The sequence below is a fragment of the Osmerus mordax genome, chromosome 22 (genome assembly GCF_038355195.1).
Source record: "Osmerus mordax isolate fOsmMor3 chromosome 22, fOsmMor3.pri, whole genome shotgun sequence".
NCBI classification, from domain to species: Eukaryota; Metazoa; Chordata; class Actinopteri; order Osmeriformes; family Osmeridae; genus Osmerus; species Osmerus mordax.
In genome coordinates this window covers 5,436,913-5,651,422 of record NC_090071.1, presented here as the reverse complement: position 1 = coordinate 5,651,422, position 214,510 = coordinate 5,436,913, and the positions used below count along the sequence as shown (strand labels likewise).

Genomic DNA, 214,510 nt, shown 5'->3' with positions numbered 1-214,510 from the left:
AGTTATCAAGAGTCTCCTCTGACAACACCAGTGGTTAAGGAAAAACACAATGTGAAACTGCCATATGTGTTGTATACATGGGCCTATAAAAAAACACAGTGTATGTACACAATACATACATGTATTTATACATACGTATGCACATAGTTATACAGGTAGTTGAGTAAAAAATATTTGCTAATTGCCCCCCTTGTAAAGTGGCTACCTTGTTTTAACCAATAAATTGTTTATTTCTAAAATAGGTGTATAGATTTATGGCTATGATTTAAGAGCCTTTCGTTTTGAACAGCTGTGCAAAAACATTTGATTTACGAGCTATTGGAAACAATTTATCAAAGGCCATTGAAAATAAAGTCAATGCAGAAGGCTACAATTTATGAAATAAAATGTGGTATTTTCATTCAGTCATTTGTTCCACATTCAGTAATTGTGTGCTTGACATTGTTGAATTGGTGTTGCCAGGGGGCATGGTTGACAAACTCAGTATTTACTCTACTTAGCCTCTCACAAGACCATATTTTCTCTATAATTCCAGTGGTTAGGATTTCATTGTCACAAACAAAAGGACACCCAGCAGTCCAAACTCCTGAATGGAGAGAGCTTTGTGTAATCCTTTTGTGGACTAAATAGCTAAACAGTCTAGCCAGGATGCAGTAAAGAGTTGGCATTTGAACATATTTCTGCACCAGACATCAATGTTGAGGTGTGGTAAGAGGTATGAATTAGCCAAACAGTGGTAGGTCAGTGTGTCTGTGTCTATGGGCGTTTTCACAGCTGTCAAAACAAGTTTTACAACGGCGCTACACAAACACTATTAGTTAATGGGCTCCACCCTCCAGTGCCACAGGCAAAGATGTGAATTTACATAGAAAGGAAAAAAGATAATATGATTTATCAAGGTGTACGGGCACAGTACAATCTGTTTGGGCCCATATTTGAACCATTTCATCTTCATCAATTAGAACAAGTATTGACTGACATGTTTTCTGTGAGCTAGAACAGTTGTGCACTTTCTTTCTTAAAAGGAGACGTAGGCAGTGCCACGATTGGAGGCAGCGTTCAATTTTGGCTCATCAAACTAATTCATTTCTGAAACCCATCTTATCACCGTTTCACAGACTCTGGAACACATGACCTCATTGAGATATCGTTTGCAGCCCCTTGGGGGGGGGTCCATGGCTGCACTCCCCACACGCTCCCTGTGACATTCTCTTCAAATCCCGAAAACAAAAGAGGCACAAAGAAGAAAAATACACTCCGATTTCATCAGATCAGTTGGCAACCAGAATAATCAATACTAACACAACTTTGCCATTTCCTCTTTTCTCCCCTCCAGGGAAACTGAAATAATTACCGTTATCCATTCTTGTGTTTTTCTCATAGGAATTCAGGTTTCCTTTCATGTTAAGATTCTCCACCATCCTTCTACACTCTAAACATTACCTGTTTACGTAACTTCACTTGATGAACTCAATAAAAGAAAATAGATGATATGCTTAAATAAGGCTGAAGTACATCTGAATAAGGCAAGGAGAAAGACACAGGTGCTTTAAGACATCAAGATGTCACACCAGTGACTTTGTCCTTTCAATGATCAATCATGTCAGTTAAATAAACAACCCGGTCTTTTGAGCAAGTGTGTGTGTGTGTGTGTGTGTGTGTGTGTGTGTGTGTGTGTGTGTGTGTGTGTGTGTGTGTGTGTGTGTGTGTGTGTGTGTGTGTGTGTGTGTGTGTGAGTATGTGTGTGAGTGATTAGTCATGCAAACTCAGAAGCCCAGTGGACACATCAGTCTTTGTCGGTCCTGATTATGCATTTAAACTTGCCCCTAAAGTGTCAAGTTTGTAAACATGACAGTAAACACCAATGTTGCCAGACATTGATTGATCAGGAGGTCATGTCAATACTTAGAGGCAGCACCTCTAAAAAGAACTGGCAGCCAATCCTCTTCTCTTCACCTGGGAGAGTTATATTGTTGAACTATGTATAGTTGACAGTTTTAATGTTATATCAGCATCATTATATTTTATTCAATGAAAGCATGGCCCTTACCATTTAAAGCTTTTGTTATGAAGTCTCATTGTTTAAGGCCTCCACACAGACGGAAGGTTTTCTCCATGAAACCAGTCACAGTATGGCGACAACACAGGTCCCACTGATCGTCTGTTCCACCACAACATCCTGTCCCCCCACATCAACAACAGAGACTCCTGTTGCAGCAGGTCAGCAGTTTAGAGTTTAGCACTTAGTCTGGGTGAATAACATCAACCTGGCCTGGTCTGGCCTGGCACACCACAGGCACCTCCAGTCACTCTGGATATCCCTTACTATCTTATGGAGGGAAGGGATTTGTTCATTGTTAAATCTGTAGGTTTCTGAAGTGAAAAACAGGTCACAGTTGAAAGAGTAGGTTGCCCTATTTATTGTTAGATATGTACTCCTGTGCTCCTTGTGCATCATTTGCAAAAAGTACGGTAGGAGTAAAGAAAGTGTAAAGTGTTAACGCATCACTTCTGTTCAAAAATTCTACTGAGAGAATTTCATTAGCTATCTAAACAAGTTACCAGATAAACTGCTTTGGCCACCTCACAAGATGAGAAATTCAGTGAGCTGTGACAATTAAATTTAGCTATCATGTCATCATCCCAGTAGGTGTCTGCTATTATTTCTGAAGGTGAAAAATCTAATTGAGAGAAAAAATACTTTATCATTTCTGAGCACATTCAAAAAACCAGCTGCTGAAAGTATAGGAATGAACTATGTGCAGCATCAACTAAATAATCAGCTTCCCACATAAAATACACTTTGAATATGAAACTGAGACAAGATTATATTAGTTATGCTCTTTAATTCCAATACAATTAAAAGCTAAATATCAGAAGATCGAAAGACTATCAAAAGATGTTCTGAAACGAATGGATGTTCTCTATGTAGACAAAACTAAACCTAAAGTCAACATTCCTTAAAATATCAAATTCCTTGCAAGTCAGTTGTCATACTTGCTGAAGCATCTATAATAAACTCTCTGTCCAAGACTTTAAAAAAGGACCTGAGCAAAATCCTCACAATCCTTTCTTCACTCTATGCTTGGGTGTGGAAAGCTGCATTAGAAGAGAAAGTGAGTCCCTCTGTGGAGCGAGGATGAACATGAGCCCGCGGCTATGGAGGGCTCACAGGAAGCCTTCTCCATCAGTGACACTCAGAGTGCTGCATGACAGCCATGACACTGATGAAACATCCCAGTGGTTACACACACCCACGCACACACACACACACACACACATACACACCCACAGGTGTGCACACACACATTCCGTGTGCTACAAACCCCTGAGATGTGCCACAGAACATCTACTCAAAAAGCCTAACTCTACTCTCAGGAGCACAAGACTCGTTTCTCAGTCGGCTGTTTTGAAACACAGCATTTCAGCCGGTTCCTCTGCAGGATCATCAGAGACCAACCACTAGAACTCAAGACTTTCCAATCAAGTCAGTGTTGAATCCCAGCTCCGCGATGCTAAGGGGAGCTGAGGGAAGCAGTTCCACTGGCATGCCCAGAGGCCTATTTCTGACAGGACTCTCCCAGAAAAGATGCACTGCGATTAAAGTGACAGATTGGCCTGGGCTTTGAAACGATAACCTCCACATCACTCAGGTCCTGATGGTGGCACCGCCCTGGAAAAAGACAACAATGTTACGCAGTGCTCCTTTTTCAATAGCGTTTTACTCATTTGAAAATGTATTTTGTGGAAATCCAATTGGCAGTAGAAATAGCATTTTCCTTCCACTGTTCTGATACCCCGGTGTAAAGAAAAACATTGAAAGTAAATTTAGGATAATGCATTGTATAATTGAACTGCGCACCCAATGGATAAATGCCTTCTATTCCCTGGGAGTCAAGCATTAAATAAATAGACTTTTATTTGACTTGAATGCCTTTGAAAAGTTTCACTGCATATGGTTTGCATCACTGGAGTATTTAGGAAACCAATATAAAATAATTGAAGCAATCCTAGCTTGAATCATATCTGCTTGTCATTCATTGTATCTCCAGAGAGTTTACATTGCACAGAAAAAGCTCTAAAACACATTACAGCCACAAGACAGTTTGAAAGCATTGGCATAATTAGTCGTATTGCATTGCATCTAACAGAAATGCAAATTATAACTGAGGCTATGGTGGTGTCCTGTGTCTACAAAATACTGATAACCCTTCAAAAGGTAGGCCCATGTGTAATAATATTGGTCAGAACACTGGGGTCTATGTCAGTAATGTGGGTCAAATCACAGATCTGCGATGGCACCACATAATTGCCATTCTCTTAATAACGTCCCTGTATTTTTAGCACATCGCACTGGATTTTTAGTTTACCCTTTTCTCTTCTATCCTGTGGGGATCTCTGGATTGATAGGGATTTTGTTATTAAAACACACTTTCATGTGCGACTTTAGCCTCGGTTATCCAAAGAAACAAAACTCTCCAACTACACTTGTACTTCAATTATCGAAACCACTGAGTGTTTCACAAGTGAGCTCTAATGCTGTTCCACTAAGGGGAGTTCAGCAAGAGGTGGTTATCAAGCTCATTAGAGTGTCTCTCTGTGCAGGCTCTTTGTGTTGTGACAGACAGAGAAGGTTTGCTCCGTGTCCTTGTGGAAAAAGCCAGTTCAGCTACTCACTGTGAGCTCCCCTCTCGCTGCCTAGCAACAACTCTACCACCACTATAGGGCACTAAGAGACAGACAAATGTAGGAATTATATTATCCCCCTCTCTCTGTCTCTCTCTGTCTTTCTCTCTTTCTCTCTCTCCTAGGCTGTAACCTTTACTTTCATACTTTTAGACGTATAGATTGGACAAGGACTGTTCAGAAAACTGCTGCATCATTCTCAGTCTGCTTCTCTGAGCTCAGCAGAGTTCCTGAGACACAGAGCCGCTTGGACCCAAAGTAAGGAACTCATGACTTAATCCGGATTTGCTTCCCCTCCCTTCCAAGAGGGTGTCAGAAGAAAAACAACTATGACAACTCTTCAGGCATCGCGGCATAGCTGCACGCGTGAGATAGCCTGCTTTGCAAACCACAATCTATTTCCTGTGAAGTCAACAATAGGCTGACAGGCTGAGTCAGGCACGTCAAGCTTGATGACATCAAATGTTGGGAAGGACCTTGAGTCACATAATTGATTTCGGGAACTTTACACTGAACTCAAATGTGAGGATCTTGTAGTTTCTGCTTTCTCTACTTCACTGGCAAGCAAAATGACACGGCATATTTTGGTTTCCATGTCCGGTTGGCATGTTTCCAAGCATGGGTGAATATATCTGTGCTGGGACGGATTTGACACACAGACTGACACCATCATTAATTCCTGACAGGTTACCAAGACGATGCTCAGTGTACCAATGGGAGTGAATGAGTAAGAATCAAAGGGCTACTGACAGAATGCTGCAGATCAAGTAAACACCCCCTCCCATTCCTCCTGGCCATTTTATCTCCAGGTCTTCAACTGCAAAGTGTCTGAGTGATGGCCAGACCACCAGAACAGTGCTGTGTATTCGTTTGAGTATCATGTTGACAGTGTGTGTGTGGGTGTGTGTATGTGTGTGTGTCAGTCTACATTCCTCTATCCTCCAGGCCTCAACCATGCCATCTGCCTGCATTGCTAAAACCAGGCACTGAAGTGTTGTTCTGTTGATGAAAATTACGACCAGCGGTCACTACTCTGGCATAGCCTACTGTACCATACTGTAAACCTGCCTCTGCATGACAACATAGAACAATATCTTTAAGAACATGACAAACATATTCATGATGATACGCAATGTTTGACAAACCTCTCACGACAGTGGTTGTCCCTGGATGAAAAGTTCCCACTACCGAATGACAACAGAACCAGAAGCAGTTTGAATGACCTCATCAAGTGCGCAAGCTCACTTAAAGGCACTGATACGTCCTGTTGTAAAAGGGAATGTTTTTGTAACGTTTGTCCATAAACCTCGGGACTCATCCACGGCGGAGACAGCCCCAGATATGTCATCCCCCTGACACGCTTAAGTTAGGAACTTGGAAATGAAAGGCAGCAGATTCAGGCCCTGATGGCTAAACATTTGCTGCCACAGTGTCCTTCCGTAGTGCGGCCTGTCACATTGTGTGAACATGAAGGCTGGGGTCTTCTCCTCCTCCCTCAGACAGGGTCGGGGATGCGCTCCGGAAGCCGACAAAAAGTCACAGCAGCCGGGGAATGTGTTGGGACTGCGTTAGAAACGAGGGCAACGGTGTGAGAATTGCAGCCAACCTCTCACGACAGAGGCTTGTGTTTCCATGTCCGTGTGTGTGTGTGTGTGTGTGTGTGGGAGTGTGTGTGTGCGCATGCCCCCACATAGTTTGAGATTGTGAGTCACCCTAGTCTAGAATATACGGTTTACATGGTATAATGTTCAGTTCATTGCTAGGTTGGCGAAATTCTAAAAAGTTCTACATAGCCACATCCCCGAGCAACAACATGAGGTGCTCGTCAGCCAGATAGACTGGAGCTAAGCTGTCCAACACCTTGGTTCAAACTGCTCCTGTGACATTGCAGAGCTGAATGTGCTTCATAAGCCCCTAATAGATTAGGGATCCACTCCGCTATCCTCTGGCTTTTAATTTACTGAGCCCGTCAACCAAACAGCACGTAGGAAGTGTCTGGAATGCTGGGAAGAGGATAATACGTACAAGTGTCAGACCTGCTCCGTGATCAAAGCAACAAGGCTGACAGGGAACACTAAACTGTCCAAATACGGAGAGCAGAAGTTTCACCGGTTACGCAACACGGCGCGTGTCACATTATCCGTGAAGACACAACAGGATCCTTCTAGAATGTTCATAACATCCCAACTTTACGTTCCAGGATCATTCTGTTTCCTAAAGGAACATCAGGGAAAACAGTCCACAAGAGCTCCAGTGGTTTTTAATTAGTAGAGAGCTCTGTGTACCTCAGGAAGTAGTCACAAGAGACCTTGTCTTCCCTCTCTCACAGTTACATTAATCAGCATGGCTATTTAGGACTCCTCTGAAATAATTGACAGTAAGTATAGACATTAATTTGTCAACTGCTCTCACTTCATTTCAGTGCAAAATGTCGAAATTACTGTAGGTCAAAATACATTTTTAGCTTTTTAGGTGAAAACAAGGGCCCAAAAGCATTCACTTTGAAATATTATGAGCTTTGGGGGAAAAATGGGAATAACTTCTTCAGCAACAAGACCGTATGAGCCAGAATGCATGTCAGCACATCCTGTATTTCAACATCTGTGAGCTGGTGGGGCGTGAAATGGGAAGGCATGTTTATTTTGACTCAGATCCCACAAGAGACGGGGTAGGATGCCAAGGCTGAGCACAGTGTACACAGACAACACACTCTGAAAGGATGTGCTAACTCATTAAAAAATGGACTCCTTTATGGAGGAGCCTTCCATGTACTGCGGCGTTGTCAGAAAAGTATGGTACGGCAGCAACGTGAGTTCTCCTATAAACCCACCTAGCATCACTGGGGCGGAATCTTCACATGGAAATATAGTCACCACAAGGACCATTAAACCCAGAGCTGGGACAACCACAGTAGAGAGAAAACCTAAACACAGTGAGACATGTGGTTGGTGGGGGTGGGAGGGCATATCCAACTTTGTCCACCTAAGACCTGATCTCAGTCCTGTCGACAGCAGTGGATCCCTCAGCCTGCTGCTAGAAATGCAGAATGCTAATAAACAAATGGTAGACTGAGGTGAGGTGCCACGATGAAGGACCTGGATGAAGGACATCCAGAGGTATGCTGTGCATGGCCCTGCGGTTCCTGTGGCTGTAGGGACAGCTGGAGGATGTCAAGAGGCCCTCCCGGATCACAACAACAGCAGAGCAGGGGAGACCTCCCAAAGAGAAACAATGTCTCTCCTCACCCTGTGTCCGCATTGTACTAAAATTAGACAGGGAACAGCTGGGATTCAACACAAAGTAGCCTTTCTGACACTGTCTTACATTTTGCCAACTGATACAGTTTTGCTGATGAAACAAAACATTTGTGTGATTCTCCCTCTCTAAGCTAGTAATGGATTTATTTTACAGAAACCATTGAGGAACATGAAAGTGCCAACAGGTTAAAGTTTCTCCGGGGTCCCTGGTAGATGGTTGGTTTAATCTGCTCCACTGCTTCCGCTCTGTGAAACATCAGGAAGCTCAGGCAAGTTCACTTCCTGACCTCACCGAGACAGCAGAAGGAAGGGAGCAGCAGTGTGACATTTCCTCCTGCAATACAGATGAGATAACAGGCACACAGTCGCAGAGCATCCTACCCTGAATGAATAGAGATGGTCCCAACCCTGATTTGGTTTTCAGATAAGTGCAATCCTGCTGCCTCTGTTGACAACTCAGGGCTAAATATAAAACCGTGTTTAAACTTTGGAAGCAGAGCTGAGTACACTATCTGCATGGCACCAGTGCACATTCTTGTGTACGTTTCTGCTTGAAGCGTAACTTGTCTTGATCCGTTGCGCAATTCCCTTGTCACTGGATGCAACGGGGATGAATACGACATTGTGATGTACAGGATGTGTGCAGATGCCATCTGGACAAAGTCATGCTCAGAGAGATCATCAAGTCACATCATCTCATCAAAAGGGAATCCTCGTGAAATAATGTCCTCATGAAAAGATCGATAGGAACTGATAGGAGTGATCGTGGCTCTCCAAATGCTCACCTGACCAGAGGGACAGGCGACGGAGAGATGCTAACCATCCCTGTTGTTTATATTGGGGAGATGGTGTGGTTTACTTTGTTTCCTTTTCTAAAACACAGGGTAGTATATCTCTGGGGAGGGGATGCTTTGATGTAATCAGATTTGTGGTCCCTGATCACCATTTGCATACTTTACCTCAGTCTGGCAGTGTTGTGACAAACATAACACTGTTAGAAAAGGAGAAAAATATCAAATAAACTCAATTTGCACTCCGGCTCAAGGCGGCTCCATTCAAACCCCCCCAAAAAAAGAAGGAAAAAGGAAAACGTTCTCTAACGAATCAGTGCAGAAATATTTGCGAAACCCTGCCAGAGTCTGAGACAAGTCTTCCTTTATATCCAGGCTGGGGAGGCATTTCTGCAGCAGAGGATGTCATCACTACTGTGGACTTGGTTAGTCTTTGTTGTTCTCCCCAGTGAAGTGCATCTCTAAAACAAGGCTTCAGCCCTGCGCTACAAAGGCTACAACAACTGAGAACAGCACCCTCTGTTCTGTGTCCTTCACAATCCATGACTTGGCATTAATCTCAACACAGCGACACGCATTGATCCAGAAAGAGGGAATGTATGCTGTCCCCGAGGTCCGAGCCTGTGCCCACCATGTAAATGCCCAGTGCGGATCGATACATATGGCTAACATTGAAGACCCCTCAGCCTCAAGTCTGTCTTTGATCCATTATTAATACTGCTGAGGTGCTTTTAAGTCATCCCAGGGATGCCCTACTTGGGTAATTAGTGCCTAGAGAGGGCTGGTTTTGTGCACACTGCTCATTTTCCAGGAGATCACAGAGGTGGCGGAATAACAGATTGTGTAAACATGCAACACACTGGTACCTCACGGGTAGTTTGAGCTCCTTTTCAACATGCTCTCGACCCCTTCAGGTCCATGCCTGGTAAAGGCTTCCAGGACAGGGTGTTCCAGAGGTGGTTGGTGGGAGACAAGTAGGACAAGAATCTCTCCCTACTTGGTGGGTGTTTAGAGGTCCAGGAATTACACAAGAGATGTATGAGGGACACTCAGGCCAGGGAGTGTGGGGAGGGGTTCCTGTGTACACCGAATCACACGTCCCCCACCCCACCCCCCCTCTTTACCATGAAATGAGAGGTTAGTCAATACTTAGATGGAGACAGAGAGATAGAGGGAAGGATGGATGGACAGAAGGGGAGTTGGGTCACTGGAAATCCAGATGTTACTTAAAGGCAGGAATGTGGCCTGGTTTTTCTGGGTGTAACCCCTGGGTTCATCAGGTTTGGTCACATGGTAGTGGGGTGGGATCCTCCATGACTGTTTTAAACCTCAAGGAGGAGGAGAGGGGATAGGCTTGCCTCCAGCGGTGACATCAAGCCCCAGACATCTCCTGGTGAACAGCTCCCTGGGGCTGCTCTGGGGTTCTCAACGGTTCTCTACATCTCCAGCTCTGGAGATGTTCAAAAGCAGGTTGTTTTCCAAGAACTCAACCTTGATGGACGTGTTCTTGAGTGCAGAAAAACTACCCTTTCTTTGTGGTGACCTCAGTCTCTACTGCAAATTTATCACCAAACAAAAGTATCTTAAACAACACAACTATAACACCAAGACATGGAGTAGAAGAGTTCTGTGTATTTTGAAGCATGATAAACGAACCAAGGAATGAGCCCTCTCGACACCTTAACAGGGAGTCAGACTACACTGAGCCCTGCAAGGTGACAGCACAGGAGAGTGACAGGCAACATGACGCTTGGTACATTGCTACTGCAACATTTTTAGTAGATAAAAAACAAATACAGCCATTCGAAACATGGATAAAAAAATAATGAAGGAAATGTTTCGCCAAAATAACTCTGAATGTACCCTATGGATCGTTCTTTAAAATAGCTGCCAAAAACTCTGTTCAATCATCATCTGTTTGACCTTTTGGCGACCTCTAGGGAAAGATTATGCATGGAACTGAGGGCAAGGCCACTTTATATAATGAGGGGATGGGAATGACAGAGGTAATAGATTGTTTGGTTGTAGCACATATTGATCAGGATACATCTCAAAGGATGGAGGCAGAGGGGCGAGGCTTAAGCTGACCTTTGTGAGGCTGTGGTCTTCTAGACCATTGTGTTGCCCATTCTCTCATTGCATCTGAGTGGCATTTATGGACTTGGATGAAATGTGATTGATCAGAGGTACGATTGGAGAGTTCAAAAGCATTTTCCTGAATTCCGAGGCCTCCTCCCACTGAGACTGTGAACCCCCCAAAAAAATAAAAGAACCGGGGCCAGCCCGTTTCTAATTCAATTTCACTTGGCTTTCTTTCCTCCTGCCCCACCCATACCCTTAACAGGATTTAATTGGTCTTGGCTGTCGAAGACCCTAGAGAGACAAAATGGCTGCCGTTCCAGATTCCTGAATGGAAACATAGTTTTACAACGCCTCAACATTGAGGTGGAGCTCCTGAAATACGAGACAGGCAGAGCTGGAAGCTGGAAAAAAGCAGCATTGAAGATTGTGCCCTTCTCAGTAGTTCTGGCAGCGACTGTCAGGAACTGCAGATGTAGGTAGAGATGACACGGCAATAAAATAGTTGAATGCACCAGACGCATTGAGACAAACATGTCAAACTGTAAGACCAATTGGTATTTCATCACGAAACGAAAGCGCTATCAAAACATTTCATAGCTATCTACAAGACTCGCACATTGTCTGCCACACTGCTTGCAGTTAATGGATTGTGTGGGATCCAGTGAGCTGCAGAGAGGTGATAAGCCCAACAAAGCCTTCTGAACAGGACAGAAACAGCCTTAATCTCACCATATTTCGCTCCCACCCTGTGCCTCAGTTCTTGGCAGTGTGTCCAGTACTGGGCCTTTACTTCTAGCAGGGTGGAAAAGATCTTATCTCCTAAAAATGTGTGTGTATGGACAGAAAGAATATGAGGAGTAAAACATGAAAGAAAGCGAGAAACAGACCGACAAATGGACTCTCTAACTGCTCTGCAGACACACTGGATGCTTATGTGGCTGTTAGGAGAACGCAGCCCACCACTGTGCCTCATCATGACTGGAGTGTTCCTGGAGGACTCTTCACTTCCTGCCCTTACGAAGCCATTTCCCCCCCCCCCCCCCCCCCCCGCTCCCCTCTCAGTGGGACACCTGAGGGAGGGGTGCCCTCAAGGCTATGGTGCCAGAGCAAGAACCTGATTGCCTTTGTCTGACACACACAAAGACAAACAATAGCAGACCACCAGATGTAGCACAGCAACTTCAAAGCTTTATAGAATGGTACACACAGGCTGCCCACTATCTGGATTTGACTGGATCTGTGAATGTGTGTGCAGATTCATCACATGCAGAATATTCCCACATCATGATATAATGTAACTTGATGTTATCACAAATGTAATATCTTGGACTCCTGTTCAAATGAAAATGAAGAGCTTCCAATGGGGTTTGTTGTCTCCCTCAGGATACACAGCAGGACTATGGCATCCTCTAAAGTGTACATAACTAGCAATTATTCTATTCCTCAGTAAAAGGATGTAAATGTCAACACGCTCTCTCAACACGACATACTCTACTATTCATGAAAGGTCAGGCACAGTGACCCCAAACAGCTCTTTCAAACTGGTACCATTTTCTAAAGAGTCCATTACCACCGATAGCGCCTATTCATTAAATGTAAGAGGAAGATTTGGACATTACAGATGGCAGATAATTGTTCGAGATTGACATACAATCAGCTGTCCGGCAACAGATAATTACCCTTCTGTGCTCCGCGTCGGCTCCATGGGAGAATTGGAGATGTCGGCTCTCTCCGTGTCAATCCTGGTGCTGCGGCCTCAGCTCTGCATAATGTCTTTCTTTTGCCCTGGATCTAAGCCCCATAATAGGAGGCTTTCACCCTCTCGACCAAGGCCTTGAGAGCCGGGGGGGGGGGGGGCGTCTTTGTCCTTGAAATACATGTGAATAAATTACAGCTCACCCTCGCTGAGAGGAGTAACGGTGGGGGTGTGTGTGTGTGTGTGTGGGGGTGGGGGTTAATATACTCACAGATGTAGTATAGAGCTGATAAGACTGTTTGTTGAACTGTAAGAGGGGGTCTGTGGCACAGTGGGGAGGTGGTGGGGGGAGGAGCTGGTGTGGGGGGGGGGGGGGGAGCTTTGCATTTGGTTCTATGGGCATACCCCAGGACCCGTCCAGGGTTCATCCATGCAATTAAGGAGGCAGGTGTGAATACTGAGCTCCCCTTTTACTGATAAGAAAACACTCTCTCCGGGTGGTGGCGGTCACACGCACACACACACACACACACCATCACACACACTGGTGGTTAATAAGGATCTGTAGCTGTGCTTTTTTAGCAGGGGGTCCCTCCTCTCCTGGAGATAACAAACAAATAAATAAACATGGAGGATGGGTGGAACTTAGATTAGGGGTAGTGCCTCAGCTGGAGAGAGAAGTTGGGGCAGGGCTGAATCTTGGTTTGGGTATGGACTTCTTCAGGGTCTGAAGTCTATGTCCAGGTGGAAGAGAGCGTTTACACAGACAGTGAGGTGTCAAGTTCCAATGTATTGACAATTAAACGGGCTGTTGGGGGAGAGGCTGAGGAGAGGCTGAGGAGAGGCTGAGGGAGAGGCTGAGGGAGAGGCTGAGGAGAGGCTGAGGGAGAGACTGAGGAGAGGCTGAGGGAGAGGCTGAGGAGAGGCTGAGGGAGAGGCTGAGGAGAGGCTGAGGGAGAGGCTGAGGAGAGGGTGAGGGAGAGACTGAGGAGAGGCTGAGGGAGAGGCTGAGGAGCAGATAGGAGCAGTGAGGGGGCGGGCGGAGCAGAGTAGTGCAGAGCGACAGCGTCCAGCGTTCTTTGAAATATCCACCTTTTTGGTGCTTCAACCAAATAATGAACCCCATATAAATAGACATGGTCTACATTTTTGTTGCTGTATCTAACTGTCCTAGTGCTATATTAATGCTATTAGTATAATTTTAATCATGTTAAAGTAGCTCTGTCACCTCACAGCTATAAGGTCTTGGGTTTGGGGGTTGTTTGGTTTGAAACCAGGTCTGGAGAAGCAGACTGCTTTAGACTGGATGCCAAGACAGGCGTTCAGGCAGCCAGTCACCATTTGGACCCCTGTCAAGCAGGCCAAGCCTGGGACCAGATGGTCAGGAGAATAGTGGCCTTGGAGGTCTAAGGGGCTCTGGCCAGCCTGAGGACCCAGCATATGGTAAGACAAGACAGGGCGAGGGAAGGGAGCGGGACAGTGAAAGCTGTGGAGCCTGGTGGGAATGTTCACACAGAAACAGCAGCAGCAGCAGCAGCAGAAAAGCCTTGGCTCCCTCTCTGCACATCGAGGCAGGGGGTTGGCAGCAGGGGATGGATCCAGCTGTGAAAACCAATGCACCCCTCTCCCTTTCACCTCAGACAACATATCTTTTCAAATATCACTTACTCACCCCTCATTACCACATTCAGGGTTGGCAAAGTTAGTTCTTTTTTAATGAACTGCAGCAAATCTTTTTGCAATGAGTCATTAGATATTCTGTTATGTCCAACCGTATCTCATGGTAAAACAAATTCAGTATGAAACACAATTGAATGTGTTTCTTTTATGCTGCATAGTTGATGCAGTTGGGAATACTCTCATATTGTACAAAACCCGAGGAGCCGAGAATGTTTTGTCTTTAAGTCTCACAAAAAAAGGGGGGGAGGGGGCATCCATTTCTTTCCAACTCTTTTCACAGCACTTATTTTCAGCAGGAGAGCAAGAACCCAAGCTTTTCTGTAAAACGGCCATTGTTTCAGTCCTCCCCTGTCTCTATTCCACAGCTGTGCATGACTGATTCTCTCAAGCGAGAGGTTTTTGGGAACAATGCCCCACCGGCAGAGACTATTGATCCAGCCTGCGCTGCCGGTCTGTGGGCCGCCTCAGCTGCTGAGGATGGTGGGCAGACCAGCCCGGCCCTTACACACACACACACACACACACACACACACACATGCACACATGCACAAACAAAGCAGCAGGAGATTCAGCCTTGAACCGAAAAAACAATGCCAGCAATATTTCTAATTTCCATAGATCACAAGACTTGTAATACCTCTGGGTAGAGGTGATATATAATGGTGGTTTTAGAAGTTTTTGTATTGCTTCTGTGTTGTTCATTGTCCATTAATGATCCTCAATGTTTTTTTAAAGTTTAAGGAAGTGTTCTGTAGTCCCAATGGTAGAACTTGCCTACATCATTTAATCTAGCTCTTACTATAAAGTCACTAAAACACAAAGAAAAAACTCCCCTCTGATTTCGGATATTAAAAACATTCATCAAACACCTACGCTTCCAATTTACTCGTTTCCAAAAGGTTTTAAATGACTCTCTGTGCACTTTGAGCACAGACAAGTACATGCTCAAAGTGTTATGTGCATCGGTATTGGCAGCAGTTGGCAGCACTCAATGCAAAATTGAGAAAAGTGAATTGAGGAGTGGATATTGCTTTTTGATTTACTATACTGCTGTGATTCCTGGTCTGGCTTGTCTAGACTAGCAGGCTACACACAGAGAAACCTGTTCAATTTGTGAGCTGACTAAGAAAAACATTTCAAGGCTGACTACTGCAAACAAACAGATTCGACCACCTCAAAACTCTATCCTAACGGTTCACTCTTCTTTGAACAAACTTTTAGGTTATTTCCCTGCTCACCTGGCTGATCCACAGATCATCGTCACACGACAGGGCATGAAACCAGGTGTCATCTTAGGGCTCCTATTCAGCAGAACGGTGATAGGCGTCCCTGGTCTCTTTTCTCATCGTCTCATCTCATCGTTTCATTTTTGGTGTTTTTCACAACCAAGGGTTTTCAGTTCAGTTTTTTTAACACGGCTAAATGGGAAATGAACAAGCGTCGCAAATATGATGGGATGAGACGTTGGACGTTCCCGGCTCGCCCTGGGCCGCGGCGTGATGAGTGTGAGAGCTGCGCAGGTTCAGACACTTGCCCCGAGACACATTCAACCCTGATGAACCCACTCTCACAAATGATTCATTCCATCTATTATATGAAAAGCACTGGGTAGAGGTAGAGAAGTGCTCATAAGTGCCGGAATTGGAAAAACCTCTGAAACATTGGACTGTACCTAGTGCATAGACCTACATCTATGAAGATGAGGCGTGGACCTCACAGCTAGACGGAGATTAGAAATCCAGCAGAGACATGTCAGAACGGACTATTTCTGACATGCCACCCTCTGTCCCTTTCTAAACGATGAGCGCTGACAGAGACAGGCATTTCTGTTCCTTGGTGTCTGTCTAGCCTCATGCAGGCTGAGAAAGCATGGGAGAACAATGAAGGTGCCTGAGCTCCCCTCCTTCTGTTCAACAGGTGCTGAAGTGAGACTTTGATTCCACTGCAGGCAGACTCAGACTCAGTTGGATCTAAACAGAGCTTCCACCCCCCCTGACCCCTGACCCCTGACATACTGTATGCGTCTGCTGCATATCCAGTGTGAGATGTACTGAAATCAATTTGTATTCAAAGCTAGAAGCTGTGTGGCCGATTCTCACACTTTTATGTTCTTTATCTGCCATTGTGTAAAGGCATCAATGTTACTGCAAAAATAAAATAGGAAAATACAAGGCAATGTGATGTGACATATAGTGTGACTGCTTTAATGTGTTATTGATTCTTATCAATGTGCCTTAAAGACTTAACTATGTGGTGATATGAATTCATTCAAGGGTGAAATGGAATCTTCCATAGAAGTCCTTGATGCTCTGACAAAACTGACAATACATTTTCCGCATGCGGTTGTCTTATTGTTTGGATTTAGAGAAAGAGAACAGAACAGAAAGAACAGATAACACTGTCAGTCGTCTGCATACTTTGTAGTGAACATCTCACCATGGGAATGGGTGGCAATTGATCTTGAAAACTGGGTAACCCCATATGCATACATATGTTTGCACATGGGAGTATGAAGTCATTTACGTCAATGCCAGGCAACCACAACCACCCCTGCCGGCTCTCTCTGCAGACCACACTGTGTGCAGGTGTCCCAGTTCCAGCTGCATCATGGGAAACACCCCTGGGAAAGTCTGTGACGACAGGACAGCTGTCATCAATCTCATCTCTAATTTCTTCCATCTTATGTAACATCGCAGTATAGAAAGGGACATTGTTTGATACAAAGGGCCTTGCAGAGACTAATTCAATTTATGGGCAGCTGCGACATATTATTGAATATTTGTAAAAGGCTAGAAGACAGGTGTCCAGTTCTGTAGGTTGCTTGTCACCGGGTCACTTCTGTCGAGACACAATTGAGTGTTTTTAAATTTCACTTTATGCATTGCTTTATTTTCTAAGACCGTTCAAGCGTAGATATGCACCTGTACATCTATTACCTGCCATACATTTATCCTGTCCTCTCTGGCAGCGTTATATTAGGCTTCTCACTCAGGTGCATCCTGGGGCATCATCACTTACGTCTGCCAAGCACTCCTGTGACAGTCTAATACGTGCCATTCACAGTGACATCATCTAGGAATTACTCATACCTCTCTAAACATGCTTTTCCGACTGATTGATGTATTCTTCAGAGACACAATCATGCTGCTTGGTGACTGATGGCTTCTAAAAATGTGTTGTTTGCATGTTCAAGACTAATAGCCCCCACTTTGACCTCAGCACCCCATGCACACAAATCTTCTCTAAGACATAGATCTTTTGAAACAACATTTGGTTTTATTCCTTGAATGCATTGATAGACAAGATGTTTTGTCTAATTTGTTTACTCTGACAGGCTTGTATAATGTCATGATCTCAAAATCATTTCACAATCGAAGAAATACAACAAGCTTCACAAGAGCCTTCTGAAATGATGCATGTCTTTGTTATTTCCAATTTGGGTGAATTGATGTGTAAACTTGACATTGTATTGAAAGTGAGGGCCTTGTATAATATAAAAAGTCACTGGTCGAGAAATTGACAAAATAATTGGTTTCATTTGGGATTTATTCAAAAGGGGAAATATACAATTCAATAAATATTGTGGCAACATCAATGTGACGAACATACAAAGTGGACTTCAACATTCAAGACAAAGGTGATGAACTACACATGAAACACTTCCTTATAAACAGTATCTTGTAATTCAGATACATATGTTACTGTACTGTAACAGCTGTCAGCTATCTGATAACACTGCGCTTATAAAGATACTGATTCCAGAAAAGCACAGCCAGTTACTCTAGTACACCAGAAACAATGTAGCTTTTCCTGCAAAGCAAGATCCTTAAAAAAGTGCATCTCTACCTTGAACACAGAGAACAGGAGTAGGGTACTCATTAATAACAAACATGCTTGTTTTGTCCAGAGAAAAAATGCTTGCTATTTGATCTTTGATCGGGATTTCAAAACCAAAACTTTGGCAGTCCTTCAACCCAATGGAGGCTGTTTTCGATTCATTGTTCATTACTCTTATGTGGCACAGATTCAGACTATATGCCATACTTCAAGATCCGAGATCAGTAATGGTAGTCTAGCTTATTCAGAACTGTCTTTACTGAAACAAATGTCTGTCTTTAGTACACTACTGATTCTCCTATAGCTTGTGAGCATGACTGTATACCATGTCTCAAAACCTTGTCTATCTTTACCTTCATCCCACTTGTAGTCTGAAAGACCTTCAGGTATTAAAGAATCAGCTTTATATTGTTGTCAGAACACTGGAAAGAAAAGGACAAGAACACAATAGATTCACTCGCAACAACAGAGAGAAAGAGATGAGAAAGAACTTGATTTAAACACACACAGTGACGGGAATTCATTTCAATACCCTCTTGTTTAGCCAGGCCTGGGGTCCAGTGCAAGATGGAGTCTTGTCAGGTTTGGTCAGGGTGCAATCAGAATAGTCAAAAGTCACAGTTGATCTGGGAAGGGGTGGGGGGGGTTTAGGGGTGGGACCTCCCAGGAACTACACGTCAGGAACTCAACCTTTCCGAAATGACATCACTTCCCCTACACATTTCCCATGGAAAGCATTGACCCCCCCCTTCCTCTTCAACCAGCGGGTGGAAGTCATGTCACTTCCTGGCAGCTCGCTGACCGGGGCTGATACCGCTTCCTGTGTTGGGGGGGGGGTGACACGTAGTGAGGGTCAGGCGGGGGGAGGGACATGGCTATGTGTGAAGAGTCTGAAGTCTTGGTTTGTACTGTGTACTCCAGTGACAGTCCACTGACATTGTCTGATGCATATTAAAGCCCACTCCAGGACAGGCCAAGGCCTTAAAGTGCAGGAAGGAGCTACACCCACTAACATCCTGACGCCACGCACCATCCTCCCCACCTCCACTCCCTCTAATTGGGTGAGCCAGGTCACATGACTGAGCAACTCTTGGCTTTGTCCTTGCGCAGATCCGCTGCCACCGCAGCCAGGTCAGGCCTACCGGGCATGTGCGAGATCCTCTTGGCGGCTCGTGCTGATTTGTTGCGTTTGACGTTCTTGGTGTTTTTGTTGACGCAGGCCAAGGTGGCCACGTGGAGGATGTCCCTCACGCTGTTCTCTGACTGCTGGGCCGAGCACTCGATGTAGGGGGCCGAAATCTGCTTCGCCATGTTGGAACCCTGCAAATGTAAAACCATAGGAAATAAATAGGAGCAACGTGGATGCCAACTTCCCATAAATACAGTAAAGCACCTTTGATGGACAAACTGGAATCAATATGTTATCTACTTTTCCATTGTACACTTGCTGCAGAGTAACCTTATGTGGATGAGCTGTACCTGATCATATGACACCGGCGTCTGTCTGTGATTGGACAGCTCCACAAGGGTGTTGAGGTCTGTGCGCAGATCTGACTTGCATCCCACCAGCAGCATCTTGGTGTTGGGGCAAAATTCCTGGATCTCCCCTTTCCACTGTGGAGAACAAAGAACACCACTTAGATGGTTAGACGGTGGATAGACGGCTAGACAAACAGGCTAACTTGTCTGGACTGAGTCGAGCCCCGGATGTTGAGGACAAAGGTCAGCACCACCACCTCCCTCTCTCCTTTTAAGAGGATGTGTGGCTCTTTGAACGTGCAGAATCCACAGATAATCCTCGCGTTTCCTCCCCAGATACAATAAGCAGTCTGTGATCAACGGCATTAACTTCTGGATTTAATCTGCTGCTAATGCAGGTCCCCAGACGGGGGGAGTTCAGGGGAACACAGGCAGGTGATTGTTTCGACCAGCTAGGGCCGTGCATTCTTAGAAGCCTTCCCATGGTCCTTTGCGAGGCAGTGTCAAATCTGAGGGCACTAAAAGCTCTCGGGTCTTTCTCCCCAAAGTCCATGAGTGGTGTTAGGGCATCACGATTCCGGATGTTTTGAATGGGCAGGAACATGCCTCAGAACTCCACGTAGTGTTAGGACCACCCCACAGTATCTCGCTCAACAGTGAGCCTTTTAAAGGCCCCATGACCCAGACCCAGTCACAGTTGGGAGAATCTTTCTGGAGCAGGTCTAGAGAACAGGTCAGCTCATTGTCTGACGCATATTCGGGTCTGTGTGTTTTTTCCCCACACAGTTTAGAAGAGATGGGGGGTTTATGAAGGAAACAAACCTTTTTCAGTACACTGTCCAGGGTCCCTGGGCGACTTATGTCGAAGCAGATGAGGACAGCGTCTGAATCCGGGTAGGAGAGAGGCCTCACGTTGTCATAGTACGGTGACCCTGAAAGAACAACACAGACACAAAGGTCAATACATAGAAACAAAAGCTATTGTTGCCCAGATTCAATAGAAACGATGGAACAAAGGCATGTGACAGTGGAAATGTGCTTGAATAACCTGATATATTAATTGAGACCATTCAGTAGCTCTACATTTTTCCAGAAGCCTCTAGCCTTAGTCAGCAACACTTTACAGTACATATAGATGCCCTGCTTTGGGAGAGCATCTTTCAAGCAGTGGTATTAAATGACTACTCATGCTTCTTGAGAAGTCTTTCAACCACAGAGAATGATAATTGAAAAGAAAACAGCTTCATTTACACCCAGAAGGTTCAAGGACAAACAAGACTGTTGCTTCAAATGGTTAAAATGGTGAAACAGACAGGATAATTTAGGAATTTACAGTAAGACTTGACCTTTTACCATTTAAGCACCACAGACATAAACGTAATTCAAGATTTTCAAGGACACAATCCTCAGTCTGAGTGAACATGCTGACTGACTACAACAGGAACAGAAGGTAGGGGAGGGGGAACTTCACTTAGGAGAGTTGTATTTTGTCATGCAGCCATTCCAAACCCCTAACTGGGACCATGTGTGAGAGAACCGTCCCCTCCACCGCTGGAACAACTTCTGCGGACAGAGCATGGCGCTACATCAAGGTGAGCGGGGTCACGTGAACAGCTGTGGAAAGTCTAGGGGCGAGCCCACATGTGGCATAGCCCGCCTCAAAGAATTTGGGGAATTTTGTTTTGGTTTTTTTCATGTCTAAAGTGACCCCCCTTGGGAGGTCTTATCCACAATGTTCTGCAGAGTGAGACGGAGAGAGGGGGCAGAAATACATTAAAACATTCTATCCGTACCATGATCCCCCCACCCCAACACACACGCTCCACCCCCCCCCCCCCCCCCCCCCCCCCCGACCAGATTTTACTCTGACTCAGCGCAGGGTTCAATTGGGTGACGGGGGTGGATAGGGGAAACACTGTGTTTTTACGGGGCGAAGCCAGGGGGTGGGTGTCAGCTACGCTCGAGCCCCGAGCCCCAGCACAGGAAAGTGAGCTGCTCAACAGAGAGGAATGCAGAAAACAGCCACAAGTGTTGCTCTCGCATCGTCCCTGGCGGCCGCTCGCCACCACATCTAGACTTTCCCAAAGCCGTCCTCCCCTGGGTCGAAGGGGAGATTGGAGAAGATAAGAGCGGTTATTGGTCTTTGACTCTGTCATTACAGAAGAGATGAGAGGGTGGAGAAATCGCTTCTCCCAGAAAGAATTGACGAGCCTCTAACCGTTCATGCGACGTCCATTCACTGTCAAATACCAGAAGAGCCTCAAATGCTCAACAGACATGGCCGCGAGCAACAACTTCAAGGATTCCTATGTGGGCCCCTGTTCTAATCTGTCATCCAGCCATCACAGATCCTCTTTGAAACTCCAGAATGACAAACAGCACGCCACAAACAGATGTGTTTCTCACAGCGCATGGCTGTGAGTCTCTGCATGTTAATGGATGTCAGAGGACTCTCACTGGATGTTTCTTTCATGTATAAATGTCTGTGTGGTAAGTGTATTAGGTCTTAGGTATGTTTCTGTTTATCCCAGCAGTGGCTATCCCTTCTCTAAGGTCATAGCCTGCCTAGCATGCCTGCATAGCATGCCTGCCTAGCCTGCATAGTCCAACCTAGACTGTCTGCTCGCTTGCTTGTCTGCCTCGCCTCCACTGCCTGCCTGTCTGCTTGCATGCCTGCCTGACCCAGCAGAGGCAAGTGGCAAAACAGCTGAGGCTGTGTTGACCGTCACCTCATTAGCTTCCGTCTTTGTCTCCCTCTGGCCTTTGAACAAGGAGAGAAAGAAAGATGGTCAACACACCCTCTCTCTCTCTCTCTCTCTCTCTCTCTGTGTGACTATGTGACTCTCTGTGTCTCTCTGTGTCTCTCTGTGTCTCTCTGTGTCTCTCTGTGTTTTACTCTCTGTCTCACTCTCTCTCTATGTCTCTCTCTTTCTCTCTCCCTCATTTGCAAACCCTATTCACTCTCTCTTTCTTTCTTTTGCCTTCAAAGACACAGGCACACCCTGCCACTCACACACAAACACGCAGGCATACACACATACACACACAGAAAGGAACGGGCAGCTGTCGACATATGCTCCCAGGGGGACAGGCAAGGTGGTAGCCTAACCATAGGAGCCTCGGTCTGGTGATTTACGAGGTGGGGCGGGGGCAGGGGCAGGGGTGCTGAGTGGAGCCCAGTGGGGTCACCTGTGGCAGTGTAGACCACTGCAGAACAGGGAGTGTAGGGAGAGAGAGAGCACAGAGAGAAAATGAAAATGAAAAAGATCCAGAAATGATTACGGACTAGCCCCAGATACACCACTGACTGTATTAGAGGATTTCAAAGGTCACCGAGTGACAGGGGGATACAAGCCATGAGCAGCTCTGAGACAGCTGTACCATCATCACCTGTTCTGGATCCAGTGATGCCACCTCGCAAAACAGCGGGATACGTCCCTATAACCTTGCCCTCTGGCTACGCTTCTCGTGCTGTTAACTAATCTGAAATCTCATGGTTACAAAAATAATCTAATTCAATTTATTCCATTTCCGTTCGGTTTAACGAGGTAAAATCTTGACCGTAATGTGCACTTCTCTGAGGTTCGAGGTCTTCCCAGCTCCACGCGTACAATAGGCGCTTTGTAGGAAGGAAGTAGCAACCTTTCGTCAGAGGAATGCGCGACATGCGGCTTCAATTCGCTGAGCCCAGAAATGTGATCCCCATATAACAATGGCTGCTGACAGTGGACGTGGGGGCAGGGTTGGGGGGGGGGGGCATGCAGAGCCCGGCAGAACCAGAGCCCAGCTGTCCAGTGACAGGCCGGACAGTTAAGGTGCCTAACCGTCCCCAACACATACTGTGTCTGGGCCAGACACCTTAGTGCTGTGTGTATGTGCCTAAGCAGCGTACCACAGGCTTCCTCAGACACAATTGAAGCAGCATTTCAAAGACCAGGCATCCCCCCCCCCCCCCCCCCCCCCAGGGGCAGGAAGTGGAGTCAGCACCATGGGACAAATGGGAGTTAATAACTCGAGGGCATTACCTTAATGACCTCCATTTTGTTACAACCCGGCTCCCCCCCCCCCACCCTCTGCGACTGAGGTTTGTTAACAGCCTCTCAGACTGACAGAGAACAAAAGGCCATCCCAGTGGGGGGGGGGGGGGGGGGGTCAGGGCTTGAACTGCCCTCCCCTATTGCAGACAAAGGCAGAGGAACATATTGATTGGGGGGAGGGGGTCAGTTAGATAGGGATCCTTCAAAGGGCCAGTCAATCTACTGCTGCAGGCACCTCCATATCAATCAGAGGACCTGGGGAGGTAGTGGGGGTGGGGGGTCTGTAGCTGGGCTGGCTGAATTTCTCTCGCTCTTCTACCATTATCTTGACCCTGGGAGGATGTGGAGGAAGTCTCAGGAATGCCTCATGGCCTTCCACATCCCCCAGGCCTCTCTTCAGATGTGTCAAGAGACAGTCAGCTCCTGTCATGGGTTAGATCTATGGAGGACACACACTCCCGCAGAGAAAAGCATGCTGAGACTAACGTCACGGAACACAACACTGGACAGAGCATCCTTTCAGCGTTTCCATCCTCCAGCCTATAGGAATCCCAACACCGATTGATTCCTCACTCCAGCTCCCCCTCGACGTGGAAACCGTCAAGTCGTGGGGTCAGAGAGGCCATCGGTCAATCAAGGGTCCAGAGCAGCTGGTAGCCGTGCAGGTCCACCACCCTTCACACAGACACATCACGCATGGCTGCTAGCTTATTCACCAGCCAGGCAGTGATGGATGGACTTGTTGGTGAGTTGACACAGTCACACACAGCTCTGCCTAAGCAGTGCTCAGAGAGAGGCCCTGAAGACGGCAGCTGGACCAAGCTGGGCGCACAAAGAGCCCAGTTACCAATCCCAAGTTGACCTCGGTGTGATTGGCATCTCACATGCTCCACGAGCACTGGGGCATTTCAGCTATTCCAATTCCTTTGCTGAAACCAATGCAAAATATCTACAACACATGTCTATGTGTGTGTGCGTGTAAGTGTGTGTACAGTACTGTATCGCTCCTTTGTATTCCGACCAACAGCTCTTTTCCGGTACATTTCTCTCTCCTTATCTGCACCTCAATGTCTCGCTCTGTGTCCTCGCTACGCCTCTCTCCATCTCCAGCCAGAGAAAAAAATTGCCAAATAATGGAGAGAAACATGTGATAATGAGCAGACAGCTCAGGTGTGCTGCACACTTGTTATGCCTGGACGGAGGCGTTAGATAAAGCCAGCCGGCGGCTCTGAAATCCTCCTCGGTAAGAGACAGAGATCCCCGTGGGCCTCTAGTTCCGCTCCTCTCCTGTTCCCCAGCACACATGCTCGGTCTCTGGCCGGCTCACTAACCCCCACCGCCCCTCCTCTGAAATCACAGAGCCGTGCAGGAGAGAGACTCGGGAGACCCCTACAATACCAATCAGTTAGACCGTCTCACTTCAGGCCGGGCTACAGCAACACTCCCCCCCCCCCCCCCCCCCCTCTCTCTCCTCATGTGCACCCCCAACATCAGAGGCAGTATGCTGGGGACTGGGGGGTGGGGTGGGGATTCCACTCATGGGCCGGGAGAGACGGGCTAGAGCAGGTAATTACTTCCAGACTCCAGCATGGAGATCCCTGGAGGGTTTACACTCCAACACTGGAAAACAATCTCAGTGAGGAGCAGTTACAGCTGATCAACTTGTACCAGCTAGAACATTGTGGTCTGCAAAGCGAAAGGACTGCTGAATGAATGCGCTTATCTGGGAATAGCACATGGATTCACATGGAACTTCTCCCAGCATTGGTTACTGATTATTTAGTAATCTTGTAACCAAGATTAGTAATCTTGTCCCCCTCCCCATGAGGGGAGGGGGACAAGAAGAGTTTACTCAATGGAAAGCAAAGGCTTCACATTGGAACATACTGGGTTGGTTCATGACTAGAGCAATGTTGAGTAAAATATTCAGTATGTCTGTTTGACAAGCCCATCCCTGGCCTTCCTGAGATACAACATCATATTTATGTCAAATCACTTAAATAAACTTCATGCCAATAATATAGTTTTAAAGAAATTCTTCATTCAACAGATGTAGGTCTCTCTAAAGAGGATGGCCCCTAGTTTGCTAGCGCCCGCAACCAACAGGTCTGGACATGTCGGAATGCAGGCATGAATATCATTAGGGGGATACAAATATCTAATAGAATATACATATTTTACCTGAAGTGTCCCACAAACTGAGTTCAATTCTTTGCGTGTCTATTTCAAAACTGGCAGTGTAGTTTTCGAACACCGTTGGCACGTAGTTCTAGACATAAAAAGAGAAATAATTATCAATATCAACATAGATAATAGGCAGCACTCACATAATATGCTTAACATAAAACTACAACTAATAATAATAATAAACAGTCATGGAGATATTAAGCAAATAAACAACGATGGTATAAAAATGTGTTTGCTACATAAAGTGTAGGCTACATTAAAGTCATAACCATTCTCATAACCATAAAGGTCTAAGGATGGCATATTTGGTTTAATCCATAAAACCATGTGATGAACGCACCTCAGGGAAGCAATCCTTTGCAAAAACGTGAAGTAAGGCGGTCTTCCCACATTGGCTGTCCCCTACAACAACTATTTTGCATTTAACACTCTGACTAGGATCCATTCCGGATTTAAGAGATAACTTTTGACAAGGTCTTCTCTCCTTCATTGATTAAGTTTATGGTCAGTCCGCGAGAGCACTAACTTCTTGTAATGCAGATGGAAAATTCAGAAACGAAATATCCTTTCTGTGTGTGATCAACGGCAGTTCAGAAGCTACTGTGTACATCGGGAAAGGGACATTTGCCGGTATTTATACTCGACCGGTCCCTCCCACAAGCTCCCTCGTGCCCGGAGCGTAGGTGATTGAGGTTTATAGGAGGTTTAGCGGTTCAGTTGTGGTCTTATCCACAATGATGGCGCCCTCTTTTGGATTACATTACAACATTACTAATATAGTCTCAATAGTTTACATCGTTCAAAAGTCACCCATCTGTCTTTACACGTGATACATTCACTTAAATACGGATGGCAAATGTTATAGCTGGAAAAAACATGTTGTTTCAATAGAACACTCACAGTCCTTACAACGTGAAACCTTTTTAATGGGATGGAAGTATTTGCTTAACTATGAAATGCTCCTTCTCTTCTCTACTGCATTACCAGTCCTCTTAACTTATGGTCAGAAATGCTGATGAAGTCTTGGCTTGTGCTGACTACAGAGAGCCGAGCATTTCATCTCCTGAATGAAGGACTGAAAAAGCCCAGAGAATTGTTAGGAACAACCCCAGAATAGTGCTGCTCACACAACATCGCATCAAATACTATTATCTCACTGACTCCATAACAGAGCTAAAGAACAAATGAGAGATTATTAAGTTCAAGGGCATGCATCGGCTTCTCTGTGTTGGAAACCTGGAAAATGACATTATGCCTGGACGTCATAAAATTCCTATTGAAGCCTCTAACTTGCTGACACCTTAGCCAGAATCTAGTTAGGTGTAGTTAGATTAGGTACTTCCCCAGGACAGGGCCCCTCATGGTGACTGGGTGTTCCATCCTGCCCTCAGCCTAGCCTGGCATACAGAACCAGGGACTCACACACATTAACAGCCAATGACTTGACATGCAGCGTACAGTACAGCTACATTGTTTGTGGGCCGCAGTGTGTTGAGTATCATGGACGCTGATGAGAGCGTGTGGTCCTGAGGTTGTGGATGACTGTGCTGGGTCAGTGGGATGAGGACCCCGTGACCCAGCACACCCCTGGCACGCGCTGACTTTTGTCCTCCAGTCAACTCTGTCTGGGCGCATGCTGTCACAGAAGCACTGACATTTACCGCTGGCACAAAATGTGGCTCTCGTCCGTTTGGGAAGGGGTGGTGGGGGTTCTCTCGTTGTTAGTCATGGCAACTTGTGTTGTGTTTGTTTTGATTTCAGAGCACAACGGAGGGCCGGGAGGTTGAAGGAAAGAGAGTCATGGAATCCACATGGCTCATACTTGCTTTTGTGTACTGGTTTAATCGTGGAAGGGAAACATTTTTAAATGGTACATTTTGTGAATTTTGGTATATTGTTTATTCTAGCGTTGATAATACTGCCCACTCCCTGAGACAGACCCAGGTCAAGATCCACCCCCCCCCCACTCCCCCCCCTCCACCCAAATACCCACTTCCTCCCTGCACATGACGATTGCAGGGAGGAAGATTAACGCTGTTTACACATTAGTCAACAGGGATGTGCCTATTACCCCTCACTATCTAACTGGGTTCTCCAGGCATAAACACAAATTGTTACTGTACATTTGGAAAGAGCACCATAACCCAGTTTATAATATCGGAAAATGAACCAATGGGGGGAGCGACCAGATGCAGCAGGAGCATCTGTGTAATTACAGATGAAATTGGTTTTGCGTCGCTATTAGCATGTCCTCTGGTTGATCCGCATGATCAGGCAATAATCATATCTGTCTGTTATATTCAGAGAACAAAGGAATGCGTGTATGTATAAAGCCAGGCTTTTAATTCCCCAAATCCTCCTGAAAGGTCACTAAAACAATGCCAAGTTCTTGTCAAATTTGAGATGAGGCTCCGCTGGTAGCCACTCTCTACTACCAGGTCTCAAAAGAGTATAAGATGGCAGCATGCCTGGTAGAATTCTGTCAAGACAACAGTAATTACAATTCTCAGCGAATAGTGATAGATATGTAGTAATGACCTTTAGTGAGAAGTAAGGTCAAGGAGTGAAGTGACTATATAATGGGCAGGAGAATATTGGTTAAAACTGGTGATTGTCACCCAAATAGCATGATCATTCTTCTAACAGTTTCTAGAAAACGATACAACGCATGTCCTGCACATGTTCACAGCTGGAAATGAATGCCAGGACTCCGCTCTGCTCTCTGATCTTCTCCAGAGCGTCTGGGTTGGCTGCAGCGCACGGATGTGGGACAGGAAGACTCCGGTCGGACCCACCGCAGTGTGAGAGAGGCCCATAAGGGTCCCGGCGTTGCAGTGTCGGTGAGGATGATTTGCGAGGTGGAGATGAGCTTGACAGCAAACGGTTGGCCTCTGGTGGGTCCCAGCTCCTCCTCCTCTCATCCGAGGAGACGTGGTCCTGGCGTGCGTTAGCGCTCTGTCGTACCCTTCATGTCAGACCTGATTAACGCTCACCTCAGATCAGCTCAGAGCACTAGTTATCAACTGCATCAAACAGCTGGATGACACTGACTCCACATAACGCAGCAATACAACACAATACACTGGGATGACATGTTTCCCCTTGTCAAAAGGTCAAGATTTGACCATTGAAGATTGACTAGTATAGATTGATGAAAATACTAAGCCATATATCCGTCTCTGACAGAATAATATTCATGATGAAGGGAAAGTCAGACATGGGATGCATTTAATAGTATTAATTTAACACCGTCTATGTTCATTTTACACGTTGAGTGCTTCTATAATTCCACTTAGATTTGAGTTTCTTTCCCACTGTATTGGATGACATGTATAAAAGTATAAGCATAGGGTCTCCATTCATTAACGACTTACTTACCTAAATGTTTGATGTTTTGCAGTAAGGGTCTGCCTTCTGGTGAGAGAGTCAGGGTGAGGGGAGGACAGGCTGGGCTCTCTTGGTTCTGCACCACTGCTATCTGGAGCCGCTCCACGGCCCCTGCCGGCCAGGCTGGCCACCCTGGAAACCCACAGCAGATGAAGTGCGTGTGCCATGCTGGGGGGTGCACAGGATCATCCTTCCCTGCTCTGGGCAGAGGTCTGGAGAGAGGTGGTGGTGAGGGGAGGAGGGGGGCTTACCCTAGGTCTGCGTTCACACCAGCAGTATGGTGGGTTGGAAACGCCGCCTTTGATCCTCAGAAGTGTTCTCAGATCTCTGGGGGGCCGAGGGCGGTGTGTGGAGTGGAGGCGATCGTGGGGGAGGAGGATGGGTGTATTGCAGAGATGCTGCTCCACGATGCTGGTTACTGTGGAAACTGAGCAGGGGGGGACGGGGGGGGGGACGGGGGGGCTCTGGAATCGGTGGTCATGGTAAAGTAATGAGTGGTTGCCACGACGGAAACACAGTTATATTCAGATGGATGAGCACTGAGAGCACAGCACATCCCTGGGCGCTTCGATAAACGTAGACCTGAAAGCAGGCTTCTTCACCGTGTTATTCCTGACTATTCCAAACCTGACACAATCCTCACGTGCCAGACACCCTAAGACTTCAGCAGAGCAATCGATGTGCTGCTGTGTCTCCATAGAAACCAAAACGCATCCAATAAATACCGACACTGTAACCTTCCAGACGTCGCAGGAAAACGTACCAACAGTGGTAACAGATCGCCAGAGCTCAGGGGGCGCAGGGGAGGAGGTAGAGGAAATGTCCTTGGCCTCTTGTGCTGTCTCGCTCCCTCTCTCTGCCTAAAGGAGTCCCATAAAACAAATAATGCTGTGCAGATGCAAACGTTCTGCCCGACAGCCAGCAATATAATAGGAGCAGTATGGCAGGAATGCCTTTGATCCAGGCTTTTATTAAGAAAGCAGCCCCTTTGATGATTTTGCTGACATTTGACGGGGGAACTTTTAAGAGAGCCAGGGATCTAATCAAAACCAGTGTGTCCTTTCCCACCTTTTACTCAGACTTAGTCTTTTTTAACGTGTCCCAGGGGATCTGACAGATGTGCATCCATACTTGGAGAACTTGGATCTTCCAGGGTGAATCAACTGAAATATTCGATTATATCATTATATCAAAGCCACAATCGTTACATTTATGGAGCTCCTCCTATAATTGACTGTAAAAGGGATAATACTATAACACTCTCAAAACTTTGAGAGTTTCCTTCTCAAATGGCCAGAGACCTGGGTCTTCTGAAGTTGATTTTCCCTCCTCAGACTTCTCTCAGCGTGAAACACATCTCTATAAACGACCACCATTCATCATCAAGAGATTCATTGGAGATGCTGTCAGATGCTGCTGTTCGACGGTGGCTGAGGTAAATAGGCTCCTCCCGCCGCCATGGGACGTTTTCTAAGGCCCAGATATACTCCTGCCTACTCTCAGATCAATCATCTCCGCCGCGACGACCGTGAGGGATGATCCCGGTGGCCGGGTATATTTATGGCGTCTCCCCATTGTCTGCACGCTCACCTGGAGGTCAAGAGGGGCATGGGTCTGCTTGGACAGAAGATTGCTCATTGGGAGGTATACAGTGACCTTTGTGAAGACCTCCGAGGAACAATGTTGACAGCTCAATGAGCTAGCGCAGAATGCCCCCCCCCCCTTCTCCCCCATCCCTGATGCTCTGTCTTGCTAAATCAACCTATGTCTCTGTAGTGCAGCTTGAAATGTGTGTCAGGACAACAGAGTGAGTCAAGAATTGAAGCAAATACCACCCTCCCCACCCCACCCCCCGACACACACCCTCGCCAAAACAAAGTTATCTTGCTGTACAGTTTATTCCACTCTAAATAACACAAGAGAGGGTTTGGGGGTCTCTATCAGAAGTGAGTCATTATAATGAGGTCACAGCCTTTTTATATTGGCCTTATACTTCACACTCATCCGGTATCCTGACAGATAATTGGTAATAAAGCACTGCGCTCAACACAAGATGCAGTGCATCTAAACCCATTACTCGATCCTGTCAGATAAACAGCAGGTCAGTATTCCCAGCTGTGTTCGTCAATCTATGGGTTATTTCCATAATACCACTGGGAACGAATATAAACCAATATGGCTTCCAGGTCAGACAGGTGGAGAGAAGATCGTAAATATGGATAAAATATGATAAGATTGCCTGCCTGCATGATAATTGGAGGCATTTCTCAAATAGTTAAGTCATTGAAAGGAGATTGTTGAACATATTTTGATAATGAGTCGAATGTGTTAAATTGTAGACCTATTGATTATAGCACTTGAGGAGTCATAGTTCAATGAGTTACTTTTGTTTTCAGATATCATCTGCGTACAAACGCTTGTCCTTCGCACTGCAAAGATTTGCATCAACCACCTTAATGGAGGTAGAATCACTTCCAAATTACACTTGGGAACCACTCCTCAAAGCAAAAATGCTCATGGTTTATTGAATGAGAAAACAAGGATACAAGGATATCTAAATACACTATTATGGACTGGTACAATTGAATGTTTCCCCATATCATTCCAGGGTAAAATATCATCTGGGTTCACGTCCTACTCATCCACAACCTAACAACACCGTATCCTTCCTTTGTTGTCACATGTGGTACCCGCATGCATTAAATACAGTAGCCATAGGCTATGTACTCTGACAGGGTACTGCATTCCTCTTCCCCACATTTACGGTGAGCTATTTGCTACGCTCTGAGGAAAAGCTGCTCATTAAAGTGCTTCCTGGCTCAAGCTTGTTCCAGGGAGGAGACGTGTATCTCTTTCATGTTCGCTCTCTCGCTCGCGTTCACTTGCATTGCATTTGTTGCCTGGCCAACTGTGGTGATGGAACCTTCGGGGCACTCAAGAGAGTACCTGTTTGAGTGAGCGGCGAGGTTTGCGAACGGATGTTTGTGGAATAGAACAATGTCAAAGGGGAATGAAAAGCACACACTGCACTAGACAAACTCAACTGGAAACATCCCTTATATTTCTGCCAGAGTAAGAATCAGCTTCCTCTTTCCTTCTCTCCCTCTTCTCTCTGTGTCTTCATTTCCATGAGTAGGCCTACAACAGAGCAAGTGTAAGCCGGCTGGCATGTGATGTGACACGTTCAGAGGTGATTACTGAGTCACCAGCCTCATCACACCAGCAATGTGCATGAGAACATGGAAAGCTACCATGGAAGATGCACCCACGGACGAGGTCATTTAGACAGCAATACCACAGAACAGGAGACCCAGCCAGACAGAACGCTGTACAGGCTTTGGCCACAAATCACACTGAGCCTGTCAACACATATTAACCTGGCCAGTCTGTTTCTGGATAGGTTACATGGACACGTGTCGTTTATTGTTTAAAAGATTCCATCTGCATTCCACTGGAGCCTACAATCTTCCTAGGCCTCTTAAAATAGCTACGGGTTGTTTGCAACTGGAGGGTTTAAAGATAAGCAACTGACCAAATGCTTTTTTTTAACCAATCAGTAAGGGTTAGTAATGGGGTATGGCGACCCTATTGAGGGTAACACCACATGCATGGTTTGTACATTATTATCAACACATCACTTCATTAAGCGCATTCAGTCTTCTCTGACATTGGCTGCATATTTGTTTACGTTCCCGAAAGGACCAATTTCCTTTTAACAACCCCCATTCCTCAGTTAGAAAACAGCACCCCCAACACGTTTGACAACAAGGCCAAAGACAAACGTGCCCCCACCAACCCCTAACTGTCTATGGTCTGCTGGAGCCCATCTCCCTCATCCAGAGCACACTCCTATTCTAACCCCTCCATGCTCACCCTAAACCCCATCCCGCCTCAATTTCATTAAATGTTTCCTTTCGGGAGGAAATATCTTATTTTCTCCCCACCTTCCTGTGGGACGCTCCTCAGAATGGAGCCTGGTAATGGAGCTATCTGTCAGAGGTCCCCACTATCACTCACAGCTACCACCCTTCCACCACCCAGGGAAGGACATGCATCAACCGCTACCCCGCTCAGCCTAACCGTGTTGGGCAGGGGAGAAGGGGGCACAGGGGCTCTCCTGCCCCCCACGCTCCACACCTACTCGAGGCAGAGTCTGGTAATGGAACATAGATCTGTATGGAAGTGTCACCAGAAGCACGGACCTTCTATCAACATCAGGACTGGTGAATACAACACAAGCGTACGTGTGGCTCTTCGAACTGTACCCAACATAATGCATCAAGATGTTCAGAGGCTTTATGGGGTTGTTAAAACACTGAAATGTCAGATAAGACGTGTGTCTTCGCAAACGAAATGCAGATGAATAAAATGTGAGTGTGTGTGAAGTGTGTTATGTTCCTGCATTTCTAAGATAGATGGCTGTTGGTTCCTCACTAACGACACTGTACTTTCACCTGGTCCTTTTCAATGCAGCCAACGCACTTTGATGGATAAAACCTATTAGCTAGTGTGTAATTGAAAAGATAAAGGCACTTTGAGAGGGACAAGAGGAAATGGAACATGGAGAAAGGTAAATGTGGGCGTGTGGGATAGACCGAAAGAGAGAGACAGAAAGAGTGGAGGGGCTGGGGCTGAGAGCTTCCTGAAAGAGGTCCTGTCTTTGTTCTGCAGTTCGTACTTGAGAGAGTGAGTCCCATTGGCCTGGGCCAGTCTGATGGACCCCCGCTATTGGACCATCTCTGGGTTTCTATAGTAACATGCTGAGCCCCTTAACTGAGAGAGAGGCTGATGTAAAAGGATGTTTTACAGATGTACTGACAAATTATAATTAAAATGCTGTTCATCTAGCTTACAAACAAATAAATAGACATATTGAAGAACATTTTGCGTCATGAAGCTCGACAGCACCTCTCATTTACGATCGAACTTCTTTATACATTAGCAATATTAATTGACTGGTTGAAGTTGAGTTCGTGAGCTATTTAAAGTGTTATTGTTGCCATGAGAACAAAGCTGGGTGTTGTGAGTGTAGTTCCCCCAGGTGTCCTCTGGTCCCGCCTGGCCCAGCCTGCCTCCTCACCAGTCACTGGACTGAGGGCCCTGCAGCCATGGATGGCACCACCATATGCTACCCTGGTGGCAAAGAGGCTTATCAAGTGTTCTGAAGTCTACACACAAAAGATATATGAATAATAATGAACTCAGAAATACACAAGTCAAACTGTGTGAATGGTTAGACTTACTGGTGACACAGACACACAGACACTCTCTTTATGAAGCAGACTGGCAAGATGCCCATGTCCCTCAGTGTGCTCTAATCATTCTCCATCTGTCCCCAAATAGATTTACTCTGGGTGAAGACACCAAGAGGTTGGAGCAGGTTACAGGACAATAAAAACAGTCTCCTTCCATGTGCTTGCTTGGTAAAACCGTTCTATCCTTACTACCCAGTCTCTTCAACACAGAATCCAATGTTCAGGAAACTTGTTCTCACCACAATGCAATATGTAAACAAATGCGATTAATTACATGGATACCAAATCTAACAATTGACTGTACTGTACTGCTCAAAAGAGATGGGTCAGCATCTGTCAGGTCTATATTGAGGTATTAATCATGAGCTTATCTTTCCTAATTAAAGGCTGGCTTCATAGCCAGGAGGCGTGATTAAAGATTGGGTGCCAACAAATAATTAAGCAAGAAGACTGAATACATTGTATCAAGAACAAAGCTCCAGAAAGGGGTTTCTGCCACGGCAGCAGTGCATTTCAATGATTTAATTTGCCTGACAGCATGTACAAAATCAAGTGCAATATACTTAATTTTCCAAGTATATTTGAATAAACAAAACTATCTTCAGGATCAACTGGAAGATGTGTTTGCAGGAAAGAGAAAACTGAACACAAGAATAATACACAGTTCAACAGCACCCTCTAGTGTTTAATATAATTAAAGCATTAATGAGGCACATAAAGAGCCATGTTTGGGAGATAAAAGGGACAAAAATTGATGTTATGACACTTTCATGCAAAATAATCTCTGGACTGTTAGGGACCTTTTGAAAGCAAAACAGGTGCCCTAGTATAGTGTAGATCTATTGAAGGGAGCTGTATTCATACATGGTTCAGAATTACTTCCTCATAAAACAGATAACTAGCCGTAGATGGACCAACAACCTTGATGCATGAGTCCAGCGGCACGTACAAAATATCCTTGTAAATAACACTGGCCTCCTCACAGAGCTGCAGCAACCTCTGTCTCTCTCGCAGGTCATGTCTTGTGCAGTTGAGAACGTGGACTCTCAGTGTAGACTGTCGTATAGACACCAGTGCATTCAATTCTAATGTGGCTCCCTGCACACCGGAGCTGCCCGGGATGAGTCCTCTTAAGTGTACGGCCGTCAGGTCTGTTCCCTGCTCGAATCGAGCCGACACGTTGTGCTCTCTTAAACACCTGGCAAGCTCCTCTTGGTTGAACTTTTGAATGTACATGAGCATGCAGCTGTCCACCCAAACTGAGTCCTCCTCCAACTCCTCTTTATCCTCGTCATTACACCTGCTCTCAGACCGCTGTGGCTGAGAGCACCCTGCTATCGAGCTCAGAGTGTTATCTGGCCTCGGCAGTGCTCCCTGCTCCATCCGAGAAGGACAGCTGTTGGTTCTGAGTTTCCCGATTAAATCTTCCCTCAGGGCTTTGACAGCAGTGAAGGGGCCCTCCATGGTAACTCTGTTCTGTTGAAGAGTGCAGATTCTCACTGACCTGTGTGCTGACCGCAAGCTCTGAATCAATGCCTCCGGGCCACTGAAGCCTGAGAGGTTTACCTCAGTGCTGACATAGAAGAACACCTGTTGGAAGAGATTATGAGTATCATTATATGAATGGCAAGGTTAATTTGACTAAACACATGTTATAATACCAATACTTACATCTGTCGTGAATTTAAATACAGTGAGTGTGTAGTCTTTGGGGAACTCCTCATCTCTCATTGATTGTTCTTTTTTAATGACCCTCTCTGCATCTGTTAAAGATTCCGTTTAAGTGGGGCTCCATATTTCTTTGAAATGGCTGTATTGATAGTTTTTTAGTTTGTTATTTGACATACCGGTACCTGCAATATTGTCAAATGTAACGAATGCAACCCCTTTAGAGATTGTGGGATACAGTACATTCTGCACGTCTCCTCCATTACTTCTTAAACTCTGAAAATGGATCACCAACTTGTCGGCCATTCGATCGCTGGGCAATATGTCAGGCACTCCTGCCACCACAACAGTCCTGATCTCATCCACAACGTCCATGGCGTCCTTGCCGTTTACACCTACGACGTGTAAGCAAAACCGTGGAACAGAGTATTGCACAATCCTATATAAAGCAGTAGGGTTGAAACAAAAGGTCCGTTTACTATACATTTTTAATAGGATGCTTACCGTTACAATGACTTTGCAAGGTAGACGCAGACGAGGAGAAAACTGCTGCAGCATTTTTTGTGTTTTCTTTTAGTTTCAGTTTCGTCATGAACGTAGAAAAGTGGCGCTGGTGGACTGTGATTGAAATTCGATTCCGCCAGGGGGCGCCATCTGCTTGAAATGTTGATCGATGACAAGTCTCACCGTTGAAGAAATACAGATGCTAGTCTTGTGTCTGTCGTCATTGTACAGATTAAAAGGTGCTCAGGATAACGTTAACATTCAGGGATAATCATGCCTTTTAAGTGATACATGGTGTAAGACAGTAATCAGTAAAGCACTGTGTGAATCTTAAGTAGCTAGAGATTCCAACCTGCAAAAACTCAAACGTGAGACTCCCGGAACTTCCGGGATGTCTGCATGGAGGTCCACATCGGAAATGACAGATTTGAAAACACATTTGGTGTAAACATTTATTGGTTTCAAACAGAAATAAAAACAACTCGCACCAGCCAACACTGTACATCTCTCATGAATCCACACATAAATAAATCTGATGGGGGAGGGTGGACTTGCTGTGTAAATCAACGTGCACACATTTTTCCAGGGACCCTAATGATGCATAAACATTTCAATTCAAAATCGTAGGAATTGGGTGTTTCAACAAAACGGTGTGTAGTTCTGAGGACAGAATTGTCACAATGTGATGAATTATCATAATAATTCTGTTATGATATGCTGTATTTTATCCTAAAACCAAATCAAAAATCAAAAACACAATCAAACCAACGCCTTCTCCTCGTGCCAGTGCAAAGATAACATTCAAGGTGTAAAAAGGTGACTGAATAACTTAACTTAGCACAACTAGGATTCACCTTGGGAGTAGTCCACAATTTACAATTGGCATTGGATGTTTTCAGGCTTGTTGGAGACAGCAGAACCCAAGTTGTGAGAAGGCACAAAAAACAATGACTAAAACATTCTGTAGCTGACCGAGGGAGAGATTCTGATGTCGTGTTTCCACGGCACCCTTGTGGAAGGAGAAGGGCTGACCCAGCCACGTCCCACCTTGAGACCTAACACATACTTTTATTGAACGGTGCGTTGCTGATGGAAATGGAACATTTGTGTAACAAATTGAGTCAGAAACCAAGCCGGATCCGACCAGAAGTGAGGAGTACTTACCCGAAAGAGTGCGTGTTCGAGAATGAGCAGTTTTAGCAAAATTATAACCAAACCAAAAACAAAAGTTAGAAACATGCTAACCCCAATCCATTAATGTTCTCAAGCCAATTTGATATTGATTAATGTTTTTCTATCGTTTTTTTCTCTCAAACATTGGTACTGGCCGGTGCTTATTTTTTTTTACATGTTCATTCTCCAAAAGTAGGGGTCGGTACAAAAAACAACACATTCTCAAAGCTTCTAGAACCCGTGAAAACCTGTGACGCCAACGCTAGTGTCGTGAGAGGTGGGTGGTGGTGTTGGTGGGGTAGAGTGGAGGGTGGGATGATGCTGGCAGAAGCAGGAGGGGGGCATCAAGTGGCAGGAAAGGAGGGGGGGTGTTGAGGGGTGGGGAGGAGGGGGGGGTTTAGGCACAGGAGCCCCCTTCCTCCACCTCCCCACCCCCCGTTTGGCACGCTGCTACTGAGAGCTCGCCCTCTCCAGGTCGGCGGTCTCCTCGTGTTTCTTGCTAGTTCGGAGTTTGAAGGTGGTGAGGGGGCTGGCGTGGCGCAGCAGGGCGCTCTGCGCCGCGTGTCTGGAGGGGAACGTGGCCAGGATGGTGTAGGTGGAGGCCAGGTCGCTGCTCTCAGTGTCCCTGTCCCCGTTGGTGCCCGGCCCACGCCCAGGCCCCGGCTGACCCTCAGACAGCCACTTGATCATGGCCCCCCCTTTGCTCAGCTCCCCCAGGAGGCAGTGCGCCTCGTTGCGGCTCATTCCCTCCGGCAGGTCCGTCACCTCCAGGACTCGACCGTTTACTGAGCAGGGAGAGAGACGGGCATGTCTTCAACAGGACGGCAAAGAAGACACTGGGAATATTCATTGACAAACAATAACTTAAAAGTAGAAAACTGACAAGGGCTCATACAAAATTACAGAAAAGAATCTCATCCCTAGACAAAATCAGCACATTTTTGGTGCCTACTTTAGGTGCTGTGGTTTCATTTGCCAGGTGTGAAATCTGCCTTGTCTGAGAAATTATTCTGCTTACATTTACAAACACCCACCCCCTCACAGCACCTTCAGTGCACAGCAAGCACATTCTCCCAGTCCCCCCGACAAAAAAGGGAATAAATGGATGCTGTACCAATATCTCTGCCCCAACAAATGTAAGAATTGCAGCAAAATACAATATACCTTAAATCTCCCTATACATTTTAGTGGTAATTGTTCCAAGTCTGATTTGATATAGAGACAGTTCTGTTGGAGTAAGCAGAAGCTGGGAGTGAAACCATTACATCACTGTCAAGAGAGACCTTCTAGCCTAGAGTGAGATCCCTCTCTATTACCTGGTTCACCTACACTGAGATCTGTAGACAGAGATTTCCTGGTCGGCTTCCTCCCTCGGCCCCCATGCCGGACTCCCATGGGGCCCTGCGGGAGATAAGAGGGGTACTTCAGATTTGTTGACTGGGCTGTTTGGGGGGACATTGAGCAATAAGGGTCCATACAGGGGGTGGGAATATACTCAGTTCATGCGATGGAGGAAGCCAAGGCTAATGAGCGTCAATGTCCAAACAGATAAAAGCATTGCGTCATAGTGTGTGTCCTGGTTACCAACCTGGTGTCCGGGGAACATGTGTGTGCCGTGCAGCAGAGGGGGGCGGATGGAGGGGTTGTACTGGAGGGGCTGACCCAAAAGGGGGAACCTGGCATCACCTGGGCGCTCGGAGGAGACGTGACGAGACAAAGAACCAGTCACGCCACACTTCCTTCAAAGAACTTGAACCTTTACCTTAAGCGGGCTGGGAACGTGAACTACATGCACCCGTCAGGGGCGGTCCTCACCTTGTCCGGGGCCGAAATGTCTGGGGAAGTGATGCGTCATGATGGGGATGGGCGCCATGCTGGCACGAGGGTTCTTCATGGAGGTGAGGTGCGCCGAGGTGGGGGGCGGGGCCGGGGAGGAGGCGGGGCTGTTCTACACACATGCAGGAGAAGGAGGGTCAGGGGGGGGGGGGGCATGACCACCACCACGCTGACACGGGGTCAGCACTCTGTGGGGGGGAGGAGGCAGGTGTCAGGTACCTGGGAGTTGTCTGGGGGGGTGATCTCCATGGACCTCTGGCTGCGCTGGTGGTCCAGGCTGTAGTATTTGTTGTGTTTCCACTGGGGGGGGGAGTGGGCTCGCGGCTGGTGGTTGGGGGGGAGAGCCAGTTGCATCATCACCATCCCGCTGCCGTGTGGGGGCGGGTGCATACCTAGAAGCCAGGGGGGGAGGGGGGGAGATTATTCCCTCTGACTATATCCTACCCATGCACGTGTTCTCAGCCATTACACGGAGCTGTGAGTAATGACTTTCAAATTAAGTACTGTTTGCTTAAAGGCCTTGCTCAGATGAGGTGCTCGGCAGGGGTTATTGGACAAAACATTTACGCAGCGACCGTGTTGACTTAGGAATGATTAAGCTGCCTTGATACAGTTACAAGGACAATGAGTTTATCGGCAGCCATTATTTCTGAGCACCCCAAAAGTAGCCAATGAAACGCGTTTACTGGAAGCTGAAAGCGCCTGCCGACTTTCCCCCTCAGCTCATCACCGTCCAGCTGAAAAGGACGACCCTTTGGTAATTATAATATGAGGATAATAGAAGGTGGAAACGTGGGCAGGAGGCGCCATCTCAAGGGGAATAGAGAACAGTGCAGAACTGCTTTTAGGGGGCGGCTGGCTACACACACACTTCGCACTTGGCCAAAAACTAAAGCAAAAAAACATCTCTACCGAGAAAGTCGTTTTAAAATCCACAGGGATTTGAAGGTGACTGTGCGTGCTCTCACCTGAACACTGCTGTCCTGGGTGCTGCTGGGATCCGCACGGAGACGACGCCCGAGGAAACTGCATCTGCTCCGACCCTGGAGGGGGTAAGAAGCCCACCGTCGAACTGTGGAAACACACACACACAGTCATCTAGGCTGCCTAGGGATACAATGAGCCATTACCAGGCTTGCAGGCTGGTTGGGGTGCACCCCTGCAGCAGCCTGCCCCTCTACAGCGATGGATGAAAGGAGAAGCTGGTGGAAGCGACCTGGGACTGCAGCGACCTGGGACTGCAGATTGTTATATGAAGACAGGCTGCAGCCTACCAAGCACATAGGATATATATCATCTTGAAGGCTGCCCCACTAACAAAGGAGGTTTTTTGCTTGTGTGAAGGGGGGTGGGGGGGGGTGGGGGGGTGGGGAGTGTGACCCTCCCGCTTCTCTTCAGCCCCCTCCTCTCTGCAGCTCTAATCCCTCGGCCTGGTCTCTGATTGGTTCAGGGCCTGTGCCCTGTGCTTGCCGGAGGAGGAAATTAATTACATGTTTGTTTTCCCAGGACTGGCACTATTAATCAGAGATAATTACAGACCTTTCGACACTTGAAACTAATGCTGGAGATGAAGACGGGCTGGAGTTTCACAGTTGAACAGCGAACAGGGAGTTGAAGCTGTAGAGGTTCCTGGCCCGCAGAGCGATGCACACGCGCGCGCGCGCGCACACACACACACGCACGCACGCACACGCACACACAGTGGATGTTTTGTGCTTCGTACCTCACGGTGCCAGGCTGATTGGGTGGCATCATGCTGTAGTAGACCTGCATGCTGGTCATGGGCACGGGGCCCTGGCTGGAGTGGCTGGAGAGCACCATGGGCTGAGGGTACGCCTGCTGGGGCATGCTGGGGGATCCCTGGGGCATGGACACCTGCTGGGCACACCGCAACACCACACTTGGGATCTCTGACTTGAATTGTCACAACAAAACAAATAGTAACTAAGGTGGGTGGGAATTCACCCCTTTTTCAAATTTTGGGGGTTTGGGTTAATCAATCTCCGGAAGGGAAAAATATGCTCACATGACCATACTAAAGTGTGTGTGTGTGCGTGTGTGTTACCTGATAAGAAGGCATTGAAGGATACTGGACCATCATGCCTTGCATCTGGTTTCCCATAATGCTGTGCTGCTGCTGGCCTCCCACGAGATTGGGATTGGCTGCTTGTTGCAGCCCCATGACACTCTGGTAGGTCTGGGGCGGGTTTGGCATCACGGTCTGATAAGCTGAAGGAGAGAACGAGAGAGAGAGAAGCACACTTGCCGTGACCACTCGCTCTGTCGACAAACAAAGCACACAAAAGAAGGAGGCCAAACAAAGATACTATTGTCCACTATGAATATGCATGGAAGGACGGGATCAGAGGTCGCTGGGAATATGTTTATATCCGAGCAAAAATAGTCGGGCTTTGAAGTAAGTGAATGGATTGATGCAAGTCATGAGATGACTGAGGTTTCCACCGTGCTGAATGGCTAGAACTGGGATGTGGGAGGCTTGTGTGGCGCGCTGAGTAAATGTCAAGGTGAGGCAGGGGGTGGGGGCGAGGCAGGGGGCGGGGGTGGACCCCTCCTGAGACAGTCATCCTGACGAAGGAGAGACGTCCTTTTGGAAAGGTGGCGGAATCCTTCATGTCAATGAGGAGAAAGTGGGACGAGGCAATGAAGGGTGCCAGTGAGAGAGAGAGAGAAAGGCTACAGGGCTGGCTATTTTTACCATCAGCCATCCGCCTCCACTTGCAAACCATGCATGAAATGGCTATTATATCAACCTCACACCATCCTGACAGAGAGCAGTGAAGGAGGTTTTGGTTTTATAAAAGAAGCGTACATGAAGGAGACGCTGCATATTGGGACACCTCCGACTCCGCAGGACCACCGAGGCCAAAAGAGGAACCCTGGATGATGCCAAAGACACCTGAAGCAGAGGAGTGAGGGGCTGAAAAAGAGACCGGTTCACTGTGAGAATCATAGGCCTCTCAGACAGCGTCCCGGCCCCGGGTTCTGCCTCTCTGGTTCCGCCTCTCTGGTTCCACCTCGCCGGTTCCACCTCGCCGGTTCGGCTTTCGTTGCTTCCGTTCCTTTCATCTGGATTCAGATTCCCATCCCTGCAGCACCAGCCCAGCCCCGTGCCCAATTATGACCAATACATCTGAAGACTTTATTGCACAATTTGTTCACTCAATCCTCACACTTCCATTAAGTTGGTACACCTTTATTTGAAGCGTTCCATTTGATCACGGCCAGGTAGCCCACTGTTTTACCAAACTACATCCCCCGGCAGTGGCAAACTTGATGATGCAAGCCGGTGGAAACGGCTATTAGCTGCCGTGTGATTGGCTGGGGAATGGCGGCGGGAGAGCCCGCGTGCTGCAGAGAGTAAACAGCCTCATTTGTCCTCCCGCGCCTTGTCCTCGCTCCCCGGCCGGGGGAGGCTCCTGATTTGGGAGCGGACGGCTGATGGAACGGTTTGGCAGCCAGTAAAAAGATGTGAGCTGGCGCTAACTACCCTGTCCCCCGCGGTGCAGAGGGAAAAACTGAATACGGAATGAGAGCGGGGGCGAGTGCCTGGGAGAGAGCTCAGCTCATAAAGACAAACATGATTGGGGGGGGGGGGGGGGGGGGGTGAAACAGATGAGGTGGTAAAAGAGAGGGTGTACGAGAGAGAGAGAGAGATTAGCTGCTGTTCCGGCCACACCAGATTGATGAGGAGAGACAGTCTGAAGCTGGAGCTGTAAAATCATAAAAAGGACTGCCTGGTACCATATGGGCGAGTGAAAGTCGAGGCCGTGCTTGTGTGTGTGATTACCTGTTGGCTGGGGGGGCAGGGGCTGAGGCTGGCTCTGGGGGTTGTTGTAGTGCACTGGGGTGACAGGACGATAGTGCTGGTTGGAGTGCGAGTACTGAGCAGGGGCACAGTAACACGTAGTCATCTGACAGAGAGAGAGAGATAGAGGGTCAGTGCTGTTAAGACTGGACTGTACACGTCTCAAAACATAACTAGGGCAACACTAGACCAGGAGATGTTTGACCTACCTGCTGAACAGGCTGCTGGATATAGGTCTGCTGCTGCATGACTGGCTGGCTCATAGGATGGCCGGGGGTGGGGTAGGCCTGGGCCTGGCCGGGGGGGCCCAACATGAAGCCGGCCTGCTGTTGGGGTGCCTGGAGGACCACCTGGGTGGGGTACATGGCGGTGTGGGGGTCGGGGGCCTCGCCGGACGCCTGGCGCACCAGGCTCATGTGGCTGAACTGGGCCCCCAGCCCGTCCTGTTGCTGCACAAGGACACACACACACACGGTTCATGGCGGAAGCCAGGAAGACCAGGCTGCCAACTGGATCACCCCGAAAAAAAAACACGGGTTTCGATCATCTAAGAAAAGCCGTTCTGTCAGAAGCGTTTTTACTCGTGGATTATTTAGCCCTCAGCATCTGGTGGGATCAATTATTCAAAGCAGTTTCCACTACTTTAATTAGTCATAGAGGGATATCTTTGGTTTGAGAGAAAAAAAAAAAAATGAGGTCAGAAAAGAGGTCATCAGAAAGCATGATCCAAATGGGTGGTTGGTGGGGGGGGGGGGGGGACCTCCATATCGCTTCAAATGTAAACTTGGTGTACACGCACCAACTCGACACAGAAAACCCCTATAAGGGCTCATGTCTACATGTGGCAGTGTGTGTTTGTCTGCCAACTCCTTAGATAAAGGGTCACCACACAGCAGGACACTATGTTAGCATTCAACAAGGTGCTCGGGACGCCTAGGGACATGGATGGGGAGAGAGAAGAGAAGGAGGATAGGTACCACAGTGTATTGTTGGTTAGGGTTGACAGGCAGGTACTGAGGAGGAGGAGGGTAAGAGATGGTTGAGTACTGGAGAGGCTGAGCCGAGGGCTGGAAGGAGCGAGGCGGCTGGTGGAGGAACAGGACACAGGAACAGACAGACAGGAGAAGGAAGACTCGGTGAGAGAAGGCAGAGGTTAAAACGATGGGAGGGGTAAACGCCCGATCGACACACACACACGCACTCGCTCATCATTACCACACCATTGGAACAACCGTCACCATATTCACCCGATGAGTAATGTGCTAACGATGAATGCTCTACACATCGCCCTGCTGTAGGATACAATGGCCATGCTTCTGGGAGGAATGTGATGTCAGAGGCTACAGAAAAAGGCTGAAAGGCGTTTCTACTTCGAGGAAAGGCTACTATCGGCAAGTCCGGACAGGGACGGCAGAGGTGGGTTCATGCAGAAATGACTCGGTCGAAGAGGCAACAACGTGCGTGCATCGCGAGCACTTAGAGGCCTTGTCAGATAGCATCAGTGTTGGAACTGGCCCGCTCGCTTCCTTCCCTCCGTGCCGTCTCAGGCCAAAGGCAGCCCTAACTGACTGGTTGTGACTCGTACGCTTCTTCTACTGCGGTGGATCGCAGCGAGAGCGCCTCTGTCCTGGAAGGCCTTATTAAAAGCAGCCGGCCCTATTCCACCCTGCTGAGAGTCGTTGGGAAGAAACGGACTGTGTTGATGATGTCGGAGGCAGCGAAGCATCCAGAAGGCGGGTGGGGGGGGGGGTTGGGGGTGTGTGGGGTGTTGGGGGGCGAGCAGACGCCCACCAAACTGACCTGGGAGAGGAGGTGGTTGGCTGGAGGGTGGAGGGCAGCGGGGGCTGGAGGAGGGGGCTGGTGGGTCCTGGCCTGCTGGGAGCTGCTGCTGGAGGGGTTGTACACCACGGGGCTGCCATCTGGGTTCACAAAGGGCTGGCCTACACAACAGGACACACACTAGTTGAGATGGATCCAGAAATGCATCAATACATCCTGCTGAACAATCCTCATAATATTTCCCATTTCAAAAGGTTTACTAACATCACGCGATAAGCAAAGAGCTCAATATTTATGAACTCCAAACCTTTGAAAGTGGAGATGCTGAATGACTACACACAATGCTTCCTCATTACATGCTGTGGAACTAACCGGAATAAGCAGGCAGTAAGTACAAGATGAATGAGTAGTGTTAGTTTTATAATGCATACATCTGGGAAAAATACATAAATGGGATGAAATCGTATCCCCCCCCCCCACCAAAAAAAAAAAAAACAACAACAAAATAAACTGGTACATGTTGAACCAAATGCAAAACATGACACCATACAACCAAACACGCACAGCACCACACAGAGAGGCTGCCCTGGCCTCAAGTGGGACCAGCTCAGTGAGATGGGAGGAAGCCTGGTTACATGGTACCAACCTGTGTGTGGGTTGACCAGAATACTGCCAGGCGGTATCCCTGCAGCTTCCAGCGGAAGCAAATAGTAGCTAGCGTTAGCAGTGGCCGGCGCCGGGGCCTGGGCCCCCCTGCCCCCCTCGTACTGCCTGGGGCAACTACTGCCGGCGGTGGGGTAGGGGACGGGAGCGCCGGGGCCAGCTTGGGTTAGAGCTGGGGTAGGCGGGGGCAGTTGTGGACGAGAGAGCGAGCTTGTCGAGGAACCTACACTACCGGAAGATTCTGAACCTGTAAACAGGGAGCAACGAGAAGAGCTTTACCTACAGACACAAGAGGTTAGCATGCTTAGAAGGCTTCTACAGGGGGGGGGGGGCACATCCAGGCAGGGTGTGTGGGCAGGGACGGATATGGAAGCATGAACAGCAAGAATAGAATGGATTTGCTACACATCTTCCACAGACTTGCAGGCCTAGGAACATGCAGTTAGTGTGTTAATTATCCAAGTGTATGAGTGTGTCATAGATTTCCGTTCCTGCAGCGCACTGCTAAAGATGATTTCCTGGATCTCCCCTAAACTCTGCTCTGATGTCGGACATCAAACGTACCAGGAATGGGGAAATCAAACAACCAAAACCAATTAATTCAGACTTGTAATGACGATACAATCTATCGTCTTTAAAAGATGGATACAAAGAAGCTCGAGCACCGTTGTGTGCTGGTGCATGCAGGGTGCTTTTGAAGGGGCGTTTCAACCCTGAATGATGGGTTTCATGGAGAGATGAGCACATGACAGAACTAAGAGGCACAAGATGTCTTCCATTGCAGCACACACTCTGCTGTGCAAAGTGATGGTGCCTATCCTCGTCGTAAACAACTTCAAAACAACCCAAGCAACAATAAAAAAAGAAGCCGGGTGCAGTGCGCTGTGAAAATGGTATTGCACCCCCCCCCCCCCCCCCCCCCCCAAAAAAAAAACCACGATATAAAATCCTTCGCATGATAGTGAAGGCAGAAAGCAAAAGAATAAAAAACTAAAGTGGATTGAAAGCCGAGAGAAAATTGGTCTCCTGTCTGTCATCCATCTCCATTTTTACCAGGACGCTGCTCACAACCACACAGTGAGGAAACCATTTCAACCACCATCTCATCTGGGAGGAACCTCTGTAGTTCAGCGGAGCAAAAGTTAGCCCAGCGGCTCTAAGAACTAGTAAGGAAATGAGAGATGCAGTCTTTGTCAGAGAGAAACGTTTCTGTTGAAGGACGTACAGAACTGTTCTTTCTGTACTATTCTTTTTGAGAATTCTTCACTGTGGTGTCTTTACAAAGCATATTTGACAAGAGGGGCAGGATGGGGGGTGGGTTAGCGTGGATACGGCACACCATGTGTGCGTGACGGGCTTCTGCACTCACCTGTCTTGGAGAGGCGCCCGGTGCCGGTGCTCTTGCTGCTGGCCGTGCTGTCCCCGCGGATCAGAACCGAGATGCCGCTGAAGCTGCTGGCCTTGGTCATGGCCGGACGCAGGTTACGGTTGGAGCTGTCAGAGTCCGTGCTGCTCCAGGGCCGCGGGTCCGAGTACTTGGGCTCGTTCTCCGAGCTGCTCTGGCGGCTGTTGGCCGAGCGGCCGTCTCTCAGTCTGGGGGGGGAGGGAGGAGGAGGAGGGGGGGTTTGGTTAAATGGATCAACAGGATCCAGTGTCTTCTGAAGCGGTCTGGGCTCAGGTGCTGTGCTCTCTCTCTGTCTCTCTCTCTGTCTCTCTCTCTGTCTCTCTCTCTGTCTCTCTCTCTGTCTCTCTCTCTGTCTCTCTCTCTGTCTCTCTCTCTGTCTCTGTCTCTGTCTCTGTCTCTGTCTCTGTCTCTGTCTCTGTCTCTGTCTCTGTCTCTGTCTCTGTCTCTGTCTCTGTCTCTGTCTCTGTCTCTGTCTCTGTCTCTGTCTCTCTCTCTCTCTCCTCTCTCTCTCTCTCTCTCTCTCTCTCTCTCTCTCTCCTCTCTCTCTCTCTCTCTCTCTCTCTCTCTCTCTCTCTCTCTCTCTCTCTCCTGGGACGTATGTCTTCTGAAGCGGTCTGGGCTCAGGTGCTGTGCTCTCTCTCTGTCTCTCTCTCTCTCTCTCTCTCTCTCTCCTGGGACGTACCTGAAGATCTGCCGCCTCTGTTGCGTGCTGATGCAAGCCTCTTCTTCATGCATTCTGGGTGGACAGGGTAAAAAAAAAAAAGAAAGTAGAACAGGTTAGCTAGCTAGAGGGTTATGGGAATGTAACCATTCATTCATCAAAAACTATCCCCGTTGCAGTAGATGGAAACACATCACACATCTTGATCTGACTGAAACACTTACCGTCTGTCTAGATGAAAATGATCACCCTGAAGGAGAGAGGAAAAAAAAGAAGACAACTTGATTATGATGATGCTCACTTAACATACATCTTTTAATGGAAGATCATGACAGTACATGATAATTAGGTGTCATATCACTCTACCGTAAATCTTGATCAAGTACACAAAAATAATATACAGTATTCCTGGTATTCACAACTGGTTTTACTATTAGGTGGTACACCATTTTCCCCCAAATTCTCACATCTTGTGCAAATATCCTATCTCTGGCTCTTTGGTACTCCTCCTCTCTCTCCTCAATAGATTTGCTTCTCCTGTCGTCTTTCAGGCGCATTCGTATCTGCAAGGACATGCACAACTTAGCAGCTGTGGCTGCGGCACCAGATTGTCACGCTTTCACAAACATGTCACCGAGAGTGGCGGCGCAGAAAAACACCTACCATGCTGTCCTCCCGATCAAAGCTGGAGTTGTCTCTCTTCAGAATGTAGCGCTTCTGAAAGTCCTCGCTTTTGTCGTCTTTAATGTGTTCGGAGAATTTCTGATCCGGTCTGAAGGAGAGGATTTGTACTGTTGTTGTTTCGCGACATTCTTTTGACAAATAAAATGGTTTTCTGAACATTCAGCTATTTTTACATATTAAATATGTACTACTGTGTACTCCAGCTTGTTAGCCGTTTTCAATTCATAAAATCTAAAACCAATTACAAAAGGACTTACATTCTTGTATTGCTAGTTTTGTTAATGATGACCGATTTCCCTGTTGGATCCACATTGTGATCCATCCCAAAGTATGCAGCGACTCTGTGTAAGAGCATTCTGTGGTACGATGTCATGGGAGGAAACTTCCTCTTCTGGCTTCTGGAACAAACAGAAGGTTGGTCTATATGAGGCTCTGGTATGTAAACAAACGTCAACAGAATGAATTTTAATTTTACTAGATGTGTTTACATTTTTTCACTTACTCGTTGTTGTTGATAAAATCCAGAATGTCTTGTTCCAACTTCAACAGCATCATTCTGTCTCTGCAACATAAATGGTTAAAAAGGTATTAATTGACATTGCTCAATCTAAATAAAATTGCCATTAATCACAATGCAAGTCAAATAATTCAAGAGATTTTGCCATAATAGTCACGGAGTTCACATACCTAGGGTTGTTCTTCAATGTATTGACAAGGAACTCATGGAGGTCTATGCCAGTGGAGTCTGTATAGTCTTGACTGGAATCTAAAACATAAGGCAAAACTTATTTCAGAACTACAACAATGAGAGTGTGTGTGTGTTTGAACAGTGCTTTAACAAGATTTTTCCCTGAAAGCTTTTAGACGTTTCTTCTCTTGGGAACCCAGTTTATTAGCTAGCTCTAGGCGCTTCTGCGATGTCAGTCTGGTGGTCTCTCATAGCTACATGCTGTGTTTGCAAAGGATTATTTTGTCTGAAGTCAAGGTTGTTATTTCCCCTTACTTAAAGTCCAACTGTCCTTCCCCCCCACACACACACACGCGCACACCTCTTGACAGCATTTTCCGAGGCGTTTTCTCTGGCTTCTCAACCTTGTAGCAGCTCTTCTCCTTCTCTTCTTCATCCTTGGCAGACAGTTCCTCTTTTTCAAACGACTGTGAGATTTTAATATGAATTCTATCCTGGAGACAGAAGGGAGGGGGGGGGGGGTTAACGTTATTGTGCACGGTTAAAGAGGACTTCAGACAGTCATTAATAATAGACATTTTGGAAATTTGCATTTAATTCTCGGCAATCTCTCTCCCTTTCCCTCGGTGGGAAGTTAATTAAAAATTGGTTTCTAAAGTGTTCTACTCAGCAAACAAGGACACCCTGTATATGAGCACATCTCTAGTTAAGCTGGCTGGGTTATTACGGAAAATTTGTTTAAATGAGAATTTAGGAAAACCTCACACCGTCTGCTGTGATAAGCCTTTATACATAATCGCCTTGCCAATTAATGTAAGGATTAACCTTGTTGATTTGGCACTTAAAAAAAAATAATACTGTTTGGAGGATGATCAAATAATAGTCTTATTATTCTTATGACAATAACAATGTTTTTTTTTGTTGCTAAATTAAACAATTATTCTGTGAGATGTTCCCTTCATTTTTATATTGGCCTACTCCTCCATTTTATTCCTCTAATTTAGCATCTGTAAAATCTCCAAAACCTTGATTGACATCATTCAACTCCAGTAGACTTTTCCTTTCATTCTTGTCCATCTGCACCACAACAAAACCTTGAAACTGGTTTCCTGAGTGGCCAATGAAGGATTGATTCGACCCCTCTCTCCACCGCCTCATCTTTAACCCTGAATGTCACTCGCACAGCTGAAGATCTGATCTGCTTTACTGTTGTTAGAACAAAATGGCAGCTGAGTGGTCAGAGGAACACAGGTTGTTTCGATGCAGCACCTGGTGTTGGGAGTTAGAACTGAGCTTGTCGACATGAGGACTAGGCCTTACTGAGACAGGTGCAAGCTCACTTACTAGTCAAGGACATGGCGCTGATTAAAGAACTGTTTCCCTTCAACACCAACAAGGTTCTCAAGTATCTCTTTCATTGGATTTACCGTCACATCAAAAGAGATATTTGTATTTTATGAAATAGACCATAAAATATGCATTGAATACCGATTTTTTTTTGTTGAGGGTGAAGGGAAATTCGATTAGAGGCATAATACAAACATTTTGCTCGAAGAAATGCCATTTTCCTCTCTGAGAAACCTTGTCTCAAAGGAACAGGTGGAAACATCCTAGCTGAGGGAAATATCTGTGGAGCGGGTATTCAATTATACCAATCCACATACCCTCTGTCGCTGACATGTGAAAATTGTATTTCCCAGAGATGATTGATGTGAGTAATACCACACAGTAATACTATACACACACACTCACTCCCGCGGTGGTGGGGGAAACGGTAGTGGAAGGTGGTAAGGTTTAGTGGTGGCTGCATGGAGCCGTGGGCCAGAAGAGAACCAGCACTGTGACAGCAGCAACAGGAGCCAGAGGTAATGGGGGGGGGGTTGGTACAGTCGCTACTTGGTTTTGACAAGGCGTGTAGAGAGCCAGGGTTCCTGATCTCGCTACACTGCAGCGGTCCTGCGGCTGGTGTCCACGTACCATCTCCGCAACGAGATAGCGCTGGCGTCGCGCTGCAGCGCTGAGCGGAGGAACATTTGGCATTCGCACGGACGACATCACATAACTCCTATCTGCTTCCTCAGACCGCCCACGCTGATCGAGCTCGGCCGCTACATTAAACTGGCCCAGTACATAAAGATTAGATAAAGTTCCCCTGTGTACATACACTGCCTTGTTTACATTCAGACGTTTCCCTATGACACCAAATGTGAGCGAGGGGACTTCATATCCCATTTACCTGAGGTTCTGCAGGCAGTTGGGTAACGGGAGGAGGAGAAGACTCTTCACAAACAGCCAGGCTCCGCACTAACTTTAACTTTGTATTGGACTGGGGGAGGGCGAAGACGCATGGGAGTTAAAGGTATTCCTGATTTGACTGAGAAGCTTCCAACACACACACACACACACGCACACACAACGGTGACAAGTCCAAACACAAACCACGGGGTGGACACAGCAAGGCCGGGGAGCAGACACCGTGTGCATGAGACATGGGTACGTTTCCCCAGACCACATGGTCAGCGGGGTCGCGTGTCGTTCCATTCGGCGGCTCAACTCATTTGTTCTCTCTCGAATGTCATGACAACCATGCTGCCTACAAAGAGTGCAGTGTGTGGGGGGGGGGGGGGGGGGGATTGCCAAATAGATCAGTTATTTTAAGAGCAGGCAAAATCTAGGATCTCCTCGAAAATGATGAGGCTGATTCATCTTAGCTGACAGAAAATTGCAGAAAAAAAAAAAAAAGAAAAAAAAAAAAGAAGTGGGTGCAAAACCGGTCGGGCTCCAAGCAAAGACAAGCATCTCTACATGCGTCTCAACTGTACCTTTGACCTCTTCCCGGCCTGCCCAGGTGACAGAGCGGGCTGCTGCTGCTGGGAGGGCAGCAGAGGAAACAACAGACCGAAGAGAGGGAGAATACAGAAAGAAGATTTGAAAAGGTGTTCCTCCCCAGCACAGGAGGGAAAGGTTACATGAATACAGATTTTGTTTTTGGGATAGATGCATGTCAAACCATTACAACCCCCCCCCCCCCCAAATCAAAATGAGCCACCACAACTTTATATTCTTTCAGCAGTGCGAATCGAAGTGCATGAGCTATCAATGCACAGCAAAAAATACTAACGAAAGAAATACAGGAAATAATTGACAACTGCCTGCTTGGCCCACCCGCTGTGCCCCGTTTCCTTGTCGAGAGGAGCAGAGGAGTGTTCTGAGGTGAAGATCGGAGCGGGGAGAAGCCAAGCGGGAGTGAGACTGTGTGCGCGTGTGAGAGAGACAGCTCAGTGCCTCTGTGCTTCATGCACCAGCAGTCGTGTGTGCAGTCTGTGTGTATGTATGCATTCATGTGTGTGTGGGTGTGTGTGTGTGTGTGTGTGTGTGTGTGTGTGTGTGTAAACAGACGGTCTCTCAGTGGCAGCCTGAGAGAGGCTGGCAGGAGGGAGGAGGGGAGGTAGGGAGGGAGGGGAGGGGGCTGACAGGAGCTGTTGTCTGAACTAGAAGCAGCCGTTCTCCCCTGCTCTGTGTGTGCACACTCGAGGACTTGGTCCTGGCGACACCTGCTCCTGCCCTCTAAAAACCAAGCGAAGGACACATCCCTGCCGGGCCCCAGGGCCAGATAACAAGAATAGAAAATTGAAATTGAACGTTCACATTTAGTGGTCGTGTGACCGACGAGGGGTGCGGGGCGCAGGGGGGGGCAGACAGTAGGTAATATGTATCTGTGGGGGGAACGCGTGCACTTTGAGCGCACCACTAGACCAGCTAATTGAGCAACGCGGAGAGGGGCGGAGTGAACAATGTGAGGGAGATAAGAAAGCGCCGGAGTCAGCACAAGCGCGCCACGAGGCACCTGCCGCGCTCAGGGAAAGTGCCAGAGGCAGATGGCGGCAAAGTCACAGAGCCTCGCCTCCCCTCCTTCTCCTAACCCCCTCTCTCTCCTCTATCTCTGCCTCCCTGCTCTGCTCCCATTCCGTCTCTCAGGGTGACACACAGGAAGTTTGCAGATAAGCCAGGATTTGAGATCCAGATTATCTGGCTTCCTTCTGCCTGGCTCCAGCCACCAGGCCGGCCTGGCCTGGTTCCTATATATACCCTCCTGCGGCCTGCCTGCCTGTCGCATTATTATTACCTCTCCTCCCAGACACAGCCCCAGTTCCTCACGGCTAGACAATGATCTATTAAACATCAAAAAGATCCTTTATTTTCATCCCTAAAAAAGGATTTCAATGGCCGGTTTTCAGTGGGATTGATTCATATTCATTAGCAAATCAAAGCCCTTTGAGGTCAGACTTTCCTTTGTAAACAAAAAAATAACAAATCTGCCCTCATAACACTGACAAGACCCTCTCTTAATACCCACCAACTCAAAAAAATACAAATAATAATAATGGCACACTGAATGACGTCTGAGGGACCTAATGACTGCAGCCTGTGCTCTTGACTTGATATCAAGTGAAGGCCGCTGAACTTAAAAAGGTCTCATCATTACCTGCGCCTCCCTCTTGTTGTCGCGGTGGCTCTCGTCTCTGTCTGGCCCGTTGTGTTCCGGGCTCCCAGACGTGCTCACGCCGGCCTCGGGCGTGGCGTCCGTCTGCGCCGCCTCCGACACCCTCATGGTGTCCGTCTGGCCCTTTCCAGTAACAGTATCAGACATCCTCATCAGACACGCTTACTGGGAGTCGCCACCAAACGCTGGGAACCTGCAGGACACCACACACACACACACACAACACACTACTTTTCTCTGCTGGAGACACCGGAAAGGGCTGCAAAGTAGGGATGGCAAACACACTGAATTAAAAGGAAAAGATGGCCAGTTCAGAGAACCGGCAAGCAGGGAAAAGCTAAATATATATACACAGTGTATTGTTTTAATGTATCCATCATCAGGGAATAGGGTGACCTATCCATGTCAAAAGGGCTGGCGGGGGCGTCAGTTCTTGCTACTAATTATGCAGTGGGTTCTATGCAGTAGCATGGAGAAGGAGGGGGGGGGAGACATCTGGTACATGAGAGCTATGATTAATGTGTTAATTAGCGCACAGCCCATCTGATTCACTGGTTGACACTTGAGCACAGCGAGACACACACCAGGCAGAGAGCGAGAAAGAGAGATGGGAGAAAGAGATGGGAGAAAGAGAGAGAGAGAGAGAGAGAGAGAGAGAGAGAGAGAGAGAGAGGGGAGAAAGAGATGGGAGAAAGAAAGAGAGGGGAGAAAGAGAGAGGGGAGAAAGAGAGAGAGAGAGAGAGGGGAGAAAGAGATGGTGGTTGGCTTTCGCGGCGACAGACTGTCAAAGAACTCCAACCACCATTTTCAGCAGATTTATACTCCACCCCTCTCCACCGTCTAGCCGTGTGAATGCGTTTGTGTTGATTAACTCCTCATACATCCACCACCCCTCCCATATTCCAACCCCCATTACATCTATTTGGCTAATGAATGCCTGTTTCTGCGGGAATGATGTGCGAGCAGTCTGAAAGGCCGTACGCCGAGTGGAACTTGATCAAGATTAAATTGTCATCTGGGAGCGCAGACAGTGGGTGAGAAACCTTCCAATGTGTCAATGCCAGATCCTGATCTCCTTTCTGTTGGTCTGGGTAACTGACTTCCAGCTAAGCAGAGGAGCTATTCTGACACTCAAACACAGCACGCCCCGGGGTTCAAGTTGCTGACTTTGAATAGCTGTCGTTCTCGACGGCGGCGGCAGGGGGGGGGGGGGGGGGAGTTCAGGGCAGGGAGAGCCCCCACACGTACTTGGTGCTGCTGGGCCGTGGGTGAGGTGACGTCCCGCTGGTGCGAGGGCTGAACCCTGGGTCCCTTTCGAAGCTGTCCGCCGGGTTGTCACTTGTGCTGAGCCTGCCGCAAGCTCTGAGAAAGAGTCCCATGTCCCTATCGCCGGGCCTGAACAACGACCACGCTGCTGCTGCCCTCCAAGCTGCTCATTCCCCTCAGAGGCCTGTCACAGGGAGAGAGAGAGAGACACAGGCGGAGAGAAAGAGGGAGAGAGAGAGAGAAGGGGCAGGGTCAAAGGGCATGCTCTTTCAAGACCTGCTACTTCAGGATACAGGGTCATAGGTCTCTGACAGGCTGCCCCACATGGACTGGCAAAAGATCACAACTGTGTGTGTGTGTGTGTGTGTGTATAAATTCTGCATGAATAGAATCAAGAGATGGGATGTATGGGATGAAAGCGGTGAACTCTGCCAATGCCAGCCATGTAAAACGAAGCATTAAGCATTCTGCCTGCAGCAACAGATTTATAAAAAAGAATAAAAAGGAGACCAGCCAGCATTTTTCAATGAATACGCAATGATATCTGAAATACCAATTTGCGTAAGTCCTCTGCAGCCAGTAACACCCTACAGACCAGCCTTAGGAAAACAGACAGGGCACAGTGAGCTCCTCCATTCTTCATGGCTAGGCCACAGAGGAGCATATTTGCCCAGGCTGGCTCCCTCCCCTCTTCCCCCTCTAATCTCCATGCTGGCTCTGGAGGCCGGGCAGAGCGCCACGGCACAAGTACCTGGTGCCAGTCCTGGCTCCCGGTCCGACACACCGCCCTGGCGTGGAGCCGCATGCTAGAGAAAGGTCAAGTGGATTCCTGCTTTACTTTATAATCTCCCCCCCCCACCCACCCACCCCGAGGTCTGAGGTCAAGACTGACTATAGGACGCTCTCAGACTACTGCAGATTGGGCTCCAGTCGTTTCTCAATACTGACGCGACTACATTACATTTACATTTAGTCATTTAGCAGACGCTCTTATCCAGAGCGACTTACAGTAAGTACAGGGACATTCCCCCGAGGCAAGTAGGGTGAAGTGCCTTGCCCAAGGACACAACGTCAGTTGGCATGACCGGGAATCGAACTGGCAACCTTCGGATTACTAGCCCGATTCGCTCACCGCTCATCCACCTGACTCCCTGACTAGCGTAAACGGGTGGAACGGTGTGCCTGGTGAGCCTCCTGAAGGCTGCAGAAGACTGGCAGAGAGTTGCATACTGATGGCCTATCACGCTAAACACACAGTGGCAGTGTGTTGCGGTGACTGTGAGCCCGGCCCTGGGGTTCCAGGAGGGGAGCTTAACCCTCGTGCTGCCTTCGGGTCACATGACCCAAAGGTTCATAACGAACCATCGTTGTGTTAACCCAATTTTACCCAATACAAAAACAAATTAAAATAATTTTCTTTTAACCTTTGCAATGTGGGGGGTCTGAGACAGCCCAACGGTTAAAAGAAAATGCTTCACTTTGTTTTTGTATGCGGTAAAGTTGTTGCAGTACGACGGTGGGTCACAACGACTGATGGGTCAGAATGACCCGAAGAGAACACAAGGGTTAAGAGAGGACAGGAAGAGGCAGCAGGGTTCAGGAGATCACCAAGTGTCACTGTCAGCTCTGCGTCGGTGACACAGGGGAGAGGGAGTCAGTGACAGGGGCAGGTGGCCCTCGCGCATGTTAATGGCCCAGACGCACGCAAGCACGTCGACAAGCAAGCCGTTCCACCATAAGCACAAACGCACACCCTCGCATACATAAGCACCGATGTGCGGAGACGGTACGACGTTTACACACTAACCCCCCCCAAGGATAACCTTTAGTCTCCCTTCACTAAAACAGAATCTCATCTGTATTTCAGAGGAGTGCTGGGAGGATGAACCTTAAAGAGCTTCCCTCAGGCATTGTTCTCTGTCAGAAGCCCCTCTTCAAACTGCCTTTATCTACATTCCCATAGGTGGGTAAGTACTATGTACACACACACACACACAGACTTACGAGTCTCTCCATTTGCCTGGAATGAATTCTGAAAAATCTACAGTGGAGGTCAAGGAGGCCAGACGCAGAGCCAGCGGCGCTAATCATATACCTGCTGTAAATGGACCACTCTACAGCAATTATGTCTGTTGGAGTGAATATGGAATTTCTCCACCACCGTGAACGAGAGGCCGTTCATGCACCGGGCCAAGAACGAGCCCCCCCCCCTCTCCCTTCTTTGTTGACCTTTCCATCCTACGCCCCCACCACACAGCACGCCCGCTTTGCCGAGGGGCTGAGGAGAGCTGGTTGAAGAACCGTTCTGCAGAGCCACAGAACAAATAGATCTGCGGCGAGAGCGCGCGGGTTCCGAGCAGATCTGGAGTGACGGCGACAGACAGAGCCCAGCCTGCAGGGCGGGGGGACATCCAGAGGGGAACCGCACACACAGATGCTCCTCCTGTGTGTGTGTGTGGGATGGAGCTCAACACAACAGCCCCAGAACCGAGATAGAGCGATGCAGATATGCATTATGTTGGCTGAGCCTGCAGGGGGGTCATGAGCTCTGCTTGTATGCTGTCTCTTGCACGCACAAGCACACACACCACAAGTTGTGCTACACCAGCAAAGACTTAAACGTCATTATACAGGTTTAGGTTAATTAGTTAATGTATCACAAGAGGAATAGTATTAATGGGCTACCACAGCTCTGCCTATAAAAGCTGATTACATGACACAAAACATATCACACATGTACTGTACAGACTGACAGTTACAATCTGTATTGGCACAATACAATTTAGAATCCACCCCACTAAAATTACTATTATTAAATTACTATTATTAAGTATATCCACATATGATATGATTTCAACGTCCACACAAGGAACACATCAATGAGATATCCTCATTAATTTGTACCATTAGAATGATTCGTTTATTGTGAAAGTCAATGGTAGAGGCAAACAGACAGACATCAAGTGAGCTAGATTAACGCATCTGTGGTTTAGACTAATTACTGCTACTCGTAGGGACTTTAATAGCAGTCCTCAAGGAGTACGGTAATCAATATGATTGATTTCAATGTTACGCTTAACTGTCTTTATAATCCCTTATCTTTCAACAGGGTTTGGTAATCGCAAATGAGGAGCGGCTGTCGACAGAGATGATAATTGGACCTAAATCCCTTGAGCACAAACATTTCATTTCAACGACTATCGAACTAATTTCAGGTATAAACTATTATCGCCCAACAACCTATTGCAATGTACACCAAATCGAATTAACAGTAAAGCCACGAAAGAATTAATCGCTTGTCCCAGAATGCTATTTTTCAGGAAGGGGTCCAATTAGCCTAAAAAACTATAAAAGCGGGAAGTAGAGCACCGCTAGTTATGATCTACGGTGAGGTGCGATACATGCATAATAGCGATGCGTCAGTAGTCATTAAAACCATATAAACACACCTGCACAACAAACGTGAAGACGGAGAGAGCCGGGCCAGCTCCGGCGAAAAACAATGCAAGCTTCTTAATGGCTTTTCTATGCTAATGAGCGCACTTATGGAGAGACAGGCAGAAAAGCACTAGGAAGCGGAGCCGCAGCTTCAGTTCACTCACAGGCAACCTTGCGTTGCCTCATTAAAAACAGCCATTACTACCATGGCATGAGAAATATATTGCCTGTCAGATAACGTTTGGCTGTCCGGGGAAAAAACGAAAAAAAAAAAGCACTCCTTGTAGTAACACAGGTTATCCACGACTGTACAATGTCAGCTAAGAAAAAGATCACAAAATAAGACAGAAGTCAATGATGAAAATAGACAAAAGAGACAGGAGATAATGCAGTCTGTCTTTCTCTGTACACAGGTATAAGTATAAGTAATAGAACATGGAAATAGTATTTTACCAGAGGCATTACATTCTACCATTACCCCAGACAACCTCACCACTCCCTCACCTATAGCAGAGCGCCAATCTTGCCTTGCTGTTATACGGGACCTACCTGCCACACACTCGCCCTCATCATGTCCACTGGTTGAGGCGGGTTTAGTTTCCATAGTACAGGAGGCAGCATTTGCTGAAGGGGGGGAAGCCGCTTGGAGCCAGCTCCCAGGCAGCAGCCTCTCGCAGGCTTGCGTGTGAGCGTGTGTGAGCGTGTGTGGGTCGTGGGGGTCTACCTGCCAGAGCCCATCACCCAGCCACTCGGCCCCAGCCTCAGAGACAGTGCCAAATCAACAGCTGGCCTCTGTGATGTCAGCTCCAGCTCAGCCACTCACAGCAGCCTGCAGCACAGCACAGGCTAAATTGGGCTCTTCATTAACCATTCTGTTGCCCTGCCGTAGTGTGCGCTACTAGTGGAGAGGAGAGGAGGCGATGGGATGGGAGAAGAGAGGGAGGCAGAAGAAGAAAAGGGTGGATAGATAGAAAACGGGAGAATGAGGGGATGAATGAGAAGACAGGAGGAAAATGAGTGGAGAGGGACAGAAAGGGGAATGGAGAGATGGAAAATGCAGAGGGGACAGGGAAAAGAGAAAAATGACAGCATGTAGGGAAAACAGTGGAGTTTGGAGAGATGCCTTCATGTAGCCAGTTCTGATGGCCCAGGTGGGAACGCGATGGGAGGGGACAGCCACCGAGAACACAGGCTGTTCATGGTGCACCTTGCCATTGCAGTTGGCACACACCGTCTTTCGGCAAGACCGGACAACAACAACCGCAAATGTGCCATTCGATAGCACTAGTAAAGCCGCTCTGAATGAATCAGTAACAAAGCAAGTCTAAATGACCATGATACAGTAGTTTAATTAAGAGAAGCATAGGAAGAAAATATGCTCAATCAAGATAAGGTTGACAACTTCTGAGGATGAGTATAATCCAGACAAATGTTGACTGCTGTTCTGATTGTTTAATTCGGTTCACTCCCTGAGCCCTTAGAACAAAAGCTATGATAGACAAGCTGCTGGTGGTGGTGGTGGTGGTGGGGGGGGGGGGGGGGTCTCCTTGTCCCTTAGCAACAAGAGCAAGTCGCTGACAAGTGATCTGATCCAATTCTGTGGCATTCGTTATGCTCACATTATTGTTGCTGCGCATCCGATGAAAGACAAACAATATAAAGACTTTGCGATACAGAATAAGAGGAATAAACTATTTAAATGATAACCATTTAGGTGGGGAAAATAAAGAATGCCCATTCTCATGAAAAATGTTGATTTCCCCTGAAAACCGTTGAATTATTAAAGCCTTCACTTTAGAGAAATCAGACTACTGCAGCATCTCCAAGCTTATCAATACTTAATAACTCCTTAAATTCCAAATGTCCTACATCTGTCACTGGAAAAGGTGTGCTGTTACAGTAGTGGCCTACTGTGCACTAGCCTTCCTTTTCATTTCATAGTAGGATACCTGGTAGAACATCCATGCTCCCATATTGGAAGGCATGCTTGCGTGGTGCTGTCATGTTGAATACCTGATGTCTGTTTTAGCTGCAGAAGGGCATCAGCATCGTGTGCCACTTCCTTTTGAGCTGTAGAGCATTCCTAGTTAGGCAATCTGCACAAGACAGAACTTTCTTTTTTTGGGGGGTGGGGGGGGGGGGGAGCCGAGTAGCAAATCAGTGAGGAAACAACCGTCCCCTCCGAATACGCACACATACAGTAACTTGAGTTTTTTTTTCCTTCATATTTATACAAACTTTGAAAGAATAAATTACAAAGGCTATTCAATATTCTGAATTTACACGCCTAATTCCACCATAAATCAGGGGTTGTGTCAGTGCACTCCTAATTACAGACCCTCTGGCTCTGAAACCAAACTGTCAAGCCGTGCATCAACATTATTAATGGCAGGGTGAGACAACCAGGATTGATTGTTAAAAGCTACAGGGAACTCACACTCATCACAACAGTAGGCACAGTAATGTCAGTGAAACTGTTAGGTTAAGACAACATAGGCTCAGTCTAGAAAGCCTGGACTTAATCATCAAGCTTGTCCTTTCTTGATGGCTTTCACATTTCAGCAAAGCCCACGAACATGTTGATGATGACAGAGGTCACTGAGAGAATCTTATCGTCTGGCCACACAAAGCAACAGCCATGAATGGATTAGAAGAACATAGTGCTATGAAGGGACGTGCTACATTATGAAGGGACGTGCTACATTATATGTTGAGACAGCCCTCTAATGTTGCAAGAAAGCACTTCACTTGCTGAATGCAATTCATTATTAAAACTTTTCAACCGCAAAAAACAGGTATTTATTCAGACGATAGTTCTCGAACTTTTTCTAGCTTCTGTCAAACAGGTACTAGTACTTCTGATGAACAAGCACCCGTATAAAGAAGTGGACAGGCCAGCGTATACATACCATCTCCAGTATCGTAGACAATCAATGCTGACGTTTTACCGGCACTGTAGGACAGCTACCACAATCTGTTTGCAGCTAATGTAGCTAGCTAGCTAGTTAGATGGTAAAGCACTGTACAGTTGGCTGGTTAGGTAGTGTTACTTTTGTAACATATGCTGCAAGCTAGATCCCTAAAATGTTGTAAGGGCCTTGCAGGGTTGGTAATATGCTTCTTAGTACTGGAGAGAGCTTGTCATTGTGTACCAAGGCCTTTGGCAAACGATTGACAGTGACTCAAGTAGAAGCTAGCTAGCTTCTTGACAATATTACATAGCTAGTCTTGCAAGGTACCGGTAAGTCATTAAGTTAAGTTACAGTAGTTAGCTACCAACACCGTGGGCCATTTGCTATCCAACAGGAGTATGGTCAATGACAATGTGTTGTAAGAGTTCCTCGTTTAGCAGAAAGATATCATGGTCAGTTGTGTAAAGCCGAGGGCGGTGCGGCCAAGGATGTTTTTATGTACATAGAATTCAAACATCGACAACCCCACTGCACTGCCAGGAGACCCGGGCATCGTAAACGAATTACCATGTTAGCTATTACAGTGTTAGCTATTGCTAGCCTTCATTGCTATGCTACTAGCTAGCTAGCCTAATAAGCTTCGGAGATAATGCCATTTGCCAAGGTATTTACATTTCGTCCTAATCAATGACAATGACGCGGTACGATAAAAAAGCTAATGTTGCCTTACCAATCGCTTCAGAAGAATAGTGAACGTGGGTGGACAAGTATTGTAGCTACTTCTCACTGTAGAAATCGGCAACAAGCGTTAACAATCAACCTGACTGGGTAGCTTAGCTAGCTAGTAGTAGAAAGAGTGACAGCATATCCGGTGTTATGCCTAAAAGCGAATCCATGCCGCACTCACTCTCAGCATGTGTGCGCGCTCCCGCGTCCGGTCTGATATAATAATGTTTATGTTGCTAACGTAATCACGATTTACACTCGTCTGAGAATTACTTTTCAAGAAATGTGGCGTCACATTCATGTGCGTTGTAAGTTCGAAGTTGACTTGGTCCACGAGACACTCTAGCTAAAAAACAAAACAAACAAGAAACACACACTAGATGTCTGTCCATGCGTTGGTCCAGATCCCGCCTTGTACTACACATTCATTGGGTGAGTGAGATATGCATATCGAGACAGAGCACCATGAGCTAGCTAGCAACAAATTTTCGTAGCAAGTTTCAAAGGTTTTAGTAGTCGACTCGAGATCAAACATAAATCTGCCACTGATCACTTTACAACTAGTTTTCAATGCTTCATTTTGCAGCCAACAATCTCGGAATCTTCTGGTACGTTGTCTGCCCTATTAGTCTTTCTTGTATTGCCAGAGGTTTAGTGGCACGGCAGCAAGTAAAGTGGTAGATTAAAGTAATATTAGCATTGGTACTTCAGAATCTAACCCACTGACTTCATATGCCAGCTCAGCAGGAACTTTTACTTGTTAAATATATAGCCACCAGCCAGCATAGCTGCAGATTGACTTGTCGGTCCTTTATCGTTTCTCATTTTCAAGATAAAAAAGTATCTGTAACCAGAAAATGGAGAGTGATTCACCAACGGACCTCCAAAGATCACCCGATGACAGAGGATGTGCCAGCCACTTGTTGTCAGTGCTTCCTGAGAAGCTACAACAGAGACTGATGCCGTTCCAAAAGGAGGGAGTAGCATTTGCTTTATCAAGGGATGGAAGGTAATCAACTAATTGCTTCACAAAGGAAATTGCAACTCAATTCAAACTCTTGAGTCCCATCACAGCTTTTAAACTTTCTCCATTTGACTTAAGCCAGAAAAGAGATTTGTCGTTCTTTATCTTGGGCAGCAGAAATTGTCCAGACTTGTTAATTTCCTCAGCCTAGTCAATGTAAAAGCCTTTGGGGATGGGGAGGTCAGGGGAGTCAGCCTGACAGTGCTGGGATAAAGCATCTAATCGATGCAAGGGGCAGGGGGAGTGCTGTTCTACATGAATGGGCCAGCCAGTCAATTGGTTGCAGGCATCAATATGACAGTAAACACTGTCTATTCCTCCACCTGGCTCTCCCAGGAGACGTAATGGTGGTGATGCAAGCTGTTGGCAATCAGCAAAGCAGGTACAGTTTATGTAGTACCATCATCACTGTACTATACCACATACAGAGGTCCTTAAATGGATTCATGGATATCTATAAATATAAATGGAACAATTATATAAATTATCTGCTTAATTGTGTAAGGATTATATCAAGATCACTGAAACACAACACGGTGTGAGCCGTTAAGATGTGTGGAGTGCACAGTCCCTGAGGTGGAGTTTAATTGGCCTAACATGTTCGTTTTGGAGTATGGCAAGTGGAATATTTTATATTGTGTACAATAGAATGCTTGAGAAACCAAACTTGACTTGAATAGTTCAGAAATGATAATGATCATTGCTAATGGGATGCCTGTTGACTGCATTAATGACTTCTGCTAACATCAATAATGACGTGTGAATTAAGGTGACAATTTATTTGCAATATCACAGACTTTTTATTTACACCCCAGATTCACATTTGCATATATGATCATTGTAGTCTCAGTCTCGTTCCATTCAGCTATAATTGCATTTAAACATTTCAATCTGAATAAAATACCTTCCACATTTGGCTCGACCAAAGAGTTTTCATTCGCGGCTTGTTGATATGAGGCTAGCCATGCGGATGTCATAACAAATAGATAAACAGTTGAGCGTTGTGGTGTGCCGCCAATCTACTAATGTCCCAGTGACGATCAATACCAGGGTTGGTGCTGATGCTTTCATTTGGCCAAGATGGGTCATGCTCCACGCGCTCTCGACGCGCTCTCCAGATATGGAGAACCGCAGGGAAAGTTGTTTCTTTGCACGTCACGTGGAGTTCATGTTGAGGTTTTTGCAGATGGTTTAACAACTCTGATTGGAGCGCACGTGATTTAGTTTGACTGCCAGTATGTCTCACATAGTTTCATTACAACATGACTGGTTTTCATTCACCAGAATGCTCTACACTGTGCATGTAGAGCATGCACAGTGAGGGTTGGCTTTGAGGGTTGGCATTGAAAGACTTGGCCTACTCAGAACTCCTCACTTGTCATGTAAAGCTGTCCCAGTCTTTTTGGGTACTATTTTTTGTCAGACAATTATCAGGTAATTTTCACTTACAAACCACACAAAAGTCCCCCGCAGTAGTTTAAATTTATTGACAATCGATTACAAAATCCTGACACTGGTGTTTCCCTGTTAATGAAATTATCATAAACATTTGGCAAGGAAACAAAATGGTGCTTGCACACTTACTTCAGTCCCAGATAGTGGTGACAAGTCAGCAAAGTGTTTGCTGAGGCAGACCAAGCAGAAAGAAATCAACATCAGTTGCAGAGGAACATGAAAATGCCAATTCATCATCACGCAGCATTGAAATCGGAAACAACAAGAATGTCAAAAAACTTTTTGTATGCGGGCATAGGCTAATTGCCTTGTTCAATGATCCCACAGATTTGACCAGTAGCAAAGTGGTTGTTGTGTAGGCCTACTCCCACCAACACAATCAGCTGATTGTATTGGTGAGACTTGGATTTTATAGCAGGCAGCTTTCATCAAATAGCCCCACTAGAATGGCTGTAGTAAAGGTAAAGGTGAAGAATGAGACCTTATTCATCGTCGACAAGGCTGAAGCTGATTATCGTTTCTAGTGAGGTCATAGCTCCCACTGCCCCCTTTCTTTGACATGTTGGGCCGGTGGGCTTTGTCAAGATACCATAAAAAACAAATCCATATCCTTCTTTTTTTCATGCCGTTGTCAAGCAACAGAGGCTGAGCATTCTCGGTGATGGCAGCCGTCTGGCAGGAGTCAGGGTATTTAAAGAAGAATGATTAATGCGTGGAGAAATGGCAAGCACCTGCCCCAGTCTCTCCCATTGTGTGCGTATGCATTACGCTGACTGAGCCCCGTGTGCAGGCAATTAGAAAAGAACACCAGTGGCAAGGTGCACATTAATCATGCTCTTCAAGTGAAGGGGGAAACTGGGGCAGGTGTGGGCGGCCGTGCGAGTGGGTGTAGGAGAGTACAACTGCGGCTTCTTTCTGTGTCATGGACTATCAGTATCACACTGGCCGGTGCTACCTGGTTGCTGGAATCCTTTATGAATAGGAAGGTGTGGAATGGATAAAGGAGTTTTGAAAGGGGTGGGAAAGCCAGACAAAGCTTATAACGTTGTGAGGAGAAGATAATAAAACTGTCAACTGTGATCAGTAGATCGCCGCGCTAGGGACTGGCTAGGGAGAGCAAGACGCCTGTTTGATGTTTTGAATAGCCGTAGCTCAATAGTTATTTATTCATTTGGAAAATCGTCCGTCCTCTGTGATATTTTGGTTTGTTTGTTTGTAGAAGTGATGAACTGTCAACTGAATCAGCAAAGGGATTCCGTTATTTGGGCTGAATCCAATTGTTGACGGAAATATAGCTGTTTTTCACTTAGACTCTCCTGAATATGAAAGTGTGACATTAGAAGGCCTCACTGGGTCAAGCTTTAAATTGACTCAATGCAAACCAAACTCAGTTGTGAGTCAAGACGGCCTCATTAGTCAGAAGAGCTCATTGTTTGCAGATGCTGTGCCACTGTTATATTTCATGATTATTCTGTTTGTCTGTGGTTATAGTAGCATGGCCTGAGATCAGATATTTCTTGCAAGTGTGTGCTTACCAAACACTGTCATCATTTCTGAACCCTTCCTATTTCCTTTTATACTTTTCAGGTGCATGATAGCAGATGAGGTAAGCACACAACCAGCCAAGGGGGAAAAAACAAAACCCCCCCAAAAAACAACAACTCTAGGATGTATTCTGAATTTAATTTGTCAAACTCAAGCAGGGTTCCCAGTCATGTAATCATTTTTGACACCAGGTCCTTCCAGAACGTATTGCTTTCAGATCTCGTGAAGCAGACTTGGTGTCAAATGCAATCTGCCTGTGAGCCTGGCGTGTTTGGGGTTTTAGCGGTGGCGCTTCATTTGATCACCCAGATGGGTCTTGGGAAGACGGTCCAGGCCATCGCGGTCGCCTACTCCTACAGGCAGGAGTGGCCGCTCCTCATCGTGGTGCCCTCCTCCCTCAAGTACCCCTGGATCGAGGAGATGGAGCGCTGGATCCCGGAGCTCAACCCCGGAGACGTCAACCTGGTGGAGAGCAAGAGCGATACCACGTGGGTCACCTGCTACTGCTCACCGGGTCACACGGATATACGTTTGGCTTGACAGAGAAGCTCCTGGGTGACCTGTCTGTCTTTGTCCACTGTAGGGGCATCGGCAGCAGTAAGGTGACCGTGCTGGGTTACGGCCTGCTCACCACCGATGCTCGCTCCCTAGTAGAGGCGTTGACCAGGCAGAGGTTTGCCGTCGTGGTGGTGGATGAGTCCCACTACCTCAAGTCCAAGAACGCTGCTCGCAGCAAAATCCTGGTGCCGCTCATCCAGAGCGCCAAGCGCGCCATCCTGCTGACGGGCACCCCCGCCCTGGGGCGGCCGGAGGAGGTACGAAACAAATGCACCCCCGGCAACAGTACCTCAAACAAACGCACAAGCCTAACACTGGCATCCACGAACTCACAAAATTGGCCATGAAACTTATCGAAATGAACAAGTTAGAACCACTGAGCTCTGACAGCCTACATATTCTTCTTTTCTCATTTGAGGTTTTCCAGGTTTCTATTTCGACCGAACAAATATATTCTGCTGTTCGGTGCCAATGTTGAGCTGCATATCAGCAGCTTTGTTTTTCTAGGAGATTGTTATCCTACTCTTCCCAGAGGGTTGCATCGTTCTAAATGGGAATTTTCCTTAAACTGACCTCCATCCGCCTTGAGTATTTCACAGACACAGATCACTGTTTAACCTGTTTTCACCTTGGATCAGGAGCCTGGCGCTTTCACACTGTCTGGGATTTGTTGCTAGAAATGAGATGACTTTATTATAAAGCCACCGTAAACCCACCCGCAATATGCCTCTTCTATCTTTCATCCTCTCTCTCTCTCCCTCTCTCTCTCTCTCTCTCTCTCTGTCTCTCTCTCTGTCTCTCTTTCTCTGTCTCTCTCTCTGTCTCTCCATTTCTGTCTTGAGTTTCCAACAGTACTCGTATTCGTAAACCGCAGGCCTGTCTTTCTGCCCACTCGTCGCCAGGCCTTTCATCTCAAATGGAGGAGAACTAGATTCTCGGCGTGTGGAGCAGAGCCACGATTTGATTAGCACCTTCGCACAGTCTAGTTATTTCCGACGACTCGTGAAAAAAAAAAAAGAATGTATTTGAATAATTGCCCATTATTATCCCGGAGAGGTCGCTTTCCATTTAGTGCTTTCAACAGCCGCACTAAACACAGATGGCCCACTCTGGATTGGCACTGTAGTTTTTTTTAAATATCATTTTATTTCCAGACAGAAGATGCACAGCTAATGGTGTAGCGTTCGGAGCGCTGGTGATGAGCTAATGGATCTCCCGCTCTCCATCACAGGGCAAAAGGGCTTTGATACGATAACATAGAGCACACTGTCAGATCCTGGCCACTTTTACCATCCTCACACACACTGTACACACACACACACAGATAGGTTTACACTGTATCCTTTGTGCCGAAGGGGCCAGGGCTGGAAATTCTTCTCATCTAAGTTGGTTGTGATCAAATGTATCTCTACAGCTCTTCACACAGATTGACTCTCTGTATCCCAAGAGGTTTGGAACATGGAGTGACTATACCAAAAAATACTGTAACGCTCATTACAGGTAAAGAGCCCAGACGCGCACACTTGACACACACAAGCATGCCTCCGTTTCAAGAAAAAGCCAAATGAGACTTCCATATTGATGCGCTGCGAATCATTAAAGGGCTGATTTCAGTAAAGAAGCATTGTGTCTATGCCCGGGGGGGGGGGGTCGGGCGGGGGGTTGTGTGGGGGGGGACATCAGTGCAGAAGAGGCAGCGACAAAGGGGCCCCCGCGCCCGTTATCTGTCCCTCCCAGGTTCTTTGGCAACCGGAGACAATGGGACTGTCGGGGTGCGTCACACCTGGAGGAGCTGCATCAGCGTCTGAGCGAGATAATGATCCGCAGGCTCAAGACCCAGGTCCTCACCCAGCTCCCCCCCAAGATCCGCCAGCGCATCCCCTTTGACCTGCCCAAAGAAGCTGCCAAGGTATCCACCTCCCCATCTCTTTCTCCCCGTCTGTCTGTCTGTCTCTTTCGCTCTCCTACTCTTTCACCCTCTTTCTCGTTCTCTCGCGTGTATCTTTATAGTTCTCTTTCCAGCTCTATTTTTTTGGTTTCTTTTTCATGATCCCCCCCTTCTCTCTCTGTCGCTCTCCTTCTCTCTCTGTCGCTCTCCTTCTCTCTCTGTCTCTCTCCTTCTCTCTCTCCTTCTCTCTCTGTCGCTCTCCTTCTCTCTCCTTCTCTCTCTGTCTCTCTCCTTCTCTCTCCGCCTGTCTCTGTGTCTCTCCTTGTCTCTCCTTCTCTCTCTGTCTCTCTCCTTCTCTCTCCGCCTGTCTCTGTGTCTCTCCTTGTCTCTCCTTCTCTCTCTGTCTCTCTCCTTCTCTCTCTGTCTCTCTCCTTCTCTCTCTGTCTCTCTTTTTCTCTCTCTGTCTCTCTGAGGAGGAGGAGGAGGCTGCAGCCCAGAGACAGTGGGGGGGGCTAAATATAGCGCCCTATTATTACAGCCTCGCCTCTCTGTTGCCCAGCGATAGAACCCCAATTCACGCTAATTATCATTTTATCTCTCACGGCCATATGGTTTTTATTTCCTTCTTGCCCTTTTCGTTTCATCCCCCTGCCCTTTGTCGGGGAACCGTCCAGCTGTCTGGCAACTGTCACCGTAAATATTCATTCAGGAGCATGTGGATGCGTGTGCCATTTAACAGAATGAGCAGATTCTCAGTGAAAATCTTTTTACACCTGCCTATGTTTTTATTTATTTATATATTTATTGGCTTTTGTTTTGAGCTCTTATCCGTCACACATCGTGTGTGCGTGTGTGTGTGTGCGAGGGTAGCCTCCCTGTCCCCCCGTGCTGTGTGTAAATCTGCAGTAATGAGGGCTGCTGAGGCGGCAGGGCACCTCCTCTCACTCGCATCCTCGTTCTTTCTCATCTACCTTCTCTCTCTTTCTTTATCTCGCTTCCCTCCCTCCCGCCCTCCCTCTCTCTCTGTGTCTCTGTCAGCTGAAGGAATGCATGCCCAGCACATTCCCCTGCACTGTGCCAGCCTCCCAGCAGTACAAAGAGCTCTCACCTACTGGTGAGCGCCATAAATCACCCGCTGTCACAGACGCACACGCCCACACACACCCACACACAGCCCCTCATCTGCCTACATGCCCCTTAGGCTGATTAATTAGGGACTTTGCGTCATGTATTTTATTCAGTGTGAATGATGGAATTCACAGCATCCCTGCACCAGTGCGGCATCATTCAACTCTGGAGCTTTTTCCAGTGTTCTTTAAACCCGGACTCGACGTCTGAAACAATAGTTTTCCTTCTACATCACATCTGGCCGTTTTGTTTATCTGTCCTGGCCTATATGTCCTCCAGCTGGCTTATAAGTATTCTACGTCTGAAGTGCCCCTATGTTCTGCTATTGTTTCCCCTCCACTTTCTATCTTCCTTAAATACTCCTCTCGTTTCACCTTGAGAGGCAAACTAGCCGTCTTTGATTTATCGTAGCAGCCTGCCGCGTCCTCCATCTTCAACCCCGGGTTGTCACGGCGCCTGCTATAATTGGGCCAGCGCGTGACCCACCTAGGCAGCGCCGAGGCCTCCTGGTAGGAGCGGAGCGCCGTCTCGGGGAATTGTCTCTCCTCCTCCTCCTCTCTCCCAGCTGAGAGAGAAAAGTAGGGCAGCGTTCGTGGGCACCATTAATTGTTCCGCCCTTTTTATAGCTGAAACGGAGAAGAGGAGGAGGAGGAGAGGTAAAGAATGATCCGGTGCGTTGTGTGACTTCCAGGAGGCGTGCGCCAGCTTGGAGGAGTGGGAGAGGCTGATGAAGAACCTGGGGTCGGGGCCGTCGGCTCCCGACTCTGACGGCAGCCCCTTCACCCAGGTCATGGGCGTCATCACGCGCATGTACAAGCAGACCGCCGTCGCCAAGGTAATGCAGGGCACACAGGGTTTAAACCCCCCACACACACACACACACTGGCACACACACCAACACTGGACCCCTGACGGAAGCTGAGGCTGCTGGGAGGCAGAGAACCACATACTTTTACCACTACTTCAAATAGCGTGTGCGTGCGTGCGTGCGCGCGTGCGCGTGTGCGGGAGGACGAAGTGGACATGATGGTTGGTGTTTGAGCTCAACCCCGTTCAGCCAGGGATACAGGGTTGTCCCAGATGTGAGATCACGACCAATGGATCATATGGTCAACAATATACACAAGGTGTCTATTAGACTGTCCAAACAGGAAGGAATGTGTTCTGGGCTCCTGGGGAACATTGAATTGAAGTTGATTTAACTGAATTGAATTGAACACAAGACCTTGTCCCTGTATCTCTTTTCTTTCTAATTTTTGGCCTTCCTTCATGTTATTCACGAGACCGATCTTTGCCATGGTAACAGACCTCAACAGGCGCAATGCAGTGAAAGCACTCTCAAGGTAGGGATGCAATAACTGTGGCCTTTCAGTTTCCTCCTGAAGTCTTCTACGAGTCTCTTACAAGCCCCCCCACACACACACACTCAGACACACTCATACGCACCAACCAAAGCACAGACATTTTCCAAGCTGACTCCATGGTGTCATCGCCATGGCAACGTGAGAAGTCAGCGCTGACTTTTATGTGACTTTAGAGGAAGTTGAATGAAGGGAAAGGGGGGGGGGGGGGGGCACACAAGCCACATGCTGACTAGTGTGCCAAGCCCTGAGAGTTCATCATGCACAGTAGCTTCACAATAGTCCCCCTGCTGAACACAAATTCCATTTAGGAGGTTGGTCAATATAGACAGACACATAGCCAACACCCCCCTCAGATGCGGGGGGGGGGGGGGGGAGCATGGTGGAAGGTCTGAAGTTTTGACCACCTTTCCAATATAGTCCACACACACATAGCATCAGAGCCTGCATGATACGGAGGTGGTGCCCAGGGGTAACTTAAGGCAGAAGAGCGCTGGCTGAACGCAATCATGGAAGCTCCACCCCTCCAGCCCCAATGCCTGGATTTCATGCGGTTGGTGTTGTTTGCTGATTGGATTTTCGCTCAGCTTACCTTTTGGCCTCCCATGATTAAAGGTCCAGCCGTGTGTCTGTGTGTGTGATCCTGTCTCGTTTCCTCTCTCCCCCCCCGTCTATTTCTGCCTCCTCAAGAGACCTGTGGATGAATTCACACATCTATGTCAGTCGAAGGCGTAAACACCCCCTCCTGACTGGCTGCCGACCGGTTCGCGAACATGCCGAAGGTTGGGGGGGGGGGGGGGGGTATTTTTACCCCGGCAAACATCTGCTCCCAATTACCCAGGGGAGGGCACTTCTGATGCCGGACTTTAAAGAGAGCTAACGCCGCTTCAGAGCGGAGGAACTTTTGTGCCACTAATTAAACTCCACAGAGGCAGCATCTCGCAGTAGGCCAGGATAATGAGAACGCCACGGTCTGGCCTGACTTCATTACGGCCCCTACGAGCAGGGTAGTCATTACCGGGTGTGGCGGCTCTGTTCTCGCCGGGGCCCCGGTGGGACAGGTGCAAAGTTCAGGTGGTCAGGTGGACGCGTCTGCCCGGAGAGCGGGGCGGGAGCTGTCAGCCTCCCGCAGACACGCAGCAACGTCAGGCGAGCAAAGCCAGGCAGGCAGCGGAGAGGCCAAGGAGGCGGTGGTAATGGCAACCAGAGCAGTGAGCTCTGGGAAAATATCATCATGTCATTTTGGGTCAACTTTACCATGTGGGTATTTTTTCTTTCTAACAAACCTTTCTGGTAGGTTGTCATTGGAGATGGGGATGGTAACAATGTGTTTTTTTTAAACCAGTGTTCTCTGACTAACGGCATTGTGCGGGTGTAGGCCGGGGCGGTGAAGGACTACATCAAGATGCTGCTGGAGAGCGACCAGCTCAAGTTCCTGGTGTTCGCACACCACCTCACCATGCTGCAGGCCTGCACCGAGGCTGTCATCGAAGCCAAGGTACCCACACACACACACACACACACCACCTCACCATGCTGCAGGCCTGCACCGAGGCTGTCATCGAAGCCCAGGTACCCACACACACACACACACACACCACCTCACCATGCTGCAGGCCTGCACCGAGGCTGTCATCGAAGCCCAGGTACCCACACACACACACACACCACCTCACCATGCTGCAGGCCTGCACCGAGGCTGTCATCGAAGCCCAGGTACCCACACACACACACACACCACCTCACCATGCTGCAGGCCTGCACCGAGGCTGTCATCGAAGCCCAGGTACCCACACACACACCACCTCCCATCAGCACTCGCTGACGACGGCGGCCGGGCTCATTACCTGGAAGGTTAGGTGGGCCGTTGTCTTGCCTGCGGCGTGTACCCTTTGGGTGCGGGGGGGGGGGGGGGGGGGGGGGTGAAACTCCTGTCACTTGGGATGTCAAGGAGATGTTCAAGCAACACTTTCTCAGCAATTACTTGTGGCCGAGTGGCCATGGTAAGAGGGTGGCCGGCTGCATGAGTCGAGGCACTAGTTAGCATCTGTACCAGAACCAGCCTGTCAGATGTGTCCTGTCCCCAGTCACAGGTGGATGACGCGCTGAGTGTCCAGCACACAGTCATCACGACCGTAGACAACCTCTCCACCTTGAGAGTTACAGCTCGACAGTTTTCTTTTTTCTTTTCTTTTTTGAAACCAAACTTTTCTTTTTCTTTCCTCACGGTTTAGCCAGTTTCACAACTCATGAGCAAACGATTTTCTCAGCTCACAGCCAGGAATGTGTGAGGAAAGGGGAGGGGGTTTGGAGTGGTGGTGGGGGGGGGGGGAGAGAGGTGTCTGCTGGATGTGATGTATGCGATCCCACCTTCTAATGTGAACGCTCTCCCGCTCTCTGACTCATAATCACCAATTAACAGGAAGAGGGCTAAAAACAGGAGCGTCCACTGTGATGAACGCCAGGCTGCTGGAAAGGGGGTGGGGGGGGGGGGGGGGCGTGAGGATAGGTAGGGGGGGCGAGAGCAGAGAGGGGTGACTAAACGAGAGCTCATTAAAACACCATGAAATTAGTCACGTCAGTAGCACCAAACGCCATTCTTTCACGCTCACGCCTTTCCCATTGAAATCTATTTTAGGGTCTGGAAACGGGTGGAGGGGAATGTATTCCTGTCACCTTTCTTGGACAGTACTTTACTGTGGCTTTTGAAGTAGTCTAACCCATCACACACACTCTCCCCCCCCCCTCTTGTCGTCCCAGGCCGGTTACATCCGCATCGACGGCAGCGTCCCGTCCTCCGAGCGCATCCAGCTGGTTCATCGCTTCCAGAACGACCCCAGTACTCGCGTGGCAGTCCTCAGCATCCAGGCAGCCGGTCAGGTACACACACACACACACCCCTTTTGTTTATTTACCAGACAATGTTACTGTAGTGTAAGAGGGACATTGTGTGTGTGTGTGTGTGTTGTGTGGCCAGGGTCTGACGTTCACAGCGGCGTCCCACGTGGTGTTCGCTGAGCTGTACTGGAACCCGGGCCACGTGAAGCAGGCCGAGGACCGCGCTCACCGCATCGGCCAGACCGCCTCCGTGCACGTGCACTACCTCATCGCCAAGGGAACGTTCGACACGGTCATGTGGGGCATGCTGAACAGGAAGGTAAGTGCCGGCAGCGACGTGGCACATCTCCCAAAATACCAAGCTCTCTCCGCTACCCTCTCCCCCCCCTTCTGTCCGTCTGACCATCCAAGCCTTTCAGAATTCGTTAGCCGTTGTGGTCGTAGCTCCACTGAGGCTCGCGTGTTCCACAGGAAACGGTCACGGGCACCACCCTGAACGGCAGGAAGGAGTACCTGAATGCCGAGGTCGGGGACAAAGACAAGTGGGACTTCCTCAACTTCTCCAGTGCCTGGACACCCAGCAAGGCGCCCATGGGAGGAGACCCAGAGGTGGACAAAGATGGCGTCTTCTTCTCCCACGTGAGTCACCGGTGACGATGTCTGTACACGCCGTTGCCGCGGGGGATTGTTGTGAGCGCTGTTCCTGCGGTCCTTTTTTTTTTTAAGCGGAGATGTGTGTCCATGTTGTGTGTCCATGTTGTGTGTCCACCTGTAGTTTGAGAAAGACAAGCAGCACGACATCCGCACCTTCTTCTCTCCAAACGCGGCCAAGGAGAAGAAGAGGAAGAGGGCCTCGCTGGAGGGAGAGGGAGGCAGGCCTGCGCTCGCAGAGGAGGAGGGGGAGGCCTCGTGTCCAGCGCCCAGCACACCAGACGAGGAGACCCCGTCTCCAGCGCCCAGCAAACCAGCCGAGGACTTCTCCCCCCAGGTGAAGAGGCTGCGGACGCCTGGCCCCAGCCCCAGGTCTCGCTTGGAGGCCAAGAGGAGGTCCGGCGCTGGCCGATCCAGCCCCCAGTGCCCCCTGTTTGCCCCCCGCAGGCTCTCTGAGAGAGCCCCGCCCAGGCCGGAGGTGGCAGGGCAGGGGGAGAAGTGGAGCTGTGGGGCTTGTACTTACTGCAACAGCACTCTGCTGCCTTACTGTGAGATGTGCGAGTCCCCACGCCCCACCTCTGGTGAGTACAGTGCACACACACTCGCACACACACACTCGCACACACACACTCGCACACACACAATCAGGATAATGGCGTGCTTCATCGACAGGGTCGTTACTGCGCTTATCAACCTCTTTCTTGATAAGAAAAACCCCTTGCACCCGCAGTGAATAGATGAATCAGTTCTGCCAATTAATGCCAATTTTGTTCATCAACATAACTTGGTGTTGCCAGTACGTTTCCACCCGTTTGGGAGGCGTCTGGAGTCTGAAATAGATCACATTGGGGAATGTATCTGCAAGATGACAAGCCCGGCATCATTCTCACCTGTCACGGATAGTGCAGAGACCCTCTCTGCGTGCCAAGAGTCTCAAAGTTTCGGGGGAAACTTGATACATCCGCTCGAACCAGAAGTTTGGCGAGGAGCGCCCTGTCACTCTGTGATGCTACCTAATAAGAGAGAGCTGGGAGGCGAAGGGGAGGCGGGGAACAAAGGAGACTTCTATTCCTTTTCCCTCAAACGCGACAGGTTTCAGTCGGCCCCGTGTGACGGGGGAGGGGGGGGGGGAAGTGGTGTGGAGGAGGGGAGGGGAAAGGAGGGGGGGGGTGCAACACTTTAAAGTGCAACCTGTTGTTCCATCCATCAAGACACGACGCTGCGAATTCGCACACACACGAACACCCACCACCCCCTCCTCCGTTTTGCCTCTCAGAATAACCCTTCTGCTGCTGCCTGGTGCTTTGACTCCGCTGCCACTCCAGCCTGCCACTTTAGTACAGGCTGCTGTCATGCTCCTCCACCCCCCACCTGGCTGCTGCCTCAGCCCCGAGCACAGGCTCAGGTGCGGGGGACGAGGCAGCGCGTGGCTGGCCTCTCGCGGTTGGCTTCTCGCCAGCGCTCTGGACATGGCCTTGGATGTTGGAAGTCAAATGTTTCATTCCCAGGGTCTTTTCAACTCATTTATTTTTACAACTGGTTCAGTTGTCCGTTAGCAATATAGCAGTTTATCTTGAAACCCGCTGTCAGAATAAACACCTACTTTATCCTTACCATAGTTAAGTAGTCTCTGGGACCCTTTAGGAGAAAACACAAGTATACTCTGGTTCCTGCTGGGTTGGGATGATTAATAACATCTAATATGAACCAAAGGATAAAAAACAGTCCACTGCTCTCTCTGGTACATCGGTAGGGGAAAAGGTACCATAAGTACCATCTTAAATTGATGCAAAAATATATAAAATCTGTGTTTGAATATTTCCAGCAATCAGATGTGGACTAAAAGTAGGACATCCCTACCAATGGCAGCCTTAATGACCATGTTATCCATTACAGCAAGGCCTTTTTGATTGGCGAGTAGAGGAATGGGCATGATGTCGCTGTAGTGAGAGTGTGGGAAGAAGCACTTTCTTTGGCCTCATGGTTTAGTAGTAATTACTAGTTACATACATATTATATTGCTTTTTTATATTAGTATAACTACCTCCATTATCAAGATAAGAGCATATAAAAACCCTCTAACAATGTCATTATTAGACAATAAATCACCCCTACTCATAAAAAGGTACTAAAGGTACTTCCTTCTTGTGTAAAACGAGATCCGCACTAAATATGCACTTCCTGTTCTCATGTTCCTGCGAATAATGTGAAACTTGGGGCACATGCAATTGAACTCATTTCCAAGCGATATTTTTGAAAGGCGAGACATTATAGAATTGTCAAGATTATGTCTCACTCAGTAAGAAATCGAGCAGTCCCTTGTCCCCGCCGCTTGTTAGTGAAGCGACCACCGGGGAATCACAGGTGGGGGGGCCGGGACAATTCAGGTGACATTTGAGAAAATCTATAAGAGTCTGGCCTTTCAGAAGCAGACCTCCAAGTAGAAAGAGCAGTAATTAGCAGCATGTTTCAGTCTCTCACAAGTTCAGACTTCCTCACAAACTCAACAGAAAAGGCTCTCCAGGAAGTCGCATTGCTAGAAAAGATGGCTCCTTCTGTCTGTCGGGTTAGTGCTACACATGGTGGAATGTTCTGAACACTTCATTATCATATCAGCCAGATTCTCTTTCCACCTTATGTTTCTGGGTTGCAAATATTCATACATGGGGGTGTGTGTTGGTACCGTGTGTGCTGGGACCATATACATGATCAGAATTGGCTTTATATTCAACAAGTAAGTTTGCACAAACAAGGAATGAATCAACATTATGGCCCTCAACATAAAGCCTTTATCAGACTCCTGTTCCATGCTGTGTTTTGTCTCAGCTCCGTGTCCAGAGCCCGCTGCCTCCGCCGCAACAGAGCCCCTCAGCCCAGCAGCCCGGCCCAGAACCAGAGACCTCCCGGACCCGTGTGTCATCCCAGCCGCCAGCCAACCACAGCCCAACCCCGGCCCGCACCCCGGCCCGCACCCCGGCCCGCACCGTGGTCCAGCTTCTCTCACAGCACCTGAGCCACACACAGACACACCGCAATCAGAGGAGGACGAGAAGCCTGGAGGCAAACAATCACCAGGAGATTACCACTCACCACTCTGTGATCACACGGGAGGTAATCCACCTGTAATCCACACCACAGACCGCCCAAACCCCCACCACCCCTCCCACACTTCATATATAGGGAAATGATTTTGGATAACTTGTCCCCCCCACTGGTATAATACAGTAATACCATCATTCCAAATAAATGTGGGCATATCAGTATTCCATCTGCTGCCTCTGAAGGAAATGGGTTAGGGGTGCATCTTATTATTATTATTATTATCTGGCAGAGGATATTGCCTATCTCACTGCTTCACAGTAGACCTCTAGATTGAACACAGCTAGGGATTCTATTTGTTCTTTTGGCATTCTATCGCTTTTTCTCTCACGTGTTTTGATGCTTTTCATTATTTCACTACCATCTGTGTAGATACAAATCCCATTCTTTGCACAGCATATAAGCCTACGTATAGTTCCCGAGAGATTTTGCACCGGTCATTAAAAAATCGGTTTTCATCGTGTGAATAGTCTATCCAGAAACATATTGAAGTGTCCTGGTTATGGTGAATTATTGAATAGCCTACGAGGACATCTATTCAGTCCCGTTTTCACAACTAAGCGTCAAAGTTGCTTCACAAAGAAAAAAACCTCGCCAGCTTGTCAGCACATGAATTAACACCCTCCGCCATCGACGCGAAATCGGCACAGGGTACTTTCCATTCCTGAAGAACCTTTGCACATAGCGATCCATAAATATGGCTTCAGTCGCAAAAAGTAACACGCACACACACACAAAATCCAGTTTTAACACAAAGACGTCGTCTTCAGAGAGCTCCTAATGTCCTGCCTCTGCTTTTTACCATTGTGTACTTTTCCCCACAGCTGAATTGATGGAAGCTAATGGCCTTATGTGATTTCCGATGTCACACGGTGGTGGGCTATTTTCAGACGGCCATTCTTCAGTCTCCGGGGGCGACGGGTTAATGCGAAACACAGCAGCGGGCCAATAAAAGTGACCTATGCCATCCAGAACGGCGTCTAATGATTTCCTCTACCTGAGCGTGGCGTCTCCGAGGCGCGGTGTGGCCCTGTCCGCCGCTCTCACCACCTGATTGCCCTGAGATTAGTTTCCTTCGTGGCAGAGATGAGCAATCAGTCCTCCAGGCCCTGTCTCTCTCAGCCACGACACCCCCCCCCCCCCCCACCCCAAGCCACGTTTCTGGAACGATTGAATCATGTTGCAGCAGTGTTGCTTGTTACTTGGAATGCACAATTAGAGTTTTTAGGAAGAGGATCGGGGGGGGGGGGGGTGGACACACAGGCAAACAGACTCGGTCCAATTAGTGTCTCTGTTTTCTGCTGTGGAATGACAAGTACATTCCCACGGGTCCGCGAAGGGCAGCATTCATACTCTCTAAGTGACAGCCTAATAAGACTGCTTTGTAAGATAAATTACCCCCCGTCTTATAAATGTCCCACTTAATTCACCCGCATTCCACCACAGGTAACCAGCAAATGTGCTGATAAGCAGTATTGCCGGGGATCTGCAGAGATCCTGGAGCACACGCTCATGATAAACCCATGCTGGACGTGCCTCTCTCATTTACTAAAAGGCATTAGCAGGGCGTCAGAGGCCATCATCCCAAAGGCACCTTGCTGCGCCGCGAGTGTCTCATTCCCAGCAGGCTGACCTTTTCCTGCGGTCGCCTTGATTGGGGGGCCTCGGTCTAGACAGTAATGACCTGCCCTCTCTCTCGCGCTCTCTCTCTCTCGCTCTCGCTCTCTCGCCCGCAGCCCAGACAGACAGAGTGTGTGCGTCCAGCCTGACCGAGGGGGACGGCTCAGACGGTCTTCCTCTGTACCCCAACCTGAAGTTCTGTGCCAGCAAGAACACAGACAGGGTCTACCTCTACACCAAGGTACCATCTCTCATGCACACTGTCTGCACAAAGGCTTTGTCATCCTTGCACCCCCCCCCCCCCCCCCCCCCCCCCCCCCCCCAGCTCACACCTTACCACCACCATCTATCCCTGTCCAACACGCTCTCCGTCCCACTAAGCACCTCCCTCACACACGCGCCACACCCACACAATTCCGATGGGGAAATATCACTATGGTGTCACTAAAGATAGACATCAGTCGTCTTTTCACATAATACCCATCAAACCGAAGGAGGCGAGAGCCTGAATCCTGTCAAGTTCCAGTAAATCCGACACCACTCACACAGCCTATCACCAGGATTTATCTCTGCGGCTGAAACCCCAAAGAAATATTCGCTCACAGAATTCAACGTCACATGTCTTTTTTTCCCCCCGTCGAGCTGCTCGACATTGTTGTACCGTGAGATCCCAGCTTGTGTTATTCTTGTGTAAGCGTGTTGAGGTTGGGTAATCCGTGTATGCATTTGTGCTGCGATCAGTTTACATTCACCCCCGTGTATGTTGTGAAATCTGCTCAACGTGAACGAAACTCAACCGTCCGTCCCCCCACCTACTCCTGTCTTCCTACCCCCTCCCCAGGATGGCACTCCCCTCAACTGCAACTTCATCCCCCTGGACATCACCCTGGACAACTGGGAGGACCTGCCGCTGGCCTTCAGACGCAGAGAGAACAGCAGCCAGGTGGGCGGGGGGGGGGGGGGGGGTCTCTGGTAGTGTGTGGAGGGGGGGGGGGGGGGGGGGGAATGAAAGCAAACCACATTGCAGGGGGCTATACAATACAGATGGAACGAGGGCACGTCTAGCCACGCCGTTGTAACAATGTCAAGACGAAGCCGGTGGAAGTATACTACCGAAAGGGACTGCGGCAGATTGCCGCCGCACAACAGATGTCCGGTTTTACCGCTCGAAGGGGGGGGGGGGGGGGGGGGGGGGCTGTTTTATGGGTGTCGTTAAACGAGGAGGATCATCACCTTATCGCCGCCGCCGGCCTGGGTGTTGGGACTGAGCTAGCATCTGCTGCATTAGCAGGCAGCCATACCTGCTCAGTGGGAGCTGCCAGCGACGCTAATCACAGCCAGGGAGCGCAGAGAACAAAGCCCATACACCAGACCTGAAGCACATCCAGGCATGGAGGACCACATGCAGCCTGTTTCAAATAGTCGAGGCTACAGCAGGTCCTGCTCCAAGAAAGAGAGGCAGACATGCTACTTGTCCGCTGGCAGTGACAAGTGCTAGCAGCGTAAACAGCTGTGTGTGTGTGTGTACGCTTGTTTGTTGTGTGTCCAGGTGCTGAGGTTTGTGAGGGAATGGACGACTCTGACAGCCATGAAGCAGAGGCTGGTGCGTCGGAGCGGTCAGCTGTTTCACAGTCCCATCCTGGCCCTGGACGAGCTGGCCAGCACCCAGCGCAGACACAGCAGCACCAAGAGGTAGCCTCGCGGGCGTGTGTGTGTGTGTGTGTGTGGGGGAGAGAGAAAGGGGAGGAGAAAACACTTGCAAGTGAGTGTTTTTACAAAGGACTGTGTGTGTCTGTGTTTGTGTTTGTGTGTCAGCAATTAAAGAGACTTTTTTGTGTGGGCTCTGAGCTTGCCGATAGGGAGCGTTTAGTGGGAGGATCGGCGGGGGGGGGGGCAGCTATACCCAATCAAATACCTATCCTGAGACAGATTTGGCTGTCTAAACCCAATGAAGCAGTGAGTCTGGGGGAAATCAGCGAGGCTGATTTGACAGCTGTTAGATTTATACTTTAATCAGGGCCAATCATGACTGTCCTATTGACTCTCAGAAATAAACACTGCTCCACATTCAGGTGATGCGTATATAGAGTTACAGACTGATAATGCATGTGTACCAAGCACATTATGCCAGTGGTAAACCAGACTGAAACAGGATGGAGCTGATGGAGGCGTAGAGAAAGAGGGTCTTGATGACCACTGAATGGCCGAGTGGGAATCAACCGGCCTCTAGAATCCTTACTGCGGCTCGCACCCCCACCCCGACCCCCACCCCACCAACGGCTTTCATGTCATCCTGCTCGTTTCATCCGCCCAATGGCTTTGAAGCCAAGAAACTCATACCCCCCCCCCGATGCTACTTCCTCCTCCTCGCCCAGCACTCGCTCCTCTTTGATGTGTCTTCCTCCTCAGGTACCTGAGGCGGGAGGACGTGGCCGAGGCCTCCCTCAGCAAGGCCCAGCAGGAGGGCGGGAGCGTCCGTGTGATCGCCACCGAGAGCTTCTTCTCCAGGAGGAGATCTGCCCCCCAGCCTTCGGCCCCCGCCGGCTCCCAGCCTTCGCCCCCCGCCGGCTCCCAGCCTTCGCCCCCCGCCGGCTCCCAGCCTTCGCCCCCCGCCGGCCCCCAGCCTTCGGCCCCCGCCGGCCCCCAGCCTTCGGCCCCCGCCACCCCAGAGAAGTACGTTGTCTGGCTGGAGCTGCAGGGGTTTGCTTCTGCAGTACCTGACCAAGTCAGGTCTAACGTTGAAGAGAAAGATTTTAAGCTGATTGGATGACAACATTGCTATGGCAACCGCAGCAGTCTCTCTCTCGGCCTGTGAGCCTTGCTGAGGACCACAGGGGTGCCGAGGAGAGCGTGGTCCATCTGTCCCCAAACACACTGGCAGGACCCCACTGGAGCACTGTGGCAACCACCCAGACTGTGCAGCCCTCCTCTGCCAAGACACACACACACACGCACACACACCATATGCCCCACTGACAGCTTGGAAATGCAAATATACAGTACTAGATGTGACATTCTTGTGAACTGTATCACTTTACCCGTGGGCAATTGTAGTTTTATAAGCAGACTATGAGGTCAAGTCCTCAGAGTTGACCTGTACTTCCTCATCCACCCTTCACCTCTCTCTCTCTCTCCCTCCCCCCCCTCCCAGAGAGGGTGAGGCTCCAGCCCCTCCCACAGGGGACGCCTCAGAGCCGGGGTACCTGCAGGCGGTGGACAGCGCAGGGGTGCCCCTCTGCCTGTCCTGCCAGAAGGCCTGCCCCCCTGTTCCGGAGGGGGCCTCGGCCGACGCCCGCTTCTGCAGCCAGGCGTGCCAGGAGGAGTTCCAGCTGCGCTCCAGCCAGGCCTACATGAGGGCCCGGGTGCTGCAGACGGAGCAGGGGGTGTGTCAGCACTGCGGCCTGCAGGCCCACCAGCTGTACCTGAGGGTGCGGGACGCCCCTCCCTCCCACAGGAAGGAGATACTGGAGGGAACCTGGCTGGAGCAGCTGTCACTCAAACAGGTGGGTTCCCACTCACCACGTCCAGGCAGAAATCCCGTCTCCTCCCCCCCCCCCCCCCCCCCCGCACCCACTTTGCCCACTATAAATAGCTAACTCTATTAAGAGCACACGTAAGGAAGGTAGATTGGTCCTCACAGCCAACATTCCCAGGGATGTTTTGGGGGGGGGGGGGGGGGGGATACATAAATGTCAACGTCTCCCCCTCTCTCCCACGGTGGAGCCGCCTCATGCTCACAGGAGATAAACGATTAGGAGCAGCATAGGATGCTGTCTCTCCAGAGACAGGCAGCTATGCGGATATGGCAGCGCTTCACATCCAGGACAGTGTGTTTGTGAGGGGAAAGGGTAGTGTGTGTGTGTGGAGGAGGAGGAGGAGGTGTGTCCAAGCCCAGCCACACAGGTTCATCCAGGCTCAGGGTAAATGGATTGCCGGTGCCTCTCAGATCCCCGCATTGATTTTTCCCACAAGCTCAGCGCTGCCGAGAGCCTGTTTGATTTGGTTTGCCATTTTCCTGCAAAGCTCCCCCAGCAGCAACGGCTCGCAAATCAATGGGCGGATTTAGGCTAACTGGGCCTCGCACAGACCTGGCCATAGCCCCTTGGTAATAAATTCCATGGGCGGTGCGTTGGAGTGGGGCCGGGGTGGTTCATGAGGCGTCGAGGGGGGGGGGGCTATTGACCTGAGGGGATGCAGGGAGATAGCAACTCAGCTCATGAGCACTGCTTTTCCCTGCTTGCTTGAGTATCTCTCTCTTTCTCCCTGGGTTATGAGAGAAAGAGGGACACACACCAAGTATGGAGATTGATTTCTCCGGCTAAAATCTCCGGCTGAATCCCCAGGGGCTTTTCTTCCATCTTAACAGAAGAAGAAGAAAAAAATACAACTGATTGAAATGCCACCATTTTAGTCAGGCATGTGATTCCCTGCCCCATGTGCCCCCCTGCTGGTTTCTGCTACATTAGAGCCTTGTCAGTGCCTCTCCCAGGCCTGTACCTAACCCCCGTGCCAGCCAGGGGCTCTGCAGGAGCTGGGCTGCTTACCCGAGGAGGAGAGAACATTAAGCAACACCAATCAGAAGTCCTCTGTGTTTCAGTTGGTCGCATCATTAATTTTTTTGCAGGCGGGCTTAGTGGGCTTTTTGGAAACCTGCTGCATGGTTTCGAATGATGCCGTCATTGACTTGATCATCTTGATGTAGATATGTATAATGCCAAAGATGATATAACATATCACCATCCTTGAGATATTTATGTGTGTCCATCTGACCGTCTGTCTGTCTGTCTGTCTGTCTGTCTGTGTCTGTCTGTCTGTGTGTGTGTGTGTGTCTGTCCAGCTGAATGAGATGATCCGTAACCCAGTGGACGGCCACTTCTGGCAGGTGGACCACATCCGGCCGGTCTACAGTGGGGGGGGGCAGTGCTCCCTGGACAACCTCCAGACCCTCTGCACTGTCTGCCACAGATCTGTATGCTGCCCCGCCTCTTCACACTCACACACACATGCTCTCTCACTCTGCCCCATGTTATGTTACTTCTGGACAAGACAGCGTGTGACAGTTCCATACCTCTGGGGGTCTGCTTTGTGGTCTCTCAATTAGAGAACGTTTAGTCCAGCAAGAAAGCATGCAGCAATCTCCAACCTTGTATGCTATAGAGAAATGCATTCTGGACAGCATTTCTCAGCTGCACATTTGGCCCGGGCACTTAACGGATCAGTGGAAATACAAACTTTTCTGTTTGGTTTTTCAGAGGACTGCTCTGCAGGCCAAGGAGCGCAGCCAGATGAGGAGAAGCCTATCAGCCTCCAAGGTTGCCTCCGACATCAGCAGGTTCTTCATCAAGAAATGACACAGTGTCATCGGGAAGGCACCATCCCTTCTCCGGGCGTGTAGGCTTGTTTAGCCGCCGCTTCCCCGTGTCTTATGATCACGTTCAGGTGATTGATTGAGTTAGCACAAAGGCTGTTGCTTCAGGGACGCTGTCGAGTTTGTCGAAAGAGGTTTAACTAAACAATGCGGCATGCATCAAATGCAAATGCGCAGGGCTCCCTCCTCGCCCTCGAACCGTCAGCGGCGGGCCGGGCTTGATTTATGACGGGCCTATCTAGCTCAGAGGCTGAGCGGAGCTTGTTTCAAACGCCGGGGCTATTTTAAGGTTGCGCAGACTTGCTGGAAAAACGCATGAAAAAAAAAATATATATAACAATAAAAATAAAAAAAAAGCGTGATTCTTCGCATTTATGCGGAACCCACAAACAAGTGTTTTCTTTTTAAGCTTGAACAAATGTTGCTTTTTTTTTATGTGTGTTCGGTTACCAGGTATATGGAGGAATGTTGACTTAAATAAAATTGTAAAATGTTCACCCCATTCAGTGATTCACTGTTAGTTCCCTTTTCATGTGTGAGTCAGTCATCTCTTTACAGTGCAGACATTAGCGTTCTTGGCCTGACAATGCTAGGACCTGTGCTTGGTGAGAGAGAAAAAATGGAGAGACTCAACAGGAGAGGAAGATAGAAAATACATCGCCTGCGGTGAGAACAAAGACTTATTAATGTGCACCCTCTGCCAGTTCTATCCATCTTCCTGCAACCCCCTGTGTTCTTCTAAAAGGAGTTAACTCAATATAGAGGCTGGAGAGAGAGGAAGTGGTGGAAAGTTACTATGGAAACAGACCTTCACAATCAGCATTGCGGAGAGTATTGAATCCTTTTTACAGCCTCCGTTTAGAGAATGGACACACAGTAACTCCATTTACTCAACAACATCTCACTAGTTTCAGAATGCTGTCGGAACCGATCCATCAGTGTTAGTTGCCGGACCATTCCCATCAAATATCCAGATTCACACACACACACACACACACACCAGTGCAGTAGCCTACAGAAGCAGGACAGACCAACTCCAACCAGATGCTTACACTAGCACTATCTCCCATCCTTCAAGCCCACCTGAGCCTCCGAGGCCACAACCCCCAGACCCCCGCTCAAAAGGGGAGGGGCTGGCTGAGAGAGACCCTCCCCCCCCCACACACGGGTGCTCCAGGTCTCCACTTAATAAGGCTGTTGTCCCTCTGCCTGTCTGAACCCACAGGACCCTGGGAGTAATGAACATCTCACAGTGCACCTCCTGACACGGCCTCTCAGCCTCCTGTCAGCTGCCAGCTCCCTGCCCACACCTGCCATCGCCTAGCTGCCTTCACCCCCATCCCCCCCTCCTCCCTAAACACACACGCGCCTCGCTCCTTTATTACACACGAAGACTGGAGGACTTTAATAACACGGCAGGCAGAGCTGTATCGAGCGAAGTGGGGGCTGGGGGGGAGGGGGGAGGGAGAGAGATGCGCCTGAATCCCTCCCTGAGGCCCTGTTGAGTAAAGAGCAACCTGGAGCCGTGTCACGACGCTCCTGTTTGCTTTAGGCAAACTCCTAGCCTGCGGAAACAACAACAACAACAGTGTTAGTGGTGATAATGTGCAGAAGCATACTGAGAGGGCCGTAATCAGAGATGGGATCATATGTGTGTGTCTTTCATTGGGAAGGTACATGCATAGGGGAAGTGGCTTTATTCTCCTTTAGTCAACACGCAGCTTGTGGCAATGGCATATTACGTTGATATTGATGCTGTTGTTTGAGGGAGTATAATGGAGAAAAAATATTTTGACTCATTTTTATCGTCTGGAGAGACAGATGACATGATTTAATCACTCAGGCCCAGCGAGGCACATACAGTAAGTGGTTGACTGCAGGATACACATTATAATTACATTTTCACCCAAGTGTTTAGTGGAATGATATCGAGGACTATCAGTCAAAAGTGATCCAATTTATCTATTAAAAGAAAATTGTTGATGGGATTACTTTCACCCACCAAAAAATCAATTATTGTTCACTGTATACTTTGTCACTGAACCACACACCGTTTATTGTGTGTATCAAATTACACAATTATATAGGCTACATCTTTTTTTATTAATGTCATATGGAGGAATGATCGGATGTACAGCGGGACTTAAACGCTGTACCGAGCTAGAGGTGGCTTCTCTTGCATCCTAAATCTATTCAGAAGGCGCGCTATATCGTTCCCTAAAAATGCATTGCATGCAAGGGATTATTTCCGAAAACGCAATCAATTCCCACAGTGGGGTATCAAAGGAAAAGAAGATAAGGCTCTTAGCATAATTCAGACATTTCGCAATCTGTGTGGATTAATGTAGACCCTATATTGCTGGAGCAGCTCTGTCTCACCTGCTGTTCATTACAGTGCGCGGGGCACAATGGCCACTTGTGCCCGGAGTTAGAGTGCTAAGGCATAGTTTCGGGGTGGACTACATCCAAGAGTTTACAGTTGTGTGACAGTGTGACACTGTGACAGTGATTTACCATTAACGAGTTATGAATGGCACAATTGGGGCTGCCAGAATGTAGCGTAGAATGTGTTACTGCCAAATGCGTTGTGGTATCACTCAGCGAAGCCAGTGGTGAAAAGAGGAGCTTGTGGTCTTATCTGTTTCGTTCAACACCTTTCTTGAATATTTTATCTCGAGGCTCGAACCAAAAATTAAAAGTTACATATTATGAAAAATAAAACGATGCACGTTCCCCGTCTGTTGGTGCCATATAAAAGTCCAGGCAGGTGAGGACAAGTGAGGGACAGCGACAACATCATTACTGGGCTGTAGCAGGGTAGGCAGTCCCTTCCATCACCCCCGTGCGACAGGCAGACACCCTAGCACCATGACTGTCACTTCCCTAGTGAACATGCAGCCAATGACTTGCATCTAATGTGGCCCATGTCCGAACAACACAGCCTGTATGCTGCAATTCGTGCAGGCAGAAAACAGTCATCTTGATGAATCAGATGTGCCCCTCTCTCGGCTACATATTCTGTTCAAGCTGATCAAATATCCAGTGGTTTTCAATTGGAAGCTTATTCTGATTGTCAATTGTTTTGATGGGAAACGACTGGGAAACAGTGTCGGCCTTCTACATAGCCTATGGGTAGACATGCTGTATGCGGAGAAAATAGAAACCACAGTGAGAATCTTACCAAAATCTACAGTCTTTGAAGTGTCCTTTTACCCTGACGGAAGGGTTATTATTCTGACTGTAATGAAACAAAAAACCTCTCCTTAGCTTGAGGAACCATTGGCTGTGCTCTTTAGAGAATATAAATAGGATGTTCTTGGGGAACAACACTCCACCGTCTCTCAGACTAATTAAACCAGGAAAGGGTGAGACTGTAGGGTCTTCCGCCTCGTTATAAATGAGGAGGCGATGCCTTGAATTTCAAACGAACCACCCAGGCAGTAAGCACACCCCTGGCCAGCCAAGCGTGTCCACAGAGGCGTGTGATTGAGAATGTCTGGGTGGTACCGGAGCACATAAGTCAATGTTTGTTTTCGCTGGCGAATACTCGAAGGCGTGGGCGAAACGCCCTCCAGCATTCCATGGGCCTGCACCTGACAAGATATAAACGCTAGTATTCAGTAGGTAGCCTCGGCTATCCGTTCCGTCATGGTACACCAAAATAAAAAGCAGCCGTCTCCATGTCTATCTGAACCCTGTTCAACTCAAATAGGTCACTGATGTGCCATAATTAGTTCAAAAGTTTGGGTTGTGAATAATTGATGGTCAGGAAGGATATTTCAAAATTGCATGTTTTTTCTCTCACCTTTTGAATGTCAGCTAGTGCCATGTGGGCATGTAGTTTTGTAAAAAAATAAAAAATAAAGTTTGTGTCCAATTGCTGGTGTTTTTTCTTAATATAAAGTAGCTAGGCTAATGTTTATGGTGGAATTGAAGAATTAGTATTTTGGAATTTAAAATCTACACCAGAATACCGGAGGGTTCAGGACATGATAGATCCATCTTGGATCTCGTCTGATCTTGTGGATTTATCTCATGTTAACGCCTGCATCCTTCCGGGAGCTAGTGTCAGCAGGAATCCAGGACACCCCAATAACCGTAATTGGAGTTATGGCCACCAGAAGAGTCGTCAAACTTGGAGGGGGTAACTGCGATCTGGAAGTTCAAACAGAAAGGGAGCAGGCTATTAAGCAGGGTTTGGCTCCTTCATAGTGGGTCACAGACTTGGCTTCATTTTATATGTACGTACAGTTAAAGTCTCACCTAATTAACAATCCCTTAAATATTCAGTGAACTGCAGAGCACATGTGATATGGAGACCTTGGTTCTTAGATGTACAATGGTTGAAGCTTAATTTGATCAAAGTGGAAAGTGCTCTTCCATTTCCAGACATGATTTGCGCTCATTCTGGATACTTGGCACTCACGTTTTACATGCGAATAACTTATTTGGCCTATAGTAGTCTATATTTGATAGCAATAAATTGTAATCAATTAAATGCATGACATTTAAACAAATTGGACAAAACACAGTAATATTAAATTCAGTGTTTTAAGTAACAGTATATTATTTCTGTTAAGTATGCAATATTAAAGTATACCATAGTATAACTTTGCTCTTTGAGTACCCAGTTCTGCACTCAACTATTTAACGTCCTCAATTTTACTGACAAGACTCCATTGCTATCTCTCCAGAAAATAATGACCAGTTCTTCTTTGATAGCAACTAGTGACTGTCATGGAGACACTTGTGCCAGCTTATCCCTTGGCTGACTCACCTGCAGTTTCTGCTGAATGAACTGGGCCTCGAAAACAGCACCTGGCTAGTGCAGGAGAAGCTGGACATGGCCAGTTCTGAATGTTATACATGAGCACAGCATACAGACATGAGTAATTAATCAGAGCCTTTTTCATAGACAGATCTGCCTAGTCAACAGGGTTTAAAGACCCAACATTTTGTACCATCTGTCCTCCAATCAGTGATGGAATATCCCCACCTAGTGGAGATAAAGGAAATATGTTGTTCAGGAAGTTGTACATGGTTCACATTGACAACATCAGACAATCCTGTGTTGTGTAAAATTGGGTTTTACACTTTTATTAGGGCTCCCGGCACACAAATCAAGAATATTTTCATCAATACAGAAAGTCTGCTTTAGGCCCTCATAATACACTGAATGACAATGTTTGGACTGGGCCAACTGTTTATAACTCTGAACTACAGTCCTATATACAATCTTATACAGAGGTCTTTTCAGATGGTTAGACATTTACCATTTTGAATAGCAATTGACAACTTACAATCACAAGGCTTTTTGCAATTTTGCTGAGATCTCAAATGCACTTCACAGCAGATAGTTTTTTTTTAACGTAAACTTCATTTATAGCTCTAGAATGGTCTGCGTTTAAGCTTTGAGGCTGTCTCAACGAGCAGTTTCAGGACACCACCAGACAGTACATGGCCTCGACTAGCAGTGTGAGATCAGTCCGATTCTCATCATACAAACCTACAATTTGTGCCCTCCTCTTGTGGACAAAGACACAAGCTCCGGAGACAGAAGCTGGGCTTCGTCCGTAGCAACAATGGACAAACGTTACACATCTCCACAGATAAAAGGCAGGACACCCAAGGAGAGGAAGATTCTTTCTCATATCAAAAAGTTTCAAGACCTGAGTTTTTTTTTCTTTTCGTTCAAGGAATAAAACGGTAACCTAGACAAATGTACACAACATTAAACTGTCAACCATCACCTGCCTAGTTCTTCCCTTTTGTGATTGAAACATGCACGTCACTTAAAAACAACATAAAAAGATGGCTTGCATTAAAACGGAATTTAAATCCTCTTTTTCATCCACCCCCCCCCCCCCCCCCCACCCCCTATTGAGGATACTCAATAATTAACACAGGAAAGGACTGGGGATGATGCGGAATTGACATAACTTAAGTCATAAAATCATTTTTTTGTTCCTTACTCCACATTTCTTAAAATCATGAAAACCTAATTCTCAAATCTATCCGACACCGCCCTCCATGGACCCTGGTTCACAGGTTCATCCCTTGGGCACTTAGCAGAGAGTCCAGCATGTCGAAAGTGTCTTTGTAGTCAGTGTGTTGGCCGTTGGAGCCCAGCGTTCCGTTGGTTCCCTCGTGGCCGTGCCTCTCCACCGTCCTCTGGCTGCCCTCTGAGGAGTAGTGGGCGGAGCCCCCAGCACTCTTGGAGCTCCTGCTGCTCTTGGCAGAGTGGTGGTGGTGGTTGTGGGAGCTGTCCGGGTGGCCCCTTTTCCTGGAGGAGCTGGAACCAGAGTCGCTGCTGTGGCCCGTGGGGCCCCGGAAGGCCAGTGTGGCCCCGTCAGCCACCCCTCGCCCGTTGCTGCTCGTGGCGTAGGGGTGGGAGTGGCCGTGCTTGGGGTGACGGTGGCCCGAGTGGTCTTTGTGCTTGTCTCTGCCGTGTGTGGCCCCGCCCTGCTCCGAGGCGATGTGGGAGCGCTCCGACGACACCTTGATCCTCATCTTTAGCTCTTCGCTGCTGGCGCTTCCGTTCTCGGCAAAGGACGGAGGAGGACGGGGTTTTTTAGAACTGGCCTTGTCCCTCCGCTCGCCCGCCGGAGGGGCCTGCTGGGGCTGCGAGCGTTTCTTGTGGTGGTGGTGGTGATGGTGGTGGTGACCGGAGGGAGTGGGGGACAGGTACACTTCCCCCGGCTGCTCCTCGCGCCCGTTGTGCAGGGCCAGGTCAGCAGCGTGCTTCTCTCTGTACCTGTCTAGAGACATTTTCTGAGGACGGGGGAAAGGCGGGGGGTTGCTGGGCTGTGGGTGCTTCTCCCCACCGCTGCCCGCTTTGTGTTCGTGTTTACTTGGGGTGTACTTTGAATGGGTGACTAGTGAAGGAAAAGGAGGACCCTGGTCGAAGCCGCACGTATCGGAGGGGTCTCCGAGAGCTTGGTAGGAGCCGTAAGACGCCCCTGCTCCGTCCAGGGAGAGCATATCTCCAGAGTCCAACATGGAGGTGGAGGGGAAAAAAGAATTGCTGGTGACACCAGGAATGCTGTCCATGGAGGAGGTCCCCTGGAAGGCATTGTCCCCCGACTGGAAATCTGTCTTTGGCTTCTTAGCAGCTTGTGTGGCCTGAGGGAAGGGGTGAGTGTTGGTCAAGATCAGTTCAATGACATCTCACAAAACAACTGCTTAAATCACTGCTTTTCGGAAAAGATAATCGGTCATTTTCAATCAACGCGACAGCACTTACCCTCCAGTTTCGTATCCTTTTCAACCTACTGGGCGTCTTTTCTAGTATCTGCAGGAACTCGTGGGTCAGCTCTACACAGACAAAACACAACTCCATCACTGGACTGGCCCGGTATGTAAACTGCTGATTTGGGTGTCGCTATTTGAGACAATATCACTACTGGTGTGGAATAAAGATTGGGTATCTTGACTGATTTTCTACAGAAGACCTGAACCCAATTCTACAGGTTTGTCGATGAGAATTTGGCCCAAACTCACGTCTACACAACACACCCTAAAGACACGGTGCTGACCATGAGTGGAGCCAGAGTAACGTTGGGGAGAGACAGCCTGTATAGCGGCGGGACACACCATCCAGCAGCTACAGCCTGTATAGAGGCGGGACATACCATCCAGCAGCTGCAGCGTGACGCTGCGGTCCAGGTACTCCCACCAGTGCTTGCCATCGGTGGAGACGGGGATCTCCCAGTTGGACCACTTGCAGGCCAGGTGGATGCAGACGCAGGCGATGACTGTGGGCTTGTGCTGCAGGCAGAAGGTGGTGAGGTGCAGGCTGGGAGAGGAGACAAGAACACAAAGGAGACACACCGTCATTAACCAAAGGCTGGAGACTGAAGGGCAGGTGACATGATTATTATACACATCATGCATGAACATAGTACCGCAGTCATACGCAAGTCTTTCTCAACCAGAGACTTTAAGTGAGGGACGACTGTCACATAATTGTTTCTCGGAAAAGATGAATTATGTTCTTGACACATACACACCCTTACCTTATCAACTTTGATACTTTACTTTATGACAATTCTAGGTGGTCACTTGTTCTTTGAATGTACAATGTCTGAACATGGTCCCATTCTGTTAAATAATAGTTCCTGCTTTGTTGTCTATTTACCAATTTCAGTTCAGCCATTTTCAGATAAATGATTAATTAAATGGTCCTGAATTATTGGTCTTGATGACCAAGTCTGACTTGTTATACATTCATATAGCCATTTAGCAGAGTAACATGACTCCATTCACATTATAAAAGATCACAATTGTATTCAACTCATTGAAAAGTCATTTACACTGTCCAGACATTGTATATTGCAGCTGGAGATCAATTGCTACGAAATAGTCATCCTTGGCAGTGTAACTGCTGTTTCTAAAACAAAGTGGAAAATAATCAAAACTCCAAAGCTAAATAATATAACAAACTGACAATTAATAGAATTCACATGTTAACTCAAATATAAAAGTGTTTCTCAACCCTGTGTGTAATGATGCATCAGTTACAGGATAAAACAAATCTAATCAGTTGCAACTTTATATTTTGGATGCTAAAGAATAAACCATAACAGACAAGCCTTTACACCACATAAGATTGAGAAACACCACAGTTTTTGAGACTCAGGTGAAGAAATGCTCCAGCCCCCAAACTGGACTGCAAAGGTTGTGTAGCCATTTTATGTACATACAAAACTAGATGGTTTTTTTTTTTTTAAGTTTAGGGTTTCTTCCCATTTGACAGGTTTTTGACATTGTTGAGAAACCAGGTCATGGTCTGTGTCTTATTCCAATTGTCAGTAGTCAACTGTCACTAGATGGCATTTAACTTTTACAGTGTAGTTCTTGAAGGGGGACTAATTTCAGCCTATAACTTAATCAAACATAAATATATAAACAAAAATTAAATGAATATCCTTCATACTTACCAGGACAACTTCTAAGTTTACATCTTTGCAATCTTTAGTGGCAATCTATATTCAGGCTACCAATTGTGTTTTTTTGACATATGCACTCTGTACCAAGCAAACGTGAGGTAAACAGCACCACTACACTTCACATTGTGCATTCAACCCCTATGTGCCAACATTGAGCCCTTGTACAATACACCGCACTGCAACCTGGCCGGTACAACCCTGTGAGGGTTTCCCAGAAACCTGGCGCAAACAGGGCGTTGGACACAGGAAGGGGGACCCTGCAGTACAGGAAGCTATAGTGTGCCATCACAAGTGCAACAAGTGGGAACAGGATAACAACCTGTTGGTAGCCATGAAATAGGAAGTCTGTGCCAAATCCTTGCTTGCTGCAAGAAAGGAGGCAAAAGAAAGTTTAGGGTCAGCATCTTGCTGTGAAAGAGTGATGTCATGGAACAGCAATACAACATGGCTATGAAATGTAGTTGTTTTTTACAAGACAGATCATGAGAAGTGAAGAAAGAAGCCTCTACCTCGCACTAGCTGGGAACATCTCACAACATCAGTGTGAGGATGTTCAATTGTTATTTCAAAACCTGTAAAGATTGATTCCATATGAAAAAACAAGTATCCAGCAAATTTCACGTTGAATACAATAAACAATGTATTCATATCACTCTGTTACCACCGAATCATTGGTCGTGTAAAAGTAAGATGTTAAAACTACATAAACAAGATTTGTGCCCCCAAACATCATGATTCCAAAACTGACAGTTCCATAGAACTTACCCAGCGTTTGCAGTACTATCGTTTCTAGTAAGACCAGCTCTTGAGCTTGCTGATGGTATGCCTGAAGTTCAATAGATTATATATTTATAAACAGTTTCAACATTTCCATGACCAAGGTTGACTTGGGAACATTTTGTGTGAATCGGGAACAGATTGTGGATGCCAAAATGGCACAATTTCCACAAAACGGTGCCGCTAGAAGGAATGGAACTACAGTGGTCACTGAGCAAAATTCACAGTGAATGTCCCCCTCAGTCTCTATCAGGAATAATCTATAAGGAATAGATGGTTAAACCTAGATTTGCCCTTTACATTAACCATTAATTTTGTTTACAGTCTCTGTGGTTTGTGGTTAGGGTAACCATACTTTTAACTTTACTGATAATGAAGCACATATCCCACCCATAAAGATCACTTACATTACTCTTTGTATCTAGAGGGGGGTCTTGAGGGTTGACACAGGCGTGTGCAACTTTAATCACATGTTCAAGCTTCCTAGGTTGTTCCTCGACCTTGGCAGCCAAGAATAAAGTTGTTTGAGATATTATCTGTAGAGACATCAAATTGAAGATTAGACAGACTTTATTTAACAACAGTTTGGCGTGCACAATTAGAGGGTCATAATGAGGTCAAATGAGCAATCACTTACATTTCTGGGAAATTTGGCGAATGAGTGAATCATATAAAATCTGTGCATGTAAACAATTGCTGTATTGATAATTAGTTGAGACCTGTAAACATAAGTTAAGGAACGCATCAACTACAACTGCACAAATGACTTGTGCTCCAGGTAGCTAGTCAGAGCTAGCTAGCTAGCAACATACTAGTCAAAGTATCTACTGCAGTAAACCTTGCTTGATACGCACGGTTAAAATTGATATGATAGCTAGTAGCTAGCCAGATTGCGTAGACTACATATTTTAGAACGCTTCAATAATTTGACGTCGAATACCTCCCACTAACACTGAAACAACAACGATAGCACTAGATTCTTTATATTTCTAGTTAAATTATGCAGTTGTTCAGCAAAAGATGGCTGACTTATTATCTATTTATTGGCGCAACATCTTACTAAACGTGTGCATGTGAAACGCCCAAGAAACTAGCTAGCCTAGCTGCCGATGTACCCAACAACCAGCTAACGTAGCTAGCTAGCTTTACCTTGAAGATCAAAAATCAACGGTAGCGTGACTGGTAACATTGTATAAGCTAGTGCTAGCCTAGTCAATATTAGCTACAACCATCACATTGATATTGTGCAGATATAAATGTAACTATAGTATTAAAACAATAATTAGACGTGATGTGGGAATCGCCAGTTTGTCATGCAAGATACTGTACAGAACACCCAACAATGAACGTGCAGTCATCATTATCACGTCGGTTAAAAAGCTAGCTAGCTAGCCTTAGCCTCACAAAGACAAGGCCACATCCCAAGCAACACACACATTAGGCTCTGTCTATTTGCTGAAAACACACAGCGTGCTAGCTAAGGTACAATGATGATTTCAAAAGCTTCATCATAGTGGACTAGGACCACAATTGCATTTAACTGCTGATGTGTTTACACTTTTCAATGTGACTAAACGTCAAATAAACACATAAATCCGCCCTCTTAACAATTTATAATGGTTTTCTTAAGTAGAATATATATTGATTCTAGTGGTTCTCCAGGAAACTGAGCTCATTTCCTTGATGAAACGCTTTCCTTCGAATCAGAAAGGATACACATTAAGTCTCTGGCCCATATCTTGAATTAGGTTGGCGGCCTGCTGCCGATAGGAAAGTTCTCTATCGGATTCCACCCCGGTACGACGAGATGGTGTATCTTCGAGCTGCTCCCGGGAAAAGAGCCATTTCGAAGAAGGTCCCCGGTGCGCCGCCATTACGCTCCAACATCAGCCCCGGCGACGTTGGCGGACAAGGAGCGGAAACTTCACTCGCGCATGCGCAGCTCCAGCTCACACTGAAGCACATTATTTTCTTCTTCCGTATCGCTTCAGGATATCTAAAAATGTAACAGGCTGGTCTCCTCCAAGTGCTGTTCAAGTTTTTATTTGACTTATTCTCTGTAAAAAATTTAAATTTTCAAATGTAAAATTAAAAACAAAATTAATCTGGAAATTCTTAAAATGGACAAAGCACCTAATTTAATTTTATAACAGCATCCTCGTCAATCACATTGTACAGTAGCCTGTAGGCTATGATGAACTGTAGGGAAACTTTATACATTTGTTAGTGGAATGCACATTTATTTTTATACATGTATATGAATGTCTCCTTATACCTAACAAAAAGTTAAAATTCTTGACAAGTCCCAACTTGGAGGTTGTACCACAGCCATGAGGTTAGTTGCTCAAGTCTCTGTAGTATATCCAGTTGGTGAAGTTCCCAAGGCTACACCAGCAGGCTTTTCACCACCAGCTACCCTCTTGGGCCATTTCTGCTATACCACATTTTCCATAATTGATGTATTGAACCCAGTCCCGCAACCCACTAGTGCCTGTCACCCCACCTCCCTCAGCTCTCACGGATGAGTTTGGCCACAGAGAGGAAGGCTTGCATTAGCCCTAGGCCCTTCAAAGCGCTGCATGCCTGGATTTCCCACATTCGGTCCTTGTAGCTGGGAAGCTCCAGCAGGTTGGACACTTCCCGGATGGTCATAGAATTGGGAAGGTCCTTCTTGTTAGCCAGCACCATCAGAGGAACATCCTTCAGGTTCTCGTGTGCCAGGACTTTCTTCAGGGCATTCTGGGCCTCCCCCATACGTGCCCGGTCACTACTATCCACCACAAAAACCAGGGCCTTACAGTCGTCCAAGTAGTACCTTAGGTTAAGATAATGTCATAGTTAAAAGGTGATAGCAGTAGGAATGATAATATAGTTCATATGTAATAACTAGTGGAGTTGGTTATATGGTTAGCAAGCTGTGCAGTTAATTGGAGAAGATATGTTTAATGGTACAATGTTAGAATCATGTTTGTATGCTAGTATGATGTTTTACATCTACATTCTTAAGGTTGTGATGTATTGGCACATTGTGCATCTGAAAGAGTAATTAAACTGATTATACTTACATTTCTTGAAAGAAGTGTCAGTAGGTGTAACTCAATTTTAAAAGACACTACTGTAGAGCCTAACACTGATAAACAACTGACATATTTTATACACATGTAGTAACCAACCTCTTTCATTCCATCACTGTCATGTCCCCAACACAGAGAAACTAGAGCCATACCTCCAGTTGGATCTCATCTTCCTTTGGCCTCCCACGTCCCACACAATGAGAGATGTGTTCTTGTTCAGCTCCAGAGTCCCCACATTGAAGCCCACAGTGGGAGAAGTGTCCATGACCAGCCCTGTTTGGAGCCTGGAGAGGAGGGTGGACTTTCCAGAAGAATCCAGACCCAGTAGAACCACCTGAGGAGGTTTCTTGATATTTCTGGACAAAAGTTGACCCATAATGACACCTGACTAGCTAATCCAGCTGTTGATGGTCAAATAAAACAAGGTACTTTCTCTGTCAGCAGTCTTTCTGATTCAAAAAAAAAATTGGGGTCCTCAACGTAGGTATCAGGAGAAACCATCAGTTAAGACAGACTCCTCTACGATACAATCACCTGTCAGTATTAAAAAATAATTGAGCCAAACAGTATCAGAAATAATTGCAGGCGTGTGAACACGGACATGTGTCCACTCTCTCACTCTCACTTCCCTGTTTAAACATGAACTGCTCAGGAAGGAGTGTGTCCCCAGTGTTAGATCACATGACAAAACCAGTTTTTCCACATTTTAACGTGGACGGGTTCTTAGCCCTATTTGACTAAAATGAATACGTGTAGGTTGAACTTGGCAACCTGGACAGCAGAAAGAGAGGCTGCAAGGTAGAGGAAGAGATGGAGAGAGAATTGATCGCAAGAGTAGAGTGATGATCAGTCTGGTTGTATTTAGGGTCAGCTATCGTGAATGGTCCAAATATTTTTCTAAGGATTTTTCTATGAATAGCTGATGAGAATCAGGTGTGTGACTAATGTGATTGGCTGATGAGTATCAGGTGTGTGTTCATAAAATGGCAGATGGGAGTTGTGGTGGTTTTTTCCTATTGAGCTTTAGCTACTTGAACTTGATATAGTTTGTAGCCTGTTGTATAAGAGAGGCGTTCACGTAATTAATCACAGACATAATAGAAGCGTAAGTTAACATTAATGCCCTTGTTTCGATGTAGCACAATGGGCACAGCATGGCTGCAAAATGTTGCGAATGGAACGCTGTCTAGTCAATGATGACGTCAGTTATTTCCACATGAACGCAGAAGTCGGGAAACTGTTTTTGTTTTCTCATCGTTAATGCCTAAGTGAAAGGACTGTTTCTGGTAATTTACCCACGAATCAGATGCCAGTGAGGTATGCCAATGAACTGGATGTTAAATGTTTCTCTTTTGTCTCGCCCCCTCAGTTTTCTTGGTGATAAGATGATGGAGCGATGCTTTAGGTAGGCTACGGATAGACTGCTAGCTAGGTATCAGTTATTCTGTGTTGTAGCGCTAGTGTGTACTGCCTGGCTGTCAGCTACCAAGCTAGTTAGCTAACTCTAATTCTGAAAGCGTGGGTGGCTAACTATTCATTTTTATGTAGTAGGACATAATCAGCCTGCTGGCATGTTTGTGTATCTACTTGCTTTTTTGACAGTAGATCGTAGCTAGTTTGCTTATGTGCCGTAGCTTTGTGTCTTAAGTTAGTACAACAAGCTTGGCTCGATTGCTAGCATGCTCCACCCGTCAGGTTCTTACAGATTGCTTCTTTGGACGTTAGAATGATTTTGCTTAAAGCCAAGCTTTATAAACCAAACATAATCACAACGCCATAAATGAGAGAAAAGTTTAAAATATCGTTCAATTAAACCTTCGTTTCGTGTGTCTGTTTTGTCAGAACATTTTAATCCTTCATCTGCATGTCCGTGTAGCATGAGTCTGAAACGTCAAAACTGATCCTTTTTTTAATTTTGTGAGAAACTGCTTGTCTCTGGTGGTTGTCTTGCCATGTCAAGTGTAAGTGGGGATAGTTTCACTGGCCCTGCCAGTTCCAGTCCCTCCCCTCCTGCCACTGGCCCAGCTCCAGCCACGACTCCCTGTCCCACCCCTCCGCCCAGGCGGGCTAGGGTAAGGTACCAAGCCATGGTGGATGTCAGCAAGTGGCCTCTGTTCACCCTCCTCGGGCCCCAGGACATCTCCTCCATCCGACAGGCCTGTGTGTTCGGGACCTCAGCCAACGAGGCCATCTACATCACCCATGACGATGAGGTGAGACCGCAAATGTCCCTATTGTTTACCCTGTTCCCAAGTTGTGGATTGTTTACCCCTGTTCTCAAGTTCTGTGTTGTACCTTACACTCACTTTACATAGAATTAGATGTTTGGTCAATTCAAAACCCTTCACCTTCAGAGGACTAGTTCACACATGGGCTATGTGCCTGTGTTTCACTCCTGGCTTTAGGTGTATGTGTTTGGGATGAACTGCAGTAACTGCTTGGGCACAGGGGACAGCCTCAGCACCATTGTACCAAAGAAGTTGGATTTCCTGCGAGGGAAGAAGGTGGTCAGCTTGAGCTATGGCAGTGGACCCCATGTCTTACTTGCAACCGAAGGTATGCACACCTCACTGCACGGCTCAGAGCTAATGTTCTTCCGTTAAATGGAAGTCTCTTGGACTTTAAATGGAAAAATCTTCAATTTTTCTCCTCCAGTGAGTTTTGCTGGGAGTTTTTCCTTGTCTTCCTTGAGGGTTTATGTTGGTTGAGGGGCAGTTCTATGGGCGTATGTGAAGCCCTCTGTGACATGCTTGCGTGTAAAAAGGGCTATACAAATACATTTTGATTGATTAATGTTGCTACCTTCAGCCCTTTTTTAGCTTTGGCTAAAATTGAGAATGCTATATGGAGTTGCTGTACCCAGCAGCTCTTCAGAAGTCAGTTGGTTCCGTCTTACTGATTATTAATAAATACATGTAAAGTATATTGAGGAGAACTGTACCCTATCGTAATGTATCATGATGTTGTACCATTACTGCCCATATATCGTTGTTTTGTGTAAATATAACCATCTACTTTGCCGTTCCCTGAAGAGTATTGTTGTTACAGACGGAGACTTATTTGCCTGGGGGCACAACGGATACAGTCAGCTGGGTAACGGCACCACAAACCAAGGGGTGTCCCCCATCCTGGTGTCTGCCAACCTGCCGAACAAGAGGGTGAAGGAGGTGGTGTGTGGCTCGCACCACTCCATGGCACTTATGCACGATGGTGAGGTGAGGAAAGGCAGTGAAAGGGTTTCCTTCCTGACACATGGGTTCACAAGAAATTGGAAACAACTGACATGAACATGAGTTTCTATGAGGGCTCCTTATCATTCAAGAAGAGACACTATTTATGATTCCATTTGCCTCCTGTCCACCAGGCCAATAAATAAGCCCCAACTTGCTCACTGCCTCCACCCTGCCTATCTCTCCCAGACTAATCAGTTTATTTTAATCTCAAGGTCATTAGCTTTGGCCAGGCTGCCTGAGGTTCACCTGCGGTCAGCCAGTAAATAGTCTTTCAGCTAGTCAGCCAGCAAGACATATAGTGAGTCTGCTAATAGACAGTCAGACAAAGGGAAAGTGTTTTGCGTGAGTCTTACTGATTTTCCATGCTTCACATTGATCCATGTACTTAGAGTTTGTTCTGTTGTTTTGACATTGTGTGTATGTGCCAGGTGTTTGCTTGGGGCTACAATAACTGTGGCCAGGTGGGCTCTGGGTCCACGGCAAACCAGCCCACCCCACGCAAGGTGTCCGGCTGCCTGCAGGGCAAGGTGGTGACGGGCATCTCTTGCGGTCAGACCTCCTCCATGGCTGTGGTAGACAATGGAGAGGTGAGCAGAAAGATATCCAAGGTCCTAAAACGACCTAATTTAGCCTTTTTAAGTTGCAAACAGAGAGAACCAACTGCTCAAAGATTGAATAACACCTCTGTGTCAAACACAAGTCTTGTAGCACAACTCTCTGAGGTGTAACTGACAATCAGTATGTGATAGTGATGTCTCTGGTACCTCCTGCAGGTGTATGGCTGGGGTTATAACGGCAACGGACAGCTGGGGGTCGGTAACAATGGTAACCAGCTGACCCCCTGTCGCCTAGCAGGGCTGCAGAGCCTCTGTGTGCTCCAGGTAAGGGAGGGGGGAGACTACTGGCGCCCTGCTGGTCTGTTTCCCAGGGTGTCCAAGCAACACTGGGTCCCAGAACCACCTAGTTCCTAAAACCCCCTGGCCTTAAACCGTCCCATGTCCCTAATCCCTGTGTTATGTTCCAAACCTCCAGATAGCGTCTGGCTACGCTCACTCTCTGGCACTAACAGACGAGGGCTTGCTGTATGCCTGGGGGGCTAACACCTATGGCCAGCTGGGCACAGGGAACAAGAGTAACCAACTGAACCCTGTCCAGATAATGGCAGAGAAGGAGAGGTAAGGAACCGTGTGTGTGAGGGTCCAGGCTGTGGTGTATTACTGACAGGGCTCTCTGCATCCTCTTTAGGAGCTACCCTCCCTCCCCACCCAACCCAATTGTTGACTTGCATACACTGTACAAAATATCCAGTGAATGCAACCACAATCTTTAGGTCACTTCACCCAATTTCCAAGTAAATTTCTGTCACAATGGCAAAAACCTAGAATGGTTGGAGTAGAGGTCTGTGATTGCAGCCAGTGCTATTGTACAATATATAGTTTTGATAGAAAAAAAACTAGAATAGGTGAAAAACTACTGTTTTAGTAATCAGTGGATTACAAATGTTTTTGGTCGGGCAAAAACATGTTGGCCTAAAAGCATCTTCAATGTTGATTTCTTTTCTGCAACGCCATCTTGGCCTTGACAAGACTTGTGCTGAGTTGCGTTTCCCAATAACGATGAATCGTAGCAACAATCGAGCAAAAAACGAAACCATCGATATTTCTTACATGCGTATAATTTCCTTACAAGCATGCCCAAACATGCTCGTAAGGAGTAGGCTAATCTATGCGCTTTCAAGAGCTACGAATTTTCAAGAGACACTAGCTACGATGTCTTTGGGAACGGCCTGTAAAACTAAGATTCGTCCTACGATGGATTCTACGATCAACTTGGGCTTACGTCGCTTTCGGGAAACGCAGCCCTGGGCAGTGTGGCATTGCAGAGAGGCTTCCGTTTAGCAGCTTCCTGTTTGGAACGTCTCCACTTCTTCCCTTTGTGTCCCTTCTTATCTCAAATGGAGGTCATTCAGGGTACATCCTACAATCTTTCTTATCCTCCAGTTCTGCGAAACCTTTCCCCAGAAGAATCTGAACATGTAACATTTCAACATGATATCCTTTAGCTATGTATGTGGCATACCATGCTTATAACATAAATTATTTTATTAATAGAAATCTTGAACATAAATACAGATTTGTGGAAAGAACTTGAAGTGCCATGTGTAGAAACACATTTATATATCTCCTCCAGCTTTGTAACTGGCAGGTTATTTGTCAGTGTTCGGATCACGGCAGAGGGAGTTTAGTCGTGGACGAGGGTAGAAGATATATAACCTTGTAGGCGGGGTTACAGTATAGCAGCTTGGGTTTGTTTATGCTGCCCTGTAACGGGAAACGGGAGGGCTGGAAATAGCCTGGAGACATCTAGAGGACAGCCTTCAGTCTCCAGCAGGGATGACGCTCTGCAGAGTGAGACGCTGCAGCCCCGTGCGTAGCGCGAGTACTTCTTGATCCTAAAGGCTCAGGCGTGTGCTCCGTCCAACCCTCCCTCCCCTTCAACAGCAGGATCATCGAGATCGCAGCGTGCCACTCCACACACACGTCGGCCGCCAAGACGCAGAGCGGCCAGGTGTTCATGTGGGGCCAGTGCCGCGGCCAGTCCATCGTCCTGCCCCACCTCACACACTTCGGCACCACGGATGACGTGTTTGCCTGCTTCGCCACCCCCTCTGTTATGTGGAGGCTGCTGTCCATGGGTGAGTCAACATGGCCAGCTCTGGGCTTTCCTTTGTCTCTGCATATGGTTTCATTTTTTTGAGCAAGACAAAGGAGAGTGACTGATAGTGGCGAGGGGCCAGATTTGCCTGCTGTCTGTTTTTAGATAGTATCTTAGCACCTGAAAACACTAGACAGTTTATTACTTGTATCACGTATATCATTATTAGCAAAGCAAATGCACTTTACTAAAATAAACTAAAGGTTTTTTAAACTGAGTCCTTGTTGAGGTGGAGGCACTCAAACAAAGCGACCACACGCCAACCCCAGCTAAGGCATCATGTCATGTGATCTGTCCTAGAGCATGATGACTTCCTGACCGTGGCCCAGTCCCTGAGGAAAGAGTTCGACAGCCCCGAAACAGCCGACCTCAAGTTCAGCATTGACGGCAAATTCGTCCACGTCCACAAAGCTGTGCTCAAGATCAGGTGAGCCGATTGGCTGAGGGTCCTCTCGCCTTGCTGCAGTGACGTGATGGATGATTCACTGACTGTTTCATGTGTCCTCCTGTCTCTCCCGTGGTCAGGTGTGAACACTTCCGGTCCATGTTCCAGTCCCACTGGACGGAGGACATGCAGGAGGTGATCGAGATCGACCAGTTCTCCTACCCCGTCTATCGCTCCTTCCTCGAGTACCTCTACACCGACCAAGTGGACCTGCCCCCAGAGGACGCCATAGGTCAGTGCCATCCTGCATAGTTGCCCTGATATGTGTTCTTCTGAAAACGCACACTCGCTCACTTCCGCAGCATGCATGTGCGTCTCACAGGCCTGTTGGATCTGGCCACGTCCTACTGTGAGAATCGTCTCAAGAGGCTGTGCCAGCACATCATCAAGAGGGGCATCACCGTGGCCAACGCCTTCTCCTTGCTGTCAGCTGCCGTCCGCTACGATGCTGAGGTGAGACACACACACACGCACACACATTCATGAGATTGCTGGGAAAAAAAGCATTTAATTAGGCAACTTTACCCTAACGTGACGTTAAGGGATACACGTCTTGAATTTTTAAATGTAGATACAGCTGTTGTCCTCGTCTTTACAATACAGCGTCATGTCTTTTTGTCTTATTTGTTTTTACATTATTTGAAAGTAAACCAATGCGTCAGAGTGCTTTGGGCGACACGCGACACTTGAGACAGGTGTAGTAGGCCTTCTGGGGTTTGCCTTGAAGCTGGAACATTGCAACACGAGGCTGAATTCTCCTCAATTGCAAACCTGCATGATTTCGTCACAGAATTAACCAAATTTAGACCGCTTCCTAAATGGACTGCATGGAACCATATTTTTATTTCTCATCATTAGAAATCAACCTGGTCAAATCTGCAGTTGGTTAAGGAAACACATGCAACAATTTTAACCTTTCGTTTAACCATTCACACCCATGTACATCTGATCCAGCAGACTGTTTAAGTTTCACCTTTGACCCATTAGGACCTGGAAGAGTTCTGCTTCAAGTTCTGTGTGAACCACCTGACGGAAGTGACCCAGACGGCTGCCTTCTGGCAGATCGACGGCAACATGCTCAAGGAGTTCATCTGCCGCGCCAGCCGCTGTGGCGCCTTCAAGAACTGACCAGAGGCGCTGCCACCCTGCCCCAGGCTCAGGGTGGTCAACTGGGGCACCAGCTGGCACTGGCAACCCTCTCACATCATGGAAACCTCCAACCCAAGAAACGACCTGAACCTGCACTATTGTTATTTGTCATGTCAGTTCCAGCTGAACTGCCTCCTGGGATGAATGAGTGAATGCCACTGCCAGTTAAATGGCCAAAAAACCTGATGTTGGATGACGCTAGTCTCCTGTCTGCACCTGCTCCTCCACACAGACAGGTGGCGTTGTTCTTTGAGGGAAGACTTTACACCGAGTCTAAATCATTGCAAGTTTACAATCCTGCGTCATTGGGAATATGCATACTGTCCTCATAAGTTGGATGTCTGGTACATTTGTGTCCCACAATGCTTAGTACGCATCTTGCTTCCACTATACTGAGATAACAAGTTTATGCACTCATTTGATTGATTTTTATATTACTTTAGTACCCAGGTACTAATACCACTGCTTTAACAGGTCACATAAAAACAGGGAAGCTGTTATTTAACGTGTTATGTTACAATGTGTGAATGCTTGCGAGTTGGTTAAGTTGGTGTGTCATTGCATCTTTCTGGAGAATTAGAATGCCTTTGACAGTTTGATCAAAGAGAAAGGACAACATGACACAGACGTAGACTGCATGTACGCTGTGCGTTTGGGCTGGTGTGCATCTGCTCTTTTCTCAAAGGGATGATGGCATTCGATGATGGACCATTAACAACTTTAAAACGGTATTTGTTTTTAAAGAAAGAGTAAGCATCTTTATATATTATTGTTACATTCCTGAGTTTACTGAGATTTTTATTTGGCATGTTTTTATTGGTTTCTGTAGTGACCCAAATATTTGTTTTCCTTAGTAATTGTACAAGAGTAAATCACATGCTTTGTTACGTTATAGCAAATGTATAGCTGATGTACCGTTTTGTTACTTACATTTTTAGATGCAAATAGGAATTCTTGCTAAACATGAAAAGATTATTAAAATTTCTCATGTTTCCTTTGTGCGTCGATGTGTGATTGGCCTGTCAGTTCGAGGGGTTGGGCGTACCAACTGACAGTCTCCGCCTATTTACCTACGCCATAGCAAAATACTGTAGAAGCCAGGGCTAAAGACGGAACGCATACATCATTCTAGGATACATATGCAGGTCGGCGAATTTAGTCCTGTGACAAATTGAATGGCAAGAGCAAACAACGCGAATATAAACGAAGCTTTGCAGCAACATTGTGCCGTATTGTGTCATTGTAACGGAGGTCGCGATGTAAAAGAGGCCGGTACACAGACCGACAGTAAAGTACAAGGTGAGAATCCATCACTGAATCGAAACCTAGTGTAAAGTTAAGCCTCATGAATCATGGAATTCCACGTAGCCTAAACCAACTGACCATAAACAACAAGCATTAGCATTTAGCGCTCGGTTTGCTACCAAAAAACCCAGTAGTAATCTATGACGTTTGGTTTGTGTTTCAGGGCATGGCCCCAGATTGTCAAAAGGCAACCTTTTCACACTACTTAGTCTATGGATGGAACTGTTCCCCAGAGAAGAACTCGAACACCGAAATGATGACAATGAGTCGGTAAGCTGGACAGCTCACCACTGTAGAAAACTTCGGTACATCTGTCCTTGCCTTTCCTTCAATGTGTACCAATTTGAATGATCGATTCCCCTTACATAAAATCACGTTCAAATGACATGTTATGACAAGCTCCAGATAGCCTAGGGTTGATCACACTAGACCAAGTATTTTATTTTTCATAATGGATTAAATCGGATTTTTGGATTGCATTTAATTATCCCTTGAAAGTCCACTATGAATATTAGGATAAAAAAAAAATACAACAAAGATTTGGAAGGATGTAGTAACATTTTCTCCTGTGGGTCAGGTGCGAGGAACAGGCTTGGTGGTGGTCCGGGAGCACAGGGTGGTGGGTCTGCACTGCTCTGGAGCAGAGCTGCATGCAGGCCAGTTGGCTGTGATCCAACATGGACCTCGGTTGGCTTCCTGTGAGCTCTACTTCTCCAGGAGACCCTGTGCCACCTGCCTCAAGATGATCATCAATGGTAGGCCAGCCCAGCATCAACCAGTCTTCAAACCAAACGCTACATCCTTGGCACTGGTGTAGAGTGGCAATAGCTTCAATATAATCCTATATTTATTCCTTATCATATTGGACATTGACCTGTTCAATCAGATTTTAAACACAACAAAGGATTTAACATACGTGGCAATGACTCAACTCATTGCATCCATTAAATTAAATTGCTGATTGATTTTCTTGGCTAGCCGGGGTGAGCAGGATCTCCTTCTGGCCTGGTGACCCGGAGATGAGTCTGCTGGCAGGAGCTTGTGACCGGACGGACAGCGTTTCCCAGGAGGCTGTGCTGGATGTCGTGGCAGTTGAGAAGATGAAGGCCAACAGTCGTCCTCACATTGGTGTCATTCTGCAGCCCCTGGCCCCTGGCTTGCAGCAGTTTGTGAATGAGACCTCCAAGAAGTGTGACTTCATGGAGAGGGTGTCCAACGACACTCCCGATCTGGATGTAGAAGACCTCTTCAGGAGACAGTGGAGACAGAACTTGGGCAGGTTCTCCAGGTTCATACTTCCGGAACAGCAGCACAGAGACATTCTTACCAAGATGGGCCTAGAGAACTTCTGCATGGAACCATACTTCTCTAGCCTGCGGCAGAACATGAGGGAGCTTGTTGAGGTTCTTGCCTCAGTGTCTGCTAGTGTTCCACCTCTCCAGCATGGCTTCTACAAGATGGACAATGACAGGTGAAACATACCTTATTAACCCTTGCTGTTACTTAGGGTGATTCAAGTCTTTTTTTGTGGCCATACTTATGATCCTCCTGAGGTTTTTCTGACTGGTTTACTGTATGTCAAATGAGCAGTCCTAACGTAGCCATGTCTTCTCCCCACAGGAAGGAGCCACAGTGTGGTGATCTGCCTCAGGCCCTGCCAGTGTCCCAGGAGATCGCCCGGCACTGCATCATACAGGCCATGCTGCTGGCCTACAGAACAGGTCTGTGCTCTCCTACTCTGTTCATCCCTCTGTCCACCCCTCCCTCCCTTCCTAATAGATAGATAGATAGATACAAACTTTATTGCCACACAACAATGTTGGTGGTATTCTTTTGTGATAGGTACCTCAGTCCAGTGAGGAGGTGGGGATAGGAAACAAATAAAAATAGAAAAAGTCCAGGTCAGCTTTGGGAGTTCAGGAGTCTGATAGCAGAGGGGAAGAAGCTGTTGTTGAGGCGTGTCGTTCCAGCTCGCATAGATCTGTAGCGTCTTCCAGAAGGCAGAAGTTCAAAAAAGTAATGGCTTGGATGGGAGGATTCCACACATTTAGGCACTCTACCAGCGGTCAACATGGTACCATCCCCTGATACAGCAAAGATAAGGCTAGCCATACAACTCGTCCTGCAATCCCAAACAAAACGTTGCAACCAGTTCAGGTGGAGAAGAGAACCTTGTCTTAATACAAGTTCGATACGTTTACTGATTGCTAGGTGCTGTGTTGCCTAGAGGGACATCTGCTGACAATGCTGGTGGTTGGAAGACAATTTCCTAGTCTGACAGCTCTGGTGCCAGAGCATATTGGTGATGAGGATTTTGTTAATTAGCTGTTGTTGAGTATGCATAAACGTGTTCTTTTCTGCTCATATTCCAGAGGACCATAAGGTTGGGGTTGGGGCTGTGATTTGGGCAGAAGCTAAATCTGTAAGTACCCTTTTTGCTTTCTTATCTTATAGTCAACAAATTTGGTCTGTATAGCACACGTATCATTTTCATATTAATACCTCAGACTTGCAGACATACTGCTTCAACATCCAGTTCTTGAAATCCTCCTTCCTTGACTTTCAAGATTCTAGCTACACAGTAAGGAAGACGGATGAACCTTTTTGGCATTTACTGATGGTTGCGTTGTTGTGGTCCAGGGACGTTGTGATGGTACCGGGAGGCTGTACTTGGTGGGTTGTGGGTACAACGCCTACCCAGTGGGCTCAGAGTATGCAGAGTACCCTCAGATGGACAACAAGCAGCAGGACCGGCAGAGACGCAAGTACCGCTACATCGTCCATGCCGAGCAGAACGCCCTTACCTTCAGGTAGGGAGGGTCTTGGGTGTAGTCTCAATGTAGAGGAATTGGGTATTTTGGTATTTTATAATTACTCTATCGTATCAATTTTACATTTGCAGTATTAGGGCTTCTACAGGACTATATATTTTATAAACAATAATTCATAAATACTTTGAATATACAGTGTAGAACCCTCCTATCTTGCCATGCAGGAGTTCTGAGGTCAAAGATGAGGAGAACACCATGCTGTTTGTGACCAAGTGTCCATGTGACGAGTGTGTGCCCCTGATCCTGGGCGCGGGCATCAAACAGATCTACACCACGGACCTGGACAGCGGGAAGGACAAGGGGGACATCTCTTACCTTCGATTCAGCAGTCTCCCAGGAGTCCAAAAGTTCATTGTGAGTAGCCTATCTTCTGCCTCTTCTCTGCCTCTGCCCAAACAACAATGGTCGTGGACAGGATACGATGCGTCATGACCATAGCACTCAACTGTCTGGAGGAAGCCAAGACTTCTACTTACGACACAAATAAAAAACATCCCCTTCACTTTTTGCTTTGTCACAGTGGCAGAAGACCTCCCAAGATACCTGTGCCTCCGCACACGATGCTCATCATCTTGCAAGTGAGTTTCAATTAGTTTGTAAGGCCCCAGTTTGGGGCCTTATTAACAAAAGGCCCCAAACTGACACTGACACTGTCACTTTAACACATACAGCCCTACTGCACTCTCATATTTTTAGTTTTATTTTATATTGTATAGTTCTATCAGTATTTTGTTGTAAATTTTGCTACATTTTTCATATTGTATATTTAAGGATAGCACACACACTAAGATTTTAGGATTCAATATGTTTATTATGTTTACTGTATGCACCTGCCCACCAAATTAAATTCCTTGTTTGTGAACACTTTAAACACAATTCTGATTCTGATTCATGAGGCTGGTGTAAATGCCATGCCTGACCATACTGTTGCATTGTTTTGATCTTGCATGAATATGTTGTTTTGATTCCAGATGGATGCATGGGGAAGCATGACAGACAAGCGGAACAGGAGTCCCGGACTAGCAAGAGACATCGGCCGGACCACTTTAGCAACCTCCCACCTGTCTGAACAACATTCATAGTAGATGGAACACCCAGGGTGTGTACACTAATGGAGGAACCAACTGAATCACCTTCTGTAAGATCCCATCCCAGATGGGTATGCATTTTGAAGAGGGGAGAAAGAAAGACAGCTTTACATGGATCCAGTGGAAGGAGGGAGGTTAAGGTGATTCTATATTTTAAGCGGTACTTCCTTAAAGGGTACTATATACAGGGTCCCCGCGGGGTCTTAAAAAGTCTAAAATTCAGAACTTTAAATTTAAGGCCTTAAAATGTCTTAAAAACTGACAGATTTTCATCCGATGTCTTAAATTTAATTTAGTCAGGTCTAAAAAAAGGTTTTACCCTCGTTTATTTTCAGAAACGCTGGCCGCAAAAAGTTATTACAAAGTAGCAAAAAAGTATAGAGTCATAGCCTACAAAGCGGAACTCTGGAGTCCAGGGTTTGAATTATGGGGGGGGCTTGGGGGGGTTAACCCCCCAATTAGGACTTACCTGTAATCGTAAATATTACTTTACACCCTGGAGAAGAAGCTGACCCCCCCGATTATCATTACTAAACAATTCACACTCTGTTTCTAACCAAACTAAACTAAAGAGAATCTTCCTAAGATTAACAAGCGTTTGGCGGAGAGGAGAGAGAGACAATATTTATGAAACTGTGAGGTGAAGTCCCACATCTCACATAACCACAATGTAACTTTTAAGTTAAAATAAACAATTTAAAGTTTGGATTTGATGTTGTCAAATTTGATGTTGAGTGGAGATTGTTAAGACCCCTGATTTGAATATTTTTTTGGTAATTCGTTGTGTAAGTCTTACATTTCAATCTTTATGGTCTTAAAATGTATTAAAAACGTTTTAAATTTGACTTACTGAAACCTGCAGGAACCCTGTATATAGTAATATATATTATAATTTTTTAAACATAATTGAAAATATTTGTGTATGCTCAAGCAGTTAAATAAGCCTCCATTTTGCATCCCAGTCAGTGCATGCTACCTCGGAGGTATGATTTGTAAAATAAAACCTATTCTGGCAGTCTGTTCCACCTACTCCTGAATAAGTAAATGTTAGTTGAGAAGGTTGAAATAATAACCCATCTCATTTTACAGTGTTTCGCAATAAGCAATTAACCATTACTAAACATGACAAACACACTGAACAGTTTTCTGTTCTATCCGTTTTATTGGTGATGTCATACTGTAGCATCAAGGTGGAAAATACACATGGTTGGTTTTCAGATGAATCCCATTGTAGAGATGGGCAGAATGTCCAATTGTTTTTAATTTTACCAAACATTTTGTCCAGAAACAGAGGATAAGTGAAGAAGAGTTAGATGAATTTGGCTCAGGTGATGGTTCAGTTTGAGAATGCCTGAATCTGTTAAGTCTGGTTTTAAACATGTAGAATACTGTCACAGCTTAAGTCTTCTAGCGGCTTTGTTTTTTCACAAAGTAAACAAGTGCATTATGACACAAAAGTAACTATTTTTGTGCCTTGTGCCTTGTTCAACCTATCCACAATTTGGCAATATCAAGAACAACCAATAATTATTTTCCTACTTCATATTACACATTATCGATTGATTTGTTTTATATTTTTCTTCACCTTTTGCAACTAAATCACAAATTCTGGTCATACAGCGTGTGATAGTGAATTTGTTTCACCTCCATGTATTGTTTTGTGGTCCTTGGCTACATGTGATATATTTCTTCACAGCAAGATGGCACCACCTAGCCTGTTCATGGTCAACTCCTCATAACATCCTCTTAGATTTGGCCTCTCGGTGCAGCATAACTCAGATATAGTGAGTCAGAGGTTCATTGCTTAATCACACAAAATATGCTCAATCAGACCATATTTTCAAATTAAGAATTAAGCTCCCCTAGAAGGTGTTTAAAGTATACAAAAGAGAAAGGGAAAACACAAAACCAAAAAGGCACCTCTGAATGTTAGTCCCCAACTGTTAATGTGTTCCCACAGATCCGCTTCTAAACTCCTATCGAAATAATGACAAAAGCTCAAAGAAATCACTTATGTATAGAAAAAAAAACATCTCCCCATATCCTCCTCCTTCAACAGAGGTCTCCCGAAAAATGCCTTTGTGGATTATACTATGTCACTCACAAACAGGTAAAACCAGCATTCATTCACATGACAAAGGAAACAAACACTTTAATTAAAGTGAAAATAATCATAACCGAGCCCGTGGCGGAACCAAAAGAAACCCTAGCATTCAATAAAACGGAAAGTAGCCATCAGCCTCTCATGAAGAGAACCAATTATTAAAATAATTCTACGAGTTATATGAACTGTACCTTTCATATTAAAAATAAACATTATGCTTATTTTAGGTTCATAATTAGTCTTCTGGGTAAAAAAAAAACCGACCAATTTAGATGTTTTAATAACCAATTACCTGTTAGTGTAAATGCAAGGCATTCAGAGTAGAGCGAGGTCAAATAGGAGTTCCACACAAACAAAAATTGTATTAGCCTAGTTATGTACAAAACGGCACTAACATTTCTAGAATCTGTCACGTGTATTTAAACACTGCTCATAAAGTTGAATTTCCTCATAATTCCAAATGGTAAATTCCTTTCATTGTTCTGCAGCAACATTAGGAGTGTTTGTAGAAGGTGGGAGCGATCTAGCTAACTCATGCATAAAATGGTAAAGAAAGACTCCTTTTAGGACCCCTGGACTCCCCGTATCCCTCCGCCATTGGCCAAATCTCTTCAACCGTTGGTTCTCCCAAGAGCACAAAATTGTCTGCCTCAAACATTCCGTTGTGGCACTACTTCACGTGAATGATCAAAGTCGATGAAGAAAAAAATAAGTCAAAATTAATTGAATCAGCATTTAAGAACTATTCTTTGAAAGATAAAAGAACCAAGAAAAGACAAATGTCTTTTGAGATTTTAAATAGAATCATAATTATTACGGTTAATGCATTTTTTTTTCTATATTTTTTGTGAATAAAAAGTTAAGGTTTTAAGTATTGGGTCTGGGTTGAGGGGCAGTTAGGGGGCGTACTTTAAGAGGCCGGTTTCTTAAGGTCGCGGATTTGTTTGATTAGATAGGTCTTCTCGTCGTTGAACTGCTCGTCGTCCGTGCGGTCTTTTTGGAAGTTGCTAAGGAAGTCGATGAGTTTGGTCTGGTTCTTCAACAGGATGTCCACGATGGGCTGTGTCTTGTTCGGGTTGGCCACAAACACCTGATAGGGGAAATGCATGTGAGACAGCCTGCTATTTTTGAGACCGATCAATGTTTAAGAATCCCCCATTCCCAAAAGTATATTCTTGTCACGGAATGCTTAGCATGAAGCACATGACAGGATATGATGCAGCACATGGGGAAGGGGAGGTGGTACCTTGAAGACATGGAAGGCCTCAAACTGGATATTGGGGCTCTTGTCCCTCAGCAGGTTCATCATGAGCTTCAGGTTTTCTGGCTTGCTGATGTACCTGGTCATCACCGTGAAGTTGTGCCTGTCCAGCAGTAGCTCTCCCAACAACTGCAACACGAGCCACATGTTAAGGTTTTTCCAAGCGACGGATTTGAGTAGAACAACGAATACGCCATTGTAAAGCAGCTCAGACCTTTAACGACTGTCTCTTTGTCACATAGTTCTCAGAATGCAGGAGCTTCTCGTAGTCAGTGAAGATCTGCGACAACACAAAAGAGATGTTAGTAGCAGTGAGGTGAGGTGAGAATATTGATATGAGGTCTCTGCGGCTGGTCTGAAAATATATTTTTCAGTGGCCCAGTCTGCATGCCTGTGCATTACAGGCCCCTAGAGGCCTCTGAGGGCCATGAAAAGAAGGCCTTCTCTACAGTGACCTGAAAGCCGGGCCTAGTGTGGTCTGTTGTGAGGCCTGTGACCTGAACTGACTCAGACGTCCCTGCTCTTTCAACACTCTGCCCCTCCCCATGTCCTAACCCTGTGCTACAGCCAACAGACAAGCACGTGTTCTCCACCTCGAGGCTCCAAAAATAAATACGTAAAAAAACGGAGGGTTAAGTCGTAAATACCCACAGTCATGCCAGAAGACGGCCTGATGGCCTAAACTGTTCTTGTTTACTTTTTCCCGGCGGCACAAGTCTAGCTGATGTTGCAACTGCTGTAGCATGTTCTGAAGGAGGAAGGGTACCACTCACAGCATCATAGTTCTGTTCTAGATATTCCGCCACCAGGACTTTGTGTCTCGTCAACAGATCCTGCGAATGGAGGGCAGAACGTTAGACCCAGAAACAATAACTATTTTAAATGCAGCACTTTGCTATTCAATACCATTTTGGGCCTTGTGCTAAGTGCTAACAAAGACATCATTTGTGCTAACCTTTTAGGAATCATAATGTGGATGTGTGCGCGTTTGCCTGACCTTGAAGGTGGCAAAGGCGTCCGAGGCGATGTCGAAGGTGGACATCTCCACGTAGTTGAAGAAGTCGTGGAAGTGCTCCGAGTGGAGGACCACCTTGGCCAGGGGCTCGTGTCTGATGCACTCTCTCAGCATGATGCCACAGTTCAGCGCCACCTGGGCCGTCTCGTACCTGCCACACACACACACACACACGCGTTGCATTTGTGGAACTCCTGGGATGTGTGTGCCTGCGCGTGTGTGTGTGTGTGGGCCAGCTCACCCCTTCTGCAGCACAAACAGCACCTCCTGGTGGGAGCAGAAGTACTCCACGGTGGGGCTGCGCGTGCCGATCTGCCTCCGCAGGATGTTGTTGAAGATCTGACACACGTCCTTCTTTCCCTGCTCGCGCGCACACACACACACACACGCGCGCGCACACACAACGCGTTTACTACGACAGAACATCTCCAGAATGTTCCATCTCGGTGCGATGGCCTGGAAAGTCCTGCGCATGCATGTGCGTGTAGGTGTGTGTGTTTCACCTCAAAGTCGATGACTTGCAGGTTCTCCACCAGCGAGATGAGCAGCCCGCTGTTGTAGAGCTCTTGGGCCAGCTGGGCCACGGTCTCTGTGTGAGGCTCCTTGTCATTGGTCCCGTACAGGATCTCCTTCATGGCCACCAGACACTTAGACACCTCTTCAGACGCCTGGGAGAGAGGACACACACAAACACAAGGTTAAATGGTCCAGTGAAAAGGGCCTCGACAACAGTACATAATGTTTGTGTACAAACTCAAAACTGTGTTTGGTTGGCCTGGGTTAGAGCCAGGCTGAGAGAGAGAGGGAGAGAGAGAAGGAGAGAGTGTCTTTACAGTGGGGTGTAAACAGATGACCGGGCTGGCCTGCAGTGCTACTTTCACAGCCCCATGGCAGATAGAGGGGCACCAAAGCAACCAGAACTGACCGGACCCAATATCCAAGGCTGGAAGAGGCCCTAGACAACCTTGCTCCTGCTCGCTTACACACACACACACACACAGACTACCTTCTCTGTCTTCTTGTCCTGTTTGACCAGGATGGCAAGGTTCTCCTTCAAGGTCTTGACGATGTCTGCCGGACTCTTGTGGGATTTACCGAACAGCGGCATACTGGCAGTTCCACTCCTGAGTCTCTCCTAAAACACCACACAAAGACAAACAAACCCCACATTAGAGCACACTAACCACTCCTTCTAAAAGAATGCATAAGTAGGCTACAACACACCACACTTCTAACTGATCCTGCTCACAGTATGATATAGACGAAGGGATAGATACTGTAAAGCAGTATCTGGAGGTAGGGAGGGGGGGGGGATGGGGAGAGAGTTTCCTCCCTGGGACTCAGTGATTCATAAAAGAGCATTAGACCCGCATTCTCCTGAGTCAGACTGCCCTCTGCACACCTCACTGCATCCAGCGACGCACTGTCACCATGGCAACTCAACTACGGCACGGCAGCCAAACCGCAGCTCACACAGGTGTGTGTGAGAGAAAGACAGTGAGCGAGACAGAGGGAGGGGGAGAGTGTGTGTGTGTGTGTGGGGGGGGGGGGGGGGGGGAGAGACACTGTTAGAAAGAGACTGAATCAAAACGTTGTCGGTGGCAACTACAGAAGCAATGCTGGCAGGCACCAAAACCACAGCTATTGAGAATAGCACATTAGAACATTATCGTCGTGGAATGCTTGCTTGTTTGCTTGGCTGCTGGGCGGGGCCTAACCGACCGTGTACAACATAAAAAGAGGAGTTGAGGGAGGAGGGTGGTTAACACTTGTGACTGATAATCCTGGTCTGGGAGTGCAGGGCCAGGGTATTACCTCCCTCCTCCAGCTGACTGCTGCTGCTGCTGATGCCAGGAGCTTGTCACTTTGATCCAAGTCCACATCAGTGGCCTCAATAGAGGGCCCAACACTTAAGAACATAAACCTACACTGCTTCACAGGCTGGTCTCACACCCGTCCTGCCTGAGCAGCAGTTTGAGACATCAGCATTTCTTAGTTGCGGAACGCAAAAAAAAAAAACCCCGGCAACGTCTTCAGACCTGTTCCCCTCCAATGGCCCACCGACCGAAAGAACCTCCACACTCCTGTTCTACTCACCACACCGAGGGACCGCATTTCCCAGGAAGCAGTGGGATTAGCGTGAGCTGTAATGAAACTTTAATAAGCCACCCATCAGCCAGTCAAACGGTAAATGCTCTCTTGGTATGTGTCCGTCACAGAGGGGATCATCTCCTCATTTGGGCTTCAGTCACCAGGGGAAAGGAGAGACAAGGTACCTAGTGACATTGCTTCCAGGTTTTTCCATCACTGCTCTCAACCGTGGTTGTAAAGATACGTATTTCCTCCTCCTCCCCTTCCTCATCTGCTACCCGTCATGACATCACATATCAAATGATCTTATTGACTGGAGAGTTCCAAGACAACCTCTCATCTCCATTTGGAAAATGCTTGGATCATGCTCTTAGAAATGGAACCATGACCTCTAGATTTACACACCCTCAAACCCAGAACCTCTTTCATGGATCACAGCATGTACGTACAGCAGAGCAGAGCAGGGGATCTGAATGGCTACTGTCTGAGACTGGCCATCTACACACGCTCTGAAACGCTCTGCTGGGGCCAGGACTAAAGTGTCTGAAAGCAAACCTAGTTTACACCACACCAGCAAGCCTATGTGGTGAGGTGGTGAGGTGGTGGGGCATAGCGAGACACTAGGCCTGCCTGTGTGCCCTGTTAATATCCTGGAGTGAATCACATACACATCAGGGGCTGTAGAATGGAGTCATCTATTAAACATGAATAGGATAGTCTAAACTAAGAGAAAGAGATAGAGAGAGACAGATGGGGGTGGGGGGCAGAGAGAAAGATAGACACAGGAAGGAGAGAGAGAAGGTTCCAGACACAGTCACCAACATTATGTTCCATAAGCTTCCTCATCTAGTTAACATCACTCCAGCACTGCAAGCCCCAACAACACAGATGGCTCACTACTGATCACTGGACATAGGCTATAGAACACTAGCTGGCATGGAACACTGTGACTGTCACGAGGGTTAAACAAGTACAGATATCTCTTCATCTCTTGATGACACTTTACGTTTTTAACGTAACGTATCAATACACCTTCACACACGTCTCGGGTATGAATTGCTTACGTTTTGGTCAACCAAAGAAGCCACATTACCACATCACAAACAAGTGATTTTTGTTTTACATAAAACGTCCTATTAAAATTACAACAGCTTGTTTTGAATTTTGCAGTGGATATTACAAAAAAGAACAGCTGCCGAGACAGACAATACTAAACGAGGGCCTAACGATGGCCTGTTTGCCTGCTGTCAATTGACGTTGCCCCTGTGCACGACGCATACACAAGGAAGGCATCTATGGCATCGCTATAACAAAATCAAAACAAATACGAGCACAAAGGCTGACTTAACACAATCGATGCGTGACACATGCACACCCCCTTGTTTTCTGCTCGTTCGCTAATGAGCGAGGACTGTATTTTCATGGAAACGCGTCCGTTCCAGGACGAAGGCGTGTAATGTCAACATTAGTGATTTGACAAAGATAACGAGAGACATTTATGAATGCTAATACAGAGGCCTGTCTAAACTTCATTTGACACAATAGCTCGCAGAAACTGATCCGACACTATGTTTTTGTGTGCTACACCCTAGTTATGATAAACGTTTACGAAGCTGTGAAAGGAAATTGATAATGGCTACATAGTTAGCAAGCATATCAATTCGATTGAAGTTTGTAACAATGTCAAGGGCGACATCAGAATATTACGTTCGGCTAATTCTTGTGATAAAATAGCCTAGCTTTCGACGATGCACTATCAATGATGGGTACTTACAGTGCTACGTTATTAATAGTTTCTTTGCTCTCGAATATCTTGACTGCTGTCCCGATCCACAATGTTACCGAGCAGCTTTTTCTGGTCACGCCAGCGCGGTGTACGTCGCTGGGCAAAACGTCAGAGGAATGTGTGTATGTGCGGAATCTTTTAAGACGGCAGTGCAGAATTCCATTCGGTCTGAATCAAGATGAGGTGCAGTCCCGAACCAGAACTTCACAACAAACCATCCTATTGGAGCTTTCCTGTAGGTGACGTCAGGCCACATTTCCTGTCTTTCCTGGATTGTTGCATTTTTGCTTTCAACAGTATTAAACATTGCAAATGAAAAATGGCCGTTTTTGTCTTTCAGTATTATATTGGGTGTTGCTGTACAGTTCGGTTAACAATTAAAGGGAAACACGCTGTATACCTTTAAATCGAAAATACTTACACGAGAGAGAACACATGAAGACAATAAAATATGCCTTTTCGCTGTGACCATAAACCTCCATAGTCCTACAGTGTGCTGGCTGTGTGATTAAGTAAACTAATTTTCTCTGTTTTGAAACACGTAGGATAATAATGTTCTAGGTCAGCTGTAATAACAGCCATAATTCCTTGTGCATTTTAAATCCCTCCATATTTGCAGTAGTATTTAATGCCATTTGATGCCATGTTAAAACCATAAATGTATGCATGTTGCTAAAGTCTGTGGATGACGATAAGGCTAGTAAATATAGTGTTCCTTGGTTCTTACCTCAAAAAAGACTGTAGAACTATGCACTTCAGACCTTTGATCTTTCTATTTGCACTATTTAGAGTCCTATCAAATTTTGAATGCAGACAATTCTGACCTATGGTCAGGTCATGATCAGTCTTATCATACATGTACTATAGGTATAGTTTCAGTGTGAAAGTGTTAATAAGCAGTTCTGAGTTATTTAGCATTTTCGTGGAAAAGGAATAGTGATACTAACAATGAATGTGGTGTCCTATACAGATGCCACCTAGTAATACAACAGTTTCAGACAAATTATAAAAAATGTTTAAAACCTTTATTGAGTCTGGTGAGACACTTAAAATTGTGTGTCTTGTTAAAATTCAGACACATGACAGTTCAATTTTCACCAGGGAGTAGACAACGACATTGGAACCATGCCACAAAAGTCAATAAAATCTCTTTGATACACAATAAGACCGTGATCCACCAAAACATTAGAGTCTTCATAGCCAATATACATATATTCAAAGACAAATCTGAGGTATAAGGTGATATCTGTACAAATGTCATTTCATGATAAAATAAGTTAACCTTTACATATTGATCAATAATGCCATAGAGAGTCCACACTCTCTGGTTCAGTTTTCACAGTTGTTTCAGACCACATGAAACTACGACATTCTTTCATTTTTGTAGGAATCTGACCCCTCAGAGGTCTTGTGTGGGATCCATCTGCCTTGAGTCATTGTGAGAGGCAGGATATCCCTGAACTCAGGTTCCTGATTGAAATTGACCATGAAAGACCAACGACCAAAAATAAATCTTGTTCAGAAGAGAACTTGACCAAGAACAAAACAGACAGATATGTAATGTAACAGAGCTGTTCCCTAGTCAAGACCGCAGAGAAGGATTACAGCTCTAAAAGTACATTTCTCTCAGTTTGTCCTGCAACATAACCTTCTCAATGACAATCATACAGGAAGTGTATATCTCATGTCTGGACGCAGCCTGGTGCTGGGTGGAAGGCCATGGCTTCAGATCTGGGGCCAGAGTACAGGTGTCGTCATGCAAGTTCAAAAACCTTCCACACAACAATATTACTCTTCTGATTTGAGTTATACAATGTTATACGTCTTGAAATTTACATTGTAAAAATAATGTGCCCTGTTGGAACTGTACACTGACAGTAATGTGTTTATTTAATATAAGTTTTGTTTTATTTATTACTTGGTCTAGGACAGTAGTTTTTGTGTTATGCACCCATCTGCCTACTAAGAGGCACACATATTTAAAATGTCAATGGACATGTCTTCATGTTTATAGTAACCTTGGGGAAACAGTGACGTGAAATATAACATTATCTCCTGAAGGACTGAGGACATTCTGACAGACTTCTTACAACAAGAAGTCTTACAACACACAGGTTCTCCTGGAGAGACCAGGGGTCCATGACAGAGACTGAGGTGTGGTTTTCTGTGTCCGTACTGAGGAAGGGGGGGGGGGGGTTAAGTGCAATTTCCTGGTTCTTCCTCATCTCATCTCTTTGTTAGCACAAGTCTGTGTGTGTATGAGGGGAGGGGGGGGGGCAAGGCTGTTAGTGAGGTTGGTGACGCAGGACAGGTGAGATAAACAGGTGGGACGAAACTCCTGTCACACCACTGGGGGCTAGAGGGTAGATCACGTCTACCCCCTACACTGGCCCTAGTGATAGTCTAGTCACTGTTTCAACAAAAACAGCTTCTCACTCACCTGCTCCAACCAGGGCCAATCCCACTCCCAAACTCAGGGAACTGTGTACATAAACACCTTCCTCGATTCCTGAGAGCTGTGATGAGTGGAGAGCAGTTCGAAAGTAAACACCTCCTTTCACACTGAAGGAATGGTGAGCCAACTTAGAGCTGTCTGTTTGCTTAATTCCAAGCTGCCTCTGTTACTGTGTCAACACACTGTGTGTGTGAGTGTTTGTGGTAGAAAAGTGCACGTGTCATTCAAAGAGTTGACCACAAGGTGGTTCTGAAGCAGTGAAGAGGCATGTCCTCAGGGCTTGATGTCAGAGAAGCTTGTGTAGGTCCCCGTCTCACTGCAGCTGGAGGAAGTGCTGAGGTGGCCCGACACACTGCCCTCTGGATTATGACAGACAACAAACAGGAAAATCACGTCATTGTAATTAGCGAGGGTGAAAGAAAGAGAGCTAGAGAGGGAAGGAGGGATAGAGAAAACTAAATAGAAGAAGGAATGAATAGATAGAAATTAGGAAAGAAAGGCTTGAAGAAAAAAACAGAATTAGTAACTTTATCTCACACACACACACACACACACACACACACACACACACACACACACACACACACACACACACACACACACACACACACACACACACACACACACACACACACACACACACACACACACACACACACACACACACACACACACACACACAGTACCTGAGCTGCTGAGAGACTGTGAGGACTTGGACTCTGAGATGAAAGTGAGGAGGTTTGCTGCTGCTACCCAGCCTTCTTTGCTGCTCCGCAGATTCCTTACGAACCTGGGGAATTCAGTATCAACACACACCCCGTCACCTCCGTGGAACACAGACTTCAGAACTCATGCAACACACAAATGCTAACGAGGTGTCACTTTGATTCAAGTATGCGCTATATATATATATATATATATACCATATTTTTAAGGACGAGTACAAGTACCAATATCTTTTTTCTGGTACTCGCCGATACCGATACTTCAGATGTTTTATCAGGTTACTTGTATTATATGTACTGGGTTTCATACCTCCTCTTGATATTAATGCAGAACAAAGCATGCAGTTCGCAATGTGTGGGTTGATGTAATTAATTTTGAAGTATTTCCACACCCTCGAGGCTGACATTGTGTCTGCTGCTGCCGTCTCTGTGCACGGAACATTCTGTCAGTTACATCACATGAGGTATCGGTCTTTAATATTGGGGGGTATTTTTAGTATATGAGCTTGGTATCGGGCCCGATACCGATAGTGATGCGTCCCTAATATAAATAAATATATATGGTTTAATAATCGTTTTATGGAGAATGAGAGGGCAATGTACCATTGGCTGTCCTCTCCCTCTCTAATCAGTTGGACCATGTCCCCACTCTTGACGGACAGCTCCTGGGCCCCTCCCTTCTCGTAGTCCGCCACCACAGTGTATCTGCCAGGGGCCTGGGAAAACAGGTCAACGGTCACACACCTACTCAGATGACTCAGGCCTAGGCAGACGCTGACCAGATATAAAATAAAATACGGGAACATTATGGTACATACAATAGTGTTTTATGCAGAAGTTTGTTCCACTGTTTAACTGTATCTGATCCATACTAAGAAGGTAGAGAGGCGAATAAAAAGAAAACTGTAGATCCCCTGAAGCCCATATCATAATCTCCATGTTGACTCACCAGCTTCCTTCCTCCCTCGTCCTCAGCATCAGAGTTCAGGGGGTCCTCAGCGCTAGAGTACCCATCATGCTCTTCTGATGCGTCCACTGAGAGGGAAGCCTTGTTCCAGCCTGGTGAGGAGAGAGAGGGAGACAGAGAGAGGGAGACAGAGAGAGGGAGAGCGGGAAACATAAGGCTGAATGTTTAGAGAACTGAAGGAGTTTTATGAGTTCATTTGGGACTTTGTAGGTCATGTTGATACAATCATAAACAACATTGTATCGGATGTCACTTTTGTCATGCCCAAAAGGGAAGGCTCTAAAGATGAAGAGAAATGACACTCCAGGGTATGGAGGGCTGAAAGATGAGGAGTTATGATACCACACCCACACATCATCTGAATTGGTTCAGTCGTGTTGACCCATCAATCCCAACGTTTTGATTTTATGTAAAACCAAGGTGTATAATTGCAGCCACATAAGACATTGATTCATTTAATGTAGAAGAAGCTCAATAAAAAAAAAAAAATTGGAATGTGAGCACAGTTCACCAGAGCACTCGAGAAGATCAAGCTGATAGAAATACAGAACCAGAAAACCCCAATTGGAACCCTCCATAACATGGTCTGAGGAGCATGATCTGAGGGAGGAGGTTGTGACACCACGGTTTGTGTCCAGAGAGACCAGAGAGGTGGAAGGAGTCTGCTGGAGAAGGGGGTGGAGGAGCACAGCACACAGCCAGGACCAGAGCCCTACACAGAGATGCGACGATGAGACGGCGCTTTTCCATCGATCGACACATAACAGGTCGTGGCTTACAGATCGTTCTTAACTGCAGCTGTTTCCCCACCTCCATCCTCTGGAAAAAGACTTGGTTATTCTATCGGTTAAACTAGTTTGCGCCTTCGGTGCTTTCATCGTGGCATCTCGTTAAGGGGGCTGAGGTCCGTGGTTAGAGGCCTACCGTACCTCTCCTCTTGGACGGTAGCAGGCTAGAGGTGCTGAGCCACTTGACCCTGCTCAGAGACACATGAGGAGACTCTGAGGGAGGGATGGAGGGACGGAAGAACATGTCAGTCCCGTCCGGACAGACTGGCTGTCTGTCTGCCTGTCTGCACGAGCACTTGTCAACCAGCCAGTCATCCAGCCAGCCAGATTTTTGTTTCTCTTTGTTTAGTCTTCCAATTAATATAATTTTATTTAATGTAATGTATGTCATGTATTAATTTAGCGACAATTTTATCCAAAGCAATGTACAGAAGAGGACATTTAAATAAAAAGGACAAAACCTCCCCAGTCAACTTATAAACACACATACACCTATCAAGAAACAGTCAGTAAGGTGATGTTCATCCCCAAACCAGTCACCCAGTGGTCAGTGTACTAAGGATGGGGCTTGGTGATGGTGCTGGGATCTACACACTGGATGGGGGGGAGGGTGGCACCCACACAGCCCCACTGAATCAGACAAACCAAAGGTGCTTTTAACCATGGATCTGTCCACTAAACACAGTGAGGATGGACACAGTGTGGAGACAGCGAGGTGCTGAGTGTGGGGAGCATGCTAATGGGGGAGGGGGTCGGGGATGCTAGTCACACACGGTAGGAACGGCCCACAGCATGGTGGCTGTAGGCCCTCGAATGGGCTCCAATACCTTTAAAGCCAAAGGGAGTAGGATCACTCTTTCTCAGCTGGTGTTTGGTTTTGAGGTCAGGGCTCAGAGGAGATCCTGGCCACAGTCAGAGGAGAGGCAGAGAGAGGGAAGAGGAGGAGGAAGAAAAGGGTTTTAAGATAAAGTGTACGAAAAGAAAAGCAGCGGAGAGAAAGAAGAAAGAGAGCCTCTAACTAAAACAATGGAAATCCTTACTTTGAGAAAAGCGAAGAAATAAATGAAATATAGTATTACAGTGAATACATAGTCATCTCTGGGATGTGTTTTACAGTGAGGAAAGGGAGTAAATAATAATTTATAAATAAATGTTATACTGTTCCGTGCACTAAACTCTAATCTTCTACTGTAACAATCTCTAGTATATGACTATAACTACAGCTACAAGTCCAAATCCAGATTCAGATACAAACAACGAAGATCTAACCAACAGACTCTCGTCCAAAAAGAACCTTCTAGAACCTAGAACCTATTTCTAGAATGTGGCTTTACTCAGATGTTGTATCTGAAACCTGAAAGTACCTAAACTACAAGTCCCACAATGCCTTAGGCTCAGTACCTGGTGGACAGAGTGTGACCATGGGTAATGTTAGACTTTTACCACCAGGGGGAAGAATGTCTGAAAAGAAAAGCATAGAACGATTCACTTGAAATCCCTCACACGTCTAAATGTGTTGTTATCTTTCAAGGGACTGGGTAACAGGACTCAAATGTGTACAGTGAAGACTAGTACCATTTAGGGACTACTGGACTGTTACCTTTCTGGCTCTTTAGATTGCTGAAGCCCTGTAAGGTAAAACGTTTTTTAGCCACTGAGGCCCTGTCTGTGGTTGGACTGGTCACTGTGTCCTCTATAACCATGGGAGAGAGAGTGATAGAGAGAGATAGAGAGAGAGAGAGAGAGAGAGAGAGAGGGAGGGAGAGAGGGAGAGAGAGGGAGAGGGAGAGGGAGGGAGGGAGAGAGAAAGCATGACAAACAGAGCGAGAAGGATGAGGCAGTGGGAGCGATTGAGAGAAGAAACGAAATGCAGTGGGGGGAAAGAAAAAAGGAGAAGGTCAGATTAGTTTATTAAAAGAGCAGAAAGTAAAGTGAGAGAGACCCAGAGGAAGAATCAGGAAATCGATACTGCACGAATGTACCATCTGTGGCAGTAGAAAGAGGGAACAACATTAACTTGGGGTGTTTGACTTCCTCTCTGCTAACCACTCACCTTTCTGCTTGGGGGAGGAGTTTGAATCAGATGGTAGTGTGGGCTCTGCCTTTTTATCTTCCTGTTTCTTCACACCTTTCTGGCTACTTCTGAAAGGACTGCAAGAACACATAAACACACACACAGGAAAATGGTCCATTAAATGTGTATGTGTGTATGCATGGCATGCTCGTGTTTGTGTGTGTGAAGCTGACCTGAGAGAAACAGATGAGTTATTGTTGCTCGGGGATGTTGATTCTGAGCTTTTCAGTTGGCTTGCTTCTGAAAGACAGGGGTTGTTCACAGTTATCTAACAATCCTCATGCATACAGAGATAGTTTTTTTCTGTTGGTTTCGTAGCAATAAGCTATTTGTCATGTATCAACTTTGTAATGCCAGAGACAATGGTGTGTGTGTGAATATGGTTGTCTGTGTACCTCTGCAGGCCTTTAGCTGGCCAGTAAGAACCTTCCGAATCTCGTTCACCCATGACGTCTTGATCTCGGGGGTCGCAGCCTGGAGGAGATCATATTATCACAAAACTGACATGCAGTATGTTTCCTAAATGAATGGCCTTCTAACGTAATTCCAAGTCCTACTCTAGACTCCAGACTTCTAGATAAAATAGAGGTCAATAGAAGAGTGTAGTTATATTTCCTCTGTGCCTCACCTGGACAATGAACACCTCCTCTCTGGAGTTGCACCAGATTTCAAACTTCTTGTTGTCCCCCTTGGCGTTCTCTGTGATGCCCACCGCACTCATCTGGATGAGGGAGGGTGGGGGCGACAAGCAGGGGAAAGGAGGAGGGCCGAGGGACACCAGGGGAGCAGAGAGGGAAATTGTAAACAAACCAGCAACAGCCCCCCCAACAACCCCAGATCTTCCCGCGGGCCTCGACTGATCAACACGGTGGCCGGACATGAGCGTGCGAGCCGGCCGCACTCACGTTGAGCGAGTGTTTGAAGCTGTAGGAGGGGGCCTTCTCGTAGCCCTCCCCGTTCTCCTCCCTCCTCTTGCAGAACAGCAGGGCCTTCTCGTGCAGGAACAGGTGCCTCTGCATGGGCTTGAAGCGCGCCAGGTCCTTGACCTTGGCGTGGCCCTTCTTGTGCTCCGTCCACACGCTGAACGAGCCCTGCATCAGGAGACGGCCCAGGTCCGACAGGTTGGCCTGGGACGGAAGGAAGAGAGAGAGAGATGGGCTGTTTAAAAAGGAAATGCAAGTTAAACTCGTTGTTTAACGACATGCTCTTATGGTTCTTCCCTTTGAGACTTATTTTGGTTGTTCACAATATGTGCTTCATGTTTTGGCTACCCGCAATGTTTTTGGGGCTATCTTGTTGTTATTATCAGTGACCTATGCACTTTGTAAAGCTCTCTTTTGGAAGTCGCTTTGGATAAAAGCGTCTGCTAAATGGCTAAATGAAGAAATGTAAATGTAAACACATCACTCCGTTACACAAAGAGCCAGGCTGTCCATTCACTGATTCGTTCATACGTCAATGAATAGGCGTGACTCAGCATCATTTTTGCACACACGCATGTACACCAAGCCCTTTAGTGGGGTTTGATGGGGGGGGTGTACAGGATGTGACGTTGGGGGCTTGCTTACCTCATATCCTGTTATGGCGATGAGGTGCATTGAGTCGTTGACGGCCTTCAGGATGCCCAGGATGGAGGACAACGCCTCCTGCAGGTCCTCTGAACCATCGCACCCCTTACTGTACTTCAGCAACTCCTGTAGAGCGCATACACAGTTTGGTAACGTAATGCACACACGCACACACACACAGTTAGTTGAACTCACCTTCAGTATTAGCTGATACTTGGTTATCCTTTGAACAGGTTTGAGGAGGTAGGAGTCCAGCCCCAGTTTGTGTTCCAGCTTCTTCTGGCATTCCTGGAACCCAGCAAACACACCAGCACAGATTGAACCCAAGTTCCTCCCAAAGTAAGCTAGTCTGGGGTGAGAGGTGAGACATGAAAGGGTACCTGGAAGAAGGCACAGTCTGAACACTGCCGCCATAGGCTCTCTGAGCGAGGCTTGTTCTGGCAGTATTTCTCATAGATCTCCAGGTCACCCATCTAAGAAGAGAACAAACCAAATCAACACAAGTCATGCGGTTTCTTATCTGTGTGCAGCTACTTTTGTCTGGTGCCTGGCACCAATTAGCTGTCCCCCCCAACAAATGCAAACTGCACCCACCTGACTCAAACACTCACAATACGTTTGCACAAAGTGACAGTTACAAAATTATTGAATGCCAATAAAACTACTGGATTTTAGAGTTTAAAGTATGTAAAATAGTACCTCGACACAGGTCGGGAACAGAAAGGGCTAAAAGATACATTACTGTTGCACAATAGAGTACTAAATTTGAAATAAAAATCCACCCACCCTCTCTAGGAAACATCGACCAACAAGCTCAGGACAGTCAGTGTAGTTCTCCAGCTCTTTGAGGAAGGTTCTGGAACAGAGAGGAATAGAGGTCAGCACTATAGAGTCTAGGAAGATCCAGATCAGGGAGGAGAGAAGGAAATGGGAGGGAAGAGAAAGGAAAGGCAAGAAGAGAGGAAGAGAAGAGAGTCTAAGGGAGGAGAGTTAGAGTTAGGTAAGTAGGGTAAGTTAAGGTTCAGTAAATTAGGGTAGGGTGGTAGGCATGGTCACCTCTTGTGGAACTGGTAGATCTCTGGCATGTTGCCAAACAGAATGTCCTTCTTGTTGACCAGAGTGGTGGGGATGAGATGGACCAGGGCTGGGTTGTCCATCTCAGCAGCGTAACCCTGAAATAAAAAGATTGTTAACACAATTATTTAATAACTGAACAAACACTAGTCTTGTAACATCACCAGAGTAAAATTTAAATATGATCATACAACTACACAGACAAGTGTAATTATTGGTGCTTTAGGAAAAGCTATTTTAGCATTGGGAGTATACTACATATTTTACCTATGCTTCTTAGTATTATACCTAATGGTTATTTAATGACCCAAGGCTAAAGTGTCTAACACAAAAAATGTTACTACAACCTCAGATGATAGATCATTGACTCCCTCTTGTGGTCAGAGGGGGTAATGACTCACCTGCAGTACACACAGTAGCTCCTCCACGTAGGCCCGTTCTGTCTCCAACAACTCATTCATAACGTGACTAGGGGGACAAATTACACACCAACATGACTTAAACTAATTCATGTATTTGTTCTTAGTGATAATAATACTTATTCTTATTTTGGTGAACGTTAGTACTGCATTGAGACAGTATGTTCAAATTGCTACATCGAAGAGAACAGTAGTCTTTTGGCTTCTTGACCTGAACTCCTGACCCCTGACCCCCCACGTGTCTTACCGTCTGAGAATAGCCAGGTTCTCCTCCTCTTCAGAGAGGGAGGCATGTCTGCTGCTGCCGTTCTGGAGGAGAGAGTCCACCTAGACACACACACACACACACACACACACACACACACGACAGACAACAAAGTTAAACAAGTCTATTGACACAGTATTAAAAAGAGAAAAGGAAAAAGCAAAGCCAGATGATTTGAAGAGTTTTGGTACGATTCTTACTTTTTTACAGATGCTTGCATTCAGTATGTTTTCCTCAGAGAGCTTCTCCTCCTGTGTCCTGTGTGCTGTGACAAAGAGACCAGAGGGCGAACAAGGTTAAACACCAAAGATTAGGTGGTTACAATACGAGGCAGATTACACCACAATAGGGTGAGAAGTAGGATAAAGACACCAGAGACCAGTTTGAGACCAGAGAGTGTGTGTTTGTGCAAATGTAAGACAACAAACAGTGTGTTTGTGTGAGATTGTGTGTGTGTGTGTGTGTGTGAGCCAGAGAGTCTCAGAGGGACTCACCAGGAGAGGAGACAGGAGACTTGATGATGGCCTCAGGCCTGGGAGCCACAGGCTGGACCGGTCTGGTCTGTTTGGCTGCTAGCTTCTTCAGACTCACTCTCCTCTTCTCAAACATCTCCTGCATGGACGCCTGCTTCTGGAACACCCTCTCCACCTGGTCCTGTTACACAGAGAGAGAGAGAGAGAGAGAGAGACAGAGAGAAGAAAAAGAGAGAGATAAATAAGATGAAGGACAATTACACTCACTCTCTACCGCATCACCAAAAACACTCTACTCTGTCTCCATCCACTACGTGTCCCTCTGCCGCCTCACCCTGAGCTCGGGGCAGAGCACCGCCTCGTAGTCCCTCCAGATCCCCGCCAGGTCGGTGAGGGTGTGTTCGGCTGCCGTGTCCAGGTAGCGCTCCAGCTCGTGTAGGGCGGCCTGGGCGCCATCCTGGGTCTGGCACCGGTCCACGGGCTGGAAGGCCAGGAGGTAGATCCCCTCCTCGCACCAGCGGGAGGCCTGGGGGGCAGGGGAGGGGAGTCAGAGGGTAAATGTTATAATGACAAGAGAACTAGCAGGTTAGTTGATGGAACACATAGTGAAACACTGACACCTTCATCCAGTCCTATACGGAGACTGACCCCAGACCCCAGACCCCGAGCCCAGGTCCCATCACCTTCTCCAGGCAGTGGTGCAGCTCCATGGCCCTGAGCAGCAGGCTCTTCTTGGTCCTCAGGATGCAGGCGAGCTCCTCATACACCCCCCGCAGCTCACTGCACTTGGGCCTGATGGAGTCCTCAGCATAGTGGGCCCCAGAGATCAGGCCGTCTCCCTCCCCCGCCAGGGCTAGGGCCCGGTCAAACATCTCCTACAGACACACACATACATGAGTACATACACATAACACACACACAAGTACAATTCCCACATCCTCAAACGGACAGAAATCGCATAATTTACTGCATACAAAAGAATTCCTGCATGTACAAAAATGACATAATCCATAATGCACCGCTGAAGGACAACCCTGCCTACGTAAGCCCCATTTTCCAGTCGTATGACACAAACATGGAGGGCATTTATGACAAGGGTGCACAACCAGCATCACATGGCTGCGCTGATGAGGCAGGCCACATGGGGGCTCGCTGCAGTGCCTCCCCTCCCCCTCCTCTATTCCCCCACTCCACCCCCCCTCCATCCTGCCACTCAGCAGACTGCAGTGCACCAATAGGCCTTCCACCATAGTTCCTCCTCACATACGTCCCTCTCGCTCCCTCCTCCCCCTTTCTCCCGCTCTCTTTTCCCCCCCTCTCTTTCCCCTGCTACCTCCATCTATGCAGCCTCTCACAGTGAGTGGGTAGGGGTGGGTGGAATATAAAAATGGATTGCTTCATTGACACTATCATTTGAAGGATCTCTGAAAGACAGCGATGCATGCACGCGCATGCAGAATTTCCGTGTGTGCGTTCGTGATCACGTGTGAATGCATTGAGCCTAAAACCTATCATCACAAACAACCGTCTACCCTGAGGATTACAGCATGTGGATGTTATCACGTGTGTGTGTATACCTGTATGTGTATACGTGTGTGTGCGCGCGCGCAGGGTTCTATGCGGCTGTGGCGCCTGCAGAGTCAGTGGTGTCAGTGGAGATGGATGAGCTGGTGAAGCTGAGCTGGGCCTCTGGAGGAACAGCAGTTCTTCGTCCTCACTGCTCCACTCTTCAAGCAACCCTCACTGTTCACCGTGTGTGTCTGTGTGTGTGTGTCTGGGGGGGGGTATGTGTGGTGTGTGTCTGTGTGTGTGTGTGTGTGGTGGGAGGGGGTATGTGTGTGTGTGTGTTTGGTGTGTTTTTATGTGTCTGTGTGTGTGTGTGTGGGGGGAGGGGGTATGTGTGTGTGTGGGTGTGTGTGTTTCTTACACATGCTTTTTCTTCCTGGTTGCTGAGTTCTCGTAGGATGTGTTCAGCGTGACCAGGGCTGATGCCAACCTCAGAGAATCCTGCCAGTCTTTCTGCCATCACATCCAGCTGGGCACGCACCTACACACACACACACACACACACACACACACACACACACACACACAGTTAGCAAACGCACACAGAGCCACCAGAAAGTACACAGTGCACACCCACTCAGTTATGTTGTGATGATTGTTCATTCAGGGTCTGAGGAAAGACTTCAGACTATCAAAAGGTTTGACCAGATGTTTATGAGTGTGAGCTCTGATCATCAAACCATTTCTTCCTAGAGAATCATGGTTCTACTGAGTGGGGTAGAAGGTTTCAGAATGCCTTGCATACATCACAGTTAACAAGTACAGACATAGTTCACACACAGAATATTTCCTTCTAGGGTAAAACATTGGGTAAGCAGATTTCTATCCTTCAAAGGGACACATGACAATATTGTAACTCATCAAAGTCCTATGAGCTACTGCCTCCTGGCTGTCATGTATATAGAGCTGGGTGAAGTTCACCAAGCGACCTATTGACCTCGGAAAAAGCGATGTCTCACTAAAAACTCATCCAATCCACTTCTGGCATTACAAACATGTGCTTTGACAAGCAGATGTCTGGAACTACAACTCCCACAATTCTACTGACCTCGCGAAAGTGGTGCTCAAAATGGCGGAGCTGCAGACACTGCTCCAGCTTGGTCTGGTGCCGCTCCCAGAAATCATCAAACGCCGTCTCCGTCTCATCCAGCTGTCCCAGGAGTCTGCAGAGACAGGTGCCGGAGAGGAGAAGGAAAGAGCGAGTCAGAGATGGTAGAAAATAGCGGAGAGATAAAGGGGTTGAGAAGGATGTAACGTGGTTATGAAAGAAAAAAATCAACTCCAACTTTTCAAGCATTATCCAGACAGGTTGTGAAAGTGGAGCTACTATGACCAAGCCTTACTAATGATGATACTTTGTATATTTGGTATAATGTATATACTGCATTGTGATGTGTCAATGCAGCTGTAACTGTGCACATTTCCGATGGGGGTCAATAAAATACTTCTGTCCTCTACTGTACTCAGAACAGAAGACATTAGCCGACACACAGGAAGCAGAAGGAACGTAACTAGCTTTAAGACCAGACCCCATACAAGTACAAGAGGGAGTCCAATGTTCTGGGTCAGGGAATAGACCCAATTCAGCAACTGGGATAGGCCTGCTATATCCACTCTCCAGCAGCACACACACACACGCGCACACACACAGCGTACCTCTGGACAGTGGCCAGGTTCTCTAGCTCGTCCTGGTTCATGCTGTAGTCATGGTCTCTCTGTAGGGGCTCATTGATGCTCTCCAGGAGATGAGCCCCCTGGGCCAGGGCTACACACAAGTCCTCCTGGAGGACACACACACACACACACCGAGAGACAGAAGCGCACGCACACAATCAAGCTCATGTAAGTGCTGATGAGGTTAACAAAATAATTCGCGGTCCAACAGCCCAGCTGTGTCCATCCTGTCCTCTGCTCACCTTCATCCTGTCCTTCTTGGCGGTGTGGGTGCCCAGCAGGGCGAAGGTGGCCTGGGCGTCGTTGGGCAGCTCCGTCTCGGCCAGCTCCGTGCCAAACGCCTGCAGGGTCTGAGCCGTGGTCTTCACCATGAGGGCGAAGGCCTCGATGGCCTGGGAGGGACACACACAGTTTATACGACCACCAACACGTTGTAGACGGCCCTGCTACAGTAGGAGATGGTGGTCCCGCGTTTAGCCGGGTCCTCCTGGCCCCGTGGCTTACCGTGCGGTGGGAGATCCAGGCGTCGTGGCAGTACTCCTGGGTGCCTCCTAGCTCCTGGGTCAGCTGGGTGCGGTCGATGTAGGCGTGGAGCTCAGTCACAGAGCTTAGCATCACCACCTGGTGAATGCGCACGCACGCACACACACAGAAACACGTTAGGCACTTCTATACAGACACATAAAAAAATGTCTATTCAGACATTAAAAACACAAACATGCACATAAACACTTTCACAAAGACACAGACACACGGAAGAGCACCTACAGGCACCTTCATCTTGAACTCATCCCTGTTGAACTTGAAGAAGATGTCGGAGAGGGTCCGCTGGAGGAGGGTGTTGGGCCGCAAGACCAGAACCAGATGTAAGATCCCAGGGAATGAACCCTGGGTGGCAGAGGGAGGCAGGCAGAGGGAGGCAGGCAGAGGGAGGGAGGCACAGGAGAGGGAGGGAGGCAGGCAGAGGGAGGGAGGCAGGCAGAGGGAGGGAGGCAGAGAACGAGACAGAGCTTATATTAGATGAAGAGATTATATTTATAAAATATGTTCTGCAAGCACACACACACACCCTGGAGGGGGGGGGGGGCAGATAAAACCTAGATTGCACCACAGTGACCCGGTCCAGATGGTTAAGATACTCTGGCTTGTTATGGAATTCCCATTGGTCTATTCTAAAGATTTGAAGGCATATCGTCTATCGAGACAAAGATGAACTGCAATATTGAAAAGTCTGCAGGAGCAGTACAGTCAAAAACAACGGGTAATAAAGGGAGGTTGTCAATAGTCATTTAAATCTGCATCATAAGCCTTTTCTCTCTCTCTGTCTCCCGCTCTTTCCCTCTCTCTCTGTTGATGTCACCACTTTGCCAGCAGTGAACATCCCATGATCCATACAAACCCAACCGCCTGCATGGTGTTGTCATGGAAACCCCACTCCTCCTTGAGCAGTAAGGAGAAACCGTGCAGTGATGGTCATCTGTGGCCTCTCTCTCCATATTTCACTCCCTCTCTCTCCCTCTCTTTCTCTCTACATCTCTCTCTCTCCATATTTCTCTCTCCCTCTCTTTCTCTCTTTCTCTCTACCTCTTCCTCTCCCTCCCTCCTTCCCTACCCCTCTCTCTACCCCTCTCTCTACCCCTCTCTCCCTCTCCCTCTTTCCCTCTCCACCTCTCCAAGCTTCCCTTTTCTCAGACAGCCGTTCTGTTTAAAGGTGAAATAACACAGGCTTCCTGACACACACAGGCCCCTCCTGAGGCCTTTAAACATCTCATTCATTATTCATGATTATGACACAGTCAATACACGGACACATTCTATACTCTCTTTACAAGTAGCAGCAGCGTCTGTCAATGAAAACTAATATGTTTTCAAATCACAAAGGAAATGATGTTGCCCGTCTCCCTCTCACGCTCTGAAAGACCTGTGTAGTTAGATGACACATGGGGCTGGTTGTGATTGATTCATTTGGTGGCTAACTAGCTTAACCTCCTTTTTTCCTAGGAGGGCTTTCACTGGCTGACTGACACTCCAGCTGTAGTGCTGTGTGTGTGTGTTTGTGTGCGTGAACAGAGATTAACCATCCTCCTCGCAACATGTTATCGTCAATTAATTCTAGATCATGAGGTCTAAACCTGACCCAAGGGAGAGGTGAGAAGCAGACGTCTATTTATTTATTTATTTGGGTAGGTCCTGTATTTATCGGCATGTAAACAATATAAAAATAAAACAGGTTCAAGATACACAGAGTTGAACACATGGCTTCACATGGTAAGACACAGAGTTAACTTACTGGGTAATAAACAGGGAATGTACAAAATGTAACTACAGCAGATTACATTTTGAGACCTCATCCGTCATCCAACAATATAATCCTGAATATGAGGCTGTTGAAAGAACCAATTAAAATCTTCAAGTTAAAAAGAGGGTGGGGGGTTCTGCTATCAACTGTGACCTGTAATTTCCATAACAATAGCCTCTCCTTATGGAGTAGACTAGCACCTTGTCATCCAGCCACGTGCCAGGCCATAAATAAATGATGATTATCCACTTATATTGCATTTTTCACCCATATTCTTACAAAGATCAAAGTGTTTTACATTTTATGCTGGTGCTGGGTGCAGGGAGGGGGGATCCCACCACACACACACACACACACACATCTCTAATAACCTACAGCTCCTTAGCTAGTGCATGGGATGTGTGAGGTATGGCAGCTGGCAGTGTGTGTGTGTTTGTACGGCGATGGAACAACCACTTTGATCGAAGCTTTACTCCCAATCAGATCTGAGATCCATAGTTGGTTCGTTATTAGTCACCAGTCGGTTAGCCAGGACATTGATTTGTGTGATGACCTTGACATGTAGAGAGATAAGGATGCCAACGACCTTCAGCACACTGGCTCATCGGAGACACGTGAGATGAGCTTGGAAGGTCATTCCCCTAACAGAACTCGTCCTCTCACTGAGACAGACCCTCTACGAAACAAAGCCTGTACACACACACACACACACACACACACAGTGTTTCAGCACTGTCGGGTTCCCTTGCTTCTCAGATTTAGAGTGTTTTTTCATGTCAAACACGCGCGCGCGCACACACACACACACGCAGCCCCTCGGCCCACACCCACCTCAGTGCCACTGCTCTGTCTGGGGGTGAGTAATGACACTAGTGTCCACATCCCCACCCAGCCTGGACCTAGATCTCTCGGGACCAGCCGCAAATCACACACACACAATCATACATGCACACGCACATCCACAAACACACTGACTCACATACATGTATCACGGCGGTACTCAGCAATTCAAAATGATGATGTTTCCTCTAGGTTGACCAGAGGCATGCAGCCTCCTCTCAGTCCTTTATATGAACTGCACACACAGAGGGCAAAAGCATCTTGTCCTGTACTGTACTGTACATGACAGAGACTGGGTGAGACAAGCAGACAGAGAGACAAAAGAAATTAGATCAATGGAAGAGAGAGAGAGGACAGCAATGTTGCCGGTGAATATGTGTTTGCAAGTGTGCGTGCGTGCGTGTGTGTGAAAGCAGGAGAGAAAAGGAAAAATAGATTTTTCGAAAAAGAGAGAGACAGAAAGAAACAAGAAAGAAGACAAAAAGATAAACAGGAGAGAGTAAGAAAGAAAGAGTGAGGGAAACAGAGAGAGAAAGAAAGAAAGTGTTATTGAGTGAGAGACAGGAAGAGAGAGAGAGAGTTGTCCCTGAGGATCTGCTGACACAAGGCTGATCCTCCACTCTACTAATCAAGCTGGTTCCATCCCTCCCCCACACCCATGACACCAGTACCACTGCAGAGGAATCAATACCAACACACTTCATTTAACTAAAATAATCAGCAAATCTAAAGTGGAACTGATTCCACCCCAGTTCTATTCCACAGACAGTCGACAATATTCCAGATTAAAAACCTGCAGGATGTAAGAGAGATAAGGCAGATACTAATGCAGTAGAGTACTATAGGCCATCTATGTGTATTAGGAATAATGTCACAGCTCATTGATAACCCCCCTTCTCAGGGACATGTTTGAACCAATAGGCTGGAACATGGCCTTATAAAGGGAATGTTCCATTCTGAATTAGAGGGGGGACAGGGGCCAGTAAGAGATGGTGAGCGAGCACTGCTTTCCTGGCAGGAGCAGATTACAGTGTGAACTATTCCATGCAGTGTTTCTAAGAAATCCAACAGGCCGGGCATTAGGTTGTGTTTCAGATGTTTATCATTAAGCAATTAGCATATCATTAACATGAATCTGCATATATTACACAAGAGTATGCTTTACAAGATGTTGCTGAAGGAGAACACAGGCTTTACATGTTCTCCATATGGAGGGAGCTGTCCAGTGGTAGCTGGTGCTGAAAGGTCTGTTCTCAGAGTCAGGAGGTAGGTTCTATTTGGCAATACAGCCGATTGTTTTTAAAAGGGTTCAATTCAAGGGTACAAAAAAAAAAAACTGTGGCTACCACTCAACACAGACAGGCACACATTCGTACATGCAAACACCCACACCCACACACACAAACACAAACACTCACGCATACAGAAACACCTGGTTCTCAGGTTACCATCCACCTGGGTTCTCTCTCTCTCCTTCCCTCTCTACCTCGCTCACCTCTCTCATTCTTGCTGCTCTTTTCCACACTCACTCGCTTCCTGGTTTTCCCAAACGTTACTAGCCTGGTCTTCTCTTCCTCAAAACATTCTGTGGGAATGTCAAAAAAAGAGGGAAGGAGACAGACAGGCCAGGAAAGAGGAACAGGAGAGAGAGGAGAGAGAGCGAGAGCGAGAGAGAGAGAGCACAGCCCCTCCTTCCACCCCAGTGTGGCCGGGAGCACATGTCACGTCTGTCAACACCAGAGAGTGGACGAGCCTGTGTTCAGCATCCGAGCACATCACTATATAAACTGAGCCAGGGGGCTAACGGCTACACCGCGAGCTAGCAGCAGCTAGCTGCGGCTAGCAGCGGGGTGACAGCAGGCAGCATCTCACCAGCATTTCACCCGAAGAGCACTGATAAGAACTGATAAGAGGTGCTTCTGCTGGTGTGTTGATATGTTGTTTGAGGTGCCCAACATGTGTGCTCGTGCTATAGAACGCTGTGTACTAGCAAATGCTCACTGTATCTGAGGTGTAACCAATCAGTACAGCTCTTCCACTCATTCAAAACATCTATATTCAGTCTCATGTCACTGCATTCAAAAACCAAGCTCTTCGCATCTGATATGAATCAAACCGGAAAAAACAAATCCATCAGTGAGTCTCTGGTGATAATAGCATACCCCACACAGATGCCAAGGCTCCCACACACTGACACACACACACACACTATGACTTACCGCGATGCGTAACAGTGTTCCCTTGACGGCGGCCCATCTGTCTTGCCGGCGGTCTATGACCAGGATGAAGCCTACTCCAGATGCCGACACACTGCAATGACACAAGAGCCTGATTACCACGGCAACAGGGACTCCAAGTGACGGAAAGTGTGTTTGTGTGGGTGTGAATATTTTCCAAAATTAGAAGGTGTGCATGTGCAAGACCGTTGGAGCACCCCCTTTAGATATTTGTGTGTGTGAGTGTGTGAACACAGTGAAACGCTAGTGCTGTGAATACAGTACAGCCAAGAGTATCGAGTAACACATATTCACAATTACATTTAATAACATTAACCCCCCCCCCCCCCCCCCACACACACACACACACATACCCCTTCCATGGACACACACGAAAGTCAATGAGCCAATATCGGAACAGTGCCTTGGTGGTCCATCTGTCCGTTAACATAGCCAGCAGTCAAACCCACCATTTGTGTGTGACACACACACACACACACACACACACACAGACACACACACACACACACACACACACAGACACACACACACACACACAGACACACACACACACACAGAGAGAGTGAAAGCCAGCAGTACCCAGAGCCTGCTACTGCAGATTCTTGTCCTCAGGTAAATCCCATCGTTGTCACGGCCACACGACATAAACCAGCTGGTAATCCACAACGATGTCCACCCAAATACAATCCTCCAGCACCAACAGCCTTTTATTCCTCACTGCAGCTTCTCCGACATGGCCTGTCCTCTGAGCTTGCCGGCGCACACACACACACCCCAACCTTATGTTTACAGCTTGGACAGAATGAGGGCCAACCGCCGAGCCCCTCTGAACGGCTCTCCTCTGCCAACCTGCTCCTGCTCTCAGCCAATAAATCCAGACCCTACCATCTACCGTTTCCTCGACAGCCAATCACAGCTCAGAGACCCTTATGACAGACAGGCTGGGCTTGAACGGCTGATGCGGGAGAGGGGAGGCGGGCCGTGGGCTGGAGAGAGAAGAGGGGATCCGCCCACACTTGGCTGGTGAGGTGTGGAGCCGCAAAATACACATAAATTAGCTAACCGCCATGACAGTAGCATGCACCCCACAAACACACACCCACCCCTCTTTTTCCCCCCTCTCTTCTGCTCTGCCCCCACCCAATCCTTCATCTCCCTTCCTCCCCCACTCAGTGTGTGTATGTGTTAGCAGTGGAGCGAACCGCAGAAAGAGAGAGAGAGAAACAGGGACAGATACAGCAGGTTTACCAGCAGGTGGTAGGAAGCCAGTACACAGGACTAAACCTTACCGCATACATGCACAGAATATTGTTAAGAATAAATCATCCTCACAAATGAGAACCTAAGGACATTGAGTTCAGTTAAAATGATCACAGCCCTGCTCAACTCAAAAAAGTGACTAAAGAAACATAGACACATGGAAATTCAGAATCGGGATCTACTGTCTCTACAAACACTGTTCTCTATGAAGGACTTGGAACAAAGACCATCAAAAAAATGGCTCTCTTGCGCCACCTGCTGGCTACACACAAATACTCCACTGTCTACAATGTGAAAGCATGGCACACTAAACTAAGGAGGCCTGAGGAAATGATAAAAAAAGATTTTTAAACCTGAATTGATAGTGTGACTGTGTGGATGTCCTCACCTGGGCACACTGGTCAGGTACCTCAGCACGTTGTGAAACTCTTCCTCCTGCAGTTCACCGAATGCCGGGAACTCTGGGAACACGATGATGGGGCTGCCATTTCCCCCTCGGCCCCCTGGGAAAGGAACAGGGGGTCACAACAAGGTCGCTAGGCCAAGTCACCTTGGAAGCAGACTACAATAACAGCTTTCCATTTTAAAAGATGCCACCCCCACCCCCACACTCCCATATTCACCCTCCACAATACCACTGGTGTGTGTGTGCTTTTTCATTTCCTGTTGTCTTAATCATGTCTATTATTCTGCTCCTGGATAACCCTCTCCCTCCCCCCTCCCTCATATCCCAGCTAGGATTATAACCCAGACTGATCATATCAGGGCGGAGTGATGGTGGTGCGGTTGGGTGTGGTGGGGAGGGGAGGGAGAAGAGGAGGGAGGGAAGGAGCAGGGAAGATGAATGTCCACTGTCTGTTCTGTTGGGGCCTGTGGATGGTGGCTGGAGCTCTGCCAAAACGTTCCCCCCCTCTCCCCCTTCACACACACACACACACACACACACACGCACACAAGGTTGCAATGCATGCAAATATTGGAGAGTACACACACACACAAAAGAGTAAAATAGGTTGGTGCCTTATCACATTGCAAATAGGCCGTGCATTTGTGTGTGTGTGTGTGCTGTGTCGCTAACCAGCTGGCAGACTTGAGGTTAATGACTACAGCAGTAGCCTGGAGTCAAATCTGACCTCCAAACACAGGAGGAGAGCACACACACACACCCACCCCCCCACATCCTCCCCCCCACCGACACACACACACAATGTAGCTAAGGTGACACAAACTCCCTCACTAAGTGTGTATAGCTCCAGTAGGAGCCCAGACTAGACTGGATCTCCCATGACAGCCAGACTAGACTGGATCTCCCATGACAGCCAGACTAGACTGGATCTCCCATGACAGCCAGACTAGACTGGATCTCCCATGACAGCCAGACTAGACTGGATCTTGCCATGATCACATGACAGCCAGACTAGACTGGATCTGACATGATCACAGGACAGCCAGACTACACTGGATCTCCCATGATCACATGACAGCCAGACTAGACTCGATCTCACATGATCACAGGACCAGACAACTTGATCAACTCCTTCCTGCATGGTGCAGTCTAGGAGTAGCCCACACTTGCTTGGTAACCACGACTGGCATCACTAAGCTGGGTCACGGACACTGAGTTGATAACAGAGACCATGTACAGTATGTTAACACTGATGATCAAAGAGCACACTCATACCTAGGCTGCCAATCACAGCAGATCACAGTGTCAACCCGTACTTGGAAAAAAAGTTGGTAGCTTGGGTTGCCAAGTGGATCGCCGTGGCAATGAATTATTCACGGTCCGTCTCCGGGCACCCATTGTTGGAGGTAACTCAACACAGGGCCCCCTATCTGGGTTGCCATGATCGCCGTAGTGACGGATTGGAAACACACATTTCCAGGAGGAGGCTCAAGCTCCTTGTCCCCACTGAGAGCTGCGTAGACGAGAAGCATGTCTCCACATGTAGAGCCTGCCAGCAGAAGCAGTGGGAGGTGGGGGCAGGATCTGACTCCAGGGTGGTGAGAGCCATGTCAGTACCAGCAACCCTCCAGTTGGGGGGTGGTGGGGTGGGGGTTGTGGTGAGGTGTGGGTGGGGATACAGACCTGAAAGGAAGGCAAACTGCTTTCGTAGGTCTGGTCCGATGTCAGCAGCATACAGTCGACAGCTCTCCTGCTGCATGATGTCATCTGAGAGAGAGAGAGGGGAAATGTAACATCCCAAAACATTTACTTTTGACTATACATTACAATATTACATCAATACAATCCACTGGGATATAAAAGTGGACCTGCGGTATGAGGTAGCAAGAGGACCAGTCCCAACACCATCGCTCCACCCTCACCCTGACAACCATGAGCCCCCTGTCCCAGCATCAGCACATCCCATCACCCACACCTTACATCTCCTGACCCAGTTTAGGTGGCAGGACTCATGTACATGTGTTTGCGAAAACAACCAGAGTGGATTAGATGAATCCGCCTTTGAATTAAACACCTGCGTGTGTGTGTTGTGGTCTGTTTTGGGGATTGGTTGTAGGGGTGTGTGCCAGTGAAGGAGGTGTGTGTGAGGGGAAGTGGAGAAAGTGTGTGTGTGTGGGTGTGTCAGTCTGCTCACTCAGCAGTGACAGCACTGAAGTCGTTCTCCGTAAAATCAGAAACATGCTACATAGCCCAGCCAGTCATCTTCAGGATTAACAGCTCAGCTTAGTCTCCATGATCTGGTATGTGTGTGTGTCTCACAATGTCTGCTGACTGATAGTGAGGTGTTGGTACAGGCTCTCTAGTGAGAGAAGATTGACGCTGACCCCCCCCCCCCCCTTTCCCTTCCCCACCCCTGTCCCCCAATCTCCCCACAAGGCTGAAGCCAACATGGGGGCACCAGGCCCCCACATTCATGACAACGATGGTTGGGAGTGATGGTGAGGTTGGGGGTTGGTGGCAAGAATGTTCCCAGCCACCCCCTTACCCTCTCTTTCTGTCTCTCTCACCCTTCCCTCCCTCCTCCCTCTCCCCAACACATTCATTCCCACTAGGGGCTTCATTCAGAGAGGATAGAGATGGAGCTTTGCAGAATTCCCTGCACCTCTTTTTTTCTATCAAATAGAGCTCTGGAGTTCTATACAATGCGTTGTTTTTTTTTTAAGCAGCAGCATGTGTGTGTGTGTGTGTGTGTTTGGCTAAATTACATTGTATGAGCCCCAGATCTGGAAGGCTGGATGTGTACAGAGAAGGGGGGGGGGGCAGAGGGAGAGAGGGAGGGATGGAAGGAGGGAGATGGTCTGGTAATGGGATTGAATGGACGACAGGGTTCTCTTACGAATGCCTACATATTTAATGTGGAGATGTGGCTCTAGTTTAAAAGTAGGGGGGGAACAAGAGGGTGAAAGGGGGGGGCACACACAACAATGCAGCTTTTGTACATGGACCAAACAGGAGATTTGACTATAAGTACCTAAGAAGATCTAGAAATAGCTTTCTCTCTCCATTTGTCTACTTTTCTATTTTTGGGCATTCTTTAAATGGAATGTGTCCTTCTTCAGGTAGAGATTGGATGAACACTGAGTAGATTTTCTCAAGAGAAACCATGATTCGGGACAAAGAGCGTGTTTTTGTACACATTATTTAATCTAAATTTTCCGTCTAACTGGTTTCATAATTAATTGAATTGAACTAAATTGTGCGCATGTGTGTAAATGCACGCTTTATATTAAATCTAAATTTGCCTAACTTGGGACTCGGGCAACACAAAGTTAACCCCTCACCTCCCACATAGATTCCACGGGACCTTGACCTTGAGCAGCTCTCTTCCCCCCCTCTCCTGTCTCACATACTAGGACACAGCTGGGATCTCCTTCCTATTCAGCTTGTTTCCACATGTTGGCAGCCCTCACAACCCTGTCTTGTCCCTGCATGTCTGTTACAAAATAAAACCACAAGCGGTACAAACTTTGATGTTCTCCCAGACAAAAGACCCCCACCCGAAAGGACTCCTCCCCCCTCCTCCCCCCCCCCCCCCCCCCCGTCTTAGCCTCCAATTAACCCCTGCCCCCATTGGTCACCACAACATGTTTGGTGAACCATGAGTGGTGTTGAGGGGATGGTATGGGCTGGGAAGGGCTATCTTGGAATGCAGACTTGGAGGCAACATGTGTACGGGGATACGGAGATGGGATTTAAAGTTGTGTTGGTTTGGAATGAGCTGGTAGGACAACTGTTAATGTAGAGGCAAAGCAGGGAAATGGGCAGCTGTGTATGTGTGTGCACGTGTGTGTGTGTATGCAAGCTGAGCAGTCACTCCACAGCCGTGTGTGTGTGTGTGTAGATGTAGGGGAATCCAGGCTCTATTATCTGGTATTACAGTTAGGGTTAACCAAGCCCCATCTGCCGTGGCAATGAAATACACGCCATGCACAAACACACACACACAGGGGGTGGGGGTGAGAGGCAGCAACCAAACAACAACTGGGTCAAACGGCCAACGGTGGCCTGGCATGTGTCCACATTCCCATCACCCACACCACTGAGCGGGTTAGGTCTACCATCGGTGAGGAATGAGAGTTTAGCTAGTGACAGTAAGATATATTATCCATAAAAGAAAATCTGATGTTCTTGGAGTTCAAGTTGTTTATTATTTTTAGATTTTATTTAACCAGGCAAGTCATTAAGAACAAATGATCACTTACAATGATCATTTGTATATTATTATTATATTTAATATTGTTATACTGAATTTGTGTTCAAGCCTCTCTTCAGTAATGAGTATTAGCCATCATGCTCAAGTCATGTGACTACTGAACTGTACAACGGTTTGCCAAATTGAACAGTAAAGTTCAGTCTGTATACGTTTACCAACTAAAGCAGTCACCAAGGAGCTTAAACAAGATAGGAAGCCTACAGCTTCCAGCTCTGGCCTGGTCTGTTCTGCTTGTGTCCTACTGCTTGAGATGTGTGGCTCATTGGTTTCACGCTTGACCAGCGGGCCCCTGCGTCTCTGTCTGGGTGACTGGCAAGGCCTTCTCTTAGTCTGAACGGAGCAGGCTGCATCCCAGCGAGAGGACAACACAAATAACCACTGTTCTCTCTTCCATCCCCTCCGTCTCACAGCCACGGCCGACAACAAACCAACGAGCCCGCGCACGCATCAGCTACGAGCAAACAACTCCTCGTAACAACTCTTTTCTGACATGAGGGAACACCTGCCAATCACCTTTTCCAAGAAGAAAACAGCATGTGAGGAATTTGCTGATGTGTTTACACTTGTACTGCTACAAGGGTGTCAAAGAAGAAGAATGGCTTCAGCTAAGGTTCAAGCACTTCTCTCCATGAACATTGTGTCAGTTCAGATACTGTAGACAAGATGGCCACCACTCTGACCCTCAGCTCCTACGTATGGCACATCCAATGTTGGATTTAATGAAAATACATGATTGTGAATGTGTTCAAAATCAGCTAGTGGTGAATAATTCAACAGCTGTGGATCCAGCTCAGTGACATCTGACATTTGTTTGTGTTTGTGTGTGTATGTGGGGGGAGAGGGGGTCATTCATACTTTCCCCTACAAATGATCTCACTACTGTCATATCAACAATCCTACTGTATGTATGACACAGAACCAAATGATCCTGAACCCATCTGCTACCTTTGAACACCAGAATACCTGGCAGGGCCTCTGCTCTGTGAGATCCCAGACGTCTGTAGTATCAGTATTACACCCTAGCGTCTTATGTCCCATCTGCTCCAGCACATGTTCAGCCCAAAGCCAACTTTGGCAAGAACATCGCCAAGACTCCGCTCCTCAACGACTTAGATAGACAGAGTGGCTAGGGTGACACCTTTGGGTGCCACGTGCCAGGAGCCTGAGATGGGAGAAGGAGGGTTTGGACATAAGCTGAGCCCCTCCATCTGCCCATCTCTGAAGACAGGAGGGAGACATTCAAATGCACTGACTCTTGACTCTCACTTCTGACACACACACACACACACACACACACACACACACAGACTTGTTGCTGGCACCATCACTGGAATCATGGACTATGAGTGGAAGAACTCCCTAGAGGAGTTTTCAAATTCCCTCCTAGGTCCCGAATCTTGTCCCACGGTTTGAGATTACAGACACATCAGAAGCTCTGGGGATCTGAATGACCGATTATTGTGTCGAACACTAGGACACACTAACTTGATAGGTGTATCCTTGATAGTTTCACACAATTGTATAGTTCAATCTTTCAGAATGAACCATAAAAATATGATTCAGTTAGTAAAAATCTGTTACAAATATATTTTCTCCACCTATCTGATGACAGTTGGGGTACCTCACCTACACAATGTTGCTTCCACTAACCCCTACCAAATTACATATTACAGTATCTTAGTATAAGGAAACTGTAAATAGGCTAAACATAAACAGACAAGTGAAAAACAAGTGACACACACAGACACACAGACACACACACACACACACCCCGTACCTGTCATCATCTTCAGCTGCAGCCACATCCTGGTGATATCGTGGCATAGCAGGGATACTCGGTTTAGGGCCATCCTGCCCTGCTATGCCCCTCTCCCAGAGAGACACACACATACACTCACACACACACACTAACACACACACTCTCAGAGTTGAAGAGATAACCTTCCATTCCTCCACATCGGCTGAACACTAAAGGCTCTCACTCTCCCTCTCTTCCTCGCTGTGCAGTTCACATACACAAACACACACACACATCCCTCCCCCAACACACACAGTCAGCAGCGAGGCGGGACTTCATTGGGACTGCCCACAGTTTCAACTTACACCCTCTCTCTGTTCACAGGTAGAGAGAGAGACACAGAGAGAGAGAGATAGACAGAGAGAGAGAGCTAGAGAAAGAGAAGCCAGATGTAATTCCCCTAGATCCTGCAGACGTAACACACACACACACACACACAGATTGATCTGCACGTATAAGCTGGTCTAATATGTCAGTGAAGGCGAGAGGGGGGATAAAAGAGAATGACAGGCAGGCAAGCAGAGAGGGGCGTGGCTAAAGCCAACGCTGTCCTCCTTTCAACGGACTTATCCAATCAGGACCCGGATGCCGGGGGAGGAGTGATGTCACCATGGTACTGACTGGTCTGGTACCGCCTCCATCTCAAGTGAACCCCTGACATTTCCCATAGTCTCCCCCTCCCAGAGGGGGCAGGCTGGTCGCTGCCTACACGAGCAAGAGCAGGACTGCTTCGGTGCTCCAACTCTGCCTAGCCTGATTTATTAATGAGGAGAGACTGATGTTAGGGTCACACAAGTGGGCTTTCCCTTATAAACACACACCTAGATTCTACCCCCCGCCCTACCCCAATCTCTTATACTAATTCCCACCCATACACACACAAACAAACAAACAACGCATGCGCGCGCGCGTTAACCTTGCAGCCTTACCCTGGAGAGTACCATCCTTAGGTTCTTCTCCCCAAATCCCTGTTAGAACAAACCTGACTCAGCTTGTCAGACAGATAATGACTGGAATCAGATGTGCTATATTAGCGTTTTAGAGGAAACATCTACATGTTAGTAGCTGCCCAGGAACAGGGGTGGTGTCCCTTGGTCTGGCACACTATCTATGGGCTACGCAGATCAGATAATGATGTACTACAGTGAAAAAAGGGCATTTTCTTTGGAAGTGACAGCAAACATACACGTATTTCAGTCTGTTTACTAAGCATGTGTTCTTGTGAGGCCTGGTAAACAACAGCATACTCTACACAGACTGATGTGTGTCCTGTCCGCTCGGCTCTCCAGGCTAGAGGCTGTCAGCAAGGCTCCTTCTGTCCTTCGCAGTACGTCTGCCCAAGGGGGATATTTGCTGGATTAGGAACAGATTACGTTCCAGATTATGTCTCGTAAAATGTGATAGTACAGGCCAGTCTACGATCAGAATGTATGAGATTTTGTGAAGAATTATGCTAGATGGGATTAGAATGACAAAAGAAAGACGGATGTAAAGAAGAGACTAGGAATAATATGTCAAGAAGAAGTTAGGACTATTAGGAATATATATATATATCAAATACATCTGAATATAATATCCCTAGCTTTCCCTGCCTTGTGTGCGTGTGTATACGTACGTACATGTGTGTCGCAATAGACACAATCACACACAAGATAGCATATCTGCAGTAGGCTTTCATATTACAGCACTCCTTTAATAACTTAATCTTTGCACATTTGTATGACTGGGACATAAGGGACTGTTATCCTTTGGAAGTGGTGTAAAGTGTGCATGTGTGTGTGTGTACACACACAAAAGAGTGATAGTGTGTGTGTGTACACTGTGATCAGGAAGATGCAGCACGCTGAGTCAAGGAAAGGAAATGGGAGGGAGTTTATAATGATGCGTTTCCTGTAGCTGTGAACCGCATTGGGACGCATGGGGCATCCGCTCATATGACCACAGATCACAAGTCAGTGCTCCTGAGAAACTGACTGGATGTCTGGACTGAGAAGGAGAAACTGACTATAAGACAGATAAAGTAGTGACACTGAAGGTTAGTGTGTGCACAACGATGTGTCTTCACTTCCCGGTGGAAGTGGAGACACACACACACACACAAGTGCAAGCCGCACACACGCACACACACAGCCATCCATCAGACAGAAAAAATTACTTATGAGGTATTCTATTGTCAAACTGGGTCTGTAATCTTACTTGGTTTCCAACTCAAGAGTGCATCTTGACAATAACACCCACTCACAATCCAGTTTACAATTGGTCAATGTAAAAAACTCAACTACATTTATGACCTGACTGATAGATAACTTCCATGGAAGGAATGACTGCAGGTAATCAAACAACAGTGGGTGCATCCTGTACTGCATGTACAAGTGTGTGTGTGTGTGTGTGTACAGACAATTGTGTGCCCTGCATGGAATCGGACGCAGGGGAGACAGTAGGCCAGACATGGTGTAACTTCTCCAAATGTTTGTTTATTCCGGGGTTCTTTTCTGGCAACCTTTTTCAAACAATGTTTGTTCCCTCCCACCCCTAAGATAAACAGGAAGGGGAATATCGGTGTGAGCTAAAGCCTAAGACACCCAAGCGAGGCTGGACCTAATACTCATACAACCTTGACCCAGAGCCAATAACTGCATGTGCAGCAGCACGTCTATTGGGAGCCACAAGACGGGAGTAGAGAGAAGGTGTGTGGTCGCCATGGAGGCTGTCAGGACCCTTCTCAAGAGGGTTGGACCTACAGTGCCGTACAGGGTGTAGCAAAGAGACTTTAAAACCAACCCAAACATTTGCACAAGTGCTTCCCGCTGATACAATCTCTGACACCCTGGTATATTGTGAAAAGAAAAAAACAAGCAATGTAAAGTAGCATGCCAATTCATCTAGCCGGGTTAGCGGTTATCATTCCAGAATGTTGGTCGCAACTGGGAGAAAGAGGGGCAGGAAAGTAATTGTCTTTCTGTGCCTGTTTCTCTCTGTCTCTTAACTAGCACTTTCTTTTCCCCCTTCCCTGTTTATTCTCTTGGGCCATTAGCCCAATTGGCCGGTTTCTGCCCGCTCTTAGTCACGTCCACCTCACAGGCAGCCTTGTGTGTGTGTGTGTGTGTGTGTGTGTGTGTGTGTGTGTGTGTGTGTGTGGACTGTAGACCACACAGTGCCCATTAGTGAGGGAGATGGGGGGCCTCTCCTACCCTCTTATCTCAGTACTGTGGGTCTATGACCTGGCTGTAGTGACATCAAAGCAGCCTTGGTTATGTGTAAACCACCCAGGACTAATGGGTGCTCCATCAGCCTTGGCAGCTAACTCACAACCTATTCATGTTTAAGACAAACTGGTTGTGATGCATTAGGCCCTTTGATACCGTAGCATGGAAAACGGTGAGATCTTTCTATATTCAAGGATTGTGTCCAAAGACATCCAGGCCTATTTATAGACAATGAATATCTTGGATCTGTCAGTAGTGGAAACAATGAAAGGAGGAGAGGTAGAACAAGAAGAAGAAAAAGAAGTAGGAGGAGAGAACAGCGATGTCACTCCAGGTGGCCAGAAGCCGAGACAGGAACAGATGAAGGAAGGAACAAGGAGAGACAGAAAATACAAAATCAAACATTGCAGGATGGAACACCACCCAGTCCTCTGAACAGGTGACCTCATGCTACACCCAGACATGCACCAGTTTGCATCCACAAAAACAAAAAGACCCCATACCATAACAACGAAAAACACCCTCTACTGCGTCAACGTCTTACCGAAGTCTGGTAGAGGAAAGCGCATCATATCTCACAGCTCTGACTGGGTGGAAAACTAATCCATTCCTCCCTCTCCAGCAGAAGCCCCAGACTGGATGGAACACTCAGCACTACAGTGAACTTGACTGACTGTGTGTGGACGGGGGAAGGGGGGTAGAGTATGTGTGTGTGTGAGGAGGGATCTGAAGCATGAGACAGGAAGGGGGTACGGGCCGGGGTGTGGCGAGTTGAGTGGTTCATGCTGACTGAGCAGACAGCTGCTGAAGGGGGTCACCCCTGTGTCAGGAGGATCAGTGGGAGAAGTTTGCAGTGGTGTATGAGGTGGCGAGGGGGAGGGGTGTAGAGGATGTTGAGAACCATGGACAGGAAATGCTGACAAGTCACATGACTGTCACGACAGCCCAACACTACCTCGAGATGGATGACGTGACAAGTTGCCCAGGTCAAACTTTTGACATGCTTTTGTAGTGCGAAGAGACAAACTCTCACTTCTAACGGCCTTCATTTCTCCCTGACGTGACACTGCAGTTATTTTCCCAGGAATAAACATCACACACAGTCTAAATACAGACTGACGCCACAAAGCTTATGGGACTGAACAACAAGATAGACTCACTCGCACACGGGCAGGAACAACCTTACACTACAAAATGAAGAAAAAGGAACAATTCTTGGGAAAATATGAACACCAAGTAAACACTCCTGTGGCTCTCATCTATTGACCTTAGAGTCATAATCAATCACCACCTTGGGCAAATAAGGATATACTTTGTCAATTCAGCCTTTGCGATTAAGACAATAGGATCCATTTCCAGTCAGGCACACAATTTACATTGTGCAATATGTGTTCAGAGCACATTGGGATATGACAGTTCGACACACATATCCAAAATGGTATGCAAATGCAAAAAAGCATAAGTAGAAACTAGTGAAAGTAAAAGGTTGGGAAGGTTTGCTTCCAGGGTAAAAGGTAGAGTTGAGACACACGGACATGTCGCGAGGTTGGTACATAAACATGTACACACACACACACACACACGTGTCCAGAACAAATCCTCCAGACATACACACATACACGTGTCCAGAACAAAACCTCCAGACACACACACACGTGTCCAGAACAAAACCTCCAGACACACACACACACACACACGTGTCCAGACCAAAACCTCCAGACACACACATACGTGTTCAGTACATAACCTCCAGATACACACACACCAACACGCACAACCACTCACTGTGCAGGCGATGACAGCACAACGTGAACCCGTGGTAGCTCCTCATTTCCTCCAGGGAGATGCGGATGTACGGTCCTATCTGCTCCCTCGGCCCCAAACACACCTCTGTCACATCCCTCGCTCCCACCTTCTCCTCCTCCACTTCCATCCCTAGTCTGACATGAACTGATGGGTATGGCGTGTCGTCTCTCTCTGCACACCTCTCCTTCCAGTCCCTCCCTCTCTCTTACTGTCTCTCCCTCTCCCTCTCCCTCTCTCTCTCTCCCTCTCTCTCTCTCCCCCTACCCTCCCACACACCTGGCAGTGCACTGCTCTCAGATAGTTCTTTGCTCTTGTTTATGTGCCCCGCCCCTTTTCTCTCTCCCTCTCTCAGAAGTAGTTAAGATAAAGCTATGGTTCTCACCTGGTCCATTACAAAGGAGTAAAGTTTGTGTGTATTCCGACTCTGATGTCATGATAATATCTGATCTAACTAGATTATGATAGGTGAAAGCAAATGTGTTTCTACATAGCTCATACGAATCCTCTCATGTCAAATCAGGGATTATCCCAGGAAGTGGAAGGTCGCATTGCAAAATTGTTATTGCTCAAAGTCTAATGTCTTATCCCTTCAGCCTAGGAACACTGCTAATGGTTTTCTGGTCTCCAGGACTGCAGATTCACTGGGCGTCTCGCTAGTATTGACATTTACACCTCAACATAATCTCCCTAAATCACTCCATCAACATTGAACATTACACCATTGCTTCTAAGTCGTCAACACACAAACACATACCATAACGTCTCACTCTGTGAGAACCACACCCCTTTGGCCACAGTTTCTGTCTTCAAACACAATTAACAAAACAGCTTTTGAGAAGAGAGCGTGTCTCACTTTGACTTGATAAACTTTAATCATTAGCTGACAAGTCCAAACTCACTCACCGTGCGCAGTCACCTGCGTGCTCCTGTAGCCCTCTCTTCTCCTCTTAGGTGCTCCCCTGCAACTCCACAGGCTGGCTAACATGTTTACCTTGGAGTCTTCACACCCCAATGAATGCACAAATCCACAACACCACCACAAACTAACTGCAGACTAGACTGGCACCTTTGAATGGAGCACTTCACAGGTGCTTCTTGACGAGAGGCTAATGTGCTAACAAGCTATCAGACTCTGGTAATCAAGCAGCAGGGTTCAACATGGAGGTTACTCATTAGCTAGGCTAGTGGGGTTAGCTAGGGTGAGCTCGGTCAAAATGACTGTGGCTCTAATGTTTTGCCGGGTGATTTAGGTGGTAGGAAAAGAAATGAGTTCTTTGTTTTCTTGGGTGGAAGAGGAATTTTCATACCTTTGTCAGAGTTTCTTACTCTATGAGAAGTTTGTTATGTCTCAAACAACAACAACGACATAGCAATGTTGTCCTAGATTTATGAGAAATTATTCTGGGGAATTCCACTCATCTGGATAACCTGTCATATCAGTGATATGAAAAACAGCTTTTGTCTCAATATTCATAACATGTTGACAATGGAAACCCTGGCTGGACCACTATGGATGAACACATTCGCACATGGACAGAAAGACACAATAAAACATACATACAGACATCCTTACAGAAAACACCCACAGGGTAGCTCACCTGTGGTCGGGTCCTCCGTCGAGCTCGGTCGTTTGGTGGTGCTGCCCTGGGGCTTTCCCTGCTCCAGGGGCCCCATACTGAGGGTCAGACTGTGGACCACCTGGCCCAGTCTGGACAGCACACCCGACCCAGACTCCTGGCCCTCCTGCACCAACTCCGCCACAGACATCACCCACCAACAACGTGAGCGAGCGTGCGTGTGAGAAAGATCTTTCGGTGCCCACAAGCTAAGGCCCGAATCAAGCTGACAGGGTCGAGGCAAGATGTGTGTGTAGCTCCAGTCTATCCCAAACTCCCGTTCCTCTCTCCTCACGTTCCTTCTGAAGGAGGTGGTCTCTCTGTGTAGTGTGTGTGTGTCGGAGGAGAGGAGAACATCTTAGCAGACGTTTAGCGAGGCATCCGGTGGTCGGAGCAGAGGAAGAGAGGGGCGGGACCCGGAGCGGTGCTGTCTGCTGGTTACAACATAAATCCCCTTCTGCTGGGCTAATTATACTAGCCGCCAGCCAGCTTTAATCTGTGTGTGTGTGTGTGTTTGGGCACACTGATCAAGGGCCGGTCACATGAAGGCAGTTTGGATGGACACAGATATGGAGACAAACTAAATAACACTGGCACACACACACAAACACGACACACACTCTCCACTGTTGAGGATGTGAGGCCACCACACACAATGACATTCTTCACTTCCGACAAAAAGCGACACCAGACAATAAAGGTCACATTTGTTCAAGCTTCACAGCCCAGTGTCTCTCCGTCTGAGCCGTCTCTGCTCACTCAATTACACCAGTGTGTGTGTGTGTGTGTGCAGCATTCTTTAACTGTGTTTATCCTACAAACCTTTTATAGAGCGTTAACCACGTTGACCACCCCCAGAGACTGAACACCAATTAACACAAACCAATTAGTGATTGAGCAGAGGTTCACTCTGTGACCTGGGCGTATCCAGGCACCCTAACACACACACACACACACACACACACACACACCTGAAGAGTGTTGTCTCTACAGAGGACACGCTTGGTTAGCTTACATCACGGCTTCCTCTCTCCAGTGACTCAGCACGTCTCAATCAGATAAGCAGACAGAGGGCCTGTCCTCAGGACTAACTCTTCCAACCAGAACACCTTGCCTTCACATAGCCAGTCGTGTTCTCTGGACCAGACAATGGGATTTCCCGCCATAACAAATGCGTATGGATTTGTACATATATACCAAGGCTTATGACCCTGGATACAGGCCAGGGCTATAGGGCTTGTGGCTGGTCTAGAGGCCAGGGTTGAGGTTAAGCTAGGGACTGGGGGAAGGGTGTAGTTGTGGGTAAGGTATTTTGATTCTGGGTCTCCAGCTGGCTCCTCTCTGGGGCACACTTGACCAGAGGGCAGACAGCTGAGGGGGACGGGGGGCGGGGGGGCACCAGGACACCAGCTGCATTCTACAGCTCTCTAATCAACTCTTTCAGACATAGTAAACTGTATTGAATCCCAGGGAGCTGATCGGTTGTCACAGACACTCCCCCCCCCCCCATAAAAATATCGTACTGTTAAGAGTATATAGATAGCATTAAATTGGCCACCTAAATTGTTACATCCCCCCTCTTTTGAGGTGACTAAGAAGACGGTCAAGAAAGATTGATTCACTTGCGACATTGGGTGGAGTAGGTCGGAGCGGGTCGGAATAGCTTCAACTTGACTTTCACTCAAAAACTATCCACAGATCTTAGGAAGGGATGACAGACCAACCCTGTGTCCACTATCAAATCTAGAGTCAAACACTACGCCAAACCATTGTCATGATTTTGAGTTAAAACAATGACAAAAGCTTGGCCTCAATGTGAGAGTAACTAAAACACGAGACCATGTCTAATTATTTTTTACAATTACACAACTGTATGGCTGTGGGGCTAAACATGACATTTAGACCCGAGTCACGATGGTGACCTACTTCTGAGCAGTTACTGTACGTAAAACACCAGAGAGATGTGGACTGGTGCCTTCCTGGGAGCTGCTGTCAGAGAGGTAGGGCACTGGACCCGCTGTTTGAAGCAACAGAAAGCAGAGCAAGCACACACTGGCAAGAAAATAACCTGGAAATTTCTTCCAAGTAATGTAACAATTCTAAACTAAATAAATGATATAGAGAGAAATGAATTCAACTCTAAGTCACTGTGTGGGGATGCCCTACTTTGAGCCTGCTGGTCAGTCCTGTTTGAGGTATTTTGGAATGAGGAAAAAAAAATCAATAGACTACAAATCAACTGTCTCTATGAATCATGCAGCATTATGCACATTTATCTTGGTTTAGCTCATTTCTTTTTACCACATACAGCATTCAGAACACAGGCATGAGTTGGACTGAGCATGGCTGGTACATTGTAACATCATATACTACTGTAAGACATTATCAAATGATGTTGCAACGTGTGAACACACACACACATACACACACCACTTTGACAGCATCGAAAATAAAACAAAATGCAAGTCATGCTCTTCCTAATGCATTCCACCCGATGCCAATTCCTGAGTCAAATGATCCTCAAATCGCCCTTTTTTGTCTTTTGAAGTCGTCAATTCCCTTGTGTGCCATCTCTTGAATCTCGTTGGCTGTTCGTGGAATGTAGACTGGCATTACTGTAACGGTCCACATATCTTTCCACCCCTGAGATAATATCCAATATAAAATTCTCCCACAATACCACCATACATCTGCCCAAGGGTATTCCATTGTATTTATTGGTTTTATTTATTTATTGGTATAAACCACTGTTTAGACCAACCTAGTGTTTGATTTTGCCAGAAGTAAACTTCTGCAGAGATTTTGGAAATTTAGTTTCAAGATTTGGTTTTGTGTTTACAGTTTTGAAAACAGGGACAACTGTTTCAAGAAATGTGTACATTTCCAAAACTTCTGACTTCTGGTAAAATCTAACACTCGCCCCTAAACCATGTAACCTGTGCTCAAAATCAAACAATGCTTTCAGATCATAAACATAGCAAACGAAGCAAATCCCAAAGGCAAGCACACCAAATTAGGGTGGTATTGTGACCCGCCAAAACCACACATCCGAGACAGCGGTGTGACACATACTTGTCTCACACACACACCGATTATCTCATTCACTTTTCATATAAACTGTGTACCACTCAATCGTAGACAGCATGACCAATGCTGCCACCGCATGGCCAATGATTTATCTACCATCCAGTCGAACTAGACATAAACTTCGTTGACCTTTAAAAGCAATGTTTATAAACAGATTGTTTTGTTTTTAGGCAAAAGTCAAATGACACAACAGCATTGTACGCATGTCATCACGACAGAAATTGTTCACATGACACATTTACGCTCAGTGCTTCCATGTCGACTAGCGTATTAGATCGTAATGCGTAACTGCGCATCGAACATAACGTTGCAAAACACAATTCATGATAACTCACCTCAGAATTGTTCTTCTGATAAGTCACCTGTGGGTTTGCACTGTATAAGTCTACTTTCCCTGGGTAATCCTACGTATTGTGGCTTTTGACAAACTTGATCTACAGTCTCCAACTGACCACCAGTGTCTTACGTCAATTGATGAATTTCCCAAACCAATAAGAACGAAAGGGTCTAAGACACCTCATTAAATTTAAACTCAGCCGCAATTTTTTTCACACTCGATGCCTATTGTCTTTATGAGAACAGGCACCATTGCCCAAAGTGAAAAAGCACATAAAAAATGCATGTCCTTTAATTAAAAAAAAGAGTTTATTAAAGAGTTGACAAGACATTTGTTTCCATAGTATTTACTATACATCTGTGCTATACAACGGAAATAATTTTACTTTTGACTTCCAAAGCCTGGTCTCCTAGCGGCACCTTAAGAGGACATGAGATGGGAAGAAGAAGCACATAAGTCACATCAATAGTTTTATATTACCTCTTCTACCGGTCATCCCACATCATAAAGAGTAGGCCTGTGGATATCAACACCCTGGTCTTTAACAGACACCAGGGTTCCCTCAGAAGGAAATAGAAAGATTTGACCAGAAACATCAACAGGTGTATTGTATTGTAAAAGAGGGGGGTGCTGGCCAGAGTGCCAGTCATATTACCATGTTCTATTCAGTTAGCAGCTTCAAGCACTCACACAATAAGAATGGCAACACTGTTTCAGGATGTAAGGGGTTGGGGAAAGAGAGAGAGAAAAAAAAAAGGGTTTGACAAATCTGTCTTTTACAATTCTGGAATTAATTGACCATGTTAGTTCAGTACTATACTACTAGGGGAGAAGATCTGTCTTGCGGTGAAAACACAGAAAACAAACACGTAAATGATGAAAAACACTAAGACAACAATACCGGTCTTGGAGTTGGTTTTCAAGCACTTGAGAAAGAATGGAGATGCACAGTGCTGATTTGGCACCATCCAGCCATCTTACAACTGTTACAGTTCTTAAAGTGTTTTGAGACATATACACACAATGCATATTTTAAGACAATGGTAAGAAACAAATTAAATAAGTCAACATTTTGGAAAAACTCAATAAAATGTCCCATAAAATGTAAACAGACCAAAGGGGTAAATAAATCGGACATTCAGGTGTGCAACAGGGAATTCTGATGAAATGGGTCACCTCAAGCAAGCAAGCCTTGAGGGAGAACATGCCCTTGCATTACAGGAAATGACAAAGACTTCTACATGCTCCTTACTAAGGAACAGCCAATGGATGAGAAAGGTGAACAAAGTGTGTGCGTGTGTGTGTGTATGTGTAGAGACGGGTGATTTGGCAAAAAACTTTAGGGGGGTAGGGAAGCCTTAATCTTTTTACTTTCCCTTTCATTAGTTTGACCGTGAACATAGCCCTATCTGCATTGGGGAGTATAAAAGCAACAAAAAAGGCCAGACAGAATTTGCTGCAATGGCCCCATTTCTCCAGCACCATAGACCATAGGTGATGTCATCTCTAGAGCTTGAACGGTTAATTATGACGTCAGCGTCATAAACTCTACAGCCAGAAATGATGTCAAAGCAGATTCTGTCTGGCACCATTGTGATGTCACAACGTCATAACACCGGAGTCATTCCATCTGGGATGTTGCCCGTGACACATGATGTCACAAACTCTCCCCAAGCCACCTCATGAACTCATAGCATAGGTATCCAGTCACCTTTCCAAGGCGACACAAAAGGGCCGTCACTGATTTCACAATATTGTCAGCCCTGTCCACCACCAGAGGGTTCCGGCTGGTTCTGCTGCCTGGACCCGTGGGGCTGATGTCAGATGTTGGAGGATCGCCGCCCCCTGGTGGCCCCCAGGGAGGCGCGCAGGCGGGGGTCCCGAGCCCGGTAGTGCTCGTTGAAGTCCAGCCGGAAGCTGAGGAAGCGCAGGCTCTCGTCCGGGCTGGTCATCAGCAGCACCAGGAACTGCTGGACTATACCCTGGGACAGAGACCCAGAGAGGGCACGGGGGAGGGGAGGGAGACGGAAAGGTGGAGGGAGGGAGGGAGGGAGGGAGAGAAGGAGGAATTAAGGGAGAGAGAGGAAGGGACGAAGGAGAGGGGGAGGAATGGATTGAGAGAAAAATTGAGGTGAAATTAACTGCTGTTTGCCTGCTATTCATGCACAAGACATCAAACTATCATCAGCATGAGTGAGGTGGGTCGGGTAAAGGTCCGGTCAGCCTAGCGACCCTAGAGAGACACCAGCGGACCAATGAGAGTCTGCGATGGCGTGGTGGTGGGGCGAGGGGAGGTGGTGGACCTCGTACCTGGTAGAAGTGTGTCAAGATACGGAGCTGGGAGCGCATTTTGGGGATGGTGTCCTGAAAGTCCTGGACCCTCTTCTGTTCCTCTGCCTCCTGCTCACCCGTCACGCCCCACACACCCTAAAAACAAAAGAACACACACTCAATAATTCATCACATTGGTCATTTAGACCAATAAAACATCCAGCACTCACTCCCCCCCACCTTCCCACTGGTCCAACACCCTGGCACCTTGAAAGGCTTTTAGCCGTTGGAATTATGTTAATTATTCACACTTGCGACCTGTTGAAAATACAGGCCTGGCAAGGTCGTTGTTTGTTTTTAAACACTTCGGAGACTCACATCGACCGGCGTCAGAAAATCAATATGGAGGCCGTTAGGAAGAGAGGACTGGAGTCAGCTGCTCATGGCTGGGCTCCAGATGCAGTACCGGTCTGCTACACGTGATTCATAGAGGGTGCGGAGGCCATTTTGGGTGCACCTCCTCCCCGGACCCCCCTGGACCCCCCTCCTCCTGCACCCACCTCCTCCCTGCACCCACCTCCTGCTCCCGCTGCTTCTTGCGCTCCTCGTACTGCAGCCGGAGGGCCAGCTCCTCTAGCCCTGAGCGGTACAGAGAGTCCTGGGCCGTCTGGAACTCGATGATCTGGTCGAAGATCGCCCTCAGCTGGTTTAGCAGCGACTGGACCGCACGCAGGTGGGGAGGAAGAAGTAAGGAGGGAAGGAAAGAAGGAACAGTTAGTGTCCTTGTACACGTTTTTCAGTTGTGGGTGTGTGAGAGCGTCTGATAGGACGGTGCACGGGGGCTTCCTGTGTATGTGTGGGTGTGTGAGAGTGTCTGATAGGACGGCGCACGGGGGCTTCCTGTGTATGTGTGGGAGCATCTGATAGGACGGTGCACGGGGGCTTCCTGTGTATGTGTGGGTGTGTGGGAGCATCTGATAGGACGGTGCACGGGGGCTTCCTGTGTATGTGTGGGTGTCTCACCCGGCTGTTGGTGTCCAGCAGACAGCGGGAGATGACGCTGTCCAGAAAGGCCTCGTGCGCTGCTATGATGTGGTCCAGATCCTGGGCCTGCTGCACCTTGTTCCACAGCTCGTCCCAGGAGCACTCCAGCACCTACACACACACACGTACATGAGCACACAAAAACAAACGACACACTTATAAACTTCCATTTGTCCCCATCTGTGACCGTGGACATGGAGATGTTGTGTTGGCGTGCGCTGCGTCGTGTAAACGATGACAGAGGGGCGTGTCCTCGGGCTCAGACCTCGAAGGTGATGTAGTACTGCATCTGGTGGATGAAGTGGACCATCTCTGAGGCCAGGATGTGGCACTGGTGCAGCACGCCGGAGAGTTCTACACAACAACAACACCAGGTCACACAGGTGCCCCCCCCAGCTACAGTCTGGTTTGACGTCAATCAAACTGAAAATGTTGAACGAGGATTGTTTACAGAGATGGCAAAATATGAATACCATGACAGAAATATCAAGTGGTGAAAACACGATCGAAGGTTACTTAAAAGGATCTCTAATGTCTAAACGAGGTTGGAGTGAACCGTCTCCCTCTGTTGGAGCCTAAGAGAACTGCAGGCGTCTGCAGCATTTACGAGAAGTGGTATTCCTTGCTGTGTGTGTATAATGCATAGTCCATGTGTTTTATTGGTGTACGTAAGATGTGTGTGTCTTACACACCCGGCATGCTCTTGAGCAGCTTGGCGTTGCACATCTGGCCCTTCCAGATGTCAGTGAGGATGTACTCCATGCGCTTGGCCCGCCACAGGAAGTTGAACACTCTCAGGTAGTGGCTCATGCACTCGCGAGTGAACACCTGTCACATGGGGAACATTGCATTGTTACACCTTCCTGCGCACGCACGCACGCACACACACACACAGGGCTGGCTGGCTGAAAGAAAGGCAGGGAGAGAGAGAGAGAGGGTGTGATACTCAAGGAGAGAAGACAGAGAAGGGGAGAGTGGAAGGTAAGAGAGAGTAACGAAAGCGAGAGCAAAAATAAATCTGAGAGGTTTTCGTTACCGTGGCGATAGGTCCATCTACGTGGTAGTCCAGGCTGAAGACATCCCAGCCTGTATCTCCAGGAGACACCTACACATGAGAGACACATTGTTACGACAACACACAGCAACTCCTTCTGGTCACATACAGGTGATGGATACTAAATCACAACGCAGAGAATGTTGGTCTGAGTAAGGTTATAAACCAGAGCAGCATAAAGAGCAGGGTATGCTCAGTGGAACGTCAGGGTGAGCAGAGCTGAGTACAGCAGAGCGTAGCCTAGCCGAGTACAGCAGAGCGTAGCCTAGCCGAGTACAGCAGAGCGTAGCCTAGCCGAGTACAGCAGAGCGTAGCCTAGCCGAGTACAGCAGAGCGTAGCCTAGACGAGTACAGCAGAGCGTAGCCTAGCCGAGTACAGCAGAGCGTAGCCTAGCCGAGTACAGCAGAGCGTAGCCTAGACGAGTACAGCAGAGCGTAGCCTAGCCGAGTACAGCAGAGCGTAGCCTAGACAAGTACAGCAGAGCGTAGCCTAGCCGAGTACAGCAGAGCGTAGCCTAGCCGAGAACAGCAGAGCGTAGCCTAGCCGAGTACAGCAGAGCGTAGCCCAGTACCTCCAGCAGGCGAACGTCCAGTCTCTTGAGGATCTCAGGACTGTCGTACTGGGCGTTGGTAGCCCTCACTGCCGTCTCCAGGATGCCCGTCAGGTTGTGCTGGTACAGGGTGGTGGCTGGCCGTGCAAGCTCAGGCCTGGCACACGTACACACACACAAACACACACACGTACACACACACACGTACACACACACACATACAGACCAAAAGTGTTGGGATGGAGCATACGTATGTGTGTATACTAGCACAAAATCAGACCCAGCAGCCTGAACAAGTATGTGTAGATTGTTTGGGTGTGTTAGTGAGTGTGTGTGTATGTATGTGAGTGCTCACTTGAGCAGGTCCATGAGGTGGCGTATGAAGTCTCCCTGGCCCAGCAGCAGGTAGCGCCTCATGGCCTGCAGGTGTTCCAGCAGCAGGTAGCTCTGGTTCAGCACGTTCAGAAGGTACTTGCTGGTGTCGAAGTAGGCGGCGTCGATCTTCCCCTGGAACGCCCCCTCCAGGTCGGACAGCAGCTCTGCGGCTGGGAGGGAGGGAAGGCAGTTAGAGAGGGAGAGGAACAGAATGAATGACAGAGAATGTCATATACTGTCACAACTACTTCGATTCGGTTTTTACAGCATGTATATACAGCTTCCTTTGGAAATACGTTTTTTTTTTTAAGCACTTGAAATGTGAGTTTGAGAGACTGAAAGGGACAGAGACACAGAGCGAGAGACAGGGAGGAACGGCGAGGGCTCTACCATCTTTGGGGGAGTCTGCAGACTTGGACACCTGGGTGATTGCTCCAGGGGGGGTTCTGTCATGGCAGACCTGGTGCAGGAAGTTGATCGATTTCCCAATGAGGAGGACCTACACAGGACGACACACTCAGGACAACAGGACTGCAAAGGTTTGAAGTGTGTATACTACTACACAGGTTGAGTTTGAGAAAACCAAAAAAGCTTGTACGTAGGAGGATTAAATCTCCCAGTACTGGCAGCATGCGTGTTGTGTGTGCAGTACCTTGCGTGCCTGATCCATTGTGATGAAGGTGGGGATCATGGACTTCCTCAGAGAGTACTTGTCATGCCACAGGCGGTCTGTCTTCACGTTAGGGTCGGACGCAACGAAGAACTGTCGGGAGAAAACACACACCAGTACGGTAAGTATCTGGATCGCTCTGGATAAGAGCGTCTGCTAAATGACTAAATGTCAATTTAAGTATGTCTTACACACACACACACACACACCTGTACACAGTAAGTCTCTCTTGTATGAACACACCTACTTGTCTGTCTCTTTTTTCTCATACACACACAATCCAAGTTCGAGTCCCCTGCCCCCACTTCCCAACCCTGTGTGACGTGAAGGGTGCCTGTACACGGCCTGCCTCTGCTGGTAAACCACTCCATAACAGCTTCTTTACATCAGACCTGCTAGCACAGGGCTCGATACTGAAGAGCTTTAAATAAGAAGCTCTCAGAATAGCCTGTCCGGCTAGCGTCCGCCTGCGAAGACTGCCGGCCACAACTCTGGCCTCTTCCCTGAGTCAGCACATAGCGGGTCGAGGTTGGAGGGAAGTTATGGCGGGTCAGCTCTCCATTAGTTTTGTCTCATCACTCTTCATGATGACTCTTCCCCCCCCCCCCCCTCTTCCTCTCCCTCTCTCTCTGCTGGGAAGCCAAACTGTGTGAAGCTCCTGTGTGGAGCTCTCCACAAAGACCTCACCTGCATGTATGTATGCGTTTGACCATGTTTGAATCAGTGCGTGTGTGCTTAGCAGGTGTCTGAGTTACTGTGTGTGTGTGTGTGTGTGTCAGAGGCACCTCGTGGTAGGTGTCCTCCAGCTCGCCGTCGTAGATCCAGCGGTACAGGAAGTTGAGGATGGGGTGGGACACCAGGCTGAGGATGTGCTGGACCAGCGCCCTCATCTGGGGGTCGCCTGTCTTACCGTAGGCATGGACCGCGGACGCCAGCTCGCCCCCCTTCCGCCCTGCACACACACAGGGAGAGAGAGAGGGAGTTCCACAATCCCCACAGGAAGTGTACGTGCACTTACAGATCAGCAATCCATCAAATCACTTGTGGCACTTCACACAAAACATCGCATAAATTCACGTGTCTGTATAAACGATCAGAAATGCACAGACCTTGGCAGAAGTCGACCAGGGCGGCCAGGGTTTTGAGACGGATCTTGGGGTCGTACGTCCAGACCAGCAGACGTCTGAGGGTCAGGCTGCTCTCCAGCCCCAGGCTGACTCCCTGGTCATCCTCCACCTGCAACTGACACACACACACACACAGTGTAAACCATCCAGACAGTGTTTGCGGGACAAACCATTATGATGGCGAGACGGAATAAAACGTGAAAAATCTATGGATGAGAGATAAAAGATGGATGAAAGGAAGAAGAGAGAAGTGGAGAGGGGGATGAGGTGGTTACCTGGGAGTGGAGGACTGACAGCAGCCTGTAGTACTCCTTCAGCTCCTGATGCAGGGAGGCACAGAAGCTCTGGAGGAAGGGAGAGAGAGAGAGAGAATGTCCTGTCAACAGCTCAACCACATTAATACACTTCTTGTGTTCAAACCCACTCTCAACCTGCACCCACAGCCTCACTTTTGGTTTTCACACGCACAATACACCTACCCTAACATACGTCCTGTGTTCACACACACTCACCTGTCCCACTAGGCCAAAGGCTCGGTCCAGGCTGCGTGCGTCTGTATACTTCCTGATCTTGTTGTGCAGCCAGCCCAGCTCAGACAGCCGACTGCTGGTGTCCCTCAGGGACTTACACAGCTCCACCTAGGGACACACCAAGCATCACAACCAAGCTGGCCCATGGTACAGTACAGTGATCTGAAGTATTTTTGTCAAATATGTAGACCAACAGGTTCACTTCAACTAATAAAGCCACAACTACGTCCTTCTGGAAAACACGGGGAATTCAAAAGCTATTTCGACCCATTAACAATATGGACCAATAACCAAGAACCCATTAGGCTGGAGTGTTTCCTTATCTGATAGAGAAGCGATATATATAGTTCTCAGGGACCTGTGTTATAGGAACGGTGGACTAGAATTTGTGGAAATATTAGAATGGTTTAGTACGCCGGTCCCCTGGAGCAGACTGTAGCATCAATGTGGACCCTGTCCAAACAGCCCAGCATCGATCCACTGCTGGTTTTACCTCATTTTACCTCGTTCTCTGAGCCTTGATGCTGATGCGTTCGAGGCCAAGTGCTGAGCACTGCTGTTGGACACGGGCAGGAGGGGCTGAGGGACATGGGTGTGGTGCAGGGCGCTGCTCAGTGCTAGGCGCAGGGCTCGAAATGAAGTCTGTGTCCCAGAGAATTCAGGTATCCCAATTGGAACTGAAAATGCCTAGTTCTTCATGAGCATTGTCTTGTTCGGACGATTGTTTATATTTTAGCTTGTTGCTATAAATTTTATTATTGTGTGTGTTGTTTTTAACACACGACCTTACGTTTTGTTGCAGGCAGAAATGAACTAATGTACTGTACGATAAGTAGGCAAGTCGGTGTAATATTTTGAGGATACTTCTCTTTCATTCAGTATTTTACAGTGATCATAAAGTGTAATACATTTCATCTATACACCAGTTTCTTACACTGAGAACATAGAGGGAACAGATTTCCCTGGAGGCCTGGGGAAAGTGGTTCCCCCCCTGTATATTACAGTCTGGCCATTTATAAAGCAATACATCGATGCTGGTGATGTATGTTACTCTGATCATTATGTATAGCAAGTTTCAAAACACCTCGGAGTCGGGTTTTGAAGCAGAATTTACTGATGGTTTGTAATCCTGGATATGTCCGTGACAAAAGACGGCGCACCTTGGAGTCGATTTTGTAGCAGTTGTCGGCGCCGCTCATCTTGATGAACTTGCCGTCGATCCCCTGGAATACGTACAGGATGTCCCTCACCAGAGCTGGCTCCCCCACCTCAGCTAGGAGTGGGTCAGAAGACAGGGAAAAGAATACGCTAAAGATACAGAAATATCCATGATCAATAAATAACCGTGGTCTATTTAAAACAGAACCTCCACGGTGATGGACAAAACAGCAAGGCCTAATGGTAGGATAAACGATGTAGACCACGCTGTCGATTCAGCTTGTTTCTGAGAGAGAAATTAAGTGTTTTAGCTACCCGGACACCGGTCGACGGCTGTGAACCTTATTGAATCAGACGAGTGCTGTGTACAAGCAAGGTGACCTCTAACCCCCCCATCCCTTCTCCCTCCAAATCAAACATCAATCATTCACTCCCTCTTAGGTTGTTTTCAGCCCGGCCATGAGTAATGGATGTCTAAAATGATATGAAATGCTCTCATACGTCACATGGTTATCTACTTCACATGACACAGAAATCACTCAGAGAGGACTGGAGAACTGGGCCACTCACAAACACACCCACCGACACAGCCAGCACACCTGTCAGGTGCTAGACCCTGTAGAGGGGACACAGCCAGCACACCTGTCAGGTGCTAGACCCTGTAGAGGGGACACAGCCAGCACACCTGTCAGGTGCTAGGCCCTGTAGAGGGGACACAGCCAGCACACCTGTCAGGTGCTAGGCCCTGTAGAGGGGACACAGCCAGCACACCTGTCAGGTGCTAGACCCTGTAGAGGGGACACAGCCAGCACACCTGTCAGGTGCTAGGCCCTGTAGAGGGGACACAGCCAGCACACCTGTCAGGTGCTAGGCCCTGTAGAGGGGACACAGCCAGCACACCTGTCAGGTGCTAGGCCCTGTAGAGGGGACACAGCCAGCACACCTGTCAGGTGCTAGACCCCGTAGAGGGCTCACCGTTGGGGTCTCCGTCGCGGCATGCTCGTGGAGCCCGGGTGGAGAGAGCGGCGGGTCCCAGGGGGGGGCGTGAGGTAGCCTGTGCCAGGGGGGTCGGGGGGGCGTTGACGGGGAGGGTCCATGCTAACCTGGAACCCAGCAGCTGCCCTGCGGACTGGGGAGGTTGTCTGGGACACACACACACACACACAGCTCTCTGTAAACAACACTCTCTGAATTTCAAGGAGCTGCTGTTCACACAAATCCTCCTCTGCCTCCTACAAACAGGTTTACGCCCCCTAATGCACACCCACCTGTGGCCCCATTACCAGCCACAGGGCCGAGGCTAGTGCACTCTTAATCAGGGGGTTCTGACATCCTACAACACAGAAAGACATTTGAACCATCACTCTGCACCCCTGACAATTTGAACAGTGTTGATGACCAACTCAGCCCAACCATAAAATACATCCATTATCAGTCCAACAGCCGGGCACAGACACTTGAGTGCAGATGAAACGCGGAGGGGGCTTTGCATAATTGATGTAGTCGACAGACTGAAAAGCTAAAGGGTGGTTCAGTGTGAAATCGAGCAGCCATGACACCTTGCATCTCAGATCCATGTTCTAACAGATCATTGTAGTCTCTTTCTTTTTCTGCTTTCAGTATGTTTTTACTGAAAAGTATATGTTTTTACTATGTCACCATCCCGCCATAGTAAATTCTTTGTTTGTGCAAACTTAGTTGGCGAATAAAGCTGTTTCTGATTCTGTTTACAAATGACTAATAATACATATAATTTAAAAACTGTGCAATTTTGGTTAGAGCTCTCTGAAGTCAAATTAAATTAAATTAATTATTTATATATATATTTTTACATGTGATTATGTTGGCTTCAAATGAATAAAATCCCATCTCAGAAGAATCAGAGATGGTGGGTTGTGTAAATGGCGATCTTACAGATTGATTGGACCTGGACAAACCCCAAAAGTTAATATACATACAGCCAACTTTTAATAAATTTCCATCAGGCTTTCTATAGTTAGGGTAATGCTTGATTTTGGAGTTCTAGAGAGTAGCCCTTGGATCAATCTCAACAATGAGATCTTTGCTCTGATTCTAACTTTAGAATTCCGCAAACGAAGGCAACCTTGTGTCCAGTATGCATAATGTATGCACGTGTGGCATTGCAGCACGTGCATCCAGCCTCACAGTATCAAATCTCAACCCTGGTCCGGGCAGACAAGATAAAACAGCATTCTGATTGATCGTTTAATTCTATTTAATTGAACTGTACGCTAGCTTGTGTCTATGGTACAAGGCCGACAGGTTATCATGGCCGCCGGTTGGCCGGGCTCCATACCAAGCGTGCTAAGTGGCTCTTACCCGGCCAGTAGGGACTGGGGTGTGGGGGTGGGCCCATTGAGGGAGTACACCCCAAGGCTGCTGATGCCGCTGGTGCCCATGCTGGCAGAGATGTGGCCGGCGGCAGGCCCAGGGCCTGAGCGCTCGCCGTAGCTGAGGGCCAGGCTCTGGGGACGGGTACAGTAGAAGGGTGTGGAGTGGGCGTCCCTGGGGAGGGCCTGGGCGAACAGAGCCCCATAGCTACCAACCTAAGAATGATGCAGAGCGAACGTGAGGAAGGTTGTCATTCCACTATTTATTCATTTCATTTCAGCAATGACATTGTACAGTTCTGGGATGAAAATCCTGAGATGAATGAAGGGACAAGGTAAGGCAAGACCAGGTGTGTGTATGTGTAACTGTTGTTGATGTACAAACCCTGCTGGATGGTTTTCTTGGATCCTCACAGAGACTGAGCAGGAGGTATAAGATGGACCACTTGTGTTTCAGCACCCCCTGTGACATGACAGGCACACACACACTCCAAATGACATGTCAATCAAAAGTAAACAAAGTCAATTCTACATGCCACTCGGTTTAAATGGCAACAAAAGCATGTACCAGTAGGATTTGAAAGCCTTTCGAGGTATTCAGCCTTACTTCTGTTTGGCTGACTAGAGGTCAGGTACAATGCAGTGTTTCCAAAGTACTACTGAGAGAGAGAGAGAGAGAGAGAGAGAGAGAGAGAGAGAGAGAGAGAGAGAGAGAGAGAGAGAAGGCACTGACCTGAGTCTGCAACTTTCGGTGCAGCTCTGAGAACAGGGCTGCGTCCACCTCTCTTCTCTGTTTCACCACTGCAGCAGAGGAACACAACACAGGGCCAAGGTGACCATTTTCTAGTAACAGTTATAGAAAGATTTACAGTGGCACAGTCTTGATAAAACTTTAGAGTGTTTTGTGTCTGCTTTTACTAAGCTTGGATCAATGCTTGGCTTTTAATGGAGTGACTTTCAACATGATCCAGTGTAATTTACTATTATTTCTCTGTGGTTTTCAGTCAAAAGTGAGGCCAAAGAGGTATTTTATGGTGTAAACACAATTGAAGTACCCATGAATAAAATAACGATCAATTGAAACTGTCGTGCTCCAGAAAAAAACTCTGAATGTACTTGAATTGTGTGCTTGCTTGTGAAAGCATGCAAGGCCAAATTCCAACTCACTGTTCTTCTTTTGTCTCTTTCATATATCCTTTAAAACCGAAGCTGAGGAAGAGATGCCCAACTGATCACTTACATTCTTTTTTGATCTTCTCCGACACCAGGAACTCATCTCGCTCAATGGTGGGGGCATAGTTACTCCCGACGACTCTCACAGCATACTGGAACTGGTGGGCTACCTCAGCTAAAATGAGAGAACACTGACGAAAAACTGCACTTCTTTGGTGCTGAGGTCCACATTGCTTAAAGGAACTGTACAGATTGAAGCATGTTAAATTCAAGGCCTGGTTTTATACTGTTTACTTGGTTGTCTACTTACTGGCTATATACGTTATCAGAAAGTTTCACTGCCAGGAATAATGGCTTAAGCCACAACAGATATAGGCTAACTGACATTCTCCCTCTCTGGGATACTCGTCCGCGGTCTCTGGGCAGTCTCTGGGCGACTAGCTAGCTTTCTGGTTATGAAAGTCCTCAACATCGATGCACCCACTGTCAGAGGCTACCTAGCTTGACCACACTACAGCTACTATTAAATCACCATGGCTCGAGTTCAAATGCAGCAATCAGGCCAGCCAAACTGTCAATAATAAAAGTAAATGTTTCCTAAATGCCTAAATGAACATGACGCTAGACTGCCAACTCGGCTCTCTTCCTCCCTTATTAATTAACTAATTGGCACTAGTCTTGCTATATTATGTGCAGCTTGGCTAACGTCCTACATTGACTATGTAAGTAACGCGTTAGCTGAAGCTGGTGATCATGTAGTCTAGCAAACTGTCTTGAAAACGCACACGTATGCTAACGGCAAGCTAACATCAGCTGCCAACTCTGCTGGACAGTTAAGTCGTTATATTGGCTGGCTAGCTAGCTAGATACCTAGCTAGATGTTAGCTAGTGAACTAGCTAGAGCTAGCTAGTTAGCATAAATGAAGAGACACCGACGTAAGCATAGCAAGACTAGATTTCTAGCCTACCTTCGCTCTTCCCAGTGATCCTGCAACAGAGACTTTGAAGAAGAACGTTGGGAGACTTTTGATCAAGGGCAGCCATAGTTAATAGCTTGCTGTCTCCTTATAAAACACGGCGGAACTAGCTATAATGGAAGATAACAGTTATTCCTGCTACGGCTAGTTGATTCTGGGCTCCCACACTCCCAGCACTAACGCCATACTTCAGCAGAGCCCGCCGAAAGCGTACGCTGCGTTGCTAGCAAGCAAAGCCGTGACATGGGACAGCGGAATAAAAATATTGCCCTCCGAAACAAACTATTTTAACTAAAGGTTCCTACTCTAATTGTTCCTACCCCCATGTGTAGACTATATAAAAAAATCTTAGGCGTATAATAAAATGGTCATGTTGTTTTAGATGTACATTACACATGTAAAGATGTAGCCTTTAATCGGTAGATTTGTTCTGAATTGTTTAAACTTAAAACATAAAGTCACCTCTTCACATGTGCGTACGTTTCAGCACTACAGGCGGGGACAGCTCCCGTACCCCGTTTCATGGGGTACAAAAGTTTCAGAGTGAATATTTAACGCATGAAAAGGCTTTTAATGTTTTTATCCTCCTACATTCAGCTTCAAATGTACTTCTAAAACTAGGCTGCCAAGTTATTGCACTGTTATATACTTATTAATTATCTTTGTCTCCACAAACACACAAACACAAATGCGTCTATGATGTATTTTGCGAATTGATGACTCACTCGGCAAATAACACAAAGGATATATGAAACAAGCAAAAAGTCAGCTGTACTGCAAAATTTCCCTAGGCATTTATGTGACACTAGAGTGCGCAAGCGCTCACGGCTCCCGTGACGTATTATGAACGAAAAGCTCATTTGCCCACAGCAAAACCTAGAAGATTACAAGCGCAAGGAAGGTGAGAGAGAGAAGGGAGAGGAAAGAGGGACTATAGTTGTGTAAATTACTTTAGAGAAGTAGGGCGACCGTGTTTCTGTCGAATTGTAATTTTCTTCGTATAGAAGGAAGACAGCATTGCTTGTTGAACTAATGAAAATGTTTAAATAAAAGCCAAATGATGTTGTCCACAAGCAGTCTACTTCTCCCGTAGAAAAGGAGACTGTCCGAAAGTCATGGAGCGCAGAGAAGATATAGAAACAAGCTAGCGTCAAACGACTATAACTAGGTGCACGGACCAAGAAACTTGAACCAGGTGGAACCGGTGAGAAAATGGATTTTAGCACAATTCGGAACCTCATCAGCAGATACGTAAGTATTTCTTCTTTAATGCCAACTTGCACGGTTGTCAGGAAGTTGTAGAACGTGTATAAAAACCTGCAAAGGTTTTGAATGAATTCAAATTGACTCAAAGTTGAGTGTAGTCTACGCTTCAACTGCATTGAAAGCTGAGAAACTACAGCGTCTAAATAGGCTGCCGTGAACTCTCTTTGCCCAGGTTGCAAGTTTCTCCATTTCGCTACATATGTTATTACTGGCCTTTCAATAGCATTGTAATTTAATTTGTTAACGAGCCAATGCGGATAGTGTTCCACATGTTCACCCATGTAATAAGTCCAGAAAAAAAGAGAGGCACCTGCACGAATGCTACTATAGCCGCCTTGAGTTACAGCCTTAATTTATATTGCCCTCATAAACTACAGATATGTTTTTCATTGTATTGTGTGATAGTCATGTACAGTATAGCCTATGCGGTTTTTTTTATTACTACCTGACACAACAACAAGTAGATAGCATGGTTATAAAAGGAAGTGGTATGGATAATTATCCAGCGGGTTTAAGCGCTTGTAAATCCCATAGTGTGTGTGGTGGATTTAAGTGAACACTAGTTATGTATCTTGAACAGTAATCCGAAACTGCTCACATGCAAAGGCAATTGGCATATATGTGCAAAAAATATATATTGGCGCATATAACTGAGGGCTGTCGTCGGGTGAAAAGTTCCTATCAAGACTATATTACAAAATATATTGTACTGTAGCTCACAAAAAAAACTGCTATCTGTTGTACACAGTACATCATAAAGTGAAAAACATAAATCTCAATAAATTACTGACAGAAAGCCGTGTGCGTTTATGAGATATGTGATATTGGAAGTTGCGCTGTAATTGAATTGACTTCTGGGCGACATCCACTCTACCGCCGTTGAAGGTCACAACTTGTTGATAGTGTTGAGACCTGTGTTTGAGGAGCAAACACACCCGCTATCCAACAGGCAGGGACTCTGATTCATTTGCAGCCATGCTGTAATGATGAAGGATGGCGGCCAAATTCACAATAGCGCTTACGTAATGAACATCACTACCTTCAGCTCAGGCATCATCCTCTACACACCCATGCCATCATCACCCAAGAACGCCATAGCTTGAAATAAGCAAATTAAGACATTTGGTTTAATCAGTACGACTTTCAAAAACATTTGTAATGCCCGCGTCTTTCTTGGGTTAACAATTTATGTTTCGGTGGTGTGATATTTCCAGCAAAAACAATGACTAGAAGTTGGGTTCAATGGATTTACGTAATCTTCTACCATGCACTTCAAAACCAAAAAGACGTGTCATGATATTTGCTTTGACCAATGGCCATTAAAGAGCAACTCTGTGTGTGCGGATTAGAGAGCATGAAGCCAGTAGAGTATACGCTCGGAGTTGTTTTGTCACATAGAGGCACAGTGAAGAGAAGATGATGTGTTACGAAGAGTAATTCTGGCTGGCGTGAAGAGAGCAGACAGGAGAGGGGGATGGAGTGGATAGGGTGTTCAGGAGAGATCACGGAGAGAGAGAAGGTCAGACTTTAGAGATAGAAACAGCAGTTTTCTACAACCATAAAAGTTATGAATATAATTGATCATCCTCATAAGGCATCAGACTACAGCAAACCATCAACTATATTCTGTACATTTCACGGTTAACAATAAACAAACATACAAGAACATTTCTTTGAGTACAAACATGAAGAGCGCTACTACACTGTCCCCATTAAATGAAGGGGAACACCATTCCCTAATGAGCATCTTGTGTCTAGAGACAGTCACAACTTCACCTCAAACTAGATTAGATAACCTCCACACAAACAGTTACGTAAGTCTCCCTATACTTCCTGGCTTGAAACGACATTTCAAATGGTCATGTCACCATAAGCACAAGACCACACAGCTCTCTAATCTTAGAGCCTGTCAGTTTTGTCTCTTCAAAAGCGAAAGGCTCTCCTTGTGAAATTCACAGTGACATGGGATTACCGAGAGAGAGTGAGAGAGGTGGCGAGGGGATGGGGGGGGGGGGATGGAGATGAGGGGCTGCTTTCCTCTAAGGTATGTCTGTGCGTTTCTTTCTGTTCCATTCACAGTGATGGAGTATTGATAAATGATTCCTTTGGAACCTGTTCCCAGCCTCACCTGCCAGTTACTCCTAGAAGGGGAACTCTAAAGGCTCGGAACAAGCATCAGGGGAAATCAAACAGTCCTGTGGGATCATGTCATCACCAACAGGATAACACTCATTTAAATGTGATAGACGGACTCTGGGTGAATCAGGCCTGGCACTTAACTCTTCAATGGTTCTTTGCAGCACCTGACGTTCATCTAGTTATAACCTTGGTGTTACAGTTGTAGATCATTAATCTGAATGATCCCTTTCTTGTTGGCTACTAGACGTGTTTTGAAGACCAGGCCCATTGTTGTTTACTAGTGACACCATGATTCTACAGTAATGGGTGCATACCCAATTACAAATGTACTGCTGACTAATTTGGATTCCTGAATAGAAAGGGCGTCACCTGCTCCTCCCTCCCACTTCCTGTCTCTGAGGGATTACAAAGCCATTTGGGCCCCATGTTGAGGCAAGGTAATCCCATTTACTGGCTGGGGTGGGGGTGGAATAATGTTTACAGTAACATAGACTACTGTATTAAGTGGTCTGACTGACTGTGCAGAAACATAATTATACTGTCCTGTTAAGCTCATGTTATTGAGATGGAGTCTAGTCAACCCTAAACACATGGTTTGTGTACTCCTACTGCTCATTTGTTTCTAATGTGTAGATTTAGTTGAACAAAAGGGGTGGTTAGGCAACCCTTGACTGTAGCCTGGAGTATTAACGTTGACTGAACAGGAAGGGCTACCAGTTGAGCCTAAATGCAATGGTCCTAAAAGCAAAACAACCATAAAGGGAAAATTCATCGGTATCCCTTTGAATATTTGACGAAATAAATGTGTTGGTGAAATACTTTTGACTTACGGGACTGTCCGCCTCACCAAATCAAAAGATGTACTGTGTGTGTGTGTGTGTGAACAGCAAACTATTGATTTAATACTGAAACGCAACATGAGTGTCAGGCTGGCGTTCTGCAGTGCACAGCGTACGGTGTATCTATGTCCAGTAAACTGGAGCTAGCTTGAGGTGGGTGATTGTAGAGATCAGATCAGTGGCCAGTATCGGGTCAGCTGGATTGACGCCAAACGGATAAAGACTCTCCTCTTGACTCTCCTCTGGGCTATGACATCACTTGTCGCTAACAGCACAAGGTGGCCAGGGTATGTTCATGCGTAGAATCACATATTGACACAGTACGATATTGTAGCTCAATACCTTTTGCGTTGTTGTTTTTAGGGCCACTCTTACAGTTAGAAAAGAAATAAGGGAGACCTATTGTATTTCCTTACAGATGGGAATACCAGACAAATGGAAATTATTCCTGGTGAAATCCTTTGATTCAACTATAGGAAGAAACCTTCAGGGTTTGAAGTCAACCTCCTATATCTATAGCCCTATAATGACTGTTTAAACACTGTACTGTAATTACATATTAGCCCCACCTCACTGAACTTTAGTACCCTCTGTCTTCTTCTCTCTCTCGTTCTCTTTGTCTCTCTCTCTCTCTTTCTCTCTCAGGGTCTCTCAGCCATGTGCTAATTACTTAACAAGCCTACTGTGGATCCCTGTGGAAGGGTTGAACTTCTTAAACGGGATTCTACAGGCTCCTCCTTAATCCATTATGTGTTGTTATTTCCTTTTGAACACAGCGCCTATGATCCTGACCGGGTTCTAAACCACATTTAAGTTAACAACGACCAAAAACGACCATAAAAGACCATAAATTCCTACTACAGGAGAGGAGTAAAGGTATTTTAGAAAATAGACACAGATGCCTTCACTGACTGACCTCCATCAATATAGAGAGGGAAAATACATGATCAGAACACATACATATACATAACTGCATTAATGACCCAACCGGTACTTGATCGTCTTCCAGCGCCAACACTACAGCTGGGTCTAGTCCTAAATCTCCCCCAGAGTTTGCCAAAGCCTCTATCATCTTCTGTTGCTATGTGGCGGTCAACATGCTCTGGCTGCTGGGTGAACGACAGTGGCGAGCACTGCTCTGCGTCTGTAGAAAAAGGCCTCATGTGATGGATTGCATTGATTTAACGGTGCATGAAAGGCCACATCAGTGAGTGAGGGGAGTGAGAGAGAAGGTTTTGTACTTTGGTAATGTTCCACTTTGGTGACGGAACCTTGGAAAAGAGCACTCAGAACGGTATACAATGTCCCTGCATGTCTGACCACACACTCTGTTGTTCCTCCATGGTCTATGGGTCCTTCCTATACAGTTAAGCCAGAGAGAGAGATCCATCTTTACTTAGTTTACTTTGTCCTGTCGCCTCCTTTCTCTTATCTACCTGATCTAACTTTCTTCAGGTTCTTTCCTTCACTTTCTTTCAAGCACATCATCCCTCTCTCTTTTCTTCCCTCCAAATTTCCGTCCATCCAGGGCATCGGAGCGTTTTACGGCGCACCGTTCAGAGAGTTATTGATTATTGGCTGGCGCTATAGACTGCTTTAATGGTGTTTCAAAGCAGTGCATAAAGTTTACATTCAACCTCCCCCTGCCTACACCACAGTTCCTGTGCCCAGTTTCTGTTCTCTCAGACGGCAACAACATTGTTGGAGATCAATGGCGTCCGACCGTGCGCTGCAATTGATTGGGACTCGCTGGCTTCCCAGCACCCTGAGGGGAAGTTCAGAGCACTCCTCTGTGCAATCCTGCTGAGGCTAAGCCAGCTATGCTAGCTATGCAGAGCATCCTGGATGAGTGACGTAGAACTGCAAACGTCCTGCTCCTCAGTGAAACATTATGGACGTGACGGGATGCCCTCGATGGAAATGTCAACTAATTTCTTATAAACAGTTTATCCACTGTATCTGGGAGGGAGGGAGGGTTGGCCCATTGCAGTTTCATTGATCTGGCCCGTGAAAGGCCATAGGAGCCACTCTATCTGCAGTGATCAGAGGAGAGCTGGGGAGGCTTCTCGCACGGTATCCAGTGGTGATGTAATCACCACGATGGGGTGGATGAGCGTGTGTCAGTTTGATGGGGCTGTGAAGTCAAGTGTGAGAATAATGGGAGAGATTCTTTAGGTTTATATTTTGAGGAGCTGCCAAGCTCGCTAGTGATATTCTCATCAGAGACAGAGAACCTGTCATTTTGAGAGAGAGACCTTTCATTTTCAGAAAGAGAGTAAAGCATTAATAAGTCATGTGAATACACACAATCAGAACATTTTAAGTACACTTCCAGTTGTGTAAAAAGATACATGGAACCATGCAAAGAAAGCTACTTGCTAACAAGTTGTGACAAAAACAAGAGAAAGAAAGAAAGTGTGAGAAAATCGTATGAAAAAAAAAAAAAAAAAAAAAGTTAATACCAAAACAAGGAGCTATGGGTGGAAAAAAATGAATGAATGAAGAATGAGAATAAGACACAGATATGGAGGGAAAGAAGGACTGAAAAGCAACGGGCGAACATCAAAGGACGCCGCCTGGCTCCTCTATCTTCAATCTGACAGGAAGGTAACGCAGAGCGAACAGGTGCGGGTGTATTTTATCTAGGTGAGAAAAAAGAGAGATAGATAGAGAGAGAGAGAGAGAGAGAGAGAGAGAGAGAGAGAGAGAGAGAGAGAGAGAGAGAGAGAGAGAGAGATAGAGAGAGAGAGAGAGAGAGAGAGAGAGAGAGAGAGAGAGAGAGAGCACACCGTCCCGTCCCCAACATGACAGGCAAGGACAGCAGGATTCATACGTCCAAAAGCAGCCTCTCTTGTGTCCCAACCCCTTTCCTCCCCCGTCGCTGGAGCGGGAAATGAGTGTGCGATCTGCCTCAGCAGTCTGGGGTTTAATGGAACAGGAAGAGGGGTGATTAGGAGTCACAAGCTGATCCAACACACCAGGTCCTGGGTCAGGCTGGACGCTTCACCATCACAATGACTAAGCATTACAAAGAAAACATATATAGATATATATCTATAAATGTTTCTTCAATTGAGGGATAATTAATAAACAGTCTTCTTAATCAAAGGTAGAGAGAGTTTTAAAGAAAAGGTGCAGTAAACAACAACAAAAATGAGCGAGAGGGGTGGAAGAGATAATGGCATGTTGGACAGAATGTTGATGAATGGAGAGAGATAGATCAACTAAGTTTCAAGACTGAGGGGTTTCTCTCCAGAGAGATAATTTGATCGGCATGTGACTGAGGCAGCGGGGGTCACGCCAGGGACCCAATCAGGATTCTTGGAACCCATCTCTTCATCTATAGGATCTCCCCATGAGACAGACAGCTGACTGCTGAGCGCTAACAAGTGGAACGAGAAGAAACCACGCTTCTAATTGGCTAAACCTGCAACGGAATCGGAAGGAGGAGCACCTGACTGGCCAGATCAGTCTTCCTCAGAGAGTCCAGCATCCTGTTTGAGGAAACAGTGAGAGTCTGCGCTTGGAGCAGCGCACTGACCAGGGGATCTGACCAGGGGATCTGACCAGGGGATCTGACCAGGGGATCTGACCAGGGGATCTGACCAAGGGATCTGACCAGGGGACCTGACCAGGGGACCTGACCAGGGGACCTGACCAGGGGACCTGACCAGGGGGGCGAGCAGGCGGACTCAGAAGACAACCATATCTGATGGACTCTCACAATGTCTTCCTGAAAAGAGAGACAACATGTTACCACAGGTATATCCATGCCCTTTTAAACATCTGCCTGGCGTTACGCGTCCTCATCACTCTTTTCTGGACACTTCTTGGATTCTATAGATTTCAATAACAGGTGGTTCGTCAGCGGGTGGGTACAGTTTTTTTTTAGGCCTAAGTGACTAGAGACACTGGTGTCCTGTTCCGCAAGCTGGCTCTGGACTACCTGTAGGCAACCTTGAGTGACGATGTGTAAGCCTCGTACCCTCGTGCTGTCAGGAGGACCAGGTCTTGGCAGCAGGTCAGATGCTGGCAGAACGCCGTGTCACTGTGTGCCCTGCCAGGGAGGTGTCACGATTCAACACGCTCCCTGAACAAACGACTGCAGGAGGAAAGGCATTACACTGCACTTCTGTGGGATCCATTATAAGGACACCGAGAGTGAGTTACTGCCCTGATAATGAGAGGAGGATGAGAGAGAGAGAGATGAGGGAGAAAGAGAGACAGAGGCTGAGAGGGACTGAGAGCAAGAGATGGAGAGAGGCTGAGAGGTAGCACTGTAATGGGGGTGATGGAGCAAGAATTAAATCAAAGAGGATACTAGAACGATATTGCCTCTGGGTGCTTTGTGATCAGCTGCTGAAGGATAGACAAGTGGAACACTGAAAATGCTTTAACAGGGGTTTTCTGAGGTAAACCACCAACATTGTATCCCTATCTGGCCCTAATCCTTGGGCAGCGACTGGACTCAACTTTGACCCTTTCTTTTCTAGACTTCTCTGTCACCCAAAATCACCTTTCCACAACAAATCTATAGTTTGTGTCTCTATTTCTCTAAGTCTTCCTCTGATCTCTTTTTACCACAGATAAAGGCTGATATAGGCCGATGTGGAGTTTTATTTGAGGATTTCTGGCTGCCAAAGAGCACCTCTCAGTATCAGTGATGTGGTGAGTGTTTGTGCAGTGCCCACAGATTGATGCAGACGTTTAGAGGCAGGAGAGGCCTGAGGCACAGGAGCCTGCACAGCCTAGCATCGCTACGCCTCTATGTCTGTGTGTGTGGGCTCCCATTTGAACTGGATTTGAAGCGCTCCAACCAACAACCCTGTTTTTACCACAAGTCACATGGTTACAGGACACTGATGCAACACACTGTTTTACAACCTTGACAGAATATAAGGAAGAAGGGTGCAAAACATGTCAAGTTAGCCCTTACCAACATGGTTGACAGGGGTATTTTTGGTCCGACAAGGGTTGGGCTGCTGAATGTTTTATGGGGGTGTACTGTAGCTTTCCGTCTGTTGGTGGATAGAGAAGTCTGTTTGGGGAACACAGGGATGCTCGAGGTGGATAGAGAAGTCTGTTTGGGGAACATAGGGATGCTCGAGGTGGATAGAGAAGTCTGTTTGTGGAACATAGGGATGCTAGAGGTGGATAGAGACAGAGACAGAGTACCACAGACAGGTCCTCGTCTTGACAGCGAGGAGATACATTGACGTCTCTTCGTCTCTCTCTCTCTCTCTCTCTCTCTCTCTCTCTCTCTCTCTCTCTCTCTCTCTCTCTCTCTCTCTCTCTCCTCTCTCTCTCTCTCTCTCTCTCTCTCTCTCTCTCTCTCTCTCTCTCTCTCTCTCTCTCTCTCTCTCTCTCTCTCTCTCTTTATCCAACTAACCCCCCAACCCCAATCCATGTCACTGTCTTTGAGAGCCATGAAGTAAAAAAATAAAAAAATGCAGCTTTGAGCCCAGTTCCAGAGGCTTCGTAATCCTACAGGCATCTCGAGGTCTCTGACCCAGTGAGAGGGGTCAGCTGATATCAGTAGTTCCACATCACATGACTGGGGGGCTGTATGTTGCTGATGTCACTGCAGCCTGGTCCATTGCATTCCACAGGCTACCCTGCGTGTGTGTTTGTGTGTGTGGATGGATGTGTGTGTGGATGTGTGTGAGGACAACAGGAGCTTGTTCGAGGAAGTCACAGATTGGGCATGTGACTAGGAGACTAGCAGCCAGAGGAGTTTTACTGCTCTCACATACACCATGTTAAACCTTTGAGAGCACTCAAGCATGTGCACACACTCACACACACGCTAACGCACACACAGACACACACACTTTGTGCTGAAGCATTCATGTCAGTGGTTCCATCAACGTGGTGCTTAACTGTAATTCACCCTCTCTAAATCGATGATGGACGAGGAGTGTTTGGAAGACAAGGCAGAGAGTCCAGACAGAAATGGAAAGATCCAGAAGAGAATACAAAGCAGAAAGGGGAAGACTTGGAGAAAGGTAGATTCATCTTTTGTGCCCAATCATTAAATTGAGTTCGGACTACTGTGGAGAATCATTCTGTCTCCTTTCCCACATCATCCTCCCCTTCTCCAACAGAATACATCTCCCTGGCTCCGCACACACACACAAAGACACACACACACACGACAACAACATATACAGTATTCCTCCCTGTCCAGAGTAGTTTTAATGTGTTTTCTCGTCTGCATCCCTAAAGACAGCAATGACTCAGGACTATTTTGTGATCAGATGTAAAAGCCCAAATGACTGGAACTTGGCTAATGAGTCTGGTTCACACGCAACACACAACCACACACGTACTTCACACGTACAACACTTCTTTACCCTGGGGTCAGTTTGGGTTTGGCTCACTGCTCTACAACACCTAACCTCCTGCAAAAACATTCATCCTCAGACTAAGGTGTTGTGTGGCAGTGTGTGTGTGTGTGTGTGGCAGTGTGTTTGCATGGATTTGTGTTGTTCGCAAACTACAACCTGTGTTCCTGCTACGTGTACTGTGCATGTACTTGTTTTTCCATTTGTTTATGTGCCTGTGCCATTTTCCTGGTGCACTATTTCAGTCTCTCAGCTGGTGTCTGGAAACGGAGAGAGTTCACCCCTGCCAAGTTCTCTTATCAATCAGAACACTTACCAGGCTTAATCACACCGCAGTCCCACAGATGGGACTGCACTCGAGGTGGGATGGTGGATGCTCTACTGTAAATCTTACAGTAGTGTATGTCCACCTTGTACAACCTGCACCCCTGAGACAGAGCTAGGACCGATGCGTCACATTTTTATGCTCTCGTTCTCTTTCTCGGTCCATTTCTGCCCCTCTCTCCTAGCCGTGTGACGTGGTATGGCTTCCTAGAGAGGACAAAGGCAGGAAGGAGGAGCTGGCTGGGTGATTTATGGGACAGTGGACGGTGGATGTCCCTGGAGGGGTGGAGAGGGAGGTGCCGGAACATATTTCCTGTCCTACTCTACTGTGCTTCTACTGGGCTCTATTAATAAGACCCAGAGAATGATTCAGCACTCAGACACGACTCCTCTGAATGGTGTCTGATGCGTCCAGATGCTTTTCTGTGGCGATTGCTCTGGTCTGGCTAACGTGTCAGGTGGGCAGAGTACGGACCATTGGTTTTATTTAACCAGGTACAATCAATCACCAAACAAAGCGCAGACCCAGTCAAAAAATACTTTTAAATTATAAGAAAATATGTTTTAAATACTTGAGCTTTTACTGTGGTTGCCAATGGCAAAGGTGGTAACAGGACATTGGTTCCATTTGTCCATGCAGGCAATAGCAATCAAGCTTTTGTGTTTGTGCAATGTGCAAGATTGCACATTAATGAAGACAATCCCACACTGTAAGGTGTCAAGGTGGACATACCAGCACGTCATGGACTTTGAGAAGGCTTCTACTCACCCACGGATGTGTAGGCTACATGTCAGGTATTTAAGGTGATCTGGTCATGTCAATGTAATTACAAAACTTTACCTGGTAATGGTTTAGATTAGGCCTTTCCTGTAAAGAGACAACCGTGCCGGGGTATTAATGCTGATGTGGCTAGGCTTGACATCTGTTTCGGCTGATAAAAAAAAAAACACGTTGCGTGACCTTGTGTAATTATGATGTAATTATAGCAATAGATCATGTTTGCCAGTTGCCGCAGTGTAATGGATGAATGCGGGAGCGGACGATTGTTGTATCAGCATGTAGAAAGAACGAAACCTCCATCCCCCTCCTCTCTTTTCTTCTAACTCCCAGGCTAGCGTAGCTGAAACAGTTGCTCTGCTGACCCCCTTAGAAAAAAGAAGGAGGTTCAAGCGGGTCGTTCGTTCCCGCTGCTTTTCGAAAACGGAAGGTAGTGATGAGCTCTCCCCTCTCGACACCTCAGGGCTGCTGACACGGGCCCCTGCGGCTGCTTCTGTGGAGAACAGCCAGACAGTTCTGAGCCCAGCAACTGTATGGACACTTAAACACGCCAAACTAGAATAAATCGTGAAGATGGTCATATCATATCACATGCCAACTTGTAACTATGCACTCATCTGTCAAGTGGATTAGAGGAAGTGTCTGTTGTTGTCTTGAGAGAATGTGCAGTGGGTGCTGGGACTGTTTGCTATGCTGAAGTGTGCATTCCAGTGCTGGGCTTGGTCTGAGTGTGTAATACAAGACTGTCTGTAGAAGCTCAACAGGCTGAAACTCTCTGCCTGGTTTGTCTACATAACAGACACTCTAGCAGGTGTGTGCAAACACACACACATGCACACACACTATCAGTTGGCCACTGTGGTGTGTAGTAGAGAGGTCAGGGCAGGAACCAAAGGAAATTGTATTACTGTAGCAGATGGATAATTACCAACCCCACACTCCATCTTTCAATTAGTACAGAACCACAGTACAGATTGGCAGTGGAGCCTAGAATATTCAGTCATACTGTGTATTCTGATTCATGGAATATCTAATCTCTCACCTCACTGTTAACCCTTGCCTCTCTCTCCTTTTTCTGCCTCTGTTTTTCTCTAGCAATCTCTTTCTGCCTGCCTCTGTTCCCCTCTTTCTCTGTCCCTCTCTCTCCTGCTCGGCCTCAGTTGTCCTCTCTCTTTCTACCTACGCTCTCGAAGTGTTTTTTCACAATAAGGGCAGGTGAGGACAATCAATCAATTACATTGCTGAACAACACAAGCACACACCCAGGCACACATAGCACAGACTGAGATTATTCAGCATAAAGCTCGTGAGGGGACCAGGCAGACGGTGTGTGTGTGTGTGTGTGAGAGAGAGAGATATTTAACAGCACGGGCGGTCACATTTTCCAAACGTGACTGGCATGTGAGATCTCTAAAGCCCCCGGGGCACTCGGTCATCCAGGCTGGACCCCATCGGTCTGCTCTGAAGGGTTTACCCGATTACTTCGATGTCATCTCATCTGCACCCCCGCCCCCCTCCCCCCCTCCCCCCGCCCCTATGTTTGTGTTTATAGCATAGAGTTCTGCTGCACATCTGGGCGGGTGAATACACACACACACATAAACACAGACACACACACACAGCTGTTCTGGCATTGCACACATGGCAAAGAGTGCCCCCCCCTCCCGTTTTCAGATTTAGCGAGGAGCTAGAGTGTATTATAGATTAAGCATTAAAACACCATAATGCTGCAGAATACAGCACTGTTAAGATACTGGTATTTTGGTTTACTGGCATGCATGCACATGCCTGCCCATGTAGTGAATGTGTGCATGCCTCATAGTGTGTCCTGTATGCCTGATACTGGGGTATGTTCATACACTAGCAACACGGCTTAGTTGGAGAAGCTTGACTGCAGGTTGCTGTGTACATTTGTGTGTGTCCGTGCTTGTGTGTGTGTGTGTGTGTGTGGGGGGGGGGATCAATCTTAGCTAGTTTGCAAGGCCTGTTCACCTCCAGGCAGGACTGGGGCCAGGCAGCACAAGACGCAGGCAGATGGAGGGCACAGCTGGGGTGTCATCTGTGAGTCAGGCATCTAGACGCAGCCAGAGATCCAGCAAGAGGAGCGACGCATCCCCACGGCATGGGGGCCCGCCGCGGCACGCTGTACGGAGGCGGCAGCTCACCTGCACGGACGCGGGGCCCTGGAGCAGATGGACGGACAGACGGACTGATGGATGGACAGACAGTTTTAGTTTGTTTCAGTTGCTAAATGTTGCGTGGAGCCTCTCCAGTGTGCATGACACTGGGGAACTCTCCCTGTCCTCAGGCGGCTGGCCTTTCACTGAGACATTCCTGTCTTTTGTACTGTTGCATGAATCTGTTTGGTTCTTTGGCTAGACAGACCGATGGTGATCTGAAGACAAACCACAGTTGGGAACCAGACAAACAGAGAAGCAGGGACTTCTTGCAGACTGTTTAGTTAGTCCAGGATGTAAATCCCTTTCTCCTTGACTTCTTTCTTTCTCCTCTGGCAGTGCATTCCTTTCCAAATCTCTACCGCATTAGGGCGACCAGCCTAGACAGGCCTACACTCACACACACACCCATGCTGGGAAATGCATACATACACACAGACACACATTCAAACAAACTCACTTTGCCTTTCGTGTTCGTTTCGTGTTTAGCGGCAGTATGTTCCACTTGTCACCTGGGGAACAATGATATTGTCTCTTCTTTGTGAGTGTGTATTTAAAGCTGGAGGGGAACTGATGGTCCTGGGGAAGGACAGCAGTGATTCCCCTTATCTCCCCTCCTCAGCATGGGCATGACGTTATCACCCTGGGTCCCTCCTATCAGAGAGAACGCGCCTCTTCGTCAGCCGCTTGACCCATTGTTCCATGGCTCTGTCTCGACGACCATTTTACGAGCCCCGTCGCTTGTTGAGTGTTGAAGGAGAATGGTTGTGTCACTGTAGTAACAGGCTCGGTCGCCGAGGTGGGACAAAAGCTATGACGTGGAGACGGACACCCCCTGTTGTGAGGGTCAGATAAGGGTCGTGTCGTGACAGGGGAGGTGTGTGTATTTCTGTACAGCAGTCAGGGCGACAGAAAAGTCAGTCAGTACTGTTAGATCACGATCTGATCACTCTGTCTCTTTCCTTCGCTCTGTCACTCACTCTCTCCTTCGCTCTGTCTTTCGCTCGAGGTGAACGGGCTAGTAGGCACATCCTGGAGAGTGCAGGGTTGATATTTAACCCCCCCCCCCCCCCTACCCCTAACTCCCCTGTGGCTGTCGATAAGAAGCCTGCATCTCTGCTGATGCTCTCTGCTGAACACATCAAATATTAACACACTCAACCTCTCCTTTCTGTCCCTCTCGCTCTTTCTCCTAGGTGGGGAGAAAGTGGGGGGATGGGGGAAGGGTGGTCAACTGTAGTACTTCCTGTTTGTGGGCTGGTGAGCCGCTCTTACAAAGTTGCTGAGCCTGCCTTCCACATACAAACACAAATACAAACACACACAAACACACACTCATAGTATTGCGTACACTCCCCTACATTCTTTTAGAGTTAGTCAGCTTCTGTTTCCTGGAATACAAAAGAGGCCATCCAGAGAAAAATGCACACTTCAAAACAAAGGATTATGGGAAAGGCTAAATATATCCTTGAGTGACTACCCGCACAAGCCGGGCAAACCTCAGGTTTTCAAAGGGAAGCAGCGTGCAAAGGAAGAGACCACCGAGAGCAGAGGAAAGTCGATGAGCTCTCTAAGTGAGCGTAGCAGACAGGAAGAAAGCAGCGTTGGTCCAATAGCCAAAGGTTTTTATTGATTTGGCCCCGCCCCCTCTCAGCAATGTTTTCCTTTTTACCTATAAATATGCCCTCGTTCCGAAACCTGACACAGCACCAAGTGAGATTAAACCCTCAAGAATAGAACAGGTCTCATAATACTCATGTTGCATCCAAATGGCAGTTGGCAGACTAATCCACACAGTCTGATTTGATTAAATGCAGACAGGGCCCTTATAAATGCGTCACTTAACTGGACAAATTTGAAGGGGCTCAAATGTAATCGATAAAATGTTTGTCAGCTTATCGCTCTGCCATGGGCTGAGAGATAAAAGAGGTGTATGAGAGAGAGCATGAGTGAATGAGAGAGAGAGATGGAGGAAGAGAGAGAGAGATGGAGAAAGAGAGAAAGAGATGGAGGAAGAGAGAGAGAGAGCGATGGAGGGAGAGAGGGAGAGAGAGCATGAGTGAATGAGAGAGAGAGATGGAGGGAGCGATGGAGTATGAAAGAATGAGTGAAAGAAAGAGAGAGTGAGGGCAGAGACACCAACAAGGTTAAACATACATTACCTGGGAGAACTCATTCAGGATCTGTTTTGGCTCCAAGATCCTGATGAATGAGACTGCAGAACCCAAAAACCCACTCTTGATCACAGCCACAGACTCTGACAGGACACGAACACAGCCAGACGCAGACACATAGAAACCGCCAGGCATGAAAACACAGAACACACAAACAGCATCAACAGAACTGTCAGATGAGAAAAGGACACCAAACTAGACAGCGTGATAGCTGGGAGTTGGGAGTTAAACACCTCTCCAATATACTAAAGCTTTCAAGAATAACAGACCTATTGAACACATCTCTAACACTGACTGACTGGTATTTGTAGAGTTGAGTCGCCCCCCCTCCCACACACACATAGACTAAACTGCCAAGTAGTAACAGGATGTGCATTTTCTGGAGTGGAATTGGAGGCAGGTGGAGAGAAGGATGAGTGGGAGAGAGGGAGAAGGAGAGAGAGATGGAGCAGGAGAGAGGGAACAGAAGAAAGGTTGAAACATACCAAGAGTGTGTGGGTGAGCGTGTTGGCAGGATCTCAGCAAAATCCAAGCTTCTCTCTCTTTTTCTCTCTGTATCGCTTCTCTCCATCTCGTGCCCCCACTTCCCCTCTGTGTTCTATCAGCATAAATGCCTGCATACATTCTGCACTACAGACAAGGATAGTGTTCCAACTGTTTACTACTGGCCCCCTCTACACTCACTCACCAACTCACTCAAACGCACACATACACACACAAACACTTGTTCCTAGAAGTAAACCAAGAACTCAGAATCCCCCAGATCGATGAATGTGACATTCGAGCCCAGTGCTTTGACTGATTCAAACATGCTAAGAGCGCTGTTTTCCATCAGGGAAAGAAGGAACATCTCAGTTAGTCAACCAGATCAGATCTGCCTAGTGATTACATGTTCAGACCTGACTGATCTGCTTTCTGATTGGAGGAGTTGAAATCCTGTGTCTTGAATGTGATTGTCTTTCTCTCCCTTTCTCTCTCATGCGCTTGTCTGAAACGCTCTGCCTCTATCTCTTTCCCTATCGACCAGAAAAAGATCAAATGAGAGTTGGGAGGAAAGACAAACAGAAGGCAAATATATTTGTGAAACACACAGAGACTGAGTGTGAGTGGAAGGCAAAACGCGTAAGTGTGTCGGCGTGTATGTGTGAGAGTGAGATACATGGGAAAAAGAGAAAGAGAGAGGAGAGCAGCTCACAGCTGTTCCTTGTCGTCTGCTGATTGAACGCTCAGACTGCCGCTCTCCCTCTCCGCCTCTCCACATCTTCTCCTCTCCTCCATCACTGGCAGGACACGTGGGCCACAACCTGCTCTCACCCACCCTCTCTTCCCCACAGGCCACACTGTACTGCAGATCATAATACTATCTCCTCTCTAGAGAGGCCTGCAGTGGATAAACGGGGAACTGGAGAGATACCACAAACTTGTTTGTCCTCAGTAGTACTGTCCAAATGTGTCTAAGGCGGTGGCATGCTGAGCGCAGGCTGGTAATCGAGCACAGAGAGCGGTCTTCCTAGGGTCTGGTTAGGTCAGGGTTCAGACCCTGATGCCTCCCCTTGAGCTTTCGAGCTCAATACAGGCTGTATATGAGCTCAATACAGGCTGTATACGAGCTCAATACAGGCTGTATACGAGCTCAATACAGGCTGTATACGAGCTCAATACAGGCTGTATACGAGCTCAATACAGGCTGTATACAGGCTCAATAGAGGCTCAATCAGAGGCTCCGTAGCCACCCAGGTAATGCCCCCAGCCCCCCCACCCCCATCCTTACTGACAGGGGTTAAAAATAGCTGTGTGGGTCTGGAGACTTGACGGGCGAGGGTAACCTGAGTAGAGGTGGAGGCTGGAGGATGCAGGGATGGGTGGAGGAGGCGCACGCGCTGACTTAACCCTAAAAGACCGGGTCTGGAAAGTGGGCCATGGCGTATCTGCAACCCAATCCCATTCACCAGCCGGGGATTACTGTCACCTCTCATTACAGCAGTGTCTGTCTGTGTGTGTGCGTGTGTGAGTAAATATACAAGATGGCCTCATGGTCATCACTTCTGCTGTATTTCATATCAGGAGCACACTGTAGGGGAGTTTCTGGTGTTCAGTTCATATGAATACTTATTAAGCAGCATGGGCCTTAATGTGAAGTCGGAATTAACTTTGCTGTTCAACTTTGTCTTTAGCATGTACATAGATCCCTTTACTGTATCTGTACTCAGGGGGAGTTCTGTCAGCAGCAACATTAACAACGACAACATCATTAACCCTAACTGGCAGAGGGCTGACAGCGTGCAGTAGAGTGATACTGCATCAATACTGTTGTGCTGGAACAGAGAGAGAGAGGGTGAGAGACAGAAAGAGACAGCGTAAAAGGGAGAGAGACATACAATAGAATGATAAAGACAGTCCTAAGGCCCTGTCCTCACACAGTAGCGGAGAGGATTAGGTCTGCTTACCAAGGCTCAGGACACACACAAGCACACACACACACACACACACACACACACACACACACACACACACACACACGCAGCTCATCTCATCCATAAGCCACTACAATACTGAGAGAGGCAGGAGGAGATATTTGTTACCTGGTGGCTCCCAAATATACAGCAGCCTGTACGCGATCATCAGTGTGTGTGTGTGTGTGTGTGTGTGTGTGTGCTCTCTTTGTTCAGTCTCTGGATCTGTCTTCTTCAGTGACGATAATAGCATGCTTGTGCAGCCAGGGTAACCAGAGCTCTCATTCAGTGAAGAGGAAAGTTAGTCATTCACTATTACCTGGAAGTCTGGAGTTAGCAGCTGATGGGAAAGCAAGAGAGTACAGCTCTCTAGTTATAGTGTGCAGTGTTCAAAATAACACGATAACACATTACTGCCTTCACATTTATGCAAATATTCAGATAGTGTCAAATTCACTGGAAATGCTTTTGGTTGATTTATTGAGTTTTGATTGTCTTATTGATTCACATGACTTCATAATAGTATATATAAATGCTACAAATCGTACATTGATTCCAAGACACTATGAAACTTAAAAACATACATTTCCAAAGTAGTCCTAGATTATAATGACAAATGAGGTTAATGGATGTGTGATCAAATTATGTTCGATTCTGCACACAACAATGATTACTTTAAGGCCTCTCTAACTTCCCTACCTTTCTATATGGAAGCAATCGCTAAATAAATATTGCAACAGTTAACAGTAATACAATGGTGAAAGATTGCATTAGTTCATCCATTGTGGTGTGTTGAATGTTGGGTAACAGCTAATGAATGTGGCACAACTAGTCCAAGAGCTAAACTGAGGTTTGAACTGTGAGCTCATACTGAGTTATATTACATTTGTAATTCTCAGAAACAAAAGAGGAACACTCTTAGATCACATCAAAAGAAGCAGAAACTGGTTCAGGAACATTGTGTTCCCTTGTATCTAATGTGTTTCAGTGTGTTGTAATAGATTTAATTGAAACTCATTTTGCAAAGGGAATCACAAATTGTCTTTATGCTGTGTTAACAAAGCATTTATACAGTACTGCTTTTTACTAGTTAAGATCTATGCTTTCCAATGATTTCCACTCCAGTTTAGAGCGTTTCCCACCTTAAACATGACATCATGTCTACCGTAATAGCACAATGACGTAGGTGTGTTGTGTGTCATAGTGTGTAGAACAGGCGTGCCGTTGGAAGATACAATGTCAAGTTTAAGGCCAACAGATGAGTCAGAGCCCTAACTCACCTGTGTGTGTGTGTGTGTGCCGGTGTGTGTGTGTGTGAAGTCCCAATCCACAGTTAGCACTACTACGGGTGTCACAATAATCTATTCATTGGCCACTATTAACCAGCAATTTGACCTTTGAACCTCTGACCTCTTGTGCAGTGTACCGGGGAGGACAACTGGGTGGACAACAGGACAGTGTACATTGCTCACAAGGAGCCCCCACCCGGAGCAGAGGCTTACATCCCCCAGCGTTACCCCGACAACCGCATTGTCTCCTCCAAGGTGAGTTTGGGACATCTGAAACATGACCTACAGGCATACAAATAGCATCATGAATAAGTAACTGTGTGACAAATCTTTGGATTAAGTGCATAATGATAAATGTTCTAATATAGGTCATTCATAATTCTTCTTCCTCATTTACAGTACACGTTTTGGAATTTCATACCGAAGAATTTGTTCGAGCAGTTTAGGAGGATTGCAAATTTTTACTTTCTTATCATATTCCTTGTACAGGTGAGATGCATGAGTGTTATGCAAAACCAGTAATGCTTGCAAAACTTTAACGCAACAGATGAGTTCTACAGCATAGTGTATGTACATGGCTGACTGGTGTATCTCTCTCTCTAGTTGATCATTGACACACCCACCAGTCCCATCACCAGTGGACTGCCTTTATTCTTTGTCATCACTGTCACAGCCATCAAACAGGTGACTCACACACGCACAGTACACACACACACTCTCTCTCTCTTCCTCCCCCTCTCTCTGTAGTTGATTTGGGGACTGCAGTTAGTCATTAACTCCCTTTTTCTTCTTTACTCTCTTCATCCCCCCCCCCCCCCCCGCCTGCATCCAGGGCTATGAGGACTGGCTCAGACACAAGGCGGACAACTCCATCAACCAGTGTCCCGTCCTCGTGGTGCAGCATGGGAAGGTGATTCGCAAGCAGAGCCGCAATCTCAGGGTACGTGGGCCATGCTTCTGGCATCGGCCCGTCGCTACGACGATGTCACGCTGACAGACTGACCGTCAGGCACTCTGATACACAAACAGACAGGCATTCTGACACTCCCAATGGACAGACAGCCTTTCAAGTTTACCAACGGTTTATCCTGTCTTTTTAAGGAAAGGTTTTTGGCATCGCTTTTCTCTGAATTGCAAAGCCTTATCTGTTTACTAGTGAGGATTGACGTTATCCACCTGTTGGGCTGTTGGAGGGAGATAGCAGGAGTCTGGGAGCCTGTGGGTGCCTGTGTGTGTATATCTACAGTAGGAGCTTACATGAAAGAGAGCCAGAAAGACTTCTTAGAGCGTGTTTGTTGGCAATGGTTGGTATTTTCCTGCGTCTAAACTATAGCTATAGCTACTCTATAAATAGAGTAGACTATTTGATTCTGTATCACACACAGGCGTATAATGAAAACAAATGATTAATAGGATGTGAGTGCTTCAGTATTATTGATACCTATGAATATAAGAAACCCTCTTTTATGTGCGCTGTATTCAATGTTGCTTTGGCAATTCCACTGTGATCAGTGTTTTTAAATGTTCAAATGAGTTGTAAGCACTAATTTCTACTGACATAAAATGTATGTTAATAGATGTTTTTTCTCTTCTTTCCCTTTATCTTCACAATTCTCCTCTTCTTTCCCCATTTCACCATCTTTCTGTCCTTCCCCCTTTCTCCCTCCATTCACATCCCTGCCCTCCTCCCTCCCTCCCTCCCTCCCTCCCTCCCTCCCTCCCTCCCTCCCTCCCTCCCTCCCTCCCTCCCTCCCTCCCTCCCTCCCTCCCTCCCTCCCTCCCTCCCTCCCTCCCTCCCTCCCTCCCTCCCTCCCTCCCTCCCTCCCTCCCTCCCTCCCTCCCTCCCTCCTCACCCCTCCTCCCTTCCTCCCTCTGCAGGTAGGAGATGTGGTGCTGGTGAAGGAGGATGAGACCTTCCCATGTGACCTGGTCCTCCTCTCCTCCAGTCGGGAGGATGGGACTTGCTTCGTCACCACCGCCAGCCTGGACGGGGAGTCCAGTCACAAGGTGGGGGCAGAGGGACTGGGGAGGGGGGTCCAGTCACAAGGTGGGAGCAGAGGGACTGGGGAGGGGGTTCCAGTCACAAGGTGGGGGCAGAGGGACTGGGGAGGGGGTTCCAGTCACAAGGTGGGGGTGGAGGGAGGGGGGAGGGGTGTCAGGGTGGGAAGGAAATGTCATATTCCATGACTGGAGGGTGGTGTTGGTGTATGAGTTGTGTTTAACACGTGTAGTGTACTGATATGTACATGTGTGTGTATATTGACTAACCCTGACCCTGTCCTCCCCGTGCCCTCCTCTCTCCTGTCCTGGACCACCAAGACCTACTATGCAGTGCAGGACACCAAGGCCTTCAGCACAGAGGAAGACATGGACACCCTGCAGGCCACCATTGAATGTGAACAACCACAGCCAGACCTCTACAAGTGAGTCTGCTGGTCTCTCTGCAAGACACAGCCCAGAGCTGCACCGCAGGCTGTCACGACAACCAATGCACATGCCCACTCCCCCCCCCCCCCCCCCCCCCGCCCCACAAACACTGAGTAATTTCCTGTCCTCAGTCTGTCTGTCTCGCTTTCTTTCTCCTTCTCTCACTCCATCTTTCTTTTCGTAGATTTGTGGGCAGAATCAATATATATCTGAACAGAGATGAGCCCATCGCCAGGTAATTTATAACCAGAAAGTTACCATTAACCTCAAGATGTGGTCTGCTTTAGTGTTGAGGTGTCCCCAGGTCCATTCCTCCCTCTTCTCCAACCTGTCTGTTCACAGGCCTTTGGGGTCAGAGAACCTTTTACTCCGAGGAGCCACACTGAAAAACACAGAGCACATCTATGGTAAGGCCTTTAATGGTTCCTACTTTCTTGGATAACTCATAATCTGTTGTCTGTCAGTTATAGGATGGTGGCAGTGGGGGATGTGTGATTGCTATGGGATAAGATCACCAGCCAACTGGTACTACTTTACCAGTCAAGACATGTGGCTCTGTGTCTAGACTGTGTGTGTGTGTGTGTGTTGGGCCAGTTGAGGCCTGTGCGCTGTGAATGAGTGACTGTGGGGGAGGAATGTAGTGTGAAACATACTGCGCCCACATTAGAGGAGAGGAGGAGTTGAGAAGGGACAGGAGAGTGGGCCAGGAGGGATTGGAAGAGAGGAGAAGATCGGAGAGGTGATGTGTGACGTGTGTGAGAGCCAAATCATCTCATGCAAATATTTGTGTTGAGTGTATATTACGTGTCGGTACATGTCAGAACCTTGCGATATGCCTCGTGAAGAAGTGGCGTACGAAGACAATTGTAAACAGACATTTTGCCATTACAATGTGGTTTTCTCTCTACCAGCTGTGGCCATCTACACTGGCATGGAGACAAAGATGGCTCTCAACTACCAATCTAAATCCCAGAAACGCTCGGCTGTGGAGAAGTAAGCCCTGTACACACACACACACACACATAAAAATGCACACACACACTTCCATGTCTTCCAATGGACTCATCAGTGCACTCTCATATTCAGTATTAACCCCTTAGCTTCCTGAGAAGTCTCACTCTGTTCTCTGGCGCCCCCCGCAGGTCGATGAATGCCTACCTGATCGTCTACCTATGCATCCTGATCAGCAAGGCTCTGATCAACACAGCACTGAAGTATGCATGGCAAGCCAACCCAGACCGAGATGAGCCCTGGTACAACCACAAGACCGACGGCGAGAGGCAGAGACACGTTGTACGGCAGTACTGCAACTCCCACAATGCAACATTCCTAGCGCATGATGACTACAATCTTTATTGTATTTCTCTGTTCCTCTTTGACCGCTGCCTGTCATCTGAGTCTTGCTTTTTTCTTTTGTGCTTTTTTTCTTTTCTTCTCACGCTCTTTCCCCCCTTCTCTAATCCATACAACCCCCCCACCAATCTCTCCTCCCTTCCCTTGTCCAGTTGATAAGGGCATTCACAGACTTCCTGGCCTTCATGGTGCTGTTTAATTACATCATCCCAGTCTCCATGTACGTTACTGTGGAGATGCAGAAGTTCCTGGGCTCCTACTTCATCATGTGGGATGACGACATGTTCGACGAAGAGCTGGGTGAGAGGGCTCAGGTCAACACCTCCGACCTCAACGAGGAGCTGGGACAGGTACACACACACACACACACACACAGGACAGCTCCCAGAGAAACACCCACACCTGCCTCTCCTCCCTTCATGAGGTGGTATGTGGTTGCAGGTGGAGTACGTTTTCACGGACAAGACGGGCACCCTGACGGAGAACAACATGGAGTTCATCGAGTGCTGCGTGGACGGCCACGTCTACGTGCCCCACGCCGTCTGCAACGGTCAGGTGATGCCGGGGGCGGTGGGCATGGACATGATCGACTCATCGCCCGGCCCAGAGGGCAAGGTGAGTGGATCGATGGAGGCAGGACTGGGTGGATGGACGGATGGATGGATAAATAGATGGATGGAAGGAAGAACCTTCTTAGAGTTAGGTGTATAGACAGATAGGTGGATGGTTGAATGAATAGCTGGATGGATGGACGAAACATGTTTCAAACACCCACCCTTCTCAAAACACTATGTACATTGGGCTACATTTTCCTTCCTCACAAAGCCAGTTGTTTACAGTTGGTGCTTGTTACAGTAAAGTAACAGTAACACAGAGGTTAAGTAAAGCTGAGACAATCCCATTGCCCCTGTCCCCTATACACACACCTGTCCCCTGTACGTGATTAAGCTGCTATATACAGCCCCTTATCCTCTAATAGAATTAAAACTGAAGCCCCTTAATGCATGTATGTGGTGTTTGTGTGCGTGTGCGTGTGTGCGTGTGTGTGAGAGAGAGTGTTTGCGTCATAAAGGCGAACACTCTGTCCATAACCGTTTCCAGAATGTTCTGGGTGAACAGTAAAGCCAGACACTGATACCCGCTCTCAGTATGGCATATCAGTGTCTAGTCCCGGTATCTTGTATCACAAACAAATGCGTGAGCCAGGGCCATGGCCTCAGGTGACCCACCTGTGCCGTCATCTTGTGCGTGTGTGTGTGTGTGTGTGACATGCAGGAGAGCGAGGAGCTGTTCTTCCGGGCTCTGTGTCTGTGCCACACGGTCCAGGTGAAGGAGGCGGAGACGGTGGACGGCATCAAGCAGGGCCTCCACCAGGGCAAGGCCACCTCCTTCTACATCTCCTCCTCGCCCGACGAGGTGGCCCTGGTGGAGGGCATGAAGAGGTGAGGCCTCCACGCAGCCTCACAGACATGCAGACTGAACTGAACTGGACGTACGGGCACATGGACTCACTCATCCATTCACTCACTCGCTAACTTGCTCACTCACTCACTCATTCACTCGCTCGCTCGCTCACTCGCTCACTCACTCACTCATTCACTCGCTCGCTCGCTCACTCGCTCACTCACTCACTCATTCACTCGCTCACTCAGTCACTCAGTCACTCAGTCACTCGCTCACTCATTCACTCACTCACAAGCCTTCCCTCCCCCTGTACGAATAATGGTCTGTCCCCTGTCCCCCCCTCCAGGCTTGGTTTCACCTATCTCCGACTGAAGGACAACCACATGGAGATTCTAAATAGGGAGGACGAGATCGAGAGGTGAGAGCCCTCCCCATTACTCCTGACAGTGAAGCCCGGGGCAGTGCATCACTGGCCAGGTTTTAGCAGGCTCTGTGGCCGCGGCCCCGCTAGGAGCTGTGGTACAGGACGCTTTGCAGTACTGCCCGCTGCAGTATGGAGCTAAAGATAACGCTGCAATCTAGTTGTGCGTGCTTTGGGCTGTATGTTGAAGCAGCTCTTCACTGTGGTGCTGCAGGTTCCAGCTGCTGGATGTGCTGACCTTCGATTCGGTCAGGAGAAGGATGAGCGTGATTGTGAGATCCAGCACAGGTACAGCCCCAGATCCTACACATTGTGTGTGTGTGTGTGTGTTTGTGTATGTGTGTGTATGTGTGTGTATGTGTACAGTATGTGCACCTGTGTGTTGTATGCTAATAGAGGTGGCTAGATCTGTGTAAGTAGGTCAATAGCCAGATGGCATACTAATGACTTTGTGATTATGATTTGAACTGCTGTCACAGTGAGCCTGTGGTGTAGTAATGTGTGTGTGTGTGGTCTGCAGGAGAGAACTACCTGTTCTGTAAAGGGGCCGATTCGTCCATCTTCCCCAGGGTCATCTCTGGCAAGGTGGAGCAGGTCAGGGCCAGGGTGGAGCACAATGCTGTGGTAAGGACGCACACACACACACACACACACAAACACACACACTCACAAATTAGGCTGTAAAAGCCATTCCCAATACTCAAAGTCATGGTGCATTTACCGTGTTAGCTGGTGATGACTGGCCGAGGGCTTTAGCACTCAGAACACTGTTGTCATGGAGCATCCACCATGAAGGAGGATCCACCATCGCTCCTGGCTTCTCTCACAGACGCTGACAGATTGAGGACAGGCACGCTGCCAGCGACGGCATGACTCTGAACGCTGTTCCAGTCGCCGTTGGCAACGGCGCTGACTTGTTTCTGCGAACTGTCAGAGAGGACAAGTTTCCGTGGTTACGTGACAACGGCACGTCCATCAACAGAGACGGTGTGGGGCCGGTGGAGGCTGAGAGACAGCGATAGAGAGAGAAAGAGAGAATGATGAGAGGTAGAGAGAATAAGAGGCAGACAGAGACAGAGAGAGAGAGAGACAGATAGAGAGAGAGACAAACAGAGAGAGATAAACAAAAAGAACAGGAGAGACAACCATAAAAGATCGCCCAGTGTCTCAACACATCTCTCTCTTTTCCTCTCTCTCTGTCCCTATCTCTCCCTTCCTCTTGCTGTTTGACCCACTCCCCCCTCCTTCACATTTACTATCTCCTCCCCCTCCCCCCTCCTTCACATTTACTATCTCCTCCCCCTCCCCCCTCCTTCACATTTACCATCTCCTCCCCCTCCCCCCTCCTTCACCTCCACCATCTCCTCCTCCTCCCCCCTCCTTCACCTTCACCATCTCCTCCCCCTCCCCCCTCCTTCACCTTCACCATCTCCTCCTCCTCCCCCCTCCTTCACCTTCACCATCTCTTCCTCCTCCCCCCTCCTTCACCTTCACCATCTCCTCCCCCCTCCTTCACCTTCACCATCTCTTCCTCCTACCCCCTCCTTCACCTTCACCATCTCCTCCCCTTCCCCCCTCCTTCACCTTCACCATCTCCTCCTCCTACCCCCTCCTTCACCATCTCCTCCCCCCCCTCCCCAGGAGGGTCTCCGGACGCTGTGTGTGGCGTACAGGAAGCTGAGCCCCGCCCAGTACGAGGAGGCGTGTCACCTGCTGAACGGGGCAAAGCTGGCCCTGCAGGACCGGGACAAGAAGCTGGCTGAGGCCTATGACCTCGTGGAGAAGGATCTCATCCTGTTGGGAGCCACCGCTGTGGAGGACAGGTACCTACGACGCTTCTAGAACCTTCTAGAACGTAAAATTCATAAGCTGACAGGAAAGTGGACCTCATACCTGTGTATGGAATTTTCTACTCTGTGCTGTAAGCTATAGAACTGCCTAGCTAGCGCCTCAAGCTCTGGGCACAGGGTTAACATTAGCTGCACCCATCAGTCAATATGACCTCTCTGCAAGACCCCAGTGCTGTCAGCTAATGAGCAGCTAACAACATTAGAGTCTCGTTGGGATCGATCTGTGCTAGATGTTGGGTCAGGCTGATGAAGTGTAGCCCCACTGACACTGAAAGAGTACGTTAGAGCAGGGTTCTGTACGGTGCTGGATTATGGGAGACGGAGTGTGTGTGCGTGTGTCGGCTGTGACACTAATTAGCAGGCAAGTGGGGAAGCGAGACTGTAAGGAGCAGGGATTCCAAACTGCAGTGCAGTTTAATTACAGACCCCAGTTCGCTGTGACATTGGCACACACACACACACACTTACTCGTCATACACACATACTAACAAACTTCACACTTTCTAACCCCCCCTCGTCTAACAGACTTGCCTTGTGCCACCCTCCCCCTCCCCCCAGACTCCAGGACAAGGCAGCCGACACCATTGAGTCCCTCCACAAGGCGGGCATGAAGGTGTGGGTCCTGACCGGGGACAAGATGGAGACGGCGGCAGCCACGTGCTACGCCAGCAAGCTGTTCCGCCGGAGCACCCTGATCCTGGAGCTGACCACCAAGCGCACGGAGGAGCAGAGCCTGCACGACGTGCTGTTCGACCTGAGCAGGACCGTGCTCAGGCAGCAGGGCGGCATGACCCGGGACAGCCTGTCCGGGTGGGTTGAAACAAGCGCACCACATCCACGTCAGACATGGGAGAAAGCGCTGTTCACAAATACAGTGGGTGCGCTTGATTGTGCTCACCCGCGATTATGAAACGATTCCCTGGTGGATGGCAGCTGTGAGACACATTAAACGTATTTACAAACGCATTCCAATGATACGGATCTCTGTGATCGACACAGATCTGACGCTCACACACACTCTCACACCCACCCCCCACCTCCCCACCCTCCCCCCCCCCACCCCATACGTGCGGACATGTACAGCTTATCTATGCTGGGTGTGTTTCCACAGCCTGTCAGGAGACTGCCAGGACTACGGCCTGATCATCGACGGGGCCACCCTGTCTGCCGTCCTCAAGCCCAGCCAGGACGACTCCAGCTCGGGGAACTACAAGGAGATCTTCCTGGAGATCTGCCGTAACTGCAGTGCAGTGCTGTGCTGCCGCATGGCCCCCCTGCAGAAAGCACAGGTAGAACAAGCCTGCACAAACCTGCACAAAAAACCTCCTTGGCCTGGATCCCGTTTTTTTTTACTCACCGCTGAGACGGTACAGCCGATACAGTTTGAACCGCTGAGACGTATGACCCTGAATGTGACCACCCCGGCCCCCTCACAGCATGGAGAATTTAACCCTGTTGACTTTGTTTCTGTTCTCGGTGGTCCCCCCCCCCCCCAGATAGTGAAGATGATCAAGGCATCCAAGGAGCACCCCATCACGCTCGCCATCGGGGACGGCGCTAACGACGTTAGCATGATTCTGGAGGCTCACGTGGGCATTGGTCAGTCTGCTGTGAAATACCTGCATGGCCCGCCATCACTCAGCTATAAGTATACCGTCAGCTTATGATAGCTATCGGTGTCCTATTATCTACAATTATCAACTATTAGCTATGCTCACGGCTTTACATTTCTGTAAAATGCACTGAGTCTGAGCCGTCTGATTGGCTATACGCTTACATTGACCTTTCCTTTTTGTATGCCCACAGGCATCATGGGTAAGGAGGGCCGGCAGGCGGCTAGGAACAGTGACTACGCCATCCCAAAGTTCAAGCACCTGAAGAAGATGCTGTTGGTGCACGGACACTACTACTATATCCGCATCTCTGAGCTGGTCCAGTACTTCTTCTACAAGGTTGTCTGCTATTTTTGCTCTGGTTTGGGTTTATCTTCACAATCTGTTCTTATCTCGTTCTCTTAAAAACAGCAGTTACACCTGATCTATCTTTATCCCTTCCCAAAGACGTATCTAAAGAACAAAAATAGAAAAACATTTTTTAAACTTAAATATGTTTTCTTTCCCCCAGAATGTCTGCTTCATTTTCCCACAGTTTCTCTACCAGTTCTTCTGTGGTTTCTCCCAACAAGTAAGTCCACTGAGTGTCGATGCTATAGATGCAACAAAAATAATCTTTACCTTTTTCAACACATTCAGAACTCTTAGTGACCAGATGTTCCGTCTCCCTCCAGCCGCTGTACGACACGGCCTACCTGACTCTGTACAACATCAGCTTCACCTCCCTCCCCATCCTCCTCTACAGCCTCATCGAGCAGCACATCAACATGGACATCCTCAAGAAAGATCCGTCCCTCTACAGGTACGTTCTGTCTGTCTGATGGGGGCAGAGGAGCAGGGATTCAGTGGTAAAATAAGAGGTGGGTAAACGATGAATTGTATTATTTATTTATTTCTTATTACGTTTCATTTAGGCGTATTTACATGGAACTGGGAAGGTTGGCTTGTTACCTGCATCGTTGTATTTGAAAGCATGTTAATAGTAGGCTAGCGTTTGTCCCTGTTTTAATGCGATGTTGTGCGAACCAATCCGACGTTTAGAAACGCAAATTTATATTACTCTGTACTTGAGGCCTTTTGCGGGCATCTGGGGGAGTGGGAGCACTCGATGGTCTCTTCAAAAATGATAGCAGGTCAAGGACCCTTTGCATGTTAGGGGAGGGGGTACACATTATATCATGTGAAAAACTAAAACAAAAACAGCCTGAGTATCCCCTCTGTAACATTTGCTACACAAAAGAAAAGACATCCCCATATCATCTCAGGTTGTTCATTGTGACCAAACACAGAAAATAGCACACATGATGGCAGGTGTCACGGATCGCACGTGTCTGAGCGCCAATCTGCGTCACCGGAATATTAAGCGTCACCTGTTTTGTGTTAAACTCGTTAGGATGGCTATATAAGCTGAGCTGTCTCTGACTTGGTTGTGGAGTCTTAGTCTTTGTTTTGTTTCCGATGGCTGTGTGGCGTCTGACCTTTGTGCTGTAAACATGTTTATGTCCAAGTAAAGTACTTGTGCGCTTTCATCCTAAGATGAAACTCCGACTCCTTGCCTGCTTTATCAAAGCAGGCCAGACCCTTTTTATGTTAAGGGAGGGGGTACACATTATATCAGATGAAAAAACGTCCTGATATAATGTGTATCCCCTCTGTAACTGTTTCTAGAGAAGAGCAGACATCTCCATATTATCTCAGGTTGTTCATTGTGACCAAAAGAACAGAAAATAACACACATGGAGGGAAGGGAGAAGAGGAGGGAGAGAGGGAGGAAGATAATAGTGTCATTGTGTGGAAAGGATACAAGTTCTGCCAACGGTCAGATCAACTTTCTACGGAATGTTCATTTTGGGGATGAGGTTGCCGATTTCAATAATTGGAAAATCCAATCTGTCCTCAGCAAATACTACCTTCTCTGTGTCCTGGAATAAACTTTGTTGCTTTCCAAAATTCAAGACCTGAGGAGTGACGAGTCACAAGATGCTTGCATAATAAACAAACACAACAGAAATAGGCATCTCTCACACTCTTGTTTGTCTACATTTTTGATAATTATAGTGTAATGTTGCTACTTGGCGAACACACGTTTATGAGGTATTCCAGGGTAATGTGGAACTTTCCTGTTAACATTAGCCTTGTGTGACCTTTTGTTTCCTCCTGTTTGCAGAGACATAGCTAAGAACTCGCTGCTACGTTGGCCTATCTTCATCTACTGGACCTTCCTGGGCTTGTTTGACGCTGTTGTCTTCTTCTTTGGGGCTTACTTCCTGTTTGACAACACCACCTTCACCAGCAATGGACAGGTAAGGGTGCTGTTGCCACAGAGACCTCGTAATCAGGTCATGTTTTGAAACCTCCTGAGAGTATAACTCATTGTGGTTGTCTTGGCCCATGAAGAAACACAACATATTTTTTCAATATTCTTTCCAAGTTATTTCCATGTTAATTAAATGACATTTTTCATGGGATTGAGTTAATACACGTGACTAACCCATGACTTCAATTTCGTTGTTCTGTACATAAAAAAAATTCACTTGTAGTCTGCAATGATATGGGAACTGAATGTTGAGTTCATGTTGTTGCCTGATGGTGATACTAGGTTTGTGGTAATTTTTGTAATGCCATTAATGCCATTAAGGATCTTCCTGCCTGCTGATTCACTTCCTGTGTTCCTTTGCGTATAAACCACAACTGGGTCCTATCATTCACACCGACAACACAATAGCATGTTGGGTTTCCAGCCATCTCTGTCTGTATCATTTGTTACTCTCACACAAACCTTTTGGATTGCTTTGATTTCCTGTTTTCCAATTGATTTCAATATGTTTTGATTCCAGACTCCAGTTTTTTTTTCTTTGATTTTCTTCTTCGTCCTACTCTTCTTCTTCCTCTCCTCTTACCTTTGTGTTGCTTTTTCTTTTTGCTTCTCTTCCTTTCCTCAGCTAATGACAACCAACACACAGATGGTAAGCCTGTCCCTATCTGTCTGTCATCCCAGTTTAGTTTTAGTTGGACTGTTTTATACCCCCGTCCTTCTCTCCACTCTTCGCCACATTGCATAACCAAGACGCCCATGATCGCATCATCCTATAGGGGTCCTCCATTCATCTTATGTCCCACCCCTAAGCCAATCAGCTGTATGTGTATGTATAGTAAACCCCCCTCTCCTAATGCCACTCATTCATTATGTCCTTGTCTCATTGTGCGGTAGACATAGACGTGCGTGTGTGTCTGTGTGTGTGTGTGTGTGTGTGTGTGTGTGTGTATTGCTGTAGTCTTATGAAAGACTATGGTATGGGTAATATGTCATAAGGTATGTCCACATGATGTACAGTACCTCTTTTGTAATTCAAGGAATCTCCACACACTCAACAAACACATATGATTTGTGGGATATCCTTCTAAAATGACTCTTCTGAAGACACACTAATGCTTGTTCTGGGCCACAGTCAGGGCCTTTCACAGCGTGACTTGTTTGCCAGTTATTATTTGAGAACATAATGGACTGCAGTCTGAATCGGTATGCCGAGAGGAACATTTGAGAGCATTTCGATTCAGTCTGGGCACACTCACCAAGCTGCTTTCCATGCTGCCACTTAAGTGATCATGATCCTTCCTCATTACTCCACCTCTGCTCTTCTCCGTCACCGCAGCAAAAGCCCTGTGTCATTCAGGCTGCCGCCATCGTAACTCCCTGTCAGAGCGTGAACTCATTTGGGAGACGACGCACGTGACATGATTCAACCTCACCAGCTGTCATGCTAGCTTCCTTTCGCCATATCATATTAGTCTCAGCGGTAGGACTTGGATGTCCTTGACGGGGGTCTGTTGGGTCCAAGAGTCTTGTGTCTAACTTCTGTGTCTGTAATTCCCTCTTTGTTTGGCAGATGTTTGGCAACTGGACGTTTGGGACGCTGGTGTTCACTGTGCTGGTGTTCACTGTCACTCTGAAGGTACAGCCAGCCACCTCTCTGGCCTCAAGTATCCCTCCTCCTACTATTTTATAGCCTGTTTCACTCTGTAGAGAGCAAATGTATCCTTGCCATTCACAGTCTTTAGGTCCAAGCAGTATCTGTTACTAGTCTTGTTAGACGTTGCCCCTTCCATCTTACCTCAATTTAGATCTTTCTTGGTTGGATTGTAGGAAGCACAGGACAGTAGACATCCAGTAGCCTACTGTACACATGAGTGGTTCAAGTTATCCAAGAGTTTTGCTGGATATTTATCGAACGCCAGTCAACAGGTCCCATTTTCCACGACTGCATCTGTCCCCGCATCTGACCGTCTCTGTCTGTCCATCTCTCTTTCCTTTGTCCCTTCGTCTTGGCTTTCATGGTCTCACTCCATCTCTCCCTCCTTCCTCCTCCCAGCTGGCCCTAGACACGCACTACTGGACGTGGATCAACCACTTTGTCATCTGGGGCTCCCTCCTCTTCTACGTCATCTTCTCCCTGCTGTGGGGGGGCATCATCTGGTAGGTACCCCCCCCCCACCCCCGCCTCGAAGACGGCTTTACACTGACGCGCAGCTTAGGGCAGGGTTGTGACGGACCCTTTCACAGCATGTAGCGGTTGAGGAAGCGCAAAGCTGGCTTCTCAAAGGACCTTGAGCCATCCCGTTTGATCATCTCCCCTCCTCGTCCGACCCCCTCTCCTTCCAGGCCCTTCCTGAACTACCAGAGGATGTACTACGTGTTCATGCAGATGCTGTCCAGCGGGCCGGCCTGGCTCAGCATCATCCTGCTCATCACCGTCAGCCTGCTGCCAGACGTGGTCAAGAAGGTGCTCTGTCGAGCCCTGTGGCCCACCACCACCGAACGCATCCAGGTGAAAACACATGCACCCACCTGCTTCTGACGTTGTACTCACATTTCGGTTATGGGGTTTATATCACATGGTTAAATGTTTATACTATACAATGTGTTAGCGGGATGAACGTGTCATAGAGCACGTTGTGATTTAATCCCTATTCACTACTCGCTGGACGGCAGATGTGTGCTGTCTATGGATATGTGCCTGCTCTACAGGAAGTAAGTGAGTGGTCGCATCCGTGTGCTGTGTTGCACTTCTTCTGAAGTGCACCGGTTCTGAAGAACTGGGTTGTTCATCGACTGTGTGAGCCTCACGGCCCAGCTACCATGCTGGTTGTTGGTTGCTTGCAGTTGTTTGTGGTGATTTCGGTCTCACCTCTGTTTGAGACTTGACCCGGAAGTACCTTCCTCTGTAGTCCTCCTCTCCTGCCTCTCCTGGAAGCCCTGTCCCCGACACGGCATCAGAGGAGAGCAACCCACTGACAACTGTTCCTTTTTCTCTTCGTTTAACTATCGTTTTTTAAGAACCGCTCTCCATTAACCCCTCTCTTCTCTCCTCGCTCGCTCCCTCCCTCCCTCCCTCTCTTGTCTTCCCTCCCCGTGGCGTTTGCCCTCTGCCCCGGCTCTGTCTGGGTGTCGCTGGGTGGCAGACAAAGCAGCCGTGCCTTACCTCGGAGCAGTCTACCATCTTTATGCTGTCCCAGACCTCCAGCCGAATCAGTTTCTAATCCCCGTCTGACTGACCAGGAGGTGACCCCTTATGACCCTCTCTGCATGCCATCCTTCTCATCCTCCTCTCTCTCTCTCTCTCTCTCTCTCTCTCTCTCTCTCTCTCTCTCTCTCTCTCTCTCTCTCTCTCTCTCTCTCTCTTACTCTCTCCCTCTTTTTCTCTTCCTCCCCTTCACTCTCTCCCTCTTTTTCTCTTCCTCCCCTTCTTTCACCCTTCTCTCTTTCCCTCTGTCTCTCTTTGCATGCTTGTGATGGCCACTCCTACCTGTCATTCAGTGTCGCATGCCCACTTTCAGTATACTGCCTGCAGCTGTAGCCTTGCATGTCAGTGTCTGAGAGTGTCTTTGCACATGACCTTCACAAGACGGGTTTCAGACGACAACGATGTTGGATGAGTTGCTGTTTTTCTGAAGATGGGTCACAGTTTTCACATTCCTACCGTTATTGTTTAAGAAGTGACTTTCTTTTTTTTCAGCAAGGAACACCGGTCCTCAAGAACAGAGGCACTTGTATGTGTGTGTGTGTGTGTGGTTTTAGGCACATCTACACTGTGTGGATTTGTGTCTAGTGTGTCATAGGCAAGGTGAAGAAATGTTCAGTCAGTGTGTGTGCATGTAGACGCACTGAGCGAGCTTGTGTGTCTTCTGTCCACAGTGTAGGATGACAGATAGACAGTTTGACAAGGCTCTGATGTTCAGCCATGACTCCCTGCTAGACGGGGGCGTGTCCACCTACCAGGCCTAGCATCACCACGGTAACCGATTGGTAAAGAAGACAGACGTACTCGGAGATGGACATCGAGAGGGTGTGGCCATGACTGCTACATGTACATCTGCCAATTGGGTGGTTAGAAAAAACAAGGGGGTTGTGGGCAATGTTGTTTTATGGCTGTCACACCGTGACAGCTTTGCCTACTACATCCCATGATTATCTTTCATTGCATGATGATGATATTGCTCTTGAAACCCCACCCAATGGGTGAACGTATTGTGGCAGCAATGTTGGTTTTCAACCTATAGTATAAGAACATGGTCAGACTCTCTCTGTGTGTGACTCCTGTGATTGGAGTGGGCTTAAGAAAAAAGGAAGTAGAGTGGGATTTTGCCTTGTGGTCATCAGGTGTGTGTGGTTTGTGTCTTGTTTTTGGTTTGGGTATTTCTACTGCTGGATCTGACGGACTAACACCAGATGTGTGTGTTTGTGTGTTAGTCTGTGCGTGTGTTTGTCTTGGTGTTTGGGAGTCAGTTGGCTGAGCGGTGAGGGAGTCGGGCTAGTAATCCGAAGGTTGCCAGTTCGATTCCCAGCCGTGCAAAATGACGTTGTGTCCTTGGGCAAGGCACTTCACCCTACTTGCCTCGGGGGAATGTCCCTGTACTTACTGTAAGTCGCTCTGGATAAGAGCATCTGCTAAATGACTAAATGTAAATGTAAATGTGTTTGGGTGTGGTGTGAATGTGTCGTTCGGCCGAAGTTCACATGCTGTTCAGTCCCAGACTCATCCCATCACAGTGAAACACTCCCTCCCTCTAGTGGTTCACAACCGTACTGAAGTTGTCTGTGACAACATACTGGGGCTGAACAGCTTCCTACTAACCCGTCCACCTCCCATAACATGCATGTGTATGAATATGCCTTTGAGTTTGCACATGTTTTTGTGTTTTTCTTGTTTGGTTTTATCTGCGCATTCTAACGGCTTCTGGTGTGTTCTGAATGTATTGTTGCTGGGGTTACGGCTGTGGTGTGGACAAGTGTCTCTCCCTTCCCTTGCACAAGTACTAATACTTGTCCTCTTGTTCTGCTCTCTGATTTCTTCCACCCCTTGCAGAATGCAGACAAGCTGTACAAGGGCCAGCTCTCAGAGTTCACCCCCATGGCTTCTCTCCACGCCCCCAGGAACAAGAGGGCCGAGCCCCACAATCTCAACCCAAGGAGGTCTGAACCCTTCACCAAAAAGCTCATGTTCACCCAGTGGCGGAGGAAGCCCAGCTACTGCACTTTCACCCCTCTCATCCGATTCGCTGGTAGCTCTCGTCTCTCCAGAGCGGGCTACGCCTACAATGGGGCGGGTCCTGAGACTTCTGTGTAGACCAGACTAGTCTAGTCTCATAGACTGGAGTTTCTCTCTGTTTTAGAATACATGTCTGGGACCAGAGCCTAGAATCCTGTAGGTTACTCAGCCTGCAGTTTGCAAGGCGCCAATATCGCCCCCTGGAGGTCGGTGGCCCAAACCCCACCTGTTACACAGGTCCTATTAAGACTACAGGTGCGCGCATGGATGCTGTTCTAAGGCCCTGCACTGCAGGGAAACCTGATGAAACCTGACGGTTCTCAAGAGCACCTAACCGATATATACTTACAGAAGTACGACACTCTTTCACAGCACACACATCCACACACGTCCCCCCTGTGCCCCAGCGTTGTAGCTGAGGGGACTCAGAGGAGCCTGTGGGGGACAGCTGTTGGGCGCTGGGTTGTCAACTCTCCTCGTGATGTCACAAACAAACCCCTTAGGCTGTCGATGGTGTCGCATGTGCTCTGACTGACCAAATTGTCCTGTGTCTTCTCTTTTTTTCTTCTTTACTTTGTTCTCTTCCTGTCTGCCTCTTCTAGAACAAACTGGTGTTGCCTCTGTGCAAATCTGTTTTGGAGGAACACACCATAGGATAGATTTATCTTATCCTATTGCATTGTAAGTGGCCAGGATACAGTGGTAGCTCACCTTAGCTAGACAAGAAGCATTACAATGTGTGTGTCTGTGTGAATGTGTGTGTGTGCATGTGTGTGTGCTTACTGTATATATAGTTTAGTGTGACTATTGTGTCTGTTTAATGTGGTGAAGTAGAGTTATTCTCCCAACTCTCCCATGTGACTCTCCCCTAACTATGTCACTTCCTCGTAGAAGACCCATATTGGGCTTTTCTTAGGCCCAGGAGCCCTTGGCACTAGTATACTGCACCTACAGTAGGATCCCTCTTCTGCCTTAAGATGACAGTATGCTCGCAGTAAACTGAAACCAAAGGGTTCTAAGCAGAAAGACAGTGCGGGCTCAATTCCATTTCAGTGCTCTTTGTTCCTTTCCCTTTCCTCCTACCCCCCTTCCTTGTTCACATTATGGAAAGTGCTCGACAGGGAAAGGCAATAGGGCTTTTAATTACGCACCTTTTTGTCCCTTAGTCTATTAGGCATGTTACATTTGGCGGGGTAGGGGCAGAAATGGACTTTGCCTATGAAGACAAGGACAGATGACGAGGCGTGGTGTATGTTTGGAACCTAGCCATTTAGCCTTAATGCTCACCGGCAGTGAGAAGAAGAGTTTGTATTAAATCTGGAAGGGAACGTGTCCTTTACCCCCCAAGTAAAGGTGCTAGAAGCCTTAATGGAGAGATTGAGTACAGCTACAGCATGAATGTCACATATATGTTAGATACAGTTTATATAGTATAAAATAATGAGACTTTAGACTACGCTTTTTGTAATATGGCATCTAACTAATTGGGCTTAGACCCCTACAAGTGTCACAAGAGGCATATAGTAGCCTAACGTTCTTTGTAGAGTCTTTTGTAGGTCATAGATACATATCATATTATAATCTGGGGCCTTATCGTAGGTGTTGTCTTAGTCTCCGTCCTCATGTCCTCTGTGCTGTTCTCAGCTTCTCCTCGGTTATTCATGCTTTTTGCTTTTCTTCTCTGATCCTCTCCTCACCCTTCGCATCTCTTCTCTCCTTGAAGCAACACTCGAACGGATACATCCTTTCACTCCTCCTCCTCTCCTCTTCTGTCATCCATTCCTCCCATCAGGCAATCATCCTCTAATCCATGCACTGCTTCACCTTGTTTGGCATCCCTCAGTCCATTCATGCATCCATCCATCCCAAAGAGACACAACCACCTTTAAAGAAAGAAAGAACAGGGTGGGAGATATGTATGGTACTTGCCCAAAACCAAGGATTTTATAGACACAATTTGAACAGCTTGGAAGGAGATGCCTTGTGGTACTGTCTGAAATGTAACTCAGTATGTGCTGTAAATCTGTTAAATGTGGTCGTCTGTATCTGTTAAAGCCACTTCGGGTCACACTGACCTTTTCTGGATGTGCTGTGTTGAGCATGTGGTTGTGCATAGGAAATGTCAAGACATGAACGAACGTTGTCCTTCTGGAAAGAAAAGGCATGACTGTTCATACAGGACAGACCAACGTCAGAGCCATAACACTGGAATGTTTGAGCTACCGTTGCGACAAGGTTAACACTGAATGAATTCCTAATGAATGATGTATCCGTGAGTTATTTTGGAGTGACAAAGCGAATGCCACTAGGGTCATGGGTTTGGATTCAATGGACTGGGGTCGTCTGTGTGGGCGGTCTCACTGTGACTGTTTCTTTTTAATGGGGGTGGGGTGTTTTGTGTATATTCATGTTGAGTCACGTAGACTGTTGGCATGCACTTCCTATGAGTCACAGACAGTATCCCTGGTCCCACAAAGCTTGTGTTTTTGGCGACTCAAGCAGTCTGCATTCCGAGAGTGCATATCAGCAGCATCTCTAACTGATGGTTCTGAAACCTACTGGAAAAACATGACGTCTTTTACTCATTCCCTGTGGCATTTCATCTACCATGTCTGACCTTGCAATGTACTTGCTTAAAAAACACTTGCACTGTTTCTTTACCATGGAAACTGATTATCCATATTGATCAAGTTATGTTACATTGAAATTCATTGGGTAAAATGTCTAAAATCTCATATTGTCTTGTTTCTAACTAGTTTCTAAGTTCTTAATTCTTTTAAGATCTATTTTTATCTTTTGTATTAAGAGGTAAATATTGATCTTATGACTATAAAGTATTGTGAAAGAGTATAGATTATGTACATTTTACTGTTCTAGTTATGTTTGTTGTTACAAAAAAAAATCCCTCAGGATAACAAATGTATAAGAAGGCCTGTTTTTTTATTACAAAATACATCCTAAACCGGATCACGTGACGTCTTGTTGTGGCCATAATAGCAGCCACAGATGCTATTGAACAAATGTCTAGCGAAATCATTGCTGTTGACTTCATTTTGAATGAATCTGACACTGAATAATAGAAAATCAGGGCATAGAAGTTTCAGTGTTGTGATTTAATGCCCATTAGAACCCATCCTTTGATCAGAATCATCTAAAGTAGATATTTTATATTTTATTTGAGACAAATCATGTTTTGCTACTTTTCTATTGAGATGAGATGGTCACTTAACTTTTTATTTGTTTGAGTTGAGTTTTGTAACAACCAAAATACAAAAAAAGATAGAGAAACAATGAGAGAGAACCATCTAAATCAAGACAGTATAGCTTTACGATTCTGCTTCCAACACTATACTTAAAACTACGCTTAAGAACTACGCTTAAGTCCTGACTAAAAGAGTTTCTGTATGTTTCTGCCTGTCTGTAGAAGTCCAGTTGTTCTAGGCTTTCTGTACAGCATTGACTACAAAGCCTGATAAAAGGTATGACTATATATTCTCTATATTGTCCTACAATGCTGTTTGTTTGCAGACTTACTGGCAAGCTTTACTGATTAACAGAATGTGTATTTCTCTTTTTGAATGCGATGACACAGTGTTATGATATGACTCATAACCGTGACTATTTGTGTAAATCCATGTATTTATCTGTTCATTCTACAATATACATAAATATATAGCAATGTTAAATTAATGTACAGTTTTGGGGTCTTTTTTGTATACAGTTTTTAACAGATTCATATCTGTAGACACATGGATTTTTTGCCAGCCTTTCCATAGCTTTTAATGCAAAGAACTGTACATTTGCTTGTAATAAAAACCAAAAATTCAAAATCAATTTTTTTTCCTAGATCATTAGATAATTATTCTGTGCCAGACTCAGTAGACAGTACTGGTAGTGTCATGTACATACTATAACAGGTGGTTTCCAAAGTTTAAGGAATAAAATTCACTCTCCAACCACAGAGTGGTGCTAGAGTATGGCTTATTGATGTTCAGTGCAGTCACCAACAGGATGATACTGAGCTAGTCAAAGTTTGATGGGGACAGGATAAGAGGAAAGCCACTCAATTACTTAATGTCAACATCCTTCTCAGTTTTCTTATGCTTTTATATCCTGGATCATGTATGGAGATTAGGCCATCTGTCAGAGGAAAGATAGGTGGACCAGTGCAGTTTCCTGTAAAATCTACTGTTTCAAGAAACAGAGTATATTTCTACAGTAATACATCCATTTTGAGAAGGGGACAAGAGACAGGTGAAATTATGAATATTCTATATTTATATTTAATTTACTGTACATAGTTTTACAATGCAGGCTTAATGGCCAGCCGTAATTCTTCTAACATGTCCCTTGTGTTTCCCTTCGTGTTAGTGCAACACGGGTAAGCTCACTGGCAAAGTGTTTTTATTTGGGTTAAAGTAAATGTGGACATGAGCAGGGGGATTTTCATCATCGGTGCGCCGTGCGTGCCAGGAGTAGGGGTTTAACGCTCACTTAAAGACGCTCCGCTCCCTCAGGACGTCTGCTTGGCAGCGGAAAACAGGATTTGGTCAGAACTCAGAAAGCCAAACATGAGAGGAGAGAGAAACGTAGAAGAAGAGAACAGTGCAGAGGAGAAGAGGAGAATGAATAGAATAGGAAACGAGGAGAGGTACACTGAAAGAGAAAGCCATAGAGACGGAGGTGTCAAGCGACAGAGGGAGGAAGCGAGTGACTAGGTCTGGGGCACACCAGCCAAGAGGAGAGACTCTGATAACTTCACTTGTCACGCATCCATCAGACACATCCTCTTCATGTCAGAACAACAGGCTTTTCAACCAACTACTAGTTTACTTCAAAATACTGTTCTTGTGGAACAGTGAGGTTTTTGGTAGGCATAAACACTGGTTTGGACAAGACTTAAGTATTACCTGAGGGTGTGTTTATTTCATGCCCGTTTCTGTTTAAACACGTCCAAGCCAGAAAGACCGAGCGAATCTTTTTTTCAATTTCAAATTTCACATTTTCACGTGCAAAATGTTTCATGATTTGAACTATGTAAATTTGCTCCGGAGTCCAGACCTCCATTATCCCTGTATCCACACACACACTGGTGTCTCTTTTGGGGCAACAGCAGTGTTATCCTGCTGGTAATCCGTATAATCAGTCATTGGAGAGGCCATGGAGAGACCCTTAGTCTGAGAGGTGGAGCTGTGTCCCTGATTAGACACCCTGGAGCAGACCATAGAGCGGCAGAGAGGAGGAGAGGGGAGAGGCGAGGAGTGGAAGGAGAGGAGGGGATAGTCGATCAAGAGGAGAGGGGGAAGAAGAGAGTCAAGGGAGGAGAGAGGAAAGAGGGTAAAGTAAAGAAGGTAGAGGATGGAGAGATGAAGGGATGAGAAATAGAAGTGGAGTGAGCAACAGGGTGGGGAAGGAGTGACGGAGTGAAGTTCTGATGAGGAGTGGGGAGTGAGTGTGTAAGAGGCTCCAAAACCAAAGCGGAGAGGCACAGCTTGAGAGCATCTCCACAGGTAGCTAGAGAGGGAGCGCTTGGAGCTACATCAAATCTAACCAGGGGTCATGAAAAGATAGGCTAAAAATAATTATGGAGCCCAGAACAAATCTCTAGCAAGTGCCTCATGACTTGTCAAGTCTACAGTGCATAAAAAATGTTTATAATAGACAGTAAATAATTAGCATCTGTTTTTTTCTACCCTTTTCAAACACATTCTGATGTACACAATGTCAATCTTTGAGTTCAGTTTCAGGACCACCCAGTGTTTGTCAAGCTATAGAGTTTTCATTAAAAGCTTTACCAGCCTAAATACTAGGTGTCCATGATAATTGTATACCAAGGCTGAGCGAGCTGACAAACTACATATTTCATAAAATAATTATCAGCAGTCTGTAGCAAACATTTTGTCACATGTAAAAACATGCACTGTTGGCCACTCAAAGCAGTAAATGGGACTGTTTGCAACTATATCTGCTTGAGTTTAATTAATTAATCGTAATAAGTGACCATCTATGGTGCCGTTTCACTTTTTTCTTTTGACTTGAGGTGGTAATCTTAAAATAAAGTCGCTATTCAGCCAGTTAAATGGAGTGTGTGTAGGGCCGCTCAGACGTGAAATCTCAGAATTAGGTCTGAAATTGCTGTTATTTGCTAGGATTGTTTATGAATCATTACACCTTTTTCTTTGTCTGTGGAGTTGCCCACTCATTACTGACATAAAATAGCTTTTTAATGGATCAGTAGGCACTGAAGTATGAGTTAGGATGAGAGTGCCAGGATTTAGACACGTTTTGCTTAGAATGACCTCTATTTTATTTAATTAAAGATGCCTCTCAACTCTGCAGTGCAGTTTATTCTCAACTTTATTGTTAAGGAGACGTAATAAAAACATTAGGAACCACAATAGCAGATACAAGATCTGATCAGATACTTCGGTCATAAGGTGCTGAGCAACAGCCTTTATTTTTGTTTTGTTTTTCCATATATTTTATGAAAAATGACATAACAAATGTCATTGTTCTATGGTATGGCCTTTCATATGACAATATCTTGAACGTGAATGTTGGTTTATTTTGCCATTTTGTAAAGTAAGGATAATTGTATTCTATTTTGGGATGGGTTGTGTTATGAACTAATTCATTTTCCAAACGCATGCAAATGTTGCATTCTAAAGTTGGGTTTTACCTTCCACATGACCAACTCATGAACATAATGACCTCACGCCTAAAGCTCATCTGTAAGGTTTTATGTTTGTACTTGGCCTACGTTATATACAAACTCGAAAAACACATTTCGATTAGACTATACAGCTACAATTTCCATCATTGTCATCGAATCGCCAGTATTCTATCAGAAATATTTTGACATTTAGACCAGAAAACATACTTCCGATTGACAACAACAAGGTATGACCACGCGGGGCAGTTGCAATGACACCTGTGACTTTCTTCGAGCCCTTCGCTGCAACCCCTGAACTCCACTGAACCTGGAAACAGGGGAACGGTAGAACGATCAGAAAACGAATACGACACCCTTCACCTCTCCCCATAACGGAGGCAATTGTTTGGAAATTCCATTCCGTAGCCTGGTCTCGGCTCGCTTAGATGTAACTATGCAACCATGATTCAACACAATACTACTTTATGAGTCCTTCAAAACCAATTTAGAAGGGCATCATCGGGATAGGAAGAAAACAATGGCGGTGCATACATCCTTGAACTGCGACATTGGCCTATTCAAACAGAAGTGTCGGGCTGTGTGTACTGCGTCAATGTCTTTGTCATGTATCGCAAATCGCTAATACTTATTACGCATTATGATAGAAGATATCACAATAATATTTGAAAAGAGCGTTCTGATCACCGTTTGCGCTACAATACTGTACAATTCACCGTGTAGGCTACTTTTGTGTTTCGACAGATAGGCCTATATTATTAAAATATACGCTTTGTAGTTAGACTGATGTGCCGGGGGAATTAAGAAATATTATGACAAGACATACTTGGCTATAGGCGATAGCAGTCCCACTAAGTTAGATTAGTGGGCGGACCGAAGCGAGCAGGACACATCCATTATGACATTTTTAAGCCATTCTCCTAAATACAAGCAGAGTTCATCAGTTCCAAGTGTTTTATTAGAATCAGAACTCCTTTAATCCAATTATGTTTCTTTCCTTCAGGATTTTGAACTGACTCCAAATGCCTTTAGCACAGCAGGCTATTTCAATTTTTTCTCTTGGAAAAAATGACATTATGTATACTCAAAATCATGTTAGGAGACTATTTTACACATCATTTGAAAAGACAGAATCGAGTGGAAGTCCTTTGAGATATAAAAGGAAATATTTGCATAAGCTCTTCATTTTGTGGGACATTTATCAAAAGTCATTTGTCAATGCAAATTGAATTACTTTTGAGAAAATTAGGAAATAATGAAACCAAAGATGAATATTAATATCAAACAATCACGTCAAAATGGGTGGGCATGATATTTCACTCAATTCAATATTTATCCAACCCATTAAGATAAAGAACCTCTTTATGGGTTCAAAATTGCCTAAATACTGTATAATATATTCTGCAGGCACAGAATACATTCGGTATACGTTCATTTGGATTCTGTGAAACCAAATCTGTCCCATATATTTTCCTTCCCCCAATTCCTCCCATCTTCTTGTAACTGCTCTCTCTTTCCCTGCTCTGTTTCTCTCCCTCACTTCTTTTCTCTCCCTCAGTCTGAGGCTGTCTGCCAGAATGGGGCACAGCCTTTTCCTCTCTCTCTGTCTTTCTCTCTCTGTCTCTCGTCTCCTTTTCCTTCTTGCCTCCAATCAAGTTGATTGATTTTATGCCTACTCTTATCAAGAGGAGCAGGCGTCGTCAATAACAATGTTGTCTTAGGACTCCACCCTCCCTCTCACAGCCCAGACAGGGAGAGGGAAACAGAGAGAGACACACAGAGAGAGAGAGAGAGAGAGAGAGAGAGAGAGAGAGAAGGAGAGAGAGAGCTCTGTTGTAAAATACACCAATAGTTGCTATACAATATCAGCCTTTGGCCAAGCCAGCCTTAGCCTCGCCCCTATCCTCAACCTCACTACAAACCTGTGCCCCAATCCTAAACCCTAACCCCAAGCCCCAAACCCTAACCCCAAGCTCCAACCACATCCAAAGTAGCCCTATCCCCTGTCATGCCCCCAGCCCTGGGTGGTTTCCTGAGCACCGCTATCGATCACAGTTAAGTGCCTTGTCTTTCCCACCTCACTGTTCAAAGCACTTGGCCCTCCGTACCTCGATGACAGATAGGTGAGGATGTCATTCTCTGCCTGTGCCAAAGAGGGGCGTTGTTTCACAAGGATGCAAATGTAAAGGGAGTCAGGTGGCTGAGCGGTGACAGAATCGGGCTAGTAATCCGAAGGTTGCCAGTTCGATTCCCGGTCATGCAAACTGACGCTGTGTCCTTGGGCAAGACACTTCACCCTACTTGCCTCGGGGGAATGTCCCTGTACTTACTGTAAGTCGCTCTGGATAAGAGCGTCTGCTAAATGACTAAATGTAAACATTCAAGAACAGTAATGTAGGAGGGAGATGCAGAGACTGTCCTGAACCCCACCCCCCAAACACTACCAACCATTCCAATCCTTTACTCTCTCATGGATACCCTCCC

General features: G+C 47.1%; 12 protein-coding genes across 27 annotated transcripts; 4 read left to right on the top strand and 8 right to left on the bottom strand.

Annotated features, from left to right (window-relative positions):
* Positions 1–17,730: 17,730 nt before the first annotated feature.
* rnd3a (Rho family GTPase 3a) lies at positions 17,731–26,304 on the bottom strand. The gene is made up of 5 exons (XM_067260451.1): positions 26,073–26,304; positions 25,727–25,814; positions 20,331–20,440; positions 19,509–19,643; positions 17,731–19,349 (listed from the first exon to the last, which is right to left on the bottom strand). The coding sequence occupies exons 1-5, from the start codon at positions 26,220–26,222 to the stop codon at positions 19,101–19,103; spliced, it is 732 nt and encodes a 243-aa protein (XP_067116552.1). The 5' UTR covers positions 26,223–26,304; the 3' UTR covers positions 17,731–19,100.
* Positions 26,305–34,908: 8,604 nt separating this feature from the next.
* On the bottom strand, positions 34,909–36,606 carry LOC136966299 (RNA-binding protein 43-like). The gene is made up of 4 exons (XM_067260771.1): positions 36,547–36,606; positions 36,228–36,437; positions 36,046–36,137; positions 34,909–35,964 (listed from the first exon to the last, which is right to left on the bottom strand). The coding sequence occupies exons 2-4, from the start codon at positions 36,415–36,417 to the stop codon at positions 35,233–35,235; spliced, it is 1,014 nt and encodes a 337-aa protein (XP_067116872.1). The 5' UTR covers positions 36,418–36,437; positions 36,547–36,606; the 3' UTR covers positions 34,909–35,232.
* Positions 36,607–36,990: 384 nt separating this feature from the next.
* Positions 36,991–62,219, bottom strand: LOC136965935 (R3H domain-containing protein 1). Of its 4 annotated transcripts, XM_067260239.1 has the most exons (26): positions 62,112–62,219; positions 55,014–55,215; positions 53,748–53,958; positions 51,498–51,587; positions 49,623–49,755; positions 49,261–49,339; positions 49,076–49,135; positions 48,831–48,971; positions 48,553–48,661; positions 48,357–48,452; positions 48,114–48,139; positions 47,911–47,964; positions 47,193–47,416; positions 45,807–46,070; positions 45,182–45,321; positions 44,359–44,466; positions 43,591–43,830; positions 43,364–43,487; positions 41,621–41,784; positions 41,279–41,430; positions 40,524–40,627; positions 39,775–39,947; positions 39,535–39,667; positions 39,308–39,405; positions 39,036–39,120; positions 36,991–38,504 (listed from the first exon to the last, which is right to left on the bottom strand). In XM_067260239.1, the coding sequence occupies exons 3-26, from the start codon at positions 53,916–53,918 to the stop codon at positions 38,170–38,172; spliced, it is 3,303 nt and encodes a 1,100-aa protein (XP_067116340.1). In that variant the 5' UTR covers positions 53,919–53,958; positions 55,014–55,215; positions 62,112–62,219; the 3' UTR covers positions 36,991–38,169. The 4 variants fall into 4 exon arrangements, with proteins under 4 accessions (XP_067116340.1, XP_067116341.1, XP_067116342.1 ...); XM_067260240.1 differs by lacking the exon at positions 45,807–46,070 and having other exon boundaries at positions 41,279–41,433; XM_067260241.1 differs by lacking the exons at positions 44,359–44,466; positions 45,807–46,070 and having other exon boundaries at positions 41,279–41,433.
* Positions 62,220–62,448: 229 nt separating this feature from the next.
* On the top strand, positions 62,449–85,137 carry zranb3 (zinc finger, RAN-binding domain containing 3). 2 transcript variants are annotated; one of them, XM_067260314.1, is made up of 21 exons: positions 62,449–62,539; positions 62,940–63,116; positions 66,174–66,192; positions 66,441–66,619; positions 66,715–66,946; positions 68,104–68,189; positions 68,427–68,598; positions 70,397–70,540; positions 72,445–72,564; positions 73,827–73,946; positions 74,044–74,223; positions 74,376–74,543; positions 74,680–75,136; positions 77,382–77,666; positions 79,391–79,515; positions 80,116–80,217; positions 80,824–80,966; positions 81,684–81,947; positions 82,426–82,777; positions 84,112–84,243; positions 84,527–85,137. In XM_067260314.1, exons 2-21 carry the CDS (start codon positions 62,965–62,967, stop codon positions 84,623–84,625), a joined length of 3,531 nt encoding a protein of 1,176 aa, XP_067116415.1. In that variant the 5' UTR covers positions 62,449–62,539; positions 62,940–62,964; the 3' UTR covers positions 84,626–85,137. The 2 variants fall into 2 exon arrangements, with proteins under 2 accessions (XP_067116415.1, XP_067116416.1); XM_067260315.1 differs by lacking the exon at positions 62,449–62,539 and adding an exon at positions 62,623–62,715.
* A 5,385-nt stretch (positions 85,138–90,522) lies between these two features.
* On the bottom strand, positions 90,523–96,407 carry LOC136965906 (cyclin-T2-like). 2 transcript variants are annotated; one of them, XM_067260207.1, is made up of 9 exons: positions 96,084–96,407; positions 95,005–95,086; positions 94,775–94,903; positions 94,356–94,416; positions 94,100–94,162; positions 93,910–93,955; positions 92,274–92,437; positions 91,886–91,956; positions 90,523–91,764 (listed from the first exon to the last, which is right to left on the bottom strand). In XM_067260207.1, the coding sequence occupies exons 1-9, from the start codon at positions 96,239–96,241 to the stop codon at positions 90,685–90,687; spliced, it is 1,854 nt and encodes a 617-aa protein (XP_067116308.1). In that variant the 5' UTR covers positions 96,242–96,407; the 3' UTR covers positions 90,523–90,684. The 2 variants fall into 2 exon arrangements, 1 of the variants encoding a protein (XP_067116308.1); XR_010879350.1 differs by lacking the exons at positions 90,523–91,764; positions 91,886–91,956 and having other exon boundaries at positions 92,297–92,437; positions 93,582–93,955.
* Positions 96,408–96,424: 17 nt separating this feature from the next.
* arl11 (ADP-ribosylation factor-like 11) lies at positions 96,425–98,062 on the bottom strand. Its single transcript, XM_067260208.1, has 2 exons — positions 97,594–98,062; positions 96,425–97,182 (listed from the first exon to the last, which is right to left on the bottom strand). The coding sequence occupies exons 1-2, from the start codon at positions 97,815–97,817 to the stop codon at positions 96,876–96,878; spliced, it is 531 nt and encodes a 176-aa protein (XP_067116309.1). The 5' UTR covers positions 97,818–98,062; the 3' UTR covers positions 96,425–96,875.
* Positions 98,063–98,325: 263 nt separating this feature from the next.
* Positions 98,326–105,977, top strand: rcbtb1 (regulator of chromosome condensation (RCC1) and BTB (POZ) domain containing protein 1). 7 transcript variants are annotated; one of them, XM_067259971.1, is made up of 12 exons: positions 98,326–98,846; positions 99,402–99,654; positions 99,847–99,997; positions 100,490–100,656; positions 101,103–101,261; positions 101,448–101,555; positions 101,707–101,849; positions 103,176–103,369; positions 103,690–103,816; positions 103,915–104,066; positions 104,137–104,287; positions 104,822–105,977. In XM_067259971.1, the coding sequence occupies exons 1-12, from the start codon at positions 98,761–98,763 to the stop codon at positions 104,853–104,855; spliced, it is 1,725 nt and encodes a 574-aa protein (XP_067116072.1). In that variant the 5' UTR covers positions 98,326–98,760; the 3' UTR covers positions 104,856–105,977. The 7 variants fall into 7 exon arrangements, with proteins under 7 accessions (XP_067116072.1, XP_067116073.1, XP_067116069.1 ...); XM_067259968.1 differs by having other exon boundaries at positions 98,330–98,758; positions 104,157–104,287; XM_067259970.1 differs by having other exon boundaries at positions 98,330–99,244; positions 99,284–99,654; positions 104,157–104,287.
* Positions 105,978–106,100: 123 nt separating this feature from the next.
* cdadc1 (cytidine and dCMP deaminase domain containing 1) lies at positions 106,101–112,103 on the top strand. The gene is made up of 10 exons (XM_067259974.1): positions 106,101–106,282; positions 106,452–106,558; positions 106,866–107,043; positions 107,267–107,759; positions 107,909–108,009; positions 108,661–108,710; positions 108,929–109,098; positions 109,284–109,473; positions 109,640–109,697; positions 110,091–112,103. The coding sequence occupies exons 1-10, from the start codon at positions 106,159–106,161 to the stop codon at positions 110,186–110,188; spliced, it is 1,569 nt and encodes a 522-aa protein (XP_067116075.1). The 5' UTR covers positions 106,101–106,158; the 3' UTR covers positions 110,189–112,103.
* Positions 112,104–112,653: 550 nt separating this feature from the next.
* cab39l (calcium binding protein 39-like) lies at positions 112,654–118,563 on the bottom strand. Of its 2 annotated transcripts, none has more exons than XM_067259975.1 (9): positions 118,454–118,563; positions 115,594–115,730; positions 115,091–115,255; positions 114,829–114,947; positions 114,570–114,738; positions 114,346–114,405; positions 113,787–113,852; positions 113,558–113,701; positions 112,654–113,401 (listed from the first exon to the last, which is right to left on the bottom strand). In XM_067259975.1, exons 2-9 carry the CDS (start codon positions 115,693–115,695, stop codon positions 113,222–113,224), a joined length of 1,005 nt encoding a protein of 334 aa, XP_067116076.1. In that variant the 5' UTR covers positions 115,696–115,730; positions 118,454–118,563; the 3' UTR covers positions 112,654–113,221. The 2 variants fall into 2 exon arrangements, with proteins under 2 accessions (XP_067116076.1, XP_067116077.1); XM_067259976.1 differs by having other exon boundaries at positions 115,594–115,722; positions 118,453–118,536.
* A 929-nt stretch (positions 118,564–119,492) lies between these two features.
* mcf2la (mcf.2 cell line derived transforming sequence-like a) lies at positions 119,493–152,398 on the bottom strand. 2 transcript variants are annotated; one of them, XM_067260269.1, is made up of 34 exons: positions 152,236–152,398; positions 141,238–141,321; positions 139,537–139,651; positions 137,871–137,961; positions 133,281–133,400; positions 133,017–133,133; positions 132,755–132,904; positions 132,495–132,619; positions 131,887–132,001; positions 131,200–131,319; positions 129,956–130,147; positions 129,607–129,798; positions 129,294–129,453; positions 129,000–129,064; positions 128,782–128,861; positions 128,517–128,583; positions 128,098–128,213; positions 127,828–127,897; positions 127,422–127,514; positions 127,237–127,329; positions 127,042–127,167; positions 126,379–126,600; positions 126,102–126,194; positions 125,869–125,947; positions 125,647–125,713; positions 125,453–125,550; positions 125,000–125,092; positions 124,801–124,860; positions 124,227–124,301; positions 123,541–123,612; positions 122,594–122,703; positions 122,248–122,360; positions 121,606–121,709; positions 119,493–121,278 (listed from the first exon to the last, which is right to left on the bottom strand). In XM_067260269.1, exons 1-34 carry the CDS (start codon positions 152,309–152,311, stop codon positions 121,193–121,195), a joined length of 3,639 nt encoding a protein of 1,212 aa, XP_067116370.1. In that variant the 5' UTR covers positions 152,312–152,398; the 3' UTR covers positions 119,493–121,192. The 2 variants fall into 2 exon arrangements, with proteins under 2 accessions (XP_067116370.1, XP_067116369.1); XM_067260268.1 differs by lacking the exons at positions 123,541–123,612; positions 124,227–124,301; positions 124,801–124,860; positions 125,000–125,092 and having other exon boundaries at positions 133,287–133,400; positions 152,236–152,381.
* Positions 152,399–155,988: 3,590 nt separating this feature from the next.
* On the bottom strand, positions 155,989–169,127 carry tubgcp3 (tubulin gamma complex component 3). The gene is made up of 22 exons (XM_067260281.1): positions 168,950–169,127; positions 168,049–168,156; positions 167,542–167,609; positions 167,194–167,271; positions 166,798–167,024; positions 165,433–165,599; positions 164,460–164,572; positions 163,282–163,407; positions 163,045–163,113; positions 162,752–162,884; positions 162,428–162,594; positions 161,625–161,735; positions 161,363–161,471; positions 160,953–161,142; positions 160,619–160,754; positions 160,029–160,097; positions 159,685–159,820; positions 159,258–159,346; positions 158,972–159,103; positions 158,526–158,666; positions 157,988–158,104; positions 155,989–157,659 (listed from the first exon to the last, which is right to left on the bottom strand). The coding sequence occupies exons 1-22, from the start codon at positions 169,023–169,025 to the stop codon at positions 157,498–157,500; spliced, it is 2,724 nt and encodes a 907-aa protein (XP_067116382.1). The 5' UTR covers positions 169,026–169,127; the 3' UTR covers positions 155,989–157,497.
* An 804-nt stretch (positions 169,128–169,931) lies between these two features.
* On the top strand, positions 169,932–208,916 carry atp11a (ATPase phospholipid transporting 11A). Of its 3 annotated transcripts, none has more exons than XM_067260200.1 (30): positions 169,932–170,209; positions 188,874–188,996; positions 189,141–189,230; positions 189,345–189,425; positions 189,574–189,681; positions 190,620–190,748; positions 191,061–191,164; positions 191,353–191,403; positions 191,511–191,575; positions 192,080–192,161; positions 192,311–192,461; positions 192,674–192,871; positions 192,963–193,136; positions 193,797–193,963; positions 194,272–194,343; positions 194,561–194,634; positions 194,867–194,970; positions 195,988–196,169; positions 196,755–197,006; positions 197,308–197,485; positions 197,693–197,795; positions 198,003–198,148; positions 198,321–198,380; positions 198,484–198,611; positions 199,977–200,112; positions 201,697–201,762; positions 202,180–202,283; positions 202,470–202,635; positions 204,003–204,102; positions 205,174–205,286. In XM_067260200.1, exons 1-29 carry the CDS (start codon positions 170,171–170,173, stop codon positions 204,090–204,092), a joined length of 3,423 nt encoding a protein of 1,140 aa, XP_067116301.1. In that variant the 5' UTR covers positions 169,932–170,170; the 3' UTR covers positions 204,093–204,102; positions 205,174–205,286. The 3 variants fall into 3 exon arrangements, with proteins under 3 accessions (XP_067116301.1, XP_067116302.1, XP_067116303.1); XM_067260201.1 differs by having other exon boundaries at positions 204,003–204,113; positions 205,174–205,241; XM_067260202.1 differs by lacking the exon at positions 204,003–204,102 and having other exon boundaries at positions 205,174–208,916.
* The last annotated feature ends 5,594 nt before the right edge of the window (positions 208,917–214,510 follow it).

Coding starts and splice junctions, on each gene's coding strand:
- rnd3a (XM_067260451.1), bottom strand. CDS start 26,222: ATGAAGGAGAGAAGACCTTGTCAAAAGTTATCTCTTAAATCCGGAATG. Junction 25,815..26,072: donor CAAAGGATTGCTTCCCTGAG/GTGCGTTCATCA, acceptor TTTTATGTCTAG/AACTACGTGCCAACGGTGTT. Junction 19,644..20,330: donor TGGACAGTGTACTGAAAAAG/GTTTGTTTCCTT, acceptor TGTTCTCCACAG/TGGAAAGGGGAGATCCAGGA.
- LOC136966299 (XM_067260771.1), bottom strand. CDS start 36,417: ATGGACGTTGTGGATGAGATCAGGACTGTTGTGGTGGCAGGAGTGCCT. Junction 36,138..36,227: donor TACATTTGACAATATTGCAG/GTACCGGTATGT, acceptor AATCTTTAACAG/ATGCAGAGAGGGTCATTAAA. Junction 35,965..36,045: donor TATTTAAATTCACGACAGAT/GTAAGTATTGGT, acceptor CTCTTCCAACAG/GTGTTCTTCTATGTCAGCAC.
- LOC136965935 (XM_067260239.1), bottom strand. CDS start 53,918: ATGAGGATGTCTGATACTGTTACTGGAAAGGGCCAGACGGACACCATG. Junction 48,662..48,830: donor AAAACTAGCAATACAAGAAT/GTAAGTCCTTTT, acceptor CCTCTCCTTCAG/ACCGGATCAGAAATTCTCCG. Junction 47,965..48,113: donor CATTTTCATCTAGACAGACG/GTAAGTGTTTCA, acceptor CTGTCCACCCAG/AATGCATGAAGAAGAGGCTT.
- zranb3 (XM_067260314.1), top strand. CDS start 62,965: ATGGAGAGTGATTCACCAACGGACCTCCAAAGATCACCCGATGACAGA. Junction 73,947..74,043: donor GCATCCAGGCAGCCGGTCAG/GTACACACACAC, acceptor TTGTGTGGCCAG/GGTCTGACGTTCACAGCGGC. Junction 80,218..80,823: donor GCAGAGAGAACAGCAGCCAG/GTGGGCGGGGGG, acceptor TTGTGTGTCCAG/GTGCTGAGGTTTGTGAGGGA.
- LOC136965906 (XM_067260207.1), bottom strand. CDS start 96,241: ATGGCGGCGCACCGGGGACCTTCTTCGAAATGGCTCTTTTCCCGGGAG. Junction 94,904..95,004: donor TCGCCAAATTTCCCAGAAAT/GTAAGTGATTGC, acceptor ATGTCTCTACAG/ATAATATCTCAAACAACTTT. Junction 91,765..91,885: donor AAAGGATACGAAACTGGAGG/GTAAGTGCTGTC, acceptor CCCTTCCCTCAG/GCCACACAAGCTGCTAAGAA.
- arl11 (XM_067260208.1), bottom strand. CDS start 97,817: ATGGGTCAACTTTTGTCCAGAAATATCAAGAAACCTCCTCAGGTGGTT. Junction 97,183..97,593: donor AAGATGAGATCCAACTGGAG/GTATGGCTCTAG, acceptor TCTTAACCTAAG/GTACTACTTGGACGACTGTA.
- rcbtb1 (XM_067259968.1), top strand. Junction 101,850..103,175: donor ATAATGGCAGAGAAGGAGAG/GTAAGGAACCGT, acceptor CCCCTTCAACAG/CAGGATCATCGAGATCGCAG. Junction 103,817..103,914: donor AAAGCTGTGCTCAAGATCAG/GTGAGCCGATTG, acceptor TCCCGTGGTCAG/GTGTGAACACTTCCGGTCCA.
- cdadc1 (XM_067259974.1), top strand. CDS start 106,159: ATGGCAAGAGCAAACAACGCGAATATAAACGAAGCTTTGCAGCAACAT. Junction 108,711..108,928: donor TTTGGGCAGAAGCTAAATCT/GTAAGTACCCTT, acceptor GTTGTGGTCCAG/GGACGTTGTGATGGTACCGG. Junction 109,099..109,283: donor CAGAACGCCCTTACCTTCAG/GTAGGGAGGGTC, acceptor CTTGCCATGCAG/GAGTTCTGAGGTCAAAGATG.
- cab39l (XM_067259975.1), bottom strand. CDS start 115,695: ATGCCGCTGTTCGGTAAATCCCACAAGAGTCCGGCAGACATCGTCAAG. Junction 115,256..115,593: donor AGGACAAGAAGACAGAGAAG/GTAGTCTGTGTG, acceptor CCTCTCTCCCAG/GCGTCTGAAGAGGTGTCTAA. Junction 113,853..114,345: donor TAGAACAGAACTATGATGCT/GTGAGTGGTACC, acceptor GTGTTGTCGCAG/ATCTTCACTGACTACGAGAA.
- mcf2la (XM_067260269.1), bottom strand. CDS start 152,311: ATGGGGCCCCTGGAGCAGGGAAAGCCCCAGGGCAGCACCACCAAACGA. Junction 132,905..133,016: donor CCTGGATCTCCCACCGCACG/GTAAGCCACGGG, acceptor TGTCCCTCCCAG/GCCATCGAGGCCTTCGCCCT. Junction 125,551..125,646: donor AACTCATCTGTTTCTCTCAG/GTCAGCTTCACA, acceptor GTGTTCTTGCAG/TCCTTTCAGAAGTAGCCAGA.
- tubgcp3 (XM_067260281.1), bottom strand. CDS start 169,025: ATGGCTGCCCTTGATCAAAAGTCTCCCAACGTTCTTCTTCAAAGTCTC. Junction 167,025..167,193: donor CAAGAAAACCATCCAGCAGG/GTTTGTACATCA, acceptor CATCATTCTTAG/GTTGGTAGCTATGGGGCTCT. Junction 161,143..161,362: donor TGCAGACTCCCCCAAAGATG/GTAGAGCCCTCG, acceptor CCTCCCTCCCAG/CCGCAGAGCTGCTGTCCGAC.
- atp11a (XM_067260202.1), top strand. CDS start 170,171: ATGGATTTTAGCACAATTCGGAACCTCATCAGCAGATAC. Junction 193,137..193,796: donor CGCCCGGCCCAGAGGGCAAG/GTGAGTGGATCG, acceptor TGTGACATGCAG/GAGAGCGAGGAGCTGTTCTT. Junction 197,486..197,692: donor CCCCCCTGCAGAAAGCACAG/GTAGAACAAGCC, acceptor CCCCCCCCCCAG/ATAGTGAAGATGATCAAGGC.